This window comes from Myotis daubentonii, chromosome 1, assembly GCF_963259705.1.
Source record: "Myotis daubentonii chromosome 1, mMyoDau2.1, whole genome shotgun sequence".
Lineage (NCBI taxonomy): Eukaryota > Metazoa > Chordata > Mammalia > Chiroptera > Vespertilionidae > Myotis > Myotis daubentonii.
In genome coordinates this window covers 209083235-209361236 of record NC_081840.1, presented here as the reverse complement: position 1 = coordinate 209361236, position 278002 = coordinate 209083235, and the positions used below count along the sequence as shown (strand labels likewise).

Below are 278002 nucleotides of genomic sequence, written 5' to 3'. Positions count from 1 at the left end.
ATTCTTTGTATATTTACATTATTATACATAATTGTCCAAAACTGGAAAGTATCCAAATGTTCAATAGATAAATGGACAAATAAATTGTGGTTCATTCATACAATGGAATATGCAATGATTAACAGGAATGGATTATTGATACAACAACATAGATGAATCACAAATGCATTATGTTAAATGAAAGAACCCAATATCAAAAGGCTATACAGTACACTGTCTGATTACATTTATATGACATCTAAAGGAAAGCATAAATATAGGAACAGAAATAATTCATACAGATCAGTGAGTGCCAACAATAGGTGTGGAAAAGGGTCTAAATACAAAGGAGCAGCAGGAGAAATTCTTTCAGGTGTTCAGTTGTTTTGTAGCTTTTCTGTGGTTATAAGGATCTATGCATGCATAAAATCTCATAGAAATGTACATGCTTAAAAAATTAATTTGTATGTAGATTTTTAAAATTTGGAAGAAGAAAGAATTCTCTGCATGAAGAAGGAGTGTCCTTGATATTTTAAAAATGTGCCGAAACCGGTTTGGCTCAGTGAATGGAGCATCGGCCTGCGGACTGAAAGGTCCCAGGTTCGATTCCGGTCAAGGGCATGTGCCTGGGTTGCGGGCACATCCCCAGTGGGAGATGCGCAGGAGGCAGCTGATCGATGTTTCTCTCTCATCGATGTTTCTGACTCTCTGTCTCTCTCCCTTCCTCTCTGTAAAAAATCAATAAAATATATTTTTTAAAAAATGTTACCTTGTTGCCCACCCAGCGTGGCTCAGTGGTTGAGTGTTGACCTGTGGATCAGGAGATTCCCAGTCAGGGCACATGCCCAGGTTGCGGGCTTGATCTGCAGTGTGGGGCGTGCAGGAGGCAGCCGATCAGTGATTCTCTCTCATTGTTGATGTTTCTATCTCTCTCTCACTCTCCCTTCCTCTCTGAAATCAATAAAAATTTTATATTTTAAAAAGTTACCTTGTTTTTCCATATTTAGCTTAATACAAGTTTTCATAAATCTGTTGTATAAAGTGAGGCTCACTAAAACTATCATTTTTTTCACCAAGGAATCTCTACATCTATGCAAAATATCAAGAATTTTTTCTCCCATTAATTTTTAGATAAAGTGGAAGGGAGGAGGAGAGACAGAGAAACACACATCAATTGGTTGCCTCCCGCATGACCAGGAGATGGAGCCTGCAACCGAGGTACGTGCCCTTGATGGAATTGAACCCACAACCCTTCCATCCATGGGATGACACTAACCACTGAGCCAAAACAACTAGGGCAAAGATCAAGAGTTTTAAAAATAATCTTAGTGAAGTAAAGTTAATTTAAACTGCAAAAGTTTAAAGAGTACAATTTGACAATTATTAACATCTGTATATATCCATGAAACTATCACTACAACCAAGAAAACTAATTCATCACACCCAAGTGTTATTTCTGTAATCCCCTTCATCCTGCTCATCCGGGTCCCTCCTCCCCAGGCAATCACTGTTACTTTATATAACTATAGACTATTTTATATTTTCTAGATTTTTATATAAATGGATCCGTACAATATGTACTCCTTTTTGTCTAACTTCTGTCACTCAGCATGCATATTTTGAGATTTATGTATCAACAGTTCATACCTTTTTATTTCTGTGTAGTATTCTATTGTTTATCCATGAACCTTTGGATTTCTAGTTTGGGCTATTAAAAATAGAGCTGCCAGGAACATTTGTGCATAAGCCTTTGTATGAATATATACTTTCATGTTTCTTGGGTAAATACCTAGGAATGGAATGGTTGGTTCATATGATAGGTGTATATTTAAATTTTAAGAAACTGCCAAACTTCCAAAGTATCGCTTTATATTCCCAACAGCAATGTGTGAGGCTTAATTTATTGAAAAGACTATTTTACTCCATATTTTTAAATATATATATATATTTTTAATTGACTTCAGAGAGGACGGGAAAGGGAGAGATAGAAACATCAATAATGAGAGAGAATCATTGATTGGCTGCCTCCTTTACGCCCCCTACCGGGGATCGAGCCCATAACCTGGGCATGTGCCCTTGACCTGAATCAAACCTGGGACCTTTTAGTCTGCAGGCCGGTGCTCTATCCACTACGCCATAATGGCTAGGGCTACCCCATATTATTAATAGTTGTAATTACTTTTTTGAGGAGAGAGAAGTGACTTTATTTGGAAAGTCAGCAAGCCAAAAAGATGGCAAAGTAGTAATCTAAAAAACCAACTTTAGAAAGTACAGAATTTAGGCTTCTTTTATATCAAGGGAAGGGGGAAATGGGAGGAGCAAGAGGTGACTGATGACTGAAGACATCTGGGCACCAGCAGGGGTCCTAGCAAGATTGTGAAACTTATTTTTTTTTTTTCTGATACCAAAAGTTTTCTTATTTATTTATTAAATTTATTTGGGTGACATTGGTTAATGGGCTTATATAAGTTTCTAGTGTGCATTTATTTATTTTTAAACATATTTTTATTAATTTCAGAGAGGAAGAGAGAGGCAAAGAGAGATAGAAACATCAATGATGAGATATCAGTCATTGATCAGCTGCCTCCTGCACATCTCCTACTGGGGATCAAGCCCTAAACCCAAGCATGTGCCCTTGATCAGTCCACAGGTTGACCCTTTATCCACTGAGCCAAACCGGCTAGGGCTAGTGTGCATTTCTATGATACAAAATCTGTATTTTTTTTTAAATTGATTTGAGAGGGAGAAAAGGAGAGAGAGAGAGAAAGAGGGAGAAAGGGAAAGAGAAATGTCAATGTGAAAGAAACATCGATCAGCTGCCTCTTGCATGCCCCAACCAGGGATCAAGCCCAAAATCCAGGCATATGCCCCAACTGGGAATCAAACTGGAGACATTTTTGGTGCATGGGATGATGCCCAACCAACAGAGACACACTGGCTAGGACTTACGATTTTTTTAAAAAGCAAATATAGCTTACTTCCTGGAATTCTTTCAGAATTCAAAGCAAACTAAAACTGTGACTATTCAAATTTAGGTCATGAGATGACATAATTCTGGTAGACATTAAGTAAGTATGATGAAAATAAGTTTAGGTATTAAGTGATGCATGAATTTTGCATAGACATGTTACCTAATCAGAAATTAAAACTATTAGCCCTTCTGTCATATGAGGACACAGAAGACAGCAATGTACGACCCAGGAATTAGGTCACCACATCGGGGCTAACTGTGCAGATGTTTGTTTGTTGTTGCCTAGTGAACAAGATAGCCCCATTTTCTCTACTTTTCCAATCTGAACCCCTGTAATCAGAAATGGGCTGATGCCCTGGTTTGGCTCAGTGGATAGAGTGCTGGCCTGGGTTCGATTCTAGTCAAGGGCACATGCCCGGGTTGCCGGCTTGATCCCTAGTAGGGGGCCTGCAGGAGGCCGCCAATCAATGGTTCTCTCTCATCATTGATGTTTCTCTCTCTCTCTCTCCCTCTCCCTTCCTCTCTGAAATCAATAAAAAATATATTTTAAAAAGGAAGAAAGAGCCGTAACCGGTTTGGCTCAGTGGATAGAGCGTCGGCCTGCAGACTCAAGGGTCCCAGGTTCAATTCCGGTCAAGGCATGACCTTGGTTGTGGGCACATCCCCAGTAGGGGGTGTGCAGGAGGCAGCTGATCGATGTTTCTCTCTCATCGATGTTTCTAACTCTCTATCCCTTTCCCTTCCTCTCTGTAAAAAATCAGTAAAATATATTTAAAAAGTAAATAAATAAAACAAAAAGGAAGAAAGAAAGAAAGAGAGAGAGAGAGAGAGAGAGAGAGAGAGAGAGAGAGAGAGAAGAAAGAAAGAAAGAAAGAAAGAAAGAAAGAAAGAAAGAAAGAAAGAAAGAAAGAAAGAATGAAAGAAAGAAAGAAAGAAAGAAAGAAAGAAAGAAAGAAAGAAAGAAAGAAAGAAAGAAAGAAAGAAAGAAAGAAAGAAAGAAATTGAAAGGGAAATCCAACCATGTTTCATGTTGCTATCAATTATGTGGACTAGCCCAGTGGCTGAACCAGAGGGATCTGCTCCAGAAAGAAAGGCTTGGATTAAAATTAATGATTAATGAAAGAAAGGTGAAACTATTGCTGAGGAGAAAGGAGCCAATAAATGGATTTTACCAAAGGGAAAAACTAATAGTTCTGCTGAGGCTTAGAGAGAGGCTTACAACAAGAGAATAATATTCTTTTTTTGCTTGGATGCAGATGCTTGTTGCGAAACCTTTTCCTTTTTTGGAGAGCCAAGAAGTTAGCTGAATGAAATACAAACTTCCACAACTGGTCTACACTCTCAAAATGATTGAAAAAAAGGGGAGCTCTAATATGGCTATGTAGAAAAATATTAATGTGGCTATGTTCTTTTGTTTTTGTTTCCGAGGACACTGCCCTTATGGATAGAATTGACCTAAGGAAGGTGTAGACTTGGTTAATGGCAGATTGATTATGGTTCATTATCACTCAGCAGATGTATACCTTCAAGTTCAGATAGCTATAAATCAGGGAGGCAAGAGAATTATAAAGTCAGTATAAAAATATGACAAAATTTATGCTGGTATTGTTAAATGGTTTGGTTTCTGTTTAAATCCACACCAATTCTTCACTGGTTATTGCAAATGTTTAAAGCTTGTGTGTACACTTCAATTCTAAAGCATCTTAACTTCTATCACAATAAAGATCTTGTCATAAAAAGATCTTGACAACAGATCAGGGTGGAGGACCGTAATGTGACAGTTAATTCCAGCAGGTCAAGAATCAGACTAAACAGTTTTTCTAAAGTTCCTGCATGGCACTGACCCCTGATAAAGGCATGAAACATATTGTTTAGTAGTGTTGTTTTGTAAACGTAGGTCTAAGGAATTTCAGGGTAGCTGTGACTTGTACCACTTTGCCAACATTGATTATTAATATCAGTGAAATCAACTGAGGGCTCCAGAGGCTGATAATCTAAAGCAAGATACTGTGTCTATTAATCTGAACCTAATGCAAGAATTCCAAAGAGGTTGATAGAATTGAATTCCTTCCCCCATCTTGTCACATTGGGGCTAACTGTCCAAATGTTTGTCTAGTGGACAACAAACATTTTCTCTACTTATCCTGATTCCCTGAGATAGAAATGGACTGAAAGGATAGTCCAATCATGTCTCTTCTTGGCATCAGTAATATGGAATAGACCAGTTTTACACTGGGACTCAGGTCTGCTGTTGAGACTGGTTATTTAACAAGAATATGTTCTATGTGACCAGCAAAATATTGAAAAAATACATCCAAGCCCTAGCTGGTTTGGCTCAGTGGTTAGAGTGTCAGCCCTCGGACTGAAGGGTCCCAGGTTCGATTGTGGTCAAGGGCACATACCTCAGTTCAGGCTCCACCCCCGCCCCCAGGTTGGGGCATGTGTAGGAGATGGTCAATTGATGTCTCTCTCAAATCCATGTTTCTCTCTCTCCCCTTCCACCTCTCTAAAAATCAATGGAAAAAAGCCCAGCCGGCATTGCTCAGTGGTTGAGTATTGACCTATGAACCAGGAGGTGACGGTTCGATTTCCAGTCAGGGCACAGGTTGCGGGCTCGATCCCTAGTGTGGTGCATGCAGGAGGCAGTCTATCAATGATCCTCATCAGTGATGTTTCTATCTCTCTCTCTTTCTCCCTTCCTCTCTGAAATCAATAAATATATACATTTAAAAATCAATGCATGGATGGACCTGGAGAGCATTATGCTAAGCAAAATAAGCCAAAGAAAGATAAATATCACATGACCTCACTTATTTGTGGAATATAATGAACAATATAAACTGATGAACAAAAATAGATCTAGAGGCACAGAAGCATCCAACAGATCATCAAACCGCAAAGGGAGGGTTGGGGGGTGGGGTAAGAGATCAACCAAAGGATTTGTATCCATGCATATGAGCATGACCCATGGACACAGACAATAGGAGGGTGGGGGCATGTGCTAGGGGGCGGGAACAGGTAGGGAGAGGTCAATGAGGGAAAAAGGAGACATATGTAATACTTCAACAATAAATAATTTTTTAAAAAAAGAAAAATCAATGAAAATAATATTCTTGGGTGAGGATTAAATTTTTTTTTAATTTTAAAAAAGGATGACAAAGCAATGTAATATTACCTAATTGGGGAGAAAAATAATAAGCAGAATATTTCTAATCCAGAACCCCACGACTTAAAAAGAGAGTCAATGGCCAAGAGTTGGAAACAGCCAAAGTGCCCTACGATGGAGGACTGGATAAAGAAGATGTGGTATATACCGAGGACACAATGGAGTACTACACGGCCATAAGAAAGGATGACATAGCATCATTTACAACAACATGGATGGACCTTTAGGACATTATGTGAAGTAAAATAAGTCAAACAGAAAAAGCTAAGAACTATATGATTTAACTTATATGTGGAATATAAAACTGAAACTTATGAACACAAACAGCAGTGTGGTTGCCAGAGGGCGGGGATGGGGGAAGAAAGGGGTTCTAATATGAGGTGACAGGAGATTTGACTTTAGGTGATGGACACATGTTCCTATATACAGATTTTGTAAATTAGTAATCCACACATGAAACCTATATGTTCATGTTGATTAATGTCACCCCAATAAAATTAAAAAATAAAATGTTAAGAAAAAGAGAGTCAAAACTAACTGCTCCAGTTTGAATTAGAACCATCCTCAACACATAGCAATTTATTTGAAATTAAAATACTTGGCTAAGCCTTAACTGGTTTGGCTTAGTGGATAGAGCATCGGCCTGCGGACTCAAGGGTCCCAGGTTCGATTCCGGTCAGGGGCAGGTACCTTGGTTGCAGGCATATCCCCAGTAGGGAGTGTGCAGGAGGCAGCTGATCGATGTTTCTCTCTCATTGATGTTTCTAACTCTCTATCCCTCTCCCTTCCTCTCTGTAAAAATTCAATAACATATATTTTAAAAAAATAAAATACTTGGCTAAACTTTCAGCTATTATATCACAGTATGGTTAGCCAAGAGTATGGTGAGAGCACAACAAATTATTTTTGATATTTAAGCATGTAATCCTAGAGTATCCCCTAACTCCAAGCAAAACGCATCATGATCCATGAATAAATGAGACAGTGGGGAAATTTAAGAGAAGTATTCATGAATAAATTGGCATGTTTGGTGAAATACTTTGTAGCATCCCATATGAATTGAAATGGAAAAAAGCAGGAAAGTGAAACTTCCCACAGAAGAATTGTTAGTTCTTAAATATACGTGATTAGAGCTAGAGCAAAAGTTTTAAGAGAGTACAAAATCAGATGGATCTAGCAGATAAAAATGAAAAAGAGATAATATTTGGTATAGCGTAAAAGCAAAGAAATCTTACCCTAAAATTATAGAAACCAAAGTAATTGTATTTGAACCAGGAACACAATCTAGGATAAAAGTTTCTGAATAGAGTGATATATATGGGTGGAGTCCTGCTATTTCTACTGGGAGAATGACTCTATGTACATAATTTAGGAACAGATATCATTTTCAACAATTAAATCATAGAACTACTGAGTAATAGAAAGCCAGAGACAGACACTGTGGTTATTTAATGACTGGGTAAACATGACAGAAACAGAACACACCGTTCTTGGCTTTGATAAATAGTTCTCCACCCAAATACTGGAAATCACATAAGCAGCACTAACATTAAATTATGGATGACTCTGTCCACCAATTACTTGTAAGTAGAGCAGATAGATCATCAGAGACAATACCTAATAGTCTGTCCACTAATTACTTGTAAGCAGAGCAGATAGATCATCAGAGACAATACCTAATAGTCATTAGCCATCAATAGCTGAGCATTTTTGATGTGCCAACTTTTGTGGTATGTCAAGTATCATGTATAATTCTCACAATAAAGCAGTAGATAACATTATTTTTACCTTGTTATTGATGAGAAACCTAAGGAACATAAAATCACTCCAGCTTTCTGACTTCAGAACCAGAGCTTCTAATCACTGTCCTCTAAAACTCTAATCTACACAAGCTATTGTTTAATGATCTGAGAAGAGTGGCTACTGGCAGTAATGGAGAAAGAATTTCTGAAAATAAAAAAGCAGTCCATTAGACTAATCACCAAAACATCAAATGAAGAATTCATATAGAAAATGTATTCTATCTCTTCTTTTGGCAATCACAGCACCAATTACATTTCCACTTCCTTTTTTTATTTTTTATTATTTTAATTTTTAAAAATTCTTTATTGTTGAAGTATTACATATGTCTCCTTTCCCCCCCCCTCAATTGAGCTCTCCCTGCCCGCTCCTACTCTCCCCCCCACCCCCCATGACCCTGCACAGGCCCTCAGCACCCTACTGTCTGTGTGGATTGGTTATGCTTATATACATGCATACAAATCCTTTGGTTAATCTCTTATGCCCCCTCCCCTCACCTTCCCCTGCCTTCCCTCTGAGGTTTGACGGTCTGTTGGATGCTTCTATGTCTCTGGATCTATTTTTGTTCATCAATTTATGTTGTTCATTATATTCCACAAATGAGTGAGATCATAGATATTTATCTTTCTCTGACTGGCTTATTTCGCTTAGCATAATGCTTTACATGTCCCTCCATGCTGTTGCAAATGGTAAGAGTTCTTTATTTTATACAGCAGCATAGTATTCCATTGTGTAGATGTACCACAGTTTTTTAATCCACTCATCTGCTATACATTTCCACTTTCATAAAGTATTTTCAGCATCATCATTCAGTGTTAATTGTAAATTGTGCATTGTATTAACGTGATGCTAAATATTTTTTAAAAATATATTTTATTGATTTTTTACAGAGAGGAAGGGAGAGGGATAGAGAGTTAGAAACATCAATGAGAGAGAAACATCGATCAGCTGCCTCCTGCACACTCCCTACTGGGGATGTGCCCGCAACCAAGGTACATGCTCTTGACTGGAATTGAACCTGGGACCCTTGAATCTGCAGGCTAATGCTCTATCCACTGAGCCAAACCGGTTAGGGCTTAAATATGTTCTTATTGATTTCAGAGAGAGGAAGGGAGAGGGCGAGAGGGATAGAAACATCAATGATGAGAGAGAATCATTGATCGGCTACCTCCTGCATGTCCCCTACTGGGATCCAGCCTGCAACCCAGGCATGTGCCCTGACCGGGAATCGAATCATGACCCCCTGGTTCATGGGTTGACACTCAACCACTGAGCCACTCCAGCCGGGCATGGTGTTAAATCTTTTCCCTTTTTTTTTTTTTAAATATATTTTTATTGATTTCAGAGAAGAAAGGAGAGGGAGAGAGAGACAGAAACATCAATGAGAATCATTGATCGGCTGCCTCCTACACGCGCCCCACCAGGGATTGAGCTCGAAACCCGGGCATGTGCACTTGATTGGATTTGAACCCACGACCTTTCAGTCCACAGGCTGAAGCTCTATCCACTGAGCCAAACCAGCCAGGGCAATGGTGCTAAATGTTAATCAAATAACCAGCCAATCAAAAAGGCTTTACTTGCTGAAACCGGTTTGGCTCAGTGGATAGAGCGTCGGCCTGCGGACTGAAAGGTCCCAGGTTCGATTCCGGTCAAGGGCATGTACCTGGGTTGCGGGCACATCCCCAGTGGGAGATGTGCAGGAGGCAGCTGATCAATGTTTCTCTCTCATCGATGTTTCTAACTTTCTATCTCTCTCCCTTCCTCTCTGTGAAAAATCAATAAAATATATTTAAAAAAAAAAAAAAGGCTTTACTTGATGCTTCTTAGTGTGCTGGGGACTTTAACAGACACCCACTCCCCTTCAATAAAGCAAAACAACCCCTGCCTACACAAATTTTGAGAAGATGAAAAACAAAATAATGCAAAACAGATTGAGTTGTGTGATAAAGAGTTCTTTGTCTTTATCTTCCTTATATTGAAAATGTATACATGTAAACTTATATTCTGAGAGGAAAAAGGTAACAAGAGAACCACTAATTTGACATTATGGAAGGCAGACTTTTAAAAATGAAACAGGCATCTAACATCTTTAATTAAAAATTTACATTTTAACCATTTTTATTATATCAATAGTAAATTTGCTTTAAGCATTTCTATAGTCATCAGTATACTCAAAAGATACCTACAGGAGGAAAAAAAATATGCTTTCTGTGGTTTTATTAGCACAAAAATAACTTTTAGCTCTAAAATATTTTTGTTAAATAGGGCATCAACACTTGAGTTTAATAAAGAGCCATAGTTCAAGTGCTCTTGCTTTTAATTATACTTTTTCTTTACATGCATATAATGTTCTGTATTAACCAAATACCCCACCATAATCAGAAAATTAAATGCAAAGAAGCATTTGCCATGTACAAGAGACTTTGATGGACATTGTGAGTGAAAAAAAGGAGATAAGAAAAAAGGAAATAAATGACAGGGCATTTGTCCATGAGAACTACACACTAAGTTGGAAAAGTTAACACACACACACACACACACACACACACATACACACGCACACACGAGAAATGGAACTCCTTTAAACATTCATCCCATGGCTACAGAGAGGATGTACTACCTTGGTTCTACAAATGCCTGCCTCTCTGGCCACCCCTCACTCACTGAGTCTTTAATCTTTAATGTAACTGTTCCTCAATGTTGACATGTTCTTCTCACTATACACTGTCACCCTAAATGACCTCAAATTCTCCTAAATCTTCAAATTAACATCGATGCAAATGTCTGCCATGTCTGCATCTCTTTGTGCTCTGGAATCACATTTTCATCTGCCTGCTGAAGTCATTCCAGTGGACTTTGTGATTATATCCCCTACATCCTTTACACCCTAACTCCAGAGGTAGGTTTCATTAGTCTAAGAATCCTATCCAACCACCTTGCTAGATATTGGTTTAAATGAGCACAAAGCATTCCTCTGGCCTCAGGCATGACTTAATGCCGGGCATGAGATTCAGCCTAGGCTTTGACACGTAAGGAAAGAGGCCAATCTATCTTTCATCTCTCATAGGGAGAGATGGCCTCTTCGCCCCCCCTCCCCAATGTAGTCATGTGCACGTATAAGGCCAGAATAGTTGCAGGTTCCTAAAAACTAGCCTAAGGAAGAAGCTGACAGGAGAAAGAGAGCAGAGCCAAGAGAATCACTGAGATATATTAGGGAGGCAGAAACAATGGAACAATGTGATTGTGAAAGAGGGAGGCATTCAAAATGACTCATTTCTAGCTTAAGTGATTAGGTCCCTGATGAGTCCACTAACCAACATTGGAAATACAGAATGAGGAGCAGTGATTCTCTTGGCATCAAAGTCTAAATTCATACTGCAGAAAGATTATATCCTCTGTCATCAAGACTCCCCATCGAGTTAATGTTTTCCATGGTTTCTTTCCTACTCCAAGAAGCTTAAGGACATCACAAATTTACTTACTGGCTATTAAAGTCTCCTCTCTCGCTAACTTAGAGATTGGCACCAGCCTCAGTCATGTTCTTTGGACTCAAACACTCCTACTGATAAGAGGTGAGAAAGACATTGTTAATACTTTCTGTCATAAGAGCACGAATGAAAGTAAAGTCTAGCCCAACCGGTGTGGCTCAGCGGTTGAGTGTCGACCTATGAACCAGGAGGTCACGGTTTGATTCCCGGTCAGAGCACTGCAGGAAGCAGCCGATCCACGATTCTCTCTCATCACTGATGTTTCTATCGCTCTCTCCTTCTCCCTTCCTCTCTGAAATCAATAATAAAATTTTTAAAAATTTTAAGAAAAGGAAAGTAAAGACTAAAAAATATCAGAAAAAAACGAGTGTTTTTATGTTCACCCATTTAACTACCATCTAGTGAGAGACTCTTACATGCCTGGTATTGTGGGTACAAAGACAAGTAAGATGTAAAAGATGTAAGGTGTTAGGTCTGATCAGGCTGGTCTTACAACTAAATGACACTGGTGTCTTACAACTAAATGACACAGACCAGTAAGCCAGGACAAGCAGAATACGGAAAGTGAGATAGTTAAAAAGCAGTTTGCAGCCATTTGGATGTCAAGCAGTCCAAAGCCATCTAGTAAATCCTATCTTCCCTAAACCAGTGGTCGGCAAACTCATTTGTCAACAGAGCCAAATATCAACAGTACAACGACTGAAATTTCTTTTGAGAGCCAAATTTTTTAAACTTAAACTATATAGGTAGGTACATTGCTATTAACTTAATTAGGGTACTCCTAAGCTGGCCTTTGCTAAAAACGTCCTCAATCTGATTGAGGTACGTTCGCTGAGGTCGACTCCTTCCAACTCTCCCATCCTCAACTTGTGCATGAATTGTGCGTCTCCTGTGGCCCTATCGACCGACAACCCCCACTTCTTCTAACACCACTTCTTCAAAATAGACTCGCCCAGGCCGAAAATCGACTTCTGCGCATGGGCCACGAATTTTCAATCCCACTGTACGTGCGCACCTGCACGTGGTATTTTGTGGAAGAGCCACACTCAAGGGCCAAAGAGCCGCATGTGGCTCTCGAGCTGCAGTTAGCTGACCACTGCCCTAAACCAAGGACACTTAAGAGTAAATGGCCGAAAACGGTTTGGCTCAGTGGATAGAGCGTCGGCCTGCAGACTGAAGGGTCCCAGGTTCAATTCCGGTCAAGGGCATGTACCTGGGTTGCGGGCACATCCCCAGTGGGAGATGTGCAGGAGGCAGCTTGCCGGGAGCCGGTCCATCCTTGCTGTTTCAAAGGACCTGGCATATATGGCATACTGTTCTTAAAATGTTTGCTCACCTTCTTGGCACTATGTGTTTTAACCAAGGTCTCCTCTCTGAGAAAGGTTGTTTCCCCAGGTAGGGATTTTCCCCTGAAGTTAGGGAGGGAATAAAACCCCTCAACTAAGTGCCAGGTGGGTAATTAATCACTTTAACTACGAACAATCATGCTTAAGCTACATAATCTTTACTCCCTGGAATGGAGATAAGAAACGCCCTAACCTTTGTAATAGAGATTGATAGGATTGAATCAATTGGTATAAATACAGATGTAACAAGACAGCAAGACACAGAACTTAGAAGACAGAACTCAGAAGACAGAACCTACACAGAACCTAGAGACAGAAGAACTTCGCTGGAGAGAACATGGCAAAAGATCCTGGACTGAACCTGACTACAGAAATTGGCAAGAGAACCTGACTAGAACCTGGTGACTGAACCTGGCTGAAGAACCTGGACAGAACCTGGCTGGAGAACCTAGCGAGGGAACATGGCTACAGAACCTGGCTGGAGAACCTGGAGAACCTGGAGAACCTGGCTGGAGAACCTAGCAAGAGAACATGGACACAGAACCTGGCTGGAGATCCTAACCAGAACTTCGCTGGAGATCCTGACCAGAACTTGGCTAGAGATCCTGGCTAGGCTGCTGATCAACTGAACGCTGTCTCCATGTCATTCCTTCTTTGCCGACTCCGTCCACACCTTTGGGGACCCCTGGACCTGCTGGGCCCCAGCAGCAGCTGATCGATGTTTCTAACTCTCTATCTCTCTCCCTTCCTCTCTGTAAAAAATCAATAAAATATATTGGAAAAAAAGAAAAGAAACTCTTAAAAAAAAAAAAAAGAGTAAATGATTTGCATTATTCCTCCCAGCCAGAGGGCAAATAGCTTAAATCTATCTCAGGGAGACAGATAGCCACACCCAAGGACAAATGAAACTAAAAGGAAAAACCTCATTTTGGTATATTAGACTACAACCCTCCAAACTACTGTCTCTTTCCTCCCACCAGACCATTTATCATTATCCTTATTGTTCTAGTTTTTGCCTCAATAATACCAAAATTTATAAAATAGTTTGTTTCCACCTGGTTACAAATCCTACTTGTACTCAGGAAATACCACCCCTACACACCATCACAACCCCATTTTCTGCTTAGGCCTGATCGTCCCTCTGACTCCCAGAGCAAGGATGGTGGGTCAGGTACAGAAACTCACCTGGGCAGAAAGCTCCAGATGTCTGGCAAGGGGCAAAACGCGGAAAACAAGAACCTCGCTCCCAGGATAAGCTATCCTCCCCTTTCATATCACTAGTCGGGCAGCTTGGTCCCCTGGACTTTTCCTCCCTAAAGATAACATTAGGCTTCAGTTGTATTTCAGCGTCAGGCCCAGAAAGGCAGCAAAACCAGACAAGTGATGCTGTGGCAGCCTCAGGGCCAGCTTTTACCTCCCTTCACTCAACAGGGCCACTTTTGAGCCTTCACCCATCAGTCTCTTGGGGAAATCATGCCACTGCAACCCCTCGCTCCAACCATGAGAAATCTATAGTGTTCCAGCTGACTACAATCAAAGTCCACCCCCGCAACCCTGCCCCCACCCCCATCTTGAGGTCTCCCCTCAGCAGGAAGTAACTACGGAAGATATAACCTTCGTCCCTATTTCATAAAACAAAAAGGCTGGAATGTTAGATCTGACCAAATAATTGAATCCATAGCCCCTCCCCTGGGAACTGACATTTAGACCACTTCACAACCGACATTCCCTTATGCTTAGACCACATTCCACTTGCTAGGACCATTATCTTTCCCCTCCGGACCTTCCCAGGATCTGGACCTGCCCAGAGATTTCTTCACTCAGCAAAAACCCTGCCTTGAGTCCTTTAAAATCGCTGACTCTGTCCCTGGGTCTTGGCGCCATTTTGGGGCTCAGCCTATCTGGGTTTCCAGATGACCTAATAAATTAATTCTTTACCCCTTTTAGTGGGTACCTCCTTCGACGACCCTAACATAAGGCATGATTCCCTGAGAGCTCATAGTTTGAAAGAGGATTTATTATTGAGAAATTGTTTGGCCCAGGTGTTGTTTTAACCTCCAAACTAATGTTCAATTTGCTAAATGAGTCACTTGTATTTCTTTGTCCTCAAAGCACAGTTAGTAAAATGTCCTCAGAATCTGAAGCATTATTTCCTAGGCTCTTAAATGCACAACATTTGATTTAGACAAATCCGTGATTTTCAATTTCTGTTTCTTCAGGTGATTCAAAGATAGGGTATTAGAAGTCAACCTCAAGATCCCTCTTGAAACCTAGATCAAATCCTAAGCAGCTAGGTCTGTGCTGCCTCCTCCTGGATTCCTTTCATTGTCAAGAATTGAAAGGAGCAGAGGGCATTCCTTCAGAGAACGAGAGAAAAAGAAAACAAAACCACCATCACCAAAACAGCAGCAGCAGCAAGAAGAAATTAATCTCAAGCTATTGTGAAACCTAAAGACCCTAAAATTAAAAAATTTTAAAAAGCCTCTAACCAAAATGAGTCCAGGCCAGTCTAGTTCTCCATCATTCACAATCCCTTCAATTATTTTGTAAGTCTAAACCCGTGGTCAGCAAACTGTGGCTCGCGAGCCCCATGCGGCTCTTTGGCCCCTTGAGTGTGGCTCTTCCTAAGCCTTAGGAGTACCCCAATTAAGTTAATAACAATGTACCTACCTATATAGTTTAAGTTTAAAAAATTTGGCTCTCAAAAGAAATTTCAATCATTGTACTGCTGATATTTGGCTCTGCTGACTAATGGGTTTGCCGACCACTGGACTCTAAACCAAGTGTTGAGGCACAATCATTTAGGGAAGGATAAAGTAGGACATTTGTCTACTTCCCTTCCCACCAACCAGTACTATAAAAACATCTGAATGTCCATGGTAACAACAAGCTCCTCACCATTATCTTCATTATAGATTCTGATACATTACTTATAAGGTTCAGTTGAAACAAATGGGGTAGGTGAGAAAATTGAAAAGGCGAGCCAGCGCAGACCTAGAGAGCTACTAATTAATTAGAAATTAGAATTCTTCAACATAGTATGGCAAAGAGCTATGACGTGGAAAACAGTTCCCATATATTACGTTGTATAAAAGAAACTTGCTTTGACCTCATTTTCTTCTCATTATTCCTTTTCTCCTTTATCGCCTTTTGCAGCTTTTTTTTTTTGTTTCTGGCTTTTTATTGGATTTACATTTTGCAATTGTGTCCTTTATCTCACTAGTCCTCCTTTTCCCTTTTTAAATAGTTTAATACATTGTAGAAATGTACATTTTAAAATTTGTCATACTGCACTTTTTGTTCTTGAATAGGAATTGAGCAAAAGGAGGGGTTTAAGATATAAGAAATTTGTATTATATGCATTTTCTGCCTCAGTAGAGTAATAGTGCCTTCTAGTGTTTGCAGTAACATTTTGTATTTGCATCATTTCTAATCATCTAAAAAGTAAAATACTTTGACTCTTTGTAGTTCTCCTGCCATATTTATTAAATACTAGAGGCCCGGTCCATGAAATTAATGCACTGGGGCGGGGGGTGGGGAGTTTCCTAAGCCCAGCCTGTACCCTCTCACAGTTCGGGATTCCTCGGGGGATGTCCGCCTGCTGGCTTAAGTGGGTCCCCCAAAACCATCCCCCAAACCCGGCTCTCCAACATCCCCCAAGGGGTCCCAGATTTCGAGAGGGCACAGGCCAGGCCAAGGGACCCCACCGGTGCATGATCGGGGCAGGAGAGAGATGCGTAAGGTTGGCCAGATGGGGAAGGACCACAGGAGGGCTCCAGGGCCAGACCCCAGCAGCAAGCTAACCTACCAGTTGGAGCGTCTTCCTCCTGGTGGTCAGTGCACATCACTGCAAATGGTTGAGCAGCCTTAGCATATCATTAGCATATTATGCTTTGATTGGTTGAATGGCCAACTGCTGGACCAGATACTTAGCATATTAGGCTTTTATTATGTAGGATTAGAGGCCTGGTGCACGAAATCCATGCACGAGTGTGGTCCCTAGGCCTAGCCGGAAATTGAAGCATGAGCTTCTGGTGTGGAAGGGCAGGTCCCAGCTGACCTCTGGGCCCTGGGTAGTACCTGGGCCCCCAGGCCTCCGCATGTGTCCCCCTCCACCTGAGTCATCAGGCCCCCACCCAGCGCCCTCAGCCCCACTCGCACCCGCCTTAGCCTGGCGGTCCCACTCTTGTCAAAGCCCTTCGGGGCTGGCAGCACCTCCACTGCTGCCCACTGCCAGCAGCATGTCTCCAATGCCCACCATGTTCCGCACCACCCCCTGGTGGTCAGCACACATCATAGCGAGTGGTTGAACTCCCAGTTGAGGGGGCAATTTGTGTATTAGGCTTTTATGATACAGGATATAGGCAGCATTGTTACCCCTATTTTAGAAATTTAAAACCCAAAAATCATAAAACATTTATTTAATGGTGAGTTGATTGTTTAGAGTTTAGACCAAACATTGTTAGAAAAATGTATTTCACTTAATGCACTCCCCATTCAGCTGCCATCAGTCACCAATTGGTGAGAAGACAGATAAAAAAAAAACAACAACATTCATGAGCTTCCCAAGCCCAGCCCACTAAAAAGGAATGCCATAGATAGAGAATTGCAAAAGCTGGTTGCTTGCGGGCACCATGAAAATGATGCAGAAGTTCTGCTCAAACTTTCTATTCCTCAAGGCAACTTTTTTTAAAATTTTGTTTTATTGCTTAAAGTATTACAAAGAGTATTGCATATATCTCCTCCCCCCCCCCCCCTTGACATTCCCCTGGCCTCCCCTATCCCCCAGTGTCTTAAGTCCATTGGTTATGCTTATATGCATGCATACAAGTCCTTCGGTTGATCTCTTACCCCTCCTTCCCACCCTCAAGGTAACTTTTAAGGAGTGATTTGATTGATATGCCAATTTTGGTTCTGTAGCCCCTGAGTCACCTCTATTTCTCCTGGACTGGACATCATAAACAGTTTCAGAACATTCTGAGGAGAGCAGTGCTCTCAGAGAGGCAGATATGCTCCTTAAGACATTTATCAGATTCAGATGTGAGATGTTAGTTATTGCCATGTACTTCCCAACTTTCTGTGGGTTTGGATAAGCATTCCCTAAAATGGATTGTCACTTGTTGACTATTATGAAAATATGAGGAATAGGTATATGCATATGTATGTCTATGGAATTGTGTTAGGGTCCTCCAGAAAAATTGAAATTATTAGTATGTGTGTGTGTGTGTGTGTGTGTGTGTGTGTGTGTGTGTGTTTAATTTTTCTTTTGTTGTTATTAATCCTCACTCAAGGATATTTTTCTTTTTCTTTTTTTTAACGTGTATATGTTTATTGATTTCAGAGAGGAAGGGAGAAGGAGAGAGAGACAGAAACATCATGATGAAAGAGAATCACTGAATGGCTGCCTCTTGCATGCCCCACACTGGGGATTGAGCCCACAACCCGGCCATATGCCCTGACTAGGTATTGAACCATGACCTCCTAGTTCATAGGTAGACCCGCAACCACTGAGCCAACACAGCTCGGCTCCAGCACCCATTTTTTGATAAAATCTCTCAGCAAAGTGGGAATAGAGGGATCATACTTCAACATAATAAAGGCTATATGGACAAACCTACAGCAACATCATATGCAATGGGCAAAAACTAAAAAATCATTTCCCTTAAGAACAGGAACAAGAAAGGGATGTCCACTTCAACGACTCTTATTCATCATAGTACTAGAAGTCCTAGACACAGCAATCAGACAAGAAGAAAAAATAAAATGCATCCAAATTGGAAAGGAGGAAGTAAAACTGTCCTTATTCATAGATGACATGATATTGTACATAGAAAAACCATAAAGACTCCACCAAAAAAAACTACTAGATTTAATAGGTGAATTTGGCAAGGTAGCAGGATACAAAATTAACATCTAAAAATCATAGCATTTTTATATACCAATAATGAACCCTCAGAAGGAGAAACTAAAAACAAACAAAAAAAATCCCATTTACCATTGCAACAAAAAAATAAGATACATAGAATAAACTTAACCAAGAAGGTAAAAAACCTGTACTCAGAAAACTATAGGACATTGAAAAAAGAAATTGAGGAAGATACAAACAAGTGGAAGCATATACCATGTTCATGGATTGGAAGAATTAACATGAAATGTCCATGCTGCCAAAAGCAATCTATAGATTAAACACAATCCCTATTAAAATATCAATGGCATATTTCACAGATCTAGAACAAATATTCCAAATATTTATATGGAACCAAAATAGACCCTGAGTAGCCTCAGCATTCTTGAGAAAAAAGAATAAAGTTGGCCCTAGATGGTTTGGCTCAGTGGATAGAGAGTCAGCCTATGGATTGAAGGGTCCCAGGTTCGATTCCGGCCAAGGGCAAATGCCCAGATTGCAGGCTCAGTCCCTAGTGGGGCATGTGCAGGAAGCAGCCTATCAATGATTCTCTCTCATCCTTGATGTTTCTATCTCTCTCTCTCCCTCTCCCTTCCTCTATGAAATCAATAAAAATATATTTTTTAAAATATATTTAAAGAAAAGAACAAAGTTGGAGGGATCACAATATTGGATATCAAACTATATTACAAAGCCAATATAATTAAAACAGCCTGGAACTGGCACAAGAACAGACATACAGATCAATGGAACAGAAAAGAGACCCCAGAAATTGACCCATGCCATTACAGTCAATTAATTTCTATTTGACAAATGAGGCAAGAGTGTACAATGGAGTAAAGACAGTCTTTTCAATAAATGGTGTTGGGAAAATTGAACAGATACATGCAAAAAAATGAAACTAGACCACCAACTTATACCATATATAAGAATAAACTCAAAGTGGATAAAAGGCTTAAATGTAAGGGAATGAAACCATAAAAATCCTAGAAGAAAACATAGGCAGTAAAATCTCAACATTTCACATAGCAGGATTTTCACCAATGTATCTCCTAGGGCAAGAGAAGCAAAGGCACAAACAAACAAATGGGTTTACATTAAAAATGAAAAGGGAACCCACTATATGGGAGAACATGTTTGTCAATGAGACATCTGATAAGGAGCTAATTTCCAAAATACAGGGTATCCCCCCAAAAATGTATATACACTTTAACAGCTGATAGCTCAATTTTGAAAATGAAATGTATTTTAATAAACAATGCCTTTATAATTGGGCAAAATCTGTGTATACATTTTTGGGGGACTCTCTGTATATAAAAAAACCCATATAGCTCAACAAAAGGAAAACAAACAATTCAATTTAAAAATGGGCAAAGGACCTGAGTAGACACTTCTCTAAAGAGGACATACTGATGGCTAATAGACATATGAAAAAACACTCAATATCACTAGTCATCAGAGACATGCAAATTAAAACTACAATGAGATATAACCTCACACCTGACAGATGGCTACCATCAACATATCAACAAACAAGTGCTGGTGAGGATGTGGAGAAAAGGGAACCTCAGTATACTACTGGTGGGAATGCAGACTGGTGCAGCCACTATGGAAAACAGTATGGAATTTCCTCAAAAAATTAAAAATGGAACTGCCATTTGACCCAGTGATCCCACTTCTGGGAATATATCCTAAGCATCCCAAAACACCAATCAGAAAGAATGTATGTACCCCTATGTTCATAGCAGCATCCTATATAATGAAGAGGTGATATGCAAATTGACCCTCACTCGGTCATGCTGTCACAAGATGGCTGCATCCACAGCAGAGGCAGGGTTCCTGTAACACAAGATGGCTGCGCCCACAGTAGAGGCGGGGTTCCCATAATGAGCAGTCAGCAGTGACCTGAGGCTGCGTAGCGCCAGGCCAGGGCGACCTGAGGCTGTGCTCCCTGCCCGGTGGGGCTTGACGGGGGACCTCAGGCTGTGCCCCTATGTCCCAGGCCGGGGGGCCTGAGGCCATGCCCCCCCGCCCTGCTGCCGGGCTGGAGAACCTCAGGCCGTGCCCCCCGCCCAGCGGGGCTTCACAGGGGACCTGAGGCTGCGCCCCCTGCTTGGCGCTGGGCTGGGGGACCTGAGGCTGCACCCCCTGCCCGGTGGGGCTTGATGGGGGTGGGGCCGACCGGGTCTAGATCTAGCCCAATGAGGGTGGGGCCGGCTGGGTCTGGGTCTCATGCAATTTCAAGGCACACATAGGTGGGCGGGGACTTGACTCTGGGTCCCATGGGGTGCCCCAGACTCTGACAGGAGGAAGATTTTCATATACATTTTATGCCGGGAGCTGGTCCATCCTTGCTGTTTCAAGGGACCTGGCATATATGGCATATGGTTCTTAATATGTTTGCTCACCTTCTTGGCGCTGTGTTTTAACCAAGGTCACCTCTCTGAGAAAGGTTGAATCCCCAGGTAGGGATTTTCCCCTGAAGTTAGGGAGGGAATAAAACCCCTCAACTAAGTGCCAGGCGGGTAATTAATCACTTTAACTACGAACAATCATGCTTAAGCTACATAATCTTTACTCCCTGGAATGGAGATAAGAAACGCCCTAACCTTTGTAATAGAGATTGATAGGATTGAATCAACTGGTATAAATACAGATGTAACAAGACAGAAAGAGACAGAACTTAGAACACAGAACTTGAGAGACAGAACTAAGAAGAGAGAACCTACAGACAGAACCTACACAGAACCTACAGACAGAAGAACTTCGCTAGAGAGAACATGGCAAAAGATCCTGGACTGAACCTGACTACAGTAATATGGCAAGAGAACCTGACTAGAACCTGGTGACCGAACCTGGCTGGAGATCTCAGACAGAACCTGGCTGGAGAACCTAGCGAGGGAACATGGCCACAGAACCTGGCTGGAGATCCTAAGCAGAACCTCTCTGGAGATCCAGACCAGAACTTGGCTAGAGATCCGGGCTAGAGATCCTGGCTAGGCTGCTGATCAACTGAACGCTGTCTCCGTGTCATTCCTTCTTCGCCGACTCCGTCCACACCTTTGGGGACCCCTGGACCCGCTGGGGTTGGACCCCGGCATCTGGCGCCCGAACAGGGACCCCTAGGTAAGCGCCCTGCACTCGGGATGGATAGGACTCCACCGTAGGAAGAAGGTGGATAGTCTTCGCCGACTCCATCCACACCTTTGGGAACCCCTGGAACAGGATTCCCTTAGGTAAGCCCCCCCCCATTGAGAACCCCCACACTCGGGACGGATAGGACTCCACCAGGGTGCTACAGACCCCCCTATAGAGGATAATTAGGGTAAGAAGGTGGATAGTACAGAACTTAGATTGAGAAGATGTGCCATACTGAGTCCAAAGAAAGAAGACTCTGTATTGATTCTTAGATTGAGAAGATGTGCCATACTGAGTCCAAAGAAAGAAGACTCTATATTGATCTTTAGATTAAGAAGATGTGCCATACTGAGTCTAAAGAAAGAAGACTCTGTATTGATCTTTTAACACATATGCTTGCTAGCAGAGGAATTAAGGTTACTCCCAGTCAGACAGAACGTTTTATACAAGAAGTATGTCCATGCTTTTCTGAGGAAGGAAAGGTGCCGGAAAGGTAAATGTAGAGGCATGGGAAAGGTAGGCCCAAGGAGCCTTATCCTTAACCCCACTGCAGCCTTTCCACCCCGGGAAAGTGCAGGATTGTCAAGCTCTCCCTGGGATGATAGATCAGGACTCAGGTAATAGCGAAAAGCGCCAATCCTACTCTTAAAATGGATATAAGAGAGCATTTGAGGTTTTTCCTTTTAATGCCTGCTTTTAAAAAATAAAAAAGGGGGGAGAACCAAGATGGTGGCATAGGTTAACGCCAGAGTTTGCTGCTTTGAACAACTACTTCAAAAGTGAAACCAAAAAATGGAAGGGACATCACCCAGAACCACAGGAACGCTGGCTGAGTGGAAGTCCTACAACTAGGAGGAAAGAGAAACGCATACGGACACTCAGAGGAGGCGCAGTGCTGAAGTCAAATTCTGAGGTGCGGAGTGCGCGGAGCGGGCTGGCGGCGGAGGGCGCGGTTGTTGTTTTCAATCGGGAGGGAGTCGCAGACTCTGAGCACCAGATCCGGGCGAGTCTTTAGGAATTCAGACTCAAACGGGAGAAGCGGGACTGTGGGGCTTCGGTCAGAGCGAGGGCAGCTTTCTCTCCGAGCTTTGCAGCGGGTGCTGGGACTCAGAGAGGCAGAGCCCCTTGGGACAGGACTGAGAGCCGCCATAACTGCTCTCTCCGGCCCACCCTGTTGATCCTGTGCGACCCGCCCCGCCCAAGCCCTGCACAGAGGCACTTGCCGGATAGCCTCAGGCAAAGGCTAGATTAGCACCTCCCTAGAGGACAGAAGTTCTCTCACTGCTGACACAGCTGATTCTCATAGCCACTTGGCCTGGAGGTCAAACCCTCCCTGGAATTAGCTACAACAATCAAGATTTATCTATAAGACTGCGAACAAAGACCACTAGGGGGTGCACCAAGGAAGCATAACAAAATGCGGAGACAAAGAAACAGGACAAAATTGTCAATGGAAGAAATAGAGTTCAGAACCACACTTTTAAGGTCTCTCAAGAACTGTTTAGAAGCTGCCAATAAACTTAATGAGATCTACACGAAAACTAATAAGACCCTCGATCTTATATTGGGGAACCAACTAGAAATTAAGCACACACGGACTGAAATAACGAATATTATACAGACGCCCGACAGCAGACCAGAGGAGCGCAAGAATCAAGTCAATGATTTGAAATGCGAGGAAGCAAAAAACATCCAACTGGAAAAGCAAAATGAAAAAAGAATCCAAAAATGCGAGGATAGTGTAAGGAGCCTCTGGGACAGCTTCAAGCGTACCAACATCAGAATTATAGGGGTGCCAGAAGATGAGAGAGAGCAAGATATTGAAAACCTATTTGAAGAAATAATGACAGAAAACTTCCCCCACCTGGTGAAAGAAATGGACTTATAGGTCCAAGAAGCGCGGAGAACCCCAAACAAAAGGAATCCAAAGAGGACCACACCAAGACACATCATAATTAAAATGCCAAGAGCAAAAGATAAAGAGAGAATCTTAAAAACAGCAAGAGAAAGAAACTCAGTTACCTACAAGGGAATACCCATACGACTGTCAGCTGATTTCTCAACAGAAACTTTGCAGGCCAGAAGGGAGTGGCAAGAAATATTCAAAGTGATGAATACCAAGAACCTACAACCAAGATTACTTTATCCAGCAAAGCTATCATTCAGAATTGAAGGTCAGATAAAGAGCTTCACAGATAAGGAAAAGCTAAAGGAGTTCATCACCACCAAACCAGGATTATATGAAATGCTGAAAGGTATCCTTTAAGAAGAGGAAGAAGAAGAAGAAAAAGGGAAAGATACAAATTATGAACAACAAATACACATCTATCAACAAGTGAATCTAAGAATCAAGTGAATAAATAATCTGATGAACAGAATGAACTGTTGATTATAATAGAATCAGGGACATAGAAAGGGAATGGACTGACTATTCTTGGGGGGGAAAGGGGTGTGGGAGATGTGGGAAGAGACTGGACAAAAATCGTGCACCTATGGATGAGGACAGTGGGTGGGGAGTGAGGGCGGAGGGTGGGGCGGGAACTGGGAGGAGGGGAGTTATGGGGGGGAAAAAAAAGGAACAAATGTAATAATCTGAACAATAAAGATTTAATTTAAAAAAAAATAAAAAAAATAAAAAATAAAAAAGGGGGAATTTGCCGGGAGCCGGTCCATCCTTGCTGTTTCAAGGGACCTGGCATATATGGCATACGGTTCTTAATATGTTTGCTCACCTTCTTGGCGCTGTGTTTTAACCAAGGTCACCTCTCTGAGAAAGGTAGGGATTTTCCCCTGAAGTTTCTTTTATCTCTGACACTTTTATTATAGAGAAAGAGCAAATAGCAATATTAAAATATTTCCTCTAATTAATTCCCATTTAATGTGCACAAAGATTGTGCTCTGGGCCACTAGTTATTTATAACAGCCCAAATGCCCATCAGCAGATGTATGGATAAAAAAGCTGTGGTACAGCCTTGGCCAGTGTCACTCAGTAGTTAGAGCAGTGGTCCGTGCACCAAGGGGTTGTGGGTACAATTCCCAGCCAACAGCATGTACCTGGGTTGCCAGTTTGATCCCCGATTGGGAGAAGAGCTAACAAGATGGAAAGAACAGAACTCAATGAAATGGGGCGGGGGTGGGGGGGGGGAGAGCAAAATGATCTCAGAGTTATGACTGGGTGTTTCAAAAAGAGTTAAATGAGAGGCGTGAGTAGAATAGCCAGTGGTGAGAGACAGAGAGGAAAAAAATCTCCAGAAACTGAGAAAACATAAGGGCTGTAGAAAGAAATACTGCTCTGAATTTAGAGAACAGGAAATTTGAATCTGAAAAGCAGTAATAGTAACTAACAAGAGCTCCAAAAAGGAAGACTTTCACATTTCCAATGTTGGCGATTATTATCAGGGGTCAGCAAAGCACTATTATGCCTTGCTATATTTTTTTTATATGCATCAACACATCAAAACACATTGTTCTGTTAGGAACAACAGGAGTTTCCAGATTAATTACCTTCATCAATCTAAAACCAATTTTACAACCTTTACAAAAATATTTTTATGGAAATTGTATATTCTGAAAAATGTGTGACTTTAGATCTAAGCCTCATGTTTAAGGAGTACAGTACACTTAAATGTGCTTGGGACTCCTGTACACTCTTCAAAAATATTGAGAATTCCAAAGACCATGTTTATGTAGGTCAAACAACATTGTGTTAGAAATTAAAAGTGAGATCCCTGGCCAGGTGGCTCAGTTGGTTGGAGTGTCCTCCTGTACACCAAAAGATTGTGACTTTGATTCTCGGTCAGGGCACATACCTATTTTGCAGGTTTGATCCCCAGCATGTGCAGGAGGCAACTGATCGACGTTTCTCTCCTCTCTCTCTCTCTCTCTCTCTCTCTCTCTCTCTCACTCTTTCTTTCTCTTTCTCTCTTCCTTCCTCTCTCTCTCTCAAATTAATAATCATATCCTGCCCTAGCCGGTTTGGCTCAGTGGATAGAGGGTAACTGATCAATGTTTCTCTTCTCTCTGTCTCTCTCTCTGTCTCTCTCTCTCCTTCCTCTTTCCCTCTCAAATTAATAATCATATCCTGCCCTAGCTGGTTTGGCTCAGTGGATAGAGCATCAGCCTGCAGAGTGAGGGATCTCAGGTTCGATTCTGGTCAAGGGCACACGCTTGATCCTCAGGAGGGGGCGTGCAGAAGGCAGCTGATCAATGATTCTCTCTCATCATTGATGTTTCTATCTCTCTCCTTCTCCCTTCCTCTCTGAAATCAATAAAAATATATTTTTAAAAAATCATATCCTTGGGTGAGGATTTTTAAAAAATTAACAGAGAAATTTTTGGAACATCTACACTAATAAAAGAGAAACATGCTAATTGGCGTACAACCACTACCCTTTTTGTTGGCTAATCAGCGAGATATGCAAATTAACTGTCAGCCAAGATGGCGACCGGCAGCCAGGCAGCTTGAAACTAACATGGAAATTGTATATTCTGAAAAATGTGTTCCCCGCCTGCGGCTGCAGGCCTCTGAGCCTGCAGTTTCAAACATTGTAACAAATACCGCCGGACTTCAGCCAACAGATTCACAACATTGTATGCAAAGGCCAGAAACCTACTTTCAGCAGCGGAGGCGGCCTAAGAGCTGGAGCCAAGCCTCAAGCTAAAGCTGGCCCAGAATAAAAAAAAAGGAAAAAAGGAGCGTTTGGGAGTTCAGTTACCCCCAGCCTGAAAACAGCCCTCAGCCCCTCACCCAGACTGGCCAGGCACCCCAGTGGGGACCCCCACCCTGAAGGGTGTGTGACCAGCTGCAAACAGCCATCATCCCCTCACCCAGGCTGGCCAGGCACCCCAGTTGGGACCCCCATCCTGATCCAGGACACCCTTCAGGGCAAACGAGCTGGCACCCACCCGTGCACCAGGCCTCTACCCTATATAGTAAAAGGGTAATATGCCTCCCAGCACCGGGATCAGCGGAGCTGAGAGGCCTCCCGGCACCGGGATCAGCATGACAGGGGGCAGCCCCCAAACACCCTGATCGGCCCTGCTCTGTGTGTGACAGGGTGCGGCACCCCAACCCCCCCCCGCCCCGGGCCCTGCTCTGTGTGTGACGGGGTAGAGCCATAACCTCCCCATCGGCCCTGCCCTGAGTGTGAGAGTGGTGGTGCCCCAACCCCCTGATCGGCCCTGCTCTGTGGGTGATAGAGGGCGGTGCCCCAACTCCCCCCCGCCCCCCCACGGGCCCTGCTGTGTGTGACGGGGTAGAGCCATAACCTCCCCATCAGCCCTGCCCTGAGTGTGACAGTGGCGGCGCCCCAATCCCGATTGGCCCTGCTCTGTGGGTGATAGAGGGCGGCGCCCCAACCCACTGATCTGCCCTGCTCTGCGTGTGACAGGGGACGGTGCCCCAACTCCCCTATCGGACCTACTCTATGAGTGATGGGGGAGCTCCTCAACCCCCTGATGGGCCCCACTCTGTGTATGACAGGGTACGGAGCCCCAACCCCCCTGATGGGCCCTGCTCTGTGCGTGACGGGGTTGCGCCGCAACCTCCCCATTGACCCTGCCTTGAGTGTGACAGGGGGTGGTGCCCCAACCCCCCAATCGGCCCTGCTCTGAGCCCGACCAGGGGCTGCACCTAGGGATTGGGCCTGCCCTCTGCCACCCGGGAGCAGGCCTAAGCCAGCAGGTTGTTATCTCCCGAGGGGTCCCAGACTGCTAGAGGGGACAGGCCGGGCTGAGGGACCCCCCTCCCCCGCCCCCCGAGTGCACAAATTTTTGTGCACCGGGCCTCTAGTTTATTAATAAAGAACTATAACAAATCCATTACATATTTACATAAATGTTATTAGTGAAAAATAACTATATTTTCCCCCAAAAATCTCCTTAATGCCTGGCTTAGTAGAACACAACTATATCTTCACATATGCTTTTGCATTCAATATGCTGCTTATGTTGTTCTGGTTGAAGTATATGAAGAAAACCCAGCCTCATACAGATACATAATTGGAATGGGAAGAAATGTCTTATTTATTTAAAAATTTTATTTTATTTTATTGATTTTTCAGAGAGAGAGAGAGAGAGAGAGAGAGAGAGAGAGAAAGAGAGAGCATATCAATCAGTTGACTCCCTCACACAACTTGACCGAGTGACCAAGATTGAACCCTCAACCTAGGTATGTGCCCTGGCTGGGAATTAAACCTACCACCTTTTGGTGTACAGGACAACACTCCAATCAACTGAGCCACACCGGCCAGTGCTGGGAAGGAATATTTTAATAACTTTTTCAGAAAATTGTGGATATTATTCTTCAGTACTATGCTAAATCTAGACAAATTATAGTTTCTTAAAGGTTAGTTGCAATGTGGAATCTGAAATGTTATCAATGAACATTTTGTACTCTGTTACATTAAAATCCATTGGTCTATCTTGAACTTAGAATGAATGTTTTTACCTATGCCTGATTCTCTAACATCCTGCATTGTTCATTTGGAAAATATTGCTTCACTGATTTATGCAGATCTTCCAAATTTTAATACATTTCACTGTACAATTTCAAACAATCACATTTGTTAATATCACCACCAATTTAAACAGAATTGTCTTTAAGTGTATTTGGAAGTTGTCAAGTCACAGTGGCAGATATGTTTTCTAACACTCTAATTTTCTGTTGAAAGTTTGAATTTTATCGTAGGCAACAAATTCTGCCAGTTGTTTTCTTTGAAGTGAAAGACTCATATATTCATTTTTTTAAAATATTTTTTTTATTGATTTCAGGGAGGAAGGGTGAGGGAGAGAGAGATAGGGGTCAGTGAAGAGTCAATGATCAACTGCCTCCTGCACGCTCCCTACTGGGGATCGAGCGCCCGGAATCGAACCTGGGACCCTTCCACCCAAGGACTGACACTCTATCCACTCAGCCAAACCAATTAGGGCCATCGTTTTTTTAAAAGTAAACTTTAAAAAAAATAATTTTAGATTTACAGAAATGTTTCAAAAATTCTTGTATATGCTTTACTTACTTCTACTGATTTCAACATCTTAAAAAACCATAGTACCATGTCAAAACTAAGAGGGTGTTTCATCTTGAAGGGTGTTTGCTGGTTTCTGGTCTGAAAGAGCTCCATTTAATGCCAGTCTTTGCTGGTGACAATGACTACTTGGAAATGGAATTTTAGAGCCAATGATCATGGCTCTAAAAATTACCAAATCCCTTTCCATTAAAGAAATTACAATGCCCTTCTAACTAGTTCCCATGGGATTTGAGCATTGCACATTTTTTGAAGTTCCAAGATTAAGATTAGGGACTGAATGAAGGTGATAAATGTAAAATAGTAAAAAAAAATTTGCACACTTCAGAATAATTATTCTTATTGTATTGACACAAATACCCATAATATTGCATGATTTACATTATATGAATAATTCATTGAACCATGACCCACATATATAGTAGGTTCTTCTTAGGACCACTAGGGGGCTCTGCTGGAAGGGTGTTTTTTTTATATAATTTATTTTAGTCTATTTAGGGAAAGGTTTCCAGATGATGATGTCGAATTCTGAATTGTTAAAACTTGAAAAAGAGAATCAAATCCAGCTTTCTTATTTTTCAGACGCGGAAACCAAGATTAACCAAGAGAACTGGCATGGAGAGCTGGAATGAAACATCTCCTCTTGGTTCCTATGGCGGGGGCTTTTTGCCATCACTCAGTGTGATTAACTTCCTGTGGCTATCTCCTTTTTTGCTGCCACAATCTTAGTAATTTTTGCTAACAGTGTATTTGTGATATTTTTCTAATAGAATACTACACTGATTGGTTAGGTGAAAAAAGTGCAATGAAATACAGACTTCTAAGTAAACTTTACTATTTATTCCAAATATTCTATTCAAAGTAACTCTCAGCACCACTACTAGTTGCAAACCCTAGCAACCATTTTCACATTGCCTTTCATACTTGTTAAAACACTTTACTCTTATCTTTAATTTTTAAAATATATTTTATTGATTTTTTTATGGAGAGGAAGGGAGAAGGACAGAAAGTTAGAAACATCCAGGAGAGAGAAACATTGATCAGTTGCCTCCTGCACACCCCCTACTGGGGATGTGCCCACAACCCAGGTACATGCCCCTTGACTGGAATCGAACCTGGGACCCTTCAGTCCCCAGGCCGACGCTCTATCCACTGAGCCTAACCGGTCAGGGCTTTACTCTTATCTTTACTCATTTATTCATTTAATAGTTATTGAGTGCCTACTAGAGTCAGATACTGTTGTAGGCCATCGGCTTACGGAAGTAAAACTGCCCTTCTCCCCCCAAGAATCATCTATTTCTGCATTTTTCACTTTCACACGCCGTAGTTCAGCGGTCCTCACAGTGTGGTCCCTGAACCAGCAGCAGGAGCAGCGCATCTGGGGACTTGTTACCAATGCGAATTATTAGGCCCACCCCTCACTCTAGGAACGGGGCCCAGCAATCTCTTTTTAAACAACAAAACACACACAAACACACAGACACACACACACAAGGTCTGAATGGGTTCTGGTTGTACACTGAAGTTTAAAAACTATAGGTATACCCTGGCCGGGTGGCTCAGTGGTTGGGCCTCAACTTATGAATCAGGAGCTCACAGTTCGATTCCGGCCGGCAGGACGCAGCCCATCAGTGATTCTCATCATTGATGTTTCTCTCTCTCTCTCTCTCCCTTCCTTTAGAAATCAATAAAAATATATTTTTAAAAAACCCCAGAACACTATGGTTTTTGTTCCACAGCTTCGGTATGATCTAAGTAGGTCAAAGGTCAACATCCTGCCTCAAATACCCCTGGCGGGACCCAGCACAGACCAGACCTAATGGCATGATTTCTAGTACCTGGCACGATGGGAGTGATAGCGGCACTGTAATGGCTTCAGAACGGAAACGGACCGCGATGGGTTTTCTGGGCCTATCCCAGCCCGAAACGGGCCCGACTGAGTTCTGGGGCCGCGTTCTCCTGCGCTCGGCACCGCCGGGCACAGGAAGCAGGCGGGTTCTGGGTCGGGCTGGGTCGGGGCCGCGCGAACCCGCCGGGCTGACTGTGCGCCTTCCTCCAGAGGCGGGACGGAGGCGGGGAGCCCCGACCACCCCGCAGGGGTCTGAAGCGGGGAGGAGGCGCCGACGGCGGCTCGGGAGGCCCGCGCAGGGCTCGCCGGCGCGGAAGCCGCACCCTCCAGGCCCCAGACGCCCGCAGGGCGGAGCCTCGCGGCCGCAGCTCTCTCAGACGCGCAGCGCGGCGCGGCGCGAGGCTCGCGGCGGAGCCGTATGGGGCGCTACGACGGGAGCGGCTGCGCCGCCCGGGCAGGTCAGCGTCGTGCGCATGCGCGGCCCCGGCGCCATTTTGGTGGCCCGGCGCGGAGGTGATTCCACACTGAAGAGAGCGCGGCGGCCGGGGTGGCAGTGGCAGTGTTCGTGCGCTCGGGTGTGAATCGCCGAGGGAGGAGGCGGTGGAGGAAGAGGTGGCGGCGGTGGCGGTGGTCGTAGCGGTGGCGGAGGAGGCGGGTACGAGTCAGCTGCGGGCGGAGACATGGCCAACATCGCGGTGCAGCGAATCAAGCGGGAGTTCAAGGAGGTGCTGAAGAGCGAGGAGGTCAGAAATGAACTCCGGGACATCCCCCCCCCTCCCAGCCCGGGGCGGGAGGGCCCTGCTAGCGGCGCCTCCCCTACCCCCGGCTCACCCCGGGGGCCCCTTCTCGCGGGCCGCCCTTCTGCCTGTGGGGAACCAGCAGGCTCCTCCACCCCCTCTCATTCCGCCGCCTTCCCCTCCCCTCCCCTCCCGGGCCCTGGGATGGACAGTCTCGCGGGTGGGCGGTGTGGAGAGGAGCACCGTTTGGGGGGCCGACGCCGAAGGGGGTGCTGGTCGGCGGGGTGTGAGCTCTGAGGGAGCCCCCGGCAGCGGCCGCCGCTAGAAGTGTGGCTGTCGGGTGGAGCGGGGGGAGCAGGCCGAGCCGGAGAAAACCCGGGAAGTGGGCGGGGGGAAGACGGACGGTAACTGGATCCGGGGAGCCGCGGGGCTCCAGGGCCCGCACTTTGGGGGGTGTTCTGGGTGGCAGCCTGTGGCCTCCACCGTCCTTTCCGGAGGGAAGGCGCCGTGAGAACGCCTAGGTATTGATGGAAGGAGGAGGACGTTCCGAGTTACCCCTTCGGCTGGGTGCTGGGAGAGGAGGAGGGACCTGCTGCGATGCCATCGTATTGGAGTGGGGAGATGAGGGAATTTTCACCTCAGACAAGATATTAATTCCCTGCCAGATCATTATCTCATGTTCATTTACCACCACCCCCCCCCCCCCACTTCCTCGGCTCCTTTTCTATTGACACCTAAAGCTTTTAACTGGGTAAAGGCAAGTAGTTCGGTGTATTGAAGGCATTTAGATATTTTTAACGGGGGGTGGGGGGGGGGAATGGAGTGTATGATAAGCTGATTTCAAAACATTACAAGTTTACAGAAGTAACCGATCAGAGAGCCTCTCCTCAGACAATGCCTCCGTGACCGTGTTGTGCCATGAAACTTCATTATGATGTGTCCCTCATTGTTGATTCTTGCTTTTGAAACAGCCCTGTTGAAAACATGAGATTTCACCTGATTAACACATTGCTACTTCTCCTTTTTAAGTGAGCAGGTGTATCATAGCATACCTGAATTGACTAAAAAAAAAAAAAAAAATTGTTTTTTCTTTCTAAAGCTCCTCTTGAGTCCTGCAGAATTTAGATACTCTAGTGTTGGCCACATTTATTTATATAAGATCCTCAAAATGTCCTAGTAACTTGACTCAAAACCATGCAAGTATCAGTACAGTTTTTCATACCCAATTCAAGAATGCCAGGTTTTTTCTTCTTGGAATTAACAAAGAAAGATTAAAAAGCAATACTGAAATGGTGGTTATTTTCAAGTTGTCAGATACCATTATTGAATGTATGATTGCTGTTTGTATTTTTCTCTTGGTATTTTTATAATCTGAATTATTTGTGAAATTCGGCATTCTAAGTATGTGATGAGTAATTGAAATACATACAGGGGTGGACAAAAGTAGGTTCACTGTGTCTTTGTGACATTCTTTTGAGTTAATAGAGCTATTGTAATAATCATAACCTGCATGTCTTTTTCCATAGGAACAACAGTAAACTACTTTTGCCCACCCCTGTATATCTGATAGCACTTGAGTTTTATTTGTGCTATTGAGTCTATAGTGGGTGTTTACACATCTTTCCAATTAGACATGGAGAAAATAGTTTAAAATTATATAAAAATTACAAATACAAGCAGATTTATTGAATGTAGTAGTATATAGTATAATCAGTTTTACAGAGCATGTGTATGAACTCTGACCTCTCTGTTCAAGTGCCAAAATTCTGAATGGAAGGATGACTTTGTATTTTTGTGGTACAGTGCAGAAGTAGTCATCTGATATGCAGTGAAATAATGACTTTATTTTCTTGTTTAATAAGAACATATATTCTAGGATAGTTAACATATATATTTGTAATGAAACATTGCAGCTAATATTTTACCAACAGCCCCAAACATTTCTTCTATAATAAGATTGTACAAACCTGAAACTTAATATTAAACTTGTAATGCTGTATATTCTGTTTCTTAAAAGTGGTAAGGGCTCTCAGCTTTTCACCATGATATTCTTAGAGTCAGATAACTTAATTTTGGAATATAACCAACAAATAGCTTTATTTACACCAATATTTTATTTCATCTGTATCTTTTTTTTTAATATATATTTTATTTATTTTTTATAGAGAGGAAGGGAGAGGGATAGAGAGTTAGAGTTAGGAACATCGATGAGGGAGAAACATCGATGAGCTGCCTCCTGCACACTCCCTACTGGGGATGTGCCCGCAACCAAGGTACATGCCCTTAACCAGAATCAAACCTGGGACCCTTGAGTCCGCAACCGACGCTCTATCCACTGAGCCAAACCGGTTAGGGCTCATCTGTATCTTAATAAGGCCAGTTCTATAAGTGAATTCTTTTCAACTCATTGAAGGACTTGTAGTACAGTCCATGTGTGTGTGTTTTTTGTTGTTCTTTGTTTGTTTTTAATATATTTTTATTGATTTTAAAGAAGTGAGAGGGGGAGAGAGATAGAAACATCAATGATGAGAGAGAATCATTGATCGGCTACCGCCTGCACACCCCCTACTGGGGTTTGAGCCTGTAACCCAGCATGTGCCCTTGACCAGAATGGAACCTGGGACCCTTCAGTTCACAGGCCAACGCTCTTTCCACTGAGCAAAACCAGGCCATGTGCTTTTTTTTTTTAAATGAAAAATGCAGTATCTTGAGTCACCTATGTAAATGTCAAGTTTACTAAAGTTTAGGTTTTCATATGCTTGTTTTGCTAAGAATACTGGGTTGATTTAAGGATTTTGTTTTGGCCTTTTGAGTGCCTTTGTAAAGAATGATAATGTTTGGTGAGTTCTGGCCATAAGCTATAAGTGGCCATACTTGGAGTGTGTTGTTAATTAAAAATATAAACATAGAGAAAAAAACAGATGTGAAAAGTGAGGTGCAGAATAGTGTGGAGGAGGACACCATTTGTATCAGAAGTGGGGAAAGTGTGTATTTTTATAGGTGAAAGGATTAATGAGAAATTGGTAGAGTTGATTACTTCTGTGTAAGGTAATTGGTGTCTGGGCAACAGGCATCAAAAGATCCCTTTTTAATTGTGAGTCATGTGAACATGTTATTTAGTCAAAATAAATAAAATAATAAGACACCATCAAGACCATTTTTCCTTGAAACTGTTTGGAAAGTCATCCTTGTCTGTCAGATACTAATTTTAAATCTGAGAATTGTAAGTAATGTTTCAAAGTTGCTAGGAGTGGAAAATTGCTTTAAAGTATATTCTGTAGTTATTCTGTGAGTCAAGTTACATAAGTGAATTGTTGATTGTGAGGACAACTATAATCTATTCATAGGTTAATATTTACTGTAATTATTGTTAACTACCATTTGTAGAGTGGTTCTCAGTACCATTTGTCTATACATTTTTGCTAATTTTCAACTGGTCTTTGAGTTAGATTTTTTTATTTCTTAGTTGCAGAAATTGAGATTCAGAGAAGTTAAATTATTTGTCTATAAACATATAGCTTTGGGATTAGGATCTAGGTCTGCTTATGCTTATATTATACTAGAGGCCCAGTGCACGGATTGTGCATCAGTGGGGTCCCTTGGCCTGGCCTGCGGGGGTTGGCTGAAACCGGCTTTCCGACAATCACGCGAGGAGTTCTGGATTGTGAGAGGGCGCAGGCCTGGCCGAGGGACCCCACCAGTGTATGAATACGTGCACTGGGCCTCTAGTATGCATATAAGATCTTTGGTTAATCTCTCCCCCCCCCCCCCCCCCTTTCCTCTGAGATTCATCAGTCTGTTCCATGTTTCCATGCCTGTGGTTTTCGCTCCTGCGCTGAGTGTCTGCCCCCTGATGGTCAGTGTGCATTATAGCTACTGGTCGGCGGTCAGCTCGTCATGTAGGCGCTTACATATATAGATTGTACCACGCTGTTATGACTTGCCAAAGACAAAGGCATGCTTTTATTTAATTATTTAAAAATAATTTATCCTGGATTGTACTACACAACCTATCAACCTTTTTATTTTTTGTTAATCCTCCCAAAAGGGTATTTTCCTGTTTTGGGTTTTTTTTTTTTGTTAGAGAGAGAGTGGAAAGGGGAGAGAAAGAGAGAGACATAGGTTGGTTGCCTTCCCGAACATGCCCTGACTGGGGCCTGGGATCAAACCTGCAATCCAGGTATGTGCCCTTGACCTGGAATGGAACCCTAGACCCTTCAGTGCACTAATGATGCTCTTACCACACTGGCCAGGGCCCAACACAACCTAATTTAATTGTCAGTTTAAACATTAAAATAAGTGTTACCTGTAATTAACTTGAAAGGTTTACTTGCATTTCAGTATGCAATATATTTTAAAATTCAAAGCTCGGTGAAATAAAATTCCTTCAAATCAGTGTATTTGCTCTTTAAAATTTTTATTATTTATTTTTATGTTTTTTAAAATTGATTTTAGAGAGAGGAAGGGAGAAGGATAAATAAAAAAATTGACGAGAGAGAGAGAGAGAGAGAGAGAGAGACAGAGAGACAGAGAGAGAGAGACAGAGAGACACATTGGTCTGCAACCCAGACATGTGCCCTGACCTGGGATCGAGCCGGGGACCTCCTGGTTCACTGGCTGACACTCAATCTCTGAGCCACATAGGCCAGCCAGAGTATATACTCTTATTCTTGTGCTTAATGGTATCTGTAGTTTTTTCATATTGTAGCTATACTTTACTAACATTTTCTGGGATATTCATAGGGAATATTTAAATCTAGGGCATTAACAAATTGATTTCATGTATACTATTTATTATTGTATAAGTTTTCCTTAAGCATTTAAGTGGATTTTTATGTTATAACTTAATATATATTTAACATATTTGCTCTAGATTATTCTAGATAGTAGCACAGCCAGCTCTCCCCCCCACCCCCCACCTCCCTATCTTCTTTTTTTGCCAGTTGTATCAATTAAAAATGTCCTTAGAGCCTTAGCCGGTTTGGCTAGGTGGATGGAGCGTCGGCCTGCGCTCCAGGTTCGATTCTAGTCAAGGGCATGTACCTTGGTTGCGGGCACATCCCCAGTAGGAGGTATGCAGGAGGCAGCTGATGGATGTTTCTCTCTCATCTATGTGTCTGCCTCTCTATCCCTCTCCCTCCTCTCTGTAAAAAACCAATAAAATATATATATTTTAAAAAATGTCCTTAGACATTACAAAATATTGAGAACCACTGCTTTAGACAGAACTCTTTAGGAGAACATTTAAGACTATTAACTATATAAGATGTGTAGAATAATTTATCTAAAAAATGAATGAAGAGTAAGACACAAAAAATTATATAGCATGGCTACTACTAGCTTTGAACTTTCAGGGTTTTTTAAAAAAAATTGTTTTAGAAGGAATCTCAATTTTTATTGTTCCACTTATGTATGCATTCATTGGTGGTGGTTGTTTTTTTAATCCTCACCCGAGGATATGTTTTTAAATTGATTTTAGAGAAAGAAACCTCCATGTGAAAGGGAAACATCAGTTGGTTGCCTCCCGTACATGCCCCAGCCGGGGATCAAACCCATATTTTTGGTGTATGGGACAATGCTCCAAACAACTGAGCTACCTGGCCAGGACTAAACTTTCCTTTTAGATTTAAAGAAAATGGTGAAATTTCCTGGTAAAAATCAATGTAACCAGTATTTGTACAGATTTTTTAGTAGAAAAGGTTGGTGTTTTTTTTCTTTTAACTTTATTCATTAACCTATTTGAAACTATACCCAGGCTTTTTCAGCTTAATTAGGTGAAAGAGTGGTTTGTGTATAAACAAAAACTGAAAAGAGCTGCAGTGTCCATGGGGCTTGGGCTTAAAAAAATTAGAGATCTAGATTTTATCAGATCAATAAACAAAATTTGAAAAAGCAGTCATAATATAAAATAGTACCTCCCAGTAACTTCTTCAATTTTATCTTCAGAAATTGTCTCAATTTAGTTTGCTTCATTCTTGAAAGCCTCATCAAAATTCTCCATAAGCCCTGGCTGGTGGCTCAGTAGTTGGAGCATGTCCAGTACTCCAAAAGGTTGCAGGTTTTGATTCTGAGTCAGGGCACATGTTTAAGTTGTGGATTCTACCCCCGGTTGGGATGTGTATGGGAGGCAACCAATTGTGCTTCTCTCACATGGATGTTTTTCTCTCCCTTCCTCTCTCTCTCTCTAAAAAAAAAAAATCAATAAAAAACATCCTTGGGCCCTGGCCAGTGTAGTCAATGGTTAGAGTGTTGCCCTGTGCATTGGAGAGTCACAGGTTTGGACTACCGTCAAGGGCATGTACCTGGGTTACAGGTTCAATCTCTGCTCCCTATTGGGTTGTGTGTGGGAAGCAACCAATTGATATGTCTGTCACATTCATGCTTCTCTCTCTTCCTCTCTTCCCTTCCCTCCCTCCCCCCTCTCATTCTGCCCTCCCTTCCACTCTCTAATAAAATCAATGGCCCTGTCCTGACCGGTTTGGTTCAGTGGATGGGGCGTCAGCCTGCGGACTGAAGGGTCCCAGGTTGGATTCCAGTCAGGGGCATGTACCTTGGTTGCGGGCACATGCCCAGTGGGGAGTGTGCAGGAGGCAGCTGGTCGATGGTTCTCTCTTGTCGATGTTTCTAACTCTCTGTCCCTCTCCTTTCCTCTCTGTAAAAAATCAATAAAATACATTTTTAAAATATATTTTATTGATTTTTTACAGAGAGGAAGGGAGAGGGATAGACAGTTAGAAACATCGATGAGAGAGAAACATCGATCAGCTGCCTCCAGCACACCTCCTACTGGGGATGTGCCCACAACCAAGGTACATGCCCTCGACCGGAATCGAACCTGGGACCTTTCAGTCCGCAGGCCAACGTTCTATCCACGGAGCCAAACTGGTTAGGGCCAATAAAATATATTTTTTTAAAAATCAATGGCCCTAGCCGGTTTGGCTCTGTGAATAGAGCATCGGCCTGTGGACTGAAGGGTCCCGGGTTCAGTTCCAGTCAAGGGCACATGAGGGGCATGCAGGAGGCAGCTGATCAATGGTTCTCATCTCTTTTTTTTTTTTTAATTTTATATATATATATATATATATATATTATTGATTTTTTACAGAGAGGAAGGGAGAGAGATAGAGAGTTAGAAACATCGATGAGAGAGAAACATCAATCAGCTGCCTCCTGCACATCTCCTACTGGGGATGTGCCCGCAACCCAGGTACATGCCCTTGACTGGAATCGAACCTGGGACCTTTCAGTCCGCAGGCCGACGCTCTATCCACTGAGCCAAACCGGTTTCGGCTCTTTGTCTCTCTTTCCTTCTCCCTTCCTCTCAAAGCAATAAAAAGATATTTTAAATGAATGAATGAATGAATGAATGAATGAATGAATGAATGAATTGAAAAATATCCTCACTCCTTGGGTGAGGATTTTAAAAATTCTGCACAAGATCTGGAACTTCATCATCATCCTCTCCTGTAGCAAGGATGCTTTTCCCTACACAGATTGTTTAGGCAGAGTTTCAGCCAGCCTCCTTAAACTAGTCAGATTGTCTGCACAAAGCTGGTTTAAGATGCTGGGTAGCACTTCTGTCAGCTGTTTTGTCTCAGCATAGCCTATAATAGTGCAAGTGTTCACTGCTAGAGATGCCTGAACTTTAGGGTTGTTAAAGTGGCTCACTGTTCCTTGGTTTGTGAACATATTTACCAGAGTAAATTGTTTATCTTATCTTCTTTAATGAGAACTGAAGTTTTTTATCATCTGCTGTGTTTGTTCTGTGAACTATCTTCTTTCTACGACAAGTTCCTTTCTCACCAATGTGCACTTGTGCCTACAGTTTGGCCAGTTTCTCTTGGATCATGAGTTTCTTTCATCTTGTAGAGGAAGTGGGCTGCACAGGGGACTAGGCTTGGCACTCGGGGAGTCTTGGGCAGACCAGCTCAGAATAATCATACACATGCAGGGACACAATATGGAAGCTTGGTATCTTTGTTTTTAATAACTTATTTAAATAGTGTGTCTTTTGGGGTTCTGGGTGTGGGTTGAACAAGGGAAGCTTATAGATTGGGTAAAAAAATGAAAAATTTAAAGCATGTCCAAGCAATGTTGACTGGGGTGCATTTCTTGTTTTACTTTATTATTATAAAGACTTTCATCTCTATCCATCAGGCATAGATTTAGATGCATCTGGGGTCCCCTAGTATATCACCCCTCTGTATAGACTATACTTATTTCTTCGTAAATGTTATCAGCAGTTATTGAACATATTGACCACAGCCCCAAAAGACTGACCTGATTGGGAGATAGGGAGTTCTGAGGGTATGCATATGAAGAGAGGTTCTTGAGCTAGGTTTCAAAGGAAAGTTAAAACTGACTTCAAATTTCAGAAGGCAGTCCCAAAGAAATTACAGGAATATGTAACTTAAAAGTAAACTAGAGGCCTGGTGCACGGATTCATGCATTGGTGGGGTCCCTCAGCCTGGCCTGTGGGGATTGGGCTGAAACCGGCTCTCCAGCATCCCTAGGGGTCCCGGATTGTGAGAGGGTGGTTCTCAGGTGACGAGCTCCAGAATAGGCCTCCCTCCTCTCTGGTTCCGGGTGCCTCATCCGAAAACCGCAGCTGCCAAGTCACTGTAGCTCGGCAGCTCTTGTGTTGAGCATCTGCCCCCTGGTGGTCATTGCGCATCGTAGCTGCTGGTCGAATGTTCGGCCCGTTGCTTAGACTTTTATATATGTACTAGGGGCCTAGTGCACAAATTCGTGCACCTGAAAGGAACTGTGGGCTGTGAGGCTGCTGTGGGCACAGGGGTGGGTTTTGGCCCATCCTCCGTGCCCCCACCTGGCCCCTCCCGCCTTGGTCCCTGGTCCCCAGTCTGCTGGCAGCCCCGTTCCTGCCTCTGCTGCTCCCACACACTGATGGCGCCAGCCCCGCTTGCACCTGCTGACAGTGCAGAGTGATTAGGGCCAGCGCTAGCAGTGGGTGCAAGCGGGGCCGGTGCCAGCAGCAGGAGCAAGTGGCAGCTGCTGCCCCAGTTACCCCTCAGGAGCAGGGGGAGGTGGAGAAGCCCTGAGGGGCGATCAGGGCCGGTTGCCGGGCGCTGGCAGTGGGTGCGAGCAGCAGCTCTGGCACCAGCAGTGGGTGGGAGTGGGGCCGGCGCTGGCAGCAGGTGTGAGCACCAGGTGGGACCGCAGTGCGCAGGAGCAGAGAATTTTTGGTAACCACCAGAGGCTCGCCTAGATGACAGTGACCGGCACCCTGCCTTGGTCTGGCAACCCCACTCACCTGCTCCACCAACCTACTGTGGCTGACGCCCGCCATGTTTCGTGTACACCCCCGGTTGTCAGCACACATTATAACGACTGGTTGTTCAATTGTTCCGCCGTTCGGTCTGTTTGCATATTAGCGTTTTTTATATATCGATACTGTAAAAACTGAATAAAACTTAAGTACAACAAGTGACAGTTTAATATTGGATATTGTATTTAAGTGTATTTTGCTTTTCTCTCTTGGTATGAGAATTTAAATTTGCCTAGAACTATTTACCTTCTTAAGAATAATATGGTTAATTTAGCTAAGGACACATATGTAATACCTTAATCAATAAATAAAAAATAATCTGATTTAACAAGCAGGTTGTATATGATATTTCAATGTTTAAAAGAATGACTAAATAAAGCATTTTATGTTATTCATAAAAAAAAGATTGTGAGTTTTGGAATTAGATTTGCTTTGAGTCCTGGCTTTTCTACTTAATATCTGTAGCACTGACTCTGTATCGCAGTTTTTTTTTATCTGTAAAAATGTTAGGAAGATTAAGAGAGTTGTTACAGCGCTTAGAGCAGGGGTGGGGAACCTTTTTTCTGCCAAGGGCCATTTGGATATTTATAACATTATTTGCAGGCAATACAAAATTATCAACTTAAAAATTAACTTGCTATATTTGGTCAAACATTTATTAACTCACCCAGATATTCCCCACCCCTGGTTTAGAGCAATGCCTGGGACACATTAAACATTTAGTAAATGGATAGCTAAGATGTCAAAATTAACTACCCTTTCATATTCTGCTTATTGTTCTTCTTGTACCATAAAGGTGTCCTTCCATGTTTTAGTGATAGCTTAAAGATCCTTTCAATGTTTTATTGCTAGTTCTATGTAAATTTGTCTCAAGAAAAGGCTTAAAATGTTGGGCTTTAGTGCTTCTTTGTCATTGTGAGGCTAGTGTCTAAGTAAAGTACAAAGGAATTAATGTGGGACTTGTTCTCTAGGTGTTGGTTAATCTTTATTTTATGTTGTTATTATTTTTTAATCCTTACCCAAGAATATTTTTCCACTAATTTTTTAATTTTTATTAATTTATTTTTAAAAATATATTTTTATTGATTTCAGAGAGGAGGGGAGAAGGAGAGAGAGTTAGAAACATCAGTGATGAGAGAGAATCATTGATTGGCTGCTTTCTGCATGCCCCTTACTGGGGAATCGAGCTGCAACTTTTGCATGTGCCCTGGACCGGAATTGAACCTAGGACCCTTCAGTTCAAAGGCCAGCGCTCTATCCACTGAGCCAGACCACCTAGGGCTCCACTGATATTTTTAGAAAGAGTGGAAGAGAAGGGGAAAGAGAAAGAAACACATCAATTGGTTGCCTCCTGCATGCGCCCTGGCGGGGGAGGAGCCTGCCACCGAGGTAAGTGCCCTTGATGAAATTGGAGAAAATGTGTTAAAATGTGATCTAAATGACAAGTAAATAATTTGGAAGTCTTTTGGATAATATAGCGTTATGGGATTTTTTTTAATTTTTTTTTAATACATATTTTATTGATTTTTTTTTTTTACAGAGAGGAAGGGAGAGGGATAGAGAGTCAGAAACATCGATGAGAGAGACACATCGATCAGCTGCCTCCTGCACACCCTCTACTGGGGATGTGCCTGCAACCAAGGTACATGCCCTTGACTGGGATCGAACCTGGGACCCTTCAGTCCACAGGCCGATGCTCTATTCACTGAGCCAAACCGGTCAGGGCCACCCTTGGATTTCTTGATGTGGCTCTGGTCAATGGGGACTGGGCCAAGGAATCGAGATTCTAATCCTATGCTGTGTAAAGTAAGTTTGAATCCCTTTGTAAAATTCCTATTTTAAAATTGGGTGTTGGAAACTAGAAAGTGGTGGTCACATTCATCTGACATTCATGGTGTTATATAATTCTGAAAATGTAAGAGAACTTCATTTAAAACCAATGTTCTAAAAAATAAAATAAAATCTATGTACTTTTTCCTCCCTTTAATTCCTTACTGTTACTACCTATAGTTGAAATAACTACCTATAGTTGAATGCCTGTTATCTAACATTTTATATATATGGCAGCCTTATAAGATTGTTGTTGTTTTACAGATTAGAAAGTTGCAGTTCTGAAGAAATTAACTTTCTCAGATTTCAGTAACTTGGTGGTACAAGGTTTTTGAAATAAGGTCTTTGACTCCAAAACATTTACTGACTATGATGGAAACAATAGTGTACAGTCATATCTACTTATTTCCTGCCCATTATTTTTAAAGATGGTTTTTAGAAATGTGAAATATTTTACACTTAAGTTTTGAAAATAATATATGAACACCTTTATAGCCATGGTCCAGATTTAACAAATTTAACCATCATTCAAACTGGACTGAGCCCCCTCCCCCAATAAAACATACCATACAGATGAAGCTCATCTTGTAACCTTTTTCCTCTTCCAGTCTCCACTATGATGGAGTAACCACTATGTGAAGTTGGTGTATATCCTTACTATTTGTGTTTTGTTTTTACTATTGGTAAACAGTATTTTTTAGTGTAAAAACACTTCTTAGTGTTTTAAAACTTAAAAACCACTTAATGGATGATTATTATAATATTCTACATCCTGCAACATTTCTTCCTAGCATTGTATTTTTTGAGGGTTTTTTTTCTGTGACAATGCATATTGCTTCAGTTCTTCAATTTAAACTATATAGTATTTTATGTCACAGTTTTTTAATTCATTCTATAGATGTCTTGTAGTTCTAACTTTTAGCTATTTAAAAAAAGATGCCTTGCCCTGGACAGTGTCCTCAGTGGTTAGAGTCTGTCATTCTGTTAATTATTTTCAGCCTTTGTGTGTTTATGAACTTTCCTAGTAATTATAAATGCACGGCTAGTATATGTAGCCTTTTTTCTCAGGTGACCGTGGGTGCTTTGCTTTGAGGTTTCTTTGTTTCTTATGACCCATCCTATTTGGAACTGGCACATCAAATTGTGGATTGTCTAATACTATTGGTTTTCAGTGATAAAACATTTTGTGCTTCATTTTTCTTTTTCTTTTTTAAATATATTCTTATTGATCTCAGAGAAGAAGGGAGAGGGAGGAGATAGCAACATCAATGATGAGAGAGAATCATTGATTGGCTGCCTTCTGCATGTCATACACTGGATATCGAGCCAGCAACCTGGGCATGTGCCCTGACCGGAAATTGAACTGTGACCTCCTAGTTTATAGGTCAGCATTTAACGAGTAAGCCACAGAGGCCATGCTGTGCTTCATTTTTCTTATATGTCATTCGGTAGTAGTTCCTTTATTTAAAAACTAGAGGCCCGGTGCACAAAAATTTGTGCACTTGGGGGGTCCCTCAGCCCAGCCTGTGCCCTCTTGCAGTCTGGAACCCCTCGGGGGATGTCCACCTGCTGGCTTAGGCCTGCTCCCTGGGGGGGATCGGGCCTAAGCGGGCATTCAGACATCCCTCTGGAAGCCCAGGAGCCCTTGGGGGATGTCCACTTGCCAGCGGGGAGCAGGCCTAAGCTGCAGTCGGACATCCTTAGTGCTACTGAGGAGGCAGGAGAGGCTCCTGCCACCACCACTGTGCTGGCAGCCGTCAGCCTGGCTTGTGGCTGAGCAGAGCTCCCCCTGTGGGAGCGCACTGACCACCAGGGGGCAGTTCCTGCATTGAGTGTCTGCCCCTTGGTGGTCAGTGTGTGTCATAGTGACCAGTCATTCCCAGTCATTCTGCTGTTAGGGTCAATTTCCATATTACCCTTTTATTATATAGGATACTGCAGTTTATGAATCTTGTCTATTCAGTTATTTTCATTTTCTTGCTGGTGCACACATGCAAGATTTTGGGTGTATATTTGAGAGTGGTATTACTAAGTCATTGGGTGTTTGGATGAGATTTTTAGGTGGTTATATATGTCAGACAATTTTTTTTTATATCTGTGGGCTTGGTCATACTTTAATTATATCCTTAGGTGTTTACTTAGATGCTTTATCTGCATCTGCCCATAGGAACTGTGAGTGTGAGTCATTGAGGGCAGAGACCTACTGATTTTTGATTCTTCATTGCTTAGCACATTGCTTGGCAAGTCAGAGGCACTTGTTTTCCTGAATGATTTTAAGGATTTTCTTAAGCTCCTGGGTGGTCATCCCCAACCACTATGAAAGTAATGCCTTTTATCCTGCCTTTGGGACTAGGAAGGAGAGTTGACTATGTTGATAAATGTGGCCTCTTAGTAAAGTTGGGTTTCTGTTCTAAATGTAAGTACTGATAATGTAGTCAGGTTCTGCATAGGGGTGATATAATGTCCAAGCCCAAAATTGGGAAATACCTACCCCCAACCCCTCCCTTTATTTTGTATTTTCCCTTCTGAAGACCTCAGGAGCATCTATTTAGTATTATACAGGGTGGGGCAAGAGTAGGTTTACAGTTGTTCACTCTGAAAATAGTACAAGAATAAACTTTTTTGTACTCACAAAAGTAAACCTACTTTTGCCCCAACCTGTTTATGATGACATCTGTATTTCTGGGTTTAACTCTTTAATTTTACATTTTTCTTTATTCAACAAATATTTATTGAATGCCACCTGTGTTAATAAGATAGACATGGTCCATGCTATTGTGGAGTAAGTTATGGTTTGATAAGGCAGTGAGATACTAATCCTATATAATAAAGAGGGAATATGCTAATTGGTCCTAATGGTGTCTAAGCCACGACTAGTCAAAGGTGTGTGCACACAGGAACTGGGGGGGCAGGGACTTGCACCACCAGGATGTGAGGCTGCCGCCGGGGGTGGCCCCCCAGCTGAAGCATGTGCAGTCCCGCGGCGCTGTCTGGCCCAGAGCGGGGCGTCAGGATGGGCTGCGGTGGCCCAGACCGGGGGGGGGGGGGGGGGCGCGCAGAGGGGGGCGTCAGGATGGGGGCGGGGCCTTGGCGGAGAGCTCTCAGCACTCTTGCGCTGGGGTCTGAAGGCGTGGAGAGGAAGGTAGAGCACATAGGCAGGGGGTTTAGGCCAGGAGTGTAGATAGCCACTTAGGGGGATCAGGCCAGAAGGGAATAGTTAGGGCTATCAGGCCAGCAAGGGAGCAGTTAGGGGCATCAGGCAGGTAGACAGGTGAGCGCTTAGGAGCCAGTGGTTCTGGATTGCGAGAGGGATCCCAGATTGGAGAGGGTGCAGGCCAGGCTGAGGACCCTCCTCCTCCCCCATGCACGAATTTGGTGCACTGGGCCACTAGTCTATAATAATAAAAGGCATATAATATGCAAATGGTCGTCCCACCCTCATACTGTAACAACTGATCAGCAGGAGGCTGCGTCCCCACCTGGCGCTGGCCAGGGTCCTGGCGCCGGCCAGGGTTGTGACGGGTCGGCGGGGCTTGTCGGGTGGGGCCGGCCGAGTCTGGGTCTCGTGTATTTTGAGGCGCACATGGGTGGATGGGGACTTGACTCTGCATCCCCAGACTCTGACAGGAGGGAGGAGGGAGCTAGATAACCACACCTAGGACCCATACAGCAAGGCGGTGGCTTTTAGGGGTGATCAGGCCAGCAGGGGAGGGCAGTTAGCGGCATCAGGCTGGCAGGCAGAGGTGGTTAGGGTCTATCAGGCAGGCAAAGAGGCGAGCGGTTAGGAGCCAGGGGTCCCAGATTGGAGAGGGTGCAGGCTGGGCTGAGGGACCGACCCCCCCCCCCATACGAATTCGTGCACTGGGCCTCTAGTTAATTATATGTGTGTTGGTTGAGTTTAAATAAGAACTGTTGGGGTGGGGAAACCTAACCTTGGAAAAAGTTCCTTGGGAATGACCCTTAAACTGACACTTGGGAGGATAAATTGTGGAATTAACTTTGTCATATATTAGGATATGAACTCTAATATACATATAGAAAGCTTATAACTATTATACAGTCAAGACTGAAGGGCCATCTAATTGCTTTTTCCTGTTAAATAAATAGTAATTCTGTGAATATAAAAATAAGCATTTGCTCATTATTGAATTTTGGAAAGTATGGAACTATATTAAAGAAAAAAATTATCTGTAATTGCACCCTAGGGATGCATGGAGCTGTAGTGATGAGTGGGGCAAGAGAAGACAGACAAGTATGTGATAAATGCAACGCTGAGAAATATAGTAATATTGTATAGATGAAATTAAAAGGCCTTTCCTGAGGTTTCAGTCTTAGATTAAGATCTGAATTATAAAGCCATGCCTCTAGAGATCATTATTCCACGTCAGAGGAAACAGTTAATGTAAAGGTCCTAAAGTCAGAAAGAATTTGCTGTGTTTAATCAACAAAAGGAGGTTATTGTGGCTGGAGTAAGGGAGGAGAATGGTGCAAGATGATATAAGCGGGAGCCAGATCACATAAAATTTTCTAAGCCCAAAGGAAGAAATTTGGGTTTTAAATGACTGGAAGCCATTTGAAGATTTAAAGCAAAGGACAAAAATTGTTTTTTAAAAGATCACTTTGGCTGCTGTGGGAACAATGAATAGAAGCTGAAAATGTAAGGAAAAAGGATTTAAGAGTTAGGGGTTAAGTTTGGCTGGGTGTAAAAAAAAAATAGTAGTGGTTTAAACAAAAGTCTGGAGGGAAGTATCTTTGAATTACTTGGTTAAGGGCTTTATACCGTTAGTAGACTATTCTAACTTTCAATTTACCGTTCTTAGGAATTTGACCCTTGTCCTTAAATTCTCAAAATGACTGTCAGCAGTCCAGACAACACGTCTAAATTTCAGAAAGGAAAGGCATAAGGTGCATGCCAGCTGAGTTTGCTCCCTTTAAAGAGCTTTCTGAGAAACCCCATTCAGTGACCTCTTTTTGTTTTTATTTTTTATCCAGGTCTGTGTCATAACCACTTCTTGGTTTAAGAGAGGCTAGGAAATGTTCTTTTAGCTGATTACATTGATCCCCAATTAAATCAGGGTTCCATTAGTAAGAAAGAAGGAGAAAGGAAATTGGGTAGGCAACTTGCCATGTATAGTGGGAGAGTGGGGAGTAGGAATGAACTCAGAAAGATATCTTGGGGAGTCTTTCTTGGGAGGCCAGGCAAGAGATGATTGTAATCTTGGGTTTAGGGTTGAATAGGGAGCTGAAGAGAAGTAGAAGTACTTGGGAGATGTTTTAAAGGTACATGGAGTCACCAGAGCTTGCTGGTGCTACAGAGGAAAAATGAAGAAGCTGGGAAAACACCTAGAGTTTTCTCTTAAGCAACTAGATAGATCATGATGCTTATTTCTGAGATGAATATCATTAGAGTGGGTTAAGAGGAAGTAGGTAAGGAACTGACAGTCTGGTCAACTCTGTGTGTTTTTTGTGTACGTGTTTTTTTAAATATATTTTTATTGATTTCAGAGAGGAAGGGAGAGAGAGAGATAGAAACCAATTTTTGAGAGAGAATCGTTGATTAGCTGCCTCCTGCATGCCCACTACCGGGGATGGAGCCTGCAACCTGGGCATGTGCCCTTGACTGGAATCAAACCCGGGACCCTTCAGTTCGCAGGCCAACGCTCTATCCACTTAGCCAAACTGGCTAGAGCAATTCTGTTTTTAATAAACATTTTAAAATTGAGTTTATTGGTGGTAACATGAGTTAATCAAACCATACAGGTTTCAAGTGTACAACTCTAACACGTTATCAATTTTTAAAAAGTCCTCACCTGAGGATATGTTTTTATTGATTTTTAGGGAAGGGGGTGGAGATACAGGTTGGCTGCCTCCTGACTGGAGATCAAACCCACAAATCTAGGTATGTGACCTGACTGGGAATTGAACCTGAAACCTTTTGGTGTCTGGGATGACACTGCAGCCAACTGAGCTACCTGATGAGTGTTACATCATCAACTTTTAAAAAGATGTTTGCTTTGATAGGAGAGCAGAGAAGAAGGTGAGCTGGAGAAGGTGATCTTGAGAAATTTTTTCTGGTAGATAATAGTGTATGTTTGTATATTGGTGGATGAGAGAAATTATGATAGAGCAGGAGTAATTGAAGGTGCAAAGTCCTTGAGAAGAACAGAGGGGTGGTATTCTTGGCATAGAGGAAGGATCATTCTTTAATAGGAACAGACACAGGGCCATGTTAAATTCCATTTGTGTATGGTCTTCACTTGAACAAGAAACCAATTAATGAATGGTTATGTGGGTTTTTCTCCAGCAATGCTGCTTGGGACAGACATAGGCTAGTCTCACTGAAAAGATAGACAGTTGATTTTTCTATTTGTGTGTGTTTTTAAAGACTGTACTAATGATGAGAATATGATGAAATGGGCTACCTCATGAAGTGCCAGCGCTATAATAATTTACGACCACCTTTCTAGAAATTACTTTGGTCATAAAAGTATGAAGAGTTCAAATACGATAACCTAGTAATTTTATTTACTATTTTTTTCATTCAGCCTTTATTTTATTTTTAAAATCATTCTTTATTGTTGAAAGTATTGCACATGTCCCCCTTACCCCCCACCTCCATTGACTCCCTCCAGCCCAATTGGGGCCTTCCTTCCCCTGGCTGCTGGCTGGGGCCTTCCTTCATTCCATACCACCCCCTGCTGGTCAGTGCATGTCATATTGAGCTGTTGAACTCTCCGTCGGTCGAATACCTGAGGGGACAATTTGCATATTTGCCTTTTATTATATAGGACTAGAGGCCCGGTGCACAAAAATTTGTGCACTGGGGGGGGGGGAGCTCAGCCCGGCCTGTGCCCTCTCGCAGTCTGCGACCCTTCGGGGGATGTCCACCTGCTGGCTTAGGCCCACTCCCTGGGGGGAACGGGCCTAAGCGGGCAGTCAGACATCCCTCTGGCAGCCCAGGAGCCCTCGGGGGATGTCCGCTTGCCAGCGAGGAGCAGGCCTAAGCTGCAGTCGGACATACTTAGCTCTGCTAATGAGGCGGGAGAGGCTCCTGCCACCACCACTGTGCTGGCAGCTGGCAGCTTGGCTTGTGGCTGAGCAGAGCTCCCCCTGTGGGAGCGCACTGACAACCAGAGGGCAGCTTCTGCATTGAGCGTCTGCCCCCTGGTGGTCAGTGTGTATCATAGTGACCAGTCATTCCCATTCATTCTGCTGTTAGGGTCAATTTCCATATTACCCTTTTCTTATATAGGACTAGAGGCCCGGTGCACAAAAATTTGTGCACTCGGTGGGGGGGGGGGGTGTCCCTCAGCCCAGCCTGTGCCCTCTCGCAGTCTGGAACCCCTCGGGAGATAACGACCTGCTGGCTTAGGCCTGCTCCCAGGTGGCAGAGGGCAGGCCCAATTCCTAGGTGCAGCCCCTGGTCGGGCTCAGAGCAGGGCTGATTGGGGAGTTGGGGCACCACCCCCTGTCATGCACAGAGCAGGGTGGATTGGGAGGTTGCGATGCCACCCTCAGTCACTCTCAGGGTAGGGCCGATTGGGGGATTGGGGCACCGCCCCCTGTCACACTAAAGGCAGGGTCGATGGGCAGCTTTGCGGCGCCACCCCCTGTCACACACAGAGCAGGGCCAATCGGGGTTGGGGCGCTGCCCCCTGTCACTCACAGAGCAGGGCCCATCAGGGGGGTTGGGGCTCCGTACCCTGTCACGCACAGAGCAGGGTCGATCAGGGGGTTGGGGAGCTCACCCCTGTCATGCACAGAGCAGGGCCCATCAGGGAGTTGGGGAGCTCCCCCCGTCATGCACAGAGCAGGGCCGATCAGCGGGTTGGGGAGTTCCCCCCTGTCACTCACAGAGTAGGGCCGATAGGGGAGTTGGGGCACTGCCCCCTATCACACACAGAGCAGGGTGGATCAGGGGGTTGGGGCGCCGCCACTGTCACACTCAGGGCAGGGCCGATGGGGAGGTTATGGCTCTACCCCGTCACACACAGAGCAGGGCCCGTGGGATGGGGGGGTTGGGGCAACGCCACTGTCACACTCATTGCAGGGCCAATGGGGAGGTTATGGCTCTACCCCGTCACACACAGATAAGGGCCCATGGGGGGGATGTTGGGGCACCACACCCTGTCACACACAGAGCAGGGCCGATCAGGGGGTTGGGGCACCGCAGCCTGTCACACACAGAGCCGCAGGGCAATCGGGGGTTTGGGGAGCTCCCCCCTATCAGGCACAGAGCAGGGCTGATTAGGGGTTTGGGGCACCTTCCCCTGTCACGATCAGAGCAGGGCAGATAGGGAGGTTGTGGCCCCGCCCCCTGTCACACACAGAGCCGCAGGGCGATCGGGGTTTGGGCGCTGCCCCCTGTCACACTGATCCCAGTGCCGGGAGGCATATTACCCTTTTACCATGTAGGACAGAGGCCTGGTGCACGGGTGGGGGCCGGCTGGTTTGCCCTGAAGGGTGTCCTGGATCAGGGTGGGGGTCCCCACTGGGGTGCCTGGCCAGACTGTGTGAGGGGATGATGTCTGTTTGCAGCTGGTCACACACCCTTCAGGGTGGGGGTCCCCACTGGGGTGCCTGGCCAGTCTGGGTGAGGGGCTGAGGGCCATTTTCAGGCTGGCGGGTGACTGAAGCTTCCAACCGCTTCTTTTTTTCTTTTTCTTTTTTATTCTGGGCCAGCTTTAGCTCTCAGGCTTGGCTCCAGCTCTTAGGCCTCCGCTGCTGAAAGCAGGTTTCTGGCCTTTGTTTACCTTCTGTATTTGAAACAATGTTGCGATCCTGCTGGCTGAAGCCCGGCCGACTAAAGCAGGTTTCTGGGGTTTTGTTGAGCTTCTATATTTGTTACAATGTTGCTTAGAGTGCAGCTGAGAGGCCGGCAAGGCAGGCAGGGAAGCTCGGCTTCCTCCTTCACTGAAGCAAGCAAGCCTCCCTGTTCGCGTCAGCTGCCTGGCTGCTGGCTGCCATCTTGGTTGGCAGTTAATTTGCATATCTCACTGATTAGCCAATGGGAAGAGTAGCGGTCGTACGCTAATTACCATGTTTCTCTTTTATTAGATAGAAGAATAGAGGCCTGGTGCACAGGTGGGGGCCGGCTGGTTTGCCCTGAAGGGTGTCCCGGATCAGGGTGGTGGTCCCACTGGGGTGCCTAAGCAATCCTGGGTGAGGGGCTGAGGACCGTTTTCAGGCTGGCCAAGCCCCCCAGCAACCCAAGCTCCTAGTCTCTCCTTTTTTTCTTTTTTTTTCCTGGGATTTATTTATCTTCTATAATTGGAACTTTGTAGCCTTGAGCAGAGACAGGGCCGGCCAGGGCAGATGGGAAGCTTGGCTTCCTCCATCGCCAGGGGCAACCCAAGCCTCCTGCTTGCTCCTGCTCACTCCAGCTCCATGGCCACTGCCATCTTGATTGGGTTAATTTGCATACTCACTCCTGATTGGCTTGTGGGCGTGGCTTGAGCATAACGGAGGGACAATTAATTTGCATGTTTCTGCTTTTTAAAAAATATATTTTATTGATTTTTTACAGAGAGGAGGGGAGAGGGATAGAGAGTTAGAAACATCGATGAGCTGCCTCCTGCACACTCCCTACTGGGGATGTGCCCACAACCAAGGTACATGCCCTTGACGGGAATTGAACCTGGGACTCTTGAGTCCCCAGGCCGACGCTCTATCTCCTGAGCCAAACTGGTTAGGGCTGCATGTTTTCTTATATTATATAGGGTGATAGCCATTTTGGCAGGTGTTAGGTAATAATATCTCATTGTGGTTTTAATTTGCATTTCTCTGATGCTTAGTGGCACTGAGCATCTTTTTATATGTCTGTTGACCACTGTATTTTCTTTTTGAAGAAGTGTCAGTTCAGGTCCTCTGCCCATTTATTAATCGAATTGTTTGTTTGTGTTTTGTTTATTTGTTTGTTTTATTTGGGGGGTGTTATGTTGTATGAGTTACATTTCAGTTATTAACTCCTTCGTTATTGGATGTGTCATTGGTGAATATCTTCTCCCATTAGGTTGTTTTTTCATTATATAAATATGTTTTTATTGATTTCAGAGAGAGGAAGGGAGAGGGGGAGAGAGATAGAAACATCAGTGATGAGAATATTGATTGGCTGCCTCCTGCATGCCCCGTACTGGGGATCAAGCCTACAACCCGGGCATGTGCCCTGATCAGGAATTGAACTGTGACCTCCTGGTTCATAGGTCAACACTCAACCACTGAGCCCCCGTGGCCAGGCTCTTTCAACACTAAATTCTTCTCCATTCTCATCTTGCTTCCATGTTTTCTGAAGAGAAGTCCAATGCAATTCTTATCTTTTTAAAAATATATGTATTTTTATTGATTTCAGAGAGGAAGGGGGAGTTAGAAACATCAATGATGAGACAGAATCATTGATTGGCTGCCTCCTGCATTGGAAATCGAGCCCACACTCAGGCATGTGCCCTGACCGGGAATCGAACCATGATCTCCTGGTTCATTCGTTGATGCTCAACCACTGAGCCACGCCAGGTGGGCGCAATTCTTTTTAAAAATATATATATATATTATTGATTTTTTACAGAGAGGAAGGGAGAGGGATAGAGAGTTAGAAACATCGATGAGAGAGAAACATCAATTAGTTGCCTCCTGCACACCCCCTACTGGGGATATGCCCGCAACCGAGGTACATGCCCTTGACCTGAATCAAACCTGGGACCCTTCAGTCCTGAAGCCGACTCTCTATTCACTGAGCCAAACTGGTTAGGGCTGGGCATAATTCTTATCTTTGCACCTCTATATGTAAAATGTTCTTTTCCTCTGTCTTCTTTCAAGATTTTATCTGGGTTTTTTAATTTTCTTCAATTTGACTATGATGTCCCTAGGTATAGATTTTTGAGGATTTATCCTGATTTGTACTTTTGGAGTTTCCTGGATCTGTTGTCTATTACTAATTATGAAAATTCTTAGTCATTATTGCTTCAAATATTTCTTTTCCTTTTTTTTCTCCATCAGGTATTCCCTTTACTTGTATGTTACACCTTTTGGATGTTCTGTTCTTTTTCATTTGTTCTTCCTTTGCAATTTCTTTTTGGAAGTTTCTATTGACACTGCTTCTGACGCAATGATTCTTTCTTTGTGTTCACCTACTAATGAGCACACCAAAGGCAATTTTCATTTCTGTTACAGTGTTTTTTATTTCTAGCATTTACTTTTTATATTCTTTCTTATAACTTCCATCACTGCTTGCATTACCCATCTGTTTTGGACATTGTTATTAACTTTTTCCAGTAGAGTACTTAGCATATTAGTTATAGTTTTAAATTTCCAGTCTAATTTCAGCATTTTTACCATATCTGAGCCCAAGTCTTTGTTTTTTTGTGTTATTTTTTAGGATGCTTTGTAATTTTTTTGAAAGCCAGACATGATGTACTGGGTAAAAGAAACTAAGGTGTAAATAGGCCTTCAGTGAGATAATTTTATGTTTATCTGTCTAGGGAATTGACTGCATTTTGCTGTAGGTATAGGTGTCAGAGGCTAAAATCTCCTATGTTCTTGTTTTTGTCTCCTCTGTTGACTTTTTTTTTTTTTAATTAAATCTTTATTGTTCAGATTATTACATTTGTTCCCTTTTTTTTCCCCCCAAAACTCCCCTCCTCCCAGTTCCCGCCCCACCCTCCGCCCTCACTCCCCACCCACTGTCCTCATCCATAGGTGCACGATCTTTGTCCAGTCTCTTCCCACATCTCCCACACCCCTTTCCCCCCCCAAGAATAGTCAGTCCCTTTCTATGTCCCTGATTCTATTATAATCAACAGTTCATTCTTTTCATCAGATTATTTATTCACTTGATTCTTAGATTCACTTGTTGATAGATGCATATTTGTTGTTCATAATTTGTATCTTTACCTTTTTCTTCCTCTTCCTCTTCTTAAAGGATACCTTTCAGCATTTCATATAATCCTGGTTTGGTGGTGATGAACTCCTTTAGCTTTTCCTTATCTGTGAAGCTCTTTATCTGACCTTCCGTTCTGAATGATAGCTTTGCTGGATAAAGTAATCTTGGTTGTAGGTTCTTGGTATTCATCACTTTGAATATTTCTTGCCACTCCCTTCTGGCCTGCAAAGTTTCTGTTGAGAAATCAGCTGACAGTCGTATGGGTATTCCCTTGTAGGTAACTGAGTTTCTTTCTCTTGCTGTTTTTAAGATTCTCTCTTTATCTTTTGCTCTTGGCATTTTAATTATGATGTGTCTTGGTGTGGTCCTCTTTGGATTCCTTTTGTTTGGGGTTCTCCGCGCTTCTTGGACCTGTAAGTCCATTTCTTTCACCAGGTGGGGGAAGTTTTCTGTCATTATTTCTTCAAATAGGTTTTCAATATCTTGCTCTCTCTCATCTTCTGGCACCCCTATAATTCTGATGTTGGTGCGCTTGAAGCTGTCCCAGAGGCTCCTTACACTATCCTCGCATTTTTGGATTCTTTTTTCATTTTGCTTTTCCGGTTGGATGTTTTTTGCTTCCTCGCATTTCAAATCATTGACTTGATTCTTGCGCTCCTCTGGTCTGCTGTCGGGCGTCTGTATAATATTCGTTATTTCAGTCCGTGTGTGCTTAATTTCTAGTTGGTTCCCCAATATAAGATCGAGGGTCTTATTAGTTTTCGTGTAGATCTCATTAAGTTTATCGGCAGCTTCTAAACAGTTCTTGAGAGACCTTAAAAGTGTGGTTCTGAACTCTATTTCTTCCATTGACAATTTTGTCCTGTTTCTTTGTCTCCGCATTTTGTTATGCTTCCTTGGTGCACCCCCTAGTGGTCTTTGTTCGCAGTCTTATAGATAAATCTTGATTGTTGTAGCTAATTCCAGGGAGGGTTTGACCTCCAGGCCAAGTGGCTATGAGAATCAGCTGTGTCAGCAGTGAGAGAACTTCTGTCCTCTAGGGAGGTGCTAATCTAGCCTTTGCCTGAGGCTATCCGGCAAATGCCTCTGTGCAGGGCTTGGGCGGGGCGGGTCGCACAGGATCAACAGGGTGGGCCGGAGAGAGCAGTTATGGCGGCTCTCAGTCCTGTCCCCAGGGGCTCTGCCTCTCTGAGTCCCAGCACCCGCTGCAAAGCTCGGAGAGAAAGCTGCACTCGCTCTGACCAAAGCCAGACAGTCCCGCTTCTCCCGTTTGAGTCTGGGTCCCTAAAGACTCGCCCGGATCTGGAGCTCAGAGTCTGCGACTCCCTCCCGATTGAAAACGCCAACCGCGCCCTCCGCCGCCAGCCCGCTCCGCGCACTCCGCACCTCAGAATTTGACTTCAGCACTGCGCCTCCTCTGAGTGTCCGTATGCGTTTCTCTTTCCTCCTAGTTGTAGGACTTCCACTCAGCCAGCGTTCCTGTGGTTCTGGGTGATGTCCGTTCCGTGTTTTAGTTTCATTTTTGAAGTAGTTGTTCAAAGCAGCAAACTCCGGCGTTAACCTATGCCGCCATCTTGGTTCTCCCTCCTCTGTTGACTTTTTAAGAAACATATTTTTATTGATTCAGAGAGGAAGGGAGAGGGAGAGAGATAGAAACAAGAATGGTAAGAGAGAATCATTGATTGGCTGCCTCCTGCACGCCCCTACTGGGGATCGAGCCTGCAACTTGGGCATGTGCCCTTGACTGGAATCAGAATTGGGACCCTTCAGTCCGCAGGCTGACACACTGTCCACTGAGCTACACCAGCTAGGGCTCCTCTTTGGGGTTCCCTAGAAACATCTTAAATAAGGTCTGAGATATGCAAGTTTTTGAATTGTGGTCTCCTGGTATACTGGAGCCCTAATGGTAAGACTTTGGGGTAAGGGAATCAATCTATAGTCCTGTAATTGGGTCTCAGTCTTTTAGTGAGCCTGTGCCTCTAAGCTGTAATCTTCAAGTGTTTCTCAGTCCCCTCCCCTCTTAGATGAGAGTGGAAGACTAGGGGTGGCTAGAATTGAGTATGGGTTGCTTAGATCTGTTAAAACCCCAATTGGTTAGGCTCTGGTGAGATAGTTTCTCTTGGGGGTAGGCTTTGTTAAGAACATACTATTCTGGGGTTATTTCAAAATAGTGAGTTTCCCCCTTTCCTAGCCAGAAGAATTAGGGCATTTTTCTCTGATCTTAGCTGTGAAAACCTTATAGGAATCCTGGAGGTAAAAATTCACCTGCAGGCCCATTGGATTTTTTTTACTCTCAGATTCATCCTTTTTGAGCCTCCAGCAACTGTAATTTATCAATTACAGTTTAGATTTACCTAGCCAGGTAATGAATGGTTCGTGCAGAGAGGCTTGCAAGCTTTTGTTCTGGTAAGGTTTGATTCTCTTTTTCTGCCTACCTGTCTCCAATTTTGACAGCAGCAATTTGCCCTGTGACTTCAATTATATCTAAGAAGAGTTACTGATTTTCAATTTGTTCATTTTTTTTCTTCTGTGGGGTGTGAGTGACAGCTTCCAAGTGTTTACATGCTGGATGGGAAACCATAAGTTTACTCCATTTATTTTTGTTTGTGTCCCCTTAAATTGTACCATAAAATTCTTGTTGATATCCCCCAGTTGTTGGATACTTAGATTCTTGTTTTTCATCATATGTAACTAGAGGCCCGGTGTATGACATTTATGCACTGGGGGTTGTGGGGAGCCCTCAGGAGAGCCCTCTCCAATCTGGGAGTTTCTGTCTGTCTTTGCAATCATATGAGCAAATTGCCTGAGACCCCAACTCAGTTTGGTTTGTTGCTCACAGAATGTTAGAGGCATTTTTTTTTCCTTTGCTTCATTGGTGGAGATTTCCTGGAAGTTTTAGGATATCTTCCCTTTAATTTTTCCTAGACACTCTGATTTTACTTATGTCTCTCACCTTTGCTTTCCCTCCATCCACCTCGGCAACAGTAACTTGCTTCAGGCTCACTTTGCTCTAGTGTCCAGGAGATCCATCTGCCATCAGAACTATGATTCCCAGCATTCCTGGTGCTCCCTGCACTCTGGGCTTCTGCTTCTGGTCCTGGGGCTGCCACCAAAACTTCCCAGAATTCCTGGTGCTCCCCGCGATCTTGGTTTTCCCTTCCTGCTTTGTCTCTGTCCCATGGCCTCCCACTCTGCCAAGTCCTCCAATCCGCCAGCTCTTCCTTTCTGCAATCTGTCTGGCGTCTTGGGAAGCCAATTTCCCCAAGCTGCTCCACTCTCCTCTGGCTCTCCTGCTCTGCGCCTGTGTATGCAAATTAACCCACCATCTTTGGTTAATTTGCATACTCACTCCTGATTGGCTGATGGACGTGGAGGAGGGACGGTGAAATGAGTTTATAAGGTAGTTTCTGGGAGTGGGACTACTGGTTTAAAGAGTATGAAAATTTTTATGGTGTTAATATTTTTTGCATTATTACCTTTAAAAAAAGGGCTTATGAGCTTTATTAGTATCACTTTGACCTTACCAGTGTTGGGTATTAAGAATTTTGCCAGCTTAACCCGGTGGGCTCAGTGATTGAGCATTGACCTAAGAACCAGGAGCTAGGTCCTGGTTCAATTCCTGATCAGGGGATATGCCCCTGTTGTGGGCTCAATCCCCAGTGTGGGGCATGCAGGAGGCAGCCAATCAGTGGTTCTCACTCATCGTCAATGTTTCTATCTCTCTTTCCCTCTCCCTTCCTCTCTGAAATCAATAAAAATATTTTTTTAAAAAGAAAGAATTTTCGCCCTAACCGGTTTGGCTCAGTGGATAGAGCAGCCGTGGGCAAACTACGGCACGCGGGCCAGATCCGGCCCGTTTGAAATGAATAAAACTAAAAAAAAAAAAAAAAAAAAGACCGTGCCCTTTTATGTAATGATGTTTACTTTGAATTTATATTAGTTCACACAAACACTCCATCCATGCTTTTGTTCCGGCCCTCCGGTCCAGTTTAAGAACCCATTGTGGCCCTCGAGTCAAAAAGTTTGCCCACCCCTGGGATAGAGCATCGACCTGCGGAATCAAGGGTCCCAGGTTCAATTCCGGTCAAGGGCATGTACCTTGGTTGCGGGCACATCCCCAGTGGGGAGTGTGCAGGAGGCAACTGATTGATGTTTCTCTCTCATCGATGTTTCTAACTCTCTATCCCTCTCCCTTCCTCTCTGTAAAAAAATCAATAAAATATTTTTTTAAAAAGAAAGAAAGAATTTTGCCATTTTAGGGAGGGGGTGAAGGTGAAGGGGGTCAGTGGGGGTGAAGGGAAAGGGGGATATCTGCAATACTTCCAACAATAAAGATAAATTAAAAAATTATTTTCCAGTTTAAAAAATGTTAAATATAATGTAAGATTACTTTGTTCAGTTGTTCTAGCACCATTTGTTGAAAATGCTATTCTTTTCCCCCCATCAAATTACTCCTTTGTCAAAGGTCAGTTGATTATGTAAGTCTGGGCCTATATCTGCGCTCCCTATTTTGGTCCGTTGTTCTGTGTATCTAAATTTCCAAGCTGAAGTCAGGCATCTTGATTTCAGTAGCTTTATAATGGCCTCATCAGAAGTGGGACTGAACTTCAACCAAAAAAAATGGAAAAGGGAAGGTGATTGCTCTCATAAAAGATGAGGTGAAGTAATGTACAAATGTGGGCTATGAGTGTCATTGTTGCTGTATGTATAACTGATGTAATTGTGAACATTAGAAAATCTTAAATCAGGCACATTTCTCTTCAGGCCATGTATATATATATTTAAATGTATTTTTATTGATTTTAGAGAGCAAGGGAGAGGGATAGAAACATCAATGATGAGAGAGTCATTGATTGGCTGCCTGCTGCACGCCCCCTACTGGGGATTGAGCCTGCATCCCAGGCATGTGCCCTTGACCAGAATCGAACCTGGAACCTTTCAGTCCACAGGCTGACGCTCTATCCATTGAGCCAAACCAGCTAGGGCTTGTCTTAGATGATTTGGCTGTGCCCTGACTGGTAATTGAGCCATGACATCTTGGTTCATAGGTTTGCCCTCAACCACTGAGCCACACTGACTGGGCTGAGCATGTATATTTTTTACAAGTTGGATGTAAGCCAGTTCTGAAAAGTATATAGTTCGTACAGTGTGCTAGGTTCTGAATTAAATTTAGATCCTGTTCATAAATAATCTCTCCCAATATGTATACTTAAAAGATGATTGTGGCAGGGGTCACAGTTAAGACTTGATTCCTGAAGATTTAGTAGCTCACACTAGTAGGGTAGGAAAAAGGTAGGAGTTCTTCATCAAGGATAGAAAAGCAAGAAACCTATACAGCTATGTTGACCTATGAATATCTTTTTCTCCTTTCTTGATGTAGATTGTTTTGTTCTCTTCTTTAAGGCCAGTCATTTATTCTCATTTTAGACTTCACTCTTTCTATCTTGTTCATTACATTATCTGTGCTGTTCTTATTTTTAACCTCTCCCTCTTCCATAGAACTGCCCTTTTTTTCTCTAACTACTGCCCTATTTCTCACGTTTCTTTCATAGCCAAAATTTGGAAGAGTTATCTTTCATCATGGTGTCCATTCCCTCACCTTTCATGGACTACCCAATTATGGTGGATGCTTTTACCTTTTTTTCCATCACTTTGCAAGGACCTCTCTGTTGCTCATTTCATCAGCCTTTATAAAGCTTTTTGCAGCAAAAGTTACATGTCTATGAAATCATTTTCAGACAGTACCATGTTCTCCATCTACCCTAGATCCATAGTTCTTAGTTTTCCTACCCTAAGGGAACCAGTCTTGCCAGTTTCTTTCTTTCTTTATTTAAATATATTTTTATTGATTTCAGAGAAGAAGGAAGAGGGAGAAAGAGAGAGAAACATCCATGATGAGAGAGAATTATGGATCGGCTGCCTCCTGCAAATCTCCCACTGGGGATCGAGCCCACAACCTGGGCATGTGCCCTTGACCAGTATTGAACCTAGGACCTTTCAGTTTGCAGGCTGACGCTCTATCCACTAAGCCAAACCGGCTAGGCTCTTGTCAGTTTCTTATGTACACTTGTGGAAGTATTTTGTGTGTATGAACAAAATAACTATTTTGCTTATTTTTTTCTTGATGCAGTCTATGTGTAATGTATGTAAAATCTAAAGTCTCTTTAATTCTAAAGTAGCAGTTCTAAATGATAAAATATTGTGTAATAATGTGAGTGGTGGTGTTTTTTTTAGTGGCATATATCAGGGCATACTATAATTTACGGTATTTTAGAGTCAGTGAAATAGGTTGACTTGTGAGTCTGTTTTTTTGTTATTAATCCTCATCCAAGGATATTTTTCCCATTGATTTTTAGAAGGAGTGGAAGGGAGAGAGACAGAGAGAGAAACATCAGTGTGAGCGAGGGACATCGATTGGTTGCCTCCCATATACACCCTGACTGGGACCAGGGATCAAGCCTGCGACCGAGGTATGTGGCCTTGACCAGAATCGAACCCGAGACTCTTCAGTCCGTCGGCTAACCACTGAGCAAATAGGCTAGGGCTTGTGAGTCATTTTTGAAACCTTGCTTCACTAATATCTGTGTAGACCTCTTTGTATCTCTGTTTACTGGTTGGTAAACATGTAAGATTGTACAAGGATTAAGTGAGTTATTACATTTAAATCAGTTTGAGCGCTGCTTATAAAGTGCTATGCAAGTATGAACTGCTATTATCATTGTTAACTTCTCAGCAACATTAGCTAGCTACTCTGTCCCTGAAACATTTTTCTTCCTTTTGTACCAGTGGTAACAGACTCTTGATTTTTTTTGTTTGTTTTGCTCATCATATCTTTGCTACAGACCCATGCCTGAGCTTTAGATCTGTGTTTTCAACAGTCTACTTGGCCCTTGGAGATTTTATAGATTTCATACTTCTTTTCATCATATCTAAAATTGAATTTGATTTTCCCTTTTTCCCAAACTCTGACCTTCAATTTCTTATTTCCTTATCTTAGTTTATTATACTATCATCCACCCAGTTGAAAACCAAAACTATAAGAGTGATCCTTGTTTCTCCTTACCATACACTTTTAGTATGTAATAACTAAATCCTGTAAGTTTTACTTCCAGTTGTAGTAGGCAGTTCGGCATTGTAGGAAATAAGCCTCTGTGATCCACCTTCAACACAGTCAACTTTTAATGGAACCGGTCACTGAATTTTCCCAGGGCAAACAGAATGTAGGGAGGAGGGAAGAGGATGTAAGAACGAAGAACTGTGGACATGAGCCAGCATCATGATGGAAACCCCCAGACTCCTGTCTCAACTAGACGGGGAGGTGGAGACAACTAGAAAAGGCCTCAGCCCAATTTTTTTAAATGGCCCAATGGGAGACAATAAGACCTAGGTGATGTACAAGGAAACGATGTATGAGGAAACCGGTGACCCATAGTACTTAGCCTATGGGAACTGGAGGAGGGACTGGATAAGCCTGTGATCGATACTACATATGTGCCTGTACAACCAGACACCAGCTCTCGAGAGGTATTAAAAGATTTGTTTTCACCATACTCTGTCTCTGAGTCTGTTATTTGCATTCGGAGAGGTGAGCATTTCTCACAGGCATGAGCAGGGCAGGAATGAAGGGCCAAATGCAGGGGGTCACCAGGGCAGAGAGCCCTGTACCTAGCAACAGGCCCTTGCAGGACCACTCCCTTAAGTATTAACTCCTGGAGATGACATGTAGGCTTCAGCTGTGTTTCAGCTCCAGGCCCAGAAAAGCAGCAAAACCAGGTGGAGCAATGCCATGGCAGACATCAGGACCAGCTGCAATGACTAATGACCTCCTGTCCTGTCACCGTGCAATTTTGCGTACATTATGTATACCTTAATAAAAATAGTTTATTTAAAAAATGTTTACTAGGAGCTGTATAGCTTCTGCTCATTTCTTTTCCTATTATATGTTAGAAATGCATTGGAGCCACAAGGGAAAATTATAAAAATCAGGACTACCAGTGGTCCCATTTCGTGTTTAGCTGAGTTGGGAGAAGAAATTATAGAAAAGCAACTTTGCAGCTGTCCTCTCAAAAAAAGTAGTGCATTGATACCAAACAATTCTTCGAGTTTTCATCCAAAAGACTTATTTAGCCTCCCTGGTCGTTACAGTCATTAAAATGAATAACATTCTGTTTTTTGTGTTTTTTTAAAAAAATTTTCATATATGAGTGTTTATTCCAATAATGCCGGTAGTATGGGAGAGCAGCTGGTCATACACAAAAATCTGCTCTACCCCTCCCCATAAACCAGCTGCTTATATTGTGTAGAAGGACAAAGATTACATTGGAAAGTAACAATTAGGAGCATGGGAAAGTAGGCAAGGTATAATAGTTATAGGTTACAGGCAGTGTGGGCTGGGTTGAGTGGCATAGGGTGGGTGACTCTGGGACTAGGTTGTTAATCTTTCCATAATGATAGGCAGTTCTCCGAAAAGGAGGATGGACTGCCTTCTGATGTTGGCTCCCATGTCCCCAGGGGCATACGGCTTTCAGCCAGGTTAGAATGTGCTTTCTGCCTTCAATTCAAACTTGATCTTTTAAAAGTATACTTTTGCTAGAGCCAGTAAAAGGGAATGAATTGGGGTGCAAAGGAAAAGAGGAAGGAAGTGGCTAATGGTAAAGTAGAAGAGTGAGGCTGCAGGATCCTCCAGAATGAACTCTGGGCCTCACCATAGAGACTGTTTCAGAAAGACAGAGTGGAATAGTAGGCAAACGGTGGGGTAGGGTCCTCCTGCTCCATCAGACAGACCTCTCTTCCAGCCTCAGAGTGAACTTTGTAAGGTGCAGAACTGACAATGTCCCTGCCCTGCTTCGGACCCTTAAAGACACCTGACTCTCTGATCATGCTGGGAAGACCCAAGGAACAGCAGCTTACCTAAAGGGACACTATTTGTAGGGGCACTGCCAGCCTGCCTATTTCACTCTAATGAAGTCATACCATCTAGAAAGTCTTAACTAATGGTTGCCTCACTGCTGCACTGTTTCCTGTGCCTGCACGTAACAGGTGCTCATCTTTAGTGAATGAAGGAAAGGGAGCCTGTTGTTTATTTTTAGAAATTACTTTCATATTAGACTGAAACAGAACTGTGAATACATTTTATAAAAGAAGGCTTTGAAAGCAAGGGTTTTTGTAATGTTGTTAGAGGAACAACATCCCCTACTTCTATCCAGGATATTCTCATATATGTAATTCTGAGAGATGTATTCTCATTTTACAGTAATAAAATTGAGAGAAGCTAAGTGACTTACCTGAATTAATACCACAAGTAATTGGCATAAGTAGGATTCAGCTCACATCTATCTGACCCCAAAAGTCATGCCTTTTTTAATACTATTTGTCATCTTTTGCCTTTTTCCATGTCTTCCTTATAGCTCAGTCTTAAGTGGAATTTTAATTAGTTTGTGGGGGCACGGAATTGGAGTTCTGGATTGTGGAATAATTGGATGTTTGAATTAAACTGTGGAGGTAATAAAGGATAATTGTATAATGGAAAAATTAAGCTGAAAAATCTTTGTCTTTAATTCTCCATTTTCTCGGCAAATAAAGACCCTATTCTAGATCATATAGAATGCTTCTTTATAATAGATTTCATCCTGGTGGTTGTATTTTCTTGAGCTAATCTAGTAAATTTTTCATAGAGTGAAAAACCCATTTTTCTCAATTAAATTTGAGGGTAATGAGGACAAAAATAAAGATGGGGTATAAAAATTAATAACGTTGGTTTACCATTTTACTAACCAAGACAATTGGGGGCAATCTAGAAGGCAGATTTTCTAATTTGTTACCTTCTCCTCCCTTTCTCCAGACTTTAATCCTATCCTTTAGTATCCTCACATTTTTGGTTATTTACTTCTTTTAGGTAAAGGTATATTGTGGGAAGCAGTAGAAACTTTGAAAGCATTGATGATTTGCAAGATCTGATTACTCTTGTTTTACTTAGAAGTCTTAGGAGAGAAATGGAAATCTGTAGTTATACTTGTGGCTCCTTAAATTGGTCTGTGAAAGTCTAATGCCTTAGGTTTTTATTTTAACATTAATGGCTGTGCATACTGGACAAAATACTTTATAATTGCTAAAACTGTACACTTAATCCTCTACTACAAATACCAGGGTGATAATGATTTTTTTAGAACACAGGAAGATATTTCTCATTATGCATATTTATAATTAATTTTAATTTGGGGATAAAATTATCTTCAGAAATATATGAAATACTTTAATCTCAAGTATAAAAAATGATAGTAAACAAACCAGTACTAATTAGGATGTTTAATTTTGAAATGCATAACGTTTTTTATCTTATGCTCTTATTAAAAGATAAAATTAATTAGGAGTCATGAAACTTTTAAAATTTAGGTTTTAAATTGTTTTTTTCTGTACTTAACATTCTGTACTAAAACAGTTTAGTATAGAAAAAGAGTAAAAATAGTATCTTCTATTGGGGTGGGGAGAGGAAACAAGACTAAGAAGAAGGTAGGTTCAAAAGCAAAAATTTATTCTTGAAATCTTGCCAGGCTTACTTTCATAAGAGTAGATAATACTGTGTTACTTAGGTAAAAATATGAAATCCTAACCAAAAAAATGAAAACATAACTTGTATATTAAGGCTTTATATTTTTAAAAGTTGAGAAAAGGGGAGGATAAACTATTAAAAGTATAGACCAGTAAGATGCTAGTATAGGTCAGAAAATATAAATGGAGAACCCATTTGCAGACAGATACTTGTGAACATTAATGTGAATCCCACTGTAGGGTTTTCTGAATCACCATTGATCAGCTCTGATAACAGATTGAGAGATTTAAGTGATACTATTGATAATAAAGTACTTTGAGAAGTAGTGTAATATGCAGCATAGATAGATGGTATGCAAATTTAAAATAAAAATCTGTTTTAAAAGTAGGCACCCAGGAGTAGGTCTCTGTGGCCTACAGCTTCTCTGCAGGCAACCAGTAACCCGTGGAGATACCCAGAGACAGACTCTGAGACTGAAGAGAGCAAGAGAGAGACTGGCTGTGGCTTTGAGGGCAGATAGGCTGGCCAGAGAAGCAGAGAGCTAGGAGCCAAGAAGAATGTTTTGCTTTCATACAAATCTGATTTCATTAAACTTGCTATTATATCTCAAAAAAAAAAAAAAAAGTAGGCTGTTGCCATTGAAGTAAACTAAGCAGAAAAACAAATTGAAGAAGGCATTAGACAATTCTAGGGAGGCAATTAGGCTTCAGGAATTTTTATGGAAAGGGAAGGGAAGTTAATTAGCTGCTTAGAGCTTTTACCATAATATTTCAGTTTACCATCTGGGTGGATGGTGTAATATTTCAGATATTTAGATATTTTAGATATCTAGAGTAGTGCCTAGTTCAAGTGAGAGCTTATAGCCTAAATGGCTTTTATTGACACCGATTTTTCTATTTATATGGATAGAGCCCATGTAATCTGGGGGTATAGTATCTCAGTGTAGTCTACAAATGAATAGATTTATCACTTTGTACCTAACATACATGAAGTTGGCAAATATAAATGTCTGCTGTTTTTCTCTGAACATTCCTATAAAGTCAATAGCCATTGTACTATTGTTCAAAGTAGTTTTATTTCATTGAAAACATTGAAGTGAAAAATATTTAGTTTTTTTGTTTTAAATATTCTTAAAACTGGCTAGTTAAGTCCTAGGAAAACACAGACTATTATTTTTACTAGAGCAGATAACCAAGCTAATGAAAGAGGGGGTTTCAAAATTTTTATAGATAATACTTTATAATAGGTTTTTTTCTTGCTGATATAACTAACATTTATTTTCTGTTTATTTTTAAGACGAGCAAAAATCAAATTAAAGTAGATCTTGTAGATGAGAATTTTACAGAATTAAGAGGAGAAATAGCAGGACCTCCAGACACACCATATGAAGGCAAGTACTTTTTTCTGTATCAAAATATTGTGCGTATTAGAACTTGTCTGAAACATTAAATCAGAATAACTTAAGCATATATTATAAATTAAGTGGAAGGTAATTTCATTTGGCTTAGGATATACAGCAATTTTTAAATAATAAAAATAGATACTTATCTGGACTTATTTTTCTTATTGAATTTTAGCTAATTTTTTTATTTTCCCAAAATAGATTCAGTAGAGTCTAGTTACAGGTTATATAGATTAGAATTTAATAGTATAAGTTAAGCCTCTAAATTACATGGACTATAGACTTTCAGTTACCCTTTCATATGGTATCTATAATAAGCCTTGCCTTAAATTTCTGACTGAAAAAATACTTATATATTTTTTAAATTCCCTTCCACTGTTTGTCACTTAGCATTTCATTCACTCATATGTCTTCTTATAGGCTGTATTACAAATACTTGATTTTTTTATTCAGGAAAGCTTTGAGTGATTGTTTCAAGATATATAAAAAAGAAAAGAGGCAGCTTTGCTGAATTTTATGTTCACAGACTAAGTCTCTAGCTACATTAGACCATGAAATTGGGTGATAAGATACAGAAAAAAGCTTTATAGCTTTTTATTTCTTCGTTAGGCACATCTTCAGTAATGAATATAAACTTGGGTTATGTAGCATAACCAAGGTTCTTGCATATAATAGGCTTTCAAATATTTAATAGAAATCATATAACTATTTGTAGTATTAACACTAACTGAGTTTTTACTTGTTAGAGTTTTACATGTCTTTTTTTCATTCAGTTTTTACAACAAATCTTATGAGGTAAGTACAGTTGTCACTGTTTCGTAGATGAAGAAACCTTAAACTCAGAGAAGTTAAGTAACTTGACTAAAGTCATCTGAGTGGCACAGCTGGGATTTCAGTCTCAGCCTTTGACTTCAAAGCCTATATTTCTCATCACTTTTCTGTTTGTTTGTTTTTTAATAAATCAGCGTTGACTGAATATTAGAAGTGGTGGTTGTGTCTACTTTGAATGTTGTGGTTCTATAATCCTAGAATGAACATTTACCTCAAATTTTTCAGAAGAATCTAATATAGTACTAGAATATTTTTGTTTTTATTTAAAATTTTAAAGACCCTAAAATGTCTTTGGTATAGCTTACCAAATCTTAAATAATAAAATTTTATTTTGTTTTCTAGTTCATATGAGTCATTTTTAGATATTTAAATTTTCATTTTTATTATTTATTTATTTATTTATTTTTTAAAATATATATTTTATTGATTTTTTACAGAGAGGAAGGGAGAGAGATAGAGAGTTAGAAACATCGATGAGAGAGAAACATCGATCAGCTGCCTCCTGCACATCTCCCACTGGGGATGTGCCCGCAACCCAGGTACATGCCCTTGACCGGAATCGAACCCGGGACCCTTCAGTTCGCAGGCCGACGCTCTATCCACTGAGCCAAACCGGTTTTGGCGATATTTAAATTTTTATATTATTCATTGAGTGCCTCCTATATGTCAGCCCTCAATCAGATGCTTTCATGGAAGCTTTTCATTTAGTCCTTTTGACAATCATTAGATAATAGATCTTTGTTATCTTATAAAAATCAAGTTCTTGTCTTAATAGCAGATGTTGTATGTAATGATATGATATACAGTTGGCCCTGCATATCTCCAGGTTCTACATCTGTGGATTCAACCAACTTCAGATGAAAATATTTGGGGGAGGAGGATGTTACATTGTTGCTGATGTATATTATGTAGTTAGGTGTATGGTGGTTGTGTCTATACTGAACATGTACAGACTTTTTTATTGTCATTATTCCCTGAACAATATAAATACACTATAACAACTATTTGCATAACATTTACATTGTATTAGATATTATAAGTAATCTAGTAGGGGTGATTAAAGCACATGAGAGGATATGCATAGGTTATATGCAAATACTATGTCATTTTATATGAGGGACCTGGACATCTGCGAATTTTGGAAGTTTGTATGTCCTGGAACCAATCCCTTGTGGATATTGAGGGACGACTATACTAGCTTTTTTCTGAAGGCAGACATTATAAATATTCTTGAATTACTTTTTTTAGGTTCAGATGTTTTAAAGATAATAGGGCAGTAACATCATTCTAGAGTTCTTTCAGTAGTTTGATACATATAAACAAGGTACTTCCTGAACTAAATTAGATAGGCAGAATGTTCTCTACTTTCTTGGCAACCCTTAAGAGAGGTAGATAAATTCAAAAAATTGGGACATAGACACTATTTGTAAGATGATTGAGTTATAAATATAACATTTTTTGCTAATGAGAAACAAGTTTGGTGGTTGGTTTTTAAGTGCTTATTTCCACTGCTGCCACTATATGAGACATAAATATTTGATAAGATTAGTTTTAATGTTTTGGGAGTATATATTTAAGATAGATTAATTTAAATTATATTTTTATCATAAAACTGTTGCAGAGAAGTATTCACTTTGTTTAGGAAAAGCATCATTCAAAGGCATAAACATATACTACTTTTTAAAAATATATAAACACGGGTAAATAGTTTGATAATATTTATTGCAGGCTCTCACTAGTTTTTGAGATTTTTTTAAAAGTCTCGATTTAATAACTAAGGCCAAAATTTACCTGTGGAATGTTAAGTTGTTTATAATCACTGTTAAATAATGAGGCAGCTATTTTATGCAGTGTTAAAAGTAATCAGATTGAGAAGTAGAACACCCATGGAAAAATTACAGTATTATACGTGTTACTTAATTCTCATTTCATAATGGCTCAGTGGGAAAGCAGCAATTTAGTTCTTGAGCCTTTTTCCCTAAGAGTTGTTTTGAATTTGTAGAATTATTGATATTTTTAAAAAATCTCATCCCTTACCATCCCTTTGGATTAAGTTGAATATAAAAATGATAAAATTTTAATATTAAGTTATTCAAAAAGTAAATGTTTTGTAGGGAAACCTTTTATAATATGAATAATCCTATATAATAAAAGCCTAATATGTAAATCGACCAAATGGTGAAATGACTGGTTGCTATAACATGCACTGACCACCAGGGGGCAAATGCTCAATGCAGGAGCTGCCCCTTGGTGGTCAGTGTGCTCCACAGTGGGAGCGCCATTCAGCTGACTGGGATGAGCAGCTGCTCCTGCAGCAGGAGTAGCCCCTTAAAAGGGCAGGTCCACAACCACTCTGGTAACAGGGATGAGCCGCACTCTCACAGCGGCCAATTCTTGCAGACCACGCCCCCTATTATCAGTGCATGAATCTCGTGCACAGGGCCTCCAGTGTAGTTATAAAGCTCCCTCACTTGTGTTGCTCTGATGTATACCAAATAATGCTATGATTAGATATTGAAAGTTATCAGATAATAATTCAGGACAAAAAGAATAATTCAAGACAGAGCATATTAATAGGATGTGGGAGTAGAAATAGGATTGGGGACTCTAGGATTCAGCATTATTTATATATCTGGGCTCTCATACTACTCTTAATAGATTGTTTTTGGACATTCATGAAGGAATAACTTTATATAAAAGGTTATAGAGACACTAATCTGGAAATAAATTAGAAAAAAAAGTAAGGTTCTTAGGAAAGAAAAAGAACCTACATATTTTTCAGGCCAGATTTATTATGCCTGTATTTGAAGCTAGCATTTATAACTGAACATAAAGAGTTATCTCTGTATTCACAAAATTTCTTCAAGTACTCATCTCTTACCTATCTTATTTTTTGTTTCTTTTGTTTTGACTACTTTCCTGTATATTTCACTGCTGCCATATGCTTTTTGATTCAGGCATACAGTTCCAACTCATGTATCAGTTACTTTGGGACTCTATTAAAAAGAATTAGCAAGAAAAGAAGAATTGGAACCAAAAAGGGCTTGAAGAAACGGGAACCAAGTGAATTGCTCTTTTATTTTTCCCAGATCCACATTCACCTATCTATTTCTAACAGTGGAGGAGGAGGATTTGAGAGAATTCATGATATACTGAGAGTTCAATGTATGGAATTTTGAAGTTAATATTGCTTCTAGCACATAGTTTTTATTTTACTTTTTTAAAAAAATATATTTTGTATTGATTTCAGAGAGGAAGGGAGAGAGAGATAGAAACATCAGTGATGAGAAAGAATCATTGATCAGCTGCCTCCTGCATGCCCCCCTCTGGGGATTGAGCCTGCAACCCGGGCATGTGCCCTTGAGTGGAATCAAACCCAGGACCCTCAGTCCACAGGCCGACGCTCTATCCACTGAGCCAAACCAGCTAGGGCTTACTTTTTATTATGGAAAATGTCAGATATCTATAGAAGGCAGATGGTATAATGAATTCTTCATATAGTCATCAGCCAGCTTTATAGGCTTTCAACTCTTGGCCAGTCTTTGATCTGATGATTCCATGATTATTTGAAGTAAATCCCAGGTACAATTTTATATGTAAATATTCTGGCAGCACAGTTTTATTTGCTATAGTTTCAAATAGTGAATGTTCTATTTTAATGAATCTTAGAATTAGGTTCTTTAGAGTTAATATTCAAATCCAGGTTCTCATCCAGTGCAAGACTTTACCCTTTAGAGTTTCCTGAGAGGCTGTTATTATTCTCCCAGGTATGGGAAGCTAGATAAACTTTTTAAAATATGTATTTAGCCAGAACCGGTTTGGCTCAGTGGATAGAGCGTCGGCCTGCGGACTCAAGGGTCCCATGTTCGATTCCAGTCAAGGGCATGTACCTTGGTTGCGGGCACACGCCCAGTAGGGGGCGTGCAGGAGGCAGCTGATCGATGTTTCTCTCTCATCGATGTTTCTGGCTCTCTATCCCTCTACCTTCCTCTCTGTAAAAAATCAATAAAATATATTTTAAAAAATAATAAATAAATAAATAAAATATGTATTTAGCTGCTAATTGCTCAAGATAACTTCAAAACAGAATGTTGCTTTCTATTTATATATTACTGGTCAGAACAACCTCTTTGTAAAGCTTTGCATTTTGTACACCAATTTAGAGACAATAGTTTTGTCTTTAGGTGTACCTGTTGTTGAATTTTGTTTTAAAAATTTAGCAAGCAATGTTAACATTTAATTTAGGGCACAAGTTAAAAGTTTGGGACATTTTTGCTTATGAGAGAACCAGCTAGAAATAGATTCTTTCCATTTATAGCATAATCTATATATCCTTTACCTCTGTACCATCAATGCCTTTATACCTCCCTGCTTTCTTTCTATTTTTCTTTTCCCCACTCCCACCCCCCAGGTATTTAGCAACTCTTGTCGGTGTGGACTAGAAGAAACAAAAGGAGACAGATTCTGTACTGCTTAATTATCCCAATTAAATCTTTGGCATTGGATTGTCTGTGTGTTTAATGTATTTACCCATGTCTAGCCCTATTATTCACTGATAAGCTAATATAGTTGTATAAAATGGGTATTCTGTATGCTTTAAATTAAAAAATTATGCGTTTGATTATTTCCTTTTTGGGTTGCAACTTTAAAATGAGTTTGTTGTAATTGAATATAAAATACTACATGTTTTGAAAGTTCTACCATTATATTTGGCTTTACATGTTTCAGATGAGCAGTGTTCTTATCTTTCTGTTCTCCCATTTTTTAGGAGGAAGATATCAACTAGAGATAAAAATACCAGAAACATATCCATTTAATCCCCCTAAGGTATTGTAAGCCTATTTTTGTGCATGAACTTCTAAAATATTTCTCTTGGCCCATTTAATTAATACATATATTTTAGTGCTTATTAAAATTAGAGTGTTTTGAGTTGTTGACTATGAAAATTTAATGTGGACAAGATTTCAGATAATGGAAGACAGCTTCTAGAATTATGATGAAAAGCAAGCTTACTCAGGCAGCTAATAATGGCTCTAGGCAGGAATAATAGGAGATGCATCTGACAATGGCTTAAATTCTAGGTCTGGAAAAACTTGATGTTCCTAGATGTTGGAGAACTCACACAAATTATTTTTTTCATTTCTTTTTTTAAAGTATTATTATTATTATAAAGGTAGTTTGTTGTACAGGAAAGTTATATAGTGAAGTACAAAAAAATGGAAAACAAAATTTCAATATGACCACTTACAGATGTTCACTGTTTTCATCTTATGTTTGTGACTTAATTATATAGATATTGATTTCAGAGAGGAAGGGAGAGGGGAGAGAGAGAGAGAAGCATCGCTGATGAGAAAGAATCATTGATCGGCCGCCCCCTGCACACTCCCCACTGGGGATCGAGCCCTCAACCCAGGCATGTGCCCTTGACCAGAATCGAACCTGAGACCCTTCAGTCCAAACAAAGGCCAATGCTCCATCCACTGAGCCAAACCAGCCAGGGCTGTGACTTAATTTTATCCTCATTCTGGTTAATTTTTATCTTCATCTGGGTTACCATCCACTGGATTCAATCTAGGTTGTCAGTATTATCATTAGAATGAGTAAAGAAGATTTAGTGATAAGGATGACTTCATAGTCTAAATCTTTTTAATGGAAATGAGTTAGAAATAAAAGACCTCAAGAGAGCCCTAACCAGTTTGGCTCAGTGGATAGAGCGTCAGCCTGTGGACTCAAGGGTACCAGGTTCGATTCCGGTCAAGGGCATGTACCTTGGTTGCGGGCACATCCCCAGTAGGGAGTGTGCAGGAGGCAGCTGATCGATGTTTCTCTCTCATCGATGTTGCTAACTCTCTATCCCTCTCCCTTCCTCTCTGTAAAAAATAAATAAAATAAAAATTTTTTAAAAATGTAAAAAAAAAAGACCTCAAGAGATACTATTTTCAACCACTACATTTTTACTATTGAATAATGATAGTAGCAGCTATCACTTGCTTTGTACTAAGAATTATACATGCCTTTTCGGAAATAGTCTTTAAAATAGTCCTAATAAATGAGGGAATTTAGGCTAGAACTCAATAGAAAAATTTCATAAAGCTCATGCGCTCTTTTTCCATGATCCTGATGGAGTAAGGACAAAATCTCTCAGTGAATATTGCTCTACCAAGAACAGTCAACCAGAGTTTAAATCTTCCTTTTGCTTTTTAACTGGTTTTGTGATTTTTAGGAAGCAAACTATTACCTCAGTTTCCTCATTTATAAAGTCCTCTCATAGGATTATAAAGATTAAAGGAGTTAATCCATGTAAAGAATTAAATTCCAATAATTCTGTGAAACATTTTTAACATCTCTGAAATCAGGACACATCTTTCAATGGATGGTATGTCATAATTTAATTGGCAGAATTTTCTTCTTAAAGGGTACATAAAATTTGTATTTAATAACTGATGATATTTGAGATTTAATGAAAGGTAATATTTATAACAGTGCCTGTGTAGAGTAAACACTCAGAAATATTAGCTAGCATTAACCATTGATCACCACCCTAAGAGGTCCTTGAAGTCATCTGTTGTATTCATTCTATAGCATCACTTTTTTAAAAATATGTTTTTTATTGGCTTTAGAGAGAGGGGAAAGGAGAGGGATAGAGAGATAGAAACATTGATGAGAGAGAAACCTTGATCGGCTGCCTCCTCCGTGCCCCCTACTGGGGATCAAGCCCACAACTGGGGCATGTGCCCTGACTACGAATCGAACTGGTGATGGGTTCATGGGTCAATGCTCAACCATTGAGCCACCCGACAGGACATGTAACATCATTTTTAAATGCAGTAGCATTGACACTTAAATTTCCTCTATAAATTGAAATTCTCATACATTGCTAGTAGGAATGTAAAATATTGGTAGGTGATTTGGAAATACTTTGATTAAGATGGTAAAAGTAGAGTTTTAACCATTTGACCTAACAACTCTACTTCTAGGTTTCTAGTCAGTAGAAATGAAAACATATGCACACAATAATTTGTACAAAAGTGTTTATATCATCACTGTTCATGATAGTCAAAAAGTGCAGGCAACCTAAATATCCATCAATTGAATGGATAAATAAAATGTAGTGTGTCCATATAGTCAAATGTTATTTGGTTATAAAAATGAATGAAGCCCTAGTTGGTTTGGCTCAGTGGATGGAGCATCGGCCTGTGGACTGAAAGGTCCCAGGTTTGATTCCTGACCAGGTCATATGTCCATTTGTGGGCTTGGCCCTCAGGAGGGGGTGTGCAGGAGGCAGCTGATCAATGATTCTCTCATCATTGATGTCTCTCTCTCTCTCTCTCTCTCTCTCTCTCTCTCTCTTTCTCTCTTTCCCTCTCTGTTTCTCTCCCTCTCCCTCTCCCTCTCTCTCTCTGAAATCAATAAAAATATATTAAAAAGACAAAAATGAAGTGAAGTACTGATATGTGGTACAAGATAGATGAGCTTTGAAAAGAGTATGCTAAATAAGAGGTCCGGCAATCATTGATATGAAACTTTGGAAGAACCAAATTCATAGAGGCACAAATAGATTGGTAGTTGCTTCAGACTTGTGAGGTAGGGAGGAATGGGGACTGGCTGATGAGAGTTACATGGTTTCTTTTTGAGGTGCGAAATGGTAAAAAAAAATTCTATTGTGATGGTTGCACAACTCTGTGAATATACTGGAATCCATGAAGTTGTGCACTGAAATGCTCTCAATAAAAGTGTTTCATTTTTAACTTCTAAAGTCATTATTATAGCTTTAAAGTGATTGTATAGCCCTGGCTCTGTTTTAGGCACCATTAGGTATTATTTCACTTGCTTAAACCATAAACCTTCTGACATCTTCAGTAGTAATTTAAAATTCTGTTTTCCAATATAATTTTGAACCAACTTTTGTTTTAAAGTCACAAAAGGCTGTAATGTCTGAATTACTGAAATTCTGGCATAAGAATTATATTTTGAACTCAGTGGTAAAATTTAAGATGATGTGAATATTGAGGTTTTATTTGTTATGAAGAAATGTTTGTTGTACATAAGCTCTGTATAGCCTGTCTTACTTGACCTGCACTATATTTGAGAGGGATACTGTTTAGCCTTGTAATAACAGGATTGTCATTATGTTAATTGTATGTGTATTCAGTATGAGGCACATTAAATACTGGGATGCTCTTGTAGACAGGAGAGAGAAAGAAAGGTGTGTGAAGGCCCCAAGGCAAAAAGAAAAAAATCAAACTTTTTAAAAATATGACTTTTGGAGCAAATGCATGGAATATGATGTAGAAGTGAGATTTGAGAGATAGGTAGGGCCACTTTATGAATGTGGGCTTGCACAAAAGGAATGAGAAGCCATTAAAGGGCCTTAAATAGAGTAGTGGTATGAATCAGATTTGTTTTAAAGGATTCTCTTTGGTTTCAATGTGCAGAATGGATTGTAGGAAGCAGAACTGAAGGTAGTAAAGTTAGCAAATTGTTCAGTAACCCAGATGAAGAATGATCTATAACAGCGGTTCTCAACCTGTGGGTCGCGACCCCTTTGGCGGTCGAATGACCCTTTCACAGGGGTTGCCTAAGACCATCCTCCATATCAGATATTTACATTACGATTCATAACAGTAGCAATATTACAGTTATGAAGTAGCAACAAAAATAATTTTATGTTTGGGTCACAACATGAGGAACTGTATTTAAAGGGCCAGAAGGTTGAGAACCACTGTCCTATAACGAGATGGTGGTTCTGTGAATGGAGAGAAGTAGATATCGTTGAAATCATTAAACTTATTTTAAGAATAAAAAAAGGATCAAGGCATGGAAAGTATCCATTAGTTTTAGGTGTTTTGAAGCCATTAGTGACTTAAAGTGCTTTTTCAAATGGCATATATGTTAGTGAGTAAGTAGGTGAGGAAGTTAGAGATAAGTAGAATAGACAAATCCAAGTCATAAGGAAAAAAAGTGCAAGTTGTTTAGCCTCTTTCCTTAGCTTAGATTTGGAGCATATATTAATGAGTTGATTTTTTTATTGATTTCAGAGAGGAAGAGCAAAATAGAAACATTAATGATGAGAGAGAATCATTGATTGGCTGCCTCCTGCACACCTCACACTGGGGATCGAGCCTGCAACCCGGGCATGTGCCCTGACCAGGAATTGAACCACGACCTTCTGGTTCATAGGCTGACACTCCACCACTGAGCCACACCAGCTGGGCAATGAGTTGATTTTTTTGATTTTTAAAATTTTATTATGTATTGGTTCTAAGATTAGAGACTTAGAATCTGAAATCAGAGTTTATGAGTTTGTACATTGTTCTATTGCTAACTAGTTGTTTGATTTTGGATCAATATGTTAAACTCTAAGCCTCAGTGTCTCTTCCATGCCTGGCACATAATAATAGGCAGTTGAATTCTTTTTTAAAAAGAATTTGCTAGCCGAAACCGGTTTGGCTCAGTGGATAGAGCGTCGGCCTACGGACTGAAAGGTCCCAGGTTCAATTCCGATCAAGGGCATGTGCCTGGGTTGCGGGCACATCCCCAGTGGGAGATATGCAGGAGGCAGCTGATCGATGTTTCTCGCTCCTCGATGTTTCTAACTCTCTCTCTCTCTCCCTTCCTCTCTGTAAAAAAAAAATCAGTAAAATATATTTAAAAAAAAAGAATTTGCTAAAAAAAATTACTACAGAAAATTAGGAGCAATCTTATAGCCACTTACTACTTGTGCTTCCATTTACTACTGATTTTGCTTACTTTTTCCTTCAAACTTATTCTACACCTTACTTCATACTAAGAAAGTTTGTTTACTATCTGTGAACACCTAGTAATGGTTGGGTTTCTTTAAGGGCGGAGCATTTATTAAAAGGTTTAAAAGGAATGTATGTCAATGACAACATTTGGCTTACTACTTCAGTGCTTTTTCTTCTATACCACTCCCTTCTCTTAGGCAAAATGATGTAAGTATGGGCACTCTTTTTAAATATGAGGATTTCTTTCTCTTGTAATTCTGTTTAAACTATATGTGTTTAATTTCTGTTACTTAAAAACTTGTATGCTTTATATTTTTAGGTCCGGTTTATCACTAAAATATGGCATCCTAATATTAGTTCTGTCACAGGGGCTATTTGTTTGGATATCCTGAAAGATCAATGGTAAGAGATTTTCATTTTACCTTCTCCCCTCTCCCATATAAATTCCAAGACTATATTTGGAGTGTTAAATGAGTACTGCTTCAAAGCATAAGCTGTATATACAGAGGTGGGCAAAAGTAGATTTACAGTTCATATGGTAAATAAAACAATAAATAATAATGCAAGAATAAACTGTTTTGCATATGCATAACTGTAAGCCTACTTTTGCCCACAATGTATTACAGTTTCTCTTATTTGGGCATTGCCTTTAAGATTTATGTAGTTAAGTACATAATTGAAAATGTGTTATAATTGAGATCACAGTCTATATTTTAATACAGACTTATTAAGTAATGTCAGATGCTAGCTTACCTCTTGAGAAAAGTCTTGGACTTCATTTGTTATTTTGGTAAATTTGATTTTTTGTTGTCTTGAAGATATTTGTGAAGACTAAAAAAAGTATTGAAATAATCAGCTCTGACTTAGATGGTGTTACCCAACAAAAATGTGAAAATTTGTGTTAATTGAGCACATTTTAAGTTTCAGATTCCAAGAAGAAGTACCTTTGTAGGTGATATCTTCATTTGCACAGTAATTTATAGTACTATCACATATTTTGTCTGATTTTATCTTAACATAGTGTTTTAAGAGTTTTTACTCTGACCCAGGTCTGTGTGGCTCAGTTGGTTTTGCATTGTCCCATGCCTCAAGAGCAGAGGTGGGCAACTCCTGGTACGCGTGCTAAACATGGCACACCAGTAACTTTTGCTGACACGTGAAACCCTCTCTTATAATCTTCCATTTACAATTATTTTATTTTATTTTTAATTAAATCTTTATTGTTCAGATTATTACATTAGTTACTCTTTTTTCCCCACCATAACTCCCCTCCACCCAGTTCCCACCCTACCCTCCGCCCTCACTCCACACCCATTGTCCTCATCCATAGGTGCACGATTATTGTCCAATCTCTTCCCTCACCCCCACACCTCTTTCCCTCCCCCAAGAATAGTCAGTCCATTCCCTTTCTATGTCCCTGATTCTATTACAATCAACAGTTCATACTGTTCATCAGATTATTTATTCACTTGATTTTTAGATTCACTTGTTGATAGATGCGTATTTGTTGTTCATAATTTGTATCTTTACCTTTTTCTTCTTCCTCTTCTTAAAGGATACCTTTCAGCATTTCATATAATACTGGTTTGGTGGTGATGAACTCCTTTAGCTTTTCCTTATCTGTGAAGCTCTTTATCTGACCTTCCGTTCTGAGTGATAGCTTTGCTGGATAAAGTAGTCTTGGTTGTAGGTTCTTGGTATTCATCACTTTGAATATTTCTTGCCATTCCCTTCTGGCCTGCAAGGTTTCTGTTGAGAAATCAGCTGACAGTCGTATGGGTATTCCCTTGTAGGTAACTGAGTTTCTTTCTCTTGCTGCTTTTAGGATTCTCTCTTTGTCTTTTACTCCTGGCATTTTAATTATGATGCGTCTTGGTGTGGTCCTCTTTGGATTCCTTTTGTTTGGGGTTCTCTGTGCTTCCTGGACTTGTAAGTCTATTTCTTTGACCAGGTAGGGGAAGTTTTCTGTCATTATTTCTTCAAATAGGTTTTCAGTATCTTGCTCTGTCTCATCTCTGGCACCCCTATAATTCTGATGTTGGTACGCTTGAAGCTGTCCCAGAGGCTCCTTACACTATCTTCGTATTTTTGGATTCTTTTTTCATTTTGCTTTTCTGGTTGGGTGTTTTTTGCTTCTTCGTATTTCAAATCTTTGACTTGATTCTTGCGACCCTCTGGTCTGCTGTTGGGAGTCTGTATAGTATTCGTTATTTCAGTCAGTGTATGCTTAATTTCTAGTTGGTTCTTTATCACAACATCGAGGGTCTCATTAGATTTCTTGAGGGTCTCACTACATTTATCGGCGGTCTCACCAGTCTTTTCGAGGGCCTTATTAAATTTATCGGCGGCTTCTAGACAGTTCCTTAAAAGACCTTAAAAGTGTGGTTTTTAACTCTATATCCAACAGTTTGCTTTCCTCCAATTCTGTCATTTGTGTCCTATTTCTTTGTCTCGGCATTTTTTATGCTTCGTTGTGTCGATAGAGTGCCTTTCTGTGCTAAGTGTCCCAATTACCTGAGGTAGACACTCTTGGTGCACCCCCTTGTGGGCTTTGTGCACAGTCTTGTTGTAGTTACGCCTTGATTGTTGTAGTTATCACTGTGAGGAATTGACCTCCAGGCCAATTGGCTTTGAGAATCAGCTGTGTCTGCAGTGGGAGAACTTCTGTGCTGGAGACACCCCTCTGGGGCTAGACTTGCTTCGATAGGGCTTTGGTGCTCACTGAGTCTGCCCCCTGAGTGTGTCTTTTATGGTTCCACGGAGCTGCAAACTGGATGGTCCCACTCTGACCTCTGGGCTTTCTGGCTCCTGGATCTCTAGGGAGGTACTAATCTAGCCTCTGCCTGAGGCTATCCAGCAAAAGTCTCCCTGCAGGGCTTGGGCAGGGCGGGTCCCACAGGATCAACAGGGCGGGGTTAGCAATTATGGCTGCTCTCAGTCTTGCCCTCAGAGGCTCTGCTTCTCAGTTTCCCAGTAATCGCTGCAAGCCCCACAGAGAGAAAGCTGCCCTAGGGTTCTGAGCGATGCCAGACAGTCCCGCTTCTCCCGTATGAGTCTGGGTCCCTAGAGACTCGCCCGGAACTGGAGCTTAGAGCCTGAGACGCCCTCGCAATTGAAAACGACAACCGCGCCCTCAGCCGCCAGCCCACCCCACATGCACTCTGCACCTTAGTATTTTACTTCAGCACTGTGCCTCCTCTAAGTCTCGGTATGCTTTTCTCTTTCCTCCTAGTTGTAGAACTTCCACTCAGCCAGCCTTCCTGTGGTTCTGGATGATGTCCATTCTGTCTTTTAGTTGTATTTTTGAAGTGGTTGTTCGAGGCAGCAAACTCCGGTGTTTACATATGCGCCATCTTGGTTTTTACAATTATTTTAATATCGACTTTTTTATTTTTCAGATAAATTTAGTGTAGGTGCATCTTAGATAAATAAATAATTTTACATAACATGTATACATTAAAAAATAAATGGATTTTTCATCATCATATACTGTGTTTTTGTCGCTTGAATGAATTTTATTATTTCTTCAAGGTTTTCCACATATGTACACCTTAAGAGATATCAAGTAGGCTTAACATGTTCTCAAAATATTAGGGTTGGCACGCAGAAGAATTTTGAGTCAGAGATTTTGCTGGTTTTGGCACGCACTCACAAAAAGGTTGCCCACCCCTGCTCTAGAGGTTTGATTCCTAGTTGGGACACATGCCTGGGTTCCAGGCTCAATACCCAGTAGCAGGCAGGAGGCAGCTAATCCATGTTTCTCTATCTCCCTCTCCCTTCCTCTCTTTCTCAAAATCAATAAGCTTTTCTTTTCTTTCTTTTTTTTTTTTTTTTTAACTTTCTTACTCTGTAGCCATTATGTTCAAAATGTTCAAATTTTGGTCTGCCATTTACTGAACAGTGTAGTCTTGAGCAAATTACTTAATGCAGTGATTCTCAACCTTTCTAATGCCGCAACCCTTTAATTCAGTTCCTCATGTTATGGTGACCCCCAACCATAAAATTATTTTCGTTGCTACTTCATAACTAATTTTGCTACTGTTATGAATCGTAATGTAAATATCTAATATGCAGGATGTATTTTTATTGTTACAAATTGAACATAATTAAAGCATAGTGATTAATCATAAAAACAATATGTAATTATATATTCAATATGTGTTTTCTGATGTTCTTAAGCGACCCCTGTGAAAGGAACGTTCGACCCCCAAAGAGGTTGCGACCCACAGGTTGAGAACCCCTGACTTAATGTTTGTGCCTTATCTGTTCACTCATCTGAAAAAAATGGGGTTAATACTTTCTTCATAAGGCTGTTGACAGGATTGAGTGAATTGTTTTATGTCTGGCATATTCTGAAACTGGATGAAAAGACTAAGACAAAAAGGTATAAAAAGACATTGGGGCCCAGCTGGTGTGGCTCAGTGGTTGAGCGTGGACCCATGCACGCGGAGGTAACTGGTTCAATTTCCCATCAGGGCATGTGCTCAGGTTGCAGTCAAGCAGGGAACATAAAGACATTGAAGTGGGAGAAAATAGTAGTAATGTGTTTGATTTGTTAAGGAAGGGAAAGAATGGAACCTGAACAAGGTGAGACAGGAATGACAACATTCAGTGTGTGGGCGACTTGGTTTATTTAGTAACTGGATAAACAGGCAAGAGTTGCTGGTTTTGTTTTTCATTCTAATAGCACATCTGTGTAAGGCCTCTCCCTCAGTATATCATCTCTTGGCATCTAGTTTCTTGATCTACATTCCATATTGTTAAATATTGAACAGTATAGAATACATCTATCTAAGTAGATCTTCTGTCATTCATTTGATTTTTTTACTTTTTGCAACTTACTGAATTTCTTGGCCTTATTGTTTTTACCTTTAAGGTCATCTCCAAGACCCCTAGCTCTATCATCATTCAGTGATATTAATGAATATTTGCTGTGTTAAGAGATACCGTTTTTTTTTCTTCACTTGGTTTCCACAATATCAATTCTGTTTTTCCCTTTTTCCTATGCCCACTCTCTGACTCCTTAACTGGTTACTCCCTCTCTGGAGCTTTACATATGAGAATGCCTCAGGACTAAGTCCTGACCTCTGCTCCTTTCCATCAGTACTCCCTTCCTTGGTGAACTCATCTGATCTCATAACTTCATGGTTTACATACTAGCAACCCACAAATTTATCTTTCCTGAACTCTAGGCTTATCTCTAACTTAAACATGTTGGAAACTGAATTGATTGATATTCCCCCTAACCAAAAACCTGGTTCACCCCATCTAAGTTATTAGCAATTACATCCTCACGGTTGCTTTGAACAAAGTCTCATCATGGTCCTTAATTCTTCTTTCTCTGGTACCCTGTACCCTGTCTTTAAATTCTGTTGGTGGAACTTCCAAAATCTTAGTAGCTTCACTACTACCACCTTGATTCGAGTAACCTTAACTCTTGTCTGAATGATTATGGTAGCTTGCCTCACTGCTTCTGATCCTTCCCTGCTCGGGCTCTTCTCAACAGCCAGAATGATAGCCACCTCTTTTAAAATAAATAAAGCTCCAGACTGAAATCTTCCACTGACTTTCCTTTTTGCTCAGAGTTAAGCCAGCAGTCCTACCACCTCTGATTATCTCTCTATAGATAGTTGAATGATTATGGGGTATATATAGGGAGAGAACTTGAATTTTTGTACCAAAAGACTTTTTATCAACTATTTCCATTTCCTAAGGCAGGTGATATAGCTGAAATTTAGTCTTGTTTGATACCTATATAATTGAAATATTAAAAGGTAGCAAAGATACATCAGATAAAATAGATGAGATTGGATATCCATGGGTTTGTTCTCTCCCTGCCTCCCCAGCTTTATTTATTATTTTTTTAAATTTTTTTCTTTATTGATTAAGGTATTACATTTGTGCCTTTATCCCCCCCATTTGCCCCCCACCCCACCCCCAGCTTTATTGAGGTATAATTGACATTTAATAGATATCTCTGCTTAAGTGTGGATGTTTAGACTTTAGAACTTGAATTTGATAAAGAAAACTATAGCCTGGCCAGCATGGCTCAGTGTTTGAGCATCGATCTATGAACCAGGAGGTCACAGTTCAATTTCTAGTCAGAGCACATGCCTGGGGTGTGCAAGAGGCAGCTGATCTATGATTCTCTCTTATCATGGATGTTTCTATCTCTCTCCCTCTCTCTTCCTCTCTAAAATCAATTTTTTAAAAAGAGATAAAACTATAGGATCGTAATCTTGGGAAAAATAAATTGAATAAGCATTGAATAATCTGGGACAGGTATGCTAGAAAGCAGTTTGTTAATCTTGGTCTTTTACTAATACATGTAGATGGTGGTTTACTTTTAATATTTAACAACTTATATTAGTATGGTTTATTTCTTAACTCCTACACTTAGTCTATGTGGAAACTATTTTCTGATTTTTTTCCCACCTATCATGACTAAAGATGTCTAATTTACCTGGGGAAGAAAATGACAACACATAAAAATTGCTCTCGATACTGCCGTTTCAAAAGACATGAACAGGCATTAAGAGATTATTTAGATGGTCGATAATCTGTGCTCAACATCTTTAGTCATCAGGGAAACAAATTAAAGTCACAATTAGATACCACTACACACTTGTAAATGGTTCTCATGAATTGCTGGTACAAATGTGGCTTAACCACCCAACCATTAGTATGTACCAAAGCTAAACATACAATTTCAATATGGCCTAGCAGTTCCAGTACCAGTTCCACTCATAGGTATATATCCAAGAGAAATGAGTGCATATGTCCACCAAGAGACTTGTACAAGAATGTTTATAGCAGATTTACTTACATTGGAAATAACCCAAATGTTTATCAACAAGAGAACGAATATCTAATGGCTTTATTGTACAGTGGAACACTGCATAGCAAGGGGGAAAAAGCACATTAACACAGTCAGCATGGATGATTCTCATAGACGTGCTGAGTGACAAAAGCCAGACAGAAAGGAGTATGCACCATGATTCTGTTTTTATGAAATTCAAGATGAGCCAAAACTATTTTATGATGACAGAAATGAGGACAGTGGTGGGGGTAGGTAAGGATTGCGAATGGGAGAGGCACAAATGAATCTTAAAATTGTGTGTGTGTGTGTGTGTGTGTGTGTGTGTATTTTTTAATTGATTTCAGAGAGGAAGGAAGGGGCGGGGACAGAGTGATTGATAGAGAATCATTGATTGGCCACCTCCTGCACACCCCTTACTGGGGATCGAGCCCACAACCCCGGGCATGTGGGAATTGAACTGTGATCTGGTTCATACGTTGACATTCAACCGGCTGGACAGTTTTCAGATTTCTTTATTCAACTAATTCCTAATGGTTTATAAATATCTCCCCAACATATTAATTATTTTCAAGCATAATGAAAATGTACAACTTTTTCATTTTGAGAGCAAACAATATAATCCCTTTTAACATGTTCACCTTTAGGTCTTTAACTTCCACTTCTTGAAGTGATAACTCAAGAAGGTCTATAATAGTATGTGAGTGTCTTCCCAATAAAGACACTACAAATAAAGGAAGTAGAAAGTATCTACACTAATAAAAGAGAAACATGGTAATTAGTGAGTGTCACTCCGCTACCCTTCCCATTGGCTAATCCCCCTGTCACTCACAGAGTAGGGCCGAGATATGAAAATTAACTGGCAGCCAAGATGGCGGCCGGCAGCCAGGCAGCTGATGCGAACAGGGAGGCTTGCTTGCTTCAGTGACGGAGAACTCCAACGTTCCCCACCTGACTTGCCGGCCTCTCAGCTGCAACTCTAAGCAACTATGTTGCGAATAAAGAAGATAAAAAAAACCCAGAAACCTGCTTTACTCAGCGGAGGTTCAGCCAGCCGGACCGCAACATTGTATCAGATACAGACGGTAAACAAAGGTCAGAAACCTGTTTTCAGCAGCCGACGCCTCAGAGCTAAAGCTGGCCCAGAAGAAAAAAAGAAAAAAAGAAAAAATGGAGTGGTTGGGAGCTTCAGTCACAGCCTGAAAACAGCCCTCAGCCCCTCAGCCAGACTAGACAGGCACCCCAGTGAGGACCTCCACCCTGAAGGGTGTGTGACCAGCTGCAAACAGCCATCATCCCCTCAGCCAGACTAGCCAGGCACCCCAGTGGGGACCCCCACCCTGATCCAGGACACCCTTCAGGGAAAACCAGCCAGCCCCACCCATGCACCAGGCCTCTATTCTATATAGTAAAAGGGTAATAGGCCTCCCAGCACCAGGATCAGCGGAGCCGCGAGGCCTCCCGGCACCGGGATCAGCGTGACAGGGGGCAGCGCCCAAACCCCCTGATCGCCCTGCAGCACTGTGTGTGACAGGGGGCGGGGCCCCAACCCCCCCGCCCCCCACGGGCCCGCTCTGTGTGTGACGGGGTAGAGCCATAACCTCCCCATTGGCCCTGCCCTGAGTATGAGAGTGGCGGCGCCCCAACCACCTGATCGGCCCTGCTCTGAGGGTGTTAGAGGGCGGCGCCCCAACCCCCCTCCCCCCCCTCCCCATGGGCCCTACTCTGTGTGTGATGGGGTAGAGTCATAACCTCCCCATCTGCCCTGTCCTGAGTGTGACAGTGGTGGCGCCCCAACCCCCTGATCGGCCCTGCTCTGTGGGTGATAGAGGGTGGCGCCCCAACCCCCTGATCCACCCTGCCCTGAGTGTGACAGGGGGCGGTGCCCCAACTCCCCTATCGGCCCTACTCTGTGAGTGACGGGGGAGCTCCTCAACCCCCTGATCGGCCCTGCTCTGTGCGTGACAGTGGGGAGCTCCCCAACCCCCTGATTGACCCTGCTCTGTGCATGACAGGGTATGGAGCTCCAACCCCCCTGATGGGCCCTGCTCTGTGCTTGACAGGGGGTGGCGCCGCAACCTCCCCATTGACCCTGCCTTGAGTGTGACGGGGCGGTGCCCCAACCCCCCAATCGGCCCTACCCTGAACGTGACTGAGGGTGGCATCTCAACCTCCCAATCTGCCCTGCTCTGTGCATGACAGGGGAAGGCGCCCCAACTCCCCAGTCGGCCCTGCTCTGAGCCCAACCAGGGGCTGCACCTAGGGATTGGGCCTGCCCTCTGCCACCCGGGAGCAGGCCTAAGCCAGCAGGTCGTTATCTCCCAAGGGGTCCCAGACTGCAAGAGGGCACAGGCCGGTCTGAGGGACCCCCCCTTCCCCCAAGTGCACAAATTTTTGTGCACCGGGCCTCTAGTTTATAATAATAACTTACGAATCTCTAAGGAAGAGTTTATCACTTAACGTTTTTAAAATATATTTATAAAGTATATATAACAAAATTACCATCTTACCTGTTGTTTTTAAATTGACATAACATTGTAATTTTAACTTTTTAAAAATGTACGGTGTGTAACAAGTATATTTACATTGTTGTGCAACCAGTTTCTAGAATACACCCCACCTCCCTTTTAATAAGTCTTTATTTTTTAGAGCAGTTTTAGGTTCACAGCAAAATTGAGAGAAAGGTAGGGATATTTCCCATATACTCCCTGCCTCCATAATACAAGGATAGCCTACCCCACTAGAGTGGTATGTTTGTTACAGTTGATGAACCTACATTGACACATCCCAATTACACAAAGTCCATAGTTTGTATTACGGTTCATGCTTGATTTTGTACATTCTACGGGTTTGAACAAACGTATAATGATTTGTATCCATCATTATGATATACAGAGTGTTTTCGCTGCCCTAGAATTTATCTATGCTCTGCTTCTTCATCCCTTCACCCTATTTCTCCCCTCCCAGAACCCTTTTTATCTTGCAAAATTGAAACTCATTCACCCATTTAGCTTCCCATTCCCCCTTTCTCCAGCCCATGACAGCCACCATTCTACTTTCTGTCTCTATGAATCATAGTGTTTGTCTTCTCATTCCTGGTTTCACTTAACACAATGTTCTTAGGATTCAATCACATTGTAGCATGTGTCAGATTTTTCTTTCTTTTTAAGGCTAAATAATATTCTATGGTATGTTTTGTTTATTTGTTGTTGTTTTTTGTTTTGTTTTGTTTTTTGAGGAATTGCCATGCTGTTTCTGTTGCAATCCCACCAATAGTGCAAAAGGATTCCAATTACTCCACATCCTCACCAACAACTGTTATTTTGGATTTTTATTTTATTTTATTTTATTGTAGTAGTAGTCATCCTAATGGGTTGGAGATTATATTGTTTAAGTAATGTTAAGCATCATTTTTTTAAGTTGATTTTGAGAGAGAGAAAAAGAAACATTGATTTGTTCTGCTTATTTATGCATTCATTGGTTGACTCTTATAAGTGCCTGACAAGACATCCAACCCGCAAACTTTTTGTATTGGGACACACACTAACCAATTGCGCAACCTGGTCCTGGCCGTTAAGCATCTTTTCATGTGCTTCGCAGCTATTTGTATATCTTCATGGGAGAAATGTTTAAGTCCTTTCTCATTTTTTAAATAGTTTTTTTGTTGTTGTTGAGTTATAGGCATTCTTTATATATTCCAGATATTAACCCTTTATCAGATATATGATTTGCAAATATTTTCTGCCATTCTGTGAGTTGCCTTTCACTCTGTTGATTGTAACTTTTGCACAAAATGTCCCTCCCCCCCTCTACACAGTTTTTAAAACTTTGATGGAGTTGTATATAAATTATTCTGTTTTTTCTTTTGTTTCTTGTGCTTTTGATGATGTCCAAAAAATTATTGCCAATTCCAGTGTTATGAAGCTTTTCCCCCTATGTTTTCTAAGAACTTGATAATTGTAGCTCTTACATTTAGGGCTTTGATCCACTTTAAGTTTTATATATGGTGTAAGGCAAGGGCCACTTTTATTCTTTTGAGAGCTTGTCAAGTTTTTAAATGTCTATTGCCTTGTTGGGATATAAATGTATAAAGCTACCTTGTGGAGATGTTAAGATTTTGCTGAGACTTGATGGTTTTTATTTTACACTAGAGGCCTGGTGCACAGATTGGTGCACCAGTGAGGTCCCTCGGCCTGGCCTGTGGAATTGGGCCAAAACCAGCTCTCCGACATCCCCCAAGGGTTCCTGGATTGCGAAAGGGCGCAGGCCAGGTCAAGGGACCCCACAGGTGCATGATTGGGGCCAGGGAGGGACCATGGGAGGGCTCCAGGGTGTGTCCGGCCCATCTTGCTCAGTCCCAATCTGCCAGACCCCAACAGCAAGCTAACCTACCCATTGGAGCTTCTGCCCCCCGGTAATCAGTGCACGTCATAGTGAGCGGTTGAGTGGCCTTAGCATATTATTAGCATATTGCGCTTTGATTGGTTGAACGGACGACTGGACACTTAGCATATTATATAGGACTAGAGGCCTGTTGCAGGAAGATTCCTGCAAGAATAGGGCTTCTTGAGGCTGGAGTGAAGCAGAGAAGGCTGCCTCTCTCCCTCCCGCCTCTGCTGCCTCGGCTCCCTCCCTTCTCCGCTGCCTCACTCCCTTCCGTCTCTGCTGCCTCGCTCCCTCCCGTGTCCACTGCCTCAGCTCCATTCCCTTCTCCGCTGCTTTGCTCCCTTCTGCAGCACTTGGCTTCCTTCTACACTCTGACCTGTGTATGTAAATTAATCACTATCTTTGTTGGGTTAATTTGCATATCACTCTGATTGGCTGGTGGGCATAGCGGAGGGATAGCAGTTTGCATGTTTCTCTTTTATTAGTGTAGATAGGATAGGATGGTTTTACCTTTTTATTGTGAGTTAAAATAATTGTGAGTTTAACTTTATTTAAAATGAAATAATTCCTCTGAGTGAATATTTTTCTTCAATATTCAAATAAATTTTCTTCTCTAAGAAACAATTGTATTAATTTAAAATTATATAAATTAGGATTTTTATTAAAGTGATGTCATGTGTTTTTAAGTTAGGACACTTAAGTGCATTGGGATATTAGAGTAACCAGCTTAACTTTTTATATCTACTTCTGTGATATTTTGTATTTTTGTCCTTTTTGGGTGGTTTAAGTCTGCTTCAAGCTGGTATATTTAGGTTTTTTTTTGTTGTTGTTTTTTTTAATCCTCACCTGAGGATATTTTCTCATTGATTTTTGGAGAGAGTGGACGAGAGAGGGAAAGACAGAGAGAGATATTGATGTGAGAGAAATACATTGATTGGTTGCCTCCTGCAAGCACCCTGACAGGGCAGGGGAGGAGCCTACAACCAAGGTATGTTCCCCTTGACCGGAATCAAAACCGGGACCCTTTGGTCAGTAGGCTGACACTCTACCCATTGAGCCAAATCGACTATGGCTTTTTAGGTGGCTTTACAACAAATACTCATTATATCTTTTTTAAAATATATTTTTTATTGATTTCAGAAAGGGAAAGAGGGGGAGAGAGAGATAGAAACATCAATGAAAAAGAAACATGGATTGGCTGCCTCCTACATGCCCTCTGCTGGGGATCAAACCTGCAACCCAAGCATGTGCACTGTCTGGGAATCGAATCGTGACCTCTTGGTTCCTGGGTTGATGCTCAACCACTTAGCCACCACACCAGCGGGTTATCTAGGTAGTTTCTGATGTGCATGTGTCTGTAAACATTCTCTTTAAAATTACCGAAGCATAAAATGAAATTATAGTAGTGAATTTCTAATTAAGAAAGATTCCAACCTTGTTATGGTGATAATGACAGGACAACAGTGAACATTTAAGGACTAAATTTGTATTGTTTATGCTTTGACATCTGTCTTAGAAGAATATTGTCCGTATAAAGATGTTAGAACTGTTGATTGAAAAGAACTTGTGTAAACTTTAGGAAATTTTAAAGCTTAGTCTAGAGAGGCACTTTCTATTTCCCCAGCTCTAGAAATACTAATTTCTATTAGATAAGATTATATAATGGTTTTTAAATCCTATTCTCCTTTTAATACTAGTTTAGCATTTCAGCCAGTTTTTAGCATAACCAGTTTTTTCTTATTCCTGTAGCTTCTCTAAAAGGATAAATTAGATTAATAAAGACTTACTCTGATAACATTTTAAAGAACAACTTGTGTAAATTTTTCTCTAATATATAGAATATATACATGCAGATGTGATATTTATTTTTTAGGTTTAGAATAGCCTTTCTCAGTGAGCTTAATCTGTAATGCACTAAAGCAGTATTTCTGAAAGATTATTGTACTTCAGAATCACTTGGAGTACCTGTTAAACCACCCTAGAGTTCCTAATTCAGTAGGTCTAGGATAAGGCTGAGAATTTTCATTTCTTACAAGTTCCCAAGTGCTACCGATATTACTAGTTGGTTAAGCATACTTTGTTATTATGCTCACTGCCTTAAGACATCATCCATTCTTGGTAATAAACATCTAGGATGGTATTATTTATATATTATCCTGGGGAAATTGAGAAAACAGTCACTTAGTAATTTTCTCTTTGTGTGGTTGAAATGAGGACCCCTAACTGAAAGGAAGTATTTTAGAATGATATAATTAGTGTGGTGAAAATGGGCATATTGTTTAATATCTTCAGGATCTTAAATATTTCACTGTTATGCTTACATTTATAAACATTTCTGTATTTTTAACAGAAATGCTATGAATCCTTGCTCGTTAGGTTGATACCATTTTCTAGATACATATTTGCTTTATAAATACATTTAGAAGCAAATGAATTTAGTCAACGGTCACCAACCGGTGGTTCGTGGACCACTGGTGGTCCGTGAGGTCCGAAAGGTTGGTAACCACTGAATTAAGTGATATATTTTAAGCAAAAACTTGCTCTATTTCAGAATGCTAAGGAATCTTCTCAGACTTTTTTTTTAACCCTCACCCGAGGATATGTTTCCATTGATTTTTTAAAAAAATAACTATTTTGTAATTTTTCTATTTACTTTTTGTTGTTGTTGTTAATCCTCACCCGAGGATTTTTTTTTTTTTCCATTGACTTTTAGAGAGAGTGGAAGGGAGGGGCAGAGACAGAGAGAAACATGTTAGAGAGACAGCATTGATTGGTTGCCTCCCACACTTGTCCCAACGAGGGCCAGGGATCAAGCCTGCAACCCCAAATTACGTACCCTTGACCAGAATCACAGCCAAATTGGCTAGGGCAGGGGTGGGCAACCTTTTTGTGAGTGCGTACCAAAACCAGCAAAATCTCTGACTTAGAATTCTTCTGCTTGCCAACCCTAATTTTTTGAGAACATGTTACGCCTACTTGATATCTCTTAAGGTGTATGTATGTGAAGAACCTTGAAGAAACAATAAAATTCATTTGAGCGACAAAAACACAGTATATGATGATGAAAAATACATTTATTTTTTAATGTATACATGTACACTGATAGTCCGACAGAAAACTTTATGACTCAGTTTGATATTATCAGTGTGACTTTTGCTGCTGCATCACTGATGACAGAGATTTTACATCAGGTTTATATTTTGTGACCTTCAGAGATGTGCACGAGCTACTACTTTCATCTGTCAGGCTACTCCTATTACGAGACTTAACAAAATTCATCACTGAGAACAAAGATTCACAAGCGTATGTGGAGGAAACCAAAACACTGGTCGGATCTAGGAAGGCAGGGAGAGTTAAGGCAGAGGCATAGAATTGCTCTTCCCCTCTCGTCAATCCATGATGTCTATGGTCTTTAAGATAACTTGTTATGTAAAATTATTTATCTAAGATGCACCTACACTGAATTTATCTAAAAAATAAAGAAGTCAATATTAAGAAAAAAGTTGTAAATGGAAAATTATAAGAGGGTTTCGCATGCCAGCAAAAGTTACTGGCATGCCATGTTTGGCACGTGTGCCAGGGGTTGCCCATCCCTGGGCTAGGGCTTCCATTGATTTTTAAAGAGAGGAAAGGAGTCAGGGAGCGATAGAGAGAGATTGATTGCCCCCTGCATGTGCCCTGGCCCCGACCTGGAGATCTCGGATCTGAGGGCCATGGTTTTAACCACTGACTCAAACAGGCCAGGGCTTTTTTTTTTTTAATATTTATTTTTTGTTGATTTCATAGAGAAAGGAAGAGGAGAGAGAGATAGAAACATCAGTGATGAGAGATAATCATTGATCATCTGCCTCCTGCATGTCCTCTATTGGGGATCAGTCCCACAAACCTGGGCATGTGCCCTGACCAAAAATCAAACTGTGGCCACCTGGTTCATAGGTCGATGCTCAACCACTGAGCCACACCGACTGGGCGAGGTTTTCTTGAAAGTAAAAGATATGTGCTTGATGATGTCTTACTTGTTTTTAGAGTGCCGTTGAAACTAAGTTCCGCATATTAGTATATCACTATTTTTACTTTACGTCTAGAGAAATGGGTAGGAAATGAGTCAGTGGATACAACTTACCTGAAGATATCAGTAATAAGAAAAAAACAAAGCCAGTTCAAGACAGTTTGAATTGTCTTAAGAAATAGAATGATACCCTTTGTAATACTTTAAGCAATAAAAAAAAAAAAAGAAAGAAAGGAAAAAAAGACATAGAATGACTCATAGAGAGAGAGAAACTTCAATGCAAGAAACATCAGTCAGCCCTAGTCGGTTTTTGCTCAGTGGATAGAGCATCAGCCTATGGACCGAAGGGTCCCGAGTTCGATTTTGGTCAAGGACACCTACCTCAATTGCAGGCTCCTCCCTGGCCAGGCCCTATTCAGGGCGTGTGCAAGGCATGTGTTTCTCTCACATCGATACATCTATCTTTCCCTTTCTCTTGCACTCTCTGAAAAACAATGGAAAAATATCCTCAGGTGAGTATTAAAAACAAAAAGAAAGAAATAGAAAGACTCGGTCATTGTAAAGAAGAAAAGGTACGGTACACAAATATGTAATTATAAATTCTATAACTTAATTATATAATTAAGATAAAGCCTGGGTTACTTTTCACTCCAGTAGTTATCTTTTATTCAGAAAACATCCACTTTGCTTTTGTCATGTGGAGCATTTTTAACTTGATCTTTTCCTATTTTTAATTTCAGGGCAGCAGCAATGACTCTCCGCACGGTATTATTGTCATTGCAAGCACTGTTGGCCGCTGCAGAACCAGATGATCCACAGGATGCAGTAGTAGCAAATCAGGTAAGATAGCTGCTGCTTTTGAAAGACACTTATATATTTATCTTTTGAAAGACGCTTATATATTTACCTTTTAGTCTCTAGGTTAGTGGTTTTCATTGTTAACATATGAGCTTTACTTCTATCAAACCTAAATTTGGAAATGGTTTCCTTTCTTGCAATAAGGTTATTTTGTCAGATATAATAGTGAAAAGTTAATGTCTTCTTTTATTAATCTGAAAAGGTAATTTCTTGATTTTTAATATATTAACTTAATTGGGTATATGGTAGATTTTTTAACATATTATAAAAATTTTCAAACAAATAATGTTAAAAGAATTAGAGTGGTCCCAACCAGTTTGGTTCAGTGGATAGAGCATTGGCCTGCGGACTCAAGGGTCCCAGGTTCAATTCCGGTCAAGGGCATGTACCTTGGTTGTGGGCACACCCCCAGTAGGGGATGTGCAGGAGGCAGCTGATCGATGTTTCTCTCTCATCGATGTTTCTAACTCTCTATCCCTCTCCCTTCCTCTCTGTAAAAAAATCAATAATATATATCTATATTTTAAAAATAATTAGACTGAACATCCATATACCTACCTAACCTATATTCTATGATTAACATTTGCCTACATGTACTTTATCATGTGTGTATCCATTTATCTGTTCCTCCATTAAATGATGATCCCTTCTTGATAATTTTAACCAGCTTCTGTGGCACTGAAGTGTCATGGTAAAGTTTACCGAAGTGACTTTATAATTGCCAATTGGAATATTATTTTTTAGTTTTGATCTTCAAGAAAGAGGATATCAAACTATAGTCAGACTGTTTTTGTAAGTAATATTTTATTGGAATACAGCCACACCTATTTGATTACTTTCCAGCTATAAGTGGTAGAGTTGAATAGTTGTGACAAAGACAGTATGGTTTAAAAGCCTGAAATAATTATTATCTGGTCTTTGAAGAAAGTTTGCCAACTTCTATCTAAATCCTTAGGATTGATTTTATTTTAATATATTTTATTGATTTTTACAGAGAGGAAGGGAGAGAGAGAGTTAGAAACATCGATGAGAGAGAAATATCGATCAGCTGCCTCCTGCACATCTCCCACTGGGGATGTGCCCGCAACCCAGATACATGCCCTTGACCGGAATCGAACCTGGGACCCTTGAGTCTGCAGGCCGACGCTCTATCCACTGAGCCAAACCGGTTTTGGCAGGATTGATTTTTTTTACCTAGAAATTTTTTCTTCGCTTTATTTCTGAAATAACAGTTCTCTTTTATCTTCATAGTTGTAGTCGTTCCTTCTTAGTTCCCACAATTATTTCTCTTCTTTCTCTTCCCTTTTAAATATAGTTTATTGGTTCTGTTATATACACTCACTTTGATGATCATATCCACACTGATTTACCATCTGTATATTGATAAAATGTTCAGGCTAGACCTTTCTCCTGAGCCCAAGAGCCAATTTGGAACTGGATAGCTCTATCTAAATGTTCCATGAAAACCTCAGCACAGCAGTCCCAAAACTGAATGCAGAATCTTAAATCCTGCAAACCCGTCTATCTTTCAATGATACCATCATCAATTTAGTTAAATATCCAATCACAGTCGGTATTCTTCTCTATGTATTTTTTTCTCTTGTTGATTCTCTTCCCATTATCTCTTTGTCATCATACTTCTCTGATTGCTGCAGTACACATTTTTAAAAATTTCTCATTTCTACTGCTGTGATAGAACTTCCCTTCCTCAGCCTCTTCCTTCCCCCATGTTCTACATTGATACCAGTTAGCCTTATAAAGTGCAAATCTTACTTTACTTTACTACTAAAAACCTATTAGCTCTATCATCTACTTGGTAAGTCTCAATTCTTTTGTTTTAAGATTTTTTTTTATTGATTTCAGAGAGGAAGGAAGAGGGAGAGAGAGATAGAAACATCAATGACAGAGAATCATTGATTGGCTGCCTCCTGCACGCCCGCTACTGGGGATTGAGCCCGCAACCCGGGCATGTGCCCTTGACTGGAATCGAACCTGGGACCTTCAGTTTACAGACCGGCGTTCTGTCCTCTGAGACAAACTGCCTAGGGCATAAGTCTCAGTTCTTGAGTTTGCAAAGTTCCTCCATGATTTGAGCTATCTACATACTCAGCTTAATTCCCTAAATTCTTATTGTTCCTCAAACTCAAGCTTTTTCAAGATGCATTCATTTCTACATGTCATTTTACCCAATCTGCCATGTTTCCTCTACCTTAGGACATTTTTTGTTTGTTTGTTTGTTAATCCTCACCCAAGGATATTTTTCCATTGACTTTTAGAGAAGGTAGAGGGGAGCGTGAGAGACATAGAGAGAGAAACATCGCTGTGAGAGAGAGAGACACATTGGATTGGTTGCCTCCAGAACTGCCTGACTGTAACTGACGTAAGTGCCCTTGAACAGAGTTGAACCCAGGACTCTTCAGTCCTTGGGCCGACACTCTATCCACTGAGTCAAACTGGCTAGAGGCCTGAGGAAACATTTTTAGTCCTCACCCGAGGATTAGAGAGAGAGAGAGAGACAGAGACAGACAGACAGACATTGATATGAAAGAGAAACATTGGTCACTTGCCTCCTGTATGCACCCCAACCAGGAATAGAACTCACGCCTTTTTTTTTGGTGTAAAGGACGGCTCTCCAACCAACTGAGCCACACTGGCCAGGGCTACCTGATGAAACTTTTCCTCTTAGCAAGCTTCTCTTTTCTCTTGAAAAGTTGTTCACTCCTTGTTTTATATATATATTCTTGTTAAAATATTCTATTTGTCTCCAAGTGCTTAGAATTATGGTTTTACATGTTATATATATGTATATGCTATCCATTCATTTTTGGTACTTAAAAGCATAGCCTTAGTCCCAGCTTTGGTTTCCTATTTAGTGGTGAGTTGGACTCAAAGATTTCTTCTAGCTCCTAAACAAGCCAATAATTTGACTTATTTTCTTGTTAAGAATTAATATTAGAAACTATATCATTTTAAATATAACAAAATTTCGGTGTTAAAATACTAAAGATGTATAAAATACTTCTGAAAGAAAGTGAATTCCTCAGTTATTTTAAGTGTATACTTTGCTTTATTAAATAATGGAATGAGAATAAATTTACCTCTTTTCAGTCCATATGGGAAGTTTTATCCTTTACAAGTGTTGTATGGTAAGTTCATAATCATCTCAAAACATGTGGTATAAATTAGGGCTTTGCATATGTGTTCTTCTTTTTTTTTTTTTTTTTTGAATCTTTATTGTTGATATATAGGGTTTTCTTAAATCGCTATACACTGATACAGCTCTAGCAAAACAGTAAAGTCCAGTTGTGTACAGCCTGAGCTATGGTTAATTAATGTCCACATTATTTTAGAAACTAGTAATTCTATTTAGTTGTATAATATTTGCCCTACACAGTATTTAGAAACATCTCTAATTAGAAACAATCTCTAACACCTCACTTGACTTAGTATTAGTTTTCTACTACTTACATTTGAAATTGGAGATCAGAGTTGATAAATGTTATTTGTCTTTTTTTCATCTATACAACTTATAAATTCTAGCTTATGTTATAATAATGTTAGTTTTTTTGCAGTGGAGAGTGAATCAATAACATTTAAAACCTACATTAGTTTTATTTAGAAAAAGCAGGTTATTAGGCAGTTAGAACTTAGCTAGTTATAACTCTATCGTCATGTCAATCCAATTTTTTTTTTCTCATGTAGTACAAGCAAAATCCTGAAATGTTCAAACAGACAGCTCGACTCTGGGCACATGTGTATGCTGGAGCACCAGTTTCTAGTCCAGAATACACCAAAAAAATAGAAAACCTATGTGCTATGGGCTTTGATAGGGTAAGTAACATAAAGGCATGCTGTTTTTGATATGTTCATTGATTTTAAATGATTGCAGCAAATTCTTGGCTGACAGAATTGGTTCAAAAATACTCTGAATTTAGTTTTGATATATGAACTTTTTGTTATTAAAAATCAGTGATTTTTCTTTTCCTTTTGCTCATTCCAATCATTTGTTTTAGAAGCTTTAATGCACAAGTGCAACTCAGCATAAAGATAAAAAAACAAAAATAGGGTGTGGTTTCTAATATAAAAAGACAGGGAGTGATTTAAGATATTTCCTTGAGATTTGATTTTTTTTTTTGTCCCCCTTTTTATTTCTACAGAATGCGGTAATAGTGGCCTTGTCTTCAAAATCATGGGATGTAGAGACTGCAACAGAATTGCTTCTGAGTAACTGAGGCATAATGAGAGAGCTGCTGATAGAGTCAAGCTTGCCCCTTCTTGAGGAGCATCAACATCTGTTATTTTTAGGATTCTGCATAGATTTCTTTTAAACTGGCATTCTTGCCTAATGATGTTATCTAGGCACCATTGGAGACTGAAAAAACAAAACAAAACATCCCTGCTCTGTAAATAAAGCTAATTAAACGTCTGTGTAAATTTAAAAAGGGGAAATACTTTAATTTTTTTTCTTACTTAATAGTGTAAAAATTTTTTGAGCTAAGCGAAACCATGGAAAAAAAACATGCTACTTTAGTATTTAGCCGTGTACCAGAATAGCAAGAGTTTGCTTCAGGGTTTTGTTGAATAATTAGGTGATATTTTGAGTGTGTCAGGACCATTCAAATTGTTGGTGTTGCATCACAGCTACCTTAACTGTTTTTAACATGGATCCTCTGTGCCTGTGAATTTACTTGCATGCTTGTACTTGACTTCTTAAGATGGGTAGCTGAAAAGACCACCATTTTAAGCATTTGAGAATTCTTAAACTTGAGGTTTATCTAGAATGAAGATGGTGACCTATTCAGAGCCTTTTTGTCCTGGTCAGCAGACTGGGACACTATATTTATTTTTCCTCTCTTGCCACACACAGCTAATATCCTAATAGTAAATTCTCTGGGAAATGTGCTGAGGGACAGTATCCCTTGCTTCATTTTTTAGGTTGTCCATATGGAATGTTATGTCACAGTTCTTTATTCTTAAAAACGTTCCTATGTTAAGTAATAATGGAAAGATGGAGCTGCCAATTTTGTTTCTCTTGCAAAATCAGTAAATACTTGATGTTGCAGTATTCCCAAGATTTAATAAAAGAACCCAACTTAGTTTTTCAAGTGAATTTGACATCTATTTTTAAGCTGATGAAGTTTTTCTTTGAGAACTCAAAAAGATGAAATAAACCAACTGCAGTTTTTTAGCCAAATTTTGGCTTTATAGAGATTGCTTTATCAGATACTTTAAAAGTCACTCTTGCTTGCATTTCCCCCTATTTACACATGAAAGCTGTGTTGGTGTTTAACTGTACATACTTCAGATGCACATAGGAATAGAAATGTGTTATAAATCTAGCTTTCTTTATGATGTTTCTGATAATACGAAAATTGAAAACTTTACCTTCTCTTGTACATATAGTCAGACTTTCTGTGTATTAAACTTACATTTCATTCTAAATTCTAAAGTTTGAAAATTTTTAGTTTTGCAAGTTCAAACACTAATGTGACCATTTTATGAAGGTTGAAATGGATTTATGCAGGCAGTTCTATGCATAGAAACACAGTTCTTATTAAATTTTCAGGACAGTGCAAATAATAAAAATGTAATGGAATTGGAATTAATTAAAGCAAGGCTGTACATTGAAAGTCCTATTATAAAAGGTTTGCTTTCTTCAAGTGTTATTTATCCTAAATTATAATTGTTAAGTGTTTGGAAAATATTTTTAAACCATAAATTCATCATAATTTCATTGAATTCTCAGTAATCTTAGAAGCAATAAAAGAACCATTGTTAAATATATTGTAACGTTAAAGATGTGAAGGTTCTTCCAAAAACTTGTAAGGCTTTCCTAATCAATAGTAAACTCTAGTAGTAGATATTGCATACTAAACACAAGTTGCTATGTTTTTTTCCCTATATGTTTGCTTAAGCATAAATTTCTTTATACAATCACCTCCTTTAATTGTACTTTAGTTTCTTTCTAAAGATGCCAAAGGAAACAAGATTTTTCTTTATTTATTTTAAATAACTAATACCTTGTACTTTTCTTTATATTTTGAAGTAAGGTTGGAATTATGTGAAAATGTAGACAGTTGCATTGTTGGTTAGAATTTTTTTTTAAGTGGAGGGCAGTTTGGTAATATATTTGGATTATTTTAAATATCAAACATCTACCCAGTTTACTAATTGCTTATATTTTCAGGGTATATTTAATTGTCCTGTGGTTAGACAAAGGAGAGAGCTCAGAGGTTACTAAATGTCAAGCATTACTTAGCTCTGGGAGGCAGCTATACCTTGCCTTTGATTTTTATGCACATTAGCCCATAGGGTATCTATTCATCTAACTATAATTCAACATCCCAGTGCCCAGGAAATTGAAAAGTAAAATATTTGGTATGAGAGGTTCTCCATAATGGATTTTTCATTTCAAAATTATTTACCTCATTTTCATTTAATGTGATTATTCTCCTTTCTGGAACACTGTCATCCTATTTTGTTTTTTTTCATATTTCTCTATAGGTGGATTTATTTTCCTAAACAAAGAAATTAAAGCAATTTCTTTTTTTCTCTGGTCTTATATATGTTTAGAAAAAGGACACTAAAAGTACAGGTCTAGGTAAAAGGTACCCTGATAAAAAATTATTTTTATAATTCTCAATTTTTTTGTGATTTTCCAGTTTTTTTTTTAAAGGCCTCAAAAACAGTGGTTAAAAATATATATTTAGGGATGTCTTGTTTACGGCAGGCAGATTTGCTAGAAGACACTGATACTCCAGCAGGCTTTTATTATAATCAAATCTATTCCGTGAGTATGTGCCTGACTTTTACAACAACAAATAATTGTATATTTCAGTACAGATAATTGAAAGAATGAATAGCTATTTGTGACCCAAATAAGTATATAGTAAGTAGTATATAAATATTTGAAGGACTTGTACTAAATTAGATGCTCTAAGTTGGTTCCCACAAATTTTTAGAATTGTGACTTAAACACAACACATTCAATTATATAAATATGTTTGGATTCTGAGTATTTTGCTTTTAAGGAGAATAATCTATGAAATGAAAGTAAGACTGATGGGGGGGGGGGAGTTTTTCACATTTGTGGTTGTTGGTGACGCTTAAAACTATGCAAAATAATTTTTTTAAGTATCCAAGAGAATTGGCAGTTGGGTGGGTATTGCTTACTTATGCACTACAGAATGTAGCATATCATGTTACTGTTTAGGCTGCTTAATAAGTTTATCAATGTGAAAGTAGATCTTGGCTATAAGTTTACACCTGATTTGAGCTTTTAAAACTCTGCAATAGGAGTGAGATAATGTTTCCACAATCTTGTAGCAACAGAGGAAAGAAAGCATTTTGTTGTTTCAAAGATTTCAGATAAATTCAGGCAGGGAAGAGTTGGAGCCAGGTATACTTGTATATAGATGGAAACAATGTTTGGATATGAAAAAGGAAGCCGTCTGTTTACAGTTAACTTTATTTCATGGACTTTTACAAAATGATGTATTAAACACTTTTTCTAGTTCAAGAAATTTCAATTCCAGGGTACAAACCATTGATTTAAGAATTTTGCATTTCTATTCTTTTAGTACCAGTTTAAAATAATGCTTAATACCAGCTCATTGCTACCACTAGGGAAGAAGGCAACTTGAAGTATTTACTGATAAATAGCCTTTTCCCCAAATGCGACTTTTCTGCAGTGTCTGCATATTATGTCACATGTTCTATTTGCACTGCTGCAACATGGATCAAAAATCTTGTGGCACAGGGGTAGAGGAATGTCAGTATCTCTCCTGTCCTGTTCCCTTACCGCTTTATTGGACTGATCTACCCTCAGAAACCTGTGATCATCACCTAAATGTAAGTTGAGAATGTGTCACCTTCTGCTTGGGTATTTTAACCGTGCTGCTCTATATGTAATCAGGTGTGGCACAGTTTATCAGTTTGGCTCTAGCGGGTGGGTGGATACAAATCATTGCACTGTGCTGTTAACCAATCCTGTGTGCTTGCTGTACCTACTTTCTACAGGCATCATCATAAAAGCTAGACTATTTCTTTTGGGGGGAAAGAGACTTATTTAATGTAATTTAAAGACTTTTCCAATAGAAAATGAAATACTATTGAAAATAATATCTATTTTTTAGCTTTCAGCAATTGATGGTGCTTTGTTGTGGTGTCTGCTGGAAGTCTACTGCCATTGTAGGGATTCTCATTAACCTCACTAAGAAAGAACCTTGCTTGTTAGCTTCTCTAGATCTCTATTCTAAACCATCTGTTAGTGATGATAAATCTGTAGGAGGGTCTATCCTAAGCCGTTAACTTCCTGTATGGGGAAAGTGGGTGGGTTACCAGAAAGACCATGAAGCAGGGTGGGCTGTCGGGGGAGGGTTGGGTATTTGTCTTGAGAATTAAAACTACGAAACACTTTTGTACACAACTGATTTTTTTAAAAAAAATAAACACATTTTTAAAGATGTTGAATTTTTTTTCCCCCTTACTGGGAATTCTTAAAAATAAATGCATGCATGTTTTCCCCTGAAAATGGTTTATATCTTCTTTCTGGGTGTTCATCTATGGACAGGTGGTTAAGCCTCCATATAACTTTAAACAAGAAAAAGAAGTGGATAGCTGTTTCTCCTAGACAAGTTTTAGAATGATGAGCATATGATGATAGATGCAATAAATTACATTGGGTCTATATTTAAAAATGAGTTGAAATTGTTTAATTCTAGTCAAAATTATTTATTTGAAAATAGAACATTATTTAACTAGGTTCTAATTCAAAAATTAGTGTAATCCAGAGTGAGTATTGAAAGTAATTTTGTTCTGTTTTCATAGTGCACACAAATCTTTCTAGAAAGAGTCCTATTACCATAGAAAGGACTCTGAATTGTTTCAGAAAGTCTTGGGTCACTATCCTTGGATTACTCCTGCCTCCATTAGGAATGATAATTAGAAGAGGTCATGTTGATTAGGATTTGTGCTAGTTATTTTACAGTGATCATTACTTTGTATCTCTAGGGCATTCATATCGAGCATTCAGCAGTCCTTAGTTTCTCTAACCTGAAAATGGAATTGCTCCTGAATGGAATGCCAGTATGAAGTGCTCTTTTCATGGAGCAAGCTGGAGCTTTTCAAATTAAAAATCAAGGATAACAAATGGAACTCAAGTGAGCTGTCGTGCCAATCCCCAGCAAAGAATGGTCAGATTTAAAGGGTAGTAAACACTTGGTATGTGTTTTGATTCGATCATCAAAGATTTAAAGATTTTCAGTAAATAACATGAATTCTCTAATAAAGGTTTTAGGAGTATGTCCTATAGCAGTGATGGCGAACCTATGACACGCGTGTCAGAGGTGACAAGCGAACTGTTTTTTGGTTGATTTTTCTTTGTTAAATGGCATTTAAATATATACAATAAGTATCAAAAATATAAGTCTGTTTTACTATGGTTGCAAATACCAAAAAATTTCTATATGTGACACGGCACCAGAGTCAAGTTAGGGTTTTCCAAAATGTTGACATGCCAAGCTCAAAAGGTTCGCCATCACTGTACTATAGTAACATACTATCTATGTATGCATGTAATGTTCATTTCACCCCATTTTATTTTAGTAAAAATACATTAAAGCACAACTTTATCATTGAAATTTCCTATTTTAAATTACCTTGTAAGATGTTAACACAAAGTTGTGTAAATACTCAGTTTACAATACTTGTAGACTCTTTTTCCTTTTAATATATTTTTATTGATTTCAGAGAGGAAGGGAAAGGGACAGAGAGAGAGAAACATCAATGATAGAGAATCACCGATCGGCTGCCTCCTGCATGCCCCCCACTGGGGATCAAGCCCACAACCCAGGCATGTGCCCTTGGCCAGAATCAAACCTGGGACGCTTCAGTCTGCAGGCCGGTGCTCTATCCACTGAGCTGAACCGACTAGGCTGTAGACTCTTTCTTTTCTTTTTTTTAAAATATATTTTATTTATTTTTTACAGAGAGGAAGGGAGAGGGATAGAGAGCTAGAAACATAAATGAGAGAGAAACATCGATCAGCTGCCTCCTGCACTCCCCACTGGGGATGTGCCTGCAACCAAGGTACATGCCCTTGACTGGAATCGAACCTGGGACCTTTCACTCCGCAGACTGACGCTCTATCCACTGAGCCAAACCGGTTAGGGCTGTAGACTCTTTTTCAGTGTACATACATAGACAAAATTTTAGAAACCCAGAGTGTATTTTATTTCTTACTGAGTAAACATACCTCGTACTTTGCTGCATGTACAGACTATACCTAATTTAACTTAAGGGCAACTAGTAGTACTTTTTCTTCACTTAACATTTAGCTCTAATTATTGTATTCTGTAGTTCTTCGTTTTCAATATGTGAAATACATTCCTTTGCTATACACATTCATTATTATTTGCATTATGTTGATAGATGAATGAACTTTCCTAACCAATATTGAGGAACAGGGTTAATGACATTCCACTGATACTTTCTAACCATATTTATAGAATTTTAAGGAAAAGGGAGACCTTCCAGTCTTTTACCCCCTAGTTTTATAAAATCCTTTAAAAAATAATCAATTAAATGGGTTGGATATCCAGAGTAACAGGTTATTTTTGATAGAAGTCCCATAATACTGCTATTTATTTGTGCCTACTAGGTAGCATTTTCAAGTCTAAAATATTCTTATTTTTGTTTTTCCTTAAAGATAGGAAATGTGGAGGGGTCATTTGCAAGCATGAAAAGGAAAACCCAGTTCAGGTGGGAGTGAGGTCTTCAAGGAACGTACCCAAACCAGTTTTCATGGTGTGAGTTGAGCAGAATGTTTTGGTGAAGCAGTGCCATCTGTATTTAGGGCTCCATGACTTCCGCTGAAGTGTAAAATGCACTAAACATACTTTTATCCCGTTTTTGGAATAATAGAATGCATAGCAGTGTTCTTGGTTTAGGAGGCCCATAGAAAATTAAGTGGCAACATCTCATTGGCCCTAACATATATTTTTTTCCATTACAGATACTTTAGTTCTCAATTGCATAATGGCGTACTTCTGTGTGTACGGAGAGGTGTAGCTCCTCTGAGGTTAACCTTGTAGAGGGAAAGGACAAAGGCAAAATTTTTGGTAAGGAAACATTCAGGATAACCATCTGCCGAGGTGGTTATTAGCATGGTTAATTGTTTTCATTTAAAAACTACATTTAAATTTTTATACTGAGTAATGGAAGAGTTCATTGTGGAAAACCTATGATTATCATTCTACCTTTAATACTAAGCCATAGAGACAACAGTTATTTATTTTTATTTTATTTTTTAATTGAGACAACAGTTTTTAAATGTCTGATTTTTGTTTTTAGGTTATCCCTCTTTAGGTAACTCTAGGCTTCTTTTGGAACAGTCATATTTCTGTCCCATCAATTATACCTGGTATCTCTTGATTCTCTAATTTTATCCCTAACCTTTATCTGTAGGTACTAATGGGATTTAGGTTGAGGGAGGGCTGTTGAATGCACCAAAGGACTGAGATTAGAATCCTGGGGGCAGGGTGTATATAAGTAAAGGGCATCTCACTGATGCAGCAGCTTGGAACTGAGGTAGAGATAAGGAGAAAGTATAATGGAACAAGGGGGCTGCTTAGAGTAGAGTAGCAATTAATGAAGAAGAAATGGAAAGATTATGTCTAAAGTGGTCATTGATATGGTTGATTTAAAGTCCTCAACAGCTATTTTTAACGCCACATCCTACATTCCTGAAGGGGAGGCAGGGGCACTCCTTGTTACTTACCTTTACCCAGCGTATGTCCCATGGGCCATCACTGTAACATCTTGTCCCTTGCTTCCTGACATTGCTGGCAAAATCTCATTTCTCTACCCAGTCACCTCATACCTGCATAACAATTTACCTGGAGAAAACAGTTGTGCGGACTTCTCACTGTCAACTGGTAACCACTATTTTCGACTGGGCCATTATCACTTAGCTTTAATCTCTATCGCCCTGATCATAGCATTCCATTCTGTGAGGTGACAGTTGCGCAACTTACTTGCCTTGAATCTCTGACAGCTTCTAATCCCACAGCTAACGAATTAATTTCTTCTATAAGAGAAGCAAGGAGTACATCTCATCAAGTGTATCAATAGAATTTATGCTTCTTACCATGGTGACAGTATCTGACCCTCGTCACTCTTCAGGCCTTATCCCTTTCTGCTCCCCCTGGTAGACACACTGGCCTCTAGCATTAGTCAGATGCACCAGGCTTCTCAACCTCAGCCCTTCGAGTAGTTGTTCTCTGCCTGGAATGCTCTTCTCCCAGATCCTCACATGTCCTGCTTAATCATTTCATTCGTGTTGCTGTTCAAATGATCATTCTAACTGAAATCGCTTTTGCCTCCATTCAGCTCTCCCCCCTGCTTAATTTTTCTTTATGATGCTTCCTATTAACCTGCTTTTTAAAAAATTATTAATTTCAGAGAGAGAAAGGAAGAGGGATAGAAACCAATGAGAATCTGATTGGCTGCCTCCTGCACACCCCCTACTGAGGATTGAGCCTGCACACTGGGCATGGGCCCTGACCAGGAATCAAACCTGGACCTCAAACACTGAACTGAGCCACACCAGCAGGGCTTAACCCGCTTTTTAATTTTGTCCAACAGGGTTGGGACTTTTTTTTTTTTTTTTTTTTTTGAGGGGTGGTGTCTTATTAATTTATCTACAATGCCCAGAACATTGACTGGAACATTAAAAAAATAGATCAGTCATCAGTAAATACTTGTAGGGTAAATGAATGAATAGAAGGGTGGTAAATAAAATAAAGGACGTCTCAATGGGGGAAAAAAACACTCAAATGCAGATAGAAAATAGAAGCAAAGATATGAGATGCCCGAGCTGGTGTTGCATGGGGCACCGCTCAACCAACTGAACCACACCTACCAGAGCAGATTCTAGTGACTTAAAAAAAAACAAAAAACCAAACTCGTAGAATAACAAAATTGAAATAAGTTTCTCATCACTTTGAATCTAGGGCCTTGTGTCCAAAGCTTAGAATGTAGAAAGCTAGACAAAAAAATAATCCACAAAGTCAGAACTTTTCTCGAACCCATCAGAGAACTTAATAAACCTAAGGAAAGGTCCCTCAGACTCGAGTTTATGCCTGTTCCCAGGTGCTTTATCGGCCCTGGGAGCGCGCTGACGTGCAGGTGGAGCCCAGAGATAAGCTCTCGGGATGACTGGCTGCTGCCACGGGAAGGAAACCACGCCCTGCCCGACTCTCCTCCCCTGAGTAACACTAGCTGCCGGAACGGAAAGCGACCATTCCTGAGTAGAGGTGAAGATCGGGTGGGGCTGGGGATAGAAAAGCATCCCTGTCGCATGTGGAAGGGACAGAAACCCATCCTGTGGCCAAAGGCTCCTGCTGAGGAGCCCACCCGAGAGGTTTCCTGCCAGGCTGTTCGCTTTCTCTTCCTGGACTGTAGATGGACAGGACCTTGCTGTGTCCAGACATGGCTTTTCCTATGTGCGCAGGCGGAGAGAGTGCTCTGGTGTCTTGTATCAAGAATACGAACCCTGTTGGGTCACTGCCCCCCCTCTTATGACTTCGTTTAACCTTAATTACCTCCTAAAAGCCCTGTCTCCAAATGCAGCCCCTGGGGCTCAGGGTTTCAGCATGTGGCTGTGAGGGCCTCTGATGAACTTTTCACTACTCTGTCCAGGTCTGAAACCCACCCTAGTCCCTGCTCCATTCACACTGCCTCCTGCCCTCACCACGCCCAGGAGCTAACCCAGGTGACCCCATTTCCCTGAGTGCTGCCTACAGCTACTGGTACTAATTTACGAGAAGTCAACTAGCTAATTCAAGAAGAAAAGAAGTTTATTAACAGGTGTTGAGCCCTAGCTGGTTTGGCTCATTGGATAGTGCATCAGCCTGCGGACAGGAGGGTCCCGGGTTCGATTCCGGTCAAGGGTACATGCCTGGGTTGCGGGCTTGATCCCCAGTAGGAGGCGTGCAGGAGGCAGCCAATCAATGATTCTCATCATTGATGTTTCTATCTCCCTTCTCTGAAATCAATAAAAATTAACAAGTGTTAAGTAGCTCAAACCCTCTGGGAAATGGTAGATGTTATAGTGTCAGAAATAGTATCACAGAATTGGCCTCCCCTGCCATCTCCCGGGGCACCCAGCCAGCCTGCAGCACCTGTGCCACCCACGGTGGGATGTGGGCACCGCTGCCCAGCATTCCCAGGTGGTGTGGTCCCCATTCAGCGTGTCCCAACCCACATCTCAAAGGGGCAGGAGTTTGGTTGACAGCTCTCAGGTGCCAGCTGAGACTGAGCTCCAAGGGAGGTTAGGAGGTGAGTGTTCTCAGCTCTTACAGAAGTGGCCGTTGTGAGTGGTTCCCCAAACGCAAAAAGGGCCTTAGTTTACTGACTGTCCCAGAACAGGGGTCCTCAAACTACCGCCCGCAGGCCACATGCAAATACAAATATTGTATTTGTTCCCCGTTTTGTTTTTTTACTTCAAAATAAGATATGTGCAGTGTGCATAGGAATTTGTTCATAGTTTTTTTTAATATATTTTATTGATTTTTTTTTTTTTACAGAGAGGAAGGGAGAGGGACAGAGAGTCAGAAACATCCATGAGAGAGAAACATCGATTAGCTGCCTCCTGCACACCCCCTACTGGGGATGTGCCCGCAACCAAGGTACATGCCCTTAACCGGAATCGAACCTGGGACCCTTCAGTCCCCAGGCCAAGGCTCTATCCACTGAGCCAAACCGATCAGGACCATAGTTTTTTTTTTAAACTATAGTCCGGCCCTCCAACGGTCTGAGGGACAGTGAACTGGCCCCCTGTTTAAAAAGTTTGAGGACCCCTGGTCCAGAAAGTGATGAACTTTTCCCGTAGATATGGCCTCTGGGCTGAACTGTATGGAAACGTGAGGCAGTGGAAACTGGACCCTGGCTCAAGAAAGAGAATTAACTGAAGTGGGGTGGCGGTGGGGCAGGGGGGGAGCTGGCCTGGAGCCTGGAAACAGACACAACAGGAACCCAAGTCTCAGAGCGCCTGCAGGTGCTGCCCAAGGAGGCTGTGGTGGGAGCTGGGGCTGCAGTGTGCTTGACCGGTGGCAGCCGCTGTGGGCAGGCGGGCACTTACTGTTGGCCCAGCACTGTGTGAGGGGCTTTCCATAGTTACCTCATTTTACCCTCACAACCATCTATGATGCGGTTATTATTTAACAGGCGAGATAGTGCCCTCCGTGGTCCTGGATCTGTCTCTTGCTTCAACGGTATTCGGAGGGAACAGACCCAGGGACACCCCTTCTTCCAGCCTCCTGCCACTCTCCTGAATCTTATCTAGTCACCACCTTCAGAACCACCTCTGAGACCAGCCAACAAACAGTTATTTTCTACTTTAACTCCTTATTGCTGAACAACCATGAGCTCCCAAATTCATCAGAACTATTCCACCCGGTGGAGGCTGTGGTCAACCGCCTGGCCAACCTGCATTTGGCCTCCTGCACCTGCCTCTCGCTGGGCTTCTGTCCCACACCTGCCTCTCGCTGGGCTTCTGTCCCACACCTGCCTCTCCCTCTCGCTGGGTTTCTGTCCCACACCTGCCTCTCCCTCTCGCTGGGCTTCTGTCCCACACCTGCCTCTCCCTGAGCTTCTGTCCCACACCTGCCTCTCCCTGAGCTTCTGTCCCACACCTGCCTCTCCCTGGGCTTCTGTCCCACACCTGCCTCTCCCTCTCGCTGGGCTTCTGTCCCACACCTGCCTCTCCCTCTCGCTGGGCTTCTGTCCCACACCTGCCTCTCGCTGGGCTTCTGTCCCACACCTGCCTCTCCCTGAGCTTCTGTCCCACACCTGCCTCTCCCTGGGCTTCTGTCCCACACCTGCCTCTCCCTCTCGCTGGGCTTCTGTCCCACACCTGCCTCTCCCTCTCGCTGGGCTTCTGTCCCACACCTGCCTCTCGCTGGGCTTCTGTCCCACACCTGCCTCTCCCTGAGCTTCTGTCCCACACCTGCCTCTCCCTGAGCTTCTGTCCCACACCTGCCTCTCCCTGGGCTTCTGTCCCACACCTGCCTCTCCCTGGGCTTCTGTCCCACACCTGCCTCTCGCTGGGCTTCTGTCCCACACCTGCCTCTCCCTGGGCTTCTGTCCCACACCTGCCTCTCGCTGGGCTTCTGTCCCACACCTGCCTCTCGCTGGGCTTCTGTCCCACACCTGCCTCTCCCTCTCCCTGGGCTTCTGTCCCACACCTGCCTCTCCCTCTCCCTGGGCTTCTGTCCCACACCTGCCTCTCCCTCTCCCTGAGCTTCTGTCCCACACCTGCCTCTCCCTCTCGCTGGGCTTCTGTCCCACACCTGCCTCTCGCTGGGCTTCTGTCCCACACCTGCCTCTCGCTGGGCTTCTGTCCCACACCTGCCTCTCCCTGAGCTTCTGTCCCACACCTGCCTCTCGCTGGGCTTCTGTCCCACACCTGCCTCTCCCTCTCACTGGGCTTCTGTCCCACACCTGCCTCTCCCTGAGCTTCTGTCCCACACCTGCCTCTCCCTGAGCTTCTGTCCCACACCTGCCTCTCCCTGGGCTTCTGTCCCACACCTGCCTCTCCCTCTCGCTGGGCTTCTGTCCCACACCTGCCTCTCCCTCTCGCTGGGCTTCTGTCCCACACCTGCCTCTCGCTGGGCTTCTGTCCCACACCTGCCTCTCCCTGAGCTTCTGTCCCACACCTGCCTCTCCCTGAGCTTCTGTCCCACACCTGCCTCTCCCTGGGCTTCTGTCCCACACCTGCCTCTCCCTGGGCTTCTGTCCCACACCTGCCTCTCGCTGGGCTTCTGTCCCACACCTGCCTCTCCCTGGGCTTCTGTCCCACACCTGCCTCTCGCTGGGCTTCTGTCCCACACCTGCCTCTCGCTGGGCTTCTGTCCCACACCTGCCTCTCCCTCTCCCTGGGCTTCTGTCCCACACCTGCCTCTCCCTCTCCCTGGGCTTCTGTCCCACACCTGCCTCTCCCTCTCCCTGAGCTTCTGTCCCACACCTGCCTCTCCCTCTCGCTGGGCTTCTGTCCCACACCTGCCTCTCGCTGGGCTTCTGTCCCACACCTGCCTCTCGCTGGGCTTCTGTCCCACACCTGCCTCTCCCTCTCACTGGGCTTCTGTCCCACACCTGCCTCTCCCTGAGCTTCTGTCCCACACCTGCCTCTCGCTGGGCTTCTGTCCCACACCTGCCTCTCCCTCTCCCTGAGCTTCTGTCCCACACCTGCCTCTCCCTGAGCTTCTGTCCCACACCTGCCTCTCGCTGGGCTTCTGTCCCACACCTGCCTCTCCCTCTCCCTGGGCTTCTGTCCCACACCTGCCTCTCCCTCTCGTTGGGCTTCTGTCCCACACCTGTCTCTCCCTCTCCCTGGGCTTCTGTCCCACACTTGCCTCTCCCTGAGCTTCTGTCCCACACCTGCCTCTCCCTGAGCTTCTGTCCCACACCTGCCTCTCCCTGGGCTTCTGTCCCACACCTGCCTCTCCCTCTCCCTGGGCTTCTGTCCCACACCTGCCTCTCGCTGGGCTTCTGTCCCACACCTGCCTCTCCCTGGGCTTCTGTCCCACACCTGCCTCTCGCTGGGCTTCTGTCCCACACCTGCCTCTCGCTGGGCTTCTGTCCCACACCTGCCTCTCCCTCTCCCTGGGCTTCTGTCCCACACCTGCCTCTCCCTCTCCCTGAGCTTCTGTCCCACACCTGCCTCTCCCTCTCGCTGGGCTTCTGTCCCACACCTGCCTCTCGCTGGGCTTCTGTCCCACACCTGCCTCTCGCTGGGCTTCTGTCCCACACCTGCCTCTCCCTCTCCCTGGGCTTCTGTCCCACACCTGCCTCTCCCTGGGCTTCTGTCCCACACCTGCCTCTTGCTGGGCTTCTGTCCCACACCTGCCTCTCCCTGAGCTTCTGTCCCACACCTGCCTCTCGCTGGGCTTCTGTCCCACACCTGCCTCTCCCTCTCGCTGGGCTTCTGTCCCACACCTGCCTCTCCCTGAGCTTCTGTCCCACACCTGCCTCTCGCTGGGCTTCTGTCCCACACCTGCCTCTCCCTCTCCCTGGGCTTCTGTCCCACACCTGCCTCTCCCTGAGCTTCTGTCCCACACCTGCCTCTCGCTGGGCTTCTGTCCCACACCTGCCTCTCCCTGAGCTTCTGTCCCACACCTGCCTCTCCCTGGGCTTCTGTCCCACACCTGCCTCTCCCTCTCCCTGGGCTTCTGTCCCACACCTGCCTCTCCCTCTCCCTGAGCTTCTGTCCCACACCTGCCTCTCCCTCTCGCTGGGCTTCTGTCCCACACCTGCCTCTCGCTGGGCTTCTGTCCCACACCTGCCTCTCGCTGGGCTTCTGTCCCACACCTGCCTCTCCCTGAGCTTCTGTCCCACACCTGCCTCTCGCTGGGCTTCTGTCCCACACCTGCCTCTCCCTCTCACTGGGCTTCTGTCCCACACCTGCCTCTCCCTGAGCTTCTGTCCCACACCTGCCTCTCCCTGAGCTTCTGTCCCACACCTGCCTCTCCCTGGGCTTCTGTCCCACACCTGCCTCTCCCTCTCGCTGGGCTTCTGTCCCACACCTGCCTCTCCCTCTCGCTGGGCTTCTGTCCCACACCTGCCTCTCGCTGGGCTTCTGTCCCACACCTGCCTCTCCCTGAGCTTCTGTCCCACACCTGCCTCTCCCTGAGCTTCTGTCCCACACCTGCCTCTCCCTGGGCTTCTGTCCCACACCTGCCTCTCCCTGGGCTTCTGTCCCACACCTGCCTCTCGCTGGGCTTCTGTCCCACACCTGCCTCTCCCTGGGCTTCTGTCCCTCACCTGCCTCTCGCTGGGCTTCTGTCCCACACCTGCCTCTCGCTGGGCTTCTGTCCCACACCTGCCTCTCCCTCTCCCTGGGCTTCTGTCCCACACCTGCCTCTCCCTCTCCCTGGGCTTCTGTCCCACACCTGCCTCTCCCTCTCCCTGAGCTTCTGTTCCACACCTGCCTCTCCCTCTCGCTGGGCTTCTGTCCCACACCTGCCTCTCGCTGGGCTTCTGTCCCACACCTGCCTCTCGCTGGGCTTCTGTCCCACACCTGCCTCTCCCTGAGCTTCTGTCCCACACCTGCCTCTCGCTGGGCTTCTGTCCCACACCTGCCTCTCCCTCTCACTGGGCTTCTGTCCCACACCTGCCTCTCCCTGAGCTTCTGTCCCACACCTGCCTCTCGCTGGGCTTCTGTCCCACACCTGCCTCTCCCTCTCCCTGAGCTTCTGTCCCACACCTGCCTCTCCCTGAGCTTCTGTCCCACACCTGCCTCTCGCTGGGCTTCTGTCCCACACCTGCCTCTCCCTCTCCCTGGGCTTCTGTCCCACACCTGCCTCTCCCTCTCGTTGGGCTTCTGTCCCACACCTGTCTCTCCCTCTCCCTGGGCTTCTGTCCCACACTTGCCTCTCCCTGAGCTTCTGTCCCACACCTGCCTCTCCCTGAGCTTCTGTCCCACACCTGCCTCTCCCTGGGCTTCTGTCCCACACCTGCCTCTCCCTCTCCCTGGGCTTCTGTCCCACACCTGCCTCTCGCTGGGCTTCTGTCCCACACCTGCCTCTCCCTGGGCTTCTGTCCCACACCTGCCTCTCGCTGGGCTTCTGTCCCACACCTGCCTCTCGCTGGGCTTCTGTCCCACACCTGCCTCTCCCTCTCCCTTGGCTTCTGTCCCACACCTGCCTCTCCCTCTCCCTGAGCTTCTGTCCCACACCTGCCTCTCCCTCTCGCTGGGCTTCTGTCCCACACCTGCCTCTCGCTGGGCTTCTGTCCCACACCTGCCTCTCGCTGGGCTTCTGTCCCACACCTGCCTCTCCCTCTCCCTGGGCTTCTGTCCCACACCTGCCTCTCCCTGGGCTTCTGTCCCACACCTGCCTCTTGCTGGGCTTCTGTCCCACACCTGCCTCTCCCTGAGCTTCTGTCCCACACCTGCCTCTCGCTGGGCTTCTGTCCCACACCTGCCTCTCCCTCTCGCTGGGCTTCTGTCCCACACCTGCCTCTCCCTGAGCTTCTGTCCCACACCTGCCTCTCGCTGGGCTTCTGTCCCACACCTGCCTCTCCCTCTCCCTGGGCTTCTGTCCCACACCTGCCTCTCCCTGAGCTTCTGTCCCACACCTGCCTCTCGCTGGGCTTCTGTCCCACACCTGCCTCTCCCTGAGCTTCTGTCCCACACCTGCCTCTCCCTGGGCTTCTGTCCCACACCTGCCTCTCCCTCTCCCTGGGCTTCTGTCCCACACCTGCCTCTCCCTCTCGTTGGGCTTCTGTCCCACACCTGTCTCTCCCTCTCCCTGGGCTTCTGTCCCACACTTGCCTCTCCCTGAGCTTCTGTCCCACACCTGCCTCTCCCTGAGCTTCTGTCCCACACCTGCCTCTCCCTCTCCCTGAGCTTCTGTCCCACACCTGCCTCTCCCTGAGCTTCTGTCCCACACCTGCCTCTCCCTCTCCCTGAGCTTCTGTCCCACACCTGCCTCTCCCTCTCCCTGAGCTTCTGTCCCACACCTGCCTCTCCCTCTCCCTGAGCTTCTGTCCCACACCTGCCTCTCCCTCTCCCTGAGCTTCTGTCCCACACCTGCCTCTCCCTGAGCTTCTGTCCCACACCTGCCTCTCCCTCTCCCTGAGCTTCTGTCCCACACCTGCCTCTCCCTGAGCTTCTGTCCCACACCTGCCTCTCCTTGAGCTTCTGTCCCACACCTGCCTCTGCCTGGGCTTCTATTTTGACGATGTGGCTCTCGAGGGCCCAGCCACTTCTTCCAGGAGTTGGTGAAGAAGCTGGAGGGCTCTGAGCATCTCTTAAAGATGCAAAACCAGTGCCGTGGCCTCACCCTCTTCCAGGACGTGCTGAAGCCTCCCCAGATGAGTGGGCAAAACTCAGGACGCCAGGGAAGCCGCCAAGGCGTTGGAGAGGAGCCTGACCCAGGCCCTTTGGGAGCTGCAGGCCTGGGTTCTACCCGCTCAGACCCTCAGCTCTGTAACTTCTGGGAGAACCACTTCCGGGATGAGGAGGTGAAACTCGTCAAGAAGATGGGCAGCACCTGACTCACCTCCGCAGGCTGCCAGCCCCCAGGCTGAGCTGGGCGAGTATCTCTTCGAAAGGCTCAGGGACCCCTCGGCACCCCCCTGGTGTCTGGCTTGCCTGAGTCTCTCCCCGAAACTACTAGCCATTCCTTTAACCACTTGGAGCCCTCTCCCATGCCTTGGACCAAATGGAAACAATGAGGCTTTTTGAAAAAGAAAAAAAAAATACACAAACCTGAGTGGTAGGAGGGCCTATAAGATTTCCAAGATCCCACTGTTGCAGGTGTATCAGAAGAGAGGTGGGTTCCACAGGGTGAAGCTAGAGGCTGGTCATGAAGGTGACCCAGCCAGCTCTCCCTGCAGAGCCCACTTCCCAGACCTCCTCCACACTCGGCTTCCCACAGGGCTTCCCCGGCAGAGAGCAGACCTGTCAGCCACGTGAACCTGTGGGCCTCCTGTTACTCAGGTCTGCTTACTAAGACCAGTCCTGGGCCCGTGACCATAGTGGAGGAAACTGTGTCAGGCCTTCCTGGCTGAGAACCAGACTGATGCCAGCAGGGAAGCCTGTGAGAGGTGGAACTCGCCCATGGGAAGGGTACTTGGCCTGGAAACTCAATTACTGTTAATAATGGCACTTTCTGCCCTGGCCGGTTTGGCTCAGTGGGTAGAGCGTCGACTTGTGAATCGAAAGGTGCCAGGTTCAATTCCGGTCAAGAGCACATACCCGGGTTGTGGGTCCGATTCCCAGTGGGGGACTTACAGGAGGCAGCCGATCATTGATTCTCTCTCATCATGGATGTTTCTATCTTTCTCCCTCCCCCTTCCTCTCTGAAATCAATAAAAATATACTTTTAAAGTGCCATTATTATTTTTTTTAGGCATATTTTTATTGATTTCAGAGAGGAAGGTGGAGGGAGAGAGAAACATCCATGATGAGAAAGAATCATTGATCGGCTGCCTCCTGCACGCCCCCTACTGGGGATCGAGCCCACAACCCTGGGCATGTGCCCTGACTGGAACTGAATTCAGGACTCTTCAGTCTGCAGGCCGATGCTCTATCCACTGAGCCAAACCAGCTAGGGCAAAAATGGCACTTTTTAAAAAATATACATTTTTATTGATTTCAGAGAGGAAGAGAAGGGGGTAGAGAGAGAGGGAAACATTGATGTGAGAGAGATACATCAACTGGGGATTGAACCTGTAACCCAGGTAGATGCCCTTGACCAGGAATCAAACCTGAGACCCTTTGGTCCAAGGACCAATGCTCTAACCACTGAGCAACCGTTGGCCAGGGCTAAAGTTCTAAAAATTGACAAAAGTCATTTTTACTAGCTTTTGGTGTGGAATGGTAGACTAGACGTTAGGTAGAACAAATAGCCTCTTCTGTGCTCACTTTCTTCACAGTTGAAACAGCCAGGGCAGACAAGCAAGCAGGGACCAGCACTCTGATCTGATGGTTCCTGTGGGAGAGGTGCTGTGTGGCTATTTCCAAGGAGAGGAAGGGGTCTTTGGGGTGAGAAAATGAAAAGCATCAGTGGTGCTGAGCTTTATGAAGCCCAATGAAGCAATTCTTTTTTCCCCTCTAATATGTTTGTACTGATTTCAGAGAGGGGGAGTGGGAGAGAGAGAAACATTGGTTGGCTGCCTGCTGCATGCCCCCTACTGGGAATTGAGCCCACAACCCAAACCGGGCATGTGCCCTGACTGGGAATCAAACCAGCGACTTCCTGGTGCATGGGGCAATGCTCAATCACTGGGCCACACCAGCCAGGCTCAATGAAGCAACTCTTAATATTCTGATCTCCTCCACACTATCAGCCAGTTCCAACACAAATGAAGGCCTAGGTGCCAAGCTCACACCTACAGGGTGGGGCCCCTTCACAGCTCCTGAAGCTCCTTTACTGGGCTTCCCTTGGGGCATTGCCCTGCTGAGCATCCAGGAGATGTGTTAAGGTCTTCAGGAAACCCTTTTCTCCAGCAAAACCAGGTTTGGCCTCCTCGACTCTACATTAGTATTATTTAAAAAAAAAATTTTAAGTTTTTAAAATTGATTCTTAGAGAGTGAGGGGAAGGGAGACTGAGAGAAACATCAATGTGAGAGGGAAACATCTATTGGCTGCCTCCTACATGCCCCCTACTGGGGATTGAGCTCACAACCCTGGGCATGTGCCCTGACCGGGAATCAAACCAGCAACCTTTTGGTGCATGGCATGAAGCCCCATCAGCTGAGGCACACTGGCCAGGTCGTGCGTTATTTTAAGGCACATTTCCATCACCTCCTGGTTGCTAGCACTTGACACTGGGAAGTACTCAAGCCAAACCTTCCAGGCTTTCTGCCCGAATTCACAGAGCAAATGCTTCTCTTGAGTCCGAGCAATCTGTGCTCTCATGATTCAGTTTTCCTAAAATGCAGCTCATCGAGTTGCCATTCCAGCCCTTTCTGAGCCTCTCTCTCAATTGTTATTGTTGGAAAATATTAATCATAAGCCGGAATATTAAGATGAAAGTGAGCTCAGGCAGAAATTTTTCTGATCTGCTCCTTCCCACTTTCAGAACCCGGTCCTCCCGAGTCAAAGGGCGGACAGGACATGCATGTGCACAGTGGCTTTCTCCTTGCTTCCACTTGTGGGGAATTTGTGATTTCCCTCATCCTGCCAGAGCCGTGGTTCTCAACCTTGGCTGCACATTAGAATCACCTGGGAATCTTTTTAAACTCCTGATTTCGGGGCCTCAGGTGATTCTAATGTGCAGCCACGGTTGAGAACCACCGTGCCAGAGGAAGGGTAAACTCCGGGTTGCTCACAGCCTCTGCCAAGATTATCAGTAAGATAGAAATCATGCACAAAGATCAGGCCTTCAGACAATAAACACGCCACTGCCATGTATGCGGTCATTGTTAGGAAAACATGGGGTTCGCAGGAACCCGGAGGTGGTCTAACAGTTGAGTTTATAAAATCTTTGTGGAAGTTTTCCTCTGGGTCAGCTTTGGAGACGGGTTCTGCTCGACTGCCATGGTGTGGGGATCCCTGGCGAGCCAGGGAAGATCCCAGTTAAGTGGGTGTGAGAAGGGAAAGTGACCTGTCTAGTTTTGATCCTGATGAGCCATGACTTCTAAAAAGAGGCAGCAGGATCTGCTGCACATAATTCTAAGCCAAGCTGCCAAACGGTTAATGAACGCAGAGCCCCAGACGTCCTGGGCCGATTCTACATACTAACTGTGAAAGCCCCAGTGAAAATGGTCTGCCTTTCAGTGCGCAGCCTGCAGTGGGATGAAAAAGGGCAGGGCCTCGTCCGTCTTTGCAGCTGACCTTTCTCTGGGAGAGTACACTCCATCACAGGCAAGGGAAACCAGATGGCAAAATGGCCCACACCTTCCTGAAGGGGTTCAGCAAGGGGGAGGGGAAGTGGTGTGTGGCCACCAGGGTGAACATCTAAAGAAGGCCCACAGCAAGACTGAAATGGGTGCTTGGGTCCCACAAACTTGCTTCCTGGAGAAGCCCAGTCCCTCAACGTAGTTTGTCCAAAGGAGCCGCAGGAATGATCACACCCTTTTGTGCTTGGGATGGGGCGCACGCGGGATGGTGGATGAGCAGGAAGTTTGGAGGCTGGGACCAGGTGTTCTAGCCTGCGAGTTGAGCAATGCTTCGCACATGGCAGCGTTCACGCGGGGTTTGTGTTGCTGAAGTAGTAGCCGTCTCCTGGCTCTTCCCCAGCCGGGGTTTGCCCACCCTTATGCTCATCTCCACTCAGGGGCCCTAAATCTGGAGGCCTGTGTCCTGGTCCAGCTCATCTCTGAGGTGGCACCTGCTCAGCCCAATTTCTTTAGGGACAGACCTACACTCACAATTGTCCAAACTGCACTTCTCTATATCGAAAAGGTAGGGATTTCTCTGCTTCTACAAGCATCTATCAGGGGTCTGAAGTCCAGACTTGATGTTTCACCTGAAGTCACATCTCCCTGTGTTGTCCTAATGTTCTCTATTGGGAGTCCTTCAAAGGTACCAACCAGTCTAGTGTTTCCAGTGTCAGCCCTTGGCATTGTGCCCAACACTGAAGTCCTCAGCACCAGCTGGTCCTTACAAGTGGAGCCTTGTACATGTTCCTGTTGGACTTGGAGCTCTAGTTGGCAGGAGGAGGTGGTGCGTGATTACGCATGCTCATTCCATTGCTCTACCCCAGTGATGGCGAACGCGTGTCAGAGATGACATGCAAACTCATTTTTTTGGTTGATTTTTCTTTGTTAAATGGCATTTAAATATATAAAATAAATATCAAAAATATAAGTCTTTGTTTTACTATGGTTGCAAATAACAAAAAATTTCTATATGTGACACGGCACCAGAGTTAAGTTAGGGCTTTTCAAAATGCTGACACGCCAAGCTCAAAAGGTTCGCCATCACTGCTCTACGCTGTCACTGGCTGGCAGCACTTTTGACTTGTAGGCAATGCCACTATTACTATCTAGGCAGGTTGCAAAGCTCCCTGTCAGAGTGCTGGAGACTTCTTGGTTTCCAGTGGTTTCTATTGATAGTTTATCCATGTGAAAGTGAAGACAGAAAAGTCTTGACAATCAATATAAGTATCAAGGTGTGGCATCATAGTCCCATTGAGGGTAAAATACGGGAGCAGGCAGAATAGCTTCTCATTCTATTCACCTCTTATTCCAGACACATTTATGTAATCTACTTGTTCTCCATGAAGTAGCTTTTAACTAAATAAGCATGTTTGGAATTTACAATAAGTAGATGTATCACACATAGTACACACAAAAGGCCACTTTTAAGTTCTTAGGTTAAAAGCAACTTCTAAAATTTCCCAAATGTTAATCAGAATTTATCACCTATTATGCTCTCCTTCAGTCACTGTAGGAAGTCTGAAGGTGGCATTTAATTTCTGAGGAAGATCTGTAGACTCCAGAATCTAAACAGAAAATACACAGACATTTCACCAGCTTGTAACATACCAGGAAATACATGAATATTCAGGGTTCCACACTACTATATAATGCTGCATTTCTTGATTTTATTTGAAACAATGCATATTTTTTATCATTTTATGGTAGGATTTTACATGTGTCATTTACACAAATTACAAGGTTCTGCTTCAAGTCTTTAAAAAAATTTTAAAAATTCGGCCCATGTGCAGCACAATAATATGCAAAACTACTTTACATTATACACACTTTTTATCAAAGGAGATACAAAATTCTGGCTTGTAGTTTTAGACAAATACAAGAAGCTTCAAACTAGACACAAAGGGTTAATTAACATTAATTCTCAATATAAGTCTGCACTTTGTGTTGTATTTCTCTGAGATGTAAATACCAAATTCCTAAGGGATTTTACTTTTTCCTTTTTCAAAGGAAAACTGACCAACTTCCCTTACACAAGTCCCTCTCCACCAGCTCCATCTCTACCATCCCACTGTCCCTTTCCCTTAGTGCCAGACACTTGCATGATATTACAAATCAGGGTATTACGTGCTTGTGGACCAGATCCTTTCCATTAACTCCTCTCCTGCAAAAATCTATGCAGGCAGAGCTGATGCAAATGCTTCATTATTCAATAGGACAACACTAGGTGATCTAGTCAGCTGTGATGTTGAATCACTAAACGAAAGGAGTGGAGAGAAAGGAGGTCCCTACCCAGTGTGCTTTTCATTGGTGACAAATTCATGGCGTTAAGAATCAAGCTGTCTGATGCTAAGAGAACTTTAAAATCTTTCTAAACAGAACACGCCCACTGATTGCTTGAGGGACTTCTCTGATGCTTATGCATAGATATTTTTCAGCGTGTTGGAGGCAATATTTTATGCGTTACATCTAAAGGGTTATAAAAAGAGGCAATAAGGAAGAGTAGGGCTTTTTCTGCCCTCTTAAGGTATTTTTCTATCACTGGCATCCATTGTTCCCTAACCATTATCTGATACCGAAATGTGTGTATATGCATATTTAAAAGAATTACCCATCTTTCACTCAGTCAATATACAGCCAACTCTTGATTATCTATTAGAACATAAGTGACATTTACTACAAGTAAATTTCACATTTAACATAATCATCCTTTTGGTACACAGCTCACGTTCACTGTTTTACACCCCCTGTAGGCCATAGCCTATCAAGACCAAGTTAGAGCGCACAGAATTGTGTACGTTCTCTAACCACGCTGGGGATGTGAGGAACCTGGGTGAACACATTCAGCAAGGGCTTTGGGAAGGAGCCTAATGAGGAGGAGGGGCAGGCTCCGCCTCTTGAGTGTGAGAAAGGACAAGCTGTTCGTCGCTCCTGATTTTTCGCTTATAATATGCCTTCATTATTTTGTTTTAAGTTTATGATTACTACAAGATTCAAAACCTGAGGCATAGTCACTATTTTATATAGATAATGGAGAGTTGACTATAATCATGTTTTTTAATGACTTTAGCCCTTTCACATAAAAAAATTTCACAACATATGATAAAAAGATTAAAAAAGACTACCATATGACATCTAGAAGCATTTATTTTATGCAAAAAACTTAAATATGATTATGTGTACACAGAGGTGCACACATTACCTATGCTGAACAATACCAAGAAACAATATATCGATGCAACAGTTGTTTTCTAAAATAAACATTAAAATGGAGCCCAGACTGCCCGACAAAAGCAACACACTTCTTTCCCAATAGCACAATGCTGGAGGTCAACAGCATCCCACACCTCCAGCTTCCTCATAGAGCCGCCCAACCCCAACTGTTTAAAAAACTGACTTTTTTTTTACATCAATAAAAATATGGTGACAAACATTAAAAAACCAAATGCTGGACAGTCTTTACTCCTTTAAAATTTCAAATATTCCAACATAATCATAGGAGTAAAAACCACTTTAAAATGATATGCTTTATGAAACAACAATATGTACATTTATTGCAAATTATATTAAACTAAAATGAAGGGGGGGAAATCAAAATATGAAGTGATATGAATTAATAATTTTAATTATTTTCTCATTCTGATAAAAATCAGAAATCAACATTTATAAAATTGCCACCACATCACTTTTCATAGCAGGGAACTGAAATCTGTACATCTCATTTTTGCAGAAAAGTAGGCAGGCAGAAAGAATTATACATAAAAGTTTCCAAAAGGAAAAACAAATATTTCATCTGATCTCTTTTCCTCTAAAAATTAAATTCAGTAGGCTTCTACTTTTTTCTTGTGTAACGCGGGAATTCCTGGCTCTAAAATTGATGAATTTTTCAGTGTCAGTGTAAGGACATCCTGTTACTTTCTTTAACATAAAAATATGCAGCATGTAAATTAATGGTGTATTTACGCCTTTAAACTCCAGATATGCAGGAACTGGAACCAAGTGTTAAGCAATTTGCTTAATTATTGACTTTTCATAAGAAAAGTCGGGGGGGAGGGGGTGAAGAACAGAGTTGCTTTTAGCCTCTCTCTCTCTCTCTCAAGAGTTTCTGCTGTACATTCCACCAGAGGACTGTGGTCATGAGAAAAGGAAGTAATATTTTCTTTCAGTTTTCAAGGCAGAGAGTGTGTCTGAAGTTCGTTTTCTGTTCAGGGACACTTTGAATTCAATTTTTTGCAGAAGTTGAAGCTACTTCTGTTTGGCCTTCATTTTCTCCCTTTGCCAATGAGTTTTCTTTTACCTTGGGGACAGACGAAAGCAACGTTAGAAAATATGTCAACATGAAAATAAACTGGAATTATTTCATTTCTATAGTTATAAGCTAAAACCTGAAAATATATATTTTTCACCTGAGACTTTACTTGGTTTAAGAAATATTTCCCTAACTCTAAAAAACAAAATGCCAATGAACAAGTTTTTCAACTATTAAGTGCTGCTACCCAATGTCGGATATGCTTACAATAATAAAATAGGAGCTGTTATTTAAAATAATTGTCATTTTAAATTAATACTTTCAAAATGATATTGTTATGGAAGAAAATTACTGGATACTATGGCAAAATAAATTATAAGCAGCAGAATAAGTTTTGATTCCTGAACTGGGTAAACAAATACATTTTAGCGTACTCAAAGAACAAGGAGAAAATTTAGCTTAATTCTGTTTTTTTTTTTTTGTTTTGTTTGGTTTTTTTTGTTGTTTTTTTTTTAAAAAATGTATTTTATTGATTTTTTTACAGAGAGGAAGGGAGAGAGATAGAGAGCTAGAAACATCGATGGGAGAGAAACATCGATCAGCCACCTCCTGCACATCTCCCACTGGGGATGTGCCCGCAGCCCAGGTACATGCCCTTGACCGGAATCGAACCTGGGACCCCTCAGTCCGCAAGCCGACGCTCTATCCACTGAGCCAAACCGGTTTCGGCTAATTCTGTTAAGTTAGCAGAATCTCCCATGCTTCTGGAGGGCCCATCTAATAGGTGAGGGAGGGAGGACACACAGGGCTTGGCCTCATCTGGACGTGTTCTCTTCTGCTCCCAGATCGTGATTTTGGTCTGCCTGCAGTTGTCCAATTCAAGGGCAAGGCATTAGTAGCTACCTGGCCGGTGCAATTCTGCACTTGTAATCAGCCAGATCAGTATTAAGACTGTGTCTCCTCAACAACTTCAAACTTGGGAGAGAAAAATAAGGGAGTTTTTTACTTATAGCCCCATCACTACACAGACAGATATTGTTTCTTGACCATACTATACAAATGGCTGATTTTTATAGATGTATAGAGTGAATTCATCAAGGGATTTTCTCATAAGTTAACAATACCAAATGCAGCCCAAAATATAAACAGTAACATTTATTGGAACATACACATGAACACACACACAATAAGTAGCTAAGGGAACACATTTACTATAAAAATCCAAAGGGATCTAAAAATTCTAATTAAGGTGACAACTTAAAACGTTCAGCATCAACTCCCAGATTAAGAAGCAAAATCTATGCCAGTAAATTTTTGTTCAGATAATCCATGTTTGGTGGGATAAAATATCCATTCTTGAGTCAGTAAATAAATTATATAAGTAGGAATCATCTTTGAGCGATCAAAGATGAGCAGCCTGTGAGGTTGTTTCATTGGGGCAGGTGGGGAAGAGGTTAAGTTGTTGATTTATATTAAAATTAACTCTAACAAGAGGAATTAAAAAGTAGGAATATACCTTGTTCATGTGTCAAGACTACTACTTTCTCCATTCTGGGACTTTTATATCTAAAAGGTAGCTATTTATTTTAAGTAAATCCTGTGCAAGTATGTTAAGGAGACCAAACAAAAGATTATACTGTTCTTGATATATAGAAATATCAAAATACCATATCCTAATTAAAAATGAACCAAAGGGAAAAAGGAAATCTTTTCAAAATGATGTCCTGGAGGTTATGAAATCAAAACAAATGCCATCATAACCCACTCAGGAAACCAAGGGCTGTGTTCACTCCTCAATGCCAAGTGTTTGGGGGTGACTGACACCTACTAAGCACAAGGACAAGTTCAGGAAGAACAATGTGCGTTACCTTTGCAGGTCAATCTGTCTCTCTGCTGGCGCTGCCTTTTTGGCTCCGTCCTGCAGTTTGGGTGCTTTGGCGTTACCTGCTTCCAGGCCGCCGGGGCCTTCCTGGCTGCCCGCGGCTCTCTTCCTTCCCTTGCCAAGAGGTTTACTGACATCATCAGTTTTGGTTGCATTGCCCTGAGATTCAGACTTGGGTCGACGTCCTCTCTTGGGCTTTGAAGGGGCAGGTGGTCCGGATTCATCTACTTCCTCATCTGTTTTTTGTTGGATATTCTCTGCACCAGCGGCCGTGACTGTTCTTTTCTTTCCTCGGTCACTGCTGATGTTGCCCTGGGTAGCCTGATCAGAATTAATCTCCTAAAAGAGCACAAGACAATTCGATAATGACCACATATGAACAGGCAACTCATAGAACACATGCAAGTGTTCAACAAAAATACTGGTGGTGAGAGAAATGCAAATTAAAATAACAGTTGGGCATTAGTTTTGATACAGGAAAATGAAAAAAATTCAGAACTGCAAAACCTTTGTTGGTGGGTATGTAGAGAAAAACGTACTCACATACCCTGCTGGTAAAAATGTCAAATGTTCCAAAATTTCTTTTCTTTTTTTTTTTAAATCTTATACTCCCCAGGAAAGCAAAGAGCTCCTGGATTTGGTCCAATAAGCTTTCTTTAAAATGACCTAAGTGTTCCAATTTTTTATGAAAGCAATATGGAAATATCTAAAATCTGTAATATTTACTCTTGACCCAGCAACCCTCTCAGAGAACCTAGCCCATAGAAATAAAACCACAAGTATTTAATGCCACACTGTTTGTAGTGGGAAAAGGGGGGAAAGACAATATTTATGTGCACACACACATAAAAAAATAAGTGAAAAAACATTGTAAAGGGAAAAAATGAAGAGATAAGGCTGTTTAAAAGGGGAAAAAAAGACTGCATTAAAAATCACACATTAGCATATTCACACATGCATGAACATTATGAACATGTGCATATGTATAAAAAACTCATGGAAAAGCCAAATGAAGAGGAAACCAGTTGGTTAGCTACACGTATGAAGAAAAAGATTCCTGCCCTGGCCAGTGTGGCCAGTGTTGGCCCATGCACCCAGATCACAGGTTCAATTCCAGGTCAAAGGCATGTACCTGGGTTGCAGGTTCCATCCCTGGCCCCCATCAGGGACATGCTGGAGACAACCAATCCATATGTATCTCTCCCTCTTTCTCCCCCTTCCATCCTCCCTTCTACTCTCTAAAAACCAATGGAAAAAATTACCCTTGGGTAAGGATTAACAACAACTAAGAAGATTCCTAAAGGATGACGGTGGCAGTACTGCTTGCCTGAATCCAGAGATGTGTCTTCGTTCTTCTTTTAACCAACTCCCTTATTCATCCTTCATATTACAATCTGATTTCTCTCATAAGAAAACATCAGGAGAGAATGTGCTGATGTATAACCATGCATATTCAGCCTGCTGAATAATTTTTATATACATAACTAAAAAACTGGTTTATGCATCAATCTCTTTGAGAAATTGGCAAGCAAGAAACACTCCCGTAGATCTTTACCTTCTTTTTGCATACTAACAGTATAGTTTTTTGAGCCTACAAGACTGAGAACCAGACCCTAAGAAGAAATGACCCTATCAACTTACGGGAGACCTGATAAGGAGGCTATCTATTGGGCTTTTGTCAGAATATAACCAATCCATCTTCTCAGGTTACAGTGCATTTGTTAAAGCATTCTTTGAAAGTATGAAAGAGTTTAAATAAGGGTTTGGAACAATATAATATAATAAATCAATTAAAACGTGTCGTTTCAGTCTCTCAGAAATTAGAATTCAATGTCCAATTTATCTTATATAGAATTTTGCAATGAGGCTGGAAAGATCATGGATAGCTGTTTGACTAAACACTTGTACCTGTGCTACCCCCCTTAATATTTATTGTAAGTATGTTTCACTGAATGACGGTGGCAACATGCAATTTTGCATCTAAATTTGTTTACATTAAGACTGTTTAATTCTATACAAGGATCCAACAATATTCAAATGTATTGCTTTCTGAGTTCCAACTATGTTGAGAGATTCCTTATATTGGTTAAATCCACTGACATAGTGAATGTCATACAGCAGACGGCAAGGGTTTGGAGGAGAGACTGATCTAAAATATATCCTTGGGGGATTACTTTGTTAACTATATAAATGTCCAACCACTATGAATCTGGACAGAAAAAATTCAGCTACCATGGGATAACTGTATAGTCATTATTTTATGTCCCCAAAGGTAATTCCTAAAAATTTGATAAATACCATAAATATATGGTGGGCAATACAAAGATAAGTATATCAAGAATATAATCTGGTCCTAAGCAGTCTGGCTCAGTGGATAGAGCGTCGGCCTGCAGACCGAAGGGTCCCAGGTTTGATTCCTGTCAAGGGCACGTGCCTTGGTTGCAGGCACATCCCCAGTAGGGGGTGTGCAGGAGGCAGCTGATCAATGTTTCGAACTCTCTATTCCTCTCCTTTCCTCTCTGTAAAAAAATCAATAAAATCTATATTAAAAAAAAAAGAGAGAGAGAGAATATAATCTGTGTGAAGAAAAATAATAGTATCTTCATGTGCTTCCTACTGAGAAATGTTATTAATTTCATTCTATGGTTGAATGGAAGCTTAGAAATCAAGCAATCTGCCCAAGTAAACACACAGCCAGGATTTAGACTCAGGTGTTTCTGATGATCCTACAATATTATACTCCTTTCTATCCTACCAAAAAGTTGTTAAGAAAACTGGGTGCCAGAGTTAAAAGGTCAACAACAAAGACTGCAGCTATTAAACAAAAACTCGAAAACATTATAAAAAGTTAATTCATAAATTTAACTTTTTTTAAAAAAAAAATTTTTTTTTAAAAATATATTTTATTGATTTTTTACAGAGAGGAAGGGAGAGAGATAGTCAGAAACATCGATGGGAGAGAATCATCGATCAGCCGCCTCCTGCACATCTCCCACTGGGGATGTGCCCGCAACCCAGGTACATGCCCTTGACCGGAATCGAACCTGGGACCCCCCCTCAGTCCGCAGGCCGACGCTCTATCCACTGAGCCAAACCGGTTTCGGCCATAAATTTAACTTTTAAAAGTAAAACAGATACAAAAGAATGGTGACCCAGTAGGAGTTAATAAACTTTTGAAAGTTAGATCCTAAAAAGTCAAATCCTAGTCTTTCAAGGCATGGGAGAGGGTGGAAGAAGGACACCATTATCACAGTGGGCGACCACGTAAACTCCTATAAAAGGAAGTCAGGGGATGTGGGCAGAAACGTTGTTGGAGAGTGAAGCACACTAAATGCAGCAAGGGGTGGTATACACACATGTGAGATATGTAGTACACATTAACTTCTTGACTGTGGGTTTCTTGCCCCTATCATGAAATTTATAATAAGGATCTTCATGAGAGAAATCTACTTGTTATATTTTAAAATTTACCTTATTCTTTACTGGGTCAATATTCTTTGCAGGTGTGACAGAAATAATCATCACAGGGTTCTCTTCATTTTCACTAACTCCAGTTTCTGCTGCCTCTGAACTCTGCTCCCTGTGGAAGAAAAATAAACCAAAGCTTCTTTATGTCACCACATGAATAGAAAGTTTGCTCTCTCACCATACCAATAAGGAAACAAATGTTCAGGCTGGTTTAGAAGAAGCAATGTTAGCAAGATTCAGATCTGTGGTTACAGACCACTCACTGGTCTCTTATTAGTAAGGTTATTGATTTCCATTTAATCTTACTAATATAAGATAGAAATGACTATCGAAAACCACCTGAGAGAAAGATTAGTTGTCAAAAAAACAAAACAACACAACTATTCTAAGCCTATCTCTTGGGGGTAAAAAATCCTAAAACAAAACAAAAATATAATGATAAATTATTATTGTCTCCAGTATAGCTATCTCTAGTCTGTGTTCTTTTTTTTTTTTAATATTTTATTGATTTTTTATAGAGAGGAAGGGAGAGGGATAGAGAGTTAGAAACATCATCGATCAGCTGCCTCCTGCACACCCCTATTGGCGATGTGCCTGCAACCAAGGTACATGCCCTTGACCGGAATCGAACCCGGGACTCTTCAGTCCCCAGGCTGACACTCTATCCAGTGAGCCAAACCAGCCAGGGCTCTAGTCTGTGTTCTTAATGCTTTGCAAAGGTGGAGGCTGCAAGAGGCCACAGGGGAGGTGACTGAGCCCCACCATCTCTGGAAACCATAGATTTCACATTAATTTATTGTATAATTTTGAGTTCTATTGATAATTCTCTCACTTCTTTCTGAAATCAATAAAAACATATTTTTTTAAAATTCACAAGAACAAAATCTCTGAAAGTCACAATATTTAGTGTTGATAAGAGTGAGCTGGAAATTCTTATGCAGTAGCTACAATAGCACATGTTTGACATCTATATATAAGCCTAAGCGACCAGCCGACTGTACACACAAAAGTCTGACAACATGTATGAATGGACTCATTTCTCAAAAACTGCCGGGAGCCGGTCCATCCTTGCTGTTTCAAGGGACCTGGCATATATGGCATACTGTTCTTAATATCTTTGCTCACCTTCTTGGCACTATGTGTTTTAACCAAGGTCTCCTCTCTGAGAAAGGTTGCTTCCCCAGGTAGGGATTTTCCCCTGAAGTTAGGGAGGGAATAAAACCCCTCAACTAAGTGCCAGGCGGGTAATTAATCACTTTAACTACGAACAATCATGCTTAAGCTACATAATCTTTACTCCCTGGAATGGAGATAAGAAACGCCCTAACCTTTGTAATAGAGATTGATAGGATTGAATCAACTGGTATAAATACAGATGTAACAAGATAGAAAGACACAGAACTTATAAGACAGAACTTCAGAGACAGGGCTTGGAAGACAGGACCAAGAGAGACAGAGCCTAGGCACAGAACCTACACAGAGCGTTCTCCAGAGACAGAAGAACTTCGCTGGAGAGAGCATGCCGGAGGATCCTGGACAGGGACTGGCCTCGGAGCCTGGAGGCGGAGCCTGGCGAGAGAGCATGGCAGGGGATCCTGGACTGAACCTGACTGCGGAGATTGGCAGGAGAGCCTGACTGGAACCTGGTGACTGAGCCTGGCTGGAGAGCCTGGACGGAGCCTGGCTGGAGAACCTAGCAAGACAACATGGACACAGAACCTGGCTGGAGATCCTAAGCAGAACCTCTCTGGAGATCCAGACCAGAACTTGGCTGGAGATCCTGGCTAGGCTGCTGATCAACTGAACACTGTCTCCGTGTCCTTCCTTCTTCGCCGACTACGTCTACACCTTTGGGAACCCCTGGACCTGCTGGGGTTGGACCCCGGCAAAAAACCATCCAAACTACCACAACTTATCCAACAATCTATATATATATAAAAGCCTAAGTGACCAGCAGACTGGCCAGTAGCTACGATACGCACTGAACACCTGGGGGCAGATGCTCAACGCAGGAGCGGAAACCACAGGCATGGAAACATGGAACAGACTGATGAATCTCAGAGGGAAGGGGGGAGGGAAGAGGGCGGGAAGAGATTAACCAAAGATCTTTTTTTTTTTTTTTAAAATATATTTTATTGATTTTTCACAGAGAGGAAGGGAGAGAGATAGAGAGTTAGAAACATCCATGGGAGAGAAACATCGATCAGCTGCCCCCTGCACATCTCCCACTGGGGATGTGCCCCTGACCGGAATCGAACCTGGGACCCCTCAGTCCGCAGGCCGACGCTCCATCCACTAAGCCAAACCGGTTTCGGCTAACCAAAGATCTTATGTTCTCCTTAGTCCTGATCAGGCCAGGCTGAGGGACCCCACTGGTGCATGAATTCGTGCACCGGGCCTCTAGTGTTAAAATAAACAGGGAATATTTTTATAAGTGGAAAGGTTATTTTTACTCAACTCATGCATATAAATTCAATTTAATTAAGAATTATATTTTGCCCTGACTGATTTGGCTCAGTGGATAGAGCAGCAGTTCTCAACCTATGGGTCGAATGACCCTTTCACAGGGGTCGCCTAAGACCATGCTGTATATCAGATATTTACATTACGATTCAGAACAGTAGCAACATTACAGTTATGAAGTAAAAACAAAAATAATTTTATGGTTGGGGGTCACAACATGAGGAACTGTATTTAAAGGGCCAGAAGGTTGAGAACCACTAGGATAGAGTGTCAGCCTGCGGACTGAAGGGTCCCAGTTTCGATTCCAGTCAAGGGCATGTACCTTGGCTGCGGGCACATTCCCAGTTGGGGGTGTGCAGGAGGCAGCTGATTGATGTTTCTCATTGATGTTTCTAACTCCCTCTCCCTTCCTCTCTGTAAAAATCAATAAAATATATTTTAAAAAAAGAAAAAAGAATTATATTTTTGCCTGGCTGGTATAGCTCAGTGACTGAGTGTTGACCTATGAACCAGGAGGTTATGGTTTGGTTCCTGGTCAGGGCATATGCCCAGGTTGTGGGCTTGATCCCCAGTGTGGGGTGTGCAGGAGACAGTCAATCAAATGATTCTCTTTCATCACTGATGTTTCTATCTCTCTACCTCCCTCAATGAAATAAATTTTAAAAAAGGAAAAAAAAGAATTATATCTTCCTATGTTAAAATTTCACATATAGATATATATAGAAGACATTTCCATGTAAATTAATTATATTATAAACCCTGTGTTTTTTCCATTTAACTTAACGTTATAGTACACTCAAAATTTTCATCATTAGTGCTAATTTAGCACTATTATTTTGTACCAAAATATTTCCTAAAGGCTATTTTTATGATATAGTGCTTTAGGAAAAATTAAAAGATAAATCAAGTTGTGAAACAAAAACAAATGGGGAAAAAAATTACCTTGACCGATTTCCTGTTGAAGGGTTTAGCTCTGAATTGACATTAATGTTGCTTCCAGTCTCAGGTCCAGTGCTCCTAACATACGGTTTCCTTCCCGTTGCTGATAAAGGCTTGTTTACTGCACCTAGTACTCCAGTAGGTTTTGGCTAAAATGAAATATACATGTTATTTTATACCTTACTGAAAAGAATACATACACATTTAGGCACATGTAAGAAATATTGTTTAGCTTAAGCCAAGGAATTATTGTTATTTTTATAAAGTCTATCCTAAATTTCTTAGAAAAGACAAGTCTATGAAACTACATTTATTTGAATATATTAATTACAAGTCAAGTATTACCTGTACTTAATAATTAGGCAATATTTAATTATTTCTTATTGCTCAACTGAAATAAAAGTGCCCCCAAAACACAGTGAATAGAATAAAGAAGACATAATAAAATGTATTACAAATAAACTATTGAGGGTATATAGTAATAGTTCAGATAGTGTTAATTGAAAATTAAATATTTACATTTGCTCTTCTAGGGGTCATATTACTTTTATATAATATAAACTGTCTAACTCATTAATACTTTGAAATTATTTCTTCTCTTTATCTTACACATCTAAATTTATTATACTACTTTTCAGGAAAATCTGCTTTGTGGATTCTAAACTTTAGAATCAGGACTGATGAGAACGCATGATCATAATTCAAAAGTGTTGTTCATGGCAATAAAAGCTCCAGAGCTCAGCTGGTGTGGCTCAGTGGTTGAGCACGGACGCATGAACCAAGAGGTCCCTGGTTTGATTCCCAGTCAGGGCACATGCCTGGGGGTTTTGGGCTTGATTCCCCAGAAAGGGGGGAGGTGATGGCAGAAGGAAGCTGATCGATGTGTCTCTCTCATCAGTGTCTCTCTCATCGGTTTCTCTCTCTTTCCCTTGAACTCTAAAATCAATAAATATATTAAAATAAATAAATAAATAAAAGCCCAAGAGAACAAATGCTTTAGCTGATACAATCCACAACATGATCTCTAAGAATCAAAAACTATAAAATCTGGGAGACAGTTAATGGTTATATCTCAGAGTATCAGAAGTGATATATATATGAAATAAAGATCCCCAAATTATCTAGTACATAATACCTTTCCTGTTAACAGAAGTACTCTCGTCTCTTCTGAAATATAACTCTTGTCATTACAGAAATCCTATTAAAAAAAAATCAAAGTGAACATGTGTATTATCGTTACATTTGTGTTTACATATCAATTAATCAAATAAAGCATATTTAATGCACCATGCCGTAAGTCTAGCTTTAAAATTAAATCCATGGCACATAAGACTTAGGCAAATGTCAGAGATAAATTACTTAAATCATATTTAAGATGAAACGCTTGCATTTTTTCATATTTTGATTTTGTCCAAATCAAAAAGGTAAATACACCATCAAAATATAATTAAGTGAATTAAAACAAATGTGGACACTGAAAATACTTTCCTGAAAATTGTATCTAGAGCTCAAATTTGATACTCCCGTGCTTTTCTGTTAAATATCCTGGGAACAGCACACAAATAATCCACAGTGGTGTCAAAGAAGCAAATGCTTTACTACAATCAAGAAGTTCATTAAAGTCACATTTTCTTTTATTATGTTTACCTTCATACTAGTGTTACAGGAAAGAGCAGCGAGCTTATATGTGCCCATAAAGAAATCACTTTTGACATGTGTTCTAGGCAAAGCTGTACCTTTTTTCTTTTATTCTTGCACAAAGGCTTTATGTAGCTATATTACATGTTACAAAGCCTAGGCACGAAAGTTCATTTATTTTATTCATGAAGATATGCTATAGCCTCACTAGCACTGTCTCAATATGCCTAGTTTTCCAGTGTTTCAATTATACCAGATTAAAAGCAACATGTCAGAAAAGGAAATGAGGAAAGTTGTTCACTGAAAACAGAAAAAAACCAAGTTATTATTATGAAGGAAAAAAAACACACCAAGTCTCAAATATCAAATTAAAAAAACTATTAAAATTATGTGTAGTGACAAAACAATTTAATTGTTGAGAACAGGATCACTACTGTATGAAGATTCTATTTGGGTACTATTCCAGTCATGACAGTTCTGGGTCAACAATAAAGTAAATTTAAATTCAAGAGGTCACTTAAGAATATTTGTAAAGATGAGTAAATTCAATTAAAGGGCAAAGCACTTTATAATCCTTATTATTCCAATAAAACAGGCACAATAAATGCCAAATACTAAAACATTAAAGAAAATCTGATTAAAATTTTCGTCAAAGTATGGCATTCAAAGTAGGAAGCTTCATTTCCTAGAATGTTCTTCTGTAAAATACTGTGTGTGAGGTTGGGGGAGGGGGAAAATATTACTCTGAAGTCTATCTTCAGGTTTAAAAATGTGTAAAAAAATTTTTAAGTGCTGTATTTTTTCCAATTATAAAGCACAGGAAAATTAAACTTCAAAATACCACCTTAAAGTAGGAAATAAAGGATTAAAAGAGTTTTTAAGAATGTTAACACTAAATCATTATTAAAGGATACAGTCAAAAGAAAAATATTCCCTACTCAATATTCTTTCTCTCCTTGACATGACTAATAAAAATATATTTAAAAAAAAAGTTAGCTAGAGAAACGTAAAGGAGATTGAGTTAGCTGGAAAACTTATTTACACGAAAAACTTAATTTGCTGATAGTAGAATAAATGTACTATGCATTGCCCTTGGTTTGGCTCAGCAGATAAGAGCATCATCCTGCAGACCGAGGGGTCCCAGGCTAGATTCTGCTCAAGGGCACATGACTGGGAGAAACCAAGATGGCCGCATAGGTAAACACCGGAGATTGCTGCTTAGCACAACCACTTCAAAAATACAACTAAAAGACGGAACGGACATCATCCAGAACCACAGGAAGGCTGGCTGAGTGGAAATTCTACAACTAGAAGGAAAGAGAAAAGCATACAGAGACTCAGAGGAGGTGCAGTGTGGAAGTAAAATACAGAGGTACAGAGGTGCATGCGGAGAGGGTTGGCGGCTGAGGACATGGTTGTCTTTTTCAATCGGGAGTGAGTCCCAAGCTCTGAGCTCCAGTTCTGGGCGAGTCTCTGGGGACCCAGACTCATACGGGAGAAACTGGACTGTCTGGCATCGGTTGGAACTCGAGGGCAGCTTTCTCTCGGGGTGCTTGCAGGGATTGCCGGGACACTGAGAAGCAGGGCCTCTGAGGGCAGGACTGAGAGCAGCTATAACTGCTCGCTCCACCCTGTTGATCCCCTGAGACACCGCCCTGCCCAAGCCATGGAGGCTTTTGCATATGAAAGGCCTGGCCCTTTGCAATCTGATAATTACCTAACAAACTGCAGCTGGCCCAAGGCCCCTGGGCAACTTGCATTGCATCACAACTGGCTCCTGCTGGATGGCCTCAGGCAGAGGCTAGATTTGCACCTCCTAAGAGATCCAGGAGCCAGTGTGCCTGGTGGTCAGAGTGGGACCATACAGATTGCAGCTCCTTGGAATCATAAAGGACACACTCATGGGGCAGACTCAGCGAGCACCAAAGCCCCATTGAAGCAAGTCTTGCCCCAGAGGGGTGTCTCCAGCACAGAAGTTCTCCCACTGCAGACACAGCTGATTCTCACAGCCAATTGGCCTGGAGGTCAATCCCTCCCAGTGTTACCTACAACAATCAAGGCTTAACTACAACAAGACTGTGCATAAAGCCCACAAGGGGGTGCACCAAGAGTGTCTACCTCAGGTAATTGGGGGAGGCTGAGCCACTGGGCCCTATAGGACACCTAGCACAGAAAGCCACTCTATCGACACAGCGAAGCACAAAAAAATGCGGAGACAAAGAAACAGGACACAACTGACAGAAATGGAGGAAAGCAAACTACTAGATATAGAGTTCAAAACCACACTTTTAAGATTTTTCAAGAATTTTTTAGAAACCGCAGATAAACTTAATGAGACCCTCAATAAATCTAATGAGACCCTCGAGGTTGTGATAAAGGACCAACTAGAAATTAAGCATACACTAACTGAAATAAAGAATAATATACAGACTCCCAACAGCAGACCAGAGGATCTCAAGAATCAAGTCAAAGATTTGAAATAGGAAGAAGCAAAAAACACCCAACCGGAAAAGCAAAAGCAAAAAAGAATCCAGAAATATGAAGATAGTGTAAGGAGCCTCTGGGACAGCTTCAAGCATACCAACATCCGAATTATAGGGGTGCCAGAAGAAGAGAGAGAGCAAGATACTGAAAATCTATTTGAAGAAATAATGACAGAAAACTTCCCCTACCTGGTGAAAGAAATAGACTTACAAGTCCAGGAAGCGCAGAGAACCCCAAACAAAAGGAATCCAAAGAGGACCACACCAAGACACATCATAATTAAAATGCCAAGAGCAAAAGACAAAGAGAGAATCTTAAAAGCAGCAAGAGAAAGAAACTCAGTTACCTACAAGGGAGTACCCATACGACTGTCAGCGGATTTCTCAACAGAAGCTTTGCGGGCCAGAAGGGAGTGGCAAGAAATATTCAAAGTGATGAATGCCAAGAACCTACAACCAAGATTACTTTATCCAGCAAAGCTATCATTCAGAATTGAAGGTCAGATAAAGAGCTTCACGGATAAGAAAAAGCTAAAGGAGTTCATCACCACTAAACCAGTATTATATGAAACGCTGAAAGGTATCCTTTAAGAATAGGAAGAAGAAGAAAAAGGTACAGATACAAATTATGAACAACAAATACATATCTATCAACAAGTGAATCTAAAAATCAAGTGAATAAATAATCTGGTGAACAGAATAAACTGATTATAATCGAATCAGGGGCATAGAAAGGGAGTGGACTGACTATTCTTGGGGGGAAAAGGGTGTGGGGGATGCAGGAAGAGACTGAACAAAAATTGTGCACCTATGGATGAGGACAGTGGGGGGGGGGGAGGTTGGAGGGGGGGTGGGAAACAGATGGAGGGGAGCTATGGAGAGAAAAAAAGGAGCAACTGTAATAATCTGAACAATAAAGATTTAATTAAAAAAAATAAAATAAAGGGCACATGACGGTTGCGGGCTTGATTCCTATAGGGGGCGTGCAGAAGGCAGCCGATCAATGATTTTCTCTCATCATTGATGTTTCTATCTCTCCCTCACACTTCCTCTCTGAAATCAATAAAAATGTATTTTAAAAAGTGGTTGATTAGAATCCAGGTTTATCAATTATCAAGACCAGTACCATTAATTCTAACTCTTTATTTCATACATATGCAGTATGTGGCAAACATTACATACTAGAAACATCCAGAAAGCTCACTTAAGAACACCACCACTGAGCAGGATTTGTACTCTCCCACCCTGTAAGGTGAGAATGATACTGTTCAGGGCTCTGGAAGACAAGCCTCCATTTCTTCATAAACCCACAGAGGTATTTTTTACTCTATAGTCAAGACAATCTAATATTTGCCACTAGGGTTGATGGTAACTGAATCTTAAATCAGTTTGTGTGGTAGAAAAATGAAGGGAAAGAAAATTACCTTTTCGGGTTGTGTAAAAAATTTCATTGGAAGTACTGGATCCTTTGGTGAGTCTGCATTGCACAAAGCACTTTTACTATTTATAACACACAGAGCCACATCACATACAGTATAAAGTTTCTAGGGAGAAAAAAAAAAAGAAAGGTCATATATAGCTTTCAGTAGTGCAAAACAATTACAAGAACCAATTCTACCCAATGCATAAAATGGAATCAAAAGAAGAATGTGTGGTTATTATTTATTCCTTGAACATTCCGCATTTGTATTTAAATGTCCTCTGTTAATGCCAAGTATGCATTAACAACAGCAAACAAACCAAATCAAAGTAAACCAAAGGAAACAGAAAAAAATAAGATCTACTTGTTTGTAAATCTCACTAAAAGTTTGTCAGACAGTACATTTTTAAAATGTGTTAGTTCTCATCCCCTTGCTCTGGAGAAGTTTTAATGTCTTTTCAGAGTAATAAACAGGCCTCAAATAATAGAATTGAATAGTAACGAAACACAATAAAAACTGACTATAAGTATATATTGGTACATTCTGTAATCAATGTATTATGTAATAGCAAAAACAATGGGACAATAGTATTTTTTTCCTGTGACATCTTACGGGACCAACATCTTACTTCATTTGTCTTGGATTCATCTGGAGACTGGGCATCTTTTGTTAACTTGATGTTCTCTGCCATCTTCTTCATAAAGGCATGGCTATTGTTTTCATTCTTTGTCATTAAAACTTCAAGCATGAACCATAGGCACCTAAATGGTAAACATTATTCACCTATTACAGAGACTAAATGTAGGTGTTTTTGCTTAAATGGATTAAATATCTTCTTGGAAAGTTCTGATACTTGAATATAATAAGAGTAAAACATACAATGGGGGGGGGGAGGAGACTTATGTAATACTTTAAACAATAAAGAATTTAAATTAAAAAAATATAAAGAAAACGCTAATGAATAATAGAAATATCCTAATAATATTAAATTCAAATGGAAAATTAAATCACCAAAATATTAAAGACAGCTAATAGTGAGAAAATATGAGTTTCATGAGGCACATAAAGACTCATTCTAGCTCAGCCAGCATGGCTCAGTGGTAGAGCATTGACCTATGAACCAGGAGGTCACAGTCTGATTCCCGGTCAGGGCATATGCCTCACAGTGTGGGATGAGCAGGAGGCAGCCAATCAACGAATGGTTCTCTCTCATCACTGAAGTTTCTATTTCTCTCCCTCTCCCTTTTTCTTGAGGTGGGAGGGGGGGAAAACTCATTCTAACCCTGACTGGTGTGGCTCAAATGGTTAGTGTTGTCCTGTATTCTGAAAGGTCTTGGGTTTGATTCCCAGTCATGGGACACACCTAAGTTTTGGCTTCCATCCTCGGTCAGGGTGCCTATGGGAGGCAACTGATATATCTCTCTCACATTGATGTTTCTCTCTCCCTCCCCCTCTCTAAAACCAATAAACATATCCTCAGGCGAGGATTAAAAAAACAAAGAGTAGCCCTAACCAGTTTGGCTCAGCGGATAGGGCGTCGGCCTTCGGATTCAAGGGTCCCAGGTTCGATTCCAGTCAAGGGCATGTACCTTGGTTGTGGGCACATCCCCAGTAGGGGGCGTGCAAGAGGCAGCTAATCAATGTTTCTCTCTCATCAATGTTTCTAACTCTCTATCCCTCTCCCTCCCTCTCTGTAAAAAAAAAAAAAAAAATCAATAAAACATATATTAAAAAACAAACAAAAAAGCAAAACCCACATACACACAAAGAGTACAAAGCAAAAGCCAGCAATGGAAAAGAAAGTAAGTATCGCTTTCAAGTTTCTTGGAGGCCATTTGTAGACAGTCCTAGGCCATCTCTCACTCTTTCACCCTTCATCACATACCAAATTCCGGTTTACATAAAGAATACTCTTGGAACCAGTGTTTTGTGATCGTTTACTTGCCTGTCTTTCCTCTAGAGACCAATATGTACCTGGTGTAACAAATCCCATTTGTATTACCCCAGTTTTGCCACAGAGTATTTTGCATGTTCACGCATATTCTCAGGCATTATCTTTTGAGGTTGAAAATAAAGATCGTTTAAAGCAGAGAAATTTTTACTTCATGGCTTTCTTTCTAAGTTGTCAAACTAAGTAATTGAAGTATGTATTAATATAAACAGCAAAAATAACAAAACATAAAACTATAAAAGGCACATAAAGGACCAACCAGATTGAGTTAGCTGGAAAACTTATTTACATGAAAAACTTAATTTGCTGACAGTAGAATAAATGTACTATGCATTGCCCTTGGTTTGGCTCAAGAAGGATCTTTGAGGAAACTGCATTTTTCTTATGGGGTCAGCAGTATGGCTCAATTAGAACACTTCGCTCAAATGTCAGTGAATAAAGAATTATTCTAGCTTTGCCAGGGACCCTCTATATCAGGGGTGGGCAACCTTTTTGTGAGTGTGCCAAAACCAGCAAAATCTCTGCAAAAATTCTGTCAAAGTATGGCATTCAAAGGAGGAAGCTTCATTTCCTGGAATGTTCTTCTATAAAATACTGTGTGTGAGGTTGGGGGAGGGGGAAGATATTACTCTGAAGTATACTTTAATAGGTGAAAATAGGTGCAAAATAATTACAAGAACCAATTTTTGCTTAAATGGATTAAGTATCTTCTTGGAAAGTTCTGATACTTGAGTATAATAAGAGTAAAATATACAATGGGGAGGGAGGAAGGAGACTTATGTAATACTTTAAACAATAAAGAATTTAAATTAAAAAATATAAAGAAAACCCTAATGATTAATAGAAATATCCTAATATTAAATTCAAATGGAAAATTAAATCACCAAAATATTAAAGACAGCTAATAATGAGAAAATATGAGTTTCATGAGGCACATAAAGACTCATTCTAGCTCAGCCAGCGTGGCTCAGTGGTGGAGCCACTAGGCACCAAAGTTCATTTATTTTATTCATGAAGATATACTATAGCCTCACTAGCACTATCTCAATATGCCTAGTTTGTAAAAATTGTAAAATTTTTTACAATTTTTTTTAGTAAACTGTCTTATTTCTTTATTAAATATATATTTAAATTGGTTCTTGTAATTATTTTGCACCTTTAATCCTTAAAGTAGGAAATAAAGGATTAAAAGACTAATTAAAAGATTCTTTTATTAGAATAAAAGTGTTTTTTTTTCTAATGGGAATAGTAAGAGAAAAAATTGAGCATTTTTTTTAGTAAATTGTTTTATTTATTTATTAAATATATATTTTATTGATTTTTTTTGCAGAGAGGGAGAGAGAGGGATAGAGAGTTAGAAACATCGATGAGAGAGAAATATCGATTCAGCTGCCTCCTGCACACTCCCTATTGAGTATGTGCCCACAACCAAGGTACATGCCCTTGACCGGAATTGAATCTGGGACCCTTGAGTCCGCAGGCCGACGCTTTATCCACTGAGCCAAACCGGTTAGGGCTAAGCATTTTTTAAAAAGTAAAATAATTTTAAGAATTAATGAAAATCAACATGACTTACTCTTTAATATCACGAAGCTGATCAACATCTTGTGATCTTGTAAAATCTGGATCATGGGCTAGCAGATGAATCATGTATGGAACTACGTATTCAGGCAACAGTGATAATAATTTCTCTAAAATGAAAACATTATTATTAACAACAGTAATGGTAGCTTTTATACCCCCCTCAGTAATTCTACATTAAAGGCAACATAAAACCCAAAACTAAAATATTTTATTTCTATTTTAAAGGTTATAAAACCAAAAGAATAAATTAGATGATATAGAGCAGGGGTGGGCAACCCCTGGCACGTGTGCCAAACATGGCACGCCAGTAACTCTTGCTGGCACGCAAAACCCTCTCTTATAATCTTCCATTTACAATTTTTTTCTTAATATCGACTTTTTTATTTTTCAGATAAATTCAGTGTAGGTGCATCTTAGATAAATAAATAATTTTACATAACAAGTTATCTTAAAGACCATAGACATCATGGATTGACGAGAGAGGGGAAGAGCAATTTCTATGCCTCTGCCTTAACTCTCCCTGCCTTCCTAGATCCAACCAGTGTTTTGGTTTCATCCACATACGCTTGTGAATCTTTGCTCTCAGTGATGAATTTTGTTAAGTCTCGTTATAGGAGTAGCCTGATGGATGAAAGTAGTAGCTCGTGCATCTCTCTGAAGGCCATGAAATATAAACCTGATGTAAAATCTCTATCAGTGATGCAGCAGCAAAAGTCCCACTGATAATATCAAACAAAGTCATAAAGTTTTCTGCCGGACTATCAGTGTACATGTATACATTAAAAAACAAATGTATTTTTCATCATCATATACTGTGTTTTTGTCGCTCAAATGAATTTTATTATTTCTTCAAGGTTCTTCACATACGTACACCTTAAAAGATATCAAGCAGGCGTAACATGTTCTCAAAAAATTAGGGCTGGCACGCAGAAGAATTTTGAGTCAGAGATTTTGCTGGTTTTGGCACGCACTCACAGAAAGGTTGCCCACCCCTGATATAGAGGGTCCCTGGCAAAGCTAGAATAATTCTTTACTCACTGACACTGACATTTGAGCCAAGTGTTCTAACTGAGCCATACTGCTGACCCCATAAGAAAAATGCAGTTTCCTCAAACAGTATCATGCACTATAGAGGACTCAGAAACCAGAACTTTAGTTTGTAGGTACATCAGAATTGCAAAGAGAGCATTCTATAAAAATCCCAGTGTTATTATAAATTACAATAGAAATATATAAACTACTCCCCCCAATGACATATTGACAGGATATGCTTGCACACTAGAAACTTTCCTGGTGACTTACCAGTAGCCATGGGGTTCTGCTTAATGTACTCCCTGCGTATACTGATATTCTTTAGTAAACACTGTCGTGCATGTGCTCTTCTCTCCTTCACAGGATCTTTGGCACATAAGGCAAAAATCGCCATATACTCCAATGGAAGAAGTAACTTCACAAGGGCCTTATGCAGTTTCTGAGCAAATATCTGCCTTACTTGGTAGCACTCATCCTACAGTACAAAACCAAAAATACTTAAATATAATCTCTTTTATACACATATCCACACAGTAAATGGATCTATAGCCATAGAATACTTTCTATGTACTTAACTTTGAAGGCTAAGTAACTGACAAAAATAAGATGGTTACTTACATTAATAACAAGTGCACAGAGCTGAAACTGTTCTGGGGTTATAATTTCATGGTAACAAGGTTCCTGAGCAAGCTTCATTATGGCACTACCAGCAGCTAATCGCAAGCGAGACATATCAGATTTACTATAAACAAAAAAGAAATAAACATTTCCTATAACCATTATCATTCATAAAAATACTTTGAACCCTTTTTTGAGTATTAAGTATCCAGCACAATTTATGCTTAAAATGACAATGTACAAATATGGAAAAGCTACTTTGAGTCCTTGAACTCAATATAGATAAAAAGGCTCGAATCATTGTGACTATGTGATAATATATTCATGTGCTTTCATTTTTAGTTATGGTCTAGCTTAGATCCTCCACACAGCCAATAAACTCTGCTCACGATCACAACCACACTAACTGCAGCTCTCAGAAGAACATTAGGAACTATGCTTCTCATTTTAAGAGGAATACAGGTTCATTGTAGAAAATCTGATATAAAAAAACACCAAATTAAAATTACCTATTATTTAAAACATATTTCCAACAATTTTTAAATGCACATGCTTGTATACACACGTTTAATAGAATTCTATCTTAAGCCTATTGTCTGATGAAATGAATGGCTAGAAATTAGGAAATGATTTGTACCAGAAAAGGGCAGGTATTAGACAAATATCTAAAAGGAAAGGATACCACCCTTACCGGCATGGCTCAGAGGTTAGAACATTGGCCTGAGCACTGAAGGGTCGAGGGTCTGATTCCCGGTCATGGGCACGTACCTGGGTTTGCAGGTTTGATCCCTGGCCGGTCAGGTGCATGTGAGAGGCAACTAATCGATGTGTCTCTTTCACATCGATGTTTCTCTCTCTTTTTCCCTCAGTCCCTTTCACTTTCTCTAAAAATCACTGGGCCCTAGACAGTCTGGCTCAGTGGATAGAGCGTCGGGCCTGGGGACTGACGGGTCCCAGGTTTGATTCTGGTCAAGGGCACATGCCTGGGTTGCAGGCTAGATCCCCAGTAGGGGATGTGCAGGAGATAGCCGATCAATGATCCTCTCTCATCATTGATGTTTCTGTCTCTCTCCCCCTCTCACTTCCTCTCTGAAATTAAAAAAAAAATAAAATAAATCATTGGAAAAAAAATCTTCGGGTGAGGATTAACAACAAAATTTAAAGGAAAGGATATGGAGATGAGAACCAGTCTATTTTGGGTACCAATCTCCGAGGAGACTTTCTTTTGCACCATCTGTTTTTAAAGGGAAACTGGGAGGTCCATGCACTCTCACCCAGTGGACCTTTTATCACCTAAATCAGGGGTGGTGAACGTCTGGCCTACAGGCCGTATACGGCCTGCAAAATCATTTGGTCTGGCCCTGCCAAGGTATTAGGTGTGAGTTCATGAAATGTTTGACCAAATATAGCAGGCTATTTTTTTTTTAAATATGTTTTATTGATTTTTTTTACAGAGAGGAAGGGAGAGGGATACAGAGTTAGAAACATTGATGAGAGAGAAACATCAATTCAGCTGCCTCTTGCACGCCCCCTACTGGGGATGTGCCCGCAACCCAGGTACATGCCCTTGACCACAGTCCAGGGGCCGATGCTCTATCCACTGAGCCAAACTGTTTAGGGCAGCAGGCTAATTTTTCAATTGATAATTTTGTATTGCTTGTGAATGATGCTATAAATATCTAAATGGCCCTTGGCAGAAAAAAGGTTCCCTACTCCCGATCCTAAATAGTAAAAAGTGACACTGAATGGGATGAAAGGACTATCTTCTCACTTCAACTTCTATGCGAAACATAGCATGGCTTTGAAGACTATAGGAAATGTGAAAATCTGGTCAGAATTCATAAGGGACTATTCTTTAGCATAGCAGTCGCCAACCTTCTGGACCTCACAGACCATCAGTTGGCGACCGCTGGTTTAGCATACAAGAAGAGAAAGCATGGCACTCTTGGGTAACAGGACTGTCAAAGTGAGCACTGGTAACAATGAGGGACCCTTAACTGGCTTCTGAGGCAGCAAGAGAAACACTTCACAGGCTTGATCTCATTTAATTTTCATTCCATAAGATGAGGAAATTGAGGCTTAGAAAAGTGATTTAAGTTCACAGTTAGTAAACAGATTATATAATTGTATTAAGTTTCTGATTCTACAGCCCAAGTTATACCATAGGTATGTAATATCAAATTATAATCTACCTAATAGTGCATGATATGTGTTCTATAATTAACCACTCCCTTATTTTTTTGTGATAATAAAAAATGGTGGAAAGAGCATGATTCCTTTACTATTTCATGAGCGTAAAAAGAGTCTACGCTCATAAGAATCTAGACAAAAAATGACAAACTGTCCTGACAAGACTGTGCCAATATATATTTACTGGAATAATGAGGGAATCCATTTCCCTGATCCCATGGAACTACTGCTTTAAAAATATATAGATAGCCCTAACTGGTTTGGCTCAGTGGATAGAGCGTCGGCCTGTGAACTGAGGGGTCCCAGGTTCGATTCCAGTCAAGGGCATGTACCTTGGTTGTGGGCACATCCCCAGTGGGGGAGTGTGCAGGAGGCAGCTGAATCGATGTTTCTCTCTCATCGATGTTTCTAACTCTCTATCCCTCTCCCTTCCTCTCTCTCTAAAAAAAAAAAAAATCAATAAAATATATTTTAAAAAATAAAATAAATATATATATTTTTGCCCAGCTGGCATGGCTCAGCAGTTGAGCGTTGACCTATAGGTCACGGTTTGATTTGGGACAGGGCACAGCCAGGGTTGCAGGCTTGATCCCCAGTAGGGGGCATGTAGGAGGTAGCTAATCAATGATTCTCTCTCATATTGATGTTTCTATCTTTCTCTCCCTCTCTGAAATCAATAAAATAGAAATTAAAACAAATATATAAAATATATACTTTTGCTGATCTAATAGACAAGATGCATCACTTAGGTTTAAATCGTATTTAGTGATGTTAAACATTTTTAAAAAAACATTTTTATTGATTTCAGAGAGGAAGGGAGAGGGAGAGAGAGAGACAAAAACATCGATGATGAGAGAGAATCATTGATCGGCTGCCTTCTGCACACCCCCTATTGGGGATCAAGCCCGAAACCCAGGCATGTACCCTTGACTGGAATCGAACCCGGAACCCTCCAGTCCACAGGCTGAGGCTCTATCCACTGAGCCAAATTGGCTAGGGCATGTTAGACATTTTTAAAGGTAAACTGATACATAGTCTTCTGGGGATCCTGCCTATTTATCATTGATTTGTAAAAGCTCCTTTTATTAAGCCTTTTCCATGCACTATACATAGTTTCCCTAAATTTAAAACTTATTATTCCTAACTCAGCTCTAATCTTCAATCTGTTCATACAAAGCTGCCCTTGGCTTATTCTATGATAAAAGTAATTTTTCATGATTTTCTTCAGTTTATCAAAACATTCAGCATCTCTACTGTAAAGGCTCATTTCCTATCTCTTCCACCAGAATGCATATTCCTTGGAGGGAGAGATTTTTGTATGTTTAAAAAGCATAGCAGTACCTGTTATGAGAGTGCTCAATAAATACTCTATGAATAAATGAATAATAAAATCTGTCCTCTAACACCAGCTATAAAGTAGGATGCATCACCAGTAGAATTCTTTAGTTATTTCTGTTAGTGCTTTCAAAATCTAGTATATCAAGAATTTGAAATAAGCTAGGATCATAAAAACTTGTGGGTTTTATTTTCATCTTAGAAAGAACAGAAAGTAGAGATGGTAATTTCACAGATTTGAAAAGCAAAAATGTGTAGAAATGAAAACATTTATTTTGCATTTGCAGGACCTTGTAGTCTTCTGCAATCCACTAGACAGTGGTCGGCAAACTGCGGCTTGCGAGCCACATGGGGCTCTTTGGCCCCTTGAGTGTGGCTCTTCCACAAAATATCGACTTCTGTGCATGGGCCACAAGTTTCAATCGCACTGTACGTGCGCGCCCGCATGTGGTATTTTGTGGAAGAGCCACACTCAAGGGGCCAAAGAGCCCCATGTGGCTCGTGAGCCGCAGTTTGCCGACCACTGCACTAGGAGGCTGCAAGCCGTCTTTTTTTGGAACCTACACTAAAATTTTTATTCCTTTCATGTTACCAAGTCACTCCACTTTTTTAATCACTATACTATACAAGGTAAGTTCCTTAAAGGAAAGAACGGAATCTTACCTGTTTTTGCTGCAACGTTTTTCATAGTGTTTTGTTTGCAAAGAGTAGTATTCAACAGATAATTGATGTTGAAACAAATGCTGATGCTAACTGTAACATTACTACAGTGATAATGACTAAAAATGTATTGGGAAGAGTTTAGTTTTTAGGAGTGAAGAAAAATATAGCATCACTATTGAGATGTAAAACCCAAGTGAGTACATGAAAACTGATTCCAAAGTACATGGCGCAATTACAATATTCAATATTAATTAAGTAAATAATTCCTATGTAAGCTCTACCAACATTGAGCTAAAAAAATTAAAAACGAAAAAAATCTCACCTGATCCTCTTCTGCTCTGTCAGGTCACCCTCACTAACCAACATCGCTGATAATAACCGAAGAGTTGAATTGGCAGATTTAGACTGGTTGTTTTTCATACCCAACAGCCACCTTACCAGAAGTTTAATTGCCTGTACCTATAAAATATTAACATGCTAAAAAAAGAAAGCAACCTAAAATACCATTTAATGGAAGATTAATTTAGTTAATTAGATAAGTGAAAATACTTAATTGCCAGCAGACATGTTTTATTAAACAAGTCTGCAGAATAATAACAATAACAATAAGGACTAATATTTATTCCATTTAATCTGCCACCAGGCACTTTTCCTAGGGCTGTAAATGTATTAACTTATTTAATCTCCAAGCAACTTTATGAGGGAAGTATTATTTCCACAATAAAGACAACTGGGACATTATCATGACAGATAACTTGCCCAAGGTGTAGCTCCTGAACTCATGCCTTTCACACTCTAACACTTGCCCAGTGTTTTTAAAGTATGTGAAAATATATTGTTTAAAATAACTATTTAAACTATGCCAATTATAGTGATTAAAAATAACTAACTATTTAGATAGACTAATATTCTTTGTAGTACTGAAAAACTATTTTGATGAAACCATCAAATCTAATTCAGTCTCATTTGACATTCTGGTGGGAAAAAAACAAACAAACAACCAACACTAGGAGAGTCCATTTGTAGTCATAATTACTTGGAAGCTTATACTCAAAAGACTGCTACCAATATATGTGAAAGCACTAGCTAAAGGATCTAGGTGTTATTTAATATATTTACTGACAACCTGGAAAAAGGAACTGATGGAATATATAATGACTCTGAAGTTACACAAGGTGAAACAGATTATCAAGGAAAGTAATAATGGAGAAGTCTTGTTTTAAATCCCAACACTACCACTTTAAAATTAGTGTTATGAGGTACAATTTACATCTACTAAAAGTTACCAATTCGATGACAGCCATCTGTTTTTGTCAAGTTAGTATTAATATGCTTATAGGTAGGTAGATAGTGGTGGTGAGGCTAGATCTGAGATCTTAATTTTGAGCATCAACATTCTGCAAACAGTCACTTGAGTAAAACAGCCTCACTGAAATGCTTTAGCAGCAGGAAGGTCTACATAAGATGCAGACATATTATCTATATATAAATAACTCAGTGAAAACTATGGTTTCTTTGAGAAACACACAACTTTTGATTTAAAAATAAAGCAACTCATTTGAAACTGATTCTTAACTATTAGGTTAAAAAAAGGTTATCTATGAATGTTTATTATTTCAACATAAAAGTTATCAAGACCTGCACAAATTTACCTTTGCTAGTACTTCTGGGGAAACCTCTTCATCTGGAGACCACAATTTTCCATTCTTCTCACCTGTTGACTATAGTCAATTGAATAAATTTAATTTTTAGAAAAAAAATTAAAGTTTTTCTCATTAAGTTTTTCATGCTGAACAATGTAGCGCTATAGGAAAGTCATCAAGAATAGCTTAGGCCCTAACCGGTTTGGCTCAGTGGATAGAGCATCGGCCTGCGGACTGAAGGGTCCCAGGTTCGATTCTGGTCAAGGGCATGTACATTGGTTGCGGGCACATACCCAGTAGGGAGTGTGCAGGAGGCAGCTGATCGATGTTTCTCTCTCATCGATGTTTCTAACTCTCTATCCCTCTCCCTTCCTCTCTGTAAAAAATTAATAAAATATATTAAAAAAAAAAAAAAAAGAATAGCTTAGAAAAGAACAAAGTTGAAGAACTCAAATTTCCTTATTTTGAAGCTTACTAGAGATCTATAGTAATCAAGATAGTGTGATTGGTACTGACATAAATACAGGCATTTAGACCAATGAAATGAAAGAGAAACCAGAAAACCCTCATATATATATATGTTTAACTGATTTTTTAAGGGTGTTAAGATCAATTATTAAAGAAAGAAGAGTCTCTTCAACAAATGGCACTAGATATCCACAGGCAAAAGAATAAAGGGTAACTTACCATATATCATATAAAAATGAACTTGAAATAGATCAAAAGATCTAATTTAAGAGTTAGAAAACTATAAAACTCTCAAGAAGATATAGAGGGAAATCTTTATGATCTTGGATTTAGCAAATACCTGACAAAGGTTTAATATTCAGATTATATAAAGAATTCTTACAACTCAACCACGAAGACAAACAACTCAATTAAAGGTAGGCAAAGGATTTTGACTATCCAAAGAAAATATATAAATGGCCAACAAGCACATGAAAAAAAATCCTCATCATCATTAGTCTTTAGGGAAACATAAATCAAAACCACAAGATAATGCTTCTTGTATAGCTATTATAAAAAAACACCCAGAAAAGAATAGTGTTGCAAAGATGTATTGGAACTGGAAGCCTTGTGCATTGCTGGTGGGAATATAGAGCTGCTGTGGGAAACAGGTGATCCCTCAAAAAGTTTAACATAGAATGACTATATGACTCAGGAATTCCACTCCTAGGTATATACCCCAAAGATCTGAAAACAGGGACTCAAATGTTCATATCAGCATTATTCATATAATCAAAAGGTAAAAAAATCCAAGTGTTTATCAACAGATGAATAAACAATATGTAGGCTACACACACAATGGATTATTATTCTAGCATAAAATGAAGTTCTGACACATACTACAATATAGTATTGTATACTTGAAAGCATTATACTCAATGAAATAAGCCAGACACAAAAGGACAAATACTGTATGATAAGAGGTATGTAGAAAAGGCAAATTGATAGAGCCAGCAAGTAGAACAGAGTTTACCAGGGGTTGGAAGCAATGGGAAGTCATTGGTTAGTGAATACAGTTTCCATCTGAGATGATAAGTTCTGGAAGTATATAGTAGTGATGGTTACACAACAATGTGGGTGCATATTTTAGCTGGTAGTTTGGGCCATTTCGGAAGAGTTACTTGGATTTCCTGAGTATCTCCCATGTACTGGTATACAAGAGGTATATATATGTTATTAAACTTGTTTTTTTTTTAAAATGAATCAAAACAAAAAAATCCAACAAAAAGAATAAGAATGTGGTTGAATATAGCATAAACTGTACACTTAATGGTAAAAATGGCAAAATTTATTTTATGTATATATTATCACACAAAAAAGAGTCATTTTAAATTAGGATCCATTAACAATTAAGTCATCATCTAAGAGGTGCCTTAAATTTCACATTTGTTGCCAGCCACATCTAGCAACAGTTCGAAAAACAGCACAAAAATGTGGAATAGGAATGAGACTTTGGCCATGCTCTTCCATCCTTGTCTATTACATCCAAATGGGGGAAGGGAAAAAAAAAGAGTGTACTGCCAAGTATCTTTCTATCTAAGCTCAGATACTTCAAAATGCTAGTCAAATACAATTCCACTTAGATTTTTAACAATGCGTGATAAAACAAAATTCTGGCATTCAAATAAATTGTCCTTTGACTTATATTTTTTACATCATAATTTATCCATCTCATGTTCTCATTTTTTTCTTTCTTTTTAAAAAAATTATTAAGGAAGGGAGAGGGAGAGAGAGATAGAGATAGAAACATCAATGATGACAGAGAACCATTGATCAGCTCCCTCCTGCACGCCACCCACTGGGGGTAGGGTCCACAACATGGGTGTGTGGCCTTTGACCAGAATCGAGCCTGGGACCCTTCAGTCCTCCGGCCGATGCTCTATCTGCTGAGCCAAACCAGCTAGGGCTCATTTTTCTTTCTTAAATGTTAATATCTAGTAATAGCTAAACGGAAGTCAGAATGTCATTAGGAAACTAAGTAAATAAATAAGGAGGGAAAGCATACAATAATTTTAAAAAAATTGGAGAGAACCAAGATGGCGGCATAGGTTAACGCCGGAGTTTGCTGCTTTGAACAACTACTTCAAAAGTGAAAATAAAAGACGGAACGGACATCACGCAGAACCACAGGAAAGCTGGCTGAGTGGAAGTCCTACAACTAGGAGGAAAGAGAAACGCACATGGACACTCAGAGGAGGCGCAGTGCTGAAGTCAAATTCTGAGGTGTGGAGTGCGCGGAGCGGGCTGGCGGCGGAGGGCGTGGTTGGCGTTTTCAATCGGGAGGGAGTCGCAGACTCTGAGCTCCAGATCCGGGCGAGTCTTTAGGGACCCAGACTCAAACGGGAGAAGCGGGACTGTCTGGCTTTGGTCAGAGCGAGTGCAGCTTTCTCTCCGAGTTTTGCAGCGGGTGCTGGAACTCAGAGAGGCAGAGCCCCTGGGGACAGGACTGAGAGCCGCCATAACTGCTCTCTCCGGCCCACCCTGTTGATCCTGTGCGACCCGCCCCGCCCAAGCCCTGCACGGAGGCATTTGCCGGATAGCCTCAGGCAAAGGCTAGATTAGCACCTCCCTAGAGGACAGAAGTTCTCTCACTGCTGAGACAGCTGATTCTCATAGCCACTTGGCCTGGAGGTCAAACCCTCCCTGGAATTAGCTACAACAATCAAGATTTAACTATAAGACTGCGAACAAAGACCACTAGGGGGTGCACCAAGGAAGCATAACAAAATGCGGAGACAAAGAAACAGGACAAAATTGTCAATGGAAGATATAGAGTTCAGAACCACACTTTTAAGGTCTCTCAAGAACTGTTTAGAAGCTGCCGATAAACTTAATGAGATCTACACGAAAACTAATAAGACCCTCGATCTTATATTGGGGAACCAACTAGAAATTAAGCATACACGGACTGAAATAACAAATATTATACAGACGCCTGACAGCAGACCAGAGGAGCGCAAGAATCAAGTCAATGATTTGAAATGCGAGGAAGCAAAAAACATCCAACCGGAAAAGCAAAATGAAAAAAGAATCCAAAAATGCGAGGATAGTGTAAGGAGCCTCTGGGACAGCTTCAAGCGCGCCAACATCAGAATTATAGGGGTGCCAGAAGATGAGCGAGACCAAGATATTGAAAACCTATTTGAAGAAATAATGACAGAAAACTTCCCCCACCTGGTGAAAGAAATGGACTTACAGGTCCAAGAAGCGCGGAGAACCCCAAACAAAAGGAATCCAAAGAGGACCACACCAAGACACATCATAATTAAAATGCCAAGAGCAAAAGATAAAGAGAGAATCTTAAAAACAGCAAGAGAAAGAAACTCAGTTACCTACAAGAGAATACCCATACGACTGTCAGCTGATTTCTCAACAGAAATTTTGCAGGCCAGAAGGGAGTGGCAAGAAATATTCAAAGTGATGAATACCAAGAACCTACAACCAAGATTACTTTATCCAGCAAAGCTATCATTCAGAATTGAAGGTCAGATAAAGAGCTTCACAGATAAGGAAAAGCTAAAGGAGTTCATCACCACCAAACCAGGATTATATGAAATGCTGAAAGGTATCCTTTAAGAAGAGGAAGAGGAAGAAAAAGGTAAAGATACAAATTATGAACAACAAATATGCATCTATCAACAAGTGAATCTAAGAATCAAGTGAATAAATAATCTGATGAACAGAATGAACTGTTGATTATAATAGAATCAGGGACATAGAAAGGGAATGGACTGACTATTCTTGGGGGGGAAAGGGGTGTGGGAGATGTGGGAAGAGACTGGACAAAAATCGTGCACCTATGGATGAGGACAGTGGGTGGGGAGTGAGGGCGGAGGGTGGGGCGGGAACTGGGAGGAGGGGAGTTATGGGGGGGAAAAAAAGAGGAACAAATGTAATAATCTGAACAATAAAGATTTAATTAAAAAAAAAACAAAAAAACAAAAAACAAAAACAAAACAAAACAAAAATTTTTAAAAAATTATATATAAAGAAGCAGAAATGTGATAACGATGTAAATAGATAATAGTCTTAATCTCATGATTCTAAATTCAATTAAATGAGAAACTTACCCTGTCATTCATTAGCAGATCTTTCACAATAAAATTTGCTACTACAGATTTCATTGGAGAAGCAAATTGATCTGGTGCTAACATAGAAATGTGGCCCAATGAAACTAATGGAGTTATAAGTTGTTCTGGTACATCAGCATTCAGACTTCTACTGAGTGGCTATAAAAATAAAACAGTCAAAATTACCAGTTTGTTTTGTAAACAGCTAGACATTCTACGGAAGTGTAAATGTTCCCAAATCCTCCTGAATTTATCATGCTCAAACAAATCTGTTCTAATGATATGATCAAAAGTAACTTCAGCCATATCAGACACTTGACTCTTATTTCACCTACTAAAATTTAACAAGTCTGAAGAATGCAGAAAATAGATAATAGAAAAAAAATAAAGCCCAATTAAAGGTAGGAGTGAAAACAAGAACATTTCTGCATCAAATCAGCATTATTTCTTGAGCCATGTACAACAGTTTTGTTATGTTAGAGGATTTTTTATCCTGTGGGAACATTTTAAACGACCTTTCTAGTAATGGAATCAGGCCAAGAATCATACATAAGAAAAGGCCAACAGGACTGATTTTCAGGTAGGGGTATCAGGTACTTTTAACTTGGTGGTTCAAAGTCATCTAACTAATACTTTTTGAGGATTAAATGGATCACTGACCCAATTAAGTAAAATGTCCTAACAAAAACATAAAAAAAACACCCTTCCATATTTAGTATTTAAATATATAATCTGACCTAAAGGCTGGCAATATATTACTGAATAAACAGAGAGAGTCCCTGATCCTATGGAATTTATAGTCTAGGGTGGGATTAAAAAACAATAAAAAAACCCCTTAAAAACAAAAATAAAAAACCCCACAACAAACAAAAAACCTACCTTCACAGACAATAAAAATCAACATAAAGACACCCTACATATTATATATACCTCAAAAATCTGTGCAAGCTGGACTTCTTTATTTGTGAATATGGCATGTATACAGTGAACAGCCTGTTTTGCTTGGTGTGGAGTACCTCTCTTTGCTTTCTGATGTAAAATAGGAATTAAAGTCCTGTAAAAAATAATATCATAGTTAAAAAAAAACAAAAGTCCATAAACTACAGGTAGTTCTTTTGGTTACCTCCTACGTTCTCTTTCATAATTATTTGGATGTATGCTGATAGAAAAGTCTCTCTTAAAAACTATCAGATTTATAAAAAGATCTAAAGTTCCTTCTCTGTTTCCAAGTATGATTCAAGAAATACAAGTAGCAAAAGACCAAGTTTTATTAAAAAGCTGAAATTATTATACCAGTGAAAGAAAGTATGCAAGGACATAGACATATATAACACCGAGTGGCCAGATTATTATGACTGGCCAGATTATTATGACCACCAGTACTTCGTTGGACCACCTTTTGCCTTCAATACTGTGGCGATCCTTCTTGGCATAGACTCCACAAGATGTTGAAAGGTGATGCGAGGAATCTGACACCATGCCTGATGAATAGCACTGTCCAGTTCTGTGAGATTTGATGGTTGTGGAACCAGCTGCCTGATGGCTCTTTTAACTTCATCCCACAAATGCTCAATTGGATTGAGATCTGGTGATTGCGGGGGCCACCTAAGCAAGGTAAAGTCTCCCTCATGTTCTTGAAACCACTCCTGCACAATACAAGCACCGTGACATGGTGCATTGTCTTGCTGGAAGAATCCATCTCCATTGGGATACGCCATCATCATGATAGGATGAACTTGATCAGCAACTATACTTAGGTATGTTGTGCTATGCAGACGTTTATAATGATCTGGCCCTCTAGCAACTTCAGCGCAAAATTATAGCTAATTTGCCTACAAACGTCAGGTGGTCATAATAATCTGGCCACTCAGTGTATATTGGTAGAAGAGTAATAGAAACATCTAACAATGATTGAGTACTTGATGCCAATTATGATTCTAAGAATTTTTACCTGGTTTAATCCTCAAATCACTCAAAGAGGATTAATTATTGCAGTCAATAAACAGATGGAAAAAAACAGTGCACAAAAATATTATTTAAGCTTCTTAAGGTAACAGTTAGGAAATGGTAGAGTTGGGATTTGAAGATAAGCATTTCTGCTCCAAAAATCCCTATACTTAACCTCCATACTGACAATGAAGAACAAAATTAAAAAATCTTTCTATAGGACAATGTGGAAATGCATATTAGTCTTAAAGTATTAAATGTTGATGATATGGGAAACAAGTGTAATGAAGAAAGAAGCATGTTTGTATCAACTTATAAAAAATAGACAAACACATCAAGTAGATAGACAAAACATTTCATAAAAAATGTTAATAGTGACTTGCTCTTTATATTTTTTAAAGTTTGAGCTTTTTACAATGAATATATATATATAAAGTGTTTTTCTAATTAGAAAATCTATAAGGAAAAATAAAAGGAAAGATACTTGTCATAATTAAATGTAATGCAATTATCCTATTTTAGAGATCATAAGGTCAGTGGTATTAAATACAGTGCTGACAAAGGGTCCTCTTATGGTAATGGGAGGCTAGACTCAATGTCATGCACCTCAACAACAACAAAATGAGAACATAGGCTAGTCACTGTAGGTCTGATTTGATCCGAATATGCCATGTTTCTCCATGCAGGTTTGGAACAGGGATTTCCATGCCCAAAAAACCTCTTTGATAGAGTACTACTTAAGTCTTTTCTTTCACAAAATAATTTACCAGAGTAACAATTCCTGTAAATAATTCAAGTAACAAAGGAAGATGTATTGTTTCAATTTGTTGTTAAATGCATTATTAATTCTTCTTAGCCTCATGAAATGATGATACATAAGTCAACTTTAACCTTTCTCGTTGCTTTCCTAGTGTGCTATAATTCTATGATGCATCAGGGTTGTTATTTAGGTCTATAGTGTTGTGCTTCTCTGCTTTTCAGTGATTCTCTCCTTCCTTCCCCATTAGTCTTTTAGAAAAAAAGGTTTTATTTCTTGTGTCCAAAGTTAACTATTCCATCCATACCTGCTTTTTCCACTACTTCCTTTGGGATAGAATTCCTTCATGACTAAATCCTTTACCTTAAAAAAATATACAGAGATTTTCCTACTTTCAGGAAATGCATGAGAAACTTTATCCTACAGCTGATATTTGGCTCTTGCTCTATTTTCTTCAATGTTTTTTTTTCTATAATATACAAATATAAAGAGTATTATCTCTAGACTATAAACTCCTTGAGAGCAGGGACTGACTGTGGTAATTCTTTCAGATTAGCCAGTACAGCACTGACAATGAAGAAAAGGTACAATAAATATTTAATTGTTTCTCAAATTTAACCATAAGCTCACAAATTTAATACAAACTTTATGAGTCATGAGGCTTCTTGTTCTATGATTACTCTCTAAGAAAAACTGGTTTGATTTGGATATACCCCAAACTATCTGCATATACTCTGAACATGTGATTCAACAGCTATAAGCTATAATTCTTCCAAAATTTATCTCCTAAATTTTATGTCCAAATAGAGCCTCAGCACAATTCTGATCCTAAGAAACCTCTTTAAGATGCCAAAATGAACAAAATGTATGTCATTCTTATGAGAAGGGATCAAAACAATAAAAAGCACGTCTGTCAACAACCATGCAACTAAGAAATATTTTATTAAGCTCACTACTTGATTATCCCATTCTGTGGTCGGTTACGGTAGGAGCTTTTGAATTTATAACCAGTTGGAAAGAAAAAGGTGAACATACATAGGTTAGAAAAATATATTAACCACAAATTCTAAATTCTGTGATAACTCTTGATCATTAATATTACTATTTTAAAATCATATTGTAATAAACAAAGTTTCAGTTTCTTCCTCTACCTATATTCTAAAGGTAGGGGAGAAATGAGGCAGAGAAAAGATGAAACAAAGAATAGAGAGAAGTAGCTTCGAAATACAAGTTGTCTTTCCTCTCTCCTGTCTTCCTATGTGAAAGGGAAACCAAGATCCTATGGCTCCCACACTTACAAGCCTCTTGTGTTTACTACAAGAAAAAATATACTCACGATCGTATCTGGGGTAGGTCTGTTTCTATTTTGTGGCCTGTATTTCTAAAAATTTGTATAGCAGCTTCTGCTACTTTGTCATCTTCCATTCGGAGGCACTGTAACAGGGACTCATAGGTCTCTGCAGAGTGGAACGAGGTAGGATGTGTGAAAGACAGAACCTGGAGGAACAGATATAGCTTTAGAAGTACAGACAATGGTTTTAATCCATTAAAAGAAGATAACTATACATATGATTTAAAATATGGGCTTCACAAGCTGGTTACACAGAATTATGATTTATATCTAGTAGTTAGGCATGGCTAATAAGAAACTGTCAGAAATACTGTGAAGTAGATTCCTTAAGACAGCTGATATCTGGCCCTTGCCCAATTTTCTTCTTATCTGAGAGTCTATTCTGATACTGGGAATGCAGAAAATGTGGCTCCTCTTTCATAGTGTATGATGTTATGATGTAAACAAAATGCTAACCAAGAGCTTTATTTCATGGCAAAAGATACTCTACAAGGAAATATTTTAAGTGAAATCCATCACAAAAAGTTCACTCATCATAACTATAAACAAAAAAGACATTATTGATAATTTTTTAAAGAATTTTCCCATTTTTAAAATATTTTCTTTATTAATTTCAGAGAGGAAGGAAGAGGGAGAGATAGAAACATCAGTCATGAGAGAGAATCATTGATTGGCTGCCTCCTACACGTTCCCCACGGGGTATTGAGCCTGCAACCTGGGCATGTGCCATTCACCAGAATCGAACCTGGGATCCTTTAGTTCACAGGTCAACGCTCTATCCACTGAGCCAAACCGGCTAGGGCCATGGTCGGCAAACCACGGCTCGCGAGCCACATGGGACTCTTTGGCCCCTTGAGTGTGGCTCTTCCACAAAATACCACGTGCGGGCACGCACGTACAGTGCGATTGAAACTTTGTGGCCCATGCGCAGAAGTCGGTATTTTGTGGAAGTACCACACTCAAGGGGCCAAAGAGCCGCACGTGGCTCGCGAGACATGGTTTGCCGACCACTGGGCTAGGGCGATTATTGATAACTTTTAATCGTGACTACAAAAATATAATTATTCCCAATTTATTATGAACTAAGTTCCAGCCTATCCTTAAGGAATTTACAGCAAGTTAGACATAACATGTCTACAAAGTTACATGTTATGGAAACAATTTAGTTAGCATAATATTGGAAATAAGGGTTAAAGTTGAGAGCCAGGGAGATGGGGGAATGGATTATATAGTCTTCAGTAACTTATAAGACAATCATTTATTTAATGGGCAATAAAGTGGAGAGATTGTCTCATTTGGTGAGATTTACAGTGATAATAGTTAGTTATGAGGTTTTAATAACTCAGAAAAATGGAGAATCAAATTTGAAAAACCAAATCAAACAATCTATGTTCTAATGTCTCTGGTGTGTCTCTTCTCTCCTAATCTGTATGTTATCTTTGGGCATCCTCCCATGCACAGAAAGGTGTTGGTTTGACTCCTGGTTGGGCACATGCCCAGGTGTGGGTTCGATCCCTGTAGGGGGCGTGGAGGAGGCAGCTGAGTGATAGTTTGCTCTCACCTTGCTGTTTTTCTTTCTCTCCTTTCCCCTCTATCTCTAAAAAATCAACTTAAAAAAAGTTTTAAAAAATGTCTATCTTAAAGATGATTTTATTCTTAAAACTATTTAAAAAATATAACCCTATTATTAAAAGTATAATTAAAATATTTCTCATGAAGCATATCAATTCTTTCCATGATATAATATTTAAGACCATTCCAGTACAACCCTCTCTTCTTTCTTTTTTAATCCTCACCCAAGGATCTTTTTCTACTTATTTTTAGGGAGAGTGGAAGAAGAGGGAAAGAGAGAAAAACATCGATGTGAGAGAAACACACTAATTGGTTGCCTCCTGCACAAACCCCAACCAGGGCCTGGGCCAGGGAGGAGCCCTTGACCAGAATCGAACCCGGACTCTTTGGTCCACAGGCCGACACTCCCTCCACTGAGCCAAACTGGCTAGGGCACAACCCTCTTTTCTAATGTCCATTGATTGCACTGGTTGGCATCTTCTCTCTTAGTTTACATGTTATAGTGGTCTAAATGTTTCATTGACTTCAATTTCTTCTCTTTACTCCATCCAATAAAAACTCTATCAAATGTTGATATCATATTAAAAACAAGGTTAAAAAGTCCTGATAAGCCTGACCGGCGTGGCTCAGTGGTTGAGCATCAACCTATGAACCAGGAGGTCATGGTTCGATTCCCCGTCAGGGCACATGCCCAAGTTGTGGGCTTGATCCCCAGTGTGTGGTGTGCAGGAGGCAGCCGATCAATGATGATTCTCTGTCATCACTGAGGTTTCTATCTCTCTCTTCTTCTCCCTTCCTTTCTGAAATCAATAAAAATAATTATTTTTTTTTAAAAAAAAAGGAAAGAAAAAAGCCCTGATAATATCTTTCTGCCCCAATGGCACTTCACAATCTGGAACCAACCTCGTCTCGCATTACACCCCAAAGCAATCCTTTTCTCTAGTCAGGCTAGATTCCTAATGATCCAATGATCCCTAAAATATGCCAAGACTTATTCTCTTTGATGATGTTTGTCTCCTAGATTAAGTCCTATCTTTTCTATTAAGTCTTGCCTGACCTTACTAATTGGCTCAATTCTCTGAATATTTTGACATCTATTACAATTACCAATAGTTTAAAAATTCCCTGATAAGACATACGTTGTCATATAATATTCTCATGAGCAATCCTACTACTTCAGATGCAGGTTCTTTAAAAGGTACTAGATCATTTAACATATTCTATTGTAATAGAATAGAGCACAGCAGACATGCAAATGATCTATTGATGGGTTGCCTCCTGCATGCATCCTGACCAGGGCCAGGGATTGAGCCTGCAACCAAGGTATGTCCCCTTGACCAGAATTGAAACTGTGGCCCTTCAGTCCGCAAACCAATGCTAGTCTAACCAATGAAGCTAGGGCTCAAAAATGTTATTTTTTAATGTAAAATAATTACATTATTATAAATGTAAAAAGGTATTTTTATAAAATATGATCGCTACAAAAAGTTTAAATCTTTTGAATAGCTTCCAATGAAATAAGGCCTAACTCTTGCATATCCTTAACAAAATTCAAATTTTGATTCCTTGTGGAATCTAATGAACAAAATAAACCGATGAACAAAATGGAACCAGAGCATGGATACATGGAACAGAGAGGAGAGAGCCAGAGGGGAGGGGTGGGGGTGGAGGTGACTGGATAAAGAAGTTGAAGGGATTAGCTAAGGAACATATACATGCATATCCCATGGACATGGAAAAATAGTGTGAAGGTTAAAAGAGGGGGAGATAGGTAGAGGTGGGCAAAGGGGGGGGGGGATCTGTAATAATGTCAACATGAAAAGTTTTTAATAAAACAAGTGATTACTAAACTGCTATAGACAAAAATGTTTCAAAAATACCTTAAGAAGTTCAAGTCCTGAACGAATAGCTGTATCTGGACTTACACCCTCCTCTTCATCATCTGCTGTCCCCTCTATTGATTTGTTCATCAGTTTTACCAGTGCACTATTAATACAAGAAAATCTAAATTAGTAACACCATAGTATACAGCTTATCAACTAGAAAAATACTTAGTGCAAGGGAAAAGTATTCACAAAAGTACAACAGGAAATCATTGGAAACAACTGAAATGTATGAAACTATGGGAACAGTTAATAAAAAACAGCTATCAATTATGCCAGGCTCCTTACTTTTGTTTTGTTAACCCTCACCCGAGGATATTTTTTCCCTATTGATTTTCAGAGAGTGGAAAGGGAGGTTGAGAGACAGAGAGATAGAAACATCAATGTGAAAGAGACACATTGATTGGTTGCCTTCCACATGCACCCTGGGCTAGGGATCAAGTCTGCAAACGAGGTACCTGCCCTTGATTGGAACTGAACCTGTGACCCTTCAGTACAACGGCCAATGCTCTAACCACTAAGCAAAACCAGTCAGGGCCAGGCTCCTTACTTTTTATATGTTATCGCTAAATCTCACAATCATCCAAAGGAGATGTTACACCCATACTAAAGTAAAAAATAAATTAAAAACTCAGGTAAATTAGAGGGCTTTTTTCAAAAGCCACAGAGCAGTATTAAACAGGTTTTGAAACCAGACCAGTATGATGGTAATCTTGTGCTCTTTTCAAAACATTACTCTGTTTTCACATACCTCAAGTGAACAGTGATGTAATACATACTAAAGAATATTATGCAATCATTAAAATGGTTAAAAAACCCCAAAGATAACCCTGGTCAACTGGCTCAGTTGGTTGGAGTATTGTCCCGTATACCAAGTGGTTGTGGGTTTGATTCTCAGTCAGGGTGAATACAGGAGGCAAACGATTGATGCCCCCCACCCGCCCCCCCAAACCCCCCCTCTCAAAATCAGTAAAAATATAACTGCGGTGAGGATTAAAAAATAGAGTCTCTGCCCCCAAGTTCTGTTCTCCCATAAACTTCTAAAGACTTCTTTGTTGTTGTTGTTTATTTTATCTGCTTAAACATACAGAAGTTACAGATGTTTATATAGTAAAATCTGTGATTCTTTGGCTTTTGGTGTTATAAGATTTCATTCTTTAAATTAAAAAAAGAAAAACTCAAAGATTGATTGATTGATAGTCTATATATTTAAATTTTCTTCTCTATCCTTATGTCATAGGTTTTCTTTAATGAGCACATATAAACTAAAAATAAACACAGGAACTGTTAAAAAATAAAAAAGCACTGAATTAAGACAAAGACTGGAAAATAAACAGGGCATTCTTTCAACCTGTATGCTTCTATTAGAAAGGTATACAGGGAACATTTTCAGGTCTACTTAGAAACCAAGAATTTAAATTTACAACACTGTAGTTTTAGATTATATTTTATTTTTGAGTAAATATATTTCCTAGCTTACCTTATGGCTTCGGAATCAATATGCACAGGTGCAATTCTTTCCAACAGAAATTTGACCATCTCTAAAAAAGGATTTGTTGGCTGTTTAGGATTTGCAAGTTTCCGAGCTATTTCTCTCTAAAAAGCAAAGAGTTTTACCATAAGTATGATTCACTTTCATGTTTTTCAAAATAAATATGATTATATACATCAAAAGCATTTAAAGATTCAAAACCAGCAGAACACACACATACACACACACACACACACACACACACACACACACACACACACACACACACACTCTTCTGCTTTAGACTCTGACTGAAATTATGCACTCCTTAGGCAATCACTGCAAAATCTGGATTGTGGAGAACAAAATAGAAATAATATGGTGTGATTTATGCCTTTGTCTCCTATTTCTCCCATAAAATTTTTGATGCTTTACTTTTGAAAAAACCAAAACAATGTACACTTTCATGGATAAGTTTCTTGGTTTATTTCATAATTTGACAGAATAATGTGTTTTAGGTCAATCATTTGTTTTTTAAAAAGAGACAGATTCAGACAGAACTTAGAAGACAGAACCTACATACAGAACCTACACAGAACCAAGGACAGAAGAACTTCGCTGGAGAGAACATGGCAAAAGATCCTGGACAGAAACTGGAGACAGAACCTAGCGAGAGAACATGGCAAAAGATCCTGGACAGAAACTGGCCACAGAACCTAGACACAGAACCTACACAGAGCCTAGAGACAGAAGAACTTCGCTGGAGAGAACATGGCAAAAGACCCTGGACAGAAACTGGCCACAGAACCTAGAGACAGAACCTAGCGAGAGAACCTGGCTGAAGAACCTAGAGACAGAACCTGGCTACAGAACCTGGATAGAACACGGCAAGAGAACCTGACTAGAACCTGGTGACTGATCCTGGCTGGAGAACCTGGAGAACCTAGCAAGAGAACATGGACACAGAACCTGGCTGGAGATCCTAACCAGAACTTCGCTGGAGATCCTGACCAGAACCTGGCTAGAGATCCTGGCTAGGCTGCTGATCAACTGAAGGCTGCCTCTGTGTCGTTCCTTCTTCGCCGACTCCGTCTACGCCTTTGGGAACCCCTGGACCTGCTGGGGTTGGACCCCAGCAAAGTGCTCATTTGAAACCAGAGTATTTGGATGGCAGGGCCTTATGTCCAGCCCCGCATTTCTCAGTCCGGTGGCTCCCTGCCTCATCTAGGGAGATCTGGGATCTTTACAATCATTCATCTTGGATCCAATTGGAAAGACTGTGTGCTCTGAGGAAATCAAGAATGTAGGTCCTGGCCAGGTGGTTCAGTTGGTTGGAGTGTCATCCCACCAAAAGGTTCTGGGTTTGATTCCCAGTCAGGGCACATATCTAGGTTGTGGGTTCAATTCTCCGTGGGGCCTCGTAACTGTAGGCAACCGAATGATGTTTCTCTCTCTCTTAAAAAAAAAAAAAAAAAGAATAAAAATAAAAATGTATCCTCAGGTGAGGATTAAAAAAAAAAAAAAAGAATATAAAATTATCTTGGGTAAATAGGCCATATGTTACTTGCAGGGTCAACTGGAATGTATTTTAATTATAGCTTATCATCTTGTGACATTTTACCATTGAGAAACGTTTAGTGATAGGCTTGGTTCATTTTATTTATTTGGTCCCCATATGTGAGTCCAAAAATGGCACATATTTCAGTGTCTCTTTGCATGATTTTAAATAACTATTTTATCTATTAATTATTGTGGATACAAGAGATTAAACTTTGATTTACCCGATGTTTGCGCGCGCGCTCTCTCTCTCTCTCTCTCTCTCTCCACGTTCAGCCTGTGGGAGAGGAAATTTCAAGATGGACTTTCACCTGAAGTATAACCTGAACAGGACCCTTTAAGAAGCATTCAGAGCTACATTTTGTAGCATCAGTGCACGTGTGAAGCTAAGCATGACCTATTTCTGGGACCATCTTTAAGAGAGCTAGAGGTCAAGAGTTGAATATAAGAATGAAATAAAATAAATGATGGAGTTAGAGAAAAAAAAGAGACAGATTCATAAGTGTATAAATATTTTTATAAAGATCTTCACTTTTGGATAAACAGCTGAGTCGAAGATGGTGGCATTATATCAAATAGAAACTACAAAGAAAAGACATTGCTGTAAATGTCTAAAGAATACAGCACTTAATGATTATAGGGACTGAACCACCTAGAGACAAGGTCAAAGTTACAATATGCTGGGCACTAGATAAAGAAATTTACTCTAATGACAAGGCTTTTAATTGAGTATCTGAGGAGTAAATGTAAATTTTAGCTGAGAAGATAAACACATTAAGTGCATTCAAACTATAAAGTAGTAACTCTATTTATAAGCTTATTCTAAATGTAAAGCTCTTTTAAGATTATAGTTGACATACAGTAATATATTAGATTCAAGTGTACAACAGTGATTTGACATTTATATACCTTAAGAAATGATCAGCATGAATCTAGTAATCATCTCTCTGTAGTTATTGTGATATTATTGACTGCATTCCCTATGATGTACGTTACATCCACACGACTTACAAGTTTGTATCTCACAATTCCCTTTACCTTTTTGCTCATCTGCCCATCATCCCAACTTTGTGGCAACTATCAGTTTCATCTCTATCTATGAGTCTATCTTGTTTTGTTAGTTCATTTGTTTAGTTTTTTATATTCTACATATAAGTGAAACAATACAGGCTTGTCTTTTTCTTACTTATTCCACTTAGCATAGTACCCTCTAGGTCAGTGATGGCGAACCTTTTGAGCTTGGCGTGTCAACATTTTGAAAAACCTTAACTTAACTCTGGTGCCGTGTCACATACAGAAATTTTTTGATATTTGAAACCATAGTAAAACAAAGACTTATATTTTTAATATTTATTTTATATATTTAAATGCCATTTAACAAAGAAAAATCAACCAAAAAAATGAGTTTGCGTGTCACCTCTGACACGTGTGTCATAGGTTCGCCATCACTGCTCTAGGTCCATTCATGTTGTTGCAAAGGGCAAGATTTCATTCTTTTTCATGACTGAGTAATAGTCCAGTGTGTGTACAACTTTCTTTATCCATTCATCTATCAACAGACACCTAGGTTGCTTCCATATCATGGCTATATAAAATATACCCATGTATGTAAACAATAATACTAGAAATAATTATTGGTCTTTTTTAGATCCACTTAGATACCCTGTATCCCCCGACTGAATAAAAAAAATACCTAACTCCATGCTCTCAAACAATTTTGTAAACATATATTATAGTTCTTATACCTTATTACATATTTAAATAATTATCCCATCCTTATTTTTCTAGAACAAAGTTAGACACAAATATCTAAATTTTTCTTTCTTTTTTTCATCTATTAAGGATTGGTCCCATACACAGTGGTTGTTATCTATGTGTAATACCATAGAAATACAATTTACTTAACTCTTAAAGGGTAGTGTAGGGACAAGGATGTATATATGTGTGTATATACACACACACACACACATGCACACACACACACACACATTAGAGGCCTGATATACATAATTCATGCAAGAGTAGGTCTTTTGCAGCCATGGCATGCCTGGATTCCGCCTTAGCAACTGCTATGGCTGCCTCAATCCCGCAGCTGCAGCTCTTGCTTTGTCCCGGTAGGGCGTCTGGTCTAATTAGCATATTACATTTTTATTATAATACTAGAGGCCCGGTGCACAAAAATTTGTGCACTCGGGGGGGGGGGGAATGGGAGGTCCCTCAGCCCGGCCTGTGCCCTCTCCCAGTCTGGGACACCTCGGGAGATAACGCCCTGCTGGCTTAGGCCTGCTCCCGGGTGGCAGAGGGCAGGCCTAATCCCTAGGTGCAGCCCCTGGTCGGGCTCAGAGCAGGGCCAATTGGGGAGTTGGGGCGCTGCCCCCAGTCATGCACAGAGCAGGGCGGATTGGGAGGTTGCGATGCCACCCTCAGTCACGTTCAGGGTAGGGCCGATTGGGGGTTTGGGGCACCGCCCCCTGTCACACTCAAGGCAGGGCCGATCAGGGGGTTGGGGTGCTGCCCCCTGTCACGCACAGAGCAGGGCCCATCAGGGTGGTTGGGGCCCCTTACCCTGTCACGCACAGAGCAGGGTCGATCAAAGGGTTGGGGAGCTCCCCCCTGTCACGCACAGAGAAGGGCCCATCAGGGGGTTGGGGAGCTCCCCCCTGTCATGCACAGACCAGGGCCCATCAGGGGGTTGAGGAGCTCCCCCCTGTCACAGAGTAGGGCTGATAGGGATGTTGGGGCACTGCCCCCTGTCACCCACAGAGCCGCAGGGCAATCAGGGGGTTTGGGCGCTGCCCCCCGTCATGCTGACTCTGGTGCTGGGAGGCATATTACCCTTTTACTATATAGGATAGAGGCCTGGTGCACGGGTGGGGGTGGGCTGGTTTGCACTGAAGGGTGTCCTGGATCAGGGTGGGGTCCCCACTGGGGTGCCTGTCCAGTCTGGGTGAGGGGCTGAGGGCTGTTTTCAGGCTGGCGGGTGACGGAAGCTCCCAACTGCTCCTTTTTTCTTTTTTTATTCTGGGCCAGCTTTAGCTCTGAGGCTCCAGCTCTTAGGCCTCCGCTGCTGAAAGCAGGTATCTGGTTTGTTTGCATTCTATAATCGAAACAATGTATAACTCCAGCTCTGAGATCCTGGCTCGCTGAAAGCAGGTTTCTGGGGTTTTGTTTAGCTTCTATATTTGTTACAATGTTTCAAACTGCAGGCTCAGAGGCCGGCAAGGCAGGCGGGGAACGTTGGTTTCCTCTGTCACTGAAGCAAGCAAGCCTCATGTTAGTTTCAAGCTGCCTGGCTGCCGGCCGCCATCTTGGCTGGCAGTTAATTTGCATATCTCCCTGATTAGCCAATGGGAAGGGTAGTGGTCGTATGCTAATTACCATGTTTCTCTTTTATTAGATAGGACTAGGGGCCCGATGCACGAAATTTGTGCAAGGGGCTTGGCCCTCCCAGCCCTGGCTTCATCTGAAGGTCATCCAGAAGGACATCTAGAAGGTCATTCGGCTATTAGATCTAATATTATGCTATATATATAGCATAATACACACACACATATATGATATATATATATATATATATGATATATATATATATATATATATATATATATATATATATATATATATATATATATATATGAATGAATGACAAATCTTCTAACAACCCTATGAAGGAGTTAAAATTTAGAGATGAGAAAAATGAGGCTTGCCTGGCCAGCATGGCTCATAAAATGCTAAATAAATGAGCGAATAAAGTTTTCAATGATACTGATTTTCTATAAAATAAAGAGTCCAAGAATAGAATGAAGACAAAAGCCTAAATAGGAATTACCTTATCTATAAATACTTAGACAGCAATGTAACTATTGCTGATTTCTTGACAAGGGCTATCTCCTTGCTAATATATGGTAGAAGAAAATGTATACACAAACAAGCATTTAGAAAATTCTTATTCACTTAATGAATGTCTACTAAATACAAAGCATTTTATCTTGCTCAGTTCCTAGGACCAATCTCCCTGGCTTAGTTCTCTAATGTTTTTCCTGGAATTTTGGCTGAAGAGTGGTAAGTAAAGAGAACTAAGTTACCACAGATATATTCCCTAGGTAAGCCAGATCTCACAATACTGGTAAATTCACACAACTAAAATAATCTCTGTAAATCAGATTTTAATAAAATATAAATTTCTATAAGCAAAGTTAGAAGAGCAAATGTAAAAGTATAATTTACTAACCACACAAACATCTGCCTGTTTACATGAACAGGTTGGGCTGATTAATAACTCCAATTGAGACCGCAGTTTCTCATCATCACCGAGAACCTGGTTAAATTTCTTCACAAAATCTTGTGCTTTCCCAGGGTCAGGCAAATTCTCTATAAAATTAAAAGAGCATCAATAATACATTAAGAGAAACTACTCTACTAAGTTAAAAGAAAGTTGTCTTAAAAATAAAATAATGCTGAGTGCCCTCGGGTGTGGCTCAGTGGTTGAGCATCAACCCAGGAACTAACTGGTTCCATTCCCGGTACGGGCACATTCCCAGGTTTCAGGCTCGATCCCTAGTGGGGAGCATGCCGGAGGCAACTAATTGAAGTTTCTCTCCCATCAATGTTTCTATATCTCTATCCCTCTATCTCTTGAGCTAGCAAGAGAATATCAGCCTAACTGGGACTTCGAAATAAAACTACTAAGGAAAGGATCATTTTCCCTTATTTAAATTGATAGTCCCACTGGGAAAATTATTTGTCTGTTTTGATGTTTATTATATATCTACAGAGTAAATAAACATACTCACTTGCTATGGTCATCAGTTTTCCAAACATGGCAGAACAGTTAGTCTCTGACTGAAATTTAAAACAAAAACAAAAGAAGTGATATGTGCTACTAAATTTCTGGGAAAAAATCTATGCTCAGGATTATATTTTTTAAGTTAAAAATATTACCATATCTAGTATTATCATATCTATAGCCTAAGTTGATAATAAAAAATTGTGTACTAGCAACAATTATTAAGTTAGGACAAAAAGAAGGAAAGGGGATGTCAGCAGTAACAGGTATTTAAAAATTTAGAGTATATAATTTTCATAGGAAAATTATCTTGCCAGAAGATTGAACAGGATAACTTTGATATAAAGCAATTATATGGAAATTACTATGAAACCATACACCAAAGAAAATAAACTAATAATGTGAAGACTAGAAATGTTTTCCTCCTGAATAGAATTCTATTAGCTTTTGTGTGGCCTTACATAAATAACCTCAGAAAATCCCCTCCCCTCCAAAATGTGCTCCCCCTTCCTCCATTACAAAAAAGAGACTTAAATTTGTATGAAACTTGAGGAATTTGTATCAGAAATTGGTAAACTATGGTTCCACGGACCACCTGCTTTTGTTGAACTTTTGCTGGAACACAATCATGACCATTTATTTACATTTTGTCTAAAACTGTTTTTGCACTACAAAGGGAGAGTTGAGAGTTCACCACAGAGTGTATAGTTGGCAAAGCCCAAATTTTACTATCTACTTATTTAAAAAAAAGTCTGTCAACTCTTGCTTTAGTGTCCATGAACCCTTGAAAGGTTTCAGTCTATGGTTCCCTGATTAATAACATGTATTCTAGCCCGGCTGGTGTTGCTCAGTGGTTGAGCGTCGACCTATGAACCAGGTCATGGTTCAATTCCGGGTCAGGGGACATGCCTGGGTTGAGGGGCATGCAGGAGGCAGCCAATCAATGATTCTCTCTCATTACTGATATTTCTATCTCTCTCCCTCTCCCGTTTTTTCTGAAATAAATTTTAAAAAATATATTTTAAAAAAAGAACATGTATTCTAACAAACACATTTAGAAATATATTAAAAGAGCATTAAATTTCTTTACTCCACCTTCCAGAAAATGTTGGACAGAATTTCTTTTGTTAATTTGAATTTGGCATATTTATAGGATTGATACCTGATTTGACACTGACTCTCCACTGAAGGACCAGAAAACATGGAGTAAAAAAGATTATTACTTCTAATATAATTTTATCTTGAGGTTTAATTTTTATTATTTGAATTTTGAAAAATTATGCGTAATATATTAGTGTCTAAATACTTGATAAATGAGAAAACACGGTTTCTTTCCTTGTGGTGGAAAATAAAATTTTGTTATACTAATGTGTAATGGAAATTTTGCTTGGATAACTACAGAAATTATGTTTAACTGACATTTGGTAAATAGAACAATTCAGATACTTCCTATTTGCTTCATTATATATAACTACAGAAAATCTGGATAATGACTATAACAATGAATTTAAACAAATCATGAACTTACTGTAGGCTGCTTGTGCAAATCCAAGAGTTCTCGTACATGACTTCTAAGCATGTTCTGACATTTCCACATTTCATTGAGAGCTCTGAAAATAAAGTTACAAATATGAAAACAGTGCATAATATAACAATACTGGTAAGTGTTTAATTTCATTACTTTTCTTGTTGCATGATGTAGATGCATCATTATTCTACATTTACCTAATATTTTAAGCACCAGAAAATACAATTATTAGTATTAAGATAGTTTAATGTAAAATGACAAATATATGGTTTCTTATGAGAGAAAATAAAGAAGGATAAACAGCATCTGACAGGTAAATGAAGGAATTGAAAGACATTCTAAATAGAGATAGCTAGAATGTTCTGGTATAGAGAAAGATAAAATGTTATCAAAATGCATGGCATATACTACAGAAAAGGATGAGATGATGAAGGCCTTTTTATGCCAGGCTAAGGGGATATACATAAAGGTCAGCAGACTATTTCAAAATATGAATTGCTCAGAAATGATGTAGATCTGAGATGCCACATTTAAAATGGAGTGTGTTTATTCAGAATTCTTTTCTCTCAACGAAGCAAATTTTCTTCTCTCATAAACCCACTCCATAATTCCAGGTGCCCAGAGGACCTCAGAAATTAGTCTAACTCTAAGTATTCTTTGCCAAATATTCTGAAATATAAACAGAGACCAAACTTTAGTTCAGGGGTTTATTATCTAGATAATTAGGACCCACTTGCAAATCTTTTAAAAAAGATAATGCCTCCTAACATGATACAATCGTACCTCTGTGGAATTTCTGCTGAAAAACTATAATCTCAATCTAATAAATACCAGGTGAACCCAAATTGAGGGAACAATCTACAAAATAAGTGGCATGCTCAATATTCTTCCAAAAACCATCAAAGTCATAAAAGACAAAAAAGACCAAGGAAATCGTTCCACATTAAGCGACTAGAGATATGACAACCAAATATGCAATGTGTAAACCTACAATGAGAAAATAAATATCTATAAAGAATATTACTTGGACAATGGAGGAAATCTGAATGAATATATATTGGATTAGAAAATAATAGTGTATCAATGTTAAACCTCTTGATTTTGATAAGGGTACTCTGTTTACATAAAAGAATATCCTTGTTCTTAGGGGATATAGACTAAAGTATTCAGTGATGAAGAAATCCAATGTCTTCAAATTACTCCAAATGGTTCAGAAGAAATATGTATATGGACATTCTACATAGAGGTGATTTGGATATACTTGCCTGACAAAGAACCAGTCTGAGGTTTAGTGTGGTAAAGCTCCAACAGTATGATTTACACCTCAGTCAAGAGGTAGACAATAGGTACTTTTGACATGGGGACTTAATTGAATCTCTGAAACGATATTACTGATTCAGTTGCCAAATATGCCTACAGGCATATTCTTGCTTTGGACTAACTCTGAACTTATAAAAATTTTCTCTGTATATATTTATCTGAGGTTCTTGATACAACCAGAAGCAATAACCCCATCATGAACAATTAATTAGATCAGATAAAGTAAAATTTTCAGAAAGTAATCCAAACAATCATAAAAAAGTAACTTACTTGACAGCATTTGGATCCAAACTAGCATATAAATAATACAAGCATTTCATTCTCTCTTCCGTTTCCAGATTGTGGGGAACAAGATACTGAGCAAAGATTTTTTCTACCAACAGCCTACGAAACAAACACCCAATAACACAATTATTCTACTTTTTAGAGATTTTTATCTATAGTCTATGAAACAAACGAAAAACCTCCCAGATAACACTGTTTCGTTTTTTAAAAATAGCCATTTTGTGTTAGAACCACATTCTGCAAAGATAACATGCCAAGGGTGGTATGAATATGTGTAAATACAATGAAAATGATCAATATGTGACCAGTTCTTTTCCCTGGAGATAGTTTTGTGGCTTTATTGTCTAATTTGTCAGTATGAAATAGGTGTTCTAAAAGGGTTGTATGTCATTCCTAAACACAGGGTGCTAAGGTACTAAGTCACCTATTCTTCCAATGGTCTGGAGCTATAACAAATGACTTAATACTAATATATAAAGCTATGATCTCAAGAATAGCTAATTCTAAACCAAAACAACCTACCAAAACCCCACATTAATTTCCTTTGATTACAGTTCAGCTCCTTTCACATGCTGTCATTTAAAAAAAAAAAATCAGGGGGTTCTACCTTCATACTACTTCCTGAAAATTTAGCTTTTCCGTGTATAGTTGATATCTCTTCTTTCCATGATCTTGCTAAGCTTATATTTATTATTCAATATCATTGGAATAAGATAATACAAGGGCTCTTCTTCATTAATCAATAAAATACATATCCAGTGATGCAAAGTAGTCAGTCAATTTAATTCAATAACACATTACCAAGTATTTTACAAAAACCAAAATCATTATTACAATCCAATATAAAATAATAAGTAACATTCAAATAATGAAAATGACAAAAGGCCTCATCACATGAAAAAAATCATAACTATTATGTATGGGGATGAATGTTAACCAGACTTACTGTGGCAATCATTTCTCAATATACACAAAGATGGAACCACTATATTGTATGGAACCACTATATAATTATGTCAATTATACCACAATAAAAAAATAACACAGTAATACCTCTATTGGTACTTATGGTGTTGTAAAAAGGAAAAATAATAATTAATAATTATTAAATAGTGCTGTATTGCCAGGTATAGAGCTAGGGGGCTTTACATTCATTATTTTACTTAATCCACATGACAATTCTTTAAGGAAGGCTTTATTATTCCTTTTTAGATAAAACTGAAGTGGCATAGAAGTTGTCAGTTGTGCAAGAGCACACACCCAATAAAGGGCAGAATGAACATTTGGTCTCTAGTATGAATCCAAAGCCTATGCCTATTTCACTATTATTATGCTACCTTACAATATTGGCTAGAGTCTTATACAAACACTAGAGGCCTGGTGCACAAATCTGTGCATGGGTGGGGCCAGGCCGGCTGGAAGGAGGGGCTGCGGGCAGTTGGCCGGCTGGCCCCACCCCCTGGCCAAACTCCCAGTCAAGGGGACAATTTGCATATTAGCCTTTTATTATATGGGCTAGCATGCACAAATATATGGAAAATAGTTTCTAAACTTAGAAGTTATTAAAAAATTAAATAGAATTTTTATTTTTTAGAAATTAAAAGCACCTTTACATTCAACCATTCTAGCAACATATTACTCACTTGTCATCGATGCTATTCTGATAATAAATATGCAAAAGTTTGTCTTTTATCCAGCTCACTTTCTCTGCAGCTTCCTTTCCTGCTTCACCATGAAGACAGTATTTCTTATAAAGCTGAGCCAAACCCATCATAGCTTCTTTTCTTACTCGCCACTAGAAAGTATAAAGTTTATTGAATGAGCTAGATATCAAACTTTAGTATACCAATCTGCAAAAATTGCCAATTCTTTACTAGGTTGTACTATTAGATTTATGTGTACAAAAACAGCACAATATTTTTCATAAGAGGCAGACAAACTGTTTAACCAACAATTTTGAATATGCTCTGACTTAAAAATCAGGCTACTTTAGAAATTATCCAATGCCCTGACCGGTTTGGCTCAGTGGACAGAGCATCGGCCTGTGGACTGAAAGGTCCCAGGTTCAATTCTGGCCAAGGCTTGCAGGCACATCCCCAGTAGGAGGTGTGCAAGAGGCAGCTGATCGATGTTTCTCTCTCATCGATGTTTCTAACTCTCTGTCCCTCTCTCTTCCTCTCTGTAAAAAATCAATAAAATGTATTTAAAAAAAAATTATCCAACGCAAATTCTGCTAAATCATCTGCCAATTTATTTTCCTCAAAGCCAAGCAATTGTAAATCTTAAAAAGATTTCATCCAATTCTGTCTAAAAAAAATTTGGCCAAGTTTTAGAAGCAATTAAAGGGTAAAAATATATGAAATGCACTCTGTACACAAAAAAGAATGGTTTATCCTAGTTACATCCCATTTGATGTTAGCTCAGAACAAGAGCAAAATTTAATACCAAGATCCTGGAATTACTAAATTGGAAAGCACCTTGGAGAGCTTCTTAGGTGAACTTCCCTACCTTAGAGATTACGAGGGCAAATGATTTACCTAGCCACGTACTAGTCAGTGAAAGACTCTGTGGAACTTCTAGAGTTTGGGATGGTTTACTAGGTGGAAATAAAGGTAGTTGGAGGAGGGTGTACAGAAAAGGAGACTATAAAAACATAGTTAGGCCGGGACCGGTTTGGCTCAGTGGATAGAGCGTCAGCCTGAGGACTGAAAGGTCCCAGGTTCGATTCTGGTCAAGGGCATGTACCTTGGTTGTGAGCGCATCCCCAGTGGGGGGTGTGCAGGAGGCAGCTGATCGATGTTTCACTCTCATCGATGTTTCTAACTCTCTATCTCTCTCCTTTCCTCTCTGTAAAAAAATCAATATATTAAAAAAAAACCACACAAAACAAAACATAGTTAGAACCATGATAGTAAAATGTAATAAAGCAATAACCAAAAAATATATTTGTCTCAATAACAAATCAGAGAATACTATCTTTAGTTTAAATTTAAACTCCTTAATAAAATTTGTGTAGTAGACGGAATGAAACTTTGTTCCCATACAACAGGTAATAGATGGTTTGTAACATTTGTTACACAAAACCAAATAATTTAAGCAGTAACACCTAAGATTAAGTCCTGTCCTTACATTTTATAGAGAAAACAAATTTCAGAAAGGCTATACCCAAGGCCATCTAATTTATTACATCTAAAATATCCAATAAGGCTGGGCCGGGATGGCTCAGTGGTTGAGCATTGACCTATGAACCAGGAGGTCATGGTTCGAATCCCAGTTAGGGCACATGCCCGGGTTGTGGGCTCGACCCTTAGTAGGGGGCGTGCAGGAGACAGCTGATCAATAATTCTTTCTCATCATTGATGTTTCTATGTCTCTCTCCCTCTCCTTTCCTAAAATATCCAGTAGTGCTATTATGAGCATATCACATCATGCAGGAAGATTCATTCAGTCACTCTTTCTGAAACTATAAACAAACATTGACAGAAATAGGAATGAAATGTTCCTAAAAAGAGGAAATAAATCAAACAGCAATACTTTAAACTGGTATGTGTGGGCTGTGGGGTGGGCCAATTATCAAGTTACTACTATGCAGAGTATCATTTCATTTAAATTAAAGTCAAGGGGAAAACTTTTCAAAGTCAGAATTATTGACATAGCTGAACAAGTTAAACAGTGTCTATGCTACATAACTGCCTTTCTTGACTATTTCAAAAGGACTTAAAGAATACAGCTTGCTTTATTTCATAACCAATAAATATCACTTCTACCCTGAAATTATAATTAAACTACACTGGATTTGGGAGAACAGCAGGTTTTCATCTACGCCCCAATAAAATAGCACAGCGCAAAGACAAACCTTTGTTAAAGACGTTTATAAGTAGCACATCTAATCAGCCTGTCTTGCATGTCTGTCTTTTGCTCATGGATGACACTATGCCTTAGCAATTGCTACTGCTGTTCTTAATACTACTTTTCCATATAACCCACATGTGTGTGTTTTAATTTTTAAAAAATGTATTGATTTTAAAGAGAAAATAAGAGGAAGAGGTATTTTCTCCCCACTTATAATTTATGCATTCCTTGGTTGCTTCTTATATGTCCCCTGACTGGGGTTTGAACCCACAACCTTGGCACATGGGGATGACGCTCTAACCAACTGAGCTACCTGGCCAGGGCAACCCATGTTTTTAACTGCTTCCACACGGTGGACACCACACAAAAAGAGCAAATAAACACACAACTGTGATTTCTGCCCTTAGATTGGCATACCAATATGAAAACATCATAGTCAGAGAAAATATGATTATCTTTTAGTTAAATGAATGACAGCATATCCACCTAAATAATAGAATACAGTCCCTTTTGAAAATATTTACAGGTGATAAATATAATCAATCACTACTCTTTCAAAACTCATCATGAAAGTGAAAAGGTAAAATAAAACTTTAGCTTTTAAAAAATATATTTATATTAATTTTAGAGAGGAAGGGAGAGGGAGAGATAGAAACATCAATGGTAACAGAGAATCATCCCCCTAATGCATGCCCCCTAATGGGGGTGGAGCCCACAACCTTGGCATGTGCCTTGACTGGGAATCAAATTGTGACCTACTGGTTTTGGGTTGACACTCAACCACTGAGCCACACTGGCCAGGCTAGCTATTCTTTTTAAAAGGTAAGCTAGAAGCAATCCATGCATGCCTAAGATCTGAAAAGCTATAGAATACAGTGTATTCATTTATGAAGGTAATTTAAAAATACACAGAAATACAAATTATTAGCTCTTTATTTGGCAGTGTATTAATTTGATTTTCACACAAAAAAGCTTTAAATATAACAATAGAAAATAAATTCTATTGCAGTTAGTAAACAATTTAAACAAAGTAAATTACAAAAGAGTAAGATTCCTCAGAGTTTACCCGTTTATCCAGTGTTCTTTCCCTTACAAAGCCAAGTAGCTGATCATTTACTAAGGCAAGGTCTCTTTTGGCAGCTGTTATTATGGTAACAATGACATCATGGCGAATAGCTTCTTCTGGGTCGTGTGATCTAACTTTCAAATATTCTGTAAAAAGAGAAAAAACTAAAAATAAATGTTGGCTATCATATCTGTCATGTTCAGAATGATAGAAGAGTCTAATGCTTTAAGCTTTTGTCCACAATGTTTACAATATTTATAAAATGTGCATAAATTTAAAGCATTTTATTTTTGAGGTGGCAATACCCTATGTAAACACAAAATAAACTATACCATAGTATTTACTACTGCACAATCATATCCAAATAAATAATGTATTTTACATCAACTATTCTGGAAAAGTCAAATCACAACACAGTATCTGATTAAACATATTACAATTTAAGTTACAGTACAAATTAAGATTGAAAAAAGAAAAACAGTAAAAAAGGCTTATAGTAAGTTTGCTGATAGGTATATATCTGCACATTACACAATATAAAATACAGAATTAACATTCTATGGCCTATAAAAAATTCCTGAATATTTACAATATAAATAAAATCAAAACAAAAAAATGTTACTCCCTCTTTTTTGGTGAACAGCATTTTGATAGAAGCCATTTATTTGCCATTACCAAATAAATAGGTTCAAATGCTCTATGTTCAAGTGAATAATAAGAAATTCTAGTCTAGTCCAGAAGGTAACCACTTTCTTAGTTATTAATTGATGTTACTATGTTTAATTTTCACATAGGTATAGTGATTTCATAATAACATATCATAAAAGCCTACTTCCTCAAACTATGATTTCCAAAAAATTCTAAAGGATTACAATATGAAGATTTCAAATATACTTTTATTATATTAACATGAAATCATTTACTACTCCATGGCTGATATAGACCTGAAATAGTGCCTGCCAGAATTAAAATCTAATTCAAAAACTGAAGTTAAGGTTAAAGGCCACATATAAAATAATATAAACCAGCTACCTTACCTGTGAGATCCTTTGCTAAATCTGGGTGATTCATTAAACAGTGACTGGCAAATTTCACACTTTCTAATCTCACAGGAACATGAATGTCATTAAATCTACATATGAAAAGATTGCTAAATATTAGTTGTAAGGCAAAACAATTATTTTCAAATAAGGTACACATATCTAACATTATGTAAATGCCCATAAACATGAAATTACTGATTAGAAAGTGTGATTATTATGACAATTAACATGTTCTGAAGGAAGAATATAAAGTAAAACAATAATTTCACAAAAACAGTTTGAAAACAGAATTTATTTACCATTCTAAAACAAACAAAAGGCAGTCTAAACACATCTCCCAACCCACACTACCAACAACTTTGTAGAGCCAAAAATGTAAGAGTTTAAAATTATTCTATAAAACAAACAAACAAAATAAATATTTGAAACACACAAAATCTACTTGAAAATATTTTTCTATGAGGAAAATACCAGGGAGATGTGAGGTAGAAAGAAATCATATATGAGGCAGATCCAGAAGTTCAAAGATGAGTACATGAAGTGCATGTGTCATACTGCCTCACAAACAAAGTTTCATGTGGACAGGACCAACATTAAAATGCTCTTTTAAAGGTATCATATATTGTAAGAATTCAACACCTATGAAATACCACATGTGAATTCAAAACTGCACATAAAAAAAGACTGCATATAAAATAATAATAAGCTGAATAACTCAAATTTTAAAATTTTGGACAGTTTGAAAACCAACTATTAATGGTAATGTGATTTTAAATAGCAGGCAATATTTTTACTTTTTAAGTGATCTCATAAACAACCAATTAGCCTGGCCAGTGTGGCCCAATGGTTGAGTGTGGACCAGGAACCAGACAGGAGGTCACAGTTTGATTTCCCTGATTCCCAAGCAGGGCACATGATCGGGTTTCTGGGCTCAATCCCCACTAGGGGGAGTGCAAGAGGCAGCCAACGGATGATTCTCTCTCATCACTGATGTTTTTATCTCTCTCTCCCTCTCCCTTAGTCTCTCTGAAATCAGTAATAAAAACAAAAACAACAAACAAAAAACATATTAAAACAAAAAAACTCCACAACCAATTAAACTAAAGCAATTTAATAAATGTTTTAATTTTAATGTCCATGCCTACTTTCTTATCCAGAGATAATCAATCATATTTTAATAAATTCTTGCATTTAGGATTTATAATTTTCTAACTGCCAGAGAAAAATAAAAACGCTATTTATGACCAAGTTAATTACAAAGTATCAAAATACTTGTTGCTAAATAATTAAGGAAAATAAAACAGACTGTTAATACTTTTCCATGAATCAGAAACCCATTGCGGGAAATAGCAGTGAATTTAAAACTATAAAGAAAGCTCTGCCCAGCCGGTGTTGCTCAATGGTCGGGTGTCGATCTATGAACCAGAAGGTCACAGATTTATTCCCAGTCAGGGCACATGCCTGGGTTGTGGGCTCGATCCCCAGTGTGGGGTGTGCAGGAGGCAGCCAATCTATGATTCTCTCTCATCACTAATATTTCTATCTCTCTCTTTCCTTCCTCTCTGAAATCAATAAAAATATATTATAAAAAAAGAAAATTATTTTAAAAAAAGGAAAAAAGAATACTCTTATGGTTTAGTTTTTACAAGTAACACAAGTAAAAAAAGGATTCTTGAATTTTGTTGTTATAAATATTGATGTCAATCACAAGGACAGAATTACTCCTCTACATATTGACAAGTACACTTCTTCATTCTTTCTACTCTAATTCTTATAAATTTAAGCTTGGTTATTTAAATACTAGAGGCCCAGTGCACAAAAATTTGTGCACTCGGGGGGGAGGGGGGCTCCCTCAGCCTGGCCTGTGCCCTCTCGCAGTCTGGGACCCCTCGGGAGATAACGACCTGCTGGCTTAGGCCTGCTCCCGGGTGGCAGAGGGCAGGCCCAATCCCTAGGTGCAGCCCCTGGTTGGGCTCAGATCAGGGCCGAATGGGGGGTTGGGGCACTGCCCCCTGTCACACTCAAGGCAGGGTCGATGCCACCCCCTGTCAGGCACAGAGCAGGGCACGTCAGGGGGTTGAGGAGCTCCCCCGTCACTCAGAGAGTAGGGCTGATAGGGGAGTTGGGGGCACCGCCCCCTGTCACACACAGAGCAGGGCGGATCAGGGGGTTGGGGCGCCACCACTCTCACACTCAGGGCAGGGCCGATGGGGAGGTTATGGATCTACCCAGTCACACAAAGAGCAGGGCCCATGGAGGGTGGGGGCGTTGGGGCACCGCACCCTGTCACACAGAGCAGGGCCGATCAGGGGGTTGGGCGCCGCACCCTGTCACACACAGAGCCGCAGGGTGATCAGAGGTTGGGGAGCTCCCCCGTATCAGGCACAGAGCAGGGCTGATCAGGAGGTTGGGGTGCCTTCCGGTCACGAACAGAGCAGGGCGGATAGGGAGTTTGTGGCCCCACCCCGTCACACACAGAGTCGCAGGGTGATCAGGGGGTTTGGGCGCTGCCCCGTCACGCTGATCCCGGTGCTGGGAGTCCTCTCGGCTCCGCTGATCCTGGTGCTAGGAGGCATATTACCCTTTTACTATATAGAATAGAGGCCTGGTGCATGGGTGGGGCTGGCTGGTTTGCCCTGAAGGGTGTCCTGGATCAGGGTGGGGGTCCCCACTGGGGTGCCTGACCAGCCTGGGTGAGGGGCTGAGGGCTGTTTGCAGCTGGTCACACACCCTTCAGAGTTGGGGTCCCCACTGGGGTGCCTGGCCAGCCTGGGTGAGGGCTGTTTGCAGCTGGTCACACACCCTTCAGGGTGGGGGTCCCCACTGGGGTGCCTGGCCAGTCTGGGTGAGGGGCTGAGGGCTGTTTTCAGGCTGGCGGGTGACGGAAGCTCCCAACCGCTCCTTTTTTTCTTTTTCTTTTTTTAATTCTGGGCCAGCTTTAACTCTGAGGCTCCAGCTCTTAGGCCTCCGCTGCTGAAAGTAGGTAATCGAAACAATGTATAACTCCAGCTCTGACTTCAGCTCTGAGATCCCAGCTCGCTGAAAGCTGGTTTCTGGGGGGTTTTTTTTGTTGTTGAAATGTTTCAAACTGCCAGCTCAGAGGCCTGCAGCGGCAGGCGGGGAACGTTGGAGTCCTCCGTAACTGAAGCAAGCAAGCCTCATGTTAGTTTCAAGCTGCCTGGCTGCCGGCCACCATCTTGGCTGACAGTTAATTTGCATATCTCCCTGATTAGCCAATGGGAAGGGTAGCGGTTGTACACCAATTACCATGTTTCTCTTTTATTAGATTAGATTACTTAATCCAATTAAGACTTTCAAAGTGTAAGTTATCATTATGTCAGTGTCCAAAATTTCTGATTTGTTCTATTTTAGTGTTTAACCTAAGACTATTATTACAAGTATTATATCAAATTTACTTTAAGAAAATTTCTGAGCACATTTTCTGAATAGGTTCAATTAAACAATGGTAAATCTCAAATGCTCTCCAGAATACTAATAGTAAAAATTGACTTTTTAATCAAATTTTGAAACAAAGAAATACGTACAGGAATGCAAAGGGGAATTTAATACATTGCATAGATTTTTTTCAACCTTAACATCAAGTTGATAGAATGTAATAATTCTAAGTTCTTGAGAGGGAACCTTAAAAACTATTTGAGTGAAGTGGAATGGTATTTTCAATTTCAAAATCAGACGATACCAAATTAGTTCAAAACATACACCATGCAATTAGACATGCTACAGACCTAAAAGATAAGCACTAGTAAATGAATTGGTGGACTGAAAAATGGAATAAGTATGTCTTCACTTACATGATTTTTATTTAAAAATCTTAAGATTTTGAACACTCTTAGATGTTTCCTATTTATTCTAATGACATTATTTAGCACAAAAAAGATTAAAACTGTTATGTGGATAAGCAATAAGCCTTCTTCATAAAAATCTGTCTTCTGCCGAAACCGGTTTGGCTCAGTGGATAGAGCGTCAGCTTGTGGACTGAAAGGTCCCAGGTTTGATTCCGGTCAAGGACATGTACCTGGGTTGCGGGCACATCCCCAGTGGGAGATGTGCAGGAGGCAGCTGATAGATGTTTCTCTCATTGATGTTTCTAACTCACTATCTCTCTCCCTTCCTCTCTGTAAAAAATCAATAAAATATATTTAAAAAAAAAAAATCTGTCTTCTAATTTGTTCTCCAAGAAAGATAGCAACACAGATACTAAAGAAACAAACACTTATCCATTAAAGTTTTGATATATGTGTGGTTTTAGTGGACCATATTGGTCTCCAAAATATAAAGAATCCATAGAATTATATGTTCTCTTACCGTCCAAGAAAACACTGCCAAAGAGGACGATTCTGTGTTGCCAAATCAGAATCTTTAGAACCAAACAATTTAGCTAAAAGTCGAACAACGGCTAATCGCTCTTCTCCATCATTGCTCTAAGGGAAAAGAGAAAATAAATGAATCTGGCAATTTATTCATTGGATCATAGAAAATAAAATGAAACATTCCCCAAAAGCTAAAGTTTCATATTCTGCTTATAGTGATATGAGAACTTTAAAATACATGCTCTCCTTTACTATGCTGATATTGTTTTGATTCTATGTTAGATCATATCTGGTTCTTTGCTCTTACTTCAAACCCTCGCAGCTGCTAATATATGCCTACTTCCCTGCTTGCTTGCAGTCTACACAGATGTTACAGAAGTAAGGTAATCTTCAATTCTAAAATTCCCTAAGGCTCCTAGAAAAAATTCTGTGAAAGGAGAAGCTGCAAATAATTCCCATCCTAATAAGCCTTTTTTTTTTTTTTTTACAAGAAATCGTTCCTATAATTTGAACTCCAAAATAAACCCATGTCAATTAAGGTTTTGATATGTAAAGTTTTAAACAAGGATCGATCCTCTGTTGACTGGAGAATAAAACACAGAAGAATGTCATAATTCAGGGAAACTCATTTTAATAGAAGAACAAGAATGTTAATAAGAAGATATTAAACTAGATCAACTAAAGGACTTGTATGCATGCATATAAGCATAACCAATGGACATAAGACACTGGGTGATAGGGGAGGCTAGGGGACTGTCTAGGGCGGGGGGATAAAATGGATACATATGTAATACCCTTTGTAATACTTTAAGCAATAAAAAAAAAAAAAAAAAAAGAAGATATTAAACTGAGTACTACAAAAAGCAAAACTTAAAAGTTGTTTTTGATAGGGGCTTCCTATTTTCTTGTCCTGAATCAATATGTTATGAAAATTATGTTCCAATTTCACTAGTGATGTCATCTCTTAATATAAATTATTCTGAAACCATAAGGTGTTTTTAAAAATCAGATATTCACTAGGAAAATAAAGGCAATGATTAAAAGCAACTGCTGATTTTTTAAATATTCAAATACAACGTCTAAAGCAATACCAGAAATCCAGTAACAAATATTCATAAGATAGTAAGTTAAAAAAGAAAAAGGAGTATGAGATATAATCTTTTCTTTATGATTCCTTATCTTCACTTTCAGGAATAGGGATTTTATGGATAAAATGGGCACATGTATCAAACATGAAAAATGAAAATGTTATGAAGCTTTATTGAACACTTATAATCACAAAACGACTTACTTCGGCAAAGTTTTTCTCAGGCAATGTGACAAACAGATTAGTGCTGCCTTTTAGTAAGTACAATTGACTAGCCAACATGATTTATTTTTTTAAAGAAATCAATCTATCTCTTAAATGTCAAACACTAGAATAGGGGAAGTCTTATTCTATTTACAAGTGACTACTTTAGTAGCTTAGTGATTATTTCAAATGATGTTATATTTCACATCTATGTATTTAACTACTGAAATAAAAATAAGTGAGAATTCTGAATATATCAATATGTGGAACAACAACTGATATTTTTCTCTCTCTCTCCCTTTCCCCCTCCCTCCCTCCCTCCCTCTCTCCCTCTTTCCTTCGCTTCCTTCCTCTCCTTCTCTCTAAATCAAACAAAACATTTTTAAAAATGAAAAAAACCACTGTTTAAAATAAATTCCTTGAGTGAAGTTGGAATATAATTTATAGTGATGGTATAATTTTTTGATGCAAAAATGATGTACAACTATATTATTAATCTATCTCAAAGTGTAAAATTATCTCATTAAGATATTACATAATACATTGTTTGACTATAAATACATATATATATCTTAATAATTAAAACAGTGGACAAATATTAGAGATTTTGCATCAACAATTTGCCAGTGACTTTCTAAAAAAACCCCACAAACCTTAAAAGGCTGCTCATAGTTTTCATTACTTTTTAGGAATGGTAACTAGAAAAGATACCTAACTCTAACTGATTCAGAATAATTCTCGGAAACTTCACTCTAACCAAAATAAGGCAATAGTAACTGGGGTTTGGTGTGTTTTTTAAAAAGATTTTTAAGGAGAGAGAAAGAGAGAGGGAGAGAAAGAAAAATCAATGTGAAGGCAGAACATTGGCCGGCTGCCTCCTGCACCAGCCCTACCGGGGATGGAGCCTTCAAATTGAGCATGTGCCCTGACCAGAAATCGAACCAGAAACCTTTGAGTGCATGGGACAATACCCAACCAACTAAGCAACACTAGCCACTGCAATACAGTAACTGTTTTACAGTACTTTTAAATTTGGGAAATAAATGTAAATCTCTCTCTCTCTCTCTCTGCATGCCATGAAAAAAGGCTTAAATGTAAAATGTGGCAAATTTCATGATAACTACAGCCAAGACTGCTAAGTAGGACAACTCCAGGGTACCCCTGAAACTTAAGAGAATAGCACTTTGTGGATCCATGCAGTAGCCCAGTACAGACTAAAATCAGATTGTAACCTGTGACTCTTAACTATTAAAAGTTGTAGCTATATTCAGAGATATAACTGCCGGGGTCCAACCCCAGCGGGCCCAGGGGTCCCCAAAGGTGTGGACGGAGTCGGCGAAGAAGGAATGACACGGAGATAGCGTTCAGTTGATCAGCAGCCTAGCCAGGATCTCTAGCCCGGATCTCCAGCCAAGTTCTGCTCTGGATCTCCAGAGAGGTTCTGCTTAGGATCTCCAGCCAGGTTCTGTAGCCATGTTCCCTCGCTAGGTTCTCCAGCCAGGTTCTGTCTGAGATCTCCAGCCAGGTTCGGTCACCAGGTTCTAGTCAGGTTCTCTTGCCAATTTCTGTAGTCAGGTTCAGTCCAGGATCTTTTGCCATGTTCTCTCCAGCGAAGTTCTTCTGTCTGTAGGTTCTGTCTGTAGGTTCTCTCTTCTTAGTTCTGTCTTGTAAGTTCTGTCTCTTGCTGTCTTGTTACATCTGTATTTATACCAGTTGATTCAATCCTATCAATCTCTATTACAAAGGTTAGGGCGTTTCTTATCTCCATTCCAGGGAGTAAAGATTATGTAGCTTAAGCATGATTGTTCGTAGTTAAAGTGATTAATTACCCGCCTGGCACTTAGTTGAGGGGTTTTATTCCCTCCCTAACTTCAGGGGAAAATCCCTACCTGGGGAGACAACCTTTCTCAGAGAGGAGACCTTGGTTAAAACACATAGTGCCAAGAAGGTGAGCAAACATTTTAAGAACAGTATGCCATATATGCCAGGTCCCTTGAAACAGCAAGCATGGACCGGCTCCCGGCATATAACTACAGAAAAATCACCACAGTAATACTGGTAACTCAAAAAGGGGCACCCTAATTATATATAGATAGTACCTAAACTATTCTGAATTTCAGTTTCTTTATTCAGGATGAGAAAAGTAACACTGGTACAGTATAGGGCTGCAGCCATGAGCAATTAATAACACAGGTGATGGCACCTGTTTTAAGAGAATAAACAAATATTCCAACATTATTATCTAGACCAGTGATGGCGAACCTATGACACGCGTGTCAGAGGTGACACGTGAACTCATTTTTTTGGTTGATTTTTCTTTGTTAAATGGCATTTAAATATATAAAATAAATATCAAAAATGTAAGTCTTTGTTTTACTATGGTTGCAAATATCAAAAAATTTCTATATGTGACACGGCACCAGAGTTAAGTTAGGGTTTTTCAAAATGCTGGCACGCCGAGCTCAAAAGGTTCGCCATCACTGATCTAGACACAGTATTGAGTTCAGTATAAAGTTTAAAAAGACAAATTTATTTATGAACATAGCAAAACAAAAATCAATGGCTTTGTTTTATAAATATACTAAAACAGATTACAATAGAAATAACATTAACTCACTATAGTGTTAATTTTTTTAAAAAAAGGAATTAAGAGTAATTGGGAACTGGGGTAAACTGAGAAGTTCATAATTCATTTAAGGTGTTTCTGCTCTGTTTTAGCCATTTTGTTGTCATATAGAAATATGGACCCAATGTTGCCATATCACCTGATTTTTTTTATTGTTGCTACTATTATAGATGTTCCTCATAAAAGAAAATGCATTCATCTGAACTTTTAAATGAAATTTGACCTTAACACTTACATAGTCATTCAATGTTAGTAACTAAAGAGAAGAGTCTTTGTTATGAGATTAAAAAAAAATTAAATAGAACCTATTTTCAGGCTATACTCAGCTTGTTAGCAACCTATGCTTTAGATTAAACGAACCTACTGAAGTATGCGGTATGAACAACCACTACAGTTTAGCTTCCCTCAGTTTACATTAAGTCCATACATGGAAATCTGAAAGTTTAGTTTCTAAATCCACCCCATCACCTATCATGGCAATCTTGTTTATGGATTAAATGGGTTTGACTTTCATGTTGAGACACTGGGAGAAAATATTTTAATACTTTATATCTAGAAGTAACTTGGCACGTAAACATCTTTAGGCTGTTCTTAAAATAAACTCTTAATATACAAATAAGACGATGTTCTCCATATAATATTTTCCACAACAGAGTTTCTGGTATCAATGTCCCTTATACTAAACTAGTGTCCTGGTGCACGGATTCATGCACATTGAAAGGAAATTAATTAGAAAAAATATTTTAATATTGCCATTTGCCCTTTATCTTATTATAGAAGTCAACCAAATTCATGATCGACAATGACAGATCGAAGCACACGTGTGTGACTGGCGCCAGCGAGAGCTCTGTATGTATCGTGCAGGCATGAGTCAACTTAGCCTTTTATATATATACTAGAGGCCCAGTGCACAAAAATTTGTGTACTCGGGGTGGAGAGGGGGTCTCTCAGCCTGACCTGTGCCCTCTTGCAGTCTGGGACCGCTTGGGAGATAATTACCTGCTGGCTTAGGCCTGCTCCCGGGTGGCAGAGGGCAGGCCCAATCCCTAGGTGCAGCCCCTGGTTGGGCTCAGATCAGGGCCGATTGGGGGGTTGGGGCACTGCCCCCTGTCACACTCAAGGCAGGGTCGATGGGGAGGTTGCAGTGCCACCCCCTGTCAGGCACAGAGCAGGGCCAATCCGGGGGTTGGGGCGCTGCCCCCTGTCATGCACAGAGCAGGGCACATCAGGGGGTTGAGGAGCTCCCCCCTGTCACTCACAGAGCAGGGCCGATAGGGGAGTTGGAGCACTGCCCCCTGTCACACACACAGCCGCAGGGCCCATCAGGGGGGTTGGGGCTCCGTACCGTCACACACAGAGCAGGGTCCACAGGGGGTTGGGGAGCTCCCCCCTGTCACGCACAGAGCAGGGCCGATCAGGGGGTTGAGGAGCTCCCCCCTGTCACGCACAGAGCAGGGCTGATCAAGGGGTTGGGGAGCTCCCCCGTGTCACGAACAGAGCAGGGCGGATAGGGAGGTTGTGGCCCCGCCCCATCATACACAGAGCCGCAGGACGATCAGGGGGTTTGGTCGCTGCCCCCTGTCACGCTGTCCCGGTGCCGGGAGGCCTCGCTGCTCCACTGATCCCGGTGCTGGGAGGCATATTACCCTTTTACTATATAGTATAGAAGCCTGGTGCATGGGTGGGGGCTGGCTGGTTTGCCCTGAAGGGTGTCCTGGATCAGGGTGGGGGTCCCGCTTGGGTGCCTGGCCAGCCTGGGTGAGGGGATGATGGCTGTTTGCATCTGGTCACACCCCCTTTAGGGTGGGGGTCCCCACTGGGGTGCCTGGCCAGCCTGGGTGAGGGGCTGAGGGCCGTTTTCAGACTGGCGGGTGACTGAAGCTCCCAACCGCTCCTTTTTTTAATTCTGGGCCAGCTTTAGCTCTGAGGCTCGGCTCCAGCTATGAGACCTCTGCTGCTGAAAGCAGTTTTCTGGCCTTTGTTTACCTTTTGTATTTGAAACAATGTTGTGGTCCTGCTGGCTAAAGCCCGGGGTTTTGTTTAGCTTCTATATTTGTTACAATGTTGCTTAGAGTGCAGCTGAGAGGCCGGCAAGGCAGGTGGGGAAACTTGGCTTCCTCAGTCACTGAAGCAAGCAAGCCTCCCTGTTCATGTCAGCTGCCTGGCTGCCGGCCGCCATCTTGGTTGGCAGTTAATTTGCATATCTCACTGATTAGCCAATGGGAAGGGTAGCAGCCGTATGGCTAATTACCATGTTTCTCTTTTATTAGATAGGATACTAGTAGCCTGGTACACGAAATTTGTGCAGGGGCGGGGGCCTCAGCCCGGCCTGCACCCTTTCCACTCTGGGACCCCTCGGGGGATGTCCAACTGCCGATTTAGCCCTGATTCCTGTGGGACATCCCTCTTGCAATCCTGGACTGCTGGCTCCTAACCGCTCACCTGCCTGCCTGCCTGATTGCCCCTAACCACTCTGCCTGCCAGCCTGCTTCCCCCAACTGCCCACCCCTGCCAGCCTGATCACTCCCAACTGCCCCCCCGCACCAGCCTGCTCGCCCCCAACTGCCCTCCCCACCGGCCTGCTAACCCCCAACTGCCCCCTCCCCCGCCAGCCTGATCACCCCCAATGGCCTTATCACCCACAACTGCCGTCCCATCCTGGCCTGACTACCCACAACTGCCCTCCCCTCTTTGCCCGTAACTGCCTCTACCTCGGCCCCACCACCATAGCTTTGTCCAGAACGTCCGGAAGGTCTCCTGGAAGGTCTCCCAGTCTAATTAGCATATCACCCTTTTAATAGTATAGAGGTCTGGTGCATGGGTGGGGGCCAGCTGGTTTGCCCTGAAGGGTGTCCCGGATTAGGGTGGTGGTTCCCTTGGGAGGCAGGGCACCCTGGGTGACGGGCCTGTGGTGGTTTGCAGGCTGGCCACACCCCTTTGGGGTGGGGGTCCCCACTGGGGATGGTGCTGACCTGGGCGAAGGGCTGGGCCAGTTTGCAGGCGAGCCACACCCCCATGGGGTGAGGGTCCCCACTGGGGGGCCGTGGACAGCCTGGATGAGAGCTGATGACTGTTTAGAGGCTGGCCACGCCCCACAGCAGGGATCCTCACCCCATGGGGGCATGGCCAGCCTGGGTAAGGTGCTGAGAGTTGTTTTCAGGCTGGCCACACTCCCTTCAGGGTGGGGGTCCCTGCTGGGGTGCCTGACTAGCCTGGGTGAGGGGCTGATGGCTGTCTTCAGGCTGGCCACACTCCCTTCAGGGTGGGGGTCCCTGCTGGGGTGCCTGACTAGCCTGGGTGAGGGGCTGATGGCTGTTTTCAGGCTGGCCACACTCCCTTCAGGGTGGGGTCCCTGCTGGGGTGCCTGACTAGCCTGGGTGAGGGGCTGAGGGCCGTTTGCAGACTCCTCCCTCGGTAGCCGGCCCGGCAAACCAAGCCTCCCACGCTCTCAGGCTGGCGCTGTGGCCGCCTCCCACAGGCCCCTCCTTCGGTGGCAGCCCTGGGCGGGAATCTTGGCTTCCTCCTCGCCAGGGGCGACCCACGCCTCCTGCCCACTCCGTGGCTGCCACCATATTTGTCCCGCTAATTTGCATATTCCCTCCAGATTGGCTGTGGGGTGTCGTGGAGGTGTCAATTTACATATTTATCTGTTGTTTATGTGTGTGTGTGTGTATACACATGTATTTTATATTTTGTATTTTATACATGTGTTTATATATATAAACTTGTTTAATTAGACCTGCTTTCTGATTTAGCTAAACTTTTTCCAGCCCAGTGAAGCACCCCAACTTCTCTTTCAGGTAATTGTCAGCAACACAGCAGCAAATATCAACATGAAGCAGATTATTATCATAGATCATGCATGGAGAAAAAAAGGGTAAAATATTTAACCGTAGCAGTGTTTGACTATATTCTGCGTAGTGAGAAAACCTGAAGTCATTTTCAAGTTCCACCATTTTTTACTTCTTTTCAGTCAGGTCAAGTTTCTAAACTTTCTAAATCTCCGTTTTCCGGTTAATGAAAAGAAAATAGGATTCCGCCGATTCTCCTATCTACCTACTCCAGGACTTCTGTGAAGCTCAAATGAGATGAGGCACGGGAAAACGCTTCATAGACATTTGGTTAAAGTGTAAAATGTTTGCATCTGGTTATAAAGCAAGTCGGGTTCCTGGGCTGAAGAAACTCCAAGGAGGCTAGTCGCTAGTGAGAGGAAGCTGGGCACTGCTACGTGATGTCATTACCCAGCGCCCACAGCCACTGTTTCCAGGCTGGGCTGGGCTGTGGGCCACATTGTGCACCACGGCGTACTGGCAGTGTCGGCTGTGGTTTGGTGGGGTGTTGCTCCAGGGTCGTGGCGGGGCCTGTGTCCCACTTGGGGCTAGCCAAGTATTGGTTTGTTGGCGCCAGATACATGGTACCGGTTGTTTTTTGCGTCTGCCCACTGGTGGTCAGTGTGCATCATAGCCACCAGTCGGATGGACACTTAGCCATTTAGATAGATAGATAGATAGATAGATAGATAGATAGATGCTTGTAATAAAGATAGTGAGGACAATTCTTATCTGTTTTAACTGTATAACTGAGCAAAACATTTTATCTTATGCTTGTTATCTCAAAAATATAAACTGTAATGTTGGTACTAATTATACTACAGCTTGGTTTACGTATCAAATAAGATATTGTACATAAAAAGCCTTTCAAAAAGTCTAGAACATTAAGCAAACGTAAGGTGTTATCTTGTGTAAGGTAGAATAGAACTCAAGTGTCAAGTTTTTCATATTTTTTGAGGAGTCATAAATTTCTTGCTTAGTATAAAAAAAAAAACATTCCCAAGTCATACAGTAAAATTTCTGTCCTTATTCTATACTATGAAAGGGTAAAATAGTTGTAATCAAGACCCGGTGAGCACTCAATCTGAAATCTTTTGATGTTCTAAAATATATCTGCCTAGTATGGCTCAGTGGTTGAGCGTTGACCTATGAACCAGGAGGTCACTGTTCCATTCCTGTTCAGGGCACATGCCCGGGTTGTGGGCTCATTCCCAGGAGGGGTGTGCAGGAGGCAGCCAATCAATGATTCTCTCTCTTCACTGATGTTTCTCTCTCTCTCCCTTTCTTTTTCTCTCTGACATCAATAGAAATATTTTAAAAATAAAAAAACCATATCTAATACTATACCATTTAATAACATGAATCATAAGTTTTGGGATACTCTATATTTCATATCTTTGTGTCACTGTGTTCAAATATTTAACAACTAGGTAAGTTATAATTTTGCAATGTATATTCTCCTATGACCCAGATAAGAGATACTGCTTTATTCAAATGATTCCAAAATATATACCTTAAGTAAATATTAAAATGATAAATTGAACTCATATTTTACAGCTAAAGAAAAACTAAGATATATATATTTTTTCTTAAAGTTTAAAAGTTAGTCCTACCTTCAGTTTGAATTCAAGCTGCGGCATGACAGATAATAGTAAGTGAGGATCTATAGCAAAAAGCTCCTGAATCAGATCAAATACATGTTCTGACAAATCACTTACTGACGATCTTCCCAGCACCAGGACTTGATTGAAAAACTATAGGAGATATTAAAACAAAAATAAAATATCCATTTCATTTAAAAACTTGGATAGGTTTTTTAATAAACATGATTTAAAAAACTATATCATTAGGCATTATATATACAACTGAAGGGGATGAAACAGAACAGATATTTCCATCGATATATGATATGACAGTCACCCAAACAAATGAAATGAACTTCTACACATCAAATTACGAATGTTACATGGAAGAGAAAGGTAAAAAAGAACTGGTTGTTAGCTTTCTTTGAAATTAGAATGACAGTCCTAGCCAGTTTGGCTCTGGACAGAGCGTCAGTCTGCACACAGAAGGGTCCCGGGTTTGATTCCGGTCAAGGGCACATGCCCACATTGCTGGCTGGATCTCCAGTAGGGGTCATGCAGGAGGCAGCCAATCAATATTCTCGCTCATCACTGATGTTTCTCTCTCTCCCTCTCCCTTCCTCTCTGTAATCAATAAAGATATATTTTTTAAAAATTTAGAATGACATTTATAGGAATCTTAATTTTCATTAAAATAGAACAACTTAGTTTATGTAATTCATCATAAAACACTTTGTAGAGAAATTTCCTAATAGCAGAGAAAAAAATTTGTCTTAATCTTTTTTATTTGAGTGTGTCCAATTTTTCCATGACTTTAGTAATAAAGACATTTAAAGGTAGTAATAACTTTTTTTAAAAAACTCAGAGAAAGTCAAACACATTGTGAGTCAGAGGACACAGAGAAGGAAAAGCTGTGATATAAAAGTTAAACTGATCATTTAAAAAATGTTAGGAAAAAACAAAGATAATACAATGTTAAGAGCACAATTAGATGCAACTTCCATTCCCTGCCAACACATACACACTTAGAAAAAAAATTAAATTTAAAAATGCTAAAAAGGCAATTGTATGCAACTGATACAAGTATATACTTTTCTGATAGTATCATCAAAAGATATTTGTTCTGAAAGGCAACATACTTTTGTTGTAAATGAAGCTGTTTATAGGCTAAATAAACCTATATGTGAAAGTTTCTAATAAATTAGTACATGGATTAAGAATTACACAATTATGGAACAAATACAAGCTGAAATACATACATTAGCAATGCAGGCCTCAATAGTCTGGACTGTCCTTTTCAATAGGCCTTTTGCGAGGTCAAAGGACTGTTTATTTAAGTTCTGAAAAAAATACAAATATGCAAAGTTACAAATGATTTGGTGAATTTATCCTAGCACCATTAGAACACAACAGTCTTCAAACATACAAAATATAAAGCAAAAAATACAATGGACCCTGGCTGGTTTGGTTCAGGGGTTAGAGTGTCAGCCTGTGGATTGAAGGGTCCTGGGTTTGATTCCGATTAGGCTCAATCCCCAGTACGGAGCGTGGCAGGAGGCAGCCGATTAATGATTCTCTCTCATCATTGATGTTTCTCTCTCTCCCTTTCCCTTCCTCCCTGAAATAAAAACATACTAAAAGAAATACAATGGAATCCCAGTTAAGGTTTTACCCAATAACCGTTAGTCAAGTGGTCTTAAATGCAGAATTTGAAAATCACACTATTATGAATAAAAAACTAAAATAGTACATTCGTTAGTCACAAACTATATTAAGTTTAGTTTTATTAAACTAAAAATCAAAGGCTTTTGGTTTTGTTAACCAACTTAAATTGGCAATTACACCCATGTATCCTAAACACACACACACACACACACAAACACACACACACCCCTCTCTAACTCATGATCTCAGTATTTCATTGTCTGGTCAACATGTGCTATGAGGCAGAGTAGACCTAGAAAGTTTTCCGAGTAAAATTGCCAATAAATTATAATTCTGAAATGCTGAATACTATGTTCACTCTTCAAGATTCCCAATGCACTACAAAATATTAAAGGGTCTAAAAATGACTAGAAAAAATACACACTTAATATTTAAAAACTTACTGAAAATGGAATTCTTGTTTTGGAGAGTACCTATTAATATCTCTATACTCTGAAGTTTTAGACCAAACTGAGACTCATTCAACATCACTTTTCACCTCTCCCAAAAAGAGACTATGCCAAGAGCCAGATGGTAAAAATTGTAGGCTTTGTGAGCCATATGGTCAATGCTGCAACTATAGAACTCTGCTGCTGTAGGGTGAAAGCAGCCATAGATAAAATAGAAAGAAATGAGCATACTGTGCTCAAATAAAACTTTATTTGCACAAATAGGCAGTGAGCCAGACTTCTGACCCTTGCTTTTATTCCACTGGCAAAAGGATAAGTTAGCTCAAAATTAAGACAACCTTTATATTTCTTAAACTGGTATATTATTGCCCTAGCTGGTTTGGCTCAGTGGATAGAGCATTGGCCTGTGGACTGAAGGGTCCCAGGTTCAATTCCAATCAAGGGCAAATGCCTGGGTTGCGGCTCAATCCCCAGTAGGGGGCATGTGGGAGACAGCCGATCAATGGTTCTCTCTCGTCATTATTGATGTTTCTCCCTTCCTCTCTCTAAAAATCAATAAAAAATATTAATAAAATAAAATAAATGGTATATTATTTCCTACTCATAAAAATACTAACTAGAATATAAATACCAAATGCACTATTTCCCTCAAAGTTTTTCCTCTCTTATTTTGCCTGATATATACTAAAAAATTTGACCAATTATAGATTTATTTAAATAAAATGCAAATGATATTTAGAGAATCAGAGAGTCAAGAGAGAAAGAATTTATAATGAATTACATCTAACATCTGGTAATAGTTCAGTGAACCATTAGAGAAAAAAGTAGGAGGGTAAATATCAGTGGTAGGGTAGGCCTAAGTATAGCCCAGTGGTGGAGCTTGTGGGGACTATATTCTTCAATTCCTTAGGAGGACCTAACAGAGAGAAACTGAAAAAGGAACAGGGAGGAATACACAGCTGCGAATCATCCTTTCTCCTTAACATTATCTACAGTTAATGTTAATAACTAATGTTAAGTCTGACTGGTGTGGCTCAGTGGTTGAGCATCGATCGACCTATGAACCAGGAGGTCATGGTTTGATTCCGTCAAGGGCACATGCCTGGGTTGCAGGCTGGATCCCCAGTGTTGGACATGCAGGAGGCAGCCAATCAATGATTGTCTATCATCATCATCATCATCATCATCATCGTTTGTTCGTTTATTTACTTATTTATTTTAATCCTCGCCTGAGGATATTTTTCCATTGATTTTTAGGGAGAGTGGAAGAGAGAGGGAAAGACATAGAGAAAAATTGATGTGAGAGAAACACATCCATTGCTCGCCTCCTGCACAAGCTCTGACCAGGGCCTACGCAGGGAGGAGCCTGCAATCAAGGTATGTACCCTTGACCGGAATCAAACCTGGGACCCTTTGGTCTGCAGGCCAACACTCTATCCACAACCCAAACTGGCCAGGGCTCATCATTGATGTTTCTATCTCTTCTTCTCCCTTCCTCTCTAAAATCAATAAAAATATATTAAAAACAACAACTACTACTACTACTACAACAAAAAACACAAAAAACCCCCACTAATGTTAATTAACTAATGTTAATAACGATGATTAACATTATCCATAGTTCCTGCTTCTGCCCAAATCTTTTTCTACAAGTGCCTAAGAAAAATGTAGGATATGGGTTCTGAGAAGAAATACAAATTCCTACATTACAAAGGAGAAAATTTTCTTTCTTAAAAAAACAACAAACTAGCCAAGACAGTACTCTAACCCCTTATAATTCCCAGATTAGATATGAGTAGTGAATTTGAAACATTTTTTCCTAGAAAATAGAACACTTAACTGAGTGAAAATACATGTTAATCAATGTATCTTCTAAAATAAGGAGAAAATTCTTTCTTAAAAAAACAACAACAAAGTAGCCAAGACAGTACTCTAACCCCTTATAATTCCCAGATTAGATATGAGTAGTGAATTTGAAACATTTTTTTCCAGAAAATAGAGCACTTAACTGAGTGAAAATACATGTTAATCAATGTATCTTCTAAAAACAGTAATAGCTCCAAAACTGATGTGTGTCACTCCATTTTATTTGGACTAGATAATGATAGTAGGGATATTTACGTGGGATGGAAAATGGTGAAAATAATTATTTTATGTGTAGTACTATCTTTATCTTTATTTTATTTTATTGTTTAAGGTATTACAAATAGTAGTACATATGTCTCTTGCACTTGTCCCCTCGCTCCCAGTGTCTTGCATCTGTTGGTTGTGCTTATATGCATGCATACAAGTCTTTCGGTTGATCTCTTACCCCCCACAACCCTCCCCTACGTTCCCGCTGTAGTTTAACAGTCTGTTCGATGCATTTTTGCCTCTATTTTTGTTCAACAGTTTATAATGTTCTTTATCATCCATAAATGAGTGAGATCATGTGGTATTTATCTTTCACTGACTGGCTTATTTCACTTAGCATAATGCTCTCCAGATCCATCCATGCTGTTGCAAATGGTAAGAATTCCTTCTTTCTTTACAGCAGTATAGCATTCCATTATGTAGATGTACCACAGTTTTCTAATCCATTTATCTGCTGATGGGCATTTAGATTGTTTCCAAATCTTAGCCATTGTAAATTGTCCTGCTATGAACAATGAGGTAACATCTCACAGAATGGCTATCATCAACAAATGACAAGTGCTGGAGAGGATGCGGAGAAAAAGGAACCCTTATTCACTGCTGGTGGGAATGCAGACTGGTGCAGCCACTGTGGAAAACAGTATGGCTTTTCCTCAAAAAATTAAAAATGGAACTGCCATTTGACCCAGTAATACCACTTCTGGGAATATATCCCAAGAAAACAGAAACACCATTCAGAAAGGATATATGCACCCCTATGTTCATAGTACTACCTTTAAATATTAACCTTTAATATTTTCATATATACAGACCTTATGTGCAGGAATGAGGTTAATAAGAATGGAGTCCAATAATTCTTGAGTAACTCCATCACCTTCCATGATGATAGAACTCATCAAGTCTAGCATGTGCATTTGTACCTTCTTATTGTGGCTATTGCTAAAAAAGAGGAAGAAACAAAAAGAAATGAAAAAAATCCAGGCATACAAAAAGAAAATTAAATCTTACCAATTTAAAACAACTGTGTCAGATATATAAGGATTTTCAGTTGAAGGAACCATGCCAATAATGGCAAAGGAATTTTGGCTGCTCTATGTACTTTCTCCTTCTGTTGTTTATTACAATAGCCCTAAGGTATTGTAAAGTATTTTAGGAAACAAAGAACTTTAAAATGAATTAAGTCCTTACACAATTAGGATTCAAACAGTGAGTTAAATTCATAAAACAAAAGTGTCAACTTGAAAGAAAGACCATCCATGTTTTCATGGCTCCAGATTTAAAAAATTTTTAAGTATGAAAAGAAAAATATTACAAGATAATGAAGGCAGACAGTTTTTCATTCTTTTAGATCTTAATATCCCAAAATAAAACAATAAACACACAAAAAAGTCTAAGCCATAAACTACATGCAAGTAAGTTATGCTGCATAAATTTGCCACGCCAAGTTTTAGTTCACCAATACTGAAAATCGAAAGTTTGATATAAAATACTTATGGAAACGTATGACTAGAAGGACCTAAAAAGGTCATCCTGGTATTTCTCAAAGAATTCTAAACAATCAAAAAAAATCAACAAGGTATAAAATCAAGAATCAGTTTTGGTCCTGCTTCCTTAACCAGTTGAAGAGTAAACTAGTCCTCAATAAATACATCTACTGCTGATACAAGCTTACCTAAAGAGATTGGCTACAAAAATGTTATAACTAGTAGAACATCTAGACTTCTCTCCTTACGTCTGCGTCTTAACTAAAGACTTGACCAGAGGAGAAACCAAGATGGCGGCATAGGTTAACGCCGGAGATTGCTGCCTCGAACAACCACTTCAAAAAACAACTAAAGGACGGAACGGACATCATCCAGAACCACAGGAAGGCTGGCTGAGTGGAAATTCTACAACTAGGAGGAAAGAGAATATCATACCCAGACTCAGAGGAGGCGCAGTGCTGAAGTAAAATACTAAGGTGCGGAGTGCACACGGAGCGGGCTGGAGGCGGAGGGCGCGGTTGTTGTTTTCAATCGGGAGGGAGTTTCAGACTCTGAGCTCCAGATCCGGGCGAGTCTCTAGGGACCCAGACTCAAACGGGAGAAGCGGGACTGTCTGGCTTCGGTCAGAACTCGAAGGCAGCTTTCTCTCCGAGGTTTGCAGCGGTTGCTGGGACTCTGTGAGGCAGAGCCCCTAGGGACGGAACTGAGAGCAGCCATAACTACTCGCTCCACCCGACCTGTAGATCCCCGGGGACCCGCCCCGCCCAAGCCCTGCGCAGAGCCATTTGCCGGATAGCCTCAGGCAAATGCTACATTAGCACCGCCCTAGAGATCCAGCACAGAAGCTCTCCCACTGCAGACACAGCTGACTCTCATAGCCAGTTAGCCTGGAGGTCAAATCACCCCCGGTATTGCCGACAACAATCAAGGTTTGACTACAACAAGCCTGCGCACAAAGACCACTAGGGGGTGCACCAAGAAAGCATAAAAAATGCGGAGACAAAGAAACAGGACAAAACTGTCAATGGAGGATATTGAGTTCAGAACCAAACTTTTAAGGTCTCTTAAGAACTGTCTAGAAGCCGCCGATAAATGTGGTGAGATCCTCAAGAAATCTAATGAGACCCTCGATGTTATGATAAAGAACCAACTAGAAATTAAGCAAACACGGACTGAAATAACGAATACTATACAGACTCCCAACAGCAGACCAGAGGAGCGCAAGAATCAAGGCAAAGATTTGAAATGCGAAGAAGCAAAAAACACCCAACCAGAAAAGCAAAATGAAAAAAGAATCCGAAAATACGAAGATAGTGTAAGGAGCCTCTGGGACAGCTTCAAGCATACCAACATCCGAATTATAGGGGTGCCAGAAGATGAGAGAGAGCAAGATATTGAAAACATATTTGCAGAAATAATGACAGAAAACTTCCCCTACCTGGTAAAAGAAATAGACTTACAAGCCCAGGAAGCGCAGAGAACCCCAAACAAAAAGAATCCAAAGAGGACCACACCAAGACACATCATCATTAAAATGCCAAGAGCAAAAGACAAAGAGAGAATCTTAAGAGCAGCAAGAGAAAGAAACTCAGTTACCTACAAGGGGATACCCATACGACTGTCAGCTGATTTCTCAACAGAAACTTTGCAAGCCAGAAGGGAGTGGCAAGAAATATTCAAAGTGATGAATACCAAGAACCTACAACCAAGATTACTTTATCCAGCAAAGCTGTCATTCAGAACTGAAGGTCAGATAAAGAGCTTCACTGATAAGGAAAAGCTAAAAGGAGTTCATCACCACCAAACCAGTATTATATGAAATGCTGAAAGGTATCCTTTAAGAAGAGGAAGAAGAAGAAAAAGGTAAAGATACAAATTATGAACACAAATATGCATCTATCAACAAGTGAATCTAAGAATTAAGTGAATAAATAATCTGATGAACAGAATGAACTGGTGATTATAATAGAGTCAGGGACATAGAAAGGGAATGGACTGACTATTCTTGGGGGCGGGGAAGGGGTGTGGGGGATGCGGGAAGAGACTGGACAAAAATCGTGCACCTATGGATGAGGACAGTGGGTGGGGAGTGAGGGGGGAGGGTGGGGTGGGAACTGGGAGGAGGGGAGTTATGGGGGGGAAAAAGAGGAACAAATGTAATAATCTGAACAATAAAGATTTAATTAAAAAAAAAAAAAAAGACTTGACCTGTCCATTTTCACACTTGTCAAAATATATATGCAAAGACAAATCAAGAGAAATGTTGTAATTTAGCTATACTACCATAGATACAGGAGAATTTAAATCAAGACCAAATTAGCCTGGCCAGTGTGGCTCAGTGGTTGAGTGTTGACCTTGTGAGCTGGACCCCCAGTGTGGGGCGTGCAGAAGGCAGTGATCAATGATTTCTCTCTCATCATTGATGTTTCTATCTCTCTCCCTTCCTTCCTCTTTGAAATCAATAAAAATATTTTTAAAAAGACTGAATTAAATTGTAATATAATTTATGTATTAATCACCTATAATTTTTAAAAACATTTATTTTGAAATAATGTATAATGGACATCCTGGGCATTCAGTGGTGAAATGTACAGATGAAAAATTTAAAACTTGGTGGAAAAATTATGTCATTACATACAGTTTTCCATAACTTTTAGAAAGACACCCCTTTTGCAAGTCCTTCCAAATATTTTCATGTTAAGTCTTCTAAGAAAAACATTTCCTTGTAACTCTAAAAGATCTTAGTGTATATGCACAGCAAGAAAAAAGCCAAACAAAATGCTTCAAAAATAACTTACTTGATCACTGAGAAGAGAGTCCTAAAAAGCTGAATAAAAATCTCATTGCAATCTTCCAATTCGAAGCAGATGTTATATGATTTAACCCAAGCTAAATTCTTAAATAAAAAAATAAAAATTATTTACACATACAAAAGCTACACAAAAGCGAACTCATTACTAAAACTTAATTTTTAGAATTCAAAATCTATTTAAAGCTTATAAAAGTCCAACATACAAAATTACAATTGTTAAAGTAGTCATGTACTCTGACTTTTAAAAAGACATTAACCTTCTCCAATTGAAAAATACTAAATAGTTAAGACATATATAACATACAAAATATAAAAAGCAGTGAAAATTAATTCAACTTAATCCCTTTTTGGATTAGAAAAAAATAAAAAAAGAAGTATGAAAATAAAGTCTCAAATAATATAAGTTTTCCCAGTAGAATATACTTTATCTTTTCAGGACATGAGGAGCAAAAAAATAAAATAAAAGACATTTTATTAAGTGAGTTTTGTATAAAATAAAGATTCACTTAACATTATGAAATTACTATTAAGAATTTTCTACTATGTGAAATAGGGTGATATTTTTAAAATAAAAAATTTTTTTTACCTCTAATAAATAAAAGTATCTATTAAACTGCGGACTCTTTGTATCCTCCAAACCTTTTAATTGTCTGGTAATAAACAAAAATATGTCCTGTTAAAAAAATGATAAAATATATTAATTTAGACACAAATACATATCATTATTTCACAATACACTAATTGTGTGTGTGTTTATTCTCTCTTACAAACTACAATAAAAGAAAATTCTCCTTTGGCCAAATGACTTGAGACTAGCCTATTCAAAATAACTGGAAAAGAGCAAATCATATAAAATTACATCCTTTAAAAGCAGATTTGATGAACTCTAGTGAGATGTAGGCCTCTTCTCAGGCCAGAGCTCACTGAGGGAGAAGACCATGTTCAGTTTGAGCACCAAGACCATGGAGCTCAATGGCAATAAGCCAGAAGAGTTCATGTCCAGCAGCTCCCAGGCTCTGCCTTAGGCTGGAGATAAAGTCTGACCTCAAGGACCAGCTAAGGGAGCTGAACATCACAGTGACCAAGGATATTGAAGTTGGCGGCAGTTGGAAAGCTATTTATAATCTTTGTTCTGGTTCCTCAACTGAAGTCTTCCCCAAAAATCCAAGTCCAACTGGTATGAGAGTTGGAGTAAAGTTCAGTGGGAAGCACATTGTCTTTATCACTCAGAGGAGAATTCTGCCTAAGCCAACTTGAAAAAGCTGTACAAAGAATAAGCAAAGGAACATAAACAGCCCCAGAGTTTCTCGGGCCCAGGCTCCCGCTCGGCGGCGGAGGTCCTGGCCTAGGAGGTTCTCGCAGTGAACGGGAGTCGGGAGGCGTCAGGCTGGTCCGGCGAGAGTGGTGCAGTCAGGATTGGAAGAGATGCCAGCCCCAGCTGCTACATATGAGAGAACAGTTTACAAAAATCCCTCTGAGCACCACTACATGAAAGTCTGCCTAGAATTTCAAGAACATGGGGTTGGACTGAATGTTGCACAGTTCAAACAGCTGCTTATTTCAGCCCTGAGGGACCTATTTGGAGAGGATGACGCTGCCTTACCCTTGGACATCCTAACCTACGAAGAGGAGACCTTGTCAGCCATCTTGAGAATATGTAGCAGTGGTCTTGTCAGATTGTGGAGCTCTTTGACCCTGTTCGGATCCTATAAAGGCAAGAAATGTGCCTTCAGAGTGATTCAGGTTTCTCCATTTCTCCTTGCATTGTCTGGTAATAGTAGGGAACTAGTATTGGATTGAATAGTCTTCAATTTCAGAAACATTCCTCCGCTCTCAAAACTATCTTTTGGTGGCAGCATAATGCTTGATGACTGAAACAGGCTCAGTGCTCCTGTTGATGGAATTTGAGGGTGCCGAAGACGTTCCCCGTAATTTCCAGCCATAGTCTTTGGTGGTGTAGCCTTTGGAGGAGAATATGCCTGAACCAACCAGTTGCAAGCAGGCAGCGCTTTCAGCATATGCATATCCGAGTTGGAGACCGGGCTGAACTCAGCAGAGTCTTCACACAAAGGGATGTGGTTGCCTTCTCAGAACTAACAGGGGATGTCAATCCTTTGCATTTAAATGAAGATTTTGCAAAACATACCAAGTTTGGAAAGACAATTGTGCATGGAGTTTTGATCAATGGACTTATTTCAGCTCTCCTGGGGACTAAAAGGCCCAGGCTGTGTATTTATTTCCCAGGAAATTCACTTTCCAGCCCCTTTATATGTTGGAGAAGTTGTTGTAGCTTCTGCAGAAGTGCAAAGGCTGAAGCGGTTCATTGCGGTTATTGCTGTGTCATGCTTTGTAAGAGAAAGTGAAGACTGTTATGGAAGGCTGCGTTAAAGTTATGGTCCCAGAAGCTTCGAAGTCCTGAAATATGTGTTTAAAGATGCAAGTTCAGGCATCAGTGTTACTGTTATTGAAGAGCCTCTGAGGAAAACGATTGCTGCTCTTCAACAAGGAGTGGCCAGCAGACCCAGCAGCCCACGGTGGGGGAGGGCAGCAGGTCTCGAGGGGTTCACATGCCCACTTTCTAATCTGGCCTTATGCTTCATATAGACGAGTCTACTTATCATCTAAGTTTGTAAATTTGAAAAAATATGGGGAAAGTTACCATTTAGCTCAAGGTTCTAATTTTAGGATTTCAAACCAAGTTAAATTTGCATTTGGATAACACAAACTTACCTATATCTGTATAGAATAACTTTCTCAGTGAATTTATAGCTAGGTAGCATTTAATTTTTGACGGCAATTGGAATAGAAGTTGGGTCATCTTTGAACACCTGTCTTTTACCAATAAATATTCTTAGATATTGTTCTTCAGTAAAAAAAAAAAAAAAAAAGCAGCAAAAACATCCCAGAAGATGCACTCTTGACAGCCTTGCATGACACGATCCTGGAGGGCTTGGTTTTCCCAAGTAAAATTGTGGGCAAGAGAATACGCATGAAAGTGGATGGCAGCCAGCTCATTAAAGGTTCACTTGGATAAAGCCCAGCAGACCAATGTGGAGCACAAGGTTGAAACTTTTTCTGGTGTCTATAAACTCACAGCCAAGAATGTTAATTCTGAACTCCCAGAATTTCAGTTGTAAACAAAAGTGACTAATAAAATACTGTTCTCAGTAGAAACAAAAAATAAATATTATTACCACTACAAATTATTAGGCTTTCTCATTCTGATAGAACCTTAGGTTCTATGTGTTGTTACTCTTCTTCTACAACAGAACTTCCATTTTACTATTTTCAGTGTGCATCATGACAAACAATTATTTTCATTTTGAGGACCTGGACACTAGTCTTTCCGTTACTATTGCCTACATGTAAATAATAATTTTCAGTACCTACTTTTGAATTTGATGTGTGACTTCAAAGTTGTGTGGAACAAAAGCAGTAAGACTGGTCCAAAGGTTGTACTTTTCAGGATGATAGCACTTCATTATTTAATAAGCGTTCTTTAGAAGTTTTAATCCAAAATATAATTAATATGGGACAAACCCATTTTAGGACTACTTAAAAGAAAGCAGTCAGGCCCTAAGCTAGTTTGGCTCAGTGGATAGAGCGCCAGTCTGTGGACTGAAGGATCCTGGGTTCAATACCGGTTAAGGGCACATGCCCGGGTTGCAGGCTCAATCTTCAGTAGGGGGCGTGCAGGAGGCAGCTGATCAATGATTCTCTCTCATCATTGATGTTTTTATCTCTCTCTCCCTCTCCCTTCCTCTCCGAAATCAAGAAGTGTGAAGAATAAAATTGTTCAAAATATGAAATCAGCTCAAGATTAATTCGAAATAGTAGCTCCTCAAACATTTCAAACAAAGGCAGAACCACCAAGATGAACATAGCTTTGCATGTAGAATAACTTGCAGGGAAGATAATCATTTGAATGTGCAAGGTCTGTTATACTATTGTTTTAAAAGGTGTCATTAATACATTATTATCCCTTCAATTCAGCCATCTGGGCTTTGTGATGAGTATTCTTGAATGTTAGATATGAGCAGACATGGACGAGCTTTGATGTTTTCAACATCTCATAAAAATGCCAGGCATTTTTTGTAGATATTCAATAAAAAGTAACTTAATTAAAAGCTTGTTTTGCAACTTACAATAAAATCTTTTTTTGCTTTTAAATTTTTTAAAGCATCTTTTTAGAGAGAGAAACACTGATTTGTTGTTCCACTTATCCATGCACTCATCAGTTGATTCTTGTATGTGCCCTGACTGGGGAACAAACCTGCAACCTTGGTGTATCGGGATGATGTTCAAACCAACTGAGCAACCCAGTCAGGGTTTATGGTATAATCTTACTATGACAAGACAAACAATATTAAAGCTATGTTCCTAAAGGTATGATAAACTATAAAAGTAAACAAATTCTATAAAGATTGCATTTACCTTAAGTTTATCATGGGAAGTATATGGAGCTTCTGGGGCATAGATTCGAAAGATGTCAGCCAAACAACATGCTACAAGGAGACGCACATCTTTATTGGGATTCCTGAGGAAAAATTCAGATGCAAGATGCAAGGCTAGTGGGAGATACTGCTGTTTTTCATCTTCTGAGTCCTGATCCATATCCATAAAAGTTTTTACTACCATCTGTAAAAATGTATAAAAGAAAAATATAATCAACATCTGATATTTAGAAATCAGTGGTGGACATACATTTTTTAAAAATTATCATTATGCCCGGCCAATGTGGCTCAGTGGCTGAGTATTGACCCATGTACCAGGAGGTCACAGTTCCATTCCCAATCAACGCATATGCTAAAGAGGAAAGTACCCAATTGATGATTCCCTCTTATCACTGACGTTTCTATCTCTCTCTCCCTCTCTCTAAAATAAATAAAAATGTATTTTAAAAAAATTATTATTACAACACAAATGAACTGAATAATCAATTAGTATCAGAGGATTCACAATCAGTTTTTATAAATATCCACTTAAGAATTTGGGTGAAGACATGAGCATGAACAAGTATCAACTTTTGGATTACTCACAGACACATTATCTACATTTACACCAGATTTATGAAGAATTTAAGATTCTCATTATTCATTTTATATCTAGTGCAGGTAAAATATTTTGGGCCTCATGTGCACAACCAAATTCATTTGATATTCTGCAATATTATTGATGGTTCTTTTATTATCAAAGCTGCCTTAATTTAGGCTCCTTAAAACTGTTATTTTATTTCACACTTTAAGAGTTTTGCAATTCACAACAGAAAGCCATGTTTAAATATTTTTATGTAGTTGTACTTCTGATTAAAAGCTTTAATTATAGCCGAAACCGGTTTGGCTCAGTGGATAGAGCGTCGACCTGCAGACTGAAGGGTCCCAGGTTCGATTCCGGTCAAGGGCATGTACCTGGGTTGCGGGCATATCCCCAGTGGGAGATGTGCAGGAGGCAGCTGATCGATGTTTCTCTCTCATCAATGTTTCTAACTCTCTATCTCTCTCCCTTCCTCTCTGTAAAAAATCAATAAAATATATTTTAAAAAAAAAAGCTTTAATTATAAAATAACCTCTGCTGTTACTTATGGTTACAAAAATTAACAAATTCACACTTTAGAATTACTCAAAAGCCAAAAAAGTATAACTGTAAAAATCCGTAATTTCTCAGCCTCAGAAAATTACCACTATTTACATTTTTGTGTATTTTATGCTGGCTTGTTTTCTCTGTAAAGATGAAAGTAACCATCCCATAATTCTTCATTTCTCAAACCATGATCATTTCCTCATGCTTTTGAATTTCTTTAAATAGACTTTAACCAGACACCATTGTCAAAACACTAAATTTATACATTTGTTTCTATTTTGCCAACACTTTTAATCATGAGTCAGTGTTGAATTTTATCAAATATTTTTCTGCGCCTACTGAAGTGATAATTTTCCTACTAATTCTGTTAATAGAGTAAATCCTACTGACTGATTTCCTAATTTTAATCCAAGTTTGCATTTGTAAAATCTAATTCTAGTATTGCTAGATGTGATTTTCTATTATACAGGGTGGGGGCAAAAGTAAGTTTACAATTTTTTATATGGAAAATAATACAAGAATAAATAATGTATAAGAATAAACTCTGTGTTTCATGTACTCACAACTGTAAACCTACTTTTGTGCCACCCTGTATTGTGTCAATTTTGGAACTTCTATTCATAAAAGAAATTTACCTATAACTTCTTTTCTTAAGATAACCATGTCAATTTTAGCACTGAGTTTATAATGGCTTGAAACAAATCTGTAAGTGATCCTTTTTTTTTTCCATTTTATGAAAAGTCTATAGTAAGACTGGTTTTTTCTCCCTTAAATGTTTGTTTGTTTATTTATTTTTAAAGTAGGTTTTTATTGATTTCAGAGAGGGAGAGAGATAGAAACATCAATATCAAGCCTTCCCCTGACATTCTGCTGTTGCAGCTTCATATCTTGGCTTAGTTACATAAGTCACAGTCTGTTGAGAGTCTGCTTTTAAGTTACACACATCCCTGTGAGATTTAATAGCTAGCAAGCCTTATATCTTGGTTATCTATTAACATTCTGGTAGAGACTGTTATCTAGTTGGAATTAAGAATGATATAGAAGAGCCCTAGCTGGTTTGGCTGGAGCATCAGCTTGCAGACTGAAGGGTCCCCAGTTTGATTCCAATCAAGGGCACATGCCTGGATTGTGGGCTAAAACCCCAGTAGGGGGCATGCAGGAGGCAGCTGAACAATGATTCTCTCTCATCACAGATGTTTCTCTCTCTCTCTCTCTCTCTCTCTCTCTCTCTCCCCTCCCCTCCCCTCCCCTCCCCGCCTTTCCCTTCTCGGAAATCAATAAAAATGTAGTTTTTAAAAAGTTAAAAAAAGAGAGAATGATATAGAAGATAAATACCTGAAACTTAGGAATTCTTAGAGAATAAAGAGCATCAAAATGAAAGTTGTGAAGACATCAAAGATAATCATAACATTCACTTTGGTAGGACTAGCCAGGCCACCTGAAATCATCTTATATAGAACCCTTCTACTCAGACATAATTCACCTAACCTCAACCAACAAAACTCATATTTACAGATGAGCAAACTAAGAATCAGTTTAAATCCTAATGCAAGTTGACAAAAGTAAAAGGAGAGAGCACACAAACCAGAGATATTTGGCCCTTATTTTATAAGAAAGAACCACTTAATTGTTATTAAGCAATACCATAATATGGTCAGATTTGCATTTCATGAAAATTAATCTTCTGGTAAGAGGTAGCCAATAAAGGAATGCTTCGTTCACAAGGTTAATGGATCCATGAAAGCTAATTTAGCAAGACTTTCAAGTCATTAGAGACATCTAACCAACTATTCTGAAGTAGTCAGAGCAAGAGGGAGGTAAGAGATGAAGTGAAAACAGGCAAATGGTATTTCTAAATGCTACAACAATGGAGCCTTAAATAAGATTATATAGAGTCATACAAAATGCTTTTTGGTCAGTTAAAAAGATGGAAGATGGGTATTTGTCATTTATTGCTATGTGACAAAACACCCCCAACCAATAATAAACAATAATAAGTATTTATTTATCACACAGTTTCTGTGGAAAAGGAATTGGAGAGTGGCTTAAGAAGGTGGTTTTAGTTTGGAATCTCTCATGAAATTGTATAATCAGTCAAGGTTACAGTCATCTGAAGGCTTGATTTGTTGAATTATGAATGAAATAACTAGTTCAGATAATCTCTAAATGTACACTAATCTTTCAACAATAACACAATCCACCCATCTGGGGTGAAAACATGTAAATTTTGGAGTTTAATAAGCCTTACTATTTTTATATTAAGTGATGGTTCACTCACAAAGTATATACTTATGGACTGCCAGATAAGAATGAGCACTGAACTATTTGCCAAAATATAATCCTTGCTAGTTTCATATAATTATTTGTAACAAATTATTTTATCTAATATACATTTGAGGTGAAATCTAAGAGAAGCAGATGAAGAAGGGGCAGTTAATGCATATGCCATTAGAACTACAAAAATTAAAACTACCCAATAAACATTCTAATTTTGGAGTTCAACACATTATAGCAATTTTTGGGTCTACAGATCAAAGATAAAGCGACTAACTGACCAAATCCATATTAGTATTGTCTTTCTAATTAGTATTAGATTGTAAATTTTTTTTTAAAAGAAACCCCCAATATTAAGGGCCCAGACTGCTAATTTCAAGTGTGTTAGCTCCATACTGAATACAACTTTAAAACTTACATTGCATTATTATCACACTTAGTTTAAATCAAATGAAGTACTTCCAAGTAACTCTTTAAGTGTCCAGCGACAGATAAATGGATAAAGAAATTGTGGTGTGTGTGTGTGTGTGTGTGTGTGTGTGTGTGTATACACACTGAATATATAAACAAACTGAAGTGTCCATTGACAGATAAATGGGTAAAGAAATGATGTATATACACACAGAGACAGACACACACACACACAGTGAATATACACACATTGAATTATTACTCAGCTATAAAAAATTATGAAATCTTGCTACTTGTAGTAACATGGATAGACCTTGAGGACATTATACTAAGTGAAATAAGCCAGACAAAGACAAATACTGTATGATCTTTCTTATATGTGGAATCTTAAAAACAAAACAAAACATAACACCAAGCTCATAGATACAGAGAACTGACTGGTGGTTGACAGAGGCAGAGGGTGAGGGGTGGGAGAAATGAATAAACGATTTGTGAGTTGTTTTTCTGTTTAAACAAATTAAAAAATTTATAATTTTCAAAAAGATACAAAGAAACACTGCATCTGAACAGAAGGAACAAATAAACAACAGCAAAGCTTCAATATAGCTATTTCATTCCATTTCAACAAATTAAATTATTGTTTGGGTAAAATTCAATAATCTGCTTTTCTAATAAGCCACTAGAGACTACCTGAACATATAATTTCTTTTGCTACTAACATAGTCAAGTTTAGTGTTCTTTAATGAAGCAAGTTTATTATTTCATATCTAAGTTGTGTGGTATGGAAAAGTTAGATGTTACACATTCACTATCTGCTTCCTGAACTCCAAACCCATTCTATTTAGGCCCAAACCATTTAATAAGCATGTGCTACAAAACTACAATTTTAATAATTACTGAAAGTTTCTAAATTAGAGGGTATGTTTTACCCCATTTATTTTACCTTAGAGATAACCAGTACTATTAGGGTCCTAAAAAGAACCTTAATAATGATCACAACAGAGACAGTCATCATAAAAGCTATTTTTAGCTTCAAGAGAAATTTCTGAAGTCCTAAAATTATGAGTAGCCTTAAAAACCTTTATAAATTCTAACACTTAAATTGAGGCTTCAGCGGTTTTGACTTTGGTTTTAATAATACCTTAGATGTTCTCTAACTTTATTAGTGAGGCAGAAGGATAAAACGAGTAAAGGCAACTTTGACAAAGTAAAACAATGAATTAATTTACAGTTTGACCTTTATATTATATAAAAAATTTCAATTCAGAAACCATATTTTGTATAGGAGAAATATTTATAATAGTACTTTTTATAGTAATATCATTTGAGCTCTTTCTGTGTGCCAGACATATTTCAAGTAATTTAAATGTACTGTTAATTCATCTAATTCAATGATTCCTTGTGGGATGATTATTGCCATCCCCATTTAATAGACGAGGAAACTGAGGCTAAGTTGATTACTCACAAGCATAAAAAAATCAAATCCAGGCAATGTGATAACTACTCTTATGTACATTTACCACTCTTAACCTATATTACATACTAGAGGCCCAGTGCACGAATTTGTGCATGGGTGAAATCCCTAGGCCTGGCTGGTGATCAGGGCCGATCGAGGCTGTCTCACCCAGTCCCGATCAGGGCCGGGGAGGTTGGCTGGAGCTGGCCTTGAGGGATGGATCATGGGAGGTTGGCCAGCGAGCCACGATTGGGGCGGATCAGGGACAGCCGGCCGGGGGGAGGGACCAGCCATGGGGAGGGATTACAGGAGGTTGGCTGTGGGAGCACACTGACCACCTGCGTTGGGCGTCTGCCCTCTGGTGGTCAGTACGCGTCATACCGACCAGTTGTTCTGGTCGTGCGGTTGTAATGGTCACTTAGGCCTTTATATATATAGTAGAGTAGAGTAGGACAAGGGGTAATGCAAAATGACTAGAGAAAAATAATAAGAAATATATAGATCTATATATTATATAGTACTATAACTTTTAAGTGCTATAACTATTAAGTGGTCATGTTCCCATGTTCAATTTGTTGACTACTGCCGGTGTTCTACCGTAAACTTTATCTTCTATGTATCCCCATAAAAAAGTCTAGTGGATAAGTTTTCTTTGTTGAAAGCTTAGTCTGGTTTCAACCATCATTTCAAATCAGTTAAATCTGAAAAGGAGTAAAAATTAAGCGAGTTATTAGCTGTTAAAGAGTGTATATTGCCCTGACTGGTTTGGCTCAGTGGATAGAGTGTCAGCCTGCGGACTGAAGGGTCCCAGGTTCGATTCCGGTCAAGGGCATGTACCTTGGTTGCGGGCACATCCCCAGTGGGAGATGTGCAGGAGGCAGCTGATCGATGTTTCTCGCTCATCGATGTTTCTAACTCTCTATCTCTCTCCCTTCCTCTCTGTAAAAAATCAATAAAATATATTTTAAAAAATATTGTTTTGGGGACACTGTGTCTCAAAAAAATGTATACACATTTTGAATAATTATAAAGGCAGTGTCTGTACTTCAACTGCATTTTTAAACTTCTGGTAATGTTTTAATATATGTTTTTTATTTATTTTTTACAGAGAGGAAGGGAGAGGGACAGAGAGTCAGAAACATCGACGAGAGAGAAACATCGATCAGCTGCCTCCTGCACAACCCCCACCGGGGATGTGCCCGCAACCAAGGCACATGCCCCTGACCGGAATCAAACCCAGGACCCTTCAGTCCGCAGGCCGACGCTCTATCCACTGAGCCAAACCAGGCAGGGCGACTTCTGGTAATGTTTTAGGGTGAATTTCCCTTGTTCAAAGCTTAGTCTAGCTGTAAAGAACGAAACACCAACTGGGCTATCAGCTGTTAAAAATGTGTATACATGTTTTTTGGACACCCTGTGGATGCCTTTAATATATTAATTTAAGTGTTCTAGCTTTCCTTTTTCTTGATAAAGGTGGATCATTTGCCCTACTCTTAAAATGATCAATCTTTATTAAAGTCTTTTTATTTTACTAAAAAATGCAATGAAAAGCAGTTGGCTTTTCTTTTTTGGCTTTTCTTAAGGTTAAATGAATTAGGATTAGGAAGAAAGAAGGAAAGGAAAAATGGGGTTCAAGCAGACAAGTGTATAAATGTGGGGGGAAACACAGATGGAATTAATTATTGTACAAAAGCAGTGAGAGCCAGAGGATAAGCAAAAGTAAGTCCAGGGAAATTCCCTAAGGACAAGATGAAAAGGGAATGGTGGGAAAGAGTAGATAGCCGCAGAGAAGTGAAACTGGGCAAAGGTTCCCTGTATCAATTGCCAGAAAATACCTCTGCCCATAAGAACTTGAAGACTGCTAGAGAAAGGAAATATCAAAAACAGCTTCTTTGAAAACATCAACAAAATAAATAAATCTTTAGCTAGGTTGACCAAGAAAAAAGAGAGGACTCAAATGACCAGATTAATAAATGAAAGAGGGGATTTTACTGACCTTACTAAAAAGGATTATAAAGGAAAACTATACACAAAGAAAAATGTAGACCCAGATTTAATTCAGATTCACTGCTGAATCCTACTGAACATTTCAAGAATATCAATTTTCCCGAAACTCTTCCAAAAAATAAAAGATGGTAAAATACTTCCAATTCATTCTATGAGGTCAGTATTAACCAGTTTCCAATACTAGACTAAGATACCACAAGAAAACTATAGACTAATATCTCTTATGTATATAAATACAAAAATTTTCAATAAATACTAACAAACCAAATCCAGGAACATACAGAAAGAATAATATACTATGACCAAGTGGGATTTATGTCAAGAATGAAAGGTTGGTTTAACATTCAAAAATCAATCAATGTAATACATATAAATAAAAAACAAAAATCACATGATTTTAATAGGTGCAGAAAAAGCATTTCACAAAATCCAACACCACTTTAAAAAAATTTTTTTAATTGATTTCAGAGAGGAAGGGAGAGGGAGAGAGAGAGATAGAAACATGAATGATGAGAGAGAATCATTGACCAGCTGCCTTCTGCACGCCCCACACTAGAGATGGAACTGGCACCCCGGGCATGTGCCCTGACCAGGAATTGAACCGTGACTTCCTGTTCACATGACTCAATCACCACACCACATTAGCAGGGTCTAACACCCTTTGATGACAAAAATACTCAAGAAACGCGGACTACATTAGAGAGATGCAAATTAAAATGACAAGGAGGTATCACCTCACACCTGTCAGAATGGCTACCATCAATAAATCAACAAAACACAAGTGCTGGCAAGGATGTGGAGAAAAGGGAACCCTAGTATACTGCTGGTGGTAATGCAGACTGGTGCAACCATTATGGAAAACAATATGGAGTTTCCTCAAAAAATTAAATATGGATATAAGCATAACCAATGGACATAAGACACTGGGGGATAGGGGAAGCTGGGGGGAAAAAAGGAGACATATATAATAGTCTTTGTAATACTTTAAGCAATAAAACACAATTTTTTTAAAAATTAAATATGGAACTGCCATTTGACCCAGTGATCCCACTTCTAGGAATATATCCTAAGAAACCTGAAGCACCAATCAGAAAGAATGTATGCACCCCTATGCTTATAGCAGCACAATTTACAATGGCTAAGAACTGGAAACAGCCCAAGTGCCCATTAGTAGATGAGTGGATAAAAAAGCTGTGGTACATTTATACCATGGAACACTATGCAGCAGTAAAAAAGAAGAATCTCTTACCCCTTGAGATAGCCTGGAGGGACCTGGAAAGTATCATGCTAAATGAAATAAGCCAGTCAGAGAAAGACAAGTATCACATGATCGCATTCATATGTGGAATCTAAGTAACAAAATAAACTGATGAACAGAGTAGATCCAGAGACATGGAAGCATGGAACAGGCTGTGGAATCTTGGGAGGGTTGGCAGGGGAGGGTGGGAAGTAATTAACCAAAACCTTGTATGCATATATGCATAGCTATGGACACAGACAATAGGATGCTGAAGGCTTGGGGTGGGGGAGAACTGGAAGGGGTCAATGGGGGAAAAGGGGGCATATGCAATACTTTCAACAATAAAGAATTAAAAAAACAAACAAAACAAAAGAAAGAAACTAGGACTAGAAGGGAAATTTCTCAATATGTTCAAGGGCATTTGTGAAAAATCCACAGCCAACATAATACTTAATGATAGAAAATTGGATGCTTTTCCACTAAGATCAGGAACAAGACAAGGATATATGCTTTCACCACTTCTATTTAATGTTATACTGAAGGTTCTAGCCAGGGCAATTAGGCATATTAAAGACATAAAAGGCATCCAGATTAGAAAAGAAGTTACCTCTATTCATAGACTACATGATCTTACATATAAAAACTCATGAGAAATCTATTAAAGCCAATTAGAATTAATGGTAAATAAGATTAGCAAAGTTACAGGATACAAGATCAATATACAAAACTCAACCAAATTTCTAAATACATGGAATGAACAATCTGAAAATGAAATAAAGAAAACAATTCAATTTACAATAGCATCAAAGAATAAATTAGGAATAAATTTAACAAAATAAGTACAAAACTTATACCTTGAAAACTACAAAACACTGCTGAAAGAAACAAAATAAGATCTACATAAATGGAAAAATATCCCATCTTCTTGGACCAAAAGACTTAGCATTATTATGATGGCATCAGTCCCACCCTGGCTGGTGTGGCTCAGTCGGCTGAGCTTCATCCCATTCACCAAAGGGTTGCTAGTTGGATTTCTGATCAGGGCACATGCCACAGTTTCAGGTTCAATCCCCCAGTCAGGGTGCATATGGAAGGCAACCGATCTGTATTTCTGTCTCACATTGATGTTTCTCTCTCCCCTTCTCCCTTCCTCTCTCTCTAAAAATCAATAAGCACATATTCTTAAAAGACAGCAATAACCCCCAAGCTGACATACACATTCAATGCAATCCTCAACAGAATCCAAACTTTTTAAAAAATATATATTTTTATTGATTTCACAGAGGGAGAGGAAGAGAGAGATAGAAACATCAGTGATGCCGGAACTGGTTTGGCTCAGTGGATAGAGCGTCGGCCTGCGGACTGAAAGGTCCCAGGTTCGATTCCGGTCAAGGGCATGTGCCTGGGTTGCGGGCACATCCCCGGTGGGAGATGTGCAAGAGGCAGCTGATCGATGTTTCTCTCTCATCGATGTTTCTAACTCTCTATCTCTCTCCCTTCCTCTCTGTAAAAAATCAATAAAATATATTAAAAAAGAAAAAAAAAGAAAAAAAGAAACATCAGTGATAAGAGAAAAGCATTGATTGGCTGCTCCTGCATGACCTACACTGGGGATCAAGCCTGCAACCCAAGAATGTGTCCTGACCAGGAATGGAACCGTGACTTCCTGGTTCTTAGGTCGATGCTCAACCACTGAGCCACGCCGGCTGGGCCTACCATGCTTTTAAATTTTATTCATCTGCAGCCTTCAAGGCTAATGTCATGTGACGAAACTCTTCAGACTGTATCATTTAGAAATGGATTACTGTTCAACTGAAGATGCTATCTGGTCTAGACATGAGGAAAAAAGACTCCACAAATTAACTACAAAGAAAGTGGTTTATTCATGTGCTTAAGAAACTGCTTGGTCATGCTTAGACACATTACTCTTCAGTTCAAATACCTGAGAGATTTTTTAAAATATAAATTTGTTTCTTTGACATTTAAAGACTTTAGTATCATAGGTACTATCCTCTTTTTTCCTCCCAAACTACTCTCTTTTAAGATGTTTTGGCAAAACTGTTCTATTCATTTTCTTCAAACACACCAAGCTGCTATGGCCTCTCAATCTTTGTTTTGCTATTCATCTCTCTGGCCTGCTTTATCACCCATTTGCCTATCAAAGTCTGAGCCTTCAAATCCCAGTCCAACCATCACCTTTTCCATGAAACTTTTCTTGACCATCAAAATTCTTAGTATTTGTTTATCCAAAGAAAAAGCTGTAATACTAGCACATAATTGGCATTTAACTTATAAGTTATATCATTTCAAACATTCTTCATGTAAATGGAAATCCATTTCAGTGCTAGTCTAGTATAAATTCAGTTTCCCCTGTGAACTATTTAAAAAATGCTATTTAAAAATTGTCTTAGCCTGGCTGCATGGCTCGATGGTTAAGCATCTACCTATGAACCAGGAGGTCACGGTTCGATTTCTGGTCTGGGCACATGCTGGGGTTGCGGGCTGGATCCCTAGTGTGGGGCCTGCAGGAGGCAGCCAATCAATGATTCTCTCAGCCAATCAATGATTCTCTCTTATCACTGATGTTTCTATCTCTCTCCTTCTCCCTTCCTCTCTGAAATCAATAAAAATATTAAAAAAAATAATAAAAGTTGTCTTTATCAGTACCATTTATAGTATTCCTACTATAGTAGAGTTTTAAATGTGATTTAACAATAATTTTATAACATGAAAAACAATAAAACACACACACACACACACACAAACCAACAAATTTTATTGCAGTTCCCAACTTTTAAACTACCACATAATATTCAAAAAATGATATATTTGTAACCTTCAAAGGCTGAGGGTTTCTATATTTAGGCACACCTATAACTATGTAGAAGCACACAAGTTGGGAAGAACTCTGCTTTAATGTAAAAGACCAAACAGCAACAGCAAGGAAAATAAATTTAGTAAATTCCTTTGTTATGTCTGTGTTTGGTCTTCCATTGAAACTGTTATATAGAAACTTTCTGATTTGTTGTTAGGTTTTCATATAACGTGTAAACTCCACTCATTTTATCTTTCTGAGCAGAGAATTCAACTAGACATACTTCCAGGCGCCAACAACCTCAGTTGAAGTAGTGTTTAAATTAAACAATTAATTCTGAAAATAGAATAGAATAAAATTCATAATGTCCTTAAATCTATTCTCCTATGAGCACCAATCTGTTTTTCCTTGGACAACTACATATTTCTGATATAGGGAAAATAAATCTGTTATTGGTGTTCTATTTGCCAATGTTACTTATTTCATATATTATCTCCACTAATAAAAGAGAAAGATGCAAATTGATTGAACCTTTGTGACACCCTTACCTTCACAACCAGCCAATCAGGAGTATGCAAATTAACCCAACAAAGATGGTGGATTAATTTGCATATGCAGGCGCTGAGCAGCACAGGCGTCCTGCACACCCCAGCTGCTCCAGGCCTCTGGGTAGCGTGGGAAGGCGGAAAGGCAGCTCTGGCAGGAGTGAAGGTGGTGCCAGCAGCCAGGGGAAGGAAGGCCTATCTTGCATGAATTTCGTGCATTGGGCTTCTAGTTTTTAATAAGCCCTCACCTAATTTCTATTCAACTCAAGGTCTTGAATTAAGACCCTAGGTGAGGCTTGATTTCAACATCATATGCTACTAACATTTTGTCTCCATCTCCACCCCCTGCATTTTGTTAAACAAACTAAAAAAAAAAATCACTCAATTTCTTTTGAGTTTTTAGGAAAATCTAAATAGACTTCTTATCCCTCTGAACTTCATGTGACACATTTATTTAATCATTCACATGAAGAATTTCTCTTGTTGCCAGGAAGCAATAAAATGGCTTTATTTCCAACATATTAATTTTCCAATTTGACTGCTAATTTAAAAGTAGGTATTACTTAGTAATCCATGGAGGGAGAATTTGGCCGCCTCTAACAAAATCACTCACAGATTTATTACCCTTTTAACCCGATAATCCCACACCTACCCTAAAGATACACCTCCACAAATACAAAACAACCTGTGAAAAAGGTTATTCCCTTTAGCATTATTTGTAATAGCGAAACATTAGAAACAATCTCAAATGAAACAATGAGAGACAGGTTGAATAAACTATGGTACATCTATACATGGAATACTATAAAACCATGATAAAAGAATAAAAAAAGATTTCCAGACATGAAGTGATTTCCAAGATATGTTGTGAAGAAATCAAGTGCAAGAGAGTACATACAGCAGTCCATTTTTAAAATTTAAATTCTTTATTGCTGAGTATTACAGATGTCTCCTTTCCCCCCCCCCCATTGACCTCTCCCCTCTCACTCCCGCCCCAGCACATGCCCTCACCCCCCTACTGTCTGTGTCCATTGGTTATGATTATATGCATGCATACAAGTCCCTTGGTTGGTCTCTTACCACCCCTTCAAGCCTCCCTTGCCATCCCTCTGAGGTTTGTCAGTCGGTTCGATGCTTCTATGTCTCTGTATCTACTTTTGTTCATCAGTTTTATGTTGTTCATTATATTCCACAAATGAGTGAGATCATGTGGTATTTATCTTTCTCTAACTGGCTTATTTCACTGAGCATAATGTTCTCCAGGCCCATCCATGCTATTGCAAATGGTAAAGAGTTCTTTCCTTTTTACGGCAGTGTAGTATTCCATTATATAGATGCACCACAATTTTTTATTCCGCTCATCTGTTGCAGTAGTCTATTTTTTGAGTAAGAAAGCAGACAACCCAGAAAGGATAAACCAGAAATTAATGAAAATGATCATCTGTACTGGCTGGTGGGTGGAAACGGAGTGGAAGGGATAAGGGATAAGATGGGAGTAAGACATCTGAAAACTGTAAATTTGTATATAGTTCTGACTCTTGAACCATATAAAATTAAAAAGGATGGAAAAGTAATCCCTAACCCTGAATACAAATACTCCTATAACTCAACAACAAAATAACCTGATCTAAAAATGAACAAATAACTTCAACAGACATTTCTCCACAGATACACAAATGTTTGCCAATAAGCATAAAAATTTCATCCTCAAGGAATTGCAAACCAAACACACAATGAAATACCACCCCACACCATTTAGAACAGTCATTATCAAAAACAGAAAATAATGAGCATTAGTGAGGATGTGGAGAAGTTGGAGTCCTTGTGCACTGGTGGGAATACAACATGATGCAACTGCTATAGAAAAACAGTATGTTGTGGTGGTATAATATCATGAAGTTCCACACCCCTTCCCACATACATGCCCTACGCATCTCTTTCATCTGGGGTTCCTGAGTTATATCCTTTTACAATAAACCAGTGATCTAGTAAGCAACTCGTCTCTCTTGAGTTCTGTGAGCCATTCTAACAACTTAATTGAATACAAGTAGGGAGTTTTGGGAACCACTGATTTTCAGCCAGTTGGTCAGAAGTACAGATAACAACCTGAACTTGTGATTGGCATTCAGTTGGAGGGGGTACTGGAACCTCCAACCTGTGGCCAGTTGGTCAGAAGCACAGGTAACCTGGTTTTGTGTACGGCATCTAAAGTGTTTATCTGGGGAGGGAGGAAAACAGTCTTGTAGGACTGAACCCTTCCAGCGGTTCTCAACCTGTGGGTCGTGACCTCTGAAACTACATCCTGCATATCAGATATTTACATTATGATTCATAACATTAGCAAAATTACAGTTATGACTTAGCAACGAAAATAATTTTATGGTTGGGGGTCACAACATGAGGAACTGTATTAAAGGGTCGCGGCATTAGGAAGGTTGAGAACCACTGCAACCTGTGGAGTCTGATGTTACCTACGTGTAGATAGAATCAGAATTGAGTTGAATTTTGGGACACCCGACTGGTATCTAAGAATTGTTTGTTGGTGTGGGGGAACCAACCCGCCCCCGCCACTGTAGAATTGAGTCCCAAAAGCCAATTAAAAATAAAATTATCATATGATCCAACAACCCTCCCAGCAATATATAGTAGGGCTATATGAAAAATAGGATCTTAAAGAAATGTATGCATACCCATGTTCACTGAAGTATTATTCACAATAGCCAAGAAGTGAAAGCAACCTAACATCCATCAATGGACTGATCAATAAAGAGAGTGTGATATGTGTATATACACAATGTAATATTATGCAGTCTTAAAAAGAGAAGGAAATCCTGTCATATGCTTACAACATGGATACATCTTAAGGATATTTTGCTAAGTGAAATATGCCAGTCAGAAAAAGACAAATACCTTATGATTCCACTTATATGAGGGGATCTAAAGTAGGCAAACTCTTAGAAATAGAATGGTGGTTGCCAGGGGCTGGGAGGGCAAAAGGGGCAGTTGTTCAATGTATATACTTTCAGTTTTGCAAGATGAAAAAGTTCTAGATATCTACTGCATTAACAATGAGCATATACTTAACACTACTATACTGTACACTTAAAAATGGCTGTGCTAAATTTTATATTATGTGTTTTTACAATAAAAAAATCAAGCAAGGATATATTTGTCAGTGGAAATAAAAAGTTGATAGAATACAAACAGAAAGAAATAAATTGCCTATAAATTAATAACATAGCCACTCAGACAAAAGAATTCAAATTCAAGTAACTAACAAACATGGTACTCTATATCAGCGGTCACCAACCAGTGGTCCGCCAGGTCTGGAAGGTTGGTGACTGCTGTTTTTTGTGTGTGTGTTTTTAATATATTTTATTGATTTTTTTACAGAGAGGAAGGGAGAGGGACAGAGAGTTAGAAACATCAATGAGAGAAACATCAACCAGCTGCCTCCTGCACACTCCCCACTAGGAAGATGCCCGCAACCAAGGTACATGCCCTTGACCGAAATCGAACCTGGGACCATTTGAGTCCGCAGGCTGACGCTCTGTCCACTGAGCCAAACCAGCCAGGGCGTGACTGCTGGTTTTAAGCAAACCTTTGGAGCAGTGGTCACCAACTGTTGGTCCGTGGACCATTGGTGGTCCATGAGGTCCGAAAGGTTAGCCGACCACTGCTCTATATAACCTAAATGGGACAGAAAGAACTACAAAAAAATCTTGCAAGGGATACTGGTATAGGTCAGAATTTTTTTTTACTTAACAGTAGGTAGTACAAATAAATTTATCAAAGTTAAGGATAAGCAGGGTTTATACTGTAAGAGAAGAATACAAATATGGAATGGAGGAAGTTTAGGATAAACTTTGTAGTGCTACTTTTCAACTGAAGTTAACAGAACAAACTCATGATTTAAAGTATATGTGTGTATTTCTTAGCTCTATATACTGAAAGGGCCTGAAGAAATCACATCCTAGTGACAATGTGAACACAATGTCCATGCCCAGATCTTGGTTTATAAACACCACTCCCTACTAAAACGGAAACAGGGCTCTTTGGAGAAAATGACCTATCCAAATCTGGGGCAAGGAAGTACGAGGTGACCATCTTGTACCAGAAAACAAAGAAATGCTCAAAAACTCAGAGAGACACATCAAAAAGATATAAGAAGCTTCAAAAAGACACCCAAACCCAGCATGCTCATTTGGTGCAATTTGACTCTCAAAAGAAATAAAGGCAGAAGTGGATAATAATACACTGAATGAAGAATCCATGAGTAATTTCTTTTTAAATGGGGGCAGGCTCTTCTTTTTTTCTTTTAATATATTTTATTGATTTCATAGGGGAAGGGACAGGGAAAGAGAGATAGAAACATCAATGATGAGAGAATCATTGATCAGCCATCTCCTGCACGACCCTACTGGGGATCCAACGGACAACCAGGGCATGTGCCCTTGACTGGAATTGAACCCGGGACCCTTCAGTCCACAGGTCGATGCTCTATCCACTGAGCCAAACTAGCAAGGATGAGGGGCAGGCTCTTCTTTACAGAATGTCAGCTAATACATGTAGAAGGAATGATAGTATAAACAAAGTCAACATTTTATAAGCATTAGAGTGGATGCTAAAATGGTTAATTATGAATTGTTTAAAAACAAGTTATTTTTACAAACTGTCACCTTAAACATTACTTATTAATTGCAAAGGGGAAAAGGTACCTTTACAATGGAGAGTGCTGGCCAACTGTAACCAAGTGATAAAACTTAGCATAACCACTGTGGTACATCTACAGGATGGAATGCTATGCTGCTGTAAAAAGGAACGAACTCGTACCATTTGCAACGTCATGGATGGAACTGGAGAGCATTATGCTAAGTGAAATAAGCCAGTCAATAAAGGAAAAATACCACATGATCTCACTCATTCATGGACAATAGAGACCATTATAAACTTTTGAACAATAATAGATACAGAGGCAGAGCTGCCTCAGACAGATTGTCAAACTGCAGCGGGAAGGCCGGGGAGGGTTGGGGGGCAGGAGGTAGGGGGGTAAGAGATCAACTAAAGGACTTGTATGCATGCATATAAGCATAACCAATGGACATAAGACACTGGGGAATAGGGGAGGCTAGGGGACTGTCTAGGGCGGGGGGATAAAATGGACACATATGTAATACCCTTTGTAATACTTTAAGCAATAAAAAAAAAAAAAAAAAAAAAAAAACTTAGCATAACCAACTGGACAAAATAACATTATGTGCCTCATGATAAAATGCAAAGGAAACTAATTATACACCACCACTTGCATACTATACTTGCCCCCATAAAAGTTCAACCTGAATCTAAGCATGAGGAAATGAGACCAAAAATATATATATTATATATATATGTATATATATATATAATATATATATATATAAATATAACGGATTATGGAAGTCCTATAAGACAAATGCTTCAAAATATCATACTATGAACAATACCCCTCCACTACCCCAAAACAGTGAAAGGACTTTCTAGATTGAGAAGACTAAAGACAAGATAAAAGCATGTGATCCTATGCTGAAGGACAACTTTTTTAAGGACAACTGGGAGAATTTTATTATAGACAGTATAAGAGATGCCACTGAATCAATGCTAAATTTCTTGAGTGTGATAAAGTAGAATATCCTTGTTCTAAGAAGAATGAGGTGAAATGTCATGATGTCTCAAGTGACTTTCAAACAAAAAAGTATGCTCTGTGTGTGTGTGTGTGTGTGTGTGTGTGTATGTATGTATGTATGTATGTATTTATGTGTAGAAACATAAAAACAAGCAAAGGTGCCCTGACCGGCTTGGCTCAGTGGATAGAGTGTCGGCCTGGGGACTGAAGGGTCCCGGGTTTGATTCCAGTCAAGGGCATGTACCTTGGTTGCGGGCACATCGCTGGTGAGGGGTGTGAAGGAGGCAGCTGATCGATGTTTCTCTCTCATCTATGTTTCTAACTCTCTATCCCTCTCCCTTCCTCTCTGTAAAAAAATCAATAAAATATATATATTTTTAAAAAGCAAGCAAAGGTGACAAATGCTATCTGAGTAAAAGGATATGAGTGTTTAAGGTAAAAATTTCCTGTTTTCCTAGGGGCAAAAGAAGTCTCAAAAATAAAAAGTTGAGAGAGTAACAGTTTTTTTAAAAAGAAGGGGATGAAAATAATCTTCATTATAATCAGCCAGTAATAATTTCCAATAAAAATTCAACTATAAGAAACAATTTTGAGAGGAGAAACCAAGATGGCGGCATAGGTTAACGCCGGAGATTGCTGCCTCGAACAACCACTTCAAAAAACAACTAAAGGACGGAACGGACATCATCCAGAACCACAGGAAGGCTGGCTGAGTGGAAATTCTACAACTAGGAGGAAAGAGAGTATCATACCCAGACTCAGAGGAGGCGCAGTGCTGAAGTAAAATACTAAGGTGCGGAGTGCACACGGAGCGGGCTGGAGGCGGAGGGCGCGGTTGTTGTTTTCAATCGGGAGGGAGTTTCAGACTCTGAGCTCCAGATCCGGGCGAGTCTCTAGGGACCCAGACTCAAACGGGAGAAGCGGGACTGTCTGGCTTCGGTCAGAACTCGAAGGCAGCTTTCTCTCCGAGGTTTGCAGCGGTTGCTGGGACTCTGTGAGGCAGAGCCCCTAGGGACGGAACTGAGAGCAGCCATAACTACTCGCTCCACCCGCCCTGTAGATCCCCGGGGACCCGCCCCGCCCAAGCCCTGCGCAGAGCCATTTGCCGGATAGCCTCAGGCAAATGCTACATTAGCACCGCCCTAGAGATCCAGCACAGAAGCTCTCCCACTGCAGACACAGCTGACTCTCATAGCCAGTTAGCCTGGAGGTCAAATCACCCCCGGTATTGCCGACAACAATCAAGGCTTAACTACAACAAAACCGCGCACAAAGACCACTAGGGGGTGCACCAAGAAAGCATAAAAAATGCGGAGACAAAGAAACAGGACAAAACTGTCAATGGAGGATATTGAGTTCAGAACCACACTTTTAAGGTCTCCTAAGAACTGTCTAGAAGACATCGATAAATGTAGTGAGATCCTCAAGAAATCTAATGAGACCCTCGATGTTATGATAAAGAACCAACTAGAAATTAAGCAAACACGGACTGAAATAACGAATACTATACAGACTCCCAACAGCAGACCAGAGGAGCGCAAGAATCAAGGCAAAGATTTGAAATTCGAAGAAGCAAAAAACACCCAACCAGAAAAGCAAAATGAAAAAAGAATACGAAAATAGTGTAAGGAGCCTCTGGGACAGCTTCAAGCGTACCACCATCAGAATTATAGGGGTGCCAGAAGATGAGAGAGAGCAAGATATTGAAAACCTATTTGAAGAAATGACAGAGAACTTCCCCCACCTGGTGAAAGAAATAGACTTACAAGTCCAGGAAGCGCAGAAAACCCCAAACAAAAGGAATCCAAAGAGGACCACACCAAGACACATCATAATTAAAATGCCAAGAGCAAAAGACAAAGAGAGAATCTTAAAAGCAGCAAGAGAAAGAAACTCAGTTACCTACAAGGGAATACCCATACGACTGTCAGCTGATTTCTCAACAGAAACTTTGCAAGCCAGAAGGGAGTGGCAAGAAATACTCAAAGTGATGAATTCCAAGAACCTACAACCAAGATTACTTTATCCAGCAAAGCTATCATTCAGAACTGAAGGTCAGATAAAGAGCTTCACAGATAAGGAAAAGCTAAAGGAGTTCATCACCACCAAACCAGTATTATATGAAATGCTGAAAGGTATCCTTTAAGAAGAGGAAGAAGAAGAAAAAGGTAAAGATACAAATTATGAACAACAAACATGCATCTATCAACAAGTGAATCTAAGAATCAAGTGAACAAATAATCTGGTGATCATAATAGAATCAGGGACATAGAAAGGGAATGGACTGACTATTCTTGGGCGGGAAAGGGGTGTGGGAGATGCGGGAAGAGACTGGACAAAAATCGTGCACCTAAGGATGAGGACAGTGGGTGGGGAGTGAGGGCGGAGGGTGGGGCGGGAACTGGGAGGAGGGGAGTTATGGGGGGGGAAAAAAGAGGAACAAATGTAATAATCTGAACAATAAAGATTTAATTAAAAAAAAAAGAAACAATTCTGAGATCAAATCATAAGCCTCCCCCATAATTTTTCCTAACCAGCACATAAAAAAATACTACAATGTTTTTCTTACAGTTTTTAAAATAAATTTTACAAATCTAGCCAGTTGATTGCAAATATATATTGGGGTTTTTTAATGTTTTTATTAATTTTAGAGAGAGGGGTAGGGAAAGGAATAGAGGGAAACATGGATGAGAGGGATACACAGATTGGCTGCCTCCTGCATGTCCCATATTGGGGATCAAGCCTAAAACCGAGGCATGTGTCCTGACCGAGAATTAAACTAGGGATCTCTTGGTTCATAGGTTGATGCTCAACCACACCAGCCAGGCTATACTGTTGTTTTGGAAATTAAATGTTTTTCAAGTTTTTAGGTATTCTACAAAGTGTACAGAAGGTATTCTTTGACTTGGCATGAGAGTTCCAGTGGTAGATAAAAGATGCCTACAAATTCTTTCCTACCTCTTAGATTAAGAAGTAGGGTTAACTTTTCTTCCCTTGAATGTGGGATGGGTTATGACTATTTTTGCTTGTTCTTGTCTTTTTAAAACTTTTTTGGGCTATGACTACTTTAACTAGTAGAGTAAGTTAGAAGTGACACTGCCAATTCTGAACCAAGCCTTTAAAAGTACTGGCAACTTCCTCCACACTGTCTGTCTTAGAGCCCTGAGTCCAACTACCCTATTGGAGAGATCATGTGAAGAAGCTCTAAGACTACAACACAAAGTTATTGTTAAAGTTAGTGGGTACAAAGCTTCAGTTGGGAAATACGATAAAGTTCTGGAGGAGAATACTGGTGATGGTTGTACAACAATGTGAGTGCCACAGACTACACACTTAAAAATGATTAAAATGGTACATTTTATTATATATATTATATTTTAAAAATAATTAGGTATATTTAAATGTTCTATTTAATAAATATTTATATATTTAAATATATTTAATAAATACTTCTATATATTTGAGTATATATCTATTTTTATTTACCACACAAAAAAAGTCGCTGTTGCCCTGGCTCAGTTGGTTAGAGTGTCGTCCTGATACACCACAGTTTCGGAATTGATCCCAGTCAGGGTACATACAAGAATCAACCAGTGAATACATAAATAAGAGGCTCGGTTGGAGAAACCAAGATGGTGGCATAGGTAAACACCGGAAATTGCTGCCTCCCACAACAAATTCAAAAATACAAAACGGACATCATCCAGAACTACAGGAAGGCTGGCTTAGAGGAAATTCTACAACTAGAAGGAAAGAGAAAAGCACACTGAGACTTAGAGGAGGTGCGGAAGTTAGAGGTACAGAGGCGGACGCAGCAAGGGCTGGCAACTGAGGACGTGGCTGTCTTTCTGAATCGGGAGGGAATCACAAGCCCCCAACTGCTCTGAACTCCAGTTCCGGGTGAGTCTCTGGGGACACGGACTTATACTGGGAGAAACTGGACTGTCTGGCAGAGGGCAGAACTTGGAACTTGAGGGCAGCTTTCTCTCAAAGGTGCTTGCAGCAATTACCAGGATGCTGAGACGCAGGGCCCCTTAGGGCAGGGCTGAGGATCAGCCATAGCTGCTTGCTCCACCCTGTTGATTCCCTGAGACCCCGCCCAAGCTGTGAGGAGAGGCTTTTGCATATGAATGGCTGGCCCTTTGCAATCTGAAAATTACCTAACAAACTGCAGCTGGGCCAGACAGACCCAGAACTTCCAAGAGAAGGCCCAAGGCCCCACAGCAGCTTGCACTGCTTCACAGCTGGGCCTCATTTGGGCACCTCCAAATCCCAAAAAAGGAAGGGGAACCTGCAGTTCTCTTCGTAGCTCCTGCTGGGTAGCCTCAGGCAGAGGCTAAATTAGCACCTCCTTAGACCCAAGAGCCAGTGTACCCAGTGGTCAGAGTGGGACCATCCAGATTACAACTCCTCAGATCCATAAGGGACACACTCAGGGGGGCAGACTCAGTGAGCACCAAAGCCCCACTGAAGCAAGTCTTGCCTCATAAGGGTGTCTTCAGCACAGAAGTTCTCCCACCATAGACACAGCTGATTCTCATAGCCAATTGGCCTGGAGATCAATTCCTCCCAGTGATACCTACAACAATCAAGGCTTAACTACAACACTGTGCACAAAGCCCACAAAGGGGTGCACCAAGAGTGTCCACCTCAGATAATTGGGGAGGCTGAGCCACTGGGCCCTATAGGACACCTAGCACACAAAGCCACTCTACCAACCCAGGGAAGCATAAAAAATGCAGAGACAAAGAAACAGGTCACAAATGACAGAAATGGAGGAAAGCAAATGACTGGATATAGAGTTCAAAACCACACTTATAAGGTTTTTCAAGAATTTTCTAGAAACCGCCAATAAATTTAGTGAGACCCTGGAGGATATGAAAAAAGACCAACTAGAAATTAAGCATACACTGACTGAAATAAAGAATAATATACAGAGATCCAACAGCAGACAACAGGATCACAAGAATCAAGTCAAATATTTGAAATACGAAGAAGCAAAAAATACTCAACCAGAAAAGCAAAAAGAAAAAAGAATCCAAAAATATGAAGATAGTGTAAGGAGCCTCTGGGACAGCTTCAAGCATACCAACATCCGAATTATAGGGGTGCCAGAAGAAGAGAACAAGATAGTGAAAACCTATTTGAAGAAATAATGACAGAAAACTTCCCCTATCTGGTGAAAGAAATAGACTTACAAGTCCAGGAAGCGCAGAGAACCCCAAACAAAAGGAATCCAAAGAGGACCACACCAAGACACATCATAATTAAAATGCCAAGGGCAAAAGACAAAGAGAGAATCTTAAAAGCAGCAAGAGAACAGTCAGTTACCTATAAGGGAGTACCCATACGACTGTCAGCTGATTTCTCAACAGAAACTTTGCAAGCCAGAAGGGAGTGGCAAGAAATATTCAAAGTGATGAATACCAAGAACCTACAACCAAGATTACTTTATCCAGCAAAGCTATCATTCAGAATTGAAGGTCAGATAAAGACCTTCACAGGTAAGAAAAAGCTAAAGGAGTTCATCACCACCAAACCAGCATTATATGAAATGCTGAAAGGTATTCTTTAAGAAGAGGAAGAAGAAAAAGGTAAAGATAAAAATTATGAACAGCAAATACATATCTATCAACAAGTGAATCTAAAAACCAATTGAATAAAAAATCTGATTAACAGAGTAAACTGGTGAATATAATAGAACCAGGGGCATAGAAAGGGAGTGGACTGACAATTCTTTGGGGGAAAAGGGTGTGGGGGTGCAGGAAGAGACTGGACAGAAATCGTACACCTATGGATGGGGGGGGGGTGAGGGCAGAGGGTGGGGTGGGAACTGGGTGGAGGGGAGCTATGGGGGGAAAAAAGAGGAACAACTGTAATAATTTGCACAATAAAGATTTAATTTAAAAAAAAATCAGAGGCTCAACAAATCAATGTTTTTCTCTCTCCACCTTACTCTCTCAAATCAATAAATAAAAATTTAAATTAAAAAGTTGCTGTTTTAAACCACTGAATTTGGGGAATAGTTTGTTATACAACTGAAAACCAGAATGGTTCTACACAAATCAACATCTAAAATAAGAACTGTGCTGCACTAAGTACTACTGCACAAACACAAATTGGCTATATTTTAGGGTTTGATTTTAAGAAATCTTGCCTCTCCATTTAATTTCTTAATTCTTAGCAGAATCTTCTGCATTAATACAAATATTAAAATATATGAGCAGAATTCAGTTGAAATTACATACTGAATTTTATGTAAAATTAACATACTGCATTGGCAATAAAAGTCATTTATGGAGATGAAAATAATTACAACAAAATTAAGTATTTCTGGAGTCCACCTGGAGGAAAGGAAAGGGAAAGAATTCAAAGCCCTCCTGCCCCCAACCTATTCTTCCCCTCTCCCAACCTAGGTTTGATGAGAAAAGGAGACTGTCCTACCTTAAAATCAAGCCCATCAAATCCTTATTCCTATTAAACTATCAAACAGGCCAGACTATAGAAAGCAGAAGTGAGAATGTGGGGAAAAGGGAGAATGGCTGACACAAAGGCAAAGATTATAGACAAATGCAAAAAACTACAAGACCTGGTAGGAGAAAAATGGAGGACATTTTCAGAAAAATAAAATCCTATTATTTTATCTTTCCTAATTCTTAGCACTAAGGTAGTAATTATTTTGATTTGATTCTCCTACAGAACAAATATAGCTGATTTAGGTATAAAGTTATGGCCAGAAAACTGTCTAGGGTAGTGGTCGGCAAACAGTGGCTCACGAGCCACATGCGGCTCTTTGGCCCCGAGTGTGGGTGGCTCTTCCACAAAATACCACGTGCGGGCGCGAACATACAGGGAACGTTGTGGAGTGAAAGATGTAGTGTCGAGGACTGAGAAAGGTATGCTGAGATGGTTTGGACATAGAGAGGATGAACGAAAGGAGATAGATGAAACAAGTATACAAGATGAGTGTGGATGGGAGAGTTGGAAGGAGTCTACCTCAGCGAACGTACCTCAATCAGATTGAGGACGTTTTTAGCAAAGGCCAGCTTAGGAGTACCCTAATTACATTAATAACAATGTACCTACCTGTATAGTTTAAGTTTAAAAAATTTGGCTCTCAAAAGAAATTTCAATTGTTGTGCTGTTGATATTTGGCTCTGTTGACTAATGAGTTTGCCGACCACTGGTCTAGGGCGCTGAGCTGAAGCCAGGTAATAAGAAATGTATATCAGAAACAAATTTCACCCTGCCCATCCCCCCCTCTTAAAACCAAGGTTTATCAAGGGCCTCCCATCTCCAAAATAGCAAAAAAGGAAGGAACAAGAATGTGTGTGGCACATAGCTCTGTAGTAGCACATGATCAGAAACAGACTGTGTATAACAAACTATGGGTAGAATCACTTAATGGAACTTTGTACCACATTGTTTATAGGTATATTTTGAATGTTACAAAACTTACCTGCATTAGTTTCAGAATGCTTAGCTATATAAAAGGGAGGCTATTTGTGAACTATAGATCTTCACACTTAATCTAACATTGGTAGCAAATGATTTGCTGTTCTTCCAACAGCCAACTAATTTTAGTATGGCTACTTCTGTCATTCCTATATAATAAAAGCCTAATATGCAGAGTGTCCCCTTGACAGGGAGTTTGACCAGGGGGTGGGGCTGGGCAGCCAGCAGCTGCTAGGGACCCTACCCACGCACGAATTTTGTGCACTGAGCCTCTAGTTAATATGTAATTGGAACTTATCTAAGTAACAAAACTGTTAATGACAGCTTTCAGCTTTCTGTGACTAGGGTTGGTGACAGCCTCTCAGACTCGGTTTTTTCACATGGAAAATTAGAACAAAATCCAATAAACTCTAAACTACCTTTTAGTTCTAAAATTTTAAGTATGTATGTTATCATCTCTGGTATACAGATAAAGTACTTAGCTGTAATTCAAAATATTTTCAAATTATCTTTCATTTTCAAAAATAAAAATATTTCTCTAATCCAGTATTAATACAAAGTATTCATTTGTTCATTCAACTAATACTTGTTGAGCACCTGATTATATACCAAGCATTAAACATGGCACTGGGAGGATACAAAAATAAATACAGATATGGTACCTTGATTCACAAAGCTTACAGAAAAGTTGGGGAAACAAATCAAACATTTGCATAAGTGTAATATCATAACTCTAAGTGATATGAAAGGGGTAAAAGAGTATATAATGGGAAATCTAAAAGACTTCTCTTAAGAAGAACAAATACCCCTAGCTGGTCTTGCTCAGTGGATAGAGCATTGGCCCATGGACTGAAGGATCCAGGTTCGATTCCAGTCAAGGGCATGTACCTGCCCTGGTCAGGGTGTATGCAGGAGGCAACCAATCAATATGTCTCTCTCACATCAATGTTTCTGTCTGTCTCTTCCGGTCCCTTCCACTCTCTCTATAAATCAATGGAAAAAATTCTCGGGTGAGGATTAACCAAAAAAAGGACAATAAATAAATGACAAATGAACTGAGGAGAATGGTACATATGGCCTACATAATATGGAATGTGTCTAGGCAGAAATAAACATGGCATGTTCAAGGAACTGACAGAAGGCCAATGTGATTGGACAAAACAATCCTTTCTTAGAAATCCAAACTTCCAATACATGAAAGGATAGCTTAGCTTTTCAAAGGCATACTCTAGGAATTATTTTCAAGGAAGCTTCAAAGCATCACAATAGTTTCTCTCTAATGTTAAAAAAAATGCTGTCCTATATATCTCCCTGCAAAAGACCAAAAGTAACTCTCATTGATTTCCTTTCTTTTCATTTTGGTGTGTTCAACTGCATAATAAAAAGCACAATTTCTTTTCTTTTTTTTTTGTAATCCTCACCCGAGGATATGTTTTTATTGGTTTTTAGAGAGGAAGGGAGAGAGAGAAACATGGATGTGAGAGAAACATCGACAGTTACCTCCCATATGCAATCTAGGTATGTGCTCTGACCGGGAATTAAACCCCAAACCTTCTGGTGTACAAGAAGACAACGCTCCAACCAACAGAGCCACCCAGTCAGGGCATAAAAACCACAACTTCTTAGTTCTACTTAGATTTCTTAGACAAAGGCAGCTCTAAGAATAAAAATAAATATAATGCTATTGCCCTGGCTGTGCCACTAAATTGCCTTATGACTATTGATCTTGGTAAATGTTACTAGGCCACTTTGGGCCTTTTTGTCATCTGTAAAACAGGGGAGTTACAGAACTTCTTTTAAGATCCTTCTTACTCTAAAATTATGTTTTCACTATAAATATGCTTGTTCTATTCTTTAAACTAAAGAGTTTAGGCCAAATATCTCTGAATTCCATTGACCATGATTTTACTTGTCTTTAAGCCCTCTTTGTATTTATTTAGCATTTGAACATCGTTGCTATGTAATAGTAATTACTGAATTTATAAAATTTGCTCATAACTAAAGGTCTAACAAACAAAAATACAGTTAAACACTGTTTAAAAATCCACACTTCAAATGAGACAGTAATACTTTAACAAAACAAGGATCCCTAAAAACTCAAAATAGTACTAAGTCAAAAGGTGGGAGGAAAGGTGGGAGGAAAACAAAATATTCAGAATTATTTTTTTGTTTTGTTAATCTTCACTTGAAGATATTTTTAGCATTGCTTTTTCAGAGAAAGGAAGAGAGAGAGAAAAATCAATGTGAAAGAGACACATCGATTGATTGCCTCCCCATGGAAAGCAAACCCTCAATCCATGTATGTGCCCTCAACTGGGAATCGACCCTGTGACCCTTTGGTGTGCAGGCTAACACTACACTGGGCCAGGGCAAGAATTCTTGAGAAAAGCAAAATTTTAGCATGGGACCCTCAAATTAGTTAATATATATGTCAATTTTAACTTCCAAAATAACTCATAATGAATATTCTAACCCAATGCTCATTCTAGACTTGGTTTTATATCCATTTGTGATTAACAGTACTTCTGATATTTAATCTATTTTCAAGTGGAAAATGTATAGTTATAACTTTTAAACCAGATTATCCATCACCAGACTTCAAGTTTTAATATTCTTAATATGAGTACAATAAAAAATCCATAAATATTTTACTTAAGTTTTATATTTCATAATTTTTTAGCATCTCAAAACACTCAATATAACCTTAAAAAACATCAATTAAAATGAAGTTGGAACTCAATAATGTGTGGTTTTGGTAACTAATAAGACCTTTGCTTTCATTTGTAGGAAAATGGTCCATTACTTTTATGGTATGTAGTATTTTATTGGGGAAATAACTTTCAATCGCTAACTACTGCATTTTTTCATCAAAATAACTTGTTTTGCAAAAAGAAAGAAAGAAACATCAATTAAGACCTTCATATATAATCTTTAGTATCAATATTTACTTATAATTTTTATTTATTGACTTTTAGAGAGGGATAAAGGGGGAGAAGAGGAGAGGGGGAGGGGAGGGAGGGAGCGAGGGGGGGGGGGAGGGAGGGAGGGAGGGAGGGAGGGAGGGAGGGAGGGAGGGAGGGAGGGAGAGGTAGATTGACTTGTTATTCTATTTATTCATTCACTAGTTGATTCTTGTATGTGCCCTGACCGCGGATCATACCCATAATTTTGGCATCTCAGGACCATGTTCTAACCAACTGAGCTAACTGGCCAGGGCAAGAGTTATTTCAATGGAAGGTATTGTGTCCCATTTCTTCCAAAGAGGTAACAAATTATTAGATATTAAGCATGAACTAAAAGAATACTTAAAGTATTCATTAAAACACTCACAGCACAGTAAACATTTACTAGGCACTATACTAAGCTCTAAGAGCAAAGGGGCAAGATCATTCCCTAAAAATACATTTCACCAAGTTGCTCAAGGCAGAAACACTATCAACAGTGTTTCTTCTCTCACCTCCCACCACATCTGATTCTAACTCTGAATTGTCTCTTGGATCATTCCCTACTTCTTTATTCCCACTATCATAGCCCTACCTCAAGATTTTAATACCTTTCACCTAGACTACTATTAACAGTTTCCTAGCTGGATTCCCTGCTTCAATCTAGCCTCAATTTTGACAACCAAAATGTTTTCAGTATTGGCAAATGTCCTCTTTTTTCATTTCAAAGATGCCCTGGTTGAGAACTGCTGCATCAAGCCGATCCCTTAACAAGAATGGAACTTATTTTGTAAGGCTGTGGCCACAATCTAGCCATGCAACACAGCAAAAAACTGGCCAACATAAAGCTGAAACTTACACCCTGGACCTTAAGACCACCATGCTTTAAACCAGGGGTGGAGAACATCCAGCCCGAGAAGTGATTTGGTCTGGCCCTGCCACGGCACTGGCGGTGAGTTAATTAAATGTTTGAGCAAATATAGCAGGCTAATCTTTAAGTTGATAATTTTGTATGGCCCACGAATGATGTTATAAATATCCAAATGGCCCTCGGGAGGAAAAAAGGTCTCCCCCTCCCCTTGCTAAACTAAATAAAAATGACTCTTTATAAAAGAAGCCACAATACTTTTTCTTACAACCCCTTTGAACATATGGACCTAAAACATCACCTTACTTCAAGCCTGGATTTTGAAGTCAGTACCTTCTGTCAAAGTTTAACCATACTATATCCACACTTAAGTTTGTGGAAATTAGAAAATTGTGACAATTTAAAAAAAAATACCTTTCTTACTTAAATCAAGTCTCTTCAGAAGTTGATGAAAACGGGACTTCTCAGACTAATTATTACCTACACTTAAGGTTGCAAGCTACTTTAAACAGTATTCTCATAAATATTTCGGGGGGGGGGCCTTTAAAAGTTGAATTCTTATGCTTAAAAAAAAAAAAGGCAAGATTAAAACACACACATAACACTCCTTTTAATTTCCCATAATGGCTATATCCCTGCCCCCCCCCCAACTTATTATTCAAAGATAAGCCAAAAAACAAACAAACAAACAAACACAGAGAAACGAAGATAAGCCAGGAGAGAACAATACCGTGGGGAGGGGGTGGAGAAGGCGATGAGCTCTCAGAAACCCCTGGTAGGTGAACCTCCCGCAGGCCTGCCGCGTGGACGCCCCGCGAGGGCACCTCCCCCCTGGCTCCGGGGAAGGCGGGCCCGCCGCCCCGACGACACTCACCTTCAGCCGCTTGATCATCTCGTCGGTGGTGATCTTGTCGGTGATCTCCTTGACCCCCGGGGGGTAGGCGATCTTCCCGTCGGCACTCCCCACGCCGCCGAGGGCAGCGGCGGGCTTGGGCTGCGCCGCGAAGTCCATCCTGGGGGACAACTTTTCTCTCGCAGTCCTCTACCGGCCTCTATCGGTCAGAAAACAAAAGTTCAGCGGCCAAGGGGCGACTTTGTAACCTCTTTTTTCATTTCAAAAACCTCTCATCTGCAAAGGGCCCTCTCGCCCGGGAGGCCGGGGACGCGGCGGCCGCCCCGCCAACCCGCTCCTTCCCCGGGGCTGGGAGTGTGGCGGCCGCCCCGCCGCCCCCACGCACGCGGGCGCCCCCGAGCCCACGGGGCTCACCCCGGCAGCCGCCGCCGCGGCCGGGGGAGCGCCGAGCAGCGCCAGGAGTTCCCCATTCCTTCCCTCACAATGAAACCCGTCCCCGAGCACCGAGGTCCCAAGTTTGGCGGCCTCGGGAGTCCGGCGAGGGCCCCCGAGGCCCCGGCTCCACCGGAGAGGCACGCGGGGTCCCCCCCGCACGGCCGGCCGCCTTCGGGAAAGGAGACGCGAGGCCTATCGGGCTCGGCTTAGGCCGCAAAACTAGGGACCCGACCGGCATCGCACGCAGCGGCGGCTCCCGGGGACGATCGCCCTCGCCGGGCCGCGCTTCCGGACCCCCGGCGCCCCCGCCGCGCTGCCGCCCCTCCGCTGCCCCGCTCCCCACCCCCGCGGGAGGGGAAAACCAGCCGCCCTCCCCCCCGAGCCCCGCGCCGGGAAGAGGCTGACGCGGCCCCGCACTTCACATTTTGTTCCTGCAACTTGGGCTCAGGGACCCCAGCGGCTGCGGTCGCCCCCGGTGCCTGAGCGCCGGGTCCCACGCCACCCAGGCCTCACCGGCACCTCCGGGCGGCCCCGCCGGGCCTCGGCCCCGCGCCCCCCCCCTCCGATCTCCCCTTCCGTCCCCTCCCTCCACCCGCCGAGGGCGAGAGCCGCGCCGCCGCCTTTACCTCCTCCTCCTCATGCGGGCGGAAGGTGCATCGAGCGCCCGGGCCTCTGTCAGGTGGTTGCGCCGCCGCCCCTCGTCGGGCTGCACACAAAGCGGCTCCGTGGGTCCCGCCGCCGCCGCCTCCCGCCCCGGAGCGGCGCTGGGGCTGGCGGTGCCGAGGAGGAGCCGCCGCCGCGGGGGGAGACGCGGGGCGAGTGTGCGCTGGGCGGGGAGACACTGCCGCTCTCCGTCCGGCCGGGGAAGAGCAGCCTCGGAGAAGGCTCCTCCGGGACCGTGCGCGCGTGTGTCCGCCCGGAACCCCCGCGGCGCGTCCGCCCGCCCGCCCCTCGCGCCGGCCGGGCACGCCGACCCGGACCCGGACCCGGACGCCCCTCGCAGCGGCGCGCGCCCGGCCGCCCGAGCCCCCGGAGCCGACGCCGCGCACACACGCCGGCCGGTCGCGTGAGCGGAGCGAGAGCACGCGAGAGCAGGGCGCGCGCTCGCTCCCGCCCCTTCCTCCGCCCGCCGAGCCCCCGCCTCCCTCGGGCCTGGGCGCCGCGCGTGGGGCGGACAGCGCCGCCAGCCGGTTGGCGCCAAGACCTGCCGCGCCGAGCGCCGCGGGGCGGACGCGGCCCAGAGGGCAAGCCGCGGAGCCTGGTGGCGGGAAGCGCCGGGTCCCCGCGGCCGGGCGAGGGCGTGCAGGACGCACAGGGCTGTAACTTGGGGCGCGGAAACGAGTGCGTGGCTTTTGGGGGTCGTCCTGAGGGACGTGGACGGAACTGGTTGAAAACGGTTAATTGCTCGGTGAAAAGGAACTGCTTTTCTCCCCGAGGGACAGGAGGTCTGCAAACGGAGGAAAAGTTTTGCAACTTGGCACAACGTGGGCTGCTCATTCTTGTGCCTTCTGACAACCACCGGCGTTGAGCCCTCTCCTCTTTAGATTTTTAAAATTACTATTTTGAAAGCTGTAAAGTATAAAAAATATCAGAGTGGAGTGGTTCTCAAAAGAATGGTCCGAAACGTAGGTTCCTGGGCTCCACTCCCAAACCGTAGAACCCAGACATGAGCAGGTTTTCAAGTTAGCTAGATGGTTCTCGTGAATATGGAAAATTCATTTTAAAAAAAATGTGATAAATATGCCAAAGAATGACCTTTTCTTCCATCCAGAGGAAAACCCAATGCAAAGGCTTTGAGCGATTTAATGTACCAAGTTGAGCAAAGGAACCTGAGAAGCACATCATTTCAGAAGCCGGTCTTGAAAAAACCACAGTAAGATGAAATAGCTTTCAGCTCTTGAAACTGACAACGGCCATAGTTTAAAATGATATGCGATTATTTATTTAAATTATTCTTGATGGATATCCATTGGGCTTCCCCACATCCTTTACTACTTGGTCTTAAATGTTAAAGGTACTGCACTCACTGAATTGTTTTTCCGTTATTTCACAAGGGAGATTCCAGTGATCTTGCTACAGTTGCTGATTTGCTAGAATTCTGCCTAAAAGTCTGTGCTTTGTTCTTTGGCATCTAGATAGAGTAGCAAGCACAAGATTGTTTTTATCCAAACTATTAAATTTCCCAAAACCTACTCATTTTACCCTGTCCCTTTCACTGTGTTGTTTTTTTATGTAATTTAAATAACTAGAGTGATGTTTTTGTTGAGTGGCTGGTTAGCTCAGTTGGTTAACGGAGCGGGGTGCTAATGAAGAGTGATGCTTTGTCCTAGCTGGTTTGGCTCAGTGGATAGATCATCCCCCTGCAGACTGAAGGGTGGTAGGTTCGATTCCGATCAAGGGCATATGCCCAGGTTGCAGGCTCGATCTCCATAGGGGGCATGCAGGAGGCAGCTGATCAATGATTCTCTCTCATCATTGATGTTTCTCTCTCCCTCTCCCTTTTTCCCTGAAATCAATAAAAATATATTTTTTTAAAAAGACTGATGCCTTTCATTTTCATTCTTGCAGTAAGTAATTTACCCATTAAATGGAGTTTGTATATGTACACAAATTTTATTATTATTGTTTAAAATATATTTTTATTAATTTTGGAGAGAGGAAGAGGGAGGGACAGAGAGATAGAAATATTGAGAGAGAACCACCCATCAGCTGCCTCCTGCACGCCCCCTACTGGGGATCTATCTGACAACCTGGGCATGTGCTCTGACCAGGAATCAAACGGTAACCTGATTCATGGGCCCATTCTTAACCACTGAGTCACACCAGCCAGGAACACAAATTTCAATTTTATACAATGTATTGTTTTGTTAACATTGTTTGACTTTATGAACTCAAAAGATAGTAATCCCCAAGAATTACAACACGTAAGTTTGTATCATTCTAAAATTCAGGAATTTTGAAATTCCTGTTTTTACTTCTTAAACATTTGTTTTCACTTACAGTAAATGAGATAGAATAATTTGTGCAACAATTATTTTAAGGGGGCCTAGTATTCAAGGCATTGTTTTGGGCACTGAGAAAAAAATCGGCAGTGGGGAAGGGGACAAAAATCCTGGCATGCTTTGATGGAGTTTAATTTGTTTGGGGAGAGATAATGTAAATAAATAAATAAATTGCTATGGAGGAAAATAGAGTGGGGGGGGGGTGCAGATCACATATAGCCGTTTAAGCCTTTGGCTTGTACTGTGACTGAAATGGAGGAATTATTGGAATGTTTCAAACAGAGAAGAGACATGATATGATTTAGGTTCTATGAGCTAAGCAACCTTGCACAAATTTCTTCATCTTTCTGTGCCTCATTTTCCTCATCTGTAAAACAGGGATAATAGTTTTTATTTCAGAGGGCCATTATGAGGAATAAATAAGTTAACATTTGTAAAGTGCCTAGAAAGTTTAGACCTGAGTAACTAAGATCAAGTAACCACTAACTGAGAGGAGGGGGACTATGCTTGCAGCAGATTTAGTGTTAGGATATCTTTTAGACATCCAAGCTATTTAAAAGTTAGTTTAACGAACATTTACTGAGCTCCTGCAAGGGGTAAGGCATTGTACTGAGTACTGGGGAAATATTTAAAAAACAAAGACAAAGTCCGTGCTCTTGACAGTGTTGGGATCTACTGGAGGAATCAGACATACAATGAGGCAAGGCTGTAATATATTCTAAAGGCCCGGTGCACGAATTCATGCACTGGTGGGGTCCCTCAGCCTGGCTGGCAATTGGAGCCAATCAGGGCCATCTTGCCCAGTCCCAGTTGGGACTAATTGGGGCCGGCCTGCTGGGGAGAGGGACCGCGGAAGGTGGGCTGTGGGAGTGCACTGACCACCAGGGAGCAGCTCCTGCTTTGAGCGTCTGGCCCCTGGTGGTCAGTGCACGTCATAGCGACTGGTTGACTGGTCCTTTGGTTGTAATGGTTGCTTAGGCTTTTATCTACACTAATAAAAGAGAAAAATGGTAATTGGTATACGACGCTACCCTTTTCATTGGCTAATCAGGGCTATATGCAGATTAACTGCCAACTAAGATTGGCAGTTAACTGCCAACAAGATGGCGGTTAATTTGCATATGTAGGCACAATGCAGGGAGGTGAAAGGGAAAGCAGGAAGAAGCCCCCTGCCACTGACAGTGATCGGAAACCCAGGGGGGAGCTAAGAGCTGGGGGGCAGGGCAAAGGCAGCCCTGGGGCCGCCTTTGCCCTGCCCCCCAGCCATGATCGGAGAATCAGGTGCCTTTGCCGCCCTGGCCAGTGATAGCAGGAAGTAGGGGTGGAGCCAGCGATGGGAGCTGGGCACAGTTGAAGCTGGCAGTCCCAGGAGCTAGGGGTCTCTTGCCTGGGCCTAAAGCAGAGCCCATGATCGCGGGGCCGCTGCAGCTGTGGGTCCCCGCTGCCCAGGGCGGATGCCTCAGCCAGAAGCATCCTGCAGCGGCAGGGGCGGAGCCCTCGCGATCGCGGTGCCCCCCGCTGCCCGGGCCGGACGCCTAAGCCAGAGGCGTTAGGCCTGGGCAGGGGCGGAGCCTGCAACCGCGGGGAGCTGGGGGTCCCCTGCCCAGGCCTGACACCTCTGCCGGAGGCCTCAGGCCTGGTCAAGGGGCCGATCCGGTGATTGGTGATCGGAAGGTGATGAGGGTCAACTCCTCTGGCCGAGGCATCAGGCCTGGGCGGGGGGCTGGGGGTCCCCTGCCCAGGCCTGATGCCTGGGCCAGAGGCATCAGGCCTGGGGGGGGCGGAGCCGGGGATTGGGGGGATATGATGGTCCCCTTGTCCAGGCCTGAAGCCTGGGTCAGAGGCCTCAGGCTTGGGCGGGGGATGGAGCAAGCGATCAGAGGGAGATGGGGGTCCCCTGCCCAGGCATGATTCCTGGGCCAGAGGCCTCAGGCCTGGGCAGGGGCCAGAGCCAGTGATCAGGGGGAGATGGGGGTCCCCTGTCCAAGCCTGACACCTCTGGCGGAGGCGTCAGGCCTGGGCAAGGGGCCGATCAGGCGATCGGAGGGTGATGGGAATCTACGCCTCTGGCCGAGGCATCAGGCCTGGGCAAGGGGCAGAGCCAGCAATCGGAGGGGTCTGGGGGTCCCCTGCCCAGGCCTGATGCCTGGGCCAGAGGCATCAGGCCTGGGCTGGGGGCAGAACCAGTGATGGGGGGAAATGAGGGTCCCCTGCCTGACCCTCTGTTAGAGGCATCAGGCCTGGGCAAGGGGCCAATCCTGCGATTGGAGGGTGATGGGGGTCAACGCCTGAGGGCTCCCAGTATGTGAGAGGGGGCAGGCTGGGCTGAGGGACACTCCCCCCCACACACACCCAGTGCACGAATTTCGTGCACCGGGCCCCTAGTGTATAGATAATAGAGTTTTGAACTACATTTTCTGTGAGCCTAGAAAAGAAGTGCTATGGTAGCTTCCCAAAGGAAGGATCTTCTGAGGCTGGGCCTTGAATGGTGAGTTATTTTTTTATTTTTTTTTTAAAATATATTTTATTGATTTTTTACAGAGAGGAAGGGAGAGAGATAGAGAGTCAGAAACATCGATGAGAGAGAAACATCGATCAGCCGCCTCCTGCACATCCCCCACTGGGGAAGTGCCCGCAACCCAGGCACATGCCCCCGACCGGAATCGAACCCGGGACCCCTCAGTCCGCAGGCCGACGCTCTATCCACTGAGCCAAACCGGTTTCGGCATGGTGAGTTATTTTGATGAGTAGTTGTTGTGGGAAGGGTAATAGCTAATAGAAATCACCACAAGGTGAACAAAGGCCTGAAGGAAATTAAGTGCAATATTTTTGAGGGGCGGGGGGTGGAGTTTGGTGTGGTTAGAACAATGATTGACTAAAAGAATGGCTTTGTGAGCCTTATTCTACTCCCACATAATTACTATCAGACCCCCGCCCATATTCACAAATCCAAGCATACAATTTATGTACAGAATGACATCTAATGCAGTTTCAGAATAAATCCCTAAACCCATATTTCAACCATGTTGCTAACCACAAATTCTATCTATATAGAAATTCTAGATCCAAACTCTAGGGCAGTTCTGTCCAATAGAAATTTCTGGAACAGTGGGAATGTTCCATACCTGCATTGTCCAGTACAGTAGCCACTAGCCACATGTGACTCTGTAATACTTGAAAAGTGGCTACTGAAGTTTTAATTTAATTCAAGATTTAAAATCTAAACAGCCATATGTGGCTAGAGACTACTGCATTGAACAGTGCAATTCTAGGGTATAGAGTTTGTAGGAGTGACTGAGAGAAGATGAAGATAGAAGATAAATTGTGTTCATACTGAATGCTGTAGATACTGAGCACAGTGATAAGTTGAAAAGCTGAATTGGGGTATTAGGAGACTAAAGTGATTTACAGTGAAAGTGTACTAAGGTACAAATATAACCAAACAGGTAAAATTGCAAAAATATTTAAGATATTTAAAGCAATTTTTAAAAATGTGTTTATTCTATTTTTCTGAAATTACTTACTTGATTTTCAGTTTGAAATGTAACTTGCTAAATCTATCCTGGGTAATTTTACAAACTATAAATATGAATCATCCATGTACCTCTGGTCACAGAGAAATTTTAACAATATGTCATATTCACTGGGAAACTAAAAAAAAAAATTATACTTTAATTTTAATGTTGTTCCAGATATCACTGACATCTTGGCTTACATTTGTTGAAAGTTAAATATATTTAGGCATATGATAATAACATATCTATCTGTATTGAATGACTTGACATGACTGCTAAAGAAAAGAAAAAAAAGAAGTCTGAATCATTTTGGTCTAGTATGACCAAGATGTTAATGATTAACTTGTTTGTCATAGTAATTTAAAGATTTTATTTGAATTCTGTCTAATATCCTGGTCTCCATGTATATCTCTTCAATTTATTTATTTTTTAATTACTTTTTAAAAATTGATATTAGAGAGAGTAAGGGAGGGAGAGAGAGAGAAACATTCATGTGAGTGAGAGAAACATCAATACACGTGCCCCAACTCAGATTGAACCCAAAACCTGGGTGCCTGATTGGGAATTGAACCTACCATCTTTCGGTGCATGGAATGATGCTCCAACCAACTGAGCCATCTTTCTTCAATTTAAAGTGTGAAGTCTGAAATGCTTTATAAGTTATATTAACTTTCTTAGAGTTATTCAATCAAAATTAAGTATTATTTAACAAGCAAGGGCAGCAAACTAAAACTAAATATTTTCAAATATGAAAGAAACTACCAGTACAAGCAACATGGGTAAGTCTTAGTGACATAATATGATAACCTGCTCATAAAATCCAAAAACAAGGCTCAGGGTTGTGGTTAACCCTGAAGTACAAGGGGGAATAGGAAACACAGGGGGCAAGATGAGAAACTGAATACATGGGTAGATATAATCCTTTTTTTAGTATTGATTTTAGAGAGAGGAAGGGAGAGAGAGAGAGATAGAGAGAGAGAGAGAGATGGAAAGATTGATTTGTTGTTCCACTTATTTATGCATCCATTAGTTGATTCTTGTATGTGCCCTGACCGAGGGTTGACCCTGCAACCTTGGTGTATCAGGATGATGCTCTAACCAGCTAAACTACCCTGCCAGGGCCATGGGTAGATATTTATATTTTTTTAAAAATTTTTTTATTGATTTCAGAGAGGAAGGAGGAAGGAGAGATAGAAACATCAATGATGAGAGAGAATCATTGATCCGCTGCCTCCTGCATGCCCTCTACTGGGGATTGAGTCCTCACTGGGATTCAAACCATGATCTCCTGGTTCAAAGGTCGATGCTCAACCACTGAGCCATGCCGGCTGAACTGATATATTCTTATTAAAGCTTTATTTTGGGGCAGAGTAGTGACTTCTCATATGTTCATTATAACCTAAGAATTATGATTAATCCAATTAAGGGCACCTGAGGTCTAGAAGAGAAAACACAATAATAAGACAAACTCAAAAATTTTCCAAAAAATTAGACTTTAATATTTTTGAAGTAATATCCCCCAAAGTCTGACTTTTTTTTATAATTGTGTTAGCAAAGTTAGAAATTATTTGGAGTTATATTTTATATGGATGCCACTTTGCATCCCTTTATCAAGTTGCCAGTGTTAGGACAATTTTCAGGGTAATTAAACTTTGAATAATCACATTATAGCATATTTTTATTATAAAGCTTGGGATGTCAAACTATTGTTTTATATGATTAAACTAATTAAGAAAGTAAAACTTATGACAAATATTACATTAAATGCAAAAGAGATTCATTTATCAAAATGTATTAGAGAGGATAATCATTGTCTCCCCTCTGCAAACTCTTTTTATAAAAATTTTTACTTACTGGCCCTACCTGGTTTGACTTAGTAGATAGAGCATCGGCCTGTGGACTGAAGGATTCTGAGTCAGATTCCAGTCAAGGGCACATACCTTGGTTGTAGGCTGGATCCCGGGCCCCGGTCCTGACCCATGCAGGAGGCAACCAACACATGGATGTTTCTCTCTCTCTGTCTCCCCTTCCACTCTTTCTAAAAAGCAATGGAAAAATCTCCTCTGGTGAGGATTAACAACAGCAAAATTATTTACTGATATGAGAAAGACTGATTTGTTGTTCCACATATTTATTTTTTCATTGGTTGTACCTGGCCGGGGCCTGCAAACTCTTTTAAGAGAGTTGTTCTTATTCCAGCCCTGTACTGTATATTCTCTCTCTCTCTCTCTATCTCTCTCTCTCTCTCTCTCTCTCTCTCACACACACACACACACACACACACACACACACACACACACACACAGAGCTGACTGAGCCTGCAGTGATACCTGAACCAGGAAAATGCCATTCACAGGCTGAGCTGAGCCAAACAAAATATCATGAGAGAGGTTGTCTGGGAACTAAGACTCAGCAACAGATGGAACTTTTCGCTGAATTTTAACAGTGCAAAATGGTAAAGGCCTTTAACTCTCTACATATGTATATGCTACGGAAACTTGAGTTGCCCTAATTTTTGTCTTGAATGTTCAGTTTTCCTTGGACTCCACATAATTATTTCCTTACACTAAAGGTCCTTTTTACTTGAGCTAATCTGAGCAAATTTCTGATGTTTAACCCCCAAATGACCTGATTTAGAGTTAACAATTGGACTTTAAGAAATCTCATCCATGACCCATGAACCCAGCTTTAGTGGGATGAATGGTGCCCTCCAAATTCATGTCCACCTGGAGCCTCCAGATGTGACCTTATTTGGGTCTTTGCAGGTGTAATTAGTTAAAATGGAGTCATACTGAGGGTGGGCCCTAAATCAGTGACTGGTGTCCTTATAAGAAGACCTGCAGGGAAGAAGGCCAGGTAAAAACAGAGTCAGAGCTTGCAGTGATGGCGCTGCAAGCCAAAGAACAGCAAGGACTCCCAGCAACCACCAGAAGCAAGGGAGGGATCTTTCCTTTAGCCTTCAGAGGGAAGAGGGCCCTGCTGACACCCTGATTTCGGACTTTGGGCCTCCAGAACAGTAAGAGAATGAATTTCTGCCCTTTTAAGCCACTGTGTTTGTGGTACTTTGTTACAACACCTCTGGGAAACAAATACACCAGCCATACTTGCCATTTGTCTTAAAATGGGTTGGTTAGTAGCAATAAGAAAGCAAAACATTGTGCCTTCTGAGAGACAAATTTCATCATTCTCATTTTTGAAGCTAAAGTTTTGCTTTTTTTTTTTTTTTGACAGAAACACAAACTGGTTTATTATCTAGACAGCTGATATTAAATATAATGGAACTATTCTGCCAAAGTATAGTTTATTAATTTGATCCATCAACTTTTGATGCTTAAAAAACATTCACTGGAATAAAATTCAACAATCAAATGTTAGTTTGTGTCTTTTATTAACCTAAATACAATCACTTGTCTTCTGGTTTGTTGAAGCAATAGGTCAGACAACACTTGCCACAATAAGTCTGTCAACACAGAACCTAGACACAGAACCTACACAGAACCTAGAGACAGAACCTAGAGACTGAAAATGGCAAAAGATCCTGGACAGAAACTGGCAACAGAGCCTAGAGACAGAACCTAGCAAGAGAACCTGGCTGGAGAACCTAGAGACAGAACCTGGCTACAGAACCTGGATAGAACATGGCAAGAGAATCTGACTAGAACCTGGTGACTGAACCTGGCTGGAGAACCTGGACAGAACCTGGCTGGAGAACCTAGCGAGGGAACATGGCCACAGAACCTGGCTGGAGAACCTGGAGAACCTGGCTGAAGAACCCGGCTACAGAACCTGGCAACCGAACCTGGCTGGAGAACCTAGCGAGAGAACATGGCTACAGAACCTGGCTGGAGACCCTGACAAGAGAACCCGGCTATGATGATCACCTGAAAAAAATAAAATAAAATAAAAAATAATGTCTGTCAAAGTGGCTGGCCAGAAAAACTCCAGCACCACATTCATCTAAGGGGCACTCCCGAAGAAGGCGACTGATTTTGCCTTTCTCATTCACTTTGTGGTATTTCAGGACAGCCAGCTTAACCTTTCTCTTATGCTTATTCTTCTTGGGAGTGGTGTAAGACTTCTTCTTCCTTTTCTTAGCACCACCACGAAGTCTCAACACAAGGTGAAGAGTGGATTCCGTTTGAATGTTGTAGTCAAAGGACGTCCAACTTCCAATTGCTTACCAGCAAAGATCAGTCTTTGCTGATCAGGAGGAATTCCTTCCTTATCCTGGATCTTGGCCTTTACATTTTCTATCCTATCCGAAGGTTCAACCTCAAGAGTGGTCTTCCCTGTGAGGGTTTTCCCGAAAATCTACATCTCCACCGCAGATGCGGATCAGAAAGGAAAAACCTACATTTTTTGCCTTTGAGAGAGACCTGTAGAACATGTATAAAGCTGTGACCAACAACTTATCTTATTTCTACGTTTTCCTCAATTGTGTTAAGTTTGTGGATCTCAATTTATCTCTAGAATCTGCATTTTCATTTTTTTCACTTACTCATATTCTTATGAAAGAAGAACAATATGCAATTCTAGGTGTGGCTTAAGGGGATAAGGAGCCTTTTTCTTAGCTATAGTATTCAAATGCTGTTTTGAACAGTGCCAGCTTTTCTTTATTGCCAGCCCCTCTGGGCGTCCCATCCCCAATTCATATTCCAGTACTAACAGGGCCTCTTGTCCTAGAAGCCTGCCCACATTTCTGAGGTATCCCCAGTGACTACCTACCTGGCCTTAGTGTTGGCTGCACCTTCTGATAGAACCACATGGGTTCCACCTCAGCTGGCCAGCCTGGTTACTTAGATCACTGGGTACAAATGGCCCTTCCAAGGAGCAGGTGTTAATGACTTCCGCTTGCAGGAGCCCTTGGTGTTCCCCGTTACCTACCCAGGACCCTTAGGTCTACCTCTCTCTACTTATTCTCCTTGCCCTGGAAGCTACTTTCCAGAAGCCCAGTTTTTTGGAGCTGAACTGCACAGGCTACAGCTGCTACTATAATTAGTCAAGGAAGAGCAAAAGCAGGCTCTCAGGCACACTTTTTCTCTCAAGCCAAACCAGCTTAAAAGGAAAAACGGTCTACAGAATGAAACGGATTTCCATTTTCTCGTGTCTGCCTGCCTTCCCCTACATCCTAGCGTTACTCCTGTTTCTAGCTTACTAGAAGGGAAGATGAATGCCTGGCAGTACTTCCCTCCTCATTCCACATACCCCTGTGTGAATGCCTCAGCTCATGTGTTGGAGCGACATGTCTCCTGAGACTCACTCAGCTTGGTGTCCATCCTCTTGGGTATTCCTCTGTAGATTTGTCTTGTGGGCTCAGATTCTGGATTCTCAATTGAAGGCAGGAAGCCAGATTCTCCAGGTCCCTATAGGCCCTACAGGGACCTGTAGGGTAAACAGGCTGGCTGGGGACCTCAGGAATGTGTGCGACTGCCTGCCTCCCTGGCAGGCTGGGGAAGGGTGCAAGGCCCACACTGAACCACAGGAAAATGCTCATAGCCAGTAGCAACATCTTCCTAGAAGTGAGTGTGAGACTGAGAGATTACTCAGAGTAGGTTTCTTCCATTGCCGTTTTAGGATTCTAGACCCTTCTTGTCCAGTATTTTTTCTGTTTCTTAACTTTTAGATTCTTTTGTTAAACCAACAAGCTGAGATTTTGACCCTGTGGGGATTCATGTCATAGGCACTAGCTGCTCTTTGACCAAGGCCTTCATAAATGATTCAGTAATCCTTTTGTCTGTCCTCCAGCCCCAGATTAAGACCATAGCAAGAGAAGAATTTGAGGTCAGCACCAACCAAGTCCGAATTAAAGCTGTTATATTTCCTCTGGAGGCATTTTGCCTCAGGCCTGGGCTATCTGCAGCATTAAATTTTGGGCTCAGAACACCACAGGAGAAAGGTTTGTGCAGTGTGTAGTTTGGGCCTATCTCGTTATTTCTGGGCCAGCCTGACTGCTGATATTCACATTAGCACATACCTGAGCCCCTCTGCTGAATGCTAGAGCCCTGCTCCCCTGTGTAGGTCAGATTTTCAGCCCCTGGGTTTTAGGACAGAACATGCTGCCATGCCCTGGGGGTAGTGAAGGAAGTCAAACCTCAGACCCTGAGACTGGGAACCTCTGGCTCAGAGGGATGGCCTTAAAGAGTGCCCCTCTATGAGAACCCTCAAGCCCTGTAGTTGGGGATTGACTCTTTACTTGTGTGGGAACTGCCTTTGAATGAGCCACTACAGAAGCAAAGGTGCTGTGAGGTCCCAGCCACCCAAGACAAACCAGATGTCCCTCAACAGTAACTTCGGTTCCCAGTACAGATCCTGCAAAGGTGAATCGAACCCTTTTTCTCACTGGTTTTCCTTTCCAAATTCATTCGCTTTTCATTTTCCAAGAACTGTAAACTCTGGCTATTTTCTATGTTCTCGGGGCTCCTGGGTAGACAACAAAGCTTGATTTTCAGAGCAGACATAGGCCAAAAAACCACGACATCGAGTGTGCTAAGTCCAGACAAATATTTATATACACATCCAAATTTGAAGAGAAAATGTATTTCTTTCGGTTTCAAACGCTGTAATAGAAAGAAAGCAAAAATAAAAACCTGTTGTAAAGTTAAAAGAAAAGAACAATATGCAAATTGGAGAAACCGAAGAAATGGAACTGTTGGTTGGCACACAGCTCCACCAAGCTTTGGCTCAAAGTATTTACTTGTCAGCTGATATATAAAAGTCCCAAACTGGAATTTTAAAAGCACTTTAGGAATGAGACTATGTAATGTTCTAAATGAGGCTGTGCAAAATTCAATGCACTAAAGGCAGAGTTAGCTGATTTAATAATCAAGTAATTATTTTATGTTCGTTTTCTTAACTAAGAATTTGTTATAAGTGCAATATTTTCTATCTCTAGAACCATCAAGTAGCATTATAATGACTATGTCAGATTTTAAGAACCAGTAGCTGAACTTTGAATTTCTGGTTTAACTAGAAATGTAACCACATCAGAACTGGTAGCCAGCACTATCTGACTTGTCCAAGGAATGTGCTGAATTTGCGCAACTTTTGTCTTCTGAATTTTTCCAAGTAATTCCAGAAACTAAATAGTTCTTGGATGTGGAGTACCTAGATAAATACTATTTTAGAAAAACTGTTCAGAGTTCAAATGTTCATAGACTTACTCAGAGACTAAAGAAAATTAAGCAGCGAATCTGCAGGAAATTTAATAAGAACAGTTTCAGCTTCTAATCATAACAGATTTGTCATGATTTTCAGGGAATAAGAAGTTTCCTGTTAATTGAATTTTTGACAAATTGAAACTTACCCAGAAAACTCTCTTCTTTCCACTCTATTGAAAATATTTCTAGTCTACATCAGTTCTCTTTTCAGTCTTTCTAAAGCACAGGTTAGTGAACATAATAGGAAATGTTGGGTGTTTGAACATAACCCAGTGCCTCAGGACTTGTCAATCTGAAAGCCTCTTTAAATTTGCAAAACTGTTGTTGTAGAATCAGAGATTGATTGAGCCTAACAGCTGCTGTGACTAGAACTTTCCATAGAAGTTAGTTTTGTCTCCAAGTGTATTGGGTTTTTAAAAAATAGAATGGGGAAAGGCCAGTTAAGAAGCTCTGTAAAATTGGGTTTTTCTTTTTAACAAAAATACAAGAGAACAAATCCACTTGTATTTACTTTTCAGTAAGTTTAAATCCTGTAGGGGTACAGTAGTACAAGGATTCTGCGACCAATGACCTTAGCAGGAAGGTTGCTTCGGAATTTGGCACGGACCATGCCACTGTTTCCATGAACACACATTACCTTTCCCCAGATGACTCTGGTTTTGTTCGGTTTGCCACTGGGAGTTACTGTGTTATTCTTTCTTTGTACACATAAGTACATCTTTTGCCTAGATAGAAAGGAAGAGCAATGTACTTTCTCTGGTTCTGGTTATAGCCAGCAAAAGTGGCCTCGGACCACAGCCTTCCAGACACATTTATTGTTACAGAAGTCCTCTTCCCTGCAGGCCTCCACAGTCTCTAAAATGGTGGAAATAGTCAAACTGGGTTTTGTTGTTTGTTTTTTTAAAAAAATATATTTTATTGATTTTTTACAGAGAGGAAGGGAGAGGGATAGAGAGTTAGAAACATCGATGAGAGAGAAACATCGATCAGCTGGCTCTTGCACACTCCCCACTGGGGATGTGCCTGCAACCAAGGTACATGCCCTTGACCGGAATCAAACCTGGGACCCTTGAGTCCCCAGGCCGATGCTCTATCCACTAAGCCAAACCGGTTAGGGCTCAAACTGGGTTTTGATACATCGATTCATTTAGCACTTACTATTTGGCAGGTTCTATACTAAATGTTGAAGATGAAGACACAGACAAGATATTGTCCCTGTATTCAACAGGCAATTTGAAGTCTCTCATCATAAATTTAATTAAAAAAAAGAATATTGACACAGGAGGGAGGTCAGTCTTTGCAACGTAAAAACTCTGATTGCATATACTCCACTGATAGGATTTCACACACCCAGATCTCATCTGAAGTGGAATAGAGCCGAATGTGCCAGAGGCATAGAAGAGATAGGATCTTGGAGAAAAGTATGCAGGTGTCAAGGAAGGAGAAGAAAAGCAAGGGAAGGACTAAAGGGAAGATGTTTTTTCTGAGCTGACTGAGAGAGGGAGGGAGGGGGATAATCAGGCAGAGCAGCAAAGTGAGTCTAGATGGCAGGACCCCTGCCCTATGGGGGTTGATGAGGTTGGTATGAAGAGTAGAGGAACCCTTTCCAAACTTTTATTCCTTGTCATTCTGAGTTAAGAGATCTGACATTAACTTGAACCACACTTGAAACAAGGCACTATGGTGTTCATTCTGCTAGAATATAAGTTCTGTGGCCCTAGCCAGTTCAGCTCAGTGGATAGAGCATTGGCCTGTAGACCGAAGGGTCCCGGGTTTGATTCTGGTCAAGGGCATATGGGTAAAGGGCACATGTCAGGGTTGCAGGCTCAATCCCCAGCGTGGGGCGTGCAGGAAGCAGCCTATCAATGATTCTCTCTCATCATTGACTTTCTGTGTCTTTTTCCTCTCTGAAAACAATAAAAAAATATACTTTTTTTAAAAAAAGAATATAAGCTCTGTGTAAGCAGGGATCTTTGTTTGTTTTGTTCACTGATGTATCCCACATTCTTGGAAAAATGCCCGGCGACTATAGGAACTCAATAAATATTTGTTCAATTGAATGAAAAGATTCTGGACTCTGTGTATATGCTTGACTGGTTAACAGTGGTGGTTATTTAATATTGGACTGTACCACTCCTGCCTTCCCTATTCAAGGCATAGTGCTGGTGCTTCATTAGAAATGAACCAAATCATTTGTCAAGTGATGTGCATAAAAAGAGGAGATACTTTAAGGGCCACAATTAATAGTATTAGATGTTAATGGCTATTATCCTGAATTCCATTCCAGATATAGAAGGAATTAAGGTCAACAATGGAGTAGAATTAGATTTTTAAAAATATTATTAAAGCCTGGCTGGTGTTGCTCAATGGTTGAGTGTCGAACCATGAACCAGAAGGTCATGGTTCAACTCCCGGGTTTTGGGCTTGATCATCAGTGTGGCATGCAGGAGGAGGCAGCCAATCAATGATTCTCTCTCATCATTGATGCTTCTCTCTCTCTTTCCCTCTCCTTTCCTCTCTGAAATCAATAAAAACATATTTTTAAAATTATTAGTAAAAGTTTTAAAAATATAGAATATGCTGCTCTCTTCTTTTTTCCTTTTCCCAGTATTTATCTAATTGTGTCAACTTGAAAATGGATTGGCTCAATGTAAGACTCAGGAGAATGTTACACACCAACTTAAAAAAATTTTTTTCAAATATATTTTATTGGCTTTTTTACAGAGAGGAAGGGAGAGGGATAGAGAGTTAGAAACATCTATCAGCTGCCTCCTGCACACCCCTACTGTGCCCACAACCAAGGTACTTGCCCTTGACCAGAATCGACCCTGGAACCCTTGAGTCCGCAGGCCGACGCTCTATCCACTGAGCCAAACTGGTTAGGGCCAACTGATCTGTTTTAAGGTTTGAAGATATCACTCGGACTTTTGAAATTCTAAGGAATTGTGGAGTTTTAGAAAGTTTTCCAACAAAATTCTTCATTCTTTGGTCCAATGACTTACAAGGTTATTTCAATGAAATAGTTATTTTAGTATTTATTCATAATGTAGCCCTCAACTCACAAAAGGATGAGACGTGGCCCGCTGAAGGCTTAGCTAGAAAATCACCTCTTGTTGTGGACACCAAGGGCTTTGCTACTGAGTTGAATGTGTCAATCTGTCTCTCAGGATACATTTCTCACCAGAGCTCCTTCCTTCTTCTTCTTCTTCTTTTATATATATATACATATATTATTGATTTTTTACAGACAGGAAGGGAGAGGGATAGAGAGTTAGAAACATCGATGAGAGAGAAACATCAATCAGCTACCTCCTACACACCCCCTACTGGGGATGTACCTGCAACCAAGGTACATGTCCTTGACCGGAATCTAACCCGGGACCCTTGAGTCCGCAGGCTGACGCTCTATCCACTGAGCCAACCTGGTTAGGGCTCCTTCCTTCTTGCAAAGGATTCTTTAGGTCTCCCCACCAGTTTACTATCTGTAAACTATATCTTCACACATATGCGCGGTGGATAAAACTTGGACTGAGGCTGGGAGCCTGTAGGGCATGCGGGAGGCAGCATGCCCCCTACTGGGGATGGAGCCAGCAACCTAGGCAAGTGCCCTGACCAGGAATTGAACCGTGACCTCCTAGTTCATAGGTCAATGCTCAACCACTGAGCCACGCCAGCTGGGCTCAATAAAAATATATTTTAGCTCTAGCTGGTTTGGCTCAATGGATAGAGCGTTGACCTTCGGACTGAAGGGTCCCAGGTTTGATTCTGGCCAAGAGCACATACCTGGGTTGTGAGCTCGATCCCCAGTGGGGGCGTGCAGGAGGCAGCCAATCAATGATTCTCTCTCATCATTGATGTTTGTATCTCTCTCTTCCTCTCCCTTCCTCTCTAAAAATCAATAAAATATATATATATATTAAAAAAATGTAACCACAACAGATTAAGACTACTTTCTCTACCCACTCTACCACTCCTTAGCACTTCCCTCATTTTAGGAGGCATTGGAGTGTCCTTAGGCATTTTGGGGATCTGGCTGAGGGGAAGTTGAATTTGGCACATTTAGTTTGGATTTAGTGGAGTGTATTTACGTAGTTTGCAAGCATTTTTCATGGATAGTTAAATTATTGCTAGTTGTCCTAGTGTAGGAATGGCTTCCAGGACTCATCCTACTGAAGACTGTTAATGAATATTGACAATGCAGAGTCGTTAAGGTTTGTCCCAGCACAAGAGGTCTTCAGATGCCTTGTAATCTTGTACCTCATACATGAAAGCAACTTGATAGGCGATTTCCCAAATTTGATGATGACCGTAACAATTTATATGATGCTGCTAAAACAAGTTTCAGAGCCAAAATTAACTTTAAAAACTAGCACTAGGAAAAAAAATTGAGTAACCAGATTAGAGAAGATTTATTTTATTCTCTGTATAGAGAATAACATAACAAAACCAATGTCATGTGAAAAGGTGATCAAAGATCACCATTTTTTTTTTTGAAAATGAGAATATGAAAACATGTAGAGACTCATTCATTTGGCTATCTAATCCACAAATACTATCTACCTACTATATTTTCAAAAATGGTGCTAGGAGTTGGGAATAGAACAGTGAATAGACATAGATAGTCCCTGACATTATTCACAGTCTAAGGCAGAGCAGGCCCCTCACAAGTAATCATATCAATATTTATGTATTTATTATTAGGATAATTGTGATAAAAGAGATGTGTAAGGTGTTCTGAGAGCTAACCTAAGTCTGGGATTTAGGGAAGGTTTCCTTGTAAAAAAAATAAGCAAGCATGTGTAAACTGGAGCAGTAAAATTCAATTGAAGGGGGAAGAAAGAATATTCTACTTAGGGGGAAGAGTATGAACAAGCACTCTAGGTAGAAGGTACTAGTTGACCTCAAAGAACCAAAAGAATGCCAGTGTAGTTAGCTTACCATAAGCAGTGGAAAGGTGGTGAATGAGTCCAGCAGATGAGTTTTCCTCTTCTAAAAGTTCATATAAATGAAATTTAGAATATACAACACATATGCTTTTGTATAAGATTCTTTAGCTGAGCATAATGTTTTTGAATTTCATCCATCCTATTGCATGTATTTGTAGGTGTTTGTTGTTGAACATTATTCCATTGGAAGGGTATACCACAATTTATTTATCCATTCACCTGCTGATGGACATTTGGGTTATTTCCAGGTTTTGGTCACTATGAATAGAGCTGCTACGCATGTTCTTGTATAAGAGATGTGAGTTTTTTAGTTCACTGTTTATCCCACTTCACTGTACTACAGAAGCAGGAATATGCTCTGTGTCCCACAGAAGTTTTAATAAAAGTGCAAAGAACAGCTCAATACCCACTTGATCCTTTGTTGGCCTCATGAAGGCACTTGGGTCCTAGCATCTACAGATAAGAAGAGCTGGGTCAGGTAATTCAACACAGATACAGCAGCAGCCTGGCCTGAGTTTCAAATCACCAACATCTGATACATGAACCAGACTTTGAGATGGAGGATGTCCAGGTAGGAAAGAGTTCTTGCTGATGCTTAGAGGTGGGGCACCGACCTTTTCTACACCCTTCAGTGTAAACCAGAATCCATAACTACCTAAGGGACTCTCTATCCCCTGCCAAATGTTCTTAATCCCACTTCCCTTTGTCCCTTTCCCCATTCCCCCAAGGGACTGACCTGATGGAAGTGATCTGTAACTCTAGCTTTACTGGAAAAGCCCTGGTACTTTTGGTGGATCTGCACACTCAGCAGATGCAGTCACAGAATGAAGGCCTGCTAGGGAACGTCAACTACAACTCCGCTATGCACCTCTGTCTGATTATTCCAATTTCAGTCACTGTATCTGTGACTTTAAATTGAAGTACAACACTGTATGAGCAGGACAGTATTAAGAATATCAGTCCTTAGTCTGACCAGTGAGCCAGAGCTCTGACAAGGGCACTGACGGCTTTTGAGATGGTGATCTCCTCTCTGTCCTGGGCTCCTTGTGATTACCATGAGCCAAGATGGACCTGCGATGGGCAGGAGCAAGAAGAAAAATTCTGTCTAAGTCACTGGGTGGGGGTGGGGGGGTGGGGGGGGGCTTGGGGGGGGTGGAGAAGAATATCAGTTTTCAGTGAATTTTTATTTCTGGAGGTAAAAAAGGATAGTATTTTGAAGCATTTTTATTTTTGTCTGAGAAGAGACATCTTTCTTGCAGGAATTTTCTTTCCAGGGAGGATTTCTATGGCCTTTTCATATTTTACTGTATATTCTTTCTGTTTCTGCTATGTTTTATACTATGTTTCTTCTTTATTTTATACACTTTTGTTTTTCTCAAAGTGAACACCCCCGTCCCAGCCTCCTAGATAATTCATTCTTTTCACACATTTAATGAGTGCTTCCTATCCCATCATCTTCTCTAACTGTTCTCTAGATTTCTTTCAAATGGATCTTTCTGTGCTACTGACAGGGTTTTTCCTTTCAGCCTTTCCTTCTTAGCCTCTAACTACCACACTGAGTATGTACAGTAAGTAATAAGGAAAGATTATTTTTCTGGCAGTATTGTGAACTGATAACTGGAAAAATCTTTCTATAAAAAATCTAAGTGCTGGATAAGATACAAGAAACACTCTTTTAAAAGAAGACCTGAGCCTGGCCAGCGTGGCTCAGTGGTTGAGAGCCGGCCTATGAACCAGGAAGTCATGGTTTGATTCCCAGTTAGGGCACATTCCTGGGTTGCGGGCTCGATCCCTCGTGTGGGGCTTGCAGGAGGCAGCCAATCAACGATCCTCTCTCATCACTGATGCTTTTATCTCTCTCTCTCTCTCCCTTCCTCTCTGAAATCAATATATATATATATACTAGAGGCCCGGTGCACAAAAATTTGTGCACTCGGGGGGGAGGGGGGGTCTCTCAGCCCGGCCTGTGCCCTCTCGCAGTCTGGAACCCCTCAGGAGATAACCACCTGCTGGCTTAGGCCTGCTCCCAGGTGGCAGAGGGCAGGCCCAATCCCTAGGTGCAGCCCCTGGTCAGGCTCAGAGCAGGGCCGATTGGGGAGTTGGGGCGCCGCCCCTGTCATGCACAGAGCAGGGCAGATCGGGAGGTTGCGATGCCACCCTCAGTCACGCTCAGGGTAGGGCCGATTCGGGGGTTGGGGCACCGCCCCCTGTCACACTCAAGGCAGGGTCGATGGGGAGGTTGCGGTGCCACCCCCTGTCATGCACAGAGCAGGGCCGATCAGGGGGTTGGGGAGCTCCCCCCTGTCATGCACAGAGCAGGGCCGATCAGGGGGTTGAGGAGCTCCCCCGTCACTCACAGAGTAGGGTTGATAGGGGAGTTGGGGCACTGCCCCCTGTCACACTCAGGGTAGGGCGGATCAGGGTGTTGGGGCGCCGCCCTCTATCACCCACAGAGCAGGGCCGATCAGATGGTTGGGGCATCGCCACTGTCACACTCAGGGCAGGGCCGATGGGGAGGTTATGGCTCTACCCCGTCACACACAGAGCAGGGCCCTTAGGGGTGGGGGTGGGGGTTGGGGCACCGCACCTTGTCACACACAGAGCAGGGCCGATCAGGGGGTTGAGGCACCGCACCCTGTCACACACAGAGCCGAAGGGCGATCAGGGGGTTGGGGCGCCTTCCCCTGTCACGAACAGAGCAGGGCGGATAGGGAGGTTGTGGCCCCGCCCCCTGTCACACACAGAGCCGCAGGGTGATCAGGGGGTTTGGGCGCTGCCCCCTGTCACGCTGATCCCGGGTCCAGGAGGCCACTCGGCTCCGCTGGTCCCGGTGCTGGGAGGCATATTACCCTTTTACTATATAGGATAGAGGCCTGGTGCATGGGTGGGGCTGGCTGGTTTGCCCTGAAGGGTGTCCTGGATCAGGGTGGGGGTCCCCACTGGGGTGCCTAGCCAGCCTGGGTGAGGGGATGATGACTGTTTGCAGCTGGTCACACACCCTTCGGGGGGGGTCCCCACTGGGGTGCCTGGCCAGTCTGGGTGAGGGGCTGAGGGCTGTTTTCAGGCCGACTGAAGCTCCCAACCGCTCCTTTTTTTCTTTTTATTCTGGGCCAGCTTTAGCTCTGGCTCCAGCTCTGAGGCCTCTGCTGCTGAAAGAAGGTATCTGGTTTGTTTGGGTTCTATAATCGAAACAATGTATAACTCCAGCTCTGAGATCCCAGCTTGCTGAAAGCAGGTTTCTGGGGTTTTGTTTAGCTTCTATATTTGTTACAATGTTTCTTAAACTGCAAGCTCAGAAGCCAGCAAGGCAGGCGGGGAACGTTGGTTTCCTCCGTCACTGAAGCAAGCAAGCCTCATGTTAGTTTCAAGCTGCCTGGCTGCTGACTGCCATATTGGCTGGCAGTTAATTTGCATATCTTGCTGATTAGCCAATGGGAAGGGTAGCGGTCATACGCCAATTACCATGTTTCTCTTTTATTAGATAGGATGTGTATTTAGAAGAAGAGCTGAACCAGCAAGAATGTAGGTGTAGCCGAGACCGGTTTGGCTCAGTGGATAGAGCGTCGACCTGCGGACTGAAGGGTCCTGGGTTCGATTCCGGTCAAGGGCATGTACCTGGGTTGCGGGCATATCCCCAGTGGGAGATGTGCAGGAGGCAGCTGATCGATGTTTCTCTCTCATCGATGTTTCTAACTCTCTATCTCTCTCCCTTCCTCTCTGTAAAAACTCAATAAAATATATTAAAAAAAAAAAAAAAAAGAATGTAGGTGTAGACAAACATGCTCCCAGGAATAAGCTGGAATTACAACTGAAATATAGAAAGGCTGAATAATCAACAGAAAACTCACAGGAGAGAACCCTGTTACCCAAGGACCGAAGGAGGAGACCACATAGAGATTGGTAGGAGGGGCGGATGGCAACTGAAGTCCCAGAGAGATATTTCAGCTGGGGTGGGGGTGGGGGTGGGGGGGTGAGGAGTGCTTCTGGGATCTAATCCCAAAGCTGGGCTCCCCAGCAGAGAACACCAAACTGAGGAGGGTACCCACATACCATCTAGCTGTGAAAATCGGTGGGGTGCTGTCTGCCAGGGAGTGGCAGTTAAAAGTTTGGGCAACTTCTTAAAGGGCCAATGCACAAAAATTCCCTGTGGAGCCACCCACCTTGTGCTCTGGCAGAGGGAGGATGAAGTAGACTGGAGCTGTGAGAGGAGAACCCAGGAATGGGGACTCGGGAGATAGAGCTCAGAAAGCAGACTCCCCAAGTTTCCTGGGCTGAGTCATTCCCTCACACAGCACAGGACATCTTTCTCACAAAGACATCTGCCTTGCCTGGGGGAAGACAGTCGACACACCCTATTGGAAAACACCTTGCCCTGAGGCCACTTAAGAGATTAGAAGTAACAATTAGCCCCCAGGCAGAATCAACTGCCCCACCCTGTTGAAAAAACTCTTGCCACACCTGAGGATGATTGCCTGGGGGCAATTCAGTTGGATTCCTATTAGTCTGTAGACAGAGGTGGTCCCTGGAGACTTTGAGTCTATGCCTGATCCAATTAGTAAAAAACAGCTTTTAACACTGTCCTGCACTAGAGATTGAGAGGTACAGAGGATCTACCTAATATATAGTCACAAACCCAAACAGACAACCAAAATGAGGAAACAAAGAAACAACCCCCAAATGAAAGAACTAGCGAATTCTCCAGAAGAAGAGATAAATGAAGCAGAGATGAGAAGTTTATATGAAACTGAGTTCAGAGTAATGTTAAAAATGCTCAACAGTATCAAAAATAGATATAGTGCCCTAACCAGTTTGGCTCAGTGGATAGAGCATTGGCCTTCGGACTGAAGGGTCCCAGGTTCGATTCCGGTCAAGGGCATGTACCTTGATTTTGGGCACATCCCCAGTAGGGGGTGTGCAGGAGGCAGCTGATTGATGTTTCTCTCTCATTGATGTTTCTAACTCTCTATCCCTCTCCCTTCCTCTCTGTAAGAAATCAATAAAATATATTTTAAAAAAATAAAATAAAATAAGATATAGTAACTATGAAGAAAGAACAGTCTGAGATAAAGAATGACATAACACAAAGAACACATTGGAGGAATACACAGCAGATTAAGGGAAGCTGAGGATCGAATCAGTGAATTAGAAGACAGAGTTGAAAATATCACTCAATTAGAGAACCTAAAAGAAAAAACAATAAAAAAACCAGGAAGACAGCTTAAGGACACTGTGGTGAAATGCACACAAGAAAGTTGTCATATTTTTTCATGGTGAAGGGACTGGAGTTTGTGTTGATGAAAACACCTTGGCAGCCAGCAGTGGCAGCAGCAGTGGGGTGATGGGGGTGGCGTCTTCCCCTGATCAGCCTGCAGAGGGAGGCCAGACGGGGAGTGGGCCTAAGCCATCAGTAGGACATCCCCTGAGGGTTCCCAGACTGTGAGAGGGGGCAGGCTGGGCTGAGGGACATGGTCCCCCCCCCCCCGCCCTCCCCCCCTAGTGCATGAATTTCACGTACCGGGCCTCTAGTTAATTAGATAAACAAATAATGCATGAGGTGGTATAGCTTGCTTGTGGAAGTAGCTGGATATTGTTAATGTAATCAGTTTCAAATCAGTGCTTCCCTTTGAACCTTGAATATTGTGCATGCTGTTTCCTTTGCCTGAAGTATAATGTGCGACTACACTGGTCACATTTTTTATTTTTAGTATTCCAATTAAATAGCTGAAGCCTCCATTTGTGATTAAGGGCAGTTTATTTTCTTCCAAGAGTTTCTTTACTCATGAAACATCCAATAGCCCCCGGGGTTTATTCAGGCCTGAGAACAATGGCTCAAAGAAACCAGAGAGCCTGTTCCACTTGCTATTTATGGGTTGTTGTGTCAGCTATAGAGAGACCCTGACCACTGAGTTTCCAAAGGAACCTTAGGGGCTAAAGCTCAAATATCCACCTTTGAAGCTGAGGGTCTGCTACCTCGCTAACCACTACGATGGGTCAGCAGAAAGACATTGGGGGCTCACTGTAGTGTTTGTCTGGGCCTGTGCCCAAGGATGTGTCATGCGTACCCCTCCTCCCACAATCTTGATAGCTGTTTCCTACAACCTCCCTGTGCATTTCCCATATTACCTTATATGTAGGAGGATCAGCAACAAAATGAGAAGACTCTTTCACTTCTCACTAGAGTTGCCCCAAATCACCACAGACCCAGACTCCCAACACTTGGTTCTTTACACACACACACACACACACACACACACACACACACACAGAGCACATAGCCAGCCTCTTCTCCATGGTGTTAATGTAAGAAAACCATTGAAACCTGTAAAGAATTTTTGTGAGTTTATTTGAGCCAAACTGTCGACACAGACCCTCAATGAATTGAGATAATGCTCCTGAGAATGGCCGGTTACATCTGTATTTATACATTGCAATCAAAGAAAAGGGAGGTAGGTGGGTTACATGAAATCCATTGGTGATAGACTAGAGAGGCAGGAGAAAGCAAAGCGGGGAGAGGGGGAAGGGACCCCTGGGATTGGATAAAAAGTAAAATGATAGACACATACTTAGGTGGGTGCAGGGACAATTAACATAACAATGAAGGAATTTGTGGTATCTGTCTTGGCCCCCAGGCACATTAGGTTGTGCCCCAAGGGGTCCATAAAAAGGGAAGTTACAAGTTACCCAGACATTTCAAGGGTATGTTATCATAGATGCAAAAAGACAGATAGGTTTGGTTAAGGTAAAGGTTGACCTTGTCAGTGAAGATACCAGCCTAGGATGTAACTACCCACCATAACTGCTTTTAGTTAAAGTTTAATTTCAGACCATTCTTTGTGGTTACTTTAGGTCTCTGAGTTTGCAAGACTGCCATGCAGGCCTTCCCTGAATTTGTCAGGTGAGCATGTGGCCCCTTTTGTCCACACTGGCATGTCCCAGGGCCAGGATTTAGGTCACTAAATCCTCATAATTCTATTTCCCATTTTTCCTTTTTCAATTTGCACTCCATTTTTTATCCCTTCTGCATCCACCCTGGCTCAGATCCTAAACATCTGTTATCCAGACTACCATTAGTGTCCTAATTAGTCTCCCTGCCTTCACTACTCAGTTACACTGCTCTGCTCACCTCATTGCCACATCCATATTCTTACTCGCCTGAATTCCTCCCATGCTGTCACTAGAGGGATCTAAATTTAAAAAATGAGTATGTTCTTCTGATAAAGTCACATCATGGTGAGTTAGAAAGAGCCCATGTATTAGAGCTTGCAAACCCTGATTCCATAGCTTACTAGCTACTTAACATTTCTTTTAGTTTTCCTCATCTACAAAAGAGACAAATAGCCTGGCTGGTGTGGCTCAGTGGTTGAACGTCAATCTATGAACCAGGAGGTCAAGGTTCAATTCCAGTCAAGGCATACACCCAGGTTGTGAGCTCAATCCCCAGTAGGGGGAGTGCAGGAAGCAGCCGATCAATGATTCTCTCTCATCATTGATGTTCCTATCTTTTTCTCCCTCTCCCTTCCTCTCTGAAATCAATAAAAAATATATATATATTAAAAAATAAAATAAAGAGATAAATAATGGTACCTATCTCATAAGATTGTTTCAAGGATTAAATTACACAGTGTGTAAAGTTCCTAGCATTGTGCTAGGAACACAATGGCTAGTGAATACTCAAAATAATGGTAAGTGTCTCCATTTCCCCCCACTTCTTCCTAATTTCCTATGATTAAGTCTAAATGTTTCATGATATAAATGATGTCTGCAATATCCCTACCTCTAAAATGGAGCTGACTCACTCATACATCTTCTACCTGTGAACATTAAGCTCTGGTCTCTGGTGCTCACCCAGAACGTTCTTGTTCTTATTGCCTGGGTATTTTGATTCTTTGACTTCTTAGTCACCAAATGTATATCAGACTTCTGGATCTTTCTGACCTGTTTGGAATCATTTCACTACCCAACTAGTCTCAGGCCAACCTCATTTGATTTTAATTTTGCGTTGTTTTTTTAAAAAATATATTTTATTGATTTTTTACAGAGAGGAAGGGAGAGGGATAGAGAGTTAGAAACATTGATGAGAGAGAAACATCGATCAGCTGCCTCCTGCATGCCCCCTACTGGGGATGTGCCTGCAACCAAGGTACATGCCCTTGACTAGAATCGAACCTGGGACCCTTCAGTCTGCAGGCGGACGCTCTATCCACTGAGCCAACCCGGTTAGGGCAAATATATATTTTATTGTTTTCTGTGTTTTTTTACAGAGAGGAAGGGAGTGGGATAGAGAGTTAGAAACATCGATCAGCTGCCTCCTGCACACTCTCCACTGGGGATGTGCCCGCAACCAAGGTACATGCCCCTGACCGGAATCAAACTTGGGACCCTTGAGTTCGCAGGCCGACGCTCTATCCACTGAGCCAAACTGGTTAGGAAATTTTGCGTTCTTATGTGTAGTTGAAGCTTCCGTATGGAGGCATTCTCATCAATCAACACTACCTGGGAACAATCTAGACCAGCGGTTCTCAACCTGTGGGTCGCGACCCCTTTGGGGGTCGAGTGACCCTTTCACAGGGGTCGCCTAAGACCATCGGAAAACACATATATAATTACATATTGTTTTTGTGATTAATCTCTATGCTTTAATTGTGTTCAATTTGTAACAATGAAAATACATCCTGCATATCAGATATTTACATTATGATTCATAACAGTAGCAACATTACAGTTATGAAGTAGCAACAAAAATAATTTTATGGTTGGGGGTCACCACAACATGAGGAACTGTATTAAAGGGTCACGGCATTAGGAAGATTGAGAACCACTGATCTAGACTAAGTTTCTCTCCCTTCTCCTGATCCCCAACCTCCACACCCCTCAGAATTCCCCTTTAGTCTTTGGGATTGGACATAAAGCCCTCCAGTATCTTTCTCTGCCTATCTCACCACTGTCCCTCCCCCTATATGCCAGGTATCCTTTTCAACATTTTTGTGTATTTATCCATACTGTTTTCTCTCCTGCCCACTCTAATGTAAAGACCTGTTTCCAGCGTTTCTTCTTTAGTAAAGGCTTGCTTGACTCTCCCCTTTCTCTTCCCCTGTAGGGCAAGCAGCATGTCTGTACTGGGTCCAGGGTGGTCCCAGGCATGCATTTGGAGCTCAGTGAGTATCTGTTGAAAGACAGCCCCTGAAATGGTTGATCATTAGTTCCAGTCCCTGGGTCTGTCTTTGCTGCTATCTTTTCAGATATCCATGTCTTCAATTTTTCCTTTGATTCTGTGAAGAACTCATACATTTTAACAAATTCTTTTTTTTCTTTTTGCTTAAGTTAGCCAAATTGATGTTATATTGCTTATAACTTTATAGACTCCTAATTGATGCAAGTATATATTGCTCTTATAATGAGGAAACATTTTGTTTTTTACAATGGAAATATAAAGATTCCAATTTAATCTATTGTTCTTTGGGCAGCTGTTTTTGAGGAAAGTAAGAATCTTCACATTCCCCTGCTATGGGAGAGCTGAAATTTGAAGAGGGTTTTCAATAATGAAGTGAGAACATGAGAGATGGGAGGCACGAGACTTCTTTCTAGCAAGGACACTGTGGTGAAATGCACACAAGAAATTGAGGGCCTCTCTGGAAAGACAGTACATCCAACATAGGTGGAATTCAATCCCTCAATTGGCATAAATCGGGAGGTACCGCTCCCTGAATTTATGGGAAGCAGATACATCATCTTTAAAAATCATCTGTGCTCTGCACAAAACAGCTTGTCAAAATGTTCATTGAAAATTAGATTTTAAAAATGAAGTTGTGTGCAGAGAGTGAAGTGAGGTATCCTTTCCCTGACGACTTTCAAAAGAACACAAGAGAGGAGAACAGAGATAATAGATAATGAGAGATGTGGGAGGGAGATGAGGTGATTCAGTGAGGCACAGCTCTTTAATGTGCAAGACAAATACATATTCCTGGTTGTGCCTTCACCAATGTGCCTTCACCAATGCCCATTACTAAATTTTAAACAGCTTTATTGCAGTCAGGCCTAACTGCCATTGATTCTTGATTTGGGGTCAAATACTGCTATTTCTGCTCTTGTAAAAATATGTCAACTTCACCTTTACTATAACAAGTATAGGGAGGCCCGGCTGGTGTAGCTCAGTGGTTGAGCATCGACCCATGCACCAAGAGGTCGCTGGTTTGATTCCCGGTCATGGCACATGCCCAGGTTGTGGGCTTGATCCCCAGTAGGGGATGTGCAGGAGGCAGCTGATTGATGTTTCTATCTCTCTCCCTTCTCCCCCTCTCTCTAAATATCAATAAAAACATTTGGAAGAAAAAAAAAAGTATAGGGAGGACAGAGAATGCCATGAGTAGTTTTTTAGGTCTTTGACAGATGACTTTTCTTCCTAATTCTTGTCCCAATTTTATACCATTCCAGGGCAGTTGTCCTCTTAGAATTATCTCTAGAACTTTGTAAAAAAAACAAAAACAACACAAAACACAAAAAAAGCATGCTGGTCCCTACCACAGACCTACAGAATTAGAATCTCTGAAACTAAAGTTTCTTTTTACTGTTTTTACTTATTTTTAATCATTTTATGGAGATAAAATCTGCTTACAATGAAATGCATAGATTTTAAGTGTTCATTTCAATGAATTTTGACAGTATACATTCAGTAACTACCATCCAAAATAAGACATAGAACATGTCTATCATCCTCAAATTCCCTTGTGTCCAGTCCAGTCTACTCCAGCCTACCAGAGGCAACTATTCTGATATCTATCACTATAACTGAGTTTTGAGATGCTAGGATCTCTAAAAATACAGGTAAGTGGACTGAATCAACATGAACAAATCTCAAAAAAAAAAAAAAACAATAGCAAAAAAACAAGTTGCAGAAAAATACAAAAAATTATTTCATTTCTATATGCCATATACAACTTAAAACAATGGCAATTATTCTTTGGAGACATATATGCATGTAGTAAAAACACAAAGATGTACATGGGAATGATAATCATTAATTTCAGAATAGAGGCTGCCTTTGACAGAAGGACTAAGAATAAGGAGGAGCATCAGAAAGTTTTAACATTGTAATATTTTATTTATTAAGGTGTGTGGGGGTACATGGGTGCTTTTTATATGTGTAGCTTTATTTTTCTTCTTCTTCTTTCATTTATTTATAAAAAATTTTCTTTACTGAATGTGTACCTTTATTTATGTCTACAATAATAAAATAATTAAAACTTTACAGGGGATTTTATAGTTTTAATAATTATATAAGTAAATATATTTATTTATTTAATTTTTTTGAGTTCTTTTCTTTTTTTAAAAAAAATTGATTTCAGAGAGGAAGGGAGAGGGAGAGAGAGATTGAAACATCAATGATGAGAGAGAATCATTGATCAGTTGCCTCTTGCACATCCCCTTCTGGGGATCGAGCCCACAACCCAGGCATGTGCCCCTGACTGGAATTGAACCCGAGACCCTTCAGTCCGCAGGCCGACACTCTATCCACTGAGCCAAACCAGTTTGAGCATAAGTAATTATATTTAAAAAATCAAAATTAATGTGCCATTATCTGTTCAAGGAGCACTTTATTTTTTTAAAAAAATATGTATTTCTTTATTGATTTCAGAGAGGAAGGGAGAAGGAAAGAGAGATAGAAACATCAATGATGAGAGAGAATCATTGACCGGCTGCCTCCTGCACACCCCCCACTGGGGATCAAGCCTGCAACCCAGGCATGTGCCCTAGGCCGGAATCGAACCTGGGACCCCTTAGTCTGCAGGCCGACACTCTATCCACTGAGCCAAGGCGGCCAGGGCTCAAGGAGCACTTTAAAATACATATATATTTTAAAGATTTTATTTATTTATTTATTATTTTTTTAAATGCTCACCTGGGGATATTTTTTTCATTGATTTTTAGAAATGAGAGGGAGAGACAGAGAGAAACACCAATGTGAGAAAGACACATTGATTGATTGCTTCCCACATGCTCCCAACCAGGGCCAGGAGCCTACAACCGAAGTATGTGCCCTTGACTGGAATTGAACCCTGGACCCTTCAGTCAGCAGGTTAACACTATCCACTGAACCAAACCGGCTAAAAATATATTTTTACTGATTTCAGAGAGGAATGGAGAAGGAGAGAGAGATAGAAACATCAATGATGTGAGAAAATTGATTGGCTGCCTCCTGCAAAACCCACACTGGGGATCAAGCCCGAAACCCAGACATGTGCCCTGACCGGGAATTGAACTGTGACCTCCTGGCTCCTAGGTTGATGCTCAACCACTGAGCCATGCCGGCTGGGCTCAAGGAGCACTTTTAACCTCTATTTTGGCCTTTACCCCATTGTCTACTATAATTGATTAAGTACATTTACTCCATGAAGGCACAGATAGTGTTCTATTTAATCTTTTAGTCTTCTGAGTACCTGATATTATGTGCATGGCACATACAGACAAGAAACAATTAAAAAAATAGAATAATCTAAACATACTAATTGGCCCGCATTTCCACAATTCACATTTGCAACTTTTCTATCACCCTGCAATATTTTAAGGCCTTTTGATGATATCTACAAATATCAGTTTCACATCTACCTCCTTTTAAAGGTCTTTGGGTCCAAAAGGAAAAGAGCATGCCTAGTCATACTCATTTCATGTCAGTCTTGTTATAGCACAACTATAGCATGTGCTATATTAGAGGAGGAGAAAGACAGTTGATAAAAAAAAAAAAAAAAAAAGAAGACAAAAAATTCTTGTTTGAAATATACAGACTTAGTTCCAGGAAAATTCTGGAGAATTATTCATTATGGTAATTACTAAGGGGCACAGAAAAGGGTCATTTAATCATGTCAGGGAAGGCTTTCAAGGGAGTTTATATATGAGTTGAGTCTTGAAGATTTCTCCATGTCTTTTGTACATGTCTCTTTATAGTATTTTTTTTTTTGCATTGTATTGTACCTGCTAAAGTCACCCCTTAATTAGACTATTAATGCCTAAATGGTAGAGCTAGAAACTTCCACAATTTTGTTTCTCCTGATTCTAGTACAGGCATACCTTGTTTGATTGCACTTTGCTTTATTGTGCTTCACAGATGTTGCTTTTTAAAATGTTTTTTAAAAATATATTTTTAGCCGTAACCTGTTTGGCTCAGTGAGCGGCAGCCTGCGGACTGAAAGGTCCCAGGTTTGATTCCGGTCAAGGGCATGCACCTTGGTTGTGGGCACAGTAGGGGGTGTGCAGGAGGCAGCTGATCGATGTTTCTCTCTCATTGATGTTTCTAACTCTCTATCCCTCTCCCTTCCTCTCTGTAAAAAATCAATAAAATATATATATTAAAAAAAAATATATATATATATATATTATTTTTTTTTAGAGAGAGGAAGAGGGAGAGTGAGAGATGGATCCGTGGGGATCAATCCCACAACCTGGGTATGTGCCACTGAACCAAACCAGCTAGGGCTTTTATTTTTTAAAAATAAACAAAACTATAAAGCTTTACTGCTTGTCTTTGAGTCTTTGACAAAAGCAAACAATGGTGGCTGACTCCTTTGCTATAGCAAGCTTTGAATAAATAGCCCCTCGTTTTTCTCCCTGGGGTGATCTTCATTTATTTCCATAGGTGAAAGATTGAATTTGTGATTTTTGAAGGTAGACGTCTGACCTTCTGAATGAGAAGCTGAGATAAAGTGAAGAAATCTGTTGAAAGATGAGGATGTTAAGAAGCTGCAAGGAAATTTTGTATGGATTGTTTTTGTAGATGTTAAAACCCAGAAAGTTAGCTGGCTTTAGGAGAATGTGACTATGGTCAAAGTGCCAAAGTCTTCAATAAATGAAGGAGAGTGTAGCAAGAAATGGGCCAGGGTCAGGTAGGGATCTAATGTCTTCAGACAGCCTTTATGGCAGTACTTTAAGTCTCCCCTTAAAGGAATGCCAGTAGACTGAGGATCAACACTGAAAAAGAGTAATTATCTCTGTCCCAATTGTTAGTGGGGGAGGTAGATAACAGAGTAGGTGTGTTAAGTTCTGTATTGGGGAATAAGAGTGCTATGGAAGCACCACAAGGTGGAACCAACCTAGCCAAGATTCTGAGGGTGGGTGGGCGGTGTGCGTAGTCCAAGATTTCTTGGAGGCAGAGATAATCATGTTTTGTCCTGGAGGAGGAGTAGGAGAGCACGTGCACAGAGGGGATTTCATTGCTTTAATTTTGTTTCTGTACCAAGACCACACTGTCTTAATTACTATTGTTACAGAAGACCGGAGAAAAACCAAGCCATGCTTAGAGAAAGGGAGTTACATTTTATTATTAAATTCTGCGCAGGCCCAGAGGAAAATGTCTTTCAAATTCTGGGCCCCCCAACATGGAGGAAACTTTTTCTATTTATACTTTTTCCAGTCCTTTGTCTCCCAAATTTGGAATGAGACTTCCGGGCCTTCTGAGAAAGAAGGCCTGCATGCTGGGAAGGGGCCATGAGACCATATCTCAAGGCCTGGCCTGGTGCCAGCACTGACAGCTCTGTCTGGGGCATAGTTTATGGCCTCTCTGGAATGGGAGTAGGGTTATTTTCCTTATGATTTACGCAAGCAAGCATTTACAGAAGCCAAAATAGCAGGGTTAAAATTTCAAACAGCAGCTTTTATGTAAGATGGATGCTTCACTATAGTTCTAGAAAGGTTCTGATAAGATAAGTTCCTCCATTTCCCCCCCCCTCTCATGTTATTTTGGCTCTTCTTAACCTTATTCTTTTCCATATCAATTTCAAAATCAGCTTGTCAAGTTTCAAGAAAAGCTCTGATAGGAGTTTGGTTGGGATGGCATAGAATTCACACCTCTTGCTTCTTACTGAATTCTTATACATGCCTTAAGTGGCAGCTTTAAATTTCACCTTCCTCCTAAAGGCCTTAGTGACTTTCCAGATAAGGTTAAATTTCTTTGGCGATATATTTCCACAGCACCCTGCACTTCCCGCTAATAACACAGATCAGACTTGTAATTCTTTTCTCAAAGGCTGTCTTCTGGGCTGGAAAGTTTACAGGAACCACGGCAGTCTGGTTCGCCACAATATTCTCCAGAACACAGTCTAAAACAGTTTGTGCTTAAGGCACACTTTTAAAAAGCTAAATTAGAAATTAAAAGGAGTGTCAGCTGGTAGGGGATGAAAGGCTGAGGGTGTGAATCTTCAGCAAGTAATATATAAGCGGAATAATCAATGGGGTGAGATCCCTGAGGAGGGTGAAGGAGCCCTGTAAAGGGATTGGCCTCATGTAAGGAGAATGGGTGTGTGAACAGAATAGGGGAGTCGCATGTTGAGGGCACTGTGGAGATTAGAGACCATGGAACTGGAATTCATGGTGGTCCCCATCACACTAGTATGGTTTTCTCCTAGTGTCCACAGCAGTACAGGCACGCATATAGATAATATGAACCATTGGATTGACCCAAGGCTGGGATTTTTGCCAGGCTGGTTGGTGTGCCAGAGAAGTTCAATTGAGCCACTGAGTTCAACATATTGGCCAAAAGTGGTCAAAATGATAAACCACAGAGAATTTTATTCAGCAGAATTGAGGGAGGGAGTGCGGCAGAGTACAATGCTCTGAAGTAAAAGCAATCTGAGCAGGAAACAACCTCTCAGGGTGGGAGGAGGGAAAGAATGAGGCAGACCCAAGGAGAGAACGAAGAGCGAGTCTAAAGGGAGAGAGGGAGAAGGAAGAGAGGGAGGGAGAGAGAGAGATGGAGGAAGGAAGGGAAGAATAAAGAAAAGGAGGGAGAGAGGGAAAGAGAGAGGGAGGGAGGAGTGGAGAGAGGGAGAGAGGCAAGGACAGATTAAGAGGGCATTTTAGGCTACAATTACAACCCATGGGTTCAAGATAATCCTCTGCATCATTATAGTGAATTTTCTTTTTTTTGGCTGAAGGGAGTCAGAGCAATTTTTGTTTCAAAGTAGTCTTAAGACAAGAAAATGTAATATAGACTCTTGTACTTCTCACATATGCTTTTGTCTTGTTTTGGGGGTTGGAGAGTAATATAGAGCCAAAGCTCATCAGATTCTCAGGCATTTAGGGCACTTCTGTGAAAACCATTTATCAGGCCTATTGCATAAGGTCCAGAGTTCTGGCAGAGGACTTTGGGGCCTCCGGGGCTTGGAGTCATCAGCAGGTTTTCCAAGGATCCCTGGCTCCTTGCCTCACTGACCTTGTTCAGAAGCAGCCAGGACTTCATGCCTGGAGCTGCTGGGGTAGAAAAGTAGCATCTTTGATTGGCTGGGGAATGTGAGCCATCTCCAAGATCTTTCTCCACTTGTTTCCTATTGCACAACGAATCAGGTCACTCTTGAGGGAGGTCAACATTGCCCCAATCATCCGTTTTTTTCCAGGTTGGGCGAGTTTGAGATCATGGTATTACCGACCCTTGTGTCTTTCGTCCCAAAGCCATCCAGACACAAGTTTACCAAAACGTTTACCTTCTGTTTCCTACTTTGTACTGACACTACTAAATACTAACAATGTGGGGCTCTGAGGCTGCCTGTTTTTAGATTTATTTTATTGAAATCTACAAGGAATTTAGTTTTAGTTTCCCACAGTAACACACAAGCCACTTCTTTTCCTTTTTTTAAAATATATTTTATTGATTTTTTACAGAGAGGAAGGGAGAGAGATAGAGAGTTAGAAACATCGATGAGAGAGAAACATCAATCAGCTGCCTCCTGCACATCTCCCACTGGGGATGTGCCCTCAACCCAGGTACATGCCCTTGACTGGAATCGAACCTGGGACCTTTCAGTCCACAGGCTGACGCTCTATCCACTGAGCCAAACCGGTTTCGGCACACAAGCCACTTTCATTCTTTCCTCAATTCCTCCTTTCAATGTAACAAGCTGTTCTTAAAGCAGGTTCTGTAAGGAGTCCTTAATGTGTGGAAAAGACTGTAATGTTATTCATTTAAATTCCAAGTAATCAAGTGATATGTCATAATTTATTTAACGATTTCCCTCTTATTGGACATTTAGGTTGTTTGCAAAATTTGATTTTATAATTAGTTACTGGGAAGGATATCTTTAAGTATATAAGCTTTTCTTATTTAGGAAAACATGGGATTTCTCCTTAATTTTCCAGAGTTTTCAATACCACTAGCATGTAAATATTGTTTGCTGCTGAGCCTAAAAATGTAGAATAATTATATGTATCTCTCTTATCTCCCTTTTTACCCCTATACTTAATTTTATTTGAACCTTTGACCAGGTTCAGAAAAACTCCTTTCTCATGCTCCCTCTGTGATTTTTATTTTTCACACTATCATTGCCATTCTCTCTCCATGTAGACCTCCTTCCTGGAGGTGTCTGTCCTCCTACTCCGATCTGTACTGATTTCTTTCTAGAACTACTGCACAGCAGTCATCCTTGGACTACCCAGTTTCCCAGATCTGAAGACTTACTCTTTCTTGGTTTACTCTCTTATTTTGCTGGAGTGCATCTCCAATAAAATCCTGACAAACGGTGCAAAGAAGATAAACATGTTGATAATATGCATTTCTAAATATACCTAAATTAAAAATTGTTTTTGAATTTTGAGGATAATGATCCATTGTCTTCTAGCATCCAACGTTGTGAAGAAATTCAATACTAGTCTAACACCCAGTCTTATATATGTGGTCTTTATATTTTTCTTTAAAAACTTTTAGAGCCCTGGCCGGTTTTGCTCAGTGGATAGAGGGTCAGCCTACAGGCTGAAGGGTCCCAGGTTCGATTCCGGTCAGGGGCAGTTGCCTGGGTTGCGGGCTTGAACCCGAGTAGGGGGCGTGCAGGAGGCAGCTGATCAATGGTTCTCTCTCATCATTGATGTTTCTATCTCTCTCTCCCTCTCTGAAATCAATAAACATATATTTAAAAAATAAAATAAATAAATAAAAACTTCTAGAGGGCATCCGGATGTCACGTGGTCTGTTGACTCGGGGCGGGACATCTCTGCAGGCCCATTGGCAACGCTGAAAGGTTTCATTTCTCTCCCTCTCTCTTCTTTCCTTCCTCCCTTTCTGGTAGAATTTTAGTCTTATTTTCATGGGTGTAAAAATCTTATCTCACTGAGAATATTAATTTACTTTTTGAAAAATTCTTCGGTCTGTATTATCTGTTTCCTCTAAGTTCTTTTTTTCTCCTTCTAGTTTATTTATTTTGCTCTCTGTCTTTATGGTTGGAATCTCCTCAAAGATCTGGTGATCCTTGAATGCTTGTTCAGATTTTAAAATGAATCACTGCAAAGCTGATGGTAAACTGTGCGAGTGGGCAGGTCTTGTCAGTTTTGGGGCTTATTTTTAGACTAGAGGCCTGGTGCATGAAATTCATGCAGGGGCAGGGTGTCCCTTAGCCCAGTCTGCACCCTCTCCAATCTGGGACCCCTTGGGGGATGTCCGACTGCCAGTTTAGGACCTCCCTCTTACAGTCCAGGACTGCTGGCTCCTAATCACTTGCCTGCCTGCCTGATTGCCCCTAACCACTCTGCCTGCCAGCCTGATAGCCCCCTAACTGCTCTCCTGCTGGCATGATTGTCCCCAACTGCCCTCCCCTGCCGGCCCGATCGCCTCCAACTGCCTTCCCCTGTGGGGCTGAGGGGACTGGGGCTGGATGAGGTGGGGCTGAGGGGACTGGATGCTGCCATCTTGTGGCTGTGGGCGCCACCATCTTGTGAGGGTGTGATGGTCAATTAGCATATTCCCTCTTTATTAGATAGGATGGAGGTGGCAGTCAGCCAGTTCATGGGTGTGGGTGTGGGTGTGGTCCTCCAATGTCAGTACCTATAGGTATTTTCTCTGCAGCAATGTCATGTCTTTAGTGCAAAAGCCTCTAATCTGCTGTCTGGGAAGGATGAGCCTGGCTGTTGGCGCCATAGCACAGGGGACAGAAGCATTTCACAGCTCAGTACACAGGCTTTCTTCATTCCTCACCCTGCACTCTTCCTACCTGATGCTCCCCCCAGAAGCCTGGGAGAGTTTCTCCCCAAATAAAGTACTTACGGGAGTGGGGAAGGGCTTGCAGGGCTAACAGCTTCCTTTTCAGTGATTTCATACACTCGCCATTGCTTTCAATGCCTATTCCTACCCCTGTCTTCCAGGCTACAGGCTTCAGGCTTCAATTCCTAGGCCTTCCTGGGATGGGTTATCTTGCTTCTTTTTTTGTTTTAATATATATTTTTTATTAATTTCAGAGAGGAAGGTGGAGGGAGAGAGAGAGAAATCAATGATGAGAGATAATCATCTTCCCGCATGCTGGACATGGGGTTAGCCCACAACCAGGGCCCTGATTCCCAGTGCCCTGATGGGAATCAAACCTTGACCTCCTGGGTCATAGGTCGATGCTCAGACACTGAGCCACACCTGCCGGGCTGTCTTGCTTCTTGAAGGGTATTCTCCAACAAAATTTGGCTTCCTCTGCTCTGCCAATTTAGCTGCTATTCTTCCACCTGCTTTTTGTCTTCCTACGTTGTGGGGTTCCGGGTGCAGATATTTCCCAGTTTTGTTGAAGATGGGCTTTGTGTTTCTGTTTCTTGTTCTGATTGTACTGGGAGGAGATTTTCAAAAGAAGAGGTTAGACAGGTCAATGCTCAGCCATCTTAATCCTGGAAATTGTGGAGGTGACATCCTAGCAGTTGCTGTGATCCTGGCTATGCAAACTTACGTGGAAAAACAATTACAGAAGTAGTCTGAAAGCAGTTCTGTCCACCCGTTCTCTTTGGACAGTGGCAGTGTCAAGCAGCGCTGTGGCTAGCTATATCGGAGTCTGAGGCAAAAAAGAAAATTAGTATTACTGACTCTATCTTTACTTAAAATGTTGATATTTTGTTCATTGTGGGGAGGTTTGCATCAGATATATATATTTTTTTAAATTCTCACCCGAGGATATTTTTCCATTGATTTTTTAGAGAGAGTGGATGAGAGAGGGAAAGACAGAGAGAAACATTGATGTAAGAGAGACACATCCATTTGTTGCCTCCTGAACATGCCCCGACCAAGGCCCAGGCTGGGGAGGAGCCTGCAACCACTGCATGGAAATGGGTATGTGCCCTCGACCTGAATGGAATCTGGGACCCTTCAGTCCGCAGGCCGATGCTCCATCCACTGAGCCAAACCGGTTAGGGCAACACTTTGTTTCTTGATTGAAATCTTTCTTTCTGTCTCTTGATTGAAATATTTCCTTCAAGAAGATAAGAACTGAGGTCTCCTTGTCTCACTGGTAACACTATGGCGTTATGTTACATATATTTAGGAGAAACCTATCTACACTAATAAAAGAGAAAAATGGTAATTGGCGTATGGCGATACCCTTTTCATTGGCTAATCAGGGCTATATGCAAATTAACTGCCAACTAAGATTGGCAGTTAACTGCCAACTAAGATTGGCAGTTAACTGCCAACAAGATGGCGGTTAATTTGCATATGTAGGCACAATGCAGGGAGGCAAAAGGGAAAGCAGGAAGAAGCCCCCAGCCACTGACAGTGATTGGAAACCCAGGGGGGAGCTAAGAGCTGGGGGGCAGGGCAAAGGCGGCCCTGGGGCCGCCTTTGCCCTGCCCCCAAGCCATGATCGGAGAATCAGGTGCCTTTTCCGCCCTGGCCAGTGATAGCAGGAAGTAGGGGTGGAGCCAGCGATGGGAGCTGGGCACGGTCGAAGCTGGCAGTCCCGGGAGCTAGGGGTCCCTTGCCTGGGCCTAAAGCGAAGCCCACGATCGCGGGGCCACTGCAGCTGTGGGTCCCCGCTGCCCGGGCCGGACGCCTAGGCCAGAGGCGTTAGGCCTGGGCAGGGGTGGAGCCTGCAACCGAGGGGAGCTGGGGGTCCCCTGCCCAGGCCTGACACCTCTGCCGGAGGCCTCAGGCCTGGTCAAGGGGCCGATCCAGTGATTGGTGATCGGAGGGTGATGAGGGTCAACTCCTCTGGCCGAGGCATCAGGCCAGGGTGGGGGCCAGAGCCAGTGATCGGGGGGAGATGGGGGTCTCCTGTCCAAGCCTGACACCTCTGAGGGAGGCGTCAGGCCTGGGCAAGGGGCAGAACCAGCAATCGGAGGGGTCTGGGGGTCCCCTGCCCAGGCCTGATGCCTGGGCCAGAGGCATCAGGCCTGGGCAGGGGGCAGAACCAGTGATGGGGGGAAATGAGGGTCCCCTGCCCAGGCCTGACGCCTCTGGCCCAGGCATCAGGCTGGGCAAGGGGCTGATCCTGCGATTGGAAGGTGATGGGGGTCAACACCTGAGGGCTCCCAGTATGTGAAAGGGGGCAGGCTGGGCTGAGGGACACTCCCCCCCCCCCCATACACCCAGTGCACAAATTTCGTGCACCGGGCCCCTAGTAAAAGAATAATAATAGAAATAACCATGCAACACAGTAGTCTATTGGAAAGAGTATTAGCTTTGTAAGGAAAAACATTTTTTGAGATATTAACATACCATAAAATTCATCCATTTCAAGTGTGCAGTGGTCTTAATACATTCACAGAATTGTGCAACCATCACCATAATCTAAGTTTGGAACCTTATCATGTTCTAAAAATGAAACTCCATACCCATTAGCACTCACTCTCTATTCCACCCTGCCCTAGCTCTAGGCAATTTACTAATCTATAGTCTGTCTCTACAGATTTGCCTATTCTAGACTTTACATAAAAATAGAATAATATGTGGCCTTCTTTCACTTATGGTCAAATTTTGTGGTTCCCTTTTACAGCTATACCATATTTTATCTACCAATTGGGTTGTTTCCACTTTTTGTCTATTATGAATAATGCTGCTATGAATGTTCATTCACACATTTTTAAGAGGACAAATCGTGTTTTCATTTCTCTTGGGTATATATGTGGGAATGGAATTGCTAGGTTATATTGTAACTCTACGTTTAACTTTTTGAGGAACTGCCAGACTCTTTTTCCAAAGCAGCTGCATTATTTTACATTCCCAACAGCAATGTATGAGGGTTCTAATTTCTCTACATTCTTGCCAATGCTCATTATTGCCCATCTTTTTTTAATATTTCTACAACACATCATCTGTACACTGTATTGTGTATTCACCACCCAAATCAAGTCTAATCCATCACCATTTATTCCCCCTATACCCTCCTCCACCCCACCCCCCAGCAATCACCACACTGTTGTCCTTGTCCATGAAGTTTTTTTCTCTGTTTTGATCAATTCCTCCACCCCCCATGATGGATCCCCCCCCCCAACAGCTTTGTTCATCTTTTTGATGATAGCCAACTTTGTGGATGTGCAGATTTTTGACTTTTAAGTAATTCAGAAAATATTCAAAATGCAAATATGACCAACTCATTTCCATTCAGTGGTTCCAATGTCTTTTCAGAATAAATGCCAAAGGTGTAAGCCTTCCAAGTAACTATCTGTACCTCCCTGTCTCTCTAGCTTCATGTTGTATCACTCTGCTTCTTTGCACTTTACACTCCAGCCATACTAAACTGCATAAAGTTTTCTGCATCTACATTGCTTTCTGTATCCTCTGAACATTTGATTCTGCTTTTCTCTCTGCCTATATTCCCCCACCCCCTTTTTTGTCTAATTTTTACTGCTGCTTTGAGACTTTACCCAAGCATTCATTTCTCATGGAGTTCTCTAAATTTCCAGTTTTATTTTATTTTAACTAGGTATTAGCTTAACACAATCCTATGAGGCAGGAACTGTTACTATCCCAATTTTATGCATAAGGAAATTGTCCTTTAGAAAGAGCCAAAGACAGAGAGAGAGAGATTAAGTAACTTGCGAAAAGTCACACAGTAAGGGAGTGACACAGACTGAATTAAATGCCATTCCTCTGTGTGTTCACAGCAGCCTCTGCACAAATGGGTTCTTTTTTTTTTTTTTAACTTCTCTTTTATTTTTTCTTATTTTAAGTACATTCTATTGATTTTTTACAGAGAGGAAGGGAGAGGGGTAGAAAGTTAGAAACATTGATGAGAAAGAAACATCGATCAGCTGCCTCCCACACAATCCCCAACGGGGATGTGTCCGCAACTAAGGTACATGCCCTTGACCAGACCCTTGACCGGAATGGAACCTGGGACCATTCAGTCCACAGGCTGATGCTCTATCCACTGAGCCAAACCAGTTAGGGCCCCCAAAATTTTTTGAAATATATTTTTATTGATTTCAGAGAGGAAGCGAGAGGGAGAGAGAAACATCAATGATAAGGATCATTGATTGGCTGCCTCCTGCACACCTCTACTGGGGATTGAGCCAGCAACCTAGGTATGTACCCTTGACCAGAATTGAATCTGGGACTCTTCAGTCTGCAGGCCGATGCTCTATCCACTTAGCCAAACCAGCTAGGGCTCCCCAAATATTTATATACTAGAGGCCCATTGCACAAAATTCATGCACAGGAGGGGGGGGGGTGTCCCTCAGCCAGCCCTGTACCCTCTCTAATCTGGGACCCCTTGGGGGATGTCCGACTGTCGGATATCCCTCTCACAATCCAGGACCACTGGCTCCTAACGGCTTGCCTGCCTGCTGGCCTGATCAACCTAACCTCCCTCCCCGATGGGTCCGATCCCCCTAACTGCCCTCCCCTGCTGGCCTGATCCAATGAAATTAAAGTCTGGGGGATTATGTAAACAATTCAATTGCATGAATATGTGCTATTGTGGCAACTAAGAGGGAGGACATAATTAATAGTTAAGGAAGCCTGGAAACATGATTTTGAAACTGATAATGATAAGAATAATTAGGAATTAGTGAGCTAGATTAAATCTTATAATGTTTGCCTTGGAGATTATAGGTAGCATGTCATATTGTAATAGTTTTCTATTGTTAAGTGCCCAAATTTGGTGACTTCAGAAACAAGTTTTTATAATTTCACAGTTTCTGTGGTCAGGAATTTGGAAGTGACTTCATTGAGTAGTTGTGACTCAGGATCTTTCATGTGCTTGCCATCAAGTTATTGGCTGGGGCTGCAGGCACCTGGAGGCTTGACAAACTTGACTGGAGGATCTGCTTTCAAGATGATTCACTCACATGGCTGTTGGCAGGAGGCCTCATTTCCTCACCACACGAGTCTCCCAGCGGGGTGAGGATCTTTGAAATGTGGAAGCTTCCCCCAGAGCACGTGATCCTAGATAGAGCAAGGAAGCCACAATGCCTTTTATGACCTAGTCTTAGAAGTCATGCCTCATCACTTCTACCACATTCTATTCATTAAAACTGAGTCACCATATCTACCCCATACTTAAGGGGAGGACAGTGGGGTGGGCAGCTTGTCTCTCTCCTGGGCCACAGCCTGGCTGGTCCCATTCTTCTCTTGTGAGCTCATTTGTGCCTGCCTGGTCCCCATTCCTCTCTCCCCAGTGTTGAGCGTCTGAGCAGTTAAGGCGTGATGGCATGAGGGCGTGACGACATGAGGGCGTGATGACTATTTGCATATTAGCTCTTTGTTATATAGGACTAGAGGCCTGGTGCACGAAATTCATGCATGGGTAGAGTCCCTAGGTCTGGCTGGCAATCAGGGCAGATCCACTGGGTGACTGGCAGGGCGATCAGGGGGCCCCCTCTGGCACCCACCTTGGCTGGCCTGGGGCCTGTGGGCTGAAGGCAGGTCCTGTGTTGAGCATCTATCTCCTGATGGTCAGTGCATGTCATAGCAACCAGTCATTCTACTGGTCGTTCCGCTGTTTGGTTGATTTGCATATTAGGATTTTATTATATAGGATACCAGGTAAACCAAATTGAGAGACCAAAAGGCTACCAACACTCATCAAAACTGTCAAGGTCATGAAAGACAAGGAAAGACTGAGGAACTGTTATAGTTTGGAGGAGACTAAGAAAATACAACAACCAAATGCAGTATGGGATTCTGGATTGGATCCTGGGACAGAAAAAGGACATTAGTGGGAACACTGGTAAAATCTGAATAAGGCTGTAGTTTAGATAATCGTATTGTAGCAACGTTAACTTCCCTGTTTTGATTACTGTAGTGTGGTTATGGAAATTGTTAACATTAGAGGAACTTTGGATGAAGGGTATACATGAATACTGTCCATTTTTGGGTAACTTTTCTGTAAGTCTGAAGATATTTTTTAAAAAAAGTAAAAAAAAAAAAAAAAGAATAAAGGGGAAGGGTGTGATCTAGAGCACAGAAGAAAAAGTAGCCTGAGTTAGGAGGAGCTATGCCTCTCACCTGCAACCAAGAGGGCTGGCAGAAAGCATGGATGGTCACTCAGGTAGGGTTACTGGCTTGTTGGCAGGAAGCTGATAGAGTTCTTCAAGGGAAGACCGTAGCTGTACCCTCAATGCCCATCACAGGGCCTGCCACAGAATAGGGAATGAAAAAATGCTTATTGAATTGGACAGGCTAGGGTTTGAATCATGACTCTAATGTGGTTATATCTTTTTAGATATGACCTTAGGCAAGTTACTTACTATCTTGGTGCCTGTTTCCTTTGAAAATGGGGATAATAATCCCAGTGTTGAGTCAGCAATTAATATATATTCACCAAAGTCTGTCCCCTTTTTTTTTCTGGGAAGACAGCTAAGTAATGCTTTTCAGCTTCCAATTATGTGAGGCACACACTGACCGGCACACACTGTTGGCTCTTAATGTATATTTAATGAAAGAATAAAACATCAACATGTTCCATTATAAACTGTTGTCACTAGTTCTTCTTTATCTTGATTCAAGATGACATCTTGTCTGGCCATGGGGATGGTTACGACCAAATGGACATTTCTAGTGGATAATTTGTAATGGATATGATTTGTTTTATACAGAACTAATTGGTACTGATTAATGCTTCCCTAATTATGAGTCATGGAGGAAAGTAATGCATTCTTAATCCCTTGACACTGATTAGAACTGGAAGAAAACAATAGTTGTGAAAAAATTTGCCAGAATGTTATTTTCCTCCTCACTCCTATTCATCTAATTTAAGAATACATTCTTATGAGAAGCAGTGTGAGGACAGAAGGGTGTGTTGTGGTTAGAGAAATGGAAAATTGAACTACAGCTAACAAAAACTTGTTGGCCACTGAGGTGGGGTTCTCTCAGGTCGTAGTACCTTAGATTAAGCCATAGGTAGTTCAGATTTTGAACCTCAGCTTTTCTGGCTCAGTAACATGGTCAAGTCAGTTAAATGAATGAGTTAAATGAATTCATAGAGTCCCACGCCAACCAATTTCTTGTGAGAATAATATACCAGAATGCTAATTTATTAATTTACAGTGATTAATGTAACCAGAAAGCATACTGTATTCTTATTGGCTACTTGATACATTTTCTTCTTGGTAGGGAAATCTATATGGGAAGCCATATAGCTTTAGTCAGAAAGTTTTCTGGTAAACAGGAACCTGGAGCAAAAAGAGTTAGGTGGGTAATCTTACAGGACAGGATTACCAAACTATGATAACTGAATGCACCCAATTAAGTAGTAAGGACAGACTTGCTAAGAGAGGGTTGCTTTTTCTCTACTGATATTTCTTTTATGTTGGCTTGAACTAGGATGGTGTAATTCCTGGCTTCTCACTATTTCTTTACCCATCTGACTGGTAAGTTCAGGAAGAACCTAGGCACCTTGCCTCCTTTCCTCTCTTTCCGCTTTCTTGAGTAAGGCTGCTCTCAAAGAGTACATACCTCATCCAGGATTTAAGACCCATTTGGCCCACCGTTGAGCAAGGCCAACTTCTCCATTAGGCATAGTGGGCAGTGTCTAGGGTCCA

At 41.0% G+C, this 278002-nt stretch overlaps 3 protein-coding genes and 3 pseudogenes across 19 annotated transcripts; 4 read left to right on the top strand and 2 right to left on the bottom strand.

The window, feature by feature from the left end:
* The first annotated feature begins 31131 nt into the window (after positions 1 to 31131).
* Positions 31132 to 98790, top strand: UBE2K (ubiquitin conjugating enzyme E2 K). Of its 3 annotated transcripts, XM_059673104.1 has the most exons (7): positions 31140 to 31410; positions 66241 to 66334; positions 71946 to 72004; positions 77243 to 77325; positions 92876 to 92975; positions 96696 to 96824; positions 97151 to 98790. In XM_059673104.1, exons 1-7 carry the CDS (start codon positions 31348 to 31350, stop codon positions 97223 to 97225), a joined length of 603 nt encoding a protein of 200 aa, XP_059529087.1. In that variant the 5' UTR covers positions 31140 to 31347; the 3' UTR covers positions 97226 to 98790. The 3 variants fall into 3 exon arrangements, with proteins under 3 accessions (XP_059529102.1, XP_059529087.1, XP_059529096.1); XM_059673113.1 differs by lacking the exon at positions 66241 to 66334 and having other exon boundaries at positions 31143 to 31410; XM_059673119.1 differs by lacking the exons at positions 66241 to 66334; positions 71946 to 72004; positions 77243 to 77325 and having other exon boundaries at positions 31132 to 31410.
* A 20241-nt stretch (positions 98791 to 119031) lies between these two features.
* PDS5A (PDS5 cohesin associated factor A) lies at positions 119032 to 233684 on the bottom strand. Of its 15 annotated transcripts, none has more exons than XM_059673033.1 (33): positions 233309 to 233684; positions 232269 to 232446; positions 202574 to 202777; positions 198726 to 198812; positions 198126 to 198223; positions 194656 to 194782; positions 190856 to 190936; positions 189627 to 189767; positions 180262 to 180377; positions 175930 to 176024; positions 174893 to 175038; positions 171618 to 171769; positions 169960 to 170073; positions 168370 to 168451; positions 166849 to 166897; positions 166287 to 166426; positions 160508 to 160623; positions 159025 to 159130; positions 155558 to 155718; positions 152448 to 152571; positions 151518 to 151676; positions 146950 to 147018; positions 145620 to 145756; positions 141110 to 141233; positions 140762 to 140966; positions 139452 to 139566; positions 136553 to 136685; positions 135928 to 136047; positions 131518 to 131580; positions 130386 to 130531; positions 126984 to 127092; positions 123499 to 123851; positions 119032 to 121678 (listed from the first exon to the last, which is right to left on the bottom strand). In XM_059673033.1, exons 2-33 carry the CDS (start codon positions 232404 to 232406, stop codon positions 121675 to 121677), a joined length of 4014 nt encoding a protein of 1337 aa, XP_059529016.1. In that variant the 5' UTR covers positions 232407 to 232446; positions 233309 to 233684; the 3' UTR covers positions 119032 to 121674. The 15 variants fall into 15 exon arrangements, 10 of the variants coding, with proteins under 10 accessions (XP_059529016.1, XP_059529019.1, XP_059529018.1 ...); XM_059673036.1 differs by lacking the exon at positions 233309 to 233684 and adding an exon at positions 233105 to 233228; XM_059673035.1 differs by lacking the exon at positions 233309 to 233684 and adding an exon at positions 233100 to 233223.
* On the top strand, positions 199078 to 201276 carry LOC132220150 (small ribosomal subunit protein eS7-like; annotated as a pseudogene).
* On the top strand, positions 199435 to 200054 carry LOC132220146 (ribonuclease P protein subunit p14-like). The gene has a single exon (XM_059673079.1). It carries the CDS (start codon positions 199565 to 199567, stop codon positions 199937 to 199939), a length of 375 nt encoding a protein of 124 aa, XP_059529062.1. The 5' UTR covers positions 199435 to 199564; the 3' UTR covers positions 199940 to 200054.
* Positions 200047 to 201008, top strand: LOC132213298 (hydroxyacyl-thioester dehydratase type 2, mitochondrial-like; annotated as a pseudogene).
* Positions 233685 to 243106: 9422 nt separating the features above from the next.
* LOC132241053 (ubiquitin-ribosomal protein eS31 fusion protein-like) lies at positions 243107 to 243516 on the bottom strand (annotated as a pseudogene).
* Positions 243517 to 278002: the final 34486 nt, after the last annotated feature.

What these genes read in the sequence shown, in the direction of transcription:
- UBE2K (XM_059673104.1), top strand. Translation starts at nt 31,348, where the DNA reads ATGGCCAACATCGCGGTGCAGCGAATCAAGCGGGAGTTCAAGGAGGTG. An exon ending in AGGTGCTGAAGAGCGAGGAG is followed by an intron (nt 31,411 to 66,240) that starts GTCAGAAATGAA and finishes TTTATTTTTAAG; the next exon opens with ACGAGCAAAAATCAAATTAA. An exon ending in TCCAGACACACCATATGAAG is followed by an intron (nt 66,335 to 71,945) that starts GCAAGTACTTTT and finishes CCCATTTTTTAG; the next exon opens with GAGGAAGATATCAACTAGAG.
- LOC132220146 (XM_059673079.1), top strand. Translation starts at nt 199,565, where the DNA reads ATGCCAGCCCCAGCTGCTACATATGAGAGAACAGTTTACAAAAATCCC.
- PDS5A (XM_059673033.1), bottom strand. Translation starts at nt 232,406, where the DNA reads ATGGACTTCGCGGCGCAGCCCAAGCCCGCCGCTGCCCTCGGCGGCGTG. An exon ending in AAAGAACACTGGATAAACGG is followed by an intron (nt 171,770 to 174,892) that starts GTAAACTCTGAG and finishes TATACTTTCTAG; the next exon opens with TGGCGAGTAAGAAAAGAAGC. An exon ending in ATTGATTCCGAAGCCATAAG is followed by an intron (nt 159,131 to 160,507) that starts GTAAGCTAGGAA and finishes TTGTATTAATAG; the next exon opens with TGCACTGGTAAAACTGATGA.